Consider the following 288,358-nt stretch of genomic DNA (forward strand, 5'->3'; position numbering starts at 1 on the left):
TTTTTGTATTTGTATGCCCAGTGCCTCTAGGGTGCAATGATGGGCACATTTTTTTTCTCCATTCCCTGGGATTTCATTGGCGTAGAGCTTCCAAGGAAGAGACTCTGTCTACCAATGCCAGTCAGCACCTGCTCTACACCTTAATCCTTAGAGCATTGTCTGGGGGCACTGAGAGGTGCTGAGGGTAACATGATTTGTATATGGCAGAGATGGGACTTGAGCCCAGATCGGCTGACTCTGATGCTAGCTCTCTATCCCCTATACCGTACTGCCTCCTCCTGGCACCTAGCGGGTGTTTATTACAAACTCATTAATTGACTGATTATTCCAGTCCCGATTGTAGTGTACGGGCACGAATGTTTCAAGGAAGGGAAACAGAAAGAAGGCACACGCTACTTTAGCACAGACACCGTGCCATCACAATGCCCTCAGCTTCCATCTAGTCTAACTCGTGCCTGAACAAGAATGCTTGGCACATCCGCAGTCAGCCAGCCTTTGGGTGAAGATCTCTGATGAAGGTGAAAGACAAGACGATTCTTTGGAAGAACTGAAGCAGTTTATCCCGGTTGATGGGAAGCGTGGGGAGGTGTTGCAGACATGATTGAAGTCTTCTAGGATTTGAAAAGCTGCCTTGTGGAAGAAAGATCTCATTTGTTCTGATCAGCCTCAAAGGGCAGGATTTAGGAACATTGACAGGGCTGCTGAAATACAACCTTTGGCTTCATATATGAAAAAAATATTTACATCTAAGTGTTCAGCAGAATTTCAGCTTCTTGGGAGCAGAAACCTGTTTCACTTGTGGTTTTGTTTTTGTTTGTTTTGTATTTCCAGCCCCTAGCCCAGTGCCTTAATAACTGTTTGCTGAATTGAATTTTATCGAGCAATTTAAGGTTTCTAAAAAGTGGAATGGGTTACCTCAAGAGGGAGTGAATTCCTTCTAAAAAGGAGACTGTAATTGGAAACCGAATGACACTGTGGGAGATATTGTAGGAAGGATTGCTATCTGGGCATGGATTGATTGGACTGGATGACCTAGGAGAGTCCCTTCCAACTGTGAGATGCTATGATTTGGAAACATCTCCTTTTATTCTTTCGACAATGAAGAAAATAAAATGACAGCCACAGAAGCCATCTTTGTGAAAGGACAAATCAATATTTTATTTTCATCCCATTCAACCCAAAGGAAGACAGGAAATCTTGCCTCTTCAACACAATATTCTTAGAGTAATTGGGAGTTGGCAGTTTTTGTCACTTCTACCATTTCAGAAAATCCCACTTAAAAATCCCACAGTCAACTCCTTTACCTTCCAAAATCCAACCACTGATTCTTAGGCTTCATGCAGATATTGACCTTGTCAATTTACTTCCTGTGTGTAGAGTTGTTGGTAGGAATGGAAGCTCCTTGAGGGGAGGTCTTTCTTCTTTTTTTGTCTTTGTATTTCCTGTGTCTAGCCTTTGTACACAGCAAGCACTTAATGTTTGTAGAATTAAATTGACTTCAATGCATGTTTTGTGTCAATGTGGCCTATTTAGATCATTATCCAAGAACACCAAAGTGGGCATCAGTCCTTGGGAGGGACGATGTTTACTTCACTAACCTTGTCTTCCATCAGTAAAGCTCATCTTTCTCAGTTCCCTCTTTCCCTTTAGAGATTCTTAATGAAAAAGTTTGGGAAGAGAAATGAATCTGTTAAAGAATTCATGTGATACCTTGATTGATGTGTGGGAGGTCGAGTTAAATTGTAAAAATAGTAAGGGAGAAAAGCAACATAGTGGCAACACTAGAGTATCAAACGAGCAGTAAAAGACATCCACAGCTCCAGCTTTTTCATTCACCTTCCTCTACAGTGAGGGTTCTGAACCTGGGGTTGGTGAGACTTAAAATGATTTTCTATAACTATTTCCATATTCGTGGCTTCTGTGTTTTATGTATATATGTGTGAGTATTGATAACTTCCAATATAACTGGCTTCCTACATAATCCTCTGTATTTTGTCTTATGCATTTAAAAGCATTATTCTGAGAAGGGGTCCCTAGGATTCCCCAAGACTCCCCAAAGCATCCATCATGCATGGAAAGGTTAAGAACTCCTAATCTAAAGGAAGGGTGCCAGGGTAAGGTCCTTGTAAACCTGAGCCTAATCAGCTCATAAACCCTTTGATGGATCAATGATTCTCAGTTTTCATGGGTAGGATCTTAAGACTTCAAAGTGGAAGGGAGGTAAGAGATCATTTTGTCTTAACATGCCACTTCCCAGATGAGGAAAGTGATACCCAGAAGCTGTGATGGCATGCCAACTTCATATGGATCATAAGTGGAAGAAACAGGATTTGAATACAGGTCCCCTGACTCCAAATCTAGTGTTCTTTCCCAGTGCCATATGGCCTTCTGCAAAGAGGAACTGAGTGATTAGAAAATATTCTGGATAATTCTGGATCCCAATATGGCACAGATGGCATGCTGATATCTATTTCAAAGCATGGCACGTGTTGGCCTTGACATGCGCTGACACCTCTAGTAGGGATAAAGATAGAGACTAGCTGGCAGCCACCTCTTGCAGTCTGCACTGGATCCAGCCTCATTTTCTCGAGAAAAGGTCTTTGTGATTTTTTTCCTAATGGAAAAAGAGGAAGAAACATGCTCAACATTTTTTTTCTCAGACTTTTTTATTTGTCTGAGGTGGGTGGAGTCCAGCTTCAAGGGGTGGGAAAGAGAAGAGGCAAGAGCCTATTGACTGTACCAGAAGGCATAAAGCACAGACTCACACGTCAAAACAGCTGGTGATGAGCTGGTATTAGGTGATGTGAGAGGATGGCCCTACAAAGGGGATGAGGTCTAGAGCTTGCCCAGTAAACCTCCAGGCTCCAGGTAAATGGCAGCCGTTATAAGGATGGGAGCTGCTAAAATGAATTTAAGCTAGAGAATGTGGCTTTAACTCCAGCACCCCCCAAATTTTCCTTGATATGCTGCTTCTGTGGTGTTGCATATGGTTGTAGATATGGAGAGTCTGCAGTGGAAGGTAGTTGAGCAGTCTATCTATGTGTTTTTTCCCCAACAGGGTTTGAACAGTGGAGTGACCATAGAGTGTGAGCCCCTTAACGGCAGGGTCTGTTTTAACTTTTGTCTTTGTTGACTGCAGGCTTTAGCCTTATCCCCTGTAAAATGAGGGTTTGGACACGATTCCTTGGGGGTCCTTTCCATTTCTAAATCTGTGATCCTAAGATAGGAGCACCTAAGATTGGTGCAGGACTGCCCTATGGGTGAGAGTCACAGGATCGTAGAATTACAACTGGAATAATCTTCAGAAGGATCTTGTCCAAAGCTCTTGTTTTTTTAATTAGATTTTTTATTTTTAGTTTGCAACACTTAGTTTTACATGTTTCAAATTTTCTTCCCTTCCCTCCCCACCCCCATCCCCGCCAAGACGGCATGCAGTCCGATATAGATGCTACATAAACCTTTGCATTAAACTTATTTACACAATAGTCAAGTTGCAGAGAAGATTCATGGCCAATTTATAAATGAGGAGTCAGTGTAGCAGAGGGGTTAAGGGACTTGGCCAAAGCACACAGGTGGTTAGCCTCAGGGGCTGGATTTGAACACAGTGCCTCTACCAATGGCACCAGTGCTTTGGGGGCTGTTCTGCTTGACATTTCTCTTCCTGTTCGTCATCCACCCCACCCCCCTTCTCTTTTGAGGGGAGGCAGCAGGGTGTGGTGGGAAGCACACTTAGCTTAGAACCAAGAAACTGGTGTGTAGGGAGGATTTCACCATTCCTAGTTGCCAGTCACTTATCCCCCTTCATGAAGTCTTCTCATCTCTGAAATGGATCAAGATTATTTCGGTGGCTGCCACCAAGATAAGTCGTGAGGATCAAATCAGAATATTTCGGGTGCTTGTAACTGTAAGGCAGGAACCCTCCTTCTGTTAAAGTCCCTCCCGTGTTACATTCTCGCTGTGGTGGCCTCTGAAAGAGACACGCTTCCGATGTTTTACCAGCCGGTGAAACAAGTCATCGGTTCACTTTCACTCTGCAAGCACTGAAATAGCGGCCCCTGCTCTCCCTTCCCCCTCTCACCTCGGATTGACTTGGATCCATCGCCTGAGCCTACAGGGCTGCGCGTGCACAGTTACATAAAGTTCACGGGGATGTTTCGCATCGATAGTTCTACAAAATTCCCAATGGGATCTGCATCCACATCATTCCCTTGGCTGCCGTGTGCTTGAAAAGATGGCAATAGGGAATTTTCACTGGTCCTTGCTTCCTTTGTCTCCTCGGATGTAGTATCATGGCGCTAGACTTAGAAGGGGGGGGTACGTCTTAGAGGTTATTTATCCAAGCGCCTCATTCTACTGCTAATCCTTCTTCCTAAAATCTTCCAAGCGAAACACAAAAGGTTGAAAGGAATACTTTGCATTCATCTGCGGAGGGAGCTGGCTGATGTGCTTCAGCCCAGAGCGTGAAGATGTTTTCTCCTCTACTCTTAGAAGATCATTTACAGTCTCATCTCCAAACTGCTTCATTATGTCTTTCAAAATACAGTTCTTGGATAACAACTAATCAGGACTTTCAAAGGGTTTGATGGGCTAGGAAAAAACAAAACAGCTGTTTGCTATTTAAAGTCCTCAAGATGAGTGAGATTTCTTTTCCCAGACAAGAGAATTTCCTACTGACTAAATAAATAAGTATTGTCTTTGAGGATGTCTCCTTCTGTGTTGCAGGGGTGGGCAGATCTGGAGGCGAGAGTAAAACATGAAATTGCTCCTCTCCATGCTCTGTTAAGCCATTCATTTTGCACAGTAGGAAAGCACAGGCAAGGAAAACATCAGTAAATTTCAGTAAATTTTACTCTTCTTAGCTTAAAATGAAAGAAAACAGGGGAACGGAGCTGGCAGTTGGCAGCTGGTTATTTTTAAATACTAGGATGCTGAATGAACTTGATAGCGTTTTTGCATCCAAAATTCACATAATGAATATTTGAGAAGAATCGAAGTTTTGTAGTTCAACCAGCACATTAACATGTCAAGAGCTAAGCTACAGAAATATAGGGAGGAGAAAGCAGAGAGCTAGGTAGCTAGGTAGTCGTTATCTGAAGCTTCTCTTCTGAAGAAAATTGGTAAAAAAAAATTCTGTCTTCTTTCTTTGTTTGAAGAGAGAGGAAAGGGGGAGCTAAGGCCAACTAAATCTTTTCAACTAAATTAAGGAAAAGAAAAGGATCATAGGTCCAGAGGTAAAAGGGACTTCAGAAGCTGTGTAATCTACCCCCTCATTTTATAGGTAGAAAAACTAGCCAGCTGAAGAGCCTTGCCATAGTCACACAGGCAGTAAGTGTTAGTGGTGGGTGCTGACCCACTGCCATAGTTAAATTGACATTGGGGAGCATGCTGGTGGAGGCTCATGAGGACACCCAGCCCCTCCAGAAAATGTCTGAGTCTGGATTTGAATTCACATCTTGCTGGCTTCAAATCTAGTGCTGTCTCCACTGTACCACTATCTGCACATAGGTTCTCCACCTTCCAAATTGAGCCTTTTCTGATTCCCCCAATAATTAATGCTCTCATTCCCCTTCAAATGGGTGGACGTCATCTTACTTGTTTCCATGTTACATTCTCCTGGTAGAGTAGAAGTCCCTTGAGGGGAGGGATTGTTTCTTTTTTGTCTTTATATCCTTAGCACCTAGCACAAGGCCTAGTGTGTGTGTATACACACACACACATGCACACACATACACACATACATATATACATATATATACACACACATATAGATATACAAATGTATACAAACACATATATACATGTATGTGTATATATATATATATATGTATACACACACACACACATGTGGTTGGCAATTAATAAATGCTTGTTGGATTGGATTTAATCGAATCTCACTGAAATAACTAACTCTAGAAGCCAGCTGGTGCTTTCTGCTAACCCTTCCCGGACAGAATTGAATGTGTTTATTTCTTTAGTTATGTTTTTGTGTCAACATTTCACAGATCTCTCTTATTTTGAGGCTTGAAAGGAAGAAACAAAGCAATATAACTGGTACATACTGGAGATTTGATATGTGAAAGTGATTCATAAAATCAGAAAATTTGGAAATGGAAGATACTGAGAATGTAAAGTCCCTGAGAATAGGAACCGATTTTTGCCTTTGTGACCCCAGCATTGAGCACCATGCCTTCATAGCAATTGTTTGTTGATTGACTCCTACCTCTTCATTTTGCAGATAAGGAAACTGAGGTCCAGAGAGGGGAAATGGCTTGAACTCTTTCTTGGTCAATAACCTTGGGTTGAGCCAATTTCTGTCTGAGATCTATGAAGTAGAATGTAATTAATTATAATAATAACAAGAATAGCATTTATAGAGCATGTTTAAAATTTGAAGAGAAAAAGCAAATCTACTCTGTGGTCAGCTGGGTGATGAGCAGCCCCTGTGCGCTTCGCAAGCATGGTCCTAGGACAGCTCACAACCTCAGCATCGTTGGCAAGCTCCAGACCTTTCCTCCTTGGTAGCTGTAAGTGCTCACATGCATTAAGATTCCTTCTCCACTAAGGTCCTTTTCTGATGCTTCCTTGTGGAATATAGATAACCTTGGAGTCTTAGAAGTGGGGTCAGTAAACCGTAAGCCGTGGCAGAGCTGAACAGGCAGGAAGGCCTTGCCCATGGGTCTGGCGACAGGTTGTACAGGGTCTGTCAGAGGAACAGCTTAGGAGAGCAGCCCCAGTAACTCTTAATAGATAAATAGATATAGATTCAGGGATATAGATATAGTCAGAAGTAGATAGATGGATATAAGTGTGTGTGTATATGTACATTTCATTCAGCAAGAATCCACCTTCTCTTCCCCTTCCCCCCTCACCAAATTGAGAAGAAAGAAAAGGAAAATCCCCTTACAAACATACAAACGTGTGTGTGTGTGTGTGTGTGTGTGTGTGTGTGTGTGTGTGTGTTCACATGGGTCATTCCACCCTCTGAGTCTCTCACCTCTGTCAGGGGTGGGGTGGGGGGCCATGCTTCATCACGTGTGATCTCTTGAGGACTATTCTCACCCACAGAGGAGTTGCTATTTGCTTTAGTGGAGAGAGTTCCCGCTATTGTATACATTCCTTGAAGCACTGAATACATTCCTTATGTATCATGATAGTCTTTGAGAAGTGAAAGATATGTGTTACGCAGAGGAAAATGGAGAGGCTGATGACATGCATGAGCAGGCTGTAACATATAACCATTGAATTAGGATGTGAGCACAGATATCATCTGGGATCCCTCTGACCGAGAGATACCACTCTTAGGGCTGGAACCTAAAGAGATCAAAAAAGAGGAAAAGGACTCATGTGTACCATACATGTACTATACATGCACACGTATACAAGCTCTTTTTTGTGGTGACAAAAAAGAGAAAATGAGTTATGGCAGGTGGACGTAATGGAATAGTATTCTGGTATAGAAATGATGAAAGGGGCAGTTTCAGAGAAATCTGACAAGACTTGTATGACCTGATGCAGAGGGAAGGGGACAGAACCAGGAGAGCCAGTAACATTGTAAAAGCAGCTCTGAAAGACTGGAGAGCCTGATCAGCTTAGGAGTGAGATCAGCCATGACTCAGACGACGAATGATGAAGACTTCTAACTATGCAGAATGTGACTTATTTTTAGACATGGCCAGTATGAGAATTTGTTTTGCTTGATCATGCATATTTTTGCAAGAATTTTCTTTTTCATTTTTTTTCCAAGCAGAGAGGACTGGGAGGCAGGAAAAATAAGTGCTTGTTAATTGAAAAAAAATTAAAAAGAAATATTGAGAAAGAAGGTGGGTTCATCATGTAGTGGGAATGAGGGATAACTTAAGGGCTGCCTGTGTGTCCTCCTGGCACATCTGCTGAATAAGAAGAAAGTGAAGGAGGCCTCCAACATATTGAGTAGACCTTATCTCGTGGATTTATGGGAGGAAAACTTACAAGGTAGTGTGGCTCAGTGAATAGAGTGGTAGAAATGGAGTCAGGAAGACTTGGGTTTGAATCCTGCCTCAGACTCTAACTGGCTGTGACCCTGAACAAGCCACTTCACCTTTTTTTGCTTCCTCAATTTACCTATATACCAAATGAAACTGTTGGACTCAAAGACCTCTAAGGTAGAAGCCTCTAAATCTATGGTCCTATCAAAGGGTCCTGAATCACACAGGGTGAGCAGATGTGGATGGGAGTCAACCTAAATAACCAGAAGAAACAATTAAGTCTCAAATTAATGAGAACATGATCCATCTGAGCAGCAGAGTCCTGCAGTTCCCCCTCCCCCTGGGGGCACTCCCTTGACCGATGCAGATTGCATCCCCTCCACTCGGCTGAAAGCCAATTGTGAAAAATCGCCATCCTCACTTAGAACAGGGTCAGGATGTTAAGTGGCAAGGTTGTATATCACCAGCCTATTTGTGCTGCTCCAGCCTTTTACCAGAAGGCTCTTGGGAGATTTGGGAGTTAACTCGTCCAGCCTGGATAAAAAGCTTGTCTGATAATTGGACCAAAAGAGACCCTCAAGTGCAAGGTCATCTAATCCAAGCCCTTGTTTAGGTCATATACAAATCTGACATTAAACAATTAAGAAGATGATGTAATTAAATGACTTTCAGCATTTTATCACTTCTATCTTTTGGTCACTCAGGAATCAAATCTGTTTTTATTAGGGAGGGGCCTCACCGTGGGGCTATTTCTTCAGCACCAGCTTGGGTTTCCATCTTGCCTCCCACCTGCCTTCACTCCAGACAAGCTGTCTTTATCCCCGCTCTTTTCTGCTGGTTGTGCTCAGGATTTCTGAGTGCACAATGTGGCTTCACTTTCGTTTGGATATTCCATATGCTGTAGCCTGTCTCTAATGGCCTATCACATAATTCTGATATTGCCCCGGAGCAAATTAATTATAAAATCATCCTTTTGAAATATCTTTCCCTTTAGAGGTTGTGTCTGAAGAATTCCCTTGTCTTTTGTTGGAGGTTTTTGCCTTTCATGAAGGTCTTTGATTTTCCCTGTGAGTTTTTGCTTCCTGGTCTGCCTCTGTCATATTTCCTGTTATCTTTCTTAGGGCCTCTTCCCCTTTGGTGGAGAGTTGAAGAAGGGATCCCCATTTATTGGAAGATTGGGGGCCTTAACCCTTGCCTTTCCAGAATATTTACCTTGGGGATGGGTTTGCCTTTCATGAGCCCGTTGTCTGTGTGTATCAATAATCTCTGATCTGAGTCAAGCTGAAGGCGGCCCAGGACAAGACTTCTGGCTTAGCTGTTTGCTCTGCGGAGCAGCGGGTGTGAGCCAGAGAAAAGAACAGCAAACCATTCCAGTATCTTTGCCAAGAAAACTCCAAATGAGGTCACAAAGAGTCAGACACAACTGAAAGTGAAATGACTGAACAGCAACACGTGCCAGGTATTGTGCCAGACACTGGGTTACAACAACAAACATGAAATGCTCCATTGGGATGGGATGGTGGAGGGAAACAATACACAGATAAACAAGATCTCTTCCTTCTCCAGTCCATCCTGTGGATCCTGGGCCTGATCTGACCATGTCATTCCCCCTGCTCAAGAAACAGCTATGGCTCCCTATGGCATGACCTCTACCTGCATTGTCAGACCCTTGAGGTCAAAGTCTGTTTCATTTCTGCCTTTGTGTCCTTTACTTCCAGCACTCTGCTCAGCACATAGTAGGTGCTTTTGAGATAAATGCCTAGTGAATGAATTAATCAAAAGTAAGTACAATGAAATTTCAGTAGGAGGTACTAACAACTGGAGCGTGTGTGTGTGTGTGTGCGCACGTGTGTGTTGTGTGGGGGGGTCAATATAGGCCTTGAGAGGTAGCATTTGAGCTGAATCCTGAAGGAAGCTAGAGATTTGAAGAGGCAAAAGTCAGGAGAAGGCATGGCAAGCATGATATCCAGTCTGAGCAAAGGCAGGGGGGTGGGAGATTAAATCCCATGTTCTGAGAACAGTAAGAACATAAAATGCCTGAAGGGGACTAGGATGTACCAGGAATGGGCTAAAGGTCAAGCAGAGCTGTTGTATTGGCCCCCTAAGGTAACAGGGAGTTCCTGATGAATTGGAGCAGGTGAGTAATCACACCTGTATTTTAGTTAAAGAGAACTAGGAGTATTCTTTCTCCTGAGTTTATATCAGACATGATGCTTCACATTAGAAAGTCATAGCTTGCTTAACCATGACATGGCTTGGATTCAGTGTCAATCAGCATGCCTTTATTAAGCACCTACTATATGCCAGCCACTCTGTTGTGACAGTTCGTGTTCCCAAGGACTCTGTATTCTGCGTGGGATCAGCCTGTCTGAATGACTTTCCCAGGCTCCCCTTCATATACAGAGAATGTCCCATCTTGGGTGAAGGCCGCCATGGCCCAACGTGGCTGAGCTCCAGCTCAGACCTCACTTTGACTTTGGGATTCAAGGGCAGTGAGAAAAAAGGGATTTCAGAAGCATTTCACCAGCATCAAGAATCTCAAGTCATCAGCCGCTGCTGATTCTACGTAAAAGAATTCCACATGAAAGAAACGCAGAGATTGGTTGCCTGCCAAATTTCTACTCAAGCAACTGCATTGAAGTCAGAAAGAAGGGCCTTTCTATACATGAAAAGAACTCTTTCAACCCAAAGGAAGGAGAGGCTTCAGAGGGAGGAAGGAAAACGCCGAGGGAGGCCTCAGCTACAGCAGCCAATTGAGTGCGCGGGTGTAGACAGAGCCGTGTCTATACATGTTTGTAGATGTAGCTATAGACATAGCCGGGTATTTATGTGTGTGTACATAGAGACACACGTATGCACATAATCACGCATGTAGATGAATGCACTGAGGTATACACGGTCTGCCTAACAGTCATGACTAACAATAGCTAACATTCATTGGCTTGTCTGATCCTCACGTAAGCCTTGGGGGGCAGATGCTGTTATCATGCCCGTATTACAGATAGAGAGATGAAGGCTGAGAGCGGTAAAGTGGCTTACAAGGGTCCCACAGCTCGTAGGACTGAGGCAGCATTCGAACTCAGGGCCTCGTGTCTCCAAGTCCAGCTTTGTGTCTCTTATACCTGTCCTGATACAGATAGAAAGCTCTTATGTCATTTTTTTGAAAACAAGAAGAGACAGACTTTCAGATCTCTGCTTTTTGTAGTAGGTGACGTTTTTCTGTGAGTTTGTTTCTCCCCCCGGAGGCAGGCATCACCAGACCCCTTGGGCAGTCCAATGAAGCTTTCTCAGAATAATATTTCTAAACATGTAAAATAAGATGCCCAGGATTGCAAAGAAGAGCAGGTATCTTTCTGAAAAGTTCTCCGAGCCCAAGCTCCACTGCCTGCATTTCAGCCCAAGAATTTCTTGAAGGAGAGGGGTGACAGGGGAGGCCCAGGAACGAAAGAAGTTTTGAAATGCTGGAAGGGACCCTGGAGGCCCACTCATTCTGAACATGAGGAAACTGAGTCACAGAAAAGTTAGATGACTTCCCCAAGGCCATACAACTACAGCTACTAGGTATTGGAGGTGACATTTTAGCCCAGATCTCCCTGAATTTAAGCCCATGGTGCTATCCATGGTGCCACCTGCTGCCTTAAAGAGGGGAAAGGGGGTGGTTGATGGTAATACCTCACCTTTCTGTGTTGAGTCGTAACTGGTGCAGATAATTTTTGAGGGGGTGGAGTGGGGTGGGGGGCGCGGTTGTCTCTCATGATACAAGCTCACAGTTCCAGAAATAGAGACTTCTCCAAAGCAGGGCCAGGCACTGACCATTCAGCAAGCAGTTAGGTTGATCTCACTTGTCAATATATAGTTATTTCTAATAATGAGAAGAGAGACCTCCCCACAGATCACCCTGCTTATTGAAGGGATGCAGGTCCATTTCACAGGCCTGGTGTGCCCAGATGCGTGGGATGGCAGGGATTGGCTTTTGTAATGAGATCTTAAGTAACGTACCCTGAGAATTTCCTTAATCAGCGTATCTGCTTCCAGGTCCTGAGTCTCTTAAATTAATTTTCCAGCTTCAATGCAGGTGGAAATTGGCTTCCTTGAAAATTAAGTGTAATTTTTTCACTCGAGACATCCCCACGTAGGAAATGGATTAAGCAGATATAGAATGGGAATAATGGAGAGCATAAAGGTACTTGCCCAGGATTTCAGGGGTATGGAGAGCTCCTCCCTCCACCAAAGCAGGGAAGCCCCTTCCCTGTGACTGAGAACACTGAGCTTGTCTCTCCCACAGTCACACAGCCTGGATGTGTCGCAGACAGGATTCAAAATGCCACCTCCCTGGCTTCAGAGGCCAGCTCTTCACCCATAGGACACTGCCTCTGCTGCTGGGGACTACGTCTGTAAATAGAATTCCTTCTCAGTCTTTGGAATGACATTGTGAAAGATGAAGGTCAGGCCTCACATCCTGACCATTGTTTAAAGCAATAGAACCCATGCCAAATAAGGCTCCAAACATGAGGCTTGAACCCAGCTGAGAAACATCTTCCCCTTTAGCCTCCCCCTGGAGTCGATGAGGTTGTTACCCAGGCCATACACAACAAACAGAATCTCTGAGTTGGCCAGGACCTCAGGGACCACCATGTCCTCTAAGCCTCTGCTGAGCAGGAATGGCTTCACAACACAACACTAAACAACACGACACAACACATTTATCCACTGGCACCCTCTGCTCAAATTTCTTTAGGGAGAGAGGAACTGACCTCCCTAATCCAACAATCGTGGGTTGCTCCAACAATAAGAAACCATTAGAATGTTTTTTTCTTACCCCAGGAATGGAGGAGGGGTCCAACATTTCTTTAAAAAGAAACAGACCCATCAATATTAGCAAAAACGAAACCACACACACTTGCTTTTCCAAAGGCTGATGCTGCCCAATGAAGTTCCATGTGGACGGCTATCGACCGGCTTCTCACCAAAATGCCAACCTGACCAGACATTTCCAGGGATTTGCTGCTTTGATGGTCCTGACTATGCTGCTGTCAGCAAAGCCCAAATGACAGGAGACAAGGAGCAGCTGCAGCCTGCAGCCTAGAGATCTGGAAAGCCCCAGAGAACCTGCAGGATGCTGACTTTTCTGATGAGAAAAGGAGAGGCTGATGCTGACTCTTGCTGCAGTTTATCTGGAGCCCCTGCCACCCTCTCCTGGACAGGAGAAGCCCTGATTCATTTATCCAACAAGCATTTGTTAAGCACCAAATGTATGCCAGGCATTGTGCTGGGGCTGGGGATACAAAAAAGCCTTCCTGCCCTCAGGTAGTTTAGATTCTATTGGGGGACAACAGCGGGTGCCAAGAAACTCCAGGACACTGCAGATCTGTGCTAGTATTGAGGTCCTTTCCAGTTCTAGACTCAGTCTGATCCTGAGTCTCCCACTCCAAGTGCACAGCTCTTTATCCCACAATGACTCACTGAACCTCCCACACCATTACTGAGATCCAGGCATAGCTCATTATCATATGGCTGGGACTGTGAGGATGTCTCTGGATGAAGCATGTTCCCCAACATGCTCATGACCTATGGTCTGCACCACTAGCCTGGAAGGCAGGTGTATGTTCACACAGCCCTCCCCTTGCAGAGTCCTAAAGCCATTGTACTCATGGACTGATTAAGGGCAAAGCAGGAAGATAGCAACTCATGGAACAGGGACTGAAGAAGCCCTGCCTCACACTTTTCCCCAGCTTTTGATGAAGCTTCTCCAGGAGATGACTGTTCCAGGGTGAAACCAGCCTGTGTCTCCAGCCCCAGGACAGGAGGACCTATAGGTGAGAAAGCCCCAATTAGGACCCTGGGGCTTTCAGGTGGGCAAAGCAGAGTGGATCTTGTGGCTGCAGGAGGGTCTTAGCCAGGGGACCAGCAACTGGTGTCTCCATCTGGATTTTGATAAACAGTCCACAACAATGTGCTTTCTCTGTAATCTCATGGACTTTATCTTATGCATTTAAAAGTGCTGTCCCCACGAAGGGGCCCGAGGGCTTCACTAAACACCCGAGGGGTCCATGACCTAGGAAAGGCTAAGAATCCCTCTTAATGTCTTCAAAAATTTATACACAGGGTGTTTATGCTCTAGGAATAAAATGAATAGAAATTTCTAGTGTAACTTTCCTCAAAGAACTTGTTCCCCACCCCACCTGACCCTCAGCCACTGCTCTTGCTTGCTTTTATCTTAAATGAGCACATTGGAATAAATGTTGTGGAAGTATGAACAATAGAATGAACACCCATGACTCCAGAGGACTGATACCAAAGCATGCCATCGACCTCCTGACAGACAGGTGAGGGATGTGGGGTGGCCGAACACACACACACACACAAATTTATGTATGTACACACATACATACACATATACACACAACTTCATACACCACTAATCCTCAACATTCACATGCTTAATTTTTGGAATTCAAGCATTCACATGATTTTATTAGTAACCTTGTTTTCACTGTCATGTTAGCAACAACACACATTTGCATCTATGCATAGTAGAGAAAAAAAATGAGAGGTTTGATCGCAAGTTTGTGGGGTAAGTAGCTGGCATCCTACGAGGTGCTTCACTAGTCTTGTTCACCTGAACCTACCATTGGAGAGGACAGAGTTCTATGTGAATTAGTTGCACATTTTCATTTTTGCCTTCACAACTCAAGTTTTGTGTTGCAATTATGCCCCTAAAGCAGAGTGCAAGACCTTTGGGCTCTAAGGTGATGTCAAGACCTTGCCAGTCTCAGCATCTTCCTCCAGCAGCATATAAAGTCCAAGCAACTTCTCCCTGAGTTTTCAATGCTCTCATACCACCACAGCTGCCACACTGAAAGAAGATTCAGGTTAAAACATGTTTTAGTTTTAGGAATTTTATTTGCTCTACAGTATTTACGGTACTTTAGATTTCATGTGTTTTGAAAAGTAAATATTTGTATAACCTATAACAGATTACCTACTGTCTCAGGGAGGGAGAAAAAGAGGAAGGGGAGGGAGGAATAGGTAGAATTTGGAATTCAAAACTTAAAAATAACAAATGTTAAAATTGTTTTTACATGTAATTGCTGGAAAATAAATTATTTCAAGAAAATAACTAAAAAAATGAAAAGTGAATATCTGAAATAAAAGTGTTTTTTTAAAAATGAGTTGTTTAGCACAAAAGATCACAGATTCTAGGGGATTACTAGTGAGAAGAAAGATTTTGCATGTTACCAATTTTATTTCGTGTACTGCATTTTATGGGTTATTTCACAGTTGCTGTGTTAGTATATTGTCAGAATTAATGTTTTGTTACAAAGAATTATATGCAAAAATGTGTATTTTAAGCAATCTCTAGTGAAAGATTACCATTTTTTGTGGTCATAGGAACATAACTTCTTATTTGCCATAGGTTCAGTGTATCAACATCCATGTTATTTATTTTTTGCCACTTTCTAGGAATGTTACCCCTACAAAAGTTGAGGATTGACTGTACACACATGTGTATATGTACAAACCCCAATAGAAATACATATAGATGCATATATTCCAATATGTATGAATATATATATATATACACGCATGCATTAACATATATGTGTGAGTGTGTATACATGTGTATATACACACACATATATGTATCCATTTGTTTTGCCTTACTATGCATATTATGATAAGGAACTTCTTTTTCTTTTTTATAGGATGGAAGAGAAAATAGATTTCTATTAATTTTTAAAAAAACAGGGCAGGCACACTACCAATGTAGACCATTGCATGAATTTTTAGACAAGGTTACCATATTAGTTTTACTGACCTGTTTTACTTTTTTACAAAAGGCTTCTCATGAAATGGGAGTAATTTATATATGTACATAATTTAAAAACAAAACATATCAATAAAACTTCTTTTTAAAAGTCTACCATGTCTAAGGTGAAAAAGTCACTCAACCAAGAAGCATTTATTGGGCACCTACTATGTGCCAGTTATTGTACTAAGTACTGAGGATACAAAGATAAGAATGCCCTCATTCTTACCTTCGATGAGCTTCTGTTCACTCTATCAGGGAAAGCAGCATGTGCACATATGTGTATACAATATATATATATATATATATATATATATATATATATATATATATATACACACAAAATAAAAACAGGATAATGGAGGGCATTCCTTCCTCAGGGGTGGTCTGAAAACACTTCACACACATGAATTCTTAATCTAAGGTTCATGAAATTGTGTTTTCTTTTTAAAAAATACTTTGGTAACTACTTCAATATAATTGGTTTCCTGTATAATTTTACATATTTCATTTTCCGCATTTGAAAACATTCTTCTGAGAAGGGGCACAGGAATCATCATGTTGGCTAAGTGGTCTGTATGACAGAAAAGGTGAAGACCCCTGAATGTAGAAGGTGGTGGTGGTTAAGCAGAACCTTGAAGGTAATGAACAATAGAATCATCAGTTTGGAGCTGGAAGGGACCTGAGATGCCACTGAGTCTAACATCCTTTTTTTCTAGATGAGGAAGCTAAGGTCTAGTGCTGCTAAGTGACTTCCCAAGGTCATATAGGTAGTATCAGAGTACCAGAGATGAGGACGGAGTAAAGTCCAGGCATGGGACACAGCCCATGTAAAGGTACAGAGATAGGACACAGAGCATGAAGTGAGAAGACTAGCAAGATGGCCAGCCTGGCTGGATTGTGTAGCATGTGAAGAGGGTGCAACCCATTACAAGGCTGGGAAGTCAGATTGGGGCCAGATGGTCCAAGCTTTCAACATCGGATGAATTTGCATTTGATCCTAGAGGAAAGAGGGAGCCACTGGAGTTTATCGACTCCTAGACCGGGCTCAGAATTAGGAACCTGAAATCCCACCTCTGACCCATCTAGGCTATGTGTCTGGACAAATCGCTTAACCTCTCAGTGTCCCAGAGTGCTTTCGAAGAAGATCCGCCTCAGTGCACAGTCTCTACGCTGGCAGTTTCCATCACTGATGAAACCTTGTTTGCCCCCCTCCCCCCCTCCAAGTGTTCAGAGCTCTGTCGTATTCCCTAGGATCAGAATCGGTGGAGGGAGGACCACTCACCGATGAAATGAAGGTTCTTGAACTACTGATTTAAGGATGATTAGCGTGGAACAATAACAAATGAATCCTTAAGAGGTCCTCCCCTGGCACACTTTGACACCTGCCTATCTTGCGCAGATGATTCTGTCTGTCACTGCATTTCCCCCAGGCTCTCCTCAGCCCCTCTGCATTCCCTGACTCTTGCACCCAGTGAGTTTTCTTTTTCAGGGGGGTCGCCTCCTTCCATCTTGAAGCGTCCTTCCTCCGCTAGATTTCGCTTCTCCTTTCGCGTCTCACGGCTGCCCCAGCAGGATCTGCAGCACACACTGAGGCGGGCGCTGTCCACACCTGCACAACGGGCGCCTGTTATACCTGGAAAGGGCTGCTTAGGGCTATTTCTCCTTGCCCCGGGGCGTGGAGTTATGGAGAGCCAGCGCAGAGCTTTCAGGCTGTCTTGTCCTGCTCAACCGGTCTGCCCTTCTTTCCAAGCCAAGCGTCCTTTCAGTCTCACTGTTTGTGCCCCGAGTCTTCATGCTTGGGATCTATCTTGTCTGGAGTTGTCACTTCCCCTCTTCTTGCCTTGCCCTTCCTCTTGTTCCTAGGATGCAGCTGTCAGAAGCCAGACTACGCAGAATTGAAATAACTTGTCACAAGTGTGTTCAGTCATGAACAAAGAGCATACAGAGATGTTCTCTGAGCCAATTTGATTTTTGTGTGGGGCTCAGACATGTGGACCCACTCCTCCTGTAAATGACATGATGGAAATATGGTGACCCTGGGGCATCTAGCTCTAAACCCCTAAAGAAAATGCCTTTTACAAAGCAGAAAGCTCTGAGGATGGAACTCAAAGTGGATTGGACAGCGTAAATAATGGCAGCTGTGAATGTGGGCACCCATGCCGTTTGTGGGCTTTGCTTTTTGGGTGTTTAAGAACAATTGAAGGTGGATAGTTGTATTATGTGGGTCCAGATCTCACCTGTTTTTGCCCAAGTGCTTTGTAAATGTCGCCAAATTAGAGACAGACAGAATTTCAGAATTGCAAAGAATTACAGAGGTGACCTAACCCTACAATTATACAAACAAGCGTCCTTTTGACAATAGTCTTAGGCCAGTGGTCATCCTGCCTTTGTGTGAAGACTGATGATGGGGGTGGGGCTCATTTTCTCTTTGGAGCAGCTCTCATCATGGGAAAGTTTTTCCTTATCTCATGCCTAAATCTGCTTCTCTGCACCCTCTTCCCCAGCCTCATTCCTCCTGGTTCTGTGCTCTGGGGTTTTTCAGAAAGGCCCTGTTCTTTTTTCCCTTGACAACTCTTCAAGTGACCTGCAAATATTTCCTCTCTGTCTTTTCTTCTCCAGACTAATCTTTCCTAATCCATCCAATTAATTGATTTTCCTAGGACAAGATCTGTGTTCCCCTCCCTCTCCTGGCCATCCACTTATGCAACTGCTTGAGTTTGTCAATGTCCTTTCTAAAATGTCATGTCTAAAAGTGATTCCATTGTATAATAGTTGGTGTGACCAGGGCAGAGCATGGCAGGATTGGCACTGTTAAAAATCTTAAACAATGAGGTTAGTCTGGCATGACCTGCTCTGGAAGCCACCATGCTGTCTCTTAAGAATAACTGCTACCCTTCCTAGATGTTCATCAACTGTCTCTTTATTTATCATTTCTAGAGTTTTTCATAGACTCCCAGTCAAACTCAATAACTGTAGTTTGAAGACCCTATTCTCTTCCATTATTATTATCATCATTATTATTTTGGCAATTAGGACATACATCTGGATAATTTATTTCCCTGTTCATAAATCTTCAGTAGCTCCCTATCACATCTGAGATAAATTATATGCCTCAGCCTAGTGTTCACAAACTCCCACATACCTTTCCAGCTTTATCTCACATCACTCCCTGCTTCATAGATGAGATTACTGAAACCATCATCAGTGACATATGAAAGAGGAATCACAGAAAATGAGAGATGTGTCACAAGATTGGAAAATGGCAAATATCCTAATTGCCAAAATAATAATGATGATAATAATATTGGAAGAGAATAGGGATCCCTAAACCTGACCCTCATATGCTAAACTGAGTTTTCTTAAGTACAGATCTAGAGTGTCACTCCTTTACTCAGAAACCTCCAAGAGCTCCCAATTGCTTCTAAGACCTTTAGAGACCTTCCCAACGTGCCCCCAGTCCTTTCAGCCCCATTATATAGGATTCCTCTTGTCACACAAACTGTCCTTTTACTCCTCACAAATACACTCCATCTCATGTCTCTCTACCTTTGAACAGACCATCCACAATGTGCTCTCTCTTCATCCTCTAATTTTCTTGTTCAAGACCCCACCCTGGTAGAAGCTGTTGTGTTCTACTCAGGCTTGGGTGGGGTGGCTGGCGGTGGTGGTAAAACTTTCTTTGACTAGATAACCAAAGCTGTGAGTGATCTGGTATAGAGATAGCTTCTCCATCCCAGGGTAACAAGATTTCACTCTCAGCCCTTCATTTTAATATAGCTCTCCTTCCATTGTGTTGTCCAATCAAAATTAATTGCCACCCCTCAAGAACACCTACCCTTTGAAGGGAATATGAACTGTGAGCCCGGCTGCCATAATGGTCTTTGGTCCACAAGAGATGGCCAAATGGCCATGCTTTTATTAATAACCTTCTGACCTTATTAATACAATGATTAAATTATCCAGAAACTATGTCTCTGGAACATTTTTAATCATCACATTCCCTAGTTTAACACCTTAACACCTCCTAACCTACCCATTTCTGTGATTTCTTTAACTGGAATGCAGACAAATTGATTACTCAATGACTGACCACACACACATATTACTCACTCTCTCTCTCTCTCTCTCTCTCTCTCTCTCTCTCTCTCTCTCTCTCTCTCTCCCTCCCTCCCTCCCTCCCTCCCTCTCTTTCCCTCTTTTTCTCTTCCTCTCATATATGCACCTATTGTTTCTCTCAATAGAATATAAGTTCCCTTGGTAGCAAGGACTATGGAAATCCATACAATGTGAAGAGATGTAGGAAAAGGTATTTTCTGCCCGTGGTCAGGCCCCACTGATCTATGAAACCACATGAAGGAGGTGACTAGGATGGGCAGGCATGATAGGTTACCCTCTGCATTTTTGAAGGAGAAAGTACCTAGATGGTTGTGATCATAGCCCAATGAAGTGTATTTATAGAAACTCATCTCTGAGATGGGTCAGCTTTGGTACTCACACCTCATCTATACCCTCAGTGTCTCCCACTCTGATTGGAGGGAGGAATAGAGAGCTCCTCCTACTCTGCCATCATCATACCCCTGACTCTGGGAGTACCTCTTCCTCACCCCCTCTTCTTAGCTCCCTTTTGTGTGGTGTTCCCCCATTAGATTGCAGGCTTCTCAAGGGCAGGGACTGCCTTTCTTTTTTTATTTGTATCTCAGGTGCTTAGCACAGTGCCTGGCACATAGTAGGTGCTTAATAAATATTTATTGAACAAGTGACCTTAGAGGTCGTTTAGTGTAACACCTCATTTTAAAGTTGAGAAAAGTGAGGTTCAGAGAGTCTCAGAGGATGATAGATTTAGAATTGGAAGGGACCTTCAAGGCCACCTAGTCCAACTTCCTTATTTTACAGACAAGGATACTGAGGCATAAGGAAGTGGTTTGACTTGCTTAAGGTCTCATGGAATAAGTATAAGAGGTAGAATTTGAATCCAGGTTCTCCAAATAAATTTGTAGCTTTTCTACCCCTAAACTGTACTGTTGGCATGGCATTCTAACATCATGAGGATGAGGTAGGCAGGGGGAAAACTTTGGAAAATGGGGATGGAGCTGAAGGAACAAAGCTCACAAGATGGCAGACCAGTGCTGGTTGGAGGAGGAAGTCCTGGGATGCAGGAGGGAGTCACATTTCCCTAGCTAGAGGTTTTCTCTGCTCCCTTACTCCCCTCTTTCTCCCTTTGCTTGTAAGACAAATGGGGTCATTTCTTAGTAAGGCTAAACTGAAGAACAGTCTAATGACTCCCAGATTTACTATTCATATGCTTTTCTGGGTATCTTATGTTGTAATGAAAGAGACTTGCTGCTATATTTTGTGATAAATTTTATGTCAAATGCTGAAAGTATGATACAGCTTTAGACCAGGAAATTTTGTGTTTTACTGTATGGCTTAGCATAACAGCGACAGCAGGGGTTTAATGTCTTTGGATTTAAATTGCAAACACCTTTCCATTGAGCAGGAATGTCAAGAATTATTTAACCATCTGAATGTGAAGTATGTAATTACCTGGAGCTAAGATCTCTCAACTAACTCACTATTTTGTGGGGATTGATATCAGCTTTGGAGCAGCCTTTACTCAGGAATGAATCTCCATTTAGCTCCCTTGCATTTCGTAAAAGTTTCTACAATATTCAGTCTTTCTATGTTAATCGTCTAAAATGTTTAATATTTAATAGTGGCAGTCATAGAGAAAAACAGGATTCCTTTGGCCTAAATCATTTTATCTGTCTGGTATGATTAGTATGGAATTGAATATAAAGTGCAGACCAATGACCGCTGTCTCACAATGATTGCCTTCCATACACGGCCCCCTCACCTCTGGAAGCTGCAGACACAGGGGGACATTTCAGCTCCTAAAGAGATGATGCATCATTTAAGACTCTTTGCCAGCACTCTCTGCCTTGGAGCTCATCTTCAAAGTTTAATTGGATGCTTAACGCTCTCCAATGAGTCGGTATTTGGCAAATCTTTAGCTCCATCACAAAGACCCCACACATTTTGGTGCAATCCTAGAATTATTGATTTGGAAGAGAATTCTACTTTTAGAATAACCAGGATTGTAGATCATAAGAGAGGTATATTGGCAAACCTTCATGGAGAATAATGAGAGAATCATAGAATGTTGGAGCTCATAAGCCAAAGACTTATCAAGATATACATGTGGAAATTCAGGCTCAGAAGTGAAAGGACTAGGAGGTGGTGGCAGGGCCTGGGCCAGAAGCTGCTTATTGTATCAGACACACATTAAGTGCCTACTATGTGCAAGGTAACACCCCAATGATCCCTCCCCTCTTGGAGGCTACAGCTTTCCTTTGGCTGGAAGCAGATTCGAATGTAATTGGGAAATAAATAAAATAAAATACAATAGGACATGGGCAATTGTAGGACAGGTAACACTAGCACTAGCACATAGAAGGGCTGCTAGCACAGGTTCACTCTTGATCTGATCAGACAGGAGGACAGCTTCAGAGGGGTTAATAGTCTTACTTTATTCTACTGTAGTCTTCTCATAAGAGGGTTTGCTGATAATGGGAGCACCAACTCCTACAGCATTTCCTAATCACCCTTCTTGCAGGAGATGACAAGAAATGGGACAATTACTCCTATGTCTTGATGGGATCAGTGGAGACAGGCACAGTTTATGCACTCCCTTAAATCCCTTTAAGCCTCAATGGGGACCAGTTGAGGCAAACACACATTCCCCCAAGTCTTGAAGGGGGCCCATCAAGGCACACACAGCATTCCAGCTTGTGCATTCAACCCCAAGAGTTCCCCACTCACTGACCAGTGCCCACCTGCTTTCTAGGGCAACAGACAAAGAAGGCATATTGCCAACAATAGCCTCACAAGTTTACATTATCTCACAGTTATATCTCACTGCACAGTTGTAGTGGATATTTACAATTTAAGCAGAAGATGTTTATGTTGTTTATCATTATGTAATGCTGCACAAGTGTGATGGAGATGTTTATGAGTCGTGAGCTTGGGAAATAGAGATTGTTATGGCCATGGATCTGAGAAAGAATAACAAAAATCTACTTTACACACTAAACTCCACCTTACTTACAGCAATGTTAATATGTTGTTTTCTAAGTCAGTAGATGACCTGGTTCAGTGGCCTCCATTTCTATTTGCCTTCGATACCACTGATGGATTAATACTGAGAAGCCTAGGCTCTGGGCTCCCTCTCCCAACTCACACTGGTCCCTGGAGCTTGGCTGTGGCTCCTCCCTTCAGAGTCCTAGGGAGCTACCTTGGGTAGGATTTCCAGAGCTTTAACTTTCAAGTCCCTACCAGTGTACTTCCTGCCATGATTATTGGTTGCTATCAATTAATGAACTAGGCAACTAGATTTTAGAAGCTGGCATTTACTGTCAGAGTATAGTATCTCCCTAAAAGTCCATCAGCACAAATGGTGTCACAGGGGAACATGGGCTTGAGCTTAGAGAACTTCAGAAGCCCCTTTTGCCTGGAGACCTCAAAGTGCTTCCCCTTTTGGTCTGGTCTACCTTTTCTGCTGGCTTTTTTCTTACAGACTCCTTTCCTCATTGTGTTCAGTCTCCTCTAGGCTCCTGATGCAGATACTACAATAGTTATTGCTGTTCTGAGGACACTGATGAGAAAATCTACCTCTCCTTCACCTCAGAAGGTCAGAGGTCACCCTCCAGCCAAGACTGTGGTTAGGAGCCTGAGGCTGAGGAGAAGTCAGGGCTCTCCTCCTTCTCCAGAAGATTCTCTCTCTGGGGCTTGGCTGTAAGGTTTCTACCCTAAGGTACAAGGTGCTAGAAACCCTGGGTTCTGAACTGGTTTGATATTTTAAACAAAACCCACCAGGTTATGGCCAAGTCTCTTAGCCAGGGGTGGGGAGTCTATGGCCTCAAGGCCACATGTGGCCTTCTAGGTCCTCAAGTGTAGCCCTTTGACTGAATCTGAACCTCACAGAACAAATTCCCTTTGAGGCCACAGGTTCCCCACTCCTACCTTAGCTAATTCAAACTGACTTCCTGTTACACCAAGCTGAAATGCCTTTTGATGAATTGGAGTTGACTCTTAGGTGATATTCACATCTGGTTCATATTTCTGGTTGATTTATTCAATCATCCTTTTAAGGTTGATCAGGAAGTAACATCTTTTTGCTTATTTTAAGCAGTGGACCACCTCAGCGATCGACCTCCATCCTTACACAGGTACATATAAATTTAATTTCGAAAGAGCATTTAAGAGGTCAGGAGGACAGTGGGTCAGGAAATGTTTCAAGAAGTGAATGTTACCTGAGCTGAGCCTTGAGGAATTTAGACTCTGTGGTGTGATTGCTTTCCAGCCAGGAAGGGGCCATTTATGTAAAGACATGGAGGCGGAAAATCAAATATGGAACATGAGGACTAGCTAGGAAGTAAACTCGAGGAGTTGGAAAGACCATGAACAGATGTCTCCACCCAAATATTTTGAGTTTTTTCCCTTGGCATTCTCAGAAAGCCATCTTGAACATATTTATGTCAAAAGGATGATTTTCAATGGGCAAGGTGCAGGATGTAACCCTAACCATCATCCTCATTGAATTGGTTTACAAATCTCACATTCCTCTTCCCAAATCGAGTGGAATCTTGCCACCTGTATATCAAGGTTTGATGGCAGAGAAAGAGCGTGCATCTGGTCCAGTAGAAGGGAGACAGAACCTTTTGTTGATGATGATTTGATCTGAAATGTTTTTGGAAATATTGGAAACAGAAAGAACTGCCAACTCAGACAAGCTGAGTGTGTTCGTTTGGCAGGGTTCCCATTGGGCTGCCCACTGATTGGCAATGTGTGTTCATTTATGACTGATTTCCTGATCTCCACTTGGAACAAAGGATTTAATGCTATGCCATAGACTAGGGGGCTGCTCGAAAGCTTTATGTCTTCGTAATCCCAGTGCTTATGGCTGTCATATAGTAGGAGCTTCATGAATGGTTATAGATTCCTATTTTTCTTGTTCTTGTTTTAATTTCAACACCCAGATTACTCTAAGTTTCTCCTTCACAGAATGACACAAATGAATTAAAACCACAGTGATTTTGTTTGAGGGCTTCTGTCAAGCATGGAATGTGTGTGTGTGTGTGTGTGTGTGTGTGTGAGAGAGAGAGAGAGAGAGAGAGAGAGAATTTATTAGACACATGTAGTAGGCATGGCACTAAGCACTGGGGATATAAATGAAAACAACTGAGACAACCCCTGCCCTCAAGGAGCTTACCATCTAATGGGGGAAGATAGCCCATAAAAGGGAGTGGGAATGTAGCCTCCTAGGGGCACAGCCAGGAAAGTGTAGAAAGTGCCAGCGACCTGGAGGGCCATTTCCAGGCAGGATAAGGCAAAAGTCTCACCTAACTGAGCACTAGGGACAAAGGGGCTGAGTCCAGATTTGTGTTGATTTGGAGATGGTTGGAGAGGGGTGCAGAGGGGAGCTTTGTTCTTATTGGATTATCTTGGTCCACAGTCTGTATCCAGGGACTGGTAGTCAGTTTGAGAACTAAACCACAGTGTTGCCCATTGAGCACATAGTATCATCCTTAAGAGAACAGCAGGGATTTCGTTATTAATAGGTAGGGACATAAAAGAAAATGGCCTCTGGTAAAAAAAAATGTCACAAATTCAAATTAGCATAAAAGTTTGATTAGGAAAGGCTTAAAAGGCAAGCTTCTCATGATGTTATGCAGTTCTTCAAGGAGGAATGATGAGTCTTTGCCTTATAAACAATCATCACGACAGACAACAGTTCCATAGAGAGTTAAAGCTAGCCAAGAACTTAGCCCCATTGTTCTTATCTCAGGGGTATTCTGGGACCAGCTTTCAGTGTGAGTGTGAGCACTTACACCTTCAAAAATCAGCAATCACCACAAATCACGGCTTGAGTTGTTGTTTGGTTGATTTTCTAGACCTTAGAAAGTGTAAATAACATAGATGGAACTTAAAAATGATTCTTCCCCAAAGCCCGGCTGTTAAACATTTATCAAGGCTTCTCTTTGTTGCTCTAAAAACCCTTCTTGAGCTCCTCAAGAGTGCAGTAGGAGGCTTGGAGAATGAAGTTCTCCTCAGATTGGAGGCTGGTCACTCGGTGATGATAATAACCACTACCCATAATAATAACTGGCATGTATATAACCCTTTAAGGTTTGCAAAGTGTTTTTACAACCCCGGTCTACGAGACAAGTCCTATCTAGCACCTGCATTTTGCAGGTGAGGAAGATGAGGTTAAAAGGCTTATCCTTGATCCCCTGGCTGGTAAGTGGCAGAGGCAGCATTGGGGTCTGGCTGATGCTCAGTTACACCACATTGACTCCCTCAAAGTCAGAGACTGTGAGCTGCATGGGTAGTAGGGAAGAATCTTTTTAAAAGCTTACTATCAGCAGAGCAGAGCCAGGAGAACATTATACACAGCCACATATGTATGGATCCTGTGAGGACCAACCCTGATAGACTTGGCTCTTCTCAGCAATGCAAGGTGCAAAGACAACTCCAAAGGTCTCATGATGGAGAATGCTATCTACATCCAGAGAAAGAACTATGAAGTATGAATGCAGATTGAGGCACACTGTTTGCTTTCCTTTTTTACCTTTGTTTTTTTTTCTCTTTTGTTTGTTTTTGGTATTTTTGGTTTTGTTTTTTCTTTCTCCTGATTTATTCCATTGGTCATAATTCTTCTTTACAACATGACTATGGTGTAAATAAGTTCAATGTGACATTATATGTAGGAGATATATTGGATTCCATGCCATCTTGGGTGGGGTGAAGAAAATCTGGAACTCAAAATTATGTGGAACTGAGTGTTGTAAGCTAAAAATAAAAAAAACCTTAATTCTAAAAAAAATAAAAAAATTAAAAGCTCACTAAGGCAGTTAGAGATGCTAACCACCCCCCTCCACCTCTCCCAGCTCTTACTTGCAAAATTAACAAAAATATATAAAATTTTATTGGCCTTTTGTGCTTACATCACTAATATTTTCTGCTGTATCTCTCCCTATCCCCCACCAGAAAGTCATCCCTTAGAATAAATAATTTTTTAAAAAGAGGAAGAAGGAATAAAAAGTCCACCAAATTAACCTCCATAAATTAAAAAACATCTGACACATGAAATATTCCAGATTTAATGCCCCTCCTCTACTTCTGCAAAGGAATGGGTGGAGAGGAGTTGGGGGTTGTCTGCTCACGTCTCTGCTTTGGGGCTAAGCTTGGTTGTTACAATTTCATGTTGCTCAGAAGTTTGAGTAGTCTTCCTATTTGTATTCTCTACATTTATATTGTTGCAATCTCAGTATATACTGTTTTCTGGTTCTGCTTACTTCTCATGCTTCTCCAATTCATAATTTCTCACAGCAAATAATATCCTCCAACATCCATTTACCACAACTTGTTTAGCCATTGTCCAGTTGATGGGTATGTACTTTGTTTCTCATTCTTTGGCTTCACAAAAAGGGCTGCTAGGAGTATTCTGGCGTGTATGGGGCTTTTCTCTTTGTCATTGACCTCTTTGGGGAATATGCCTAGCGGTAGAATATCTGAGTCAAAGCATCGATGTTTTTGTTGATTCTTTGCATAATTCCGAATTGCTCTCCAGAACAGCTGTATCAGTTCACAGCTCCACCAACAATGCACTGGTGTGCCCTCTTTGCACAAACCCTCCAACATTAGCTATTCCCATCTTTTGTCATCTTGCTTATAAAGTTTCTAAACAAGAAGAACAATAGGCCAGGATACATTTTCCTTGTCTTTAGTGAGGTTTATCTGTTTATAAGTTGTTAATTGTTGTTTTTTTTTTTTTTTTTACTAAGGACAGTCAAACAAGAACACCATCAAAGGTACTTAATTATTCTTTCCTGTGGTACATGCCTAATAGCATGGCATCTAATTTTAAACATTTTAAAAACTTAATGGCGTGAAGGGAAAACCAAATGTATCATGTATTGCCTGAATTTATAGTTACAACATCCTTACTGCTCCTTTAGAGTTTGAAAGTTGTATTTCCAGGACTCAGGAATGGGAGAGAGGGAAAGTTTCCTTTTACTCATCCACACCATCAACTATTTATCAAGCTCCTACCATATGGAAGACATTATCCTGAGTGCTGGGGAGATATAAGGATAATTGAGATATTGTCCCAGCCTTGATGGAATGGAGGTTATGATGATCTGGCAGTAGCCAACATTATACTAGGTTATAATGGCTATATAATGATAATATATAAAACGTAACACACACAATATCTAGGTCCTGCAGCATCTATTTAGGAGCATCTCCCAGCTCTGCCCAGCCATGCATGCCCCAGAGGACAGGGGAGCACTCTAAAGGTATGTCCAGGGCAAAGCTCTTGTGACCTGGTGACACGCACTCCTCACCTTTCAAACCTTTCCAGGTGTTGTCTGTGCTTATTACCTCAAGCAGCTTGCAGCACCGGCTGGCATACTAGACTTCCCCAGGGACACAAGCTGCAAAGGGAACACAGCCCCAGAAAACAAACGGGGAAGCCACCCGGGAAGAGCAGACCTAGGGCAAAGACGCCTGCGCCTCTGTAGAACTGTGGCAAACCTGGCCAGCAGACGAAAAAAGCTGCAAAGGGAAGACAACCCCAGAAAACAAATGGGGAAGCCACCCGGGAAGAGCAGACCTAGGGCAAAGATGCCTGTGCCTCTGTAGAACTGTGGCAAACCTGGCCAGCAGACGAAAAAGTAGAGACCTCACCTGGCCGACAAAGGTCTATAGAGTCAAAGCTCTGGTTTTTCTCTTAGCGATGTATGGCTGTGACAGTTGGACTATAAGGAACTGAGCACCACAGAATTGGCGCTTCCAAATTGTGCAGCTGGAGAAGACTTTGGACAGCAAGGAGATCAAATCAGCCAATATTTAAAAGAAATGAACTCCTGCTATTCATTGGTAGGTCAAATACTGAAGCTGAAGCTTAAATGCCTTGGCCACACAATGAGAAGATAGGACTCATTAGAAAAGACCCTGGTGTTGGGAAAGATTGAAAGTAAAAGGAAAAGAGGACAACAGAGGATGAAATGGTGTCATGGAAACAATGAACATGAACTTGGACGGACTTGGTGAAATGTGGAGGATGGAAGGCTCTGGCACGCTATGGTCCATGCGGTCAGACATGACTGAACAACAAAACAATTCTCTGCTCCGACTAAGTCTTGCTTGGCTTATAATTGCTCCCTCCTTCCAAAGAAATGGTTCTGCAACAATTGAATTAGCTGGCCCAGGTTTTCTAAATCCCCCTACTTATAGCTCCTGCCTGAAGGGATTCCCAAGTAGATTAATGCAGGGCAGCTCCTCGAAGCTCCTGCTGGTCAACTCTTTTTGCGTTCTTAGTCAGTGGGCAAGGAGGAAAAGCACATTTCTAGCCAGGCCCAGAATGTAGGTTATTATTTTTGTCTTGTTCTCATCTTTTATATCTTACATCCCAGGGAATGTTACCTAGAGATGCTGCTAGGTGTCCCAGTGCATAGAGAGTGCCAGACTTGTAGCCAGGAAGATCTGAGTTCAAATCTAGCCTCAGACATTGATTGGCTCTGTGACCCTGGGCAAGTCACTTAAATGCTTTGTGCCTCAATTTCCTCACCTGTAAAATAGGGATAATGTGGAACTTACTTACCAGGGCTGGTGTGAAGCTGACATGGGATAATACAAGAGCTTCGGAAGCCTTTCAGCTCTCTATTGAGGCAGCTTATTAAGGCAGATAAAATACTGCATGTTCTGTCGGCTTTCCTGAAAGCGTCTGCGGGACAGTTCTGGTAGCGGAGGGAGCAGTGCCCAGCCCCGTGATTCTGCTTTCTCTTTCCAGGTCTCTATATTTGGAAAGCTTTTCACTCCATGTAACTTAGAGATCAGAACTAGTTGGTGAGGTGACATCTATTAAAATGTTCTGAAATTTTGGGAGCCAGCGTTTTGTCTGGGTAATTGTGAGCAATGCCATTTACTGGGTGATGATGGCTGACGTCCCATACGATGTATGTACTGAATTCTCCAGGGTATTTCAAAGCTGTACATGTAGGGGGCTTACGTGTCATCTCTTAATTCATGGAACATCATTTCTGATGTATATTTCTGGCCACGAGGCCATGTTTTCCTAGGTATTCTGTAGGCACTAAATTATTGCAGATGGTTGTGATGTGGTATAGATCCCTAAGTCTGAGCTCCTTTTGGACAGAGCCATGTGCACTTTCTGCTGCATCCCCTTCTGGATGAATCTGGATACCTCAGTTGCTGCCTGGTGAGCACTTCCTTATTAATATATATGGAGGGCTCACTTCATGTGGATGTTGGCCCCAATGCACCCGTGGAGAGGCTTTTGAGTCCTCTCCTGGCTCCCAGTCACATCATTGGCTTCATCTGGAGGCAAACACATTCTGTCCCATTACATCTGACAAGTTCAGTGACAGGAGCCTATTACCAGTTTTTATTGTGATTCAATGGACTTTAGCTCCTTCTCTCCAGAAGCATTACTCTAATTTTTATGCCTATTTATTGCTTTTTTAATTCATTAAACCTGTTTATTAATTATTCTATGGTCCAAAGACAATTCTTTCTCAGTTTTGATGAGAAGTATTAATCTTACATAGGAGGCAGCTAGGGGGCACCATAGTACACAGAGCACTGGTCCTGGAGTCAGGAAGATCTGAGTTCAAATCCAACATCAGACACTTACTAGCTGTGTGATTCTTGGCAAGTCACTTAACCCTGTTTGCCTCAGATTCCTCACCTGTAAATTGAGCCGCAGAAGGAAATGGCAAACCACTCTAGCATCTTTGCCAAGAAGACCCTGTGGACAATATAGTCCATAGGGTCATAAAGAGTCAGACCCAAATGAACAACAACACACTAATTTTTTTTTATCGCTCCGTTAGGTGATAAGCCCTTTGTTTCATTAGGATGATACAAGTTTTTTTTGTAAGGATGCTTTCCAAATGAGTTACAGACCACTTTCCAGTTCCTGGAATCTGTATTGAGGCTGGTAGTGTGTAGATGTTAATCACTTTACATGTGTTCTTCCTATCAAGCTTTGTTTCCAGGATGCCAGGAAGTCTTTACACTTCCTACCTTTGCCCTGAATAGCTTTATGCTGATTGTGAGTCACTGGAAAGAAAGCAGGGCATTTTGAAGTGTTGTCTGTAATCACTGGTTTTGTGTCAGGGAAGCCCCTGCTTCCGAAGGAGCCCAATTCATGAGGAAGGTTTTCCTGACATTGTTTAAATTGGTCACTTCATAGCATCTGCCCATTTTCCCTAGTTTTGCCCTGTAAGGCAAAATCACGCCAATGGGATCCATATTCCAAAGGACAGGCCTTCAGCAGCTCCTGGGGCCCTGGAGCCTTTTCTTCCCTGGCCAAGTGGCCAGTGCCTTTGGCTGATCTTTAGATCCCTTGAGCTCAAGTCTCTTTAATTGTCCCACTTCCCCGCTTTGGTAGACTCTCCAGTTTATCTCTCTCTTTTAGAAATTGCTGCCAAGAAATGAATATAATACTCAAGTGTAGTCTGACCAGAGAGAACAGAAGGAATTTCATCTTCTTTTTCCTGGAAATTTGCTTTTCATGATGCAGCTGAAGATTGCATTAGATTTTTTGGCTGAGATTTCAGAGTAACTTAAAAGACCTTTACCTCAATCAACCAGTCATATTTTCTAAACACCTGTTGTGTTCCAGGGACTGTGCTGAGAGCTGTCCTTAAAGAGCTTATGTTCTAATCTCACCCCACCAACTGACAGAAATAGGATAAGCCAGGCAACCAATGAAAACCAGCTGAGGTTACTTACATGTTTAAACCAAATATTTCACAATGGATCTTTAAAGATTCCTGGAAGGAATCATTAGGATCTAATAAATCAACCAAGGAATGAAGCATTCATTTTTCCACCGAACAGATTTTGTTGGTGAGAATTCTGGAGGTAATGGGTGACTTTATGACTTCCCCCAGCTGCCCACGAAATCACAGAGCAGCAAAGTTTCTGGGGTCCAGGCTGTAGATGCTGCTACTAGAAGGATCTGGCCAAGAACTCTGTAATGGGAGCTGAGCAGCCAAGTGGAATCCTTGGCAACGGATGGTCCCCAAACAGGCTCATTAGGAGCAAACTGATGTTCTGTCAGAGCGATGGCATTGGAGGATTCCATGCTGGCCCTAACAGTCAAGATGAAGAATCTTAGAGGTGAGCGATAGGATTTATAACTGGACCTTCAGCTTCATGAGGAAAGGAATCAGGGCATTTGTCCATGGCTGAATGAGGCTGGAAAGCTGCCACCTGAGAAGGCATCAGAAGGACAGCCACGGACTGCAGCCCCCAGCACAGTGGCCTGGAGTGGGCACAAAGCGAAGGAAGCTCCCTTGTTGCTTCAGGGCAGAAGTCTGTGGTTTTACTGGTGATTTATCTTGATGGGAACTGCAGCTTTTCAAGGGGAATGGTTAGCCTAATGATGAATTGTGTCTCTGGAAAATTCATTTGCTGGATTAGAAAAAAATCAAGAAAGATGGGAAATTTTAAATATGCCACTTTAGATTTTCACCCATGTCTGTCTGCATTCAAAGCACAGACTTTTAGACCCAGAAGAGATTTGGAGATCATCCCATGCAACACTCCTGTTTAACGGATGGGGAACCCAAGGCCCAGAAAGTGAAGTGATTCGCCCAAGATCACCACTCTGCTTAGAAACAGAGACAGATTATGGGCTCACAGGATGAGAGGTGGAGACTGGAAGGAATCTGAAGGCCATCCAGACCAGGGCTCTGCTCTACAGATGAGGACAAAAAGCCCAAGATCTCAGAACTCCCAACAGTGCTGGGGATTCATTCACATCCTTTCCTTTGAAGTTTGGTGTGCTTCTCAGGGCACACAGGGCCCCAGGCCTGCTGTCTCCCACTGCACTATTCTTCTTATCTTGGGCTGCCAATACAGCAGCTTGGCATGCCTCTTACCTTCCCTCCCTCCCTCCTTCCTTCCTTCCCCCCTCCTTTCCTCCCTTCTTCCCTCCCTCCTTCCTTCTTTCCTTCCTTCCTTCCTTCCTTGCTTCCTTCTTTCACTCCTTCCTTCTTTTTCTTCCTTCCCTCCCTCCCTTCCTTCCTTCCTTCCCTCCTTCCTTCCTCCCTCCCTTCCTTCCTTCCTTCCTTCCTTCCTTCCTTCCTTCCTTCCTTCCTTCCTTCCTTTCTTCCTTCCTTCCTTCCTTCCTTCTTTCCTTCCTTCTTTCCTTCCTTCCATCCTTCTTTCCTTCCTTCCTTCATCCCTCCCTTCCTCTTTCCTTCCTTTATTCCCTTCCTTCCTTCCTTCCTTCCTTCCTTCCTTCCTTCTTCCTTTCCCATCTTGCCATGTGTGACCTCAGGTAAAGCATTTAACCTCTTTGGGGACTCTATTTCCTGAGCCATGATATAAAGGGATTGGACTAGATGGTTCCTCTTTATTCTTACAGCTTTGCATCTAAGATCCAGTCAATGCTGAGATAATTTCTGTCACTCAGCCTCTAACTTGACTATTTCATGTTATAGTGAATCCCTGTCCCTCTGCCCAGTAGTCACAAAGCACAACACAAGTCAACCCCAAGCCAAGCCTGGTCAGAATAAGGGTGATACGATTGACTCTCCAGGACAAATGCATGTCATGAAATTCTCAAAGAAATAGTAGAACCATCCTCATTCAAATGTGCTTCATTTTAAAAAATTCCACAAACACCCACAGCTCATTGTACTTGGAGGAGTAAGGGAGGATGCCAGGAAGCCAAAGAAACCCTGACCAGGCGTGGCAGCTGTCCTAGAGCTAACACACCTTTCCCTCATGAGGCTTGATGCAGCTGAAAGGGCCTTATCCTCATGCTGACTTTCTAACTTAGATTTCTTAACTTTTTCTTTTTATTTTTAATCCGTCCAAGGGAAGTAAAATCAAGAGATTTTTAGGAGAAAGGGAAAGGAGCTACCTGGCAAACAGAAGGTCTTAAAGGGGCTGTTTCTTGGCCAATACCACAAAGACTGAAGAGGAAGGTGGTGAAGGACAGCAGAAATCCCACTGCCTGGGGGTGGGAAGGATCTGTATTCAGATCTCGCCTCTGACACTCCCTGTGTAGCTCTGGACTAGTCACCAAATCTCCCCAAGTCTCAGTTTCCTCATCTGTAGAGTGAGGAGGGAGGATTGACTGACCCCTTCTGGGAGGGGGCCATGGTGGGGGGAGAGGTAGATGACCTCTTCTTGCTCTAGTGAGTCAATAATGTTTTTACATGCCTACTATGTGCCAGGCACTGTGCTAAGTCATGTTCTAGATCTTAAATCCCTTCTAAGCCAGCAAGCCAAAGCAAAATCCCTACATGGAGAAATTGAGAAATGTTCATCTTTCCCTGAGGAAATTCATCCAACTTCCTGAGACTCGTCGATCCTGCAGTCACCTTTTCAGGGTGTTCCTCACCACTCTTGACTAGTAAGACTACCATAGGATGTGCTCTACCATGTTATCTAAAGCTTTGTATCTGAACAGCACAAGACTTGAAATCAGCCCTGCCCGGCACCATCATTCACACCTCTGACCCAAACCACCCAAGAATAAAAGGGCCAATTATGCAGAGAGGGCATCTTGTAGCCTGAAAAAAGGGATAGCATGGTCTAATGGTTATCTCCTCTCGTTCAGAGTTTGTCTGGCCCAGAGAGAAATAAAAATTCCAGGGCATACACCCCCACCCCCTGCCCCAAGTTCTTGGTAATTGAACTGGTGCCTTGTTATCAGTTCTAGGACAGAAGAGGGTGGTTTAGTTTTTAACAACTGTCACCTCTCCAGTGGAGCCATCCTTTGACACCTGGTGAGGGCCTCTTGTTTGTCTCTTTCCAGCTTATTCATCGATCCCACTGCACACAATCTGATGTTATAAGTATGCCTGATGGGAGGGGCTAGCAGGATGGCATTGCCACTCAGATCGCCTCCCTTTCTTTGTCTTCCTGGTCACTCTGATTATACACAGTGGTTTGACAACTTAGCAATTTATAATTAAAGAACTGGACTTTTCTCTTGCTAAATCTCTTTATCTGAAAGCATCTCATTTTTTATTAGATGCTACGCCTATATAACCTCTTCACTGGCAGGATGAGAACCTTATCCTGAATACAGTTTGTGTGGCGGGGGGCAGGGTGTGGGTATGTGGGTGTAACAGCTGCTGCTCTCCCTATACCCAAGTGTGTGTGTGTGTGTGAGTGTGAAACAGCTGCTGTTCTCCCTACACCCAAGTGTGTGTGTGTATGAGTGTGAAACAGCTGCTGTTCTCCCTACACCCAAGTGTGTGTGTGTGTGTGTGTGTGTGTGTATGAGTGTGAAACAGCTGCTGTTCTCCCTACACCCAAGTGGGTGTGTGTGTGTATCAGTGTGAAACAGCTGCTGTTCTCCCTACACCCAAGTGTGTGTGAGTGTGTATGAGTGTGAAACAGCTGCTGTTCTCCCTACACCCAAGTGTGTGTGTGTGTGTGTGTGTGTGTGTGTGTGTGTGTGTGTATGAGTGTGAAACAGCTGCTGTTCTCCCTACACCCAAGTCAGCTCGGCCTCTTGGTATGTGCTGAGCCAAGGTGACAAAGAGACCTTTCCCTCATCATTTTTTTCTCTTTTTCATCTTTGCGTTCAATACAATTGAGATAGAAGCAGTCCTTGTGACTTGCCTACTCATCACTATCCCTCTATTGCTTTTTATGTTTGATGTTAGACTAATTGTTGCATGCTACTTGATTTTTGTAGTGGAGGGAGGAAAAGGAAGGAAGTAAACAGAAAGAGAAAGGGAAGAGAGAGAAAGAGAAGAGAGAAAGAGGATGGATAAATGGAGGTAGAGAGAGGAGATATAGAGGGGCGGGGGGGACAGAGAGAGGGGGGAGGGAGAGAGAGAGAGAGACAGAGAGATAGAGAGAGAGGGAGAGAGAGGGAGGGATAGAGAGAGGGAGAGAGAGACAGACAGAGAGAGAGAGAGAGGGAGAGAGAGAGGGAGAGAGAGACACACAGACAGAGAGATGGGGCGGGAGGGGGGGAAGGAAGCTGGGGTGGGGAGACGGGAGGGAGAGACAGAGAAATTCAAGTGCTTACTATGTACCAGTCACTGTGCTAAGGATACTACTAGGGATATACCCTTAACTCTTCTCTGGGCTCTTTGCCTGACTCTACACTTCTTTATCCACTGAGACCCAGCAGACTTTTCACCCTTGAAGATTCCTTCACATGAGCAACTCTTCCTACCTCTTTAGTCTTCTTTTTTTGGATGGGGGAAGGCAGGGCAAGTGGGGTTAAGTGACTTACCCAAGGTCACACAGCCTCTTTAGTCTTCTTACATCTCACTTCCACATACTCTCTGATCCAGCAATATCGTTCCTCAGACATGGTTGGTTCATCGTTGTCCGTGTTCTGGAAAAGGACCAAAATGACATAACGCTGTTGGGGTCAAGGTACGGTGTGACTGACTGTGGCCGATCACATCAATATGAGCTCAGAAGGCTCTACCACAGGTTGGGCACGAGTAGTCCATATGAACATTCGGAGTGGAGATGTCTCTAAATTTGCACATCTCATGTTTCTTTCAAGCCACTGCAATTCTGCTTTGCTCATAGAGCACTGCGCCTTCTCTGATGTGGGCATGCCACGCTGGGCAGGCCTGTGCCAGTATCTCCCATGTTCTGCAATCATACACAGTCTGGTTGGAGTCTCTGTGGCTGGGGGCATGGGCCTCGGCCCTTCCCGGAACCTCTGGGAGTCTTGATTCCCCTGAGCCTACTTTGCAGGGCGTAAAAAGCGAGCTTCTGTTTTCAAGGCGCGATCATCCAGGACCTCATTCCTGAGGGGCTTTTGTTTTCAGGTGTTTCCAATGACATTTTCAAAGGAATTTATTACTCCTTTTAAGTGGCCCCTCACTCAGTAGGACTAAAGGAGCTGTAATTTGGGCACCTAGGGTGGTACAAGGGGCTAGGCAAAGAGAGCTAAGGAAACATTTACACAGGATGTGACCAGAAGAGGGAAGGAGTGCACCAACACCAATAGTATCATCACCACCTTCATCACCATCATCTTCACCAGCATTTATGTAATGCTTTAAAGTCGGTCAGTGCTTGGGGCAGCTAGGTGGTGCGGTGAGTAGAGCACCGGCCCTGGAGTCAGGAGAACTTGAGTTCAAATCTGGCCTCAGACACTTGACACATTTACTAGCTGTGTGACCTTGGGCAAATCACTTAACCCCAATAGCCCTGCCTTCCCCCTTCCAAAAAAAGTTGGTCAGTGCTTTGTACGTGCCTCATTTTATCCTCATAATAACTCTGGGAGGTAGGTGCTATTTTTATATTCATTTTACACATGAGGAAATTGAGGTAAAGAGTACTTAAGTGACTTGCCTAGAGTTACGCAACTTGAGAGTGTCTGAGGCAGGATTCAAACACAGGCCTTGCTAGCTCCAAGTCTACCCAATGTGCCCTCTTTCTGCCCATCACTTTGATTTTAGTTTGTATTGATATATTTTCCCACCACTTTCATTTTCAAATATATCCCCCTCCCTATTCAACATGGAAAGCTGTGCCTTATACAGTTGTTTAAAAAGGAAGGACAAAAAGCAGCTGAACAGAATTTGCCGAAGTATGGATCAAGTGACCAGAATGAAAGTGTGTCCCAACTTCCTATTTTAATTCATTATTCTTGCTACCTCTGTGATAAGCTCATTTGTGTGTATCGTAAAAGGAAGAGCACCAGGATGGTCCTCAACCTCAGGCAAAGTGCTTGTTGCTTCATCTTTGTTAAGCCTCTGAGTACCAGAAAGAAAAGGTTATTCGAGGGAACTAAGGGAAGAGAAGTACTTCAAAGTACAATTACAAGGAAGTCTGAAGTTACTTCATAACACCCCAGATGTGGAGTTTAAAAGAGGTTCAGCATCTATTTCATCTGCCCGCCTCCTTCTGTAGCTATGGAGACCGATGCCCAAGGAGGCCGACTGACTTTCCCAAGGTCATTCAGGGAAGGAAGCATCATGGGGGATTTGAATTCAGGTTCTCTTCTTGTAGAGTTGGCACACTTTCCCTGTACCACCATGTTTTTCTGGTTTTGCTCTATTTTAGCTCACTATTCATTCATTTATTACACAGACATGTATTAAGCACCTGCTGTGTACACAAAAGCACTGCAACAGGAGATAAAAATGATTGGAAGAAAAAGGGAAAGTCCTGTCTGTTCTCAAGGAGCTGAGGGTCTGGGAAGGGACAATGTTTGGAATAAACAGAGAGAATGCCTCCTGTAGGGGAAAGAGGCATGCTGTTGGAAGTGGAAAGATCAAAGTTTGACTCTGAGCCTCCAATTATGACCTGCATGACTTTGGGCAAACTTCTTAACCCTTTTTGAGCCTCTGTTTTGTCATCTGTAAAATGGAGCTTATAATACATGTCCTTCCTACCTCTCAAGGTGGTTGTAGAGAAAATACTTTGTCAGCTATCTTTCGTCCTTCTCAAGATCTCTGTAAATGTGAAATTTTATTATAAATAATCATGAATGACAATATAAACTGGGACTCTAGGGAAGTTCCTCTGAGCATGATGCTGCTGACCACTTGTGTGACCTTGGGGGAGTCAGTTCACTTATCTAGGCCTCAGTTTCCTCATCTATAAAATGAGATGGTCCAATTAGATGACCTCTCAGGTTGCCAGGAGTTCTAAATCCCAGCTCCTATGAGCCCGTGAATGTATGTTGAGTGGCTGCAATAGACTTATGAGAGGCAGCGTGATAGAGCGGGTAGGATTCTGAGCTGGAATCAGAGACATCCTGCTTCTCATCCTTGCTAGCCATGTGAGCAGGGGCCAATCAGTTGCTCTCTCTGAGCCTTGGTTACCTCATCTACAGAACAGGGATAACCATGGCCCCTTCCTCATAAGATGATTGAGACCATCAAATGAGATGAATGCGCTTGGAGCATTTTTCAAACTTGAAAACGCCGTGCAAATGGGAGCGGCCAAATAGAGAGGATCCCTAAAATCTTAGCTAAAGCCTGCACGAAGATTTTTGGGACACCCTGCGTGTGTATACGAATTACTCAATTGGAATTTTCCGATGCGAGTTCAACAAACGTTTGTGATAAACGCCTACTATGAGCTGGGTGCTGGAGATCGTTAAGTGTCTGAACCTTTGACTTCATTGTGTCCAGCATGACTCCTCCTTCCAATGCAGGTCTATACCTTCTCTGTAACTTATAACCTTAGAGACTTGTCAAGAGCAACAAGATGTTCAGTAACTGGCCCAGGGTCATGTGGCCACTATGGACATCAACTATAGACCTCAAACCCAGGCCTTTCTGACTCTAAAAGCCAGCTCTCTCTTCACTTCATCATGTAGCAGCAGATAAAAACACAAAGACCGAATATTCACTATCTTCCTGGCACTTACGTCCTATGAGCTGTTGGGAACTCTCCCAAGCCCCAACAGCTGTCCAGGTCCCATTATTGTGGGAATATACATTCATAGTATTATTTTATCGAAGCAATGTGGATGGACCCCTGGACCTGGAGTCAAGGAAACCTGAGTTCAAATTTAGATTCAGATGCTCAGAAGCTTTGTGACCCTGTGCCTCAGTTTCCATATTATGAGGATTATAATTGCTTCCACTTTACGTGTTATGAGGCTTGTCTCTTTAAATGTCAATTCGTACAAGGTGTCCCAAAAGTTTTAGTGCAGTTTTCAGCCATTAGAGCTTAGACCTAGACTAAAGCTTTGGGGATTCCCTATGTCGTTATCAGTTCTTGCAGCTTCAGGTGCTGTTCTATTGGGGCTGGGTTCTCTCTGGAGATGTTCTGCCCTCTTTGTGCTACCCCTTGGAACCCTGAGTCTCACTCAGTCAATCAATAAGCATTTATTGAGTGCCTACTTTGTGTCAGGCACTGGGCTAAGTGCTAGGTGTACAAAAAAGAGGCAAAAGGCAGTGGCTGTCCTCCAGGAGTTCACAATCAAATGGACTCAGTCTACAAGAAGATGCCCCTACTGAAGATGCTATTTGAGCAGAGTCTGGAAGGGAGCCAGGGACTGTGGGATGTGGAGGTGAGGGGGCCGAGCATCCTAGGCCTGAGGTAGAGCCAGGACAAAGGCTTTGAGGTGGGAGGCAGGCAGTGATCCTTCTGCTGCTTCATGGGCCTTCCTTCTTTCACTCTCTTCCCTCTCTTTGTTCCTAGGAGCTGTACAGATGTCGTGTGTTGTTTTATTTTCATCGGGGTCATCCTGGTCTACATTGTCTTAGGACTTCTGGGTAAGTCGAGACAGGTGGGAAGGAGAAATGTCTAGATGGAAATGGTCATTTTGTTGCACCCCTTCCCTGTGAGTGCCTCCAAATCAGTGACCATCATCTTTCCCGGAAGAGATGGGCATCATCAGTCCACCCCAGCTAGCTGCCATAACGAACAAGAGACATCCAAAGTCCTAGTCTATAACAGGCCCAAATTCAAGGAGACTATGAATGAGAAGGTTCTGCTAGTGCTGTTATGCTCTCTAGTCAGATCCATCCCTGCTAATTAAAAACAAAACAAAAAAAGAATGCTAGGCCAGTTGGTGTGATGTGGTTAAAATGGAAGCTTCCCCCTTTAAAAATAAAATATCCACAGAAGCATGAAGATAACAAGGAGTTCTAAGAGCTAGAATGTTGTGGCTGGTAGGGAGGATGTCTCCCTGGCCACCTAGGCAGGCAGTGCTTCGTTTCCTTGCTTGCTTTGTGGCCCAGAATTGCCTGGGGATGCAGCCACAGTTCAGAGGACACATGGAGAAGGGGCCCTTATGCTCTCACAGGGTAAAGCCTGGGTATGTTTTCTGAGCAGCCAGCCTGATCACAGCATGGTGGGTGTGCTCCTGACCCTGCAGCTCCCAGGCCATCAGAGATCTTTAAAGAGTACTGGGACTTGCCATAATTTTCTCTCCTTTGAAAATATGGTAATGACTTATCATACTCAGTCAATTTTATGAAGTCAACAGGAATAAAAAGGGATAGCAGAAAATCTCTCCTCAACTCTCTGGGACATGATGGGAAAGAATTTTGTCCTGGAAGCCATAGCTCTGGCTTTAAGGTGCACAGCACTTGGTGCTGTGACTGGCCAATGTCTGCCACTAACCTGCTAGTGACCTTGCACAAATGTACATCAGGAGTATCCGAGGACACTCGCCTTGCAGCTCTTCTTCCAAGACGCTCCATCTCCCGACTCTGGTCTTTTTGTGGCCTATCCCCAAGGCCCGGACCAGCCTCTGTCCTCCCCTCTGCCTCGGGGCCACCCCGGCTTCCATCAAGACTCAGCTGAAATCCCACTTTTTACAAGAGGTTTTTCCTAGTCCTCCTCAATGCTAGTGACTTCCCTTCAATTTACCATATAGATAGATATAGGTGAATCTGTATCTCTATTTAGCCATACACATGTGTGTGTATAGATACCTACATATAAATCTATATTCACATCTATGCTATGTGTATGTGTATATGTATATATACACACAGATATATCTACGTATACGTGTGTGCATGTATAGATGTGTATGTAGAGACCTATCTGGGGTAGCTAGGTGGAACAGTGGATAAACTGCTGGACCTGGAATCAGGAAGACCTGAATTCAAATTGGGCCTCCAACACTTACTAGCAATGTGCCCCTGGGCAAATCGCTTGACCCTGTTTGCCTCAGTTTCTCATCTGTAAAATGAGCTGGAGAAGGAAATAGCAAAGCACTCCAGTGCATGGGCCAAGAAAAGCCCAAATGGGGTCGCAGAGAGTCAGACATGACTGAACAACAACAAGGCCTCTGTTTTCTTCCCCAACTCCTACCCATGCAGGTCTACACCTTCTTTGTAATTTATAACCTCAGAGCAGGAGTGGGGAACCTGCAGCCTCAAGGCCATGTTGGACTTCTAGGTCCTCAAATACGGTCCTTTGACTGAATCCAAATTCCATAGAACAAAGTCCCCTTTCCAAGTCCCCTTTATTCTGTGAAGTCTGGGTTCAGTCAAAGGGCCGCTCTGTTTTTGAACCTCTCAGTGCTCTTTGAATGGCCCCACGTTTCTCCCTGAGACAAAGCCCTATCTTTAATGCCCGTATTCTTCCAGTGAGTTATGGAAGTCAACAGTTTCTAATAGAGACAGAATGTCAGCCAAAGCATTAGGGGACAAGGACATGGTAGGAGCCAGCAGGATCTGACACGTTCCACACGTGGAGTCATAAAGAGAAGGAGCCTATGGAAAAACATCCAAAAGATGTACAAGCAAGAAGACACTGGATCAGTGATACAGTGAATGGGGGAGACAAGGCAAACAACTCTGCCCAAGGAAACTATAGGCAGAATAAAATGGAGAGAATCTGTAGAGAGAAAGCAGAAGGCCCCAGGATCACAGGGGCAAAGGCTTCCTGTAGAAGGGACTTGAAGGAAGCCAGAGAAGCAGGAGGGGGATGAGGAGGGACAGCCAGTGTTCCAGGCCTAAGGGATAGCAGTAGAGAGGAGGGAGAATGCCCAGAGCTGAGGAGGGCATGGCTAAAGTGGCCGAGGTTGCTGGATCAAGGAGTGCAGGGGCTCCCCACCAGGGATGGATCTACCCTATCATCATGAGTGGCTCACTGGCCGTGAGGATCCCTGACCCACTTCTACCAGCTGGGAGCAGCCTGGAGGCCATGGAGAACTGGGTCACTGCCTCATCATCTGAATAAATGAAAATGGACCATTGCCTTGATATACCAACAATACCATTGACCTGTGCCTGGCAAGCTGAGCCGTGTTTGTGTCCCAAGTAACAGTGAGGAGTCTACAAGAGCTCCTGACATTCTGCCTTGGGGCTAAGGGTCAAGGTTGGTGGGGCTGCCTGGGACCAGGAAATGCAGGCTTCTTCTCACAAAGCCAAAGAACCCACAGTCTTGTGTCCTCCACAATGCCCTAAACACTGACTTGCCCAACTCTAATGTGAGATACCTGTTTACCAAGCCCCACCATGCAGAGGAAAGAGAACAGCATGCAAAGTTGCATCAAGGTCCTGACATGCAGATCATTGGTGACCTGGGTCTCTGCTTACTTATCTGTCAAATGGGGGGGTTGAGATAGATGACCTTCAGGCCCTTTTCAAACCATATCTAAGATGCCATGAAGGCCTAGTTGGGACAGAAAGAAAACTGATCTCAGATCAGCTGCTGTTAGTTCTCACCTTCCACTGAGGCCAATCCTGGACCAGAACAAATCTGATCCTCCCTCTCCTTCCACTTACGATCCAGAGAAAGGCTGCCTGGGCACCTGACAGCAAGGTGAGCTCCTCTCTTGGCACCACTCTTGCCTTGTGCTTGGGACAGTGGAAAGTCCTGGCCTGATGGCAACCAGGTGGAGGGAGGGAGGCAAGGAGAGAGGCAAGAGAGGGACCTCCAGGGTCACTTTCATGGCCCCAGTGAAGTTAGGTTTCCAAGGAGGGTCCAAAGACAGGGGGAAACCTCATCGGGTCAGGGAAGCAGCTCTCAATGAACAATGGAGCCTCCTCTCACTGTGGCCTGGATGAGACCCAATAAGCATTTAATGAGTACCTACTATATGCCAGGCTCCATGGTGGTCAGCGGGCACACAAAAACAAATCAGTCACTTTTAGGAACTTACATTCTTCTAGGAAACGACACATATATGGATGAGTAAATAATGAAAAATGTACAAAGTCATTTGGGGTGGGGGTAGAGAATCCCTCACAATGGGGTAAATTGGGCCTAGGTCTTCTGGAGATTTACTGATTTTGCCAAAATTTTCCTAAAATAAGTTGTTAAGTGAATATTCATAGATGCCCTAAAGATGGTGTGATTGTCAGCCATCCCAGAAGGGACTGGGCAGCTCATGTGGCCCTTTCTTTGGCTCCGTAGATGCATCCTGAGGGCCAAAGGTTTGATCCCCAAATGGTGGTGAGCTCCCAAGATGAATGGAAGGTCCCCCATCTGCACTCACTCACAGTACAGCAACTTCCTTCCCTGACAATGAGTGAACGCTCTCTCTAATCCCACATGGGTCTCCAAAGCCAATAAGCAGATGGTTATGGTTTACATGTCACTCAGTCCTGCTGGAATCACTGACTCCTGGTTGGCACCAGGACTTCCCCCAGTGCATCTCACTTATTTCTCCAGCACAGAGGTTCCCAAGCGATTCCTCTCAGGAGACCATTTCATCTCCTTCTTTAGCTTTCTAATTATGGGTATTCAGGAAGGACCAGCCACTCAGGTGTGAGGGGTTGGGGAGCTCTTCTCAGGGCTGCTCAGGACCCCTTTGGGGTCCACCTGGCTCCTAGAAGCTGGAGTATGTGCAGTGGCCACAGCCCAGAAAACTGGCTTGGCAGATGGGCTAAACCAGGCTGAGAGTAGCCAACAGACACAAACCCATCAGTGAGTTAAAGGGGTGTTTACTCCAAGCATGTGAAGACTTCCTCCACCCTGCTCCCCACCTCTCCATTGTGGAATGGGCAGAAGAGAACAATTTGTTCCAATGGCCACAAAGGCAGCTGAAGCAGGCACTTAGCGTTTAGTCAGGCATTGAAGACATCAAAGTCATCTGCTGCATCCCGGCCGTCACCAGTCATCCTGACTTTTGTCCTGTCCCTGGACTGTGATGACTCTGGAGGAGAGAGTGAGGCTGAGGACTTTTTACAGTTCTGCCTCATTTAAAACCAGTTCACAGGCAAGTCAAGGCATCGCCTTGCAATGTCATTGGTCTTCTTTGAAAAGGAAGGACAAACAACACAACACATGGTGAGTGGGGATTCAAACTCATGTCCTGTGACTCCAAATTCATCTTTCTTTCCACTGACCCACACCAAGCCCAACAAGGAAGGAAAGAATGGAAAATCATTTACTAAGTGCTTCCTATGTGCCAAGCTCAGTGCTAGCAGCAGGGATGCAAAAGCAAAGGCAGCCCCTGCCTTCTAATGGAGGAGACCAAGCTCAAGAGGCACGGTGGCCAGGGAGGGGCAGAAAGTCCAGGAGGAGTCCTCAGCTTCCAACCAAGGGATGCTGGTGCACCCGATGCTTTGTGTCATCGCCTGCTGCATTGATGTTATTCAGACAAAGGAGTCGGGGAGGTGGTTTTCTGGTGTGGTCCCTGAATGGGTGGGGGAGTCCACCCGTGAGGAGGGAACCTGGAGGCGGGGCTGCTCCCCAGCAGAGTCATCCATGCTGACTTCCGAATTCAGTATCATGTGTCCTATTATCTGCCTCATTGCATTTGTAAATTGCTTGTGTTAAAAAGCCATAAGCACAATTTGGCAGGCCTGTTTCACACATATTAAAACCGTTAAAACATACCTTTAAGGGATAGAAAAGAGCAATCCCAAAGCCAACGTTCCCAACCAGCATGTGTTTGGGGAATGCCTTTCATGGGCAGCCAGATTCGCAGTTAATTTGTAAGTGTTTGTATGAGCAGTGAGTCTTCTCCTTGATGGAGACTTTCTGAATGTTTGCTGCTCATCGACTCGACCCTGGAGGACTAGGAGAACAGATGTGGCAAATGCTTAAAAATGGGTAGAGAGAGGGCTGGCTTACATCGGTGGAATGACAGGTTCTCCAAAACGTGTCTCCTCCGGATTTCTGCGAGGACAGAACTTTGTGAACTTGAAAAGGTCTCTCAAATGTATAATTCTCCTTTGCCCCGAACATTGTTATTATGGTAAGGGATCTGCCAGTGTCCTCTGAAGAGATGCACCCCCGTAGTGGCAGACCCGGGAACCGTCTCTCACTCCTGTTGTTTTCAGTCTACAGATTCAGTAGTGCTGTGAGGTGGTTGCTCCAGCCCAGAGGGGTCAGCCATGCCAAAGGCCACGTCAACCGTTGTTATTTAGTTGTTTCAGAATTGTCTGACTCTTCGTGACCTTCTCGGCAGAGACACTGGAGCAGTTTGCCATTTTCTTCTCCAGCTCATTTGACAGATGAGAAGCTGAGGCAAAGAGGGTTAAGGGAGATGACCAGGGTCATACAGCTAGTGTCTGAGGCTGGATTTGAACTCAGGTCTCCTGACTCTAGAGGCCTGGTGTTCTATCCACTCTGCCACCTAGCTGCTCAAAGCCTGCATGACTTCCTCTCAAGTGCAGCTCAGACCCTAAAACTGATTAAACTATAATTGGGACTTTATTAACAAAATAAACAAAAATGCAGTAGCACATAGATAATGCCATTATGTGGTTTTCTAAGTCAATCTGTGAGGCAGGAATTCATATGTACAGTTTAGTGACCCATTTGTATTTGCTCAAGTTTATCACTTGCAGCAGCTAAAATCACCACCATCTGCATTGTCTGGTTATGAGTCTAGGGATGGACTGTGTCTGGTCTGAGGACCAGTCTGTCCAAATTCAGACAGGGTCATCACCAGGTTAGGCCCAGGACATTGGATTTGGAGGCCATGGTATGTCTCAGACATCATCCACTCAGTTTGAGAGGGGTCATAAGTGATGGAATGACCAGTCCTTGAACAACTGAAGCCTTCTGACTTTGGAGTCAGAAAATCTGGGTTTGAATCCTGGCTGTACTCCCACCTGCCACCGGGCGATAAAGTCCCTGGAACTCAGTTTCCTTCCCACGATGCTCTTAAATGTCCATGTGTCGTCCCTCCCTATCCTGTGAGCTCCTGGAGAGCAGGGCTTGTCTTTCCCATTTGGATTCCCTGCATACAGCAAGCACTTATTCAATGCTTTTTCATTCATTCATTCATTCCATAAAGCAAGAGGGCTAGAAGAAATCTCTGAGATCCCCAGATCTCAATCTCTGATTGCACTATCTTGTCTGTAAGTAATCTTATCACATGCCACCCAAATCACTTACAAATCACTTCTCTGCCCACTTTCTCTTCAGACATACATGCAGCCTTGCTTAGAGAATGGGGAAAGCTAGAGGTGTGGATGCTGGCAATGACTAGCAGGCACTGTGCTAGGAATGGAAGGTAAAAGTATGAAACAATCCCCACTTGTAATGAACTAACATTCCAGTGGGAAAGACAAGACTATTTAAAAATATAGACTATATAAATACAAATTGAAAGGATACAAACAGATACAAAGTAGTTAAATACAAGTAGCAGTTTGGGAGGAAGGTTACTAGCAGTTGAGGGACAGAAGGTGGTGTCTGAGTGGCATCTTAAGTCACCAGGGAGCATTTATTAAGCACCTTTCATGTTCCAGGCACTGTGCTAAGCCCTGGGGGTACAAAAAGAGGCAAAAAATAGTCTCTGATCTCAAGGAGCTCAGAATCTAATGGGAGAGTGGACAATATGCAGATCGGTGTGTTCATACAGGGTATGTGCCTGATAAACTGGGGGTGGTCTCAGAGGAAGGCACCAAGATTCAGGAGGACTGGGAAAGGCTCCTTGAAGGAAGCAGGACATTATTGAGACGTGCAGGAAGTCCCGTGAGAGGAAGCTCTCCTTAGCCTCTTTGGACCAGCTCCAGCCCATCCCTGGCTTTAGGGCAAGAGATCGCCTTGTCCTTTCCAGTGGGATGCTGATGGTTTGGTCACTGATTTCAGGGCTAGAGTTGGAAAGGTCCAGACTCATGGGAGGGCTCATGGTGTGCATGGCATGAGGACCAGGCATCAGAAGCTAGGGCCAAGGGGTGAGACTGTTTCAACAATCTGGCTAGCAGCTGCTGTGGGGGTGAAAGACCAACACAAGCCCAACAACAAGAATGCTGCCAAAGCCCAGGTTCTTTTGATCTGCTTTACTAAGGAAAGCAACATTAAGGGGTTAACAAGCTTACTTTAATTCAGCATACATATACCATTCACTTAGTTCAGGGAAAAAGCCAGCACCCTGAGCTTCAGAGCAAATACAAACAAATTACAAACATCGACAGACAGACCAAAGACAATTCATAGTTACCAACATCTAAGTTCAGCCCGGGAGCTCATAACAAGGGCTGGCCCAGAGTTACTCGAGCCACCACGGCTGTGGGTCAGAGCTCTGAAAAAGAGAAAACCAAACCCTCATTTTATTTCTTTTTCAGGGTCAAGGGTGAGTCATACATGCGACTTACCCGCGTGACCAAGAATTGTCACAAAGAAGCGACTTAAACCCACATGGTCTAAAAGCCTCTGATGTCCCAAACATGCCGCTCAAACCCATGTAAACTAGGCCCTCCCCTGAGGCAAGGAGGTCACCAAGGACTCCCAGTCTAATCAAGGAAACAAAGGCCAAACTCTTCAAGGGTATTTGGTTGAACTGAGTGCTAAGAGCCCATTTTGATAATGGCTTCTCTGTGCCCAGCACTGTGCTGGGGAGGGGACAGAAGTGGACAATTCTGTGTTAATTTTTCATATTTTGTATTTACTTATCTGAATAGCGTGTTTGTTCTCCATCTGTACTCTGCTACTAAAACACAAGGTCCTTGAGGGTGGGGACCAGTGTTGTATGCCTGCCATACAGCAGGCACTTTGTTAATGCTCATGAAGCAATGAATGGCACTGATGGCACAAATCTCAGAAATCAGCCATAGACAGTGGTGACACAGACCCAGGTCTTTTCCCCAATCAAGACTGTAGAGCTCTCTGGGGAAGGAGAGTCTGGATGTGGCCAGGCCCTGGGTTCTTTGGCAGACAGAGAGCACAGGTAATCCAAAGCACTTCTGATCATGTGGCTGCGGCCATCCTTTCCTGTCAGGGACCACTTGTAGAATGAGCTTCTCTTCTGGGCAGACTGAAGGGGAAGAGGAGGCACTGCAAGCCAGCTTCATTTAGGAGAATATGCCATGTCTGGCTCATACCTTAGTGTTGTGGAAAGCACAGGAGAAGGGAGTAGACTCTTCAGTCCCAGAAAAGAAGTGAAATCGTCCTTCATTCTTTCAGGAAAGATTTGTCTTCTGGAGAATAAAAAGATGAAGCAGGACAGAGCATAATTCACTTGAGGATTTCATAAGATTGAGAACTGGAAAGTGGTCATCCAGTCCAACCTTCTGATTTTACAGATGGGGAAACTGAGACCCAAGAAGAGAAGGAGCTTATGCAGGACCTAAGGACTAGTGACAGGTTTGAACCCTGGGTCTCCAACTGTTAAGTCCAGTGTTTCTTCCATTATATCACTGGGCCTCTTGTTTGAAAGGCAAGGAGCGTGAGTCACAGGGAGGGTACTTGTTGCCCACAGTCACACAGGTAGGAAATAGCAAAGGAGGGATTTGAATCCGGTTCCTCTGCCTCAGAATCTCTGCTCTTTCTCTGCCAAACTGCCTTCTTTACAGCAGAAGAATGATCATAAAGAAGGTTCATTAGAGAAACAGCGTGTCACTGTGAGTGGAATGTCCATCGTGGAGCCTTGTTCCGACAGTTACTAGTGTGCACGCTGGGCAGTCACAACATCTCTGGGTCTCATTTTCTGTATCGATAAAATGGGAATGATGATACCATAGACTTGTTGTGAGGATCAGGTGGGGTAATACATGTAAAACATGAAAATATTTCCTATGAGATAGGTACGTAAAGGATTTATTAAGTGCCTACTGTGTGCCAGGCCCTGTGGGAAGCAGCTGGGATCCTGCTCAGTAAACAAAGGCAGGACATTTAGTCTGTGCCCTCAAGGAGCTTACATTCTAGTAGGAGCAGAAAACAAAGGGGAGCTGGAAAGAGAGGGAAAATAGGTATGTAGATGGCTAAGAAATAGTAGGGAGGTCTGGTTCTGGGCACGATGAGCCAAAAGCTCACCGCTCAGATCATGACATCCAGTCCAAGGTTCCAGAAGTGGGGGAGATGGGAGTTATGGCCTGAGTGCAGGCAATATGGAGTGTAGATGGCTTGGAAGTAGACATGGATTAGGCCTGTGAATCAGAGGAATGGGATAGGGGGAATTGGGAACTCAAAAATTATAAAAAAAAAACGGTGACAGAATTGTTTTTACGTGCTTTGTAGATGCTTAAAAGATATTATGAGGTTTAATAATAAGATTTTGACACTTTCAAGGGTCTGGGATCTCACTGATGAGGGTACCCTCAAAGGGTGTGGATTACAACCTAGAAACACCTTCAAAGTCTTCTGCAAAGGGTCCATCCAACGTGCTGGGAATTTCATCTAGATCCCCTGGGAGTGCATGGAAATCAGCAGAGCATGTGGCTTGTTCATGGGTTATTCCTTGTTTTTTTTCTAGACAAGTGACCTATGTCCTTTCCCAGTCCCAGTCATGCATGATTTTCCTGATATCTGTGACAATTCTTCTCTTTGTATTTTCAACATCCTCATCATTAGACCTGCTAACCTCGTTTTCACATTACTTTGCTACTCTTTTATGGGATGCTTTCACTGGGGGCTTCTGCTTAAGGCTTTTCTATTGTGGCCCTTGCTGTCTTTTGGAGGGCTATCCCTAGCTTTTCTCTTTGTGGACCTGTTTACCTACTAACAGATTTAAACTAAAGCACTAGTATAACCAGCAGTCAACATCGGCATAGACATCAAGCTTCTAGGACTTCTACCCTCTTCCATTCTTCTCTTCTCTCCTTTGTTCTCAGTCCAGATCTCACCACAGAGCCTAGCTACCCAGGTTTGCTTCATGCTGGCCCTTGAGGGATCTGAAAGAAACAGAAGACATGTTTATTTATTTTCTCCATGACAAGAAAATGCATGATAGCAAGAAGCTGATTCATCTGCACATTCTAAAACCTTAAGATAAGGATTTAGACAAGTTCACTATGGAGTGAAGAGGAGAGAGGGCAGCCCTGCAAAGAGAGTCACCAGAGTTTTGTTAATTCATCATGCAGTGAACTGAGAGAAATAAACTCTTAATAAACATGCTCAATCAGATATTCCTTTTTGTTAAAGAATGATGTGACATTTCAGCAGTTACTTACAAACACAAACTGCTCTAATAAATGGATAGCAAATAAATAAGGTTTTTTTTTAAAAACTAAGGTTGAGGGTAAACAAAGATATTCATCTTCAGTTAACTCTGCAGCTGAATTTTTCAGCCTGCCCTTTGGCAGGCTGGTGAAGCCCATGGTCCCCTTCTCAGAGTGGCTTAGTTGACTGTTTGGGGTCAGAGGACCTAGGTGAGCCTAATTCTCCCTATGCCACATGCTGCCTCTATCACCTAGGGCAAATCCTTTTGTCTCTCTGGGCATTTGTCTCTTGGTTTATTTTTTTGGCTTTTTTTTTGAGGGGGAAGGCAAGGCAACTGGGGTTAAGTGACTTTCTCAAGGTCACACAGCTAGCAAGTATGTCAAGTGTCTGAGCCCAGATTTGAACTCAGGTCCTCCTGACTCCAGGGCCAGTGCTCTACTCACTGAGCCACCTAGCTGCCCTAGGCATTCATCTCTTAATCATAAAATGAGGGGTTTTGGTGAGCACATTAAGGTTTCTTCCAGGTCTAAACCTATGTTCTATCAGCTGAACAATGTTCTATTATTCTGAACATTCAAAGTAATTAGAATGTGACAAGTGCAGTCTTTAGGAGAGACAAGAGAAACCCAACAAGTCAACGAGAAGTAAGTTTGGGTGTTTAACACATGGGGTGAGTCAGTGGGAGTCTGTGTTGGACGTCCTTGAGAACTATGGTGGCTAGTGATAAAGTATCGGGTCTAGTTTGGAACTCCACACAGGAAGATGGATGGGTAGAAACTGGAGGGAGTCCAATGAAGACGAATAATATTTTTTAAAGGCCTGGAAAATTGCAGTCAGGAGTTTCAAACAAAGAAAAATGATGAGGTAAAATGATTTTGATTTCATCTGGAGAAAAGAGAGATTGCCTAAATGGTGCCTCCAAGAGTGAAGACCGGCAAGTGAAGCAGGCTGCTGATCTGCTGAGCTTAAATGAGAACAAAGGGGTTTCAACAGCAGGAAGAAAGATTCCATTTCAATAAGAGAAAGTCATCATTGGGTGTATACTGTTTAGAAGAAGCTCACAGAGGAGGTCTTGGGGTCCTCATTTTGGGCGAACTTCAGAATTCATCTGGACAACCATCTGAGCTAGATGTTTGGGTGGAGGATATTTGGAGTTCGGAGATCTGAGTTCAAGACCTACCTGCATGATCTTAGATCATGTGATCTCTCTGTGGCTCCCAATCTGTAAAGTAAAGCTGGATGAAACGATCTGAAAAGTGCTTTCTAACTCTGGTCTCTCATATCCCTTGTAGGGATCTTGTTTCCTCGCCTCCATGAAAATTATTTCTCTTTGAATTTAAGATTCTTGAGGGCAGAGACTTTTTCATTTTATCTTTGTAGTCTTCTCAACCCAGCCCACCCTGAAAAGAACAAGATCTGGCATACAGGAGGCATTCAATAAATGGTTGTTGGATTGTATTTTATAAAGACGGCTTTGAGTACTTGTTGGATGCAGGTTCTCATGGTGCTGGTGAGTAGGGAAACCCATAAGGAACCACATGGAGGAATGACTTTTATTTACTTGGGGTGAAAATTGCGATTGTTCAGGATTGTGTGTGCATGTGTTCCTTCTCCTGCATTTGTTACATTTCTTTGGAACTGGGAAGGACTCTATTACTCCAGAATCACTGTGAGAAAGTAGGTGGAGCCATGTTAATGTGAATGACCATGGCATAGATGTGCCCAAATCATGACCTTGAAAGAGCGGTGCCTCCAGACATATCGGAGAGGCTTAATAAATGTTTGTTGATTTGACTAGAAAAGTTGGCAGAAGGACCCAGGAGTGCAACGAAGCTTTGTAGGAAGAAGAACATAGGGTGAGAGTTCTGAACGGGCTAAGTGGTCCCAGAGTGAGTTTGTTTTCAAGGCAAGATAATGGGGAGCCAAACATCCAGGTGAGATCAAGATGCTTTCCTCATCAATACCTTGATCATAGTAATACTCATACCTCCTGCCTTATTTTATTTTTTTAACAGTTTTTTTATTATATTTTACCAGAACACAAATACATAATAGAGAAAAGAAACAAAAACATATCAGAAACTTAAATATTGAAACTTAAATAATAAAGAAAGAAAAAAAGCATGTCATGTGCATAGCAGAACACAGGAGAGGATTCAAAATATGTAACAATAAATTTTCATTTCAAGAAAGCCTGTATGATAAATAATACACCTTGTGTTGAGAATTGTCCCTTCTTTTCTTTGCTTCCTTGTGTTTTCTTTTGTTCTCTGCCATGCACTTTTAACTTAGTTCTTTTCCCCCCTCCCCCCACTCCCCAGAAGGCTACGATATAATATTCATGTTTTGTTTAATTATTTCTTGATCTCTTCTAATTTCACTGGCTTCACTTTGCCCAATTCTTATTTTCAAGGCATGGTTTTCCTCCTTGAGATTCAGGATCTCCTTTTCTAATTGGTTGATTTTCCTTTCATAACCTTCTTGTCTTTCTTGGATTATTCTCATTTATTTATTCATTCATTCATTCATTCATTTATTTATTTATTTTAGTTTTCCCTCCATCTCTGTCATTTGATTTTTAAAGTCTTTTTTAAGGTCTTCTATAAATTCTTTTTAGGCAGGTGACAATTTGACATGACCCTTTGGGGGTTTCTTTACTTCAGTATCCTCCTTTGAAGATGAACCCCGGTCATCTCTATTCCCTTAATAGGTTTCTATGGTTGGATTCTTTCTCCTCTGCCTTTGCATTTTTTGTGGTAATAGCTTGATTTTTGTAATCACCTCTAGCCCTGGGGTATGGGAAATGGTGCCTCTCGCCCCAGATCTTCAGTTCTCCCCTCTAACCTGGAACCAAAGCCAAACCTCCAACCTCCTCTAAGTGCCCACAGCCAGGGGCTTTCTGCCGCACTGCTTCTGCACTAACCAGGCCTGTGCGGGTTGCTTCTTGCCCCCAAAGCTCTTTGCAGCACAGCTGGGTCTGGCGTTCCTCATCAGCAGAGGTTCCCTCAATCTTCCTGGGCTCAAACGCCTGACTCCCCTCACTATCCCGGGGTGAAAAGTTCCAGTGGCTGGGGCTGAGGCAGCCTCTCAGACCAACTAACCCCGAGGCTTGCCCCTAGTTGTTTAAGCGGCTTGCAGCTTGTTGTTAAAACAGAACCTAGCCTGGATGTGTTTACTCCACTCAGGGACCAAACTTTGTCCTGAGATTTTTCTTTGGATCTTCTCAAATTGTCCCAGGAAGATTCCTGTTGTGCCCTTATTCTTCTTTGTCTCTACCCACACTTTGTTCTCTCCAAGGTGCTATTTTAACCCTTTTGTGGGGGAAAATCTTGAGAGCTTGGAATTTTCTGACCTACTCTGCCATCTTCCCACAATCCTCCCCTTCTGCCTTATAAAGGACTTTTCTTTCTGTCAAAGAAGTCAAGATCATGGAAAGTACTTATAGCCGCTGCATGCCATAAAAATGGAAGTGAGCCATTATACTATCAGACTGTTACTTCATCGGTAGCAGGTGACTGGCTCTCCACTCGTCACACTGATTCTCTAGGCGGGGGGTTACAGGTGAAAACCCATTGGGTCCAGAGTCAGAAGACCTGGCTTGCAAACTTGGCTCTTCTGTTTGAACTTGGGCCGGTCGTTCGCTCTTGGGACCTCAGTTTCCTCACTTACAAAATCAGGGGTTGAACTGGATGCTCCCTAAGATCCCTGACAGCCTGGTGCCTATGATTCTTTAGTCTTCCAGCACGTTTACTCAAGTAGCTGAGAGTCGAGAAAGCAATTGAGAAAATGCTAATTAGGCATATTCTACTTAAAAGAGCATTCTTCATAGTTTTTTTTCTTTTTCCAGAAAGATGGTTGTTAAACATTATCAGCACCCTCAGAATCATCACTCCCTTCTTGGTCCCCACCCCACCCAAGGCCATTCTTCTATTGAGCTTCCCTATTTCTCTTGAAGTTCCCAGCATCCTCCAATCATCTAAATTCTCAGCCTCTGGGTCCTCCTGGATCTCTCGCTCTCACCTCTGCCCAGAGCCAATTATTTGGCAAATTTGGTCATTTCTACCTCCACCACATCTCTCTCATAGCCTTCTCCCCTACTCCTTTCTCTCAGCTCCCACAGCTACCCCCCTCATTCGGGCCCTCACTGACTCTCCCCTGGACTACTAATTGGTCTTTCTGCTTCATCTGTACCCCCTCCTACCCATCACCTGCCAAAGCGAGTTTCCTAAAACTCAAGTGTAACCATATTATCCCTCTACTCAATAAACTCTGGTGGGGAGAAGAAAAACCACACTCTTCTATTTACCATTCAAAGGCCTTCCAACTGGTTCCAATCTACTTTTCTGCCATATTGCCAATTACACCTCTGTGCTTTCTACTGTGCAGACAAACTTCCCGTCTTGTTCTCCATATACAGCCCTCCTTTTCTGTCTTTGTGCCTCAGTCTCCCATGCTAGGAGAGCGCGCCCTCCTCACCTTCAATGTCCTTCAAGGGTCAACTCAAGGCACATGAAAACTATGAATGCTATCCATTTCATCTGTAAAATGAAACACCTACTTCCTAGGGTCGTTGTGAGGGTCAAATGAGATGTTCAAAAACTACCTTACAAACCTTAAAGCATCATAGAAATACTATTTATTATTATTATAGTCACAATTATTACAATCCTATTATTGTAGTGTTTTAGCATCCGTACAATCCACGTGCAGAGTTCTCAAACAGCGTTATTACTCCAGACTACCTTTCCAGCCTCGGCACATCCTCCCACCTTCTTGTACTTTCTTTTCCAGCCCAGCTGGATAATATTCATCGTAGCGTGATGTAGCAGCAATGTGGCTTGCAGCTGTTGTGGGCTGTAAGACCCAACAAGACCAGCAACAAGAGCTGCCAGCACAGGCAGCCAAGGAAAGTAACATTAAGGGGTTAACAATTTTACTTTAATACAACATATACATACATAACTCACTTAGTTCAGGAGGAAAAGCCAGTACCCTAAACTTCAGAGCAAATATAAACAAGTTACAAAAATGCACAATATAAACAGACCAGATCACAATTCATAGTTTCCTGGAAAGCATAAACATCTGGGTTTGTGGGCCAGGGAGCTCTTAACAATGGCTTGCCCAGAGTCACACACCATTCCTCCAGTGGCTCAGAGCCCCAAGGGAGAACACCAGCCTCTGGGTTTATATATCTTGTCCAGGGTCATGTGGCCTAAAGGCTTCTGACTTTACAAATATGTGACTCAAACCCATGTAAACTAGGCTTTCCCTTGAGGCAAGGAGGTCATCAAAGACTCCTAATTTAATCAAGGAAACAAAGGCTGGACTCTTCAAGAGCGCTTGATTGAATAAGTGCTCCAAAAGAGAAAACAGTAAAAAAGTGCCACCTTAATTATCAATACACATGAGTACCATTTATGCTCATCTGTCTCCATAACATGGCTCCTATCTCTCCTTCCGATTCCTTCCCCTATTTCGCTATCAAAATCTGACCCATAGTTCAAAGTCCAACCCAAAGCCGCCTCCTCCATTGAGCATTCCCTAATTCCTCCCAATGGGAGCCATTGAAGGCTCCTACCTCAGAACCCTTAGAGTGCTTTCTTGACCAACTCTCTTATTATAATTATTCTTATTATGTTGTTGTTGACGATGATGATAATTCATTTGCAGTTGTGTCTGACTCTTGTGACCTCATGGGGTTTTCTTGGCAAAGATACTGTGGTGGTTTGCCATTTCCTTCTCCGGCTCATTTTATATATGAGGAAACTGAGACAAACAGGGTGAAGTGACTTGCCCAGGGTCACACAGCTAGTAAGTGTCTGAGGCTGGATTTGAACTCAGGTCTTCCTGACTCCAGGTCTTGTATTCTATCCACAATACCACCTAACTGCCCCAGGGATTTGAAGATTCAGAGAGAAAGAGCTCAAGAGAAACAGAGGAGGGGTGTGTGTGTGTGTGTGTGTGTGTGTGTGCGCGCGAGCATACGGTGAAGGGGAGGAGCCTGTACAAAGACAGGGAGATAGGAGAGGGTAGATCTAATATAAGGAACAGTTAGTAATCTGATTTGGCTGGAATAAATCAAATGTATGAAAGGTGGTGAGCAATATGAAATGATCTGAAAAGTAGTGGGGAACCAGGCTTTATTTTATTTTATTTATTTTATCCTAGAGGTGCTAGCATGGAATGAGATGGTTGGACCTCACTCACATTGAAGAACATGATTTGGCAGCTAGGTAAATAGACTGGAGAGGAGGAGCAGCCATTTTAGAAATAAGGAGACTGATCATCAAAATGTGTGTGTGTATGCGTGTGCACATGTGCGTGTGCACGTGTGTGTGTGTGTGTGTGTGTGTGAAATTTCTCTCTCTCGATTTGTCTGTCTTGTCATGTTCCTCTAGGAGACCTGTGGTCCTTAGGTTGTCTCTACCTGCCCTTTCTTTGCTTGTGCAGGGAGCACGGTTTCTTTGAATGTTCTTGATTTTTGCTTCTCTTATTCCAGCTCCACCTTCCTTTCTGCACGTCTGCATCTCCAATCTCTCGTTCTCTCTCTTGTGTCTCTGGAGGATTGTCATCACAGATTCCGGCTTTTCTATTCTGCCCATGATTTTTTCTGTGCTGGACCTAAATTCTGCTCCCATAATTCTCATTTCTCTTTTAAACTGCTCTGGAACAGTGTGTTGTGGTTCCACGCTCTCCTCAGACTCCACGGGGTCCTCTGCTCACTGAGTGTCGGATTGTTTTCCTTTGTTTTAACATGTTTATTCCTAGATGCCTGAGCTCAGTCTGGAAGCCATGCTTCTTTCTGCTGTTAATGTTTCCCCATTGATTTATCTGCTTCTGTGAAAGTTTTCTTTGAAATCGTGTCTACGCCACGCACATTTAGGGTTAGGGTTAGTTTTGAGTTTTCTTCTTTGGGAGGTCTTTGGTTCATCTTTCTTCCCATTATGACCCCTTATCTCTCACTTTCTGACCCTATCCTCGGGGTCTGGATCTCAAAGCACCCCAGTCTCCTCCCAGGCTGGGCAATTCACAGTTCACTAGTGTAGGTCTCTACCCCAAGTGATTTTGGAGGGAACAGAAGTGACCCCAGTTCCTCTCCCCTCCTTCCCCCCGCACTGTTCTCATGGTGGGGGAGGAGAAGAAAGAATTTTTTAAAAATAGTATGCTTCCATCTGCATTGGACCCCCATGAGGTCTTTCTCTGGAGGTGCCATTCTTCCATTCCCTCAGGCTTGGTGCAGGACCCTACAGTCTGCTCTCCTGCCCCCTTCCTTCTGTTCCTTAGTCCTCTGTTCCAGCAGTTCTGAGCACTCACTCTGATGCCACCACTTTTGTTTAGAGTTTGGGTCTCTGAGGTTCTGTAAGAAATGGCTGGAGTTGGGGTTTGGGGTTAAGCCTATTTCAAGCCCAGACTATGTCTTTCCCTCTTTCCTCTGTTCTGAAGAAATCCTTTTCAGCATAGAATGCTCCAGTGGCTGGAGAGAGGGAGGAGGTCCTGGGCCTGTGGGGTGGGGATCTGTTGGAAGCTGGAAGCTGCCATCCTTGGGTCAGTGAGCACAGACTCATCACCGTGCTGTGGTGGATGGTGGGGGGTGGCTGCTGTGGGACCTCAGGACAGGCCTCAGTTCATGATTGATTTTTTTTACCTGTCATTTGGATTCCGTTTGTCCCAGACCATGGAGACAGATGAAGTTGCTTTATTTTAGAGATATAATTTGTGCTTTGGAGAGGTGTAAGGGGGTTTGGGGAGCAGAGAAAAGGTCTCATCTGTAATATAATAATATATGCTATAAGGATAATCCTTGCATTTATATAGGATCTTGTGCTGGCAATCCCCTTTACATATGTCACCTCTCGATCCTCATTAGAACCCTGTGAAGTAGGAGGTATCATTATCTCCATTTTACAGATGAAGAAACTGAGGTTGGCTGAGTTTAGAGGATTTGCTGAGGCTCACAGAGCTAGGCAGGATTCAAACTCAGGTTTTCCTAACTCCAAATCCAATCTCCCCACTGTTCCATCTAACTGCCTTCATAATTCCTAGTAAATAGGCAACATTCAGAAACTGTGTTGAAATAGTTAACAGGAAAACATGAGCCTTTCTTTAAAAACTCCTTTTTCTAATCAGGCTCTCTGAGACTCATCAGTTGGAGAAGTATACACGATTTAAATCATGCACTTCTGGAGGTCAGGCCTGGCCAGGGTCTCTCTGCCCAGAGGATCAGCCTGGCCTTTTGCCGCTTTTCAAAGCCTCCATGGCCCTCAAGCCAGGCTTTGCAGGCATTGCATCTGACCTTTCATTAAGCTAATTTCTGCTTATTCTTCAGATGGAGTTCTCCTCCCTCAAGCAGCAGCTTGTCTCTGTCTCAGCTGCTTTCAGCAGCCTTTCTAAAGCTAAGAGGATGGTAAGAGAGGAAAGCCCTCTGCTTCCTCCTTCCTCTCTGCTCCTTTAATGGGGGGAACGAGGGAAGAAATACAGAGACAGGTGGAGCCTCGGAAGAGCTCCATTCCCTGGACTAGCACACCCAGCTTGGAAAACAGTGAAGTGAGTGCTGGGCACGGGGGTGATGGTGTTTGGTAGGCATCGTACTGGAAGCCTGACTCTGGATGGGGGCTCTGCTGGGGAAGCATCCATGACAAATGAAGCAGTCAGTTGGAAAGCCCACATAAAAGGGAGTGTTTCAAAGATTCATCCGAGGCCCAGTTGGTACGACCAATGAATTCCCCTGAAGTGGCCGCAGCATTCGAATTCTCACTGAACATTTCCAGGGATCTGGAAGCAGTTACCACATTTTGCGTACTTATTACTTTGAACAGTGCCCTTTCCTATACATGAGACCATTTCAGGGGGTCCATCTGGACCAAGCTGTACTTTGTTAAGGAGTATGGGGGTGAGGTTAAGCAGGGCAGAGACTGGGGGAGGGTATCTCGACTTCTTCATGAAGGGACGTTGGTGAGGCGGAGCGGTCCAAATGGAAGAGGAGAGATCTTCCAGTGTGTAGATGACATAGCTTCAGGTAAATTGCCATCATACCAGTAACGATAGCTCCCATTTGCATAGTGCACTAAGGTTTCCAGAGCACTTTGTGTAGATCATCTCATTTGTCCCTCACTTCGAGGTAGGTGCTCTTATTATCCCAGATTTATGGCAAACAGAGGTTAAGTGCCTTGCCCAGGGTCACACAGCTAGTAAGAGTGTGGGTCAGGTTGTGCTGGGACCTTCCTGAGTCTAGGCCCAGAACTCTGCTCTCTGTGCCAAACAAGCAAAGAAAGAAATAACAGCTAGCACTTATAGAATGTTTAAAGTTTGCAAAGTCTTTTCTAAGTGTTGTATCATTTTATCCTTACAACAACTTGGGGAGGTAGGTTCTATGGTGATGTCCATTTTACAGACGGATAAGTTTGGTGAGCCAGCCTCCATCCTGGGATTGTTATTTAGAAAGACTTGACTTTGATCTTCAGACAAACACAATAGAAAACCCTGACCAGCCATGTGCCACACTCCCTATGGTCTGAAGGACCCTACTTTACACCATCTTAGATTCATTCTACCCCAAAAGCAGGAGCTGGGGCAGGGGAGGGCTGTGATGCTCTGGACCTTACAGGTTTCATTTCCTCCCCAAGTAAGGAGGCCACAGTCTACGGAGCAGGGACTTGGTAAATTGTTGGTCTGCCTCCCTGGGAGTAGAATGTTTCTTGGAATGTTTATAAGGCACATAAGCTCAGGAAGGGCCTCTTGTGGGGAGAAGGCAGCATTTGAAATGAGCATTCTGGGTGTCCCCAAAGTCTCAGTTCCATTTTAAGCTAAGACATTGGGGACACCTTATATGCCCCATACAAGGAGATGACTTGGCCAAATGGCAAGTCAGGCTGGAGAAGACTCTGGATATGAAGCCAGAGGGTTTGAGTTCCAGCAAGTATGCATGGTAGAGGGAAGGAGGGCTGTGTCTGTGGTCAGGGCACCCAGGCCCTGGCCCTGCCCCTGGCCGCCTCCATCACCTTGGCCAACTCAATAGCTCTTGGTCTTAGTTTGATCATATGTAGATGTGTAGGTGTTCTCTGAGTCCTGTGCTCCTGTGACATCAGGACATTCGCGTACAGTAACCTCACAGAGCCTCAGGTGAACCATCCATGAAAAGGGGACAACGTCCCGGGTCTGCTGTGAGGACAGCGCTTCATGATCTTCCCGACTTTGGAGAAGCCACTTCCATCTCTGCCTCAATTTCCTCATCTGTAAAGGACCCCCTTTTGACTTTGAAATCTCCCCAGTCATCAGACTTGATTCTCTATTAAAGTGTGAGGTATTTTCATTGGTTCATCTAATCTATACCATGGCCATGTCAGGATCTCAGCTCTGGGAACCAGGAGCTCCATGTTGTTTGGGATGGGGACTGCACCATCAGGAAAGGTCTTGGGTGCAGTGAGTTATGAAAGGGGATGAGCAAGGGCGAGGAGTCAGGTCTAGCCTCTGCGGCTTCTGAGAAGGCGCTAGACCAGGAGGCTCCTCAAGCTGCCTGAATCTTTAAAGGACAAGCCTGGATTAATGGACAGGAATGGGAGCTGGGAGAAAATGCTTTTCACTGTCAGGATTCTCAGCTAAATTTAAGGGAGAATTGATTTTTTCTTTTTCTTTTTATCAAAGTCAGACGTAATAAAGTGGCCATAAAGATGATTGAATTATACACTAAACTCAAATCCAATCTCTGCTGGAGAGGAGGAAGCTGACATCTATAAAGAACAAAAAGCCAGAGCCTCTATCAGGCTGGGGAAATCATCGGCACTTCCGTGGGAGGTGCTGTGGTGTGATGGATGGCACCACAGCTTGGGTTCAAGGCCTATCTCCGAAATGCCTGCCCCTGGGCAAGTCCCTTATATCTTTGGTGCCTCAGCAGCCAAGTTACAGAGAAGGTGCTGACCTGCATTGGGGGAATGAGTTTTCATACTGGGAGTTCACTACACTGATGAAACCACCTCACCTTGCCCATGCCCCACCCCACCCCCAAAGTATCAGTGCATTTCCTCCCAGAAATCAGGACTAACTGAGGAAGTTCAAATGATGAACGGCAGTATGTGCGTTTTACTCAAGTTTGTTCACTCACTGGTCCTGCCACCAAGACCAGTGGATCATTTCCTTTTCTATGCTACCATGTCTGAGCACTGGAGCCCTGGCCCCGAGTCCTCTGGGAGACTGATTCAAGGTCACCGGGCCAACAGGTGGCTTAGTCTTTGTGGAGTGACAGATTGGAAGATGATGTCTGTGGTACACTTTGAGATCTCCCAATGATGCCATGAACTCCTGGGTCATCAATTCTAAAGGGACCTTCGAGGCCTTCAAGGCCAATCTCTTCATTCCCCAGAAAAGCAAATAGGCTTGAAGCATGGAAATGACATTCTGAAGGTCCTCCCACCACCATCAGCATGTGAGGCTGATCTGAGCTCAGGCCTTCCCATCCCTAGCCCTCCCTGCAAGCTGCTCCCAAGGCCTGACTCTCTCTGGCGCAGGTGAAAATCAGCCCTGTCTGGGCCCAAGCTCTCAGTTGCCACGTGGGAATGATACTGATATTAAGACGAGAATAATGATGCCTCTGCCAAAGTGACTATTTTACCTTTCCAGAAAAAAAAGATGAAATAGAATCCTGGGGAGATAATGCCGAAAGGCACCTTTTAGGGCCGATTTATCCCAGCAGCTTCCCCTCAAAGACCATCATAAGAATTATCTTCCAAGGCAGCATGATGTCATGGACTGAGACCATTCCCGAGCTGGCTTCCGGGGATGGGGGTGAGTCTGGGGACCAGTTCTCTCACAGAGCCCCTACATTGAAGGGTGGACGGGCCCCCGTCTGCAGGGACTGCCCACATTGGTGAAATCCCAGAACCCCAAGGCCAATGAGAACGGCAAAAGGAATGTTGGCTCTGAAATGGGTCCCATCCTGCCTTGGTCCCTTACAGCCTGTGTGACCTTGGGCGAGTTAGTGGTCTCCTCCATAAAGGCAGGAGTGGGTCTCGATGACCTCTGAGGTGGGTAGTCCCTCCTAGCTCTAGAACCTTAACTTCACCCGAATGGGAGGTAGCCCCCTTCACTGGGGCCCGTCTCCACAATCAGCCCATCACACCCCATTCCTAACAATGACTCAAGACAGGCCACCCCCCTTACTTGACCACAAACAGTGACATCATCTTATTCCCTGCACATTTGTCACTTGGTCGCGTGCCATCAGGCCGTGGCTCTCAGCCAAGCAAGCTCTTGTCCCCCGGTCCTCTCCTCATTTGCATAAATGTCATCTTCTAAGTGCATTACCTCATGCTTTGGCCGCAGACCAGCTGAATCCGGAGGGATGGAGAGGAACGTCTTTTCTGATGGATTCGGCTGTATCTCATCTTGTTTTTCATTAAGAAATGACCATGTAAGGGAAATCAATAATCTTGGCTCTCTGGGGCAACGGGTTCATTGCAGGGGGAGCATTTTAATTGCCTCAGACTGCCCGTCGCTGATGTCATTCTCTTTGCTCCCGCAGCCTGGGCCTATGGGGATGCCAAGAAAGTGGCCTATGCTACAGACAGCAATGGGGAGTTTTGTGGCCAGAAGAACACCCGCAATGAGTGAGTACAGTCCCGTGTCTGCCCAGCGTGGGCGGAGACATCCCCAGGCACTGCCAAGCCCACCCCCACTCCCAGGACCCTAGATCTGAAGCTGGACAAGACCTGAGTCCCTAGGCCTGCCCCTCCATGAGTCCCAGAAGCCCGAAGGCCACCCTAGCACAAAGGGTCAGAGGTGGGAGGGGACCCCACCAGCACTGTCTGCCTCCTTTTCTCTCTTCCTCTGTCCCTTGTCTTCTCTCGTCCCCTCATTTCTCGGGCCACCTTCTTACCAGGCACAAGGTTTTGAGTGGCATGAATTAAGGACACAGGATTATAGGAAGGATGTCAGATGCCACCTGGTCCAACACCCTCCCCATTTTACAGAAGAGTAAACTGAGGCCCATGGGGGTTAAGTGATGCCAAAGGTCCTACAGATAATGTAAGAGGTAGAATTTGAACCCAGTTCCTCTGATTACTTAACATCCTCTGGACAGCTTTCCATGAGGTTGTCATTTTCTCATGGCCTTTTTCGGATGGTGCAAAGACAAAGCTTCATAAAAATGAAATTATAAATGCTGGACTGTCCCAACCACCTCATCAGAATTCAAATTTAAGATAGTAATGGAAGGGTCTGCCCCACTGCAGCTCGGCATTGTGGATCAAGAGCATCAGCTTCTAAAACCTGGTTCAAGTAACTTATTGGGATCCAGACTGACTGTGACCCTGGACAAGTTCTTAATCTCTCAGGGCCCTGAGCAACTCTCTCCAACTCCAGGTTACAAAGAAAGTGCCAGTCTTCCTGGGGAGAATAAGTCTCCTCTCTCATCATTGTTCAGTTCTTAAACCAGTGAGATCACAAGTCCAATCCCTCCTCCTGGATATATTTCATAGGACAGGAAAAAACCTGGAGACATGGTGATGCGTGGTGGCCTTGGAGTTCACCGATCAGCTTGGCCTTGAGTACTTACAGTGACAAAAATGGAAACAAATTTGAAGATGATTCTCCACCAGTTCCTTCTCTCTGCTGAAGGATACCTGCAATTTCAGTTATCGAGAATAAATCTATCTTTTCCTTTCCTTTAGCTTAAAAATAGAGGGGAAGCAAACCATCATGGTGGAAAGTGCCTGCCCACGCCCACTGGCTTCTGTCCCTTCCTTACTGTGTATGTCTGCAGCTGGCACATGCATCTCTGGAGCCCTCATGACCAATTCTCCTTCTGTGGACATTAGTACGGAATTGTGGGGGACCTTCAAAGCCCTAACTTTGAAAGGAAGAAAGGAACTCCTTTTGTTAACAGAATTCTCTGCCTCCAGAGGTGGTCCTGGTTGAAAATATAAATAGGTTCAAGGAAGATTTAGATACATTCCTGGACTCAGTTCTTAACAGATCACCCAGGGGAGCCTCGGACGCTTTGGAGGCACATTCCTACCCATTGGAGCTGGAGGTCATGGAGGACAGCCATGCTACTGTAGAAGGCCCCTGGGAGGGACTTTCAGAAATTCAATACTGGCCTGAGATTTTACCCAGTACAATAATCCGTAGCTCTTAACCTCAGTGACTCAGGAAGGTGTAGGCCTGGCTGGTGAGTGGGACAAAGAAAACTCTAGGTGCTATGCAATCTCTTTGTTCCTGTCCCTAGTTCCTCAAAGTTATTTTAAAATCATTTTACAGGTTTCATAGAAAATAAAATCTCTATGACACAAAGGGATCCAAACCCAGCCACTGACCCACTTCTTTTCAATGGACTTGGATACGACAAATTGTGCCATAGCAAAGAACTGGGACAGTTCCATGATGCTTCTGTAGCGTATTATAACGTGTACACCTTCGTGTACTGGGAAGTCCACTCCTTGAGGGCAGGTGCACATTCTGGTGTGCCCAGACCCGGAATATTTCCTGGAATTCAACTCAATGAAGGAAGTAGATTCAGTCAGAAGTGAATTCAGCTCTGCATTCACGCGCAGTGGTGGGATCCCCGTGGATTGTGGTAAGAACACGTTTGGCTTGAGCCCAGACCTCACCTCCATTGGGACGGTCTGAGATGATCAGAGCTCAGGCGTGTGATTGAAAAGTGACCCTGACGTTCTGCGGTTCTGGGTGCGTGCAGAATCCCTCTGAAGTCCCTGAGCAACAAGAATAAGAAATGATAAGACCTGGCGTTTCTCTAAGTGCTCAATGATCTACAAATCATGCTCACTACACGCCGGATGCCAGGTGCTCTGATTGCCCAGACTCTAGACGTAAGAGGAGCCTGTGGGTTAGAGAGGTTTAATGCCTTGAGCAGAGTAGGGGCAGGATCTGAACCCAGACCCTCCTAACTCCATGTCGGGTGCTCGATCAGCCACGCTGCCGTCTTCGGCTTCATTTAAAAGGGGACAGTGTCCAAAAAAGACTCTATCCATCGACAATTATTTACTGAGCAACCACTGCGTGCTGGGTGCCAGGTTAGGTCCTGGCAATGCAAGTACAGCCCATGAAACAGTCTCTGCCAGCAAGGAGTTTGCAGTCTGTTGGAGGAAGACTACAAGTGTGTGTGTGTGTACATACACATGTGTATGTGCATAGCTATGCAGGATAGAGAAATACCAGGAGGATAAATTCAGAAGATGCTGTGGTATTTATGTACAATTGGGGAAGGAAAACACTAGAAAACAGAGGGATCAGGAGAGACCTCATGTAGAGGGCGGTGCTGCAGCTGTGTCTTGAAGACAGAGGCCAGGAAGGAGTATATTCAAGGTGTGTTGGATGGCCAATGCAAAGGTCCAGAGGTGGGAGATTGAGTACAAGGTGTGAGGAACAGAGAGAAGACCAATGTGTAGGAGGCAAGAGATATGTAATGAGGCTAGAAAGAGAGAGAGAGAGAGAGAGAGAGAGAGAGAGAGAGAGAGAGAGAGAGAGAGAGAGAGAGAGAGAGAGACAGAGAGACAGAGAGAAAGAAAGAGAGAGAGAGAGAGAGAGAGAGAGAGAGAGAGAGAGAGAGAGAGAGGGAGAGAGCGAGAGGGGGGAGAAGAGAGAAGAAAGAGCCTCCTTGGGGTGGCTGGAGGAGGGTAGGGGAGGTATTGGAGTATCCCCCAGGCCAACCATTTCAGCTGCTTCTCCTGGGGTGATAAGCATAGATCTCCATCCTTCCCCTGTCCATTGGTGAGTGAAACCTGGATGTATACTATGTGTTGGCCAGACAACATTTGGAATAGTGTGTTTGGTCCTGGGAGGGACATTGAGACAGGATGTCAATAAACCAGAGTGTGTGTCCAGGAGAATGACTATAATAATGAGGCAATCAGATACACTGCCGTGTGTATGTTGGTTGAAAATACTAATGATATTTTGCTTGGGATTCTTGTGCTCAGCCCCAGTGGGTAAGATGAGGCTCATGAGGAGTGGTTTCAAGAGGTTTGATTTTGACTCCACGCAGGAGAACACACTTCCTAATGAGTAGAGGGCTTCCAAAGTGGAGCGATCCTGCCCAGGCACTAGCGGCCTCCTCCTTCCCTGGTGGTCTTCAGTACAGGCCGGACGGCCATCTCCTGCCACAGGGATTCCTGTTCAGGGGGAGCTTAGACCAGATGGTCTCCACAAATCTGTGATTCGGAGATGGGACTGGAGCAGATTTTGGAAACTAAGAATTGCTTCCAGTTTCCCAAACAATGAAATCAGCCAACAAGCATTGGTTACGTCCTTCCCATGTGCTAAGAGCAGGAGACACTCAGGAGGATGGGAGTAAGGCATTGGATGTGGAATGTCCTTGGGACACACTCTACCAGCACAGGTTGGCTGGTGGCTTCTCTCTAGTATAAAGGTTTGCAAGGTGTTACAACAATCCAGCTAGCAGCTGTTGTGGGGGTGAAAAACCAGCACAAGCCCAACAACAAGGATGCTGCCAGCATAGGTTCTTTTGATCTGCTTTACTAAGGAGAGCAATGTCAAGGGGTTAACAATCTTATTTCAATCCAACGTACAAACATCATTCACTTAGTTCAGGGGAAAAAGCCAGCACCCTGAACTTCAGAGCAAATACAAATACAAAGATACATTAGAAACAGAACAAATCACAATTCATAGTTACCAAGAAAACCAAGTCCGGACATCCGGGCAAGCTGGAGGGCTCTTAGCTACAGCTGCCTGGAGTCTCCACATCATCGCACCACCAAGAGTGAGAGCCCTGAGTAAAGGGCTCTATCTTCCCTTTTTTATACAGTTTCAGACGTCATCAAACATCATCTGAGCGACCAGAACTTAGGCTCCTATGATTGACTCTGGAGTTAGCACCTCCCCTTAGGACCCTGGGAGCTTCACACCCACATAGGCTTAGCACCTAATAGGGGTTTGGGGCAAATTTAGGAGCAAAGATCTAATCAGGCCTCCCTTAGTTAGCCCCACCTGGGGCCCCACCTTAATTACCAATTCACACCCACATAGGTTTAGCACCTAATAGGGGTTTGGGCCTAGGGCTTAGCACCTACTAAGACCCAAAGACACTTAATTAATCATTTTAAAACAGTAAGAAAGCCCCAACTTAATTGACATTACAGAGGGCTGCCTAGAACACGGGAGAGGAAGTGAGGTACCCAGGGTCTCATAGCCAGGATGCGGCAGACACGGTCTTTAGCTGTGGTTTTCCTGGGTCTGAGACTGGCTCTCTAGCCATGGTACCAGGCAGAAAAAGAAACTGTCCCTGCCCTCAAGGAGGTGACATTCAAATGGGGAAGATGATGTGAAAATAACTAGAGATGTACAAAATCTACAGAATGGATGGATGAAACCCGAGAAGAGTCACTACTGGTGTGTCCACACGAGGCATGCAAAGATTGCCATGCCAGTTTAGTCAATTTTTGCCTTTCAGACTTTTGCAGTTTTAAAACCACCAGATCCTCTTGGGACTCACTCACCTTTTTAAATGTCCCTTTTGAGTGAAAGAAAACCAAATGTTTCAAGGGAGCCTTCACTTGGAGTCTTTATCTTTCTTGGGCTGATCATCTAAGTTACAGTGTCTGAACTGCAGAAAAGCCTGGGGAAGCCCGGAGGGTGGGGGGAGCCCTGGACTTGGCATTGGACCCCATCTCCACTCTGTGCCCTGCCTGCTGTTATGGCCTCAGGGAGGTCGATGAAAGCCTGGACTTCATGTCCCATGGTCCTGTGAGGGCAGGGCCAGGTTCACTTTTGGGCTGGTATGCCCTGCTCCCGAGCAGTAGCCTGGCCTGGTGGGGAGAGAGCTGGTCTAGGACCCAGAGGGTCCCACCTCTGGAACATGTTGGTGGTGTGACTTCTAAGCTCCCAGGAGATGCCCTAAAAATCTCTAAAACGAAGCTGCCAAGCAGGGTTTGATGTGCCTCGGGAGGGCAGTTTCTATCTGGGAGCTCCCACATCAGTGAGATCCCAGGTCTGGTCCAGAAGAGAAGGCCAGGCTCTGTGCCAGTGATGGGCAGGGGTCCACATACAAAGGTGAGGAGGCACCAAGCACAGACAAAAGAAAGGCCCAAGGTATGGGGGCGGGGGTCCTGACACCCAGGGGAGTTGGGAAAGGCTCCCTGAGCTTCACGAGCGTCCGGCTGGGCACAGCAGCAGATGCCACCAGGGCTGCCCTTGGCACAGCCGTTTGCCGGGATGGTCAACTGTGGGTGGCTGAGTTCTCAACCAGCAAACACTAGATTGATGTCAGCGCCATCTTCTGGCCACTATAGGAACTTCAGCTCCTAAAGTCTCCTTAGAGAACTTTGGGCACTGGGCATGGTGCCTTGTTCTGCATCCTTAGCAGAAGTGGGCACAGAAGAAATATCCTGTCTGTCCAAAGTGTTGGGCATAGGGAGAGGGGGAAGTTCACGTGTGTGCGCGTGCACACACACACATGCACTCATACATGCACACACACTAGCACACACATTCACACATGCACACACACACTCATGCACACACACTCACACTCGCATGCACACACAGTCACACACATTCACACATGCACACACACTGACACTTGCACGCACCCACACAGTCGCACACATTCACACATGCACACACACTGACACTTGCACACACCCACAGTCATACCCATTCACATATGCACACACACACATGCACTCATACATGCACACACACACTAGCACACAGTCACACACATTCACACATGCACACACACTCACACTCATGCACACATAGTCACCCACATTCACACATGCATGCACACTCACACTCGCATGCACCCACAGTCATACACATTCACACATGCACACACACTCACACTCGCATGCACACACACAGTCACACACATTTACACATGCACACACTGACACTGTCATGCACCCACACAGTCACACACATTCACACATGCACACACACTCACACTCATGCACACATAGTCACACACATTCACACATGCACACACACTGAGACTTGCATGCACCCACACAGTCATACACATTCACACATGCACACACACTCACACTGGCACACACACACTCATGCACACACACAATATAGTTTTTCATTTGCTTGTTGAACACAGGTGGGGGTATTGCTCGGCATCTTTACCACAAATGAAGCCATTTCTTCCATCTCCAGTGTACTGGGGCTAACTTTAGAGGGTGATGTCATTCTCACACACCACTTTGACTGAGAGTACACAGGCGAGCCCAGGAACTCAGCTGTCAGTTTAATTTTGATTTTCTTATCCCTGTTTGTCAGAGATCTCAAGGTTGAATGAACAAGCCACAATGTTCATGTGCTTCCTCCCTGTCTCCATTCTCCAATTAAGTCAGTGATCCTCGTGATCCTCCCCTGACCCTCCCAGGACAATGCTTAGCTTTGAGTTGAGACATCTCCCAGTGCCTGAGCAACTGGTTCCCATAAGCTGTGGGGACCTTAAGGAACCTTACAGCAGAATCCACAAAACTCAGTTACTCACCATCCTCTCTTCTGGTCTCCTCCTCAGAGCCTGGAAAGCTGTGGGCAGACCATTTCAAAGGCTTTGGAACAGACTGCTCTGAAAGGGAACTCCTTATCATTGTTAATTACCCACTCAACACCAAGGAGGCTGTGGCCTCCAGGGCCTGTTCCTGCACCACGGGGCATCCTTGGCAGTCCACAATTGCCTAAATTATTGTAAAAGCTCCATAATGCCTTCTCTGTCCCTCAGTTTCCTCCTTTGTAAAATGAGTTTGGACCCTCAGGGTTCCTTCCAACTCCCTCTAGGCTCTGATAATAAAGACACATGCTCCCGGGGTCAGCGGCTTTTAGCCCAGAAGAGACCCACAGTAAAGCCTTGTTTTACTGAAGGTGAATAGAAACAGGAGAGGTCTCATGGGCTAGGATGCCTGGGACCAAAATGGCAGGTGTTTCCATGTTCCCTAATCTTAATTCTTTTTCCGTTGTTGTCTTTCTCTGTAGGAAGAAGACTTTTTTGTTTTATTTTAACCCTCTGAAGTGTACCAGCTCCATAGTGCTAACAAAGCTACAGTGCCCAACCAGGCAGGTAAGGCATGGGTGAAGCTGCCTCCCCTCTGCCTCAGAGCCTTCAAAGACGAGCTGGAGGGCCAAGCCCTTTGTGAGCCAACCCACCTCCCTTGGGCTCAGCACTCTGGAAATGACTTGGTCCTGCTCCATGTCTACTTTGTGGGGACTCATCTGAGAACATACTGGATCCTTCTACTTTGTTGTTTCCCTCCTCCCTCCCCAGTAGAACATAAGCTGCTTGAGAGCAGGACTGTTGCTCTTGTTGGTAGATATGGGATTGAATTGCATCCTGTTGTGGGGAGAGGAGTTTGGCCATTCACAGGGAGTTCTGGGGTGATTGCTGTGAACCTCTGACACAAGTTAGATCTGTGTCTCTGCCAGTCCCTGTAGAATGTAAGGATGAAAAAGAAACAGTTGTCATAGGATTAGCTTTTTGGATAGAGGACTAGCCTTGGAGTCAGGATGTGGCGAAGGGATTCAAACCCTGCTTCTGACACACACTAGCTGTGTGGCCATGCAGAAGGCACTGTACTTCTCCCAGGGAAAGGGGCAGCTCTCTAAGACTAAAAATCACAGATGGCTTGTTCACCTGAATCAGTGAAGGCGATTTATGCACTGGGCGTTCCCTAAGCCAACCCAATATCCCACATGCTCCCTCCCACTCCCTCCTAAAAATACCCCAGCAGCAGCAACAACAGAATTTTCAGGTAGAAGGGTCCATGAAAATCATTGGCCACAGGTTCTTGATCTCGCTTGTATAATGGAGCGCTTCGACTGACGACACCTACGGCCCCCTTCTTAGAATCAATTTTTTTAAAAAAAATCATAATTGAAGGAAATAATACATTTCAGTGAGAGATTAGTGAAAATAAAGATATCCTTTCTTTTTTTCATATCAGAGTTCACTGAACCTTGTCCATTGACCTGTTAGGGATCTGTGGACTCCAAGTTAAGATGCCCTGATGCAGACTTATTATACAAATGTAGAAACTGAGGCTAAGTTGCCCAAAGATGTGTAGCAAGCTACAAGTAGGGCTAAGGTCATTGCTAGCTAATCAGTCAACCAATGATGATTGTTGTGTTAGGTTGTGAGAGACCAGAGGCCAGGAAAGATAGAATGTAGTAAGTCACCCATAGGGAAGGCCTTGGGACAAAAGATGACATAAAAAGATGTACATGACAAAGTGTTCTATAGGGTGTGAAGGCTGAAGGCCATTACCAACTGAGTGTCTGGTGTGTGTGTGTGTGTGGGAGCGCAGAGGAGTAGAATGGCTTATTAGAAGCTGGCTGGATTCCTGTATGTGCTTCAACATTCAAACTATTGGGATATGTTGTTTTGGTTGAAGAAAATCTGGCCTCCCAAAGATGTGTATTTGGAAGGAGTCTTTGAATGACAAATATAGTCTCAGTATTATTATGAGAAATGATTTGACATCAGGGATGCTCAGGAAGCCATAAACCACCCTTGGAGAACCACTGGTGTGAAGAAGCAGTCAAATGACTTGAAGTTAGTAAGATCTGAGTTCAGATGCCACCTTAATACACTTCCTGGCTGTGTGACCCTGGGAAAGTCATTCATTCTTTGTGCCTCAGTTCCCTCGTCTGTAAAATAATGGAGTTGGACTTGATAGCCCCTTAGGTCCTTATGACCTGAGTTCAGATTCTGGCTCTAATACTAACTAACTGTGTGGTCTGAGCCAGACCATTGTGGGTATGGAACGTGGCACTGACTGTCAGGCTGAGGTGAGAGGTTGGTTAGATTTGTTAAGCTGCAAGAAAATAGGGGAGAAGAGAGGTATCTTTGGAAATGAAGCTTATATAAAAAGAAAGGCTATGGATGAGAATTAGACATTTAAAAAAGCATCATTGTAGCCACTGGACAGATAAAGAAATGAGGCTGCCAGGTATGAGGTCCGACAGATAGAACCTAGACTGCGGTGCCACCCTGACTAGGACCCACACATTAAGCTAGCAACAGGAAAACCAAAGCACTCTTCTTGGAGATAACACTGATTTGCTTCTCTAAGAGATTCCATCTTGAATTTCCTAAGCCAGGCAGGCGTCTTGGTTCTGCCGCTGCTGGAGGTGTCAAGCTTTCGTGCACAGATGCTAACAATCTGGGTGGCTCACTCCTCTTCAGGCTCACTGACTCCCTCATCTGTCAGATGAATGGGTCACACTGGAGAGCCAGGAAGGCCCCTCTTCCGGCTCTGCTGGCTGAGCCCTATGCTGAGGGTAATGAGGACTCTTCGAGGCTGCTCACCACCTACTTTACATGCATTATCTCATTTGAATTCGGATGGGGGCACAAGGCGAGGGAGCCAAGGACCTGATTCAATGAGCTTCTTTTCCTGCAGAGAGAAGGCCACTAATTAGCTGCAATTCTTTTCCAAGTGGCCTCCCCATTCTTCGCTTCCATTAATGCACAGCCGCAGTCAGGGAGGGAAGCGGATCTATTTGTGCAGAGCTCACAGCGTTCGCTGCCTTCGCTGCTCACATGGTCCAGACACCCAGAGGACGGGCACGATCCACTCAAAGACCCAAGCGCCAAGTGACCTTCGTTTTGGGCTAATTGCGCAGTGATTGCTGGCTAATCAACATCCTATTGGAAATGAACAAATTGGTCTGAGGGAGGGAGGCAGAGTGGAGGGGGAGCTGTATTGTTTTTTAACAGCTTATTAGAGCTGACATCGGATGTGATAACATTCTTGTGTGGAACATAAGGCACTCGGCATGTTGATCATTTGTAGGTATATGTATATGTGTGTGGAGCAGGTGGGGGAAGGGAGCAAGCGTTGATTGAGCATCACTACGTTCCAGGTGCTGTACAAATATTGCATCATTTAATGTGCACATGCGGTTGTATGTGCATACGTGTATCCACATTTACATAAATATAATTTATACCGGCGTGGCATAGTGGGCAATGCTAGACTCAGAATCAGGAAGACTCGGTGTGTAAACATGCCTCTAACACCTGCTAGCTGTGTTGCCTGAACAAATGACCCGATCCAGAACGTGAGCTGGAAGAGGAACCTCAGTGCACATCCTGGTAGAACCACACATGAACCACTGCAACATGTACAAATGAATGAAGCAGGGCTTAAGCTTTTACTATGTGCTCAACTCCAGGGATACTCCAGGGATATAGAAAAGCTGTCAGTCCATGTTCCAGGAGCTCCTGGTCTAGCTGGGGATACAACACCTAGGGGAGGTCTCAGCTGCCAGTCACAAAGAAAGGTCCTCTGGTCCTTAGGAGGCAGTGGCAAAACACGTGTGTCCGGCACTGTGCCAAGCACAGTCAATTCCATTGAAACACCCAGGTCTCTTTCAGAACAGCTGCTTTCTATCTAAACATGATCCTCCATAATATACTTGTGATTTGGGGGGTTTTGTACTCAAATGGAAGATTCTGCATTTCTTCCTATTGACTTTCATCTTAGATTCAGCCCAATGCTCTGGCCTGTCAAGACTTTTTTGGATGTTGTCTCTGTAATCCACTGTGTTACTATCCCTCCAAATTTTGTGTCATTTGCACATTTCGGGGGGAGACAATCTGTGCCCTTACCCAGATCAGCCATATCTGCGTTCTCTGCACCGCCATCCCAAATCTCCTCCAGACTTTCTGCACAATGCCCCAGAAAGGGCTCTCGCCCTGGGCTCCACAGGATGGAAGGAGCCTTGCAGCCCCCTCCTGTGATCTGCCGCTTCCTGCCAGAGCAGCCATTTCAGGAAGATGCTCTGGCCAGCCAGGTCTTCATCCCTTTGTGGTCACACTGCTATCTTCCCTCCCAGGTTTTCTCTACGATCCTCCTAGACTGGGTACCTTGATTCTCCCTATCTGCTTTCTAGCTTTCTTTCAGGTCTTCTCTCGTTTCATTAGAATGTAAGTGCCGTGAGGGCAGGGATTGCCTTCTGCATAGATTTGTGGGACTCTGGAAGAGCCTGAGTCACTGATGACTTGGCACGGCTTGGCCCCACTCATATCCAGTTCCTGTCCAAGACGAGACATCAACCTCGTAATATCATTGGTCCTGTGAGAACAAAGGGTGAACAACAACAGCATGTTTCCAGTGTCTATCCTAGTGCCTGGTATATAGTAAGTGCTTAATAAATGCGATTGCGACAACACAGGGCCAAGCACAGATCCCTGGGCACTCCACTGTGGACCTTTGTCTATATTAACATTAAATCATTAACAGCTGCTCTTTGATTCCAGCCATCCAAGCAGTTCTGATTTACTCTGATTATATTATTGTCCAAACCTTTTCTCTACATTTCTTCCACAAGACTTTTAGCATGAGATCCTTTAGGGATATTTTATCAAAATCTTTGCAAAAAACCAAGGTAAACAATATCCATTGGCCCATCCCTCACAGACTCCACCTCTTTGTTCTCCATTGATTATCAGCCAGAGTGAATTAGGTTTTAGAAAAGGTATTTACTAAGTGTATGTAGCAAGAACAACCCCCCAGACTTGGGGTGCATTGTCCCCTTGCACAAACATAGACAATTTTACAAGATGTCATGCACAGCTGAGAAATATACAATCAATTGCCAAATCCTTTGGATTTTCTTATTGAAATATCTCTCCCATAAAGTCTTCTTTCACTATTCCCCTTGCTGCTAACTAGTATACAATGCACTCCACCTGCACAAACCATTGCCACAGCCTCCTAACAAATCTTGCTTCCAGCCTCTTCCCATCCCACTCCCTCATTCCCAATACTGCTAGAGCCATCTACTTTGTGTACATAAGTAATAGGTGGCACTGGGGCAAAGCCAAAGGTGGGGGAGGAGGCATGGTGACAACAAAGAACAGGATTAGTTGTAGTCAGTCTTAGAGAGAGATGGAGGGATAAATTAGGATCAAAGTAACTTCAGATTCTCAATTGTGGAAATGGAACATGTGAGTGATGGGAACAACAGGGGTGTGACCACCACTGTGCATAGCTGAAGGGGAGTAGAGGAGTAGGTTGTGGAAGTTCTGCCAGCCGAGGGAGTGGGAGGTCGGGGAACACCAACAGGTATCCTGAAGTCCTCCAGAATAAAGACTGGAGTTGGGCTAAAGAGGAAGACTCTGAATCAGGTAGTGAACTCTTTAAGGGAGAAGATGAGCTGGGGACCAGCCAATGACAGCCATAGGTTCTGGACTGGGTGACAAATGGCTAGAGTTGACTTTCGAAGAGCAAAGGTTGCTAAGTGATTGAAGCAGAGGGAGATAGATCTGGGCATGTCAACACAAGCTGTGCCTCCATTCTGCCCACCTAGTATGGTGCCAAGTCCCTTGCCTGCCATCCTAGGCCTTCTGCGATGGCTTTACCGTTACCTCCCATTTCTAGTTTGTACTCTACCACTCTCTTCCTTTTATTCAATCCCGTCCATTTACAGATGAAAACACAGGCCCAGAAAGATAAAATGACTTGTCCCTGGTCACATGGAGACTAAGTCTCAGAGCTGGCTTTGAGATGAGGACTTCTGACTCCAGTCCCAATGTTGCTGCCACTGGACCACGCTGACTTCTAATGGAGCATGGAGAGGAATGGTTGGATTTAGGACATTCTCATACGTTCATGGTTAGCTCTGGGAGGGCCCTTAGAGATCCTGCCCCCTCTGCTGGGGCCAGGAAATGAGACTGCACACAGCCAAACGTCCGAAGAATTGGGGTCCCAGACAGTGTCCCAGGGGATCCTGGTGTGAATATCCATGCTGCCAAAAATGGTGATGCAGCAGTTGTAGTTAAAATATGAAATGTTGACATTTTAATGTATCAGCAATGCTTCTTATGTATATAGATACCCCCACCCCAGGAGCAAAAATAGGCCTGATTTCCTCTGCTTTGCTGCGGAATTTCCTTCTTTTTTTCTTTATCTGAAGGGTATTTTGTTCCCTGGGGGCCTCTAGAGACAAGCATTTATAGGATCTCGTCGTAGATTTCAAGCTCCAAAGTATTTCCTGGCCAAATTGGTTTGGCAAATGCTAGTTTAAGTCAATCCATTTTTGCTTATCCTGGTAAATAAAATCAAAGGAACAGCATTCCTGTTCCCTGATCCTCATTACATGCCTATTCCCTGAGTATTTTTTGCCCTACGTATCTCTTTGCAGAGTTCTGAATTGGCTCTTAGTGACTCTGGAGCCTGGCCTCCTGCCTCACCTGGGCATCAGCACAGCAATCTGATTTGGCAATGATGGTCCCTTCAAGCAAGTGGGATCTCCACTCCCATCTAACTGATGTTGGGAAAGGATTCTTAACAAAGATTGATTGCTGCAAACGGCCCTAATTTTGTTAGTTTCTTAGGGTGATAAAAACTTAATTATGGTTTGCACATGGTTGTTGAGAAAGAGCTGGTCTCATAATTATGGGAAACATGGGTGAGCAATGTTCCAAGCATTTTTAAATTTGCCATTTTATTCCTTTCAGGGACATGAGGCAAGCCTTTAACTCTGAACACTCGTAGCCAACACCATCAAGAGATGAACATTCCATCTTAGCCCCATCCTCAGATCCTGAGCCAGTCTGATCAACAGTCTGTCTTGGCATCACACCCACCCATGGGACATATCCCCAGAATGTTGGCCAGAGGGATTGGGGTTAAGATCTTAGGCATGGGACTGGAAAGAACATTAGAGGCCATCTAAGCCAAGGCAGCCTTGCTCCTGACACTCATGAGCCATGTGACCTTGGGCAAATCCCTAACCGTTGGTCAGCCCCCATTTCCTTATCTGTGCAATAGAGGTAGTGATGGCTCTAGCACCAACCTTGCAGGGCTGTTCCAAGGAGAAATCGTTCGTCTAGCACTTCTTACATATGCGTCAATGATTGTTTGTGTTGTTGCTGGCCTTGTTTCTTCAGATAAGGAAACAGAGACCCAAAGACATGAAGGGATTTGTCAAGGTCAGAATTGACCAAGTTGAGATTCGAACCCCCAGCTCCTCACTACAAAGCCATCGCTTTTCCCACTTGTAGTCCTAGAATCTTCGATCTAGAGCCTGAAGGGGTTTCAGAGGCTCTGTAGTCCAACCCCGTCCAATACCGATGAGGAAGCTGAAGCAACTGGCCCAAGTAGAAAGTGTCCAAGGCAGAATTTGAACCTAGGCCCTCTAACCCCAACTCTAGCCCTCCTCCTTCCATTTCTTCCCATATGGTTATAGACGTAGTGCTGGAAGGCCCTCAGAGATGCTCTCATCCATTCTCGTCATCTTATAAATGAGGAAACTGGGGCTTAAGGGCATGAATTAGTTTGGCCAAGTTCACCTGGGCATCGTGGCTGGCATTTGAACCCAGATCTGTTCATTCGAGAATCCTCCTTCCACCTTTTCCAGAAGCATATAACCCACTGGGAGTTGGAAAACCTAGGCTTAAGTCCCAAGTATCTTTGTCACTTTCTGTGTGTGTGTGACTGCACAGAAGATTCCTCACCTGTGCAAGGAAAGACTTGGACACAATGATCCCTGAGGTCTCTTCCAGCTCTAAAGCTCTGGGCCTTGTGCTCGTCAAGATTCCTTTCAGCTTTGGATCCCCACAAGATTGGTTCAAGGGCTGCTGGTAGAAAAAGGGCTTTTGCGAGTAGCTGTGAAAGGAACAGCCCGCTGTTTTCCTTGGGACACTCTTGGATTTGCAGTCTTGATTAGAGAACTTGTTTCTCCCCCTTGAGCTTATATCTCCGTGCCTTTCTTTCCTTTCTATAGCTCTGTGTCTCCATGTGCCCGGACAGGCTTTTAACCTTCATAGACGTGCAAAATAAGCATCAAACTGATCAAAACCTCTGGGAATACTATCGACAGTACTGCAAGCCTGGCTTTAATGACCCCTTAAAGGTAAGGAGGGACCTAATCCAAAAACACTAAGGCGGTTTAACTTGTTATTGAGCATGGCTTCTTTGCTTTTGTCAAGAGCTAAGTCTTCATATTTGTCGTTGTTCAGTCATTTCATTCACATCCAACCCTTTGGTGACCCCATTTGGATTTTCTTGGCAAGGGTACTGAGTGGTTTGCCATTTCTTTTTCCAGTTTACTTTATAGATGAGGAAACTGAGGCAAACAGGGTTAAGCGAATTTCCCAGGGTCACACAACCAGTAAATATCTAAGGCCAGATTTGAACTTGGGAAGATGAGTCTTCCTGACTCCAGCCCAGGCACTCTGTGCACTATGGTGCCACCTAGACGCCCTAAGTCTTCATAATTCAACCCCAGACATTGCAGAGATTATTGAGAATGCAATGGATCAAAGACATGGCCAGCTCCCTGTAGTTATTGCAGGTTTGGGTACAGCGGATGGTAGCTCCATCTGGAGCAGTGGCTACTTTTGATTTTTCTAGCTCTGTAAACAGCTAGGTTAACGTTTGCCTTAGTTAGCAGGACTTTTGTGGTAGTGAAAACTGGGAATAAAATGGGTGCTTATTGATTGGGGAATGACTGAACAAATTGTGGCTTTTGAATGTGATAGAATATTAGTGTAGTTCAAGAAACAATGACTCATATAAGAGAAACACAGAAAGATGTCCTGATGAAGAATGAAGGAGAACCAAGAGGACTGTGTACAAAGTGACTACAGTAATCTATATGCAAAGAACATGGAAATGAAGCTAGGTACTTTTATTAGTCTTGTCCCTGGAAAAGAAATATGAAAATGAATTTCCTCCTTTTCTTGGAGAAATGGGGGGGGTTATACTTTAAAGTAAGTAAATAAATGGATGAATAAAAAATAAAACAAGCATTCCCAGAACATGAAACTGTAAATCTGTTATGTACAACTTACATTAACTTATAACATAACCAAGTTATCATGTGGCTTTCTTTATTTCCCTCCCTCCTCTCCAACCCTAAAGATGGTTACCGTTAGACACAAATATGTGTGTGTATGTATATGTGTTTGAACAATCTGGCTAGCAGCTTCTGTGGGGGTATAAGATTCACCCACAGCCAGCACCCAGAAAGCTGCCAACTGCACAGGTTCTTCTGATCTGCTTAATTAAGGAAAGCAAGGTGAAGGGGTTGACAAGCTTACTTTTAATTCAGCATTCAAATATCATTCAGTTAGCTCAGGGAAAAAAGCCAGCACCCTGAACTTCAAAACAAAATGCAAACAAATTACAAACATCAACAGACTTTGTCTGATTCAATCCCAACACATAGTTACCAGAGTTCAACAAAATCTCAACATCCAGGTTTACAACCTGGAGGGCTCCTTAGCTACAGCTGCCTGGAGTCTCCTCATCAACACCATCTCCAGAGCCCCGCACAAATGGCTCTGTCCTCCCTTCTTAGAGGGCTTCAGACGTCATCAAACATCATCTGAATCACCAGAGCTCAGGCTCTGGTGATTGGTTCTTGAGTTGACCTCTCCCCTTAGGACCCTGGGAGGTTCACATCCACATGGATTATGTTAACACGTAATGGGATTTGGGCCTGGGGCTTAGCACCTAGTAAAGCTCACTGAGATAAATTGAGTCACTCAAAGAAAACAAAGGCCATTCTGGTTACAATATGTATCTATATGTGTATATATGTGTGCAAGTATATATATGTGTGTATATGTGTGTGTGTAAAACTATATTACACACACTTCTATTTCTCAGCTTTTTTCTGTAGATGCAGATAGTGTCTTTCTTCATAGATCCATTGTAGTTAACAGTTAAAATGATTTTAGTCATTCAAAGTTCTTCTTAAAACAGTATTGCTGTTTCTGTATACAACGTTCTCTTGGTTCTGCTTGTTTCACTCTTCATTATGTCGTGCAAGTCTATGTTTTTCTATGATTGTTGAGCTCATCATTTCTTATAATATACCACAACTCATTCAGCTGTTCCTCAACTGAGAGGCATCCCTACAACTTGTTATGGATTATTAAAGGAAGTAACTTAGATAATGAGTCCATTGTGATGTTTGTTTTTTAAATAGGAACAGATTTTAAAATTTTATTTGGAAAAACATTTTGTTTCTGCATTAAGGATAAAATAGCTTGCACCCTGTCCACTAAATACTGCCCATTGCTTCTCCTGATTTCAGCCTGCATTAGAAGTTTTTCAGAATGAAGATTGCCCACCAGTGATTTTTCCCAGCCAATCTTGTGAGTTTTTTGTATTTTATCTTAAATTCAGACTTTATGATTTAGACACAGTCTCTACGCAGTCAAAACATGTTTAAAAATTTTAAAAAATCATGCCATTTATTTGGTGTCATTTGGTACATATGTATCTGAACAAATGATTGCTTCAAAATCCACTTTAAAAAATGGATTCAACACATTCAACTTACAGATAAGGTAAGTAGGTGCAGAGGGGTTTAGTCACTTGTCCAGGTCACAGTACCAGAATAAGAATCCAAACCCAAATCAAGTGCATCATTGGAAAAGCCATCCACATTGAGTGAGGCCCTTATGGATGAGTCCCATGAGCTGGGTGGGCATGGAGAAACTGGAATCAGAATCTCTAGCAGGAACACCCATATGATTCAGCTCACAGATCCATTGCAACACCATCTCTGGGGGGCAGATTGGTCGGGAAGGACATAACAAAGGCCTATGAATTTTTCTTTATTACCATCGATCAATTTTTGTAAAGGCCAATTTCATCCCCACTTGATCACCTGCTAATTTGTAAGGATGAGTTCATTTGTGGCATTTCTCAGCATGGACCTATCAGAATCAATGCATTGGGATCTGATCTTTCTCACCTTCTAATAAAGAGGGAGGGGGAAGCAGTGGTTCTGTTCCATTTGTTAGGAGTTCAAAGGTCACAGAATCACAGCTTCTAAGTTGGAAGCTACGTCTGAGGTCATCTCCTTCTTCCAGTACCAGGCCAAGGGGATTGTTCAATTAGAACTGGCATTGACGAAATCAGATTCTGATAAAACTCTCCTCAGTGTCACTTACACCTCTTCTTGTGGCTTTAGAATTTCTAGTCTAAACCCATAAAAGGGAAAGACAAATAATTGACATCAAAAAGACCACCCCAGTTGCTTTAGTTGCCCAAATGTGAACTTGGCTCCAATTTCATTATGAAGCTTTAATTTTCAAGGGTTGGTTGAATGAGCATTTTTTCCCTAAGATAAAAATATATTTCCCCTCCTAAAATCCAACCTGATATGGTTATTAGAGTATATTCATAATGGGCAATACATACTATTTCCATTTTTCTTCCTGCGTCATGCCTTGTGTTCAACATGAGCCACTGAACTGTATGGTTGCAAAATACCCAGCAGGTTGCAGATCTGCTTTCTCCTTCAGCTTTAGGACCATCAGGCCATGTTCCTATCATCAAGTAATAGGCAGTTAGCTGTCTGCGTTGGGTAATTTATGGACCATCTGGCAAGAACTGAAAGATAAATATCATAAGGCTTCAGTATGGGGGGGTGCATGATAAGGGATCTTTGTGTGGGGGGTGGGCAGAATAGTGACTACGATGATTTTAATTTACTTTTAACAGTTCTCAAGAGATGTTTCCCTGACTTGAGTGCTATCCATGGCACTGTGGCCCTAAACAAGACAGTGTTCTTTAATGGAATCGGAACTTCAATGAATATCACTGACTTCCAGAAAGCTGTTAAGTATGTTTGTTTGTCTCCTCAGTTTCTGTTTGGATGGGACTTTTAGATCAGAGCCCCAGACTACGGCTGGGGCTTCTTGGAAGATAAGGGTGGGGGAGGTAAAAGAATTTGTTATTCTTTCCCTGTAACTTCATTGTCAACCAGAATTGAGTAATGGGTACAGGCTTACCAAATCTCTACGTAAAGACAGAGAAAGAAAGTTCATTTAAGAGTAAGGAAAATCACCCAAATGTTTGTGAAATTGGGAACTGACTCATATGGAAGAAGTAGCAAGGAGAACCTATTGCTTCCATCATCACTCATTGTTTTAGGGTTTGGTTCATGGTCAAATCCTATGGTCTCATTGGGGTTGAGAATGCTGATGTGGAAACATCTTCCACTGATGGACATAGGCAACTCATCTGTGCTTTCTAGTCTTAGAGACTTGCCTGGGGGCAATGAGTAGGTTGTTGGTTTCTCTCTGGGTAAATGGTTGGTATGTGTCAGAGGCAAGATTTGAACCTGGGTGACCCTGACTCCAAAGCTGGTCCTCTATTCAGTCCAGTAGGCTACTTCTCTCCAAAATGAATCTCATGAATAGACTTAAAACCTTCATTCCCAGATTATTTTTAATGACTACAGCAACTAATTAAAATGTGGGGAGAGAGGGAGAGACAGAGAGACACACAAAGACAGAGATAGACAATGAGAGCAAGAGAGATAGAGACAGAGAGTGAGAGCTAGGCTGCCCATTAAAGTGATGTTTCTGTGTGGTTTTGTACCCCTCTAGTGCCCTAGGCTGTGCATGGCACTGTGCCACCTGTTATCATTGAGTGTGCCATCTTGTATGCATACTCATGGCCCAGGGTTTCTGAATTCAAATGTGGAATTGAAAGGTTTTTCAAATACTTTTGGAGACATTTCTGTTTGTCTCCTTGAAAACTGGCAGGGATTCACTTAGAAGAGACGCATCATGCAAAGTGGAAAGTGCTGGGATTTGGAGCCAAAGGCCCTGGTTTCCAACATCAGCTCAGCCATTTGCTGTCTGAGTGACCTTGGATGTCTCCCTTAGTCTTTTAGTGCCTTACTTTGCTGATCTGTAAAATGAGGAGTTTGGGTTCAAGGTCTTCTAAGGTTGCCCCCCCCCCCAGGTCTAAACCTTGATCCTGGGAAGAGAGAAAACCTTATTATAGTTTTGTGAAAACAAGTTAGAAAAAAATGAACTCACAGGTTTTTGGAAGTTCTAATGTGAACACCAGACACACAGTATTCACAGTTTCCTGGTTCTCTGTACTTAAAATGTTAATAAAAAGTACCATTAGAGAAGGAAATCAGGCATATACTTCAGGGTTGACTTAAATGGGGAAATCAGGGTAGTTCTAGGGCCCAAAAGTAACCCTAGCCCCAAAGTCCATTGGTATAGGATACTCTCCTTAGGGGTGGGACGTTGGTATCCATCCGTAAGTAAAGTGTCCCATACCAGTGAGCTTGAGGACTGGGGCTAGACACATAGAAGCCACTTTTAACCTTGCCTGAATCTAGCTGACCATCTCCCTGCGGTTATTTTGGCATCCAAGCATTATCATAGGAGTCACCCCCAAATGGGTGGGAATTAAGACCAGTATTGACTTTTGACCATGTGGATTCAGTGAGTTCCAAGCAGACCTCCCCTGATTTCCTTTTCTGTGGTGCTGATTATGTCTCCCAGAACATGGTGTGCACTATTAAAATTGCGTTTGCCCAACTTTCTTGGGAGGGACGCTTTATTCCACGATGCATCCGAGTCTGCAGGTTTACCAAGAAGGAGACGCTGCATAGATTTCTGTGCTAGCACCAAATATCACCAAGAGAAGGTCTTTCGAAAGAAGCATTGAAAAAGCAGCTTGTGAAATATTTTAATTGTATTAGTGGCATTTCTTTCTAGAGCAAGCCATAAAGCTGATTTTTAAAAATCTTCTCTCTTCTCCTTTTGATTCAGTGGTACGAGAACAATTGGCTTGAAAGTTTTTGAAGATTTTGTAAATTCTTGGCATTGGATTCTCACGTAAGTGATTCCATGTCTGTCTCTCCCTCATCTACTCCAGTCTCTGTTTGATGCAGTGACTTGGCATTTCTGTCTGTCTTTCTAAAGTCACTCATGGCCTACTGCTCTCATTTTCAGTGGACACTTTGCCAATTACATGAACAGGACTCAAAGTTCAAGTCCTGGGCACACATGGGTAAGACACTTAGAAATGTGGACAGGCCTGGTACATGGTTACAGCAATTTCTTATAACAATATTTTATGGGTCTACAGTTTTATTAGTGGTATGATTTATTTAGGTCACAATTTCTCCATGATTTAGTAAATGGTCTTAAAGAATTGCTCTGGCCAAAAAATGTGAGCATCTTATGACCAAATAAATTTAATTAAATAAACATTCATTTAGATGCCTGCTCTCTACAAGGTACTGTGCTAGGTGCCGGGGGTACAAAGACCAAATGGACACAGTACCTGCCCTCAAAGTGCTTCCATTCTACAACAGAGAGATTGATGCTAACCCTGACCTGTGTTATCTTTGGCAAACTATTTAACTTCCTTGGGCCTAATAAAGATCTTAGAGTAGGTGGCCTCTGAGGTCATGCTCTTCCAACTCTAACCCTATGAACATTTCTGCAATATGCAAATACAATGTAAGTTGAGAAATAGAGAGAACTAACAACTAGATGCATCAGGAAGGGCTTTCTCTGGGAGGTCCCATGGAAACCACAAAGCTATTTGTTATTCTACCCTCCATCATCCTCGTGTGGCCTGGTGCTCCGTCCCTAGACTCAGGGCCTTGGGCTGTTGGCCTGCATATGGTCTGTGATATAAGTGAAACAAGGCTTTCTCATTGAACTGTTTTGTCCTTCATCTAACACTAAGGTTAGGGAAACTCAACCAGAGCTTAGCTTGGTGCCTGGCATATAGTAGGCTCTTAACAAATGTCAATTGATTGATTGAACTGGAGATATTCTCAAAGCCAACTAGTATTGCTTTGTGTATAATTCATTAATATTTGCCCACTTAGTAAGCCTTACTCAATAGCAGGCTTAGCTGTATATCAGGGACCACAAAATATCTTGCTCCTTTCTGCAGAAGAACCCATGCTGCTGCCTTGACTTCCTCTCCTTCCTAACAGAGCTCTTTTTTAAGGCAGCCCTGATGTAAATGGAATAATACAGCCCAGCTGCCCCAGAAAATGATGGACAATAAAATTACAAAAGGGGAGAGGGCAGAAATGCCCCTGTGAACCCCAAGTCTCTGTGGTAATTCCTAGCACAAATAGGAGAAATACTGCCCAGATGCTGTGGGGGAGAGAAAGCAAACTAGACTCATTCACCACTGTCCTTGTATCAGGTTCAAGGAAGCCTTGTTTGAACATGCTAAGAGCCAAGTGTGGGAAGGCAGGTATTGTAAAACTCAGATGCACAAAAAGACATTTCAGAGAAGGAGAAGAAAGAGAAATTTTTTCTGGCCCAAGGTGTGTTTTTTTAATTGAAGCCATATTCATAAGACCAAGGCTCCAGGATCATCTCTCAGCATGCTAGAGAGCTGGTTCCATGGAGAGAAGGTGATGAGTGCCATCTGCTGGCGAGTGGCAAAACTGTGGAAGCCAGCAATAAAGGAGAGCTTCATGAAGTTGAGGGGACTTTGATGGTGCCAGGAACTTGTGCAGGGGTAGGGCTTAGAGAAGCTTCTACAAACTTCTGGGAATTGAAGGGAGCTACAGAAAAATGAGGACAACACAGGGCTTGAATCAATGACTCTTAAAAGAGAGCTGTGAGGGCTTAGCTCCTCCCCACAACCCCTACCTAAGGGTTGTTGACATTGTAAGTCATGGTAGATGTACAGAATACAGGGGGACTAAAGTCCATTGAGTATGTATATGGGAGGTCATAACTCTCATTAGACTTGGAAGTAAAGCCTTTCTGCGGTCTTTGATTTGCAAAGAAAACCGTTATATGATTTGAGCTTTGTGAACCTCAGTAATGTCCACCTTTGGGGAAAGACCAGATGCTGATATACCTGGATTCTACCTGGGTGGACATAACAATGTAGAAGGGTGAGAGGTTAGAAAAGATGTTCAAACTTTTCGTGTGAAGAAGGCATCTCTAATATCAGAGTCACGACTGGGAATTGTTAGGACGTAGCCAGAAACAGATTAGCTGCCTAATTGATTGCTTCATTGGGTTGGAGGCAACTTCTAGGGTTACTTTCTAGGAAGCTCCATTTTAAGAATTTCTGGTGTGCTCTGGTCAAATTTGGCCCTTTTCATTTAGAGGGAAAAGAGAGATTGCAATTAAACAATTGAAAAGAAGTTATTAAACACCTGGTAGATGCTAGGCGGTCATGATACAAAAGCAAAAACAAAACAAAACCCATTCTGTGGGGATGGGGGTAAGGAACAATGCACACACATTGAAATAAACCCCAAAGGAGGCTGAGTCAGTTTGGAGGAGCTAGAGGAAGCAATGCCAAGCTCCCTATTATCCTTTCCTCACAATGATCTAGAGAATGCATCAAAAGAAATTGTTTGGAAAAGCTGAGCAAAAGCCACAGTGAGCCATTTTTTCCAGCCCAAAGTGGCTAAGGGAGAAACAGAAGTCTATGTACACTGAAGTCAGGGTCTGGCCAGGAATGTATCCAAGGCATAAAGCATTCCAACACCCAAAGGCTGAGAGAGAATTGAGACAGAGCACTAGGGCAGAAAGCACCTAGGCAGAAGAAGCTCCCAAGGATCCCAGTGCTAGTGCTGGGCGCAGGAATGGGTACCTTCTGGCAGCTCTATTGCTCACTGTCCATTGTGGTCACAGATATAGGGATAAAAGGAGTGTCTGCAAGCACAGATTCTAGCTGTTAACTGAATCAGCAACAAGTTTCGAAAACATAGCTGTGTGGCTCAGACCCCAGGAACAGAGCAGTGACTCAATTCTAGCCTTTAGCTCAGTGCATACACCTGTAGTGGAACAACCAGGGAAGAGTCCTAGCCCAAAGGGGAGCCAAAAATTGAATCGTTCTGAGCCTGCTTAGCCTCCCAGTGGTCTACTAAACAGCAGAAGTCTGTGGAAACTCCCAAAGATGGAAAAGCTGATGGACTCAAACCTGTGTCATGAACTTGCAGAGATCAGAAAGGAGGGCAGTGAACAGATTTCTCTTGAGTCATATCAGTTAGGGAATACTGAAAACTTTTGGACTGCAAGGCTGAGCTATAAAGTCAGCAGAAGGACACAAAATAACAGAAACTCAACCAGCCACCCCTCACTAGAATTGATCAGAGCCCAGCATGAACATAAAGTCCAAAATCAAGAACTGGATTGGAAAAATGAACAAACAAAAAAGAATCCCACCATAAAGAGCTACTATGGTGACAGAAAACCTCAAGCAGAAAGAAGAGAATGACTTGAAAATATCTACAAAGGCTCAAAGAAAAAAAATGCAGCTTGGACACAGGCACAACAAGAATTTGTAGAAGACTTAATGCAAGAGTTTTAAAAAGAGCTAGAAATTATTTTAAAAACCAATGATGAGCAGAGAAACAAATGGTAAAAGAGGAAAGGGTTGGGGAAAAATGATATGAAAATAGAGTTATAACAGCTTAGAAAAAGAGGTACACCACTTTACTGAAAAAAATAATTCCTCAAAAATTAGAATTGGCACAATCGAAACTAGTGACTCCATGGGACATCAAAAAATAATGAAATCGAAAGTCTGAGAAAAATAGAAAAAAATGAGAAACATCTCAGGAAAAAATTAAACCTGGAAAACAGATCAAGGGGAGACAATATAAGAATCATTGAACTAGATAAAAGCTATGAACAAAAGAGAGCCTAGACATCATATTTAAAAAAATCATAAGGGAGCAAAATAGAAATTGAAATAATCCGCTGGTCACCTATGGAAAGAAATCCCAAAATGAAAACTCCTTGGAACCAAATATAGCCAAAATCAAAAGTTCATAGGTGAAGGGGAAAATATTGTTAACAGCTGGAAAGAGAGAATTCAAGTACTGAGGGGCCACAGTCAGGACCATAGAAGATTTAGTAGCCATCATAGAAAGAAGCAGAGAGCTTGGAATACAATATGCCAGAAGGCAAAAGATCTAGGCTTAAAACCAAGATTAACCTACCTGGCAAAGCAGTGTACAGGGGAAAACTAGACTTTTAATGAAATAAAAGACTTTTAAGCATTCCTGAAGAGAAGACCAGAGCTGAGTAGAAAATTTAACCATACAAAAACTGGAGTCAGAAGGATCATAAAAAGGTAAACGTAAGGGAGAAACCACAAGAGACTAAAAAAGGTAAAACTGTTTACATACGTATTCGGGTAGCTGATGCATGTAAGCCCTCAGAACTTTATCATTACCAGGAGTCTTAGAGGAAGTCTAATTAAACAGAAATAAAAATAAAAAATATGTTTTGAAGATCTTGACAGAAAAATGAAAAGAGTGAGAAATAGAAATGCACTGGGAGAGGGGGGAAGGGAGAGGGAGAATGAAGAAAAATTATTTCATAGAAATGCAATGCTCAGGAAGGAGTTTATAAAGTGTTGAGGAATGGGCAACAGTTGAATCTCATTCTCATCTGAACTGGTCAAAAGAGGAAAGAATGCACATACAGTTGGTTAAAGGGGGTGGACAGATGGGAGGGAAGGGAGTAAGCATTTACGTAGTGCCTCCTACATGCCAAGTACTGTGCTAAACACTTTATAAATATTACCTCATTTAATTCTTACCACAACCCTGTGAGGTAAGTGCTGTTATCATCCTCATTTTCCAAGTGAGGAAATTGAGGCAAACAAATGTTAAGTGATTTGTCCAGGGTCACACAACTAGTAAGTATCTAAGGCTAGATTTGAACTCAGATCTTCCTGACTCCAGACCCACACACTATCTACTGCAAAACCTAGCTGCCTCTATAGAAGATACAAAAATAGGAGAGAAGAGGGTTCAGGGGAAAAGAGATGAGGAATAAAAAGGGTAGATCAAGGAAGGCAGTAATCAGTAGTAAAACAGACTCTTAAAAATGAGGAAGAGAAAAAGAGTAGGAAAACTATGGGATGGAGATAAGATGGAGAAAAATACACAGCAATAAAAGCTATAAATGTAAATGGGATGAAATCACTCATAAAACATAAGAAGATAGCAGAATAGACAAGAAATCAGAATCCAACATATTGTTTACAAGATATACATTTGAACCAAAAAGATATGCACAGAGTTAAAATAAGGGACTAGAGCAAAAGCTATTGTTTCTGCTGAAGCAAAAAAGGATCGGGGTAGCAATCATAATCTCAGAGAAGCAAAAGCAGAAGTAGTCGTAACTAAAAGAGATAAATCAAGAAATTATATTTCACTAAAAGATATGCTAGACTTAATATCAGTACTACATATACCAAATTTGGATAGCATTGAAATTCTTATAGGAAAATTAAATGTTACACTGGAAAATAGATGATGAAACTATAATGGCTTGGGGTGGGGAGAGAGGATCTCAGTTTATCCTTCTTAAATATGGACAAATTTAATCCAAAAATAAACTTAAAAGGACTTGAATAGAATTATAGAAAAGCTAAATATGTTAGACCTTTGAAGAGTATTGAAAGGGAAGAGAAAAGAATACACCTATTTCTTAGCTGTGTAAGACACCTTCTCAAAACTTGACCATGTATTAGGGCATGAAAACCTCACAAAAATATAAAAAAGCAAAAATATTAAATGCCTCTTTTACTGATAATAATGAAATAAAAATCAAATCTGTTTAAGGCCTTTGAGCATAGCTTAAAAACTAGTTGGAAACTGAATAACTTAATCCTAAAGAATGAGTGAGTTGAAAAACAAATTATATAAAAAGTCAATAATTTCATTTAAAATTTTAACAACAATGAGACACCATACCAAATTTTGTGGGATACAGCCAAAACAGTACTTAGAGGAAAATTTATATCTTTAAACTCTTATAACAATACAAGAGAAAAAGACCAGATCCATAAATCGGACATGCAATTACAAAAAAACCCTAAAATTTAAGCAAATTAAAAACCTTCAATTAAACATTAAAATAGAAATCCTAAAAATCAAAGGAAATATTAAGAAAATTGAAAGAAAAAAAAACACTAAGCCAATAAATAAAACTAAGTTTTTAAAGAAAGTAGATAAAAAAACCTAAATGAACTAATTTGATTTGGAAAAAAAGATGAAAACCCAATCAACAGTGTCAAAAATGAAAAAGGTGAATTCACAATGAATGAAGAAATAAAATCAATTATTAGGAATGAGTCCACTCTATGATATACCAATAAAAATGGCCATCTAAATGAAATGGATGAATATTTATAAAAAATATAAATTATCCAAATAAATGGACCAAGAAACAGAATGCTTAAACAATCCTATCTTAGAAAAAAGAGATTGGCCAAACCATGAATGAATTCCCAAATAGAAAAAAAACCCAGGACCAGATGAATTTACAAGCAAATTTTACCAAACATATCAAGAAAAATTAATCCCAACACTACATAAACTGTTCAGGAAAAGAAACAGATAAAAATCAAGCATTCCTGATGAAAAGATGAATAGAAAATTTGATCTTCAAATACAAGACTTGAGAAGCATAAAAAGGTAAACATGAAAAAATTCATGAAAGAATCAATAAGTGTAAAACGTTTACATTCCAATATGGGATGATGATTTTTAACTCCTAAGAACTTTATCATCATGGGAGAAGTTAGAAGGATTATACTTAGACAAAGGGCATGAGTGTGAGATGACTATGGTGAGATAATTTCAAAAAAATAAAATTAAGGGGTCAGAAAGAGGGATACACTGGGAGAAAGGGGAAGGAAGAGTACGAATATATCACATAATTGGTTGATTGCTGTTCTTCATACTCTTAAGAGGACCAAAATGATATCACTATGTTGGAGTGAAGGCACAGTGTGACTGATTGGCTGATCAGACCAATACAAGCTTGGAATGCTTTACAACAAGTTGGGCACAAATAGTTCATGTGAACATTTGCAGTGGAGGTTTCTCTAAATTTGCTCATCTCACATTTCTTTTGAGCTACTTCAGTTCTGTTTTGCTCAGAGCACAGTGCTCTTTGATGTGGGTATGCCATGCTGAGCAGTCTTGTGTGAGTGTCTCCCATGCTTCACAATAAATTCCACAGTTCTTCAGAAACACTTTGAGAGTGTCCTGGTATCACTTTTTCTGACCTCTATGTGAATATCTGCCTTTTCTGAATTTACTGTATTATTACTATTAGCATAAAAATTAATTTCTTCTGCCTTCCTACTGAGCCAAGCATCCTGCATCTCTCTAAGCTTCATTTACCATTTACTTTCATTGGAGTTAAATGCTGCCTTCTTAGAGATGGATGAATTATCCTGCTGGCAAAACCTATGGAGTTCTCATTTTTCCTTTAGCAGCTTTTGAATTTCCCCATATTTTTTTCAAACTAATCTTGATATTTGTGAGTGTTCTGGCCCAGATGAATAAATGCAGTGCTGTACATCCTATCTCTGAAAGCTGCCTACTCCTTTTCTTCTCCACTGTTGCCAAATTTTGGCTCAGCTTTCCCTCCAAATTAGCTATAAACTGTTTACACTTGGAGAAGCACTCTAATCTGTTGACATTAAGTTTTCTGATAGTCATCTTGCTTTTGGTCCACCACTTCTGTTGATTGTGAATGTTTAGCTTGAGGAGGATAAGTCTATGATGAGTCCAGCACTCTGCATCACACATCCCCTTCGTTACTTTCGCATCCTGTCTGTCTCTTATCCTTACAGTGATGCAATCTATTCAATGCCAATGTTTGATGCAAGGGTATGTTCATGAAGTTTTATTGTATTTAGGTAAGCAGAAGACAGATATTGGTGATAAGATGGTCATACAATGCAAAAGTCTTTAATAGTAAGTTACTTTTGCTGTTGCTTTCTCCAATTCTATTCCTCCCAAGCACTTCCTGCCACGTCTAGTAATCTGTGCCTACTTTAGCATCGAAGTCATTCACAATTTCAAGCTTGTCTTTGTTTGGCCTATTGATGATATGGGTCTCCAGATCTTTATAAAATTTTTTCTTTGACCTCATCAGGATTCATTACAGTTGGAGCATACTCTCTCTCTCTCTCTCTCTCTCTCTCTCTCTCTCTCTGTCTATCTATCTGTCTATATGGTGGCATGGTACTTTCCTACCACAGGCAATTTCATTGTCATGAGTCTGTCATCCAGACATTTGGGGAGTCATACAAGTTTGTTGACTAGTTTGGTTTTAATTGTGAAACATATGCTAACTTTGCAGTGTTCCCCATCACTGCAGCCACTCCGAAAAATGTATATCCGGTTCTGACTTCAGTAAGCTGGCCTTCATTTATACCAGCCTTGTTTCACTCAGGGCTGCTATTTATATGTAATACCTGCTGAGTTCTCTCACAATAAGGGGTGTTCATCTCTCAGGTCTACTGGATTTCTAATTGTCCATACATGTGCACACATTCCATGTGCCAATGGTGAATGGAATCATCTTCACAAAAGCTTTTGCACATTTTTTCTCTTTTTACCACAGGTTAGGATCCCCACCTGCAGTCTAGGGTTAGGTTAGGTGAAACAGACAATTTTTAGGGCATTTTTTCTAGCCTCTTCCTCATGCCAAGAGGTGAGCAGTGCAATCCTTAAAAAAGACTGCTCAGACACCAGGGGACTATCCAAATCTTCCTCATGCCAAGAGGTGAGCAGTGCAATCCTTAAAAAGGACTGCTCAGACACCAGGGGACTATCCAAATCCCCCTGCTTCTTCAGTTTAGTGAGAAGATGACCCAATGGCCTGAGCTTCCTGTGCTCAGGGTTGTGGTTATAGCTCCCAGTGTATCCACCCCAATTGCATCATCATTTGCCCATTTCCACAGGACTTTGCAGTAGGTAAAAATGTTAAAATGGTATGGGTGATGTCTTTTGACTCACAAATAATTTGAATTTAAGTGAAGCACTATTGTACAAAGTCATCTCCCTCGCTGTCTCTTCCAGAGTCATTAGAATCCAGTAGCAAGAAAAAAGTCAAGACAACTGGTGATGGCCTGGGATGTAGTGGATGACCTTCAATGTTGAACCAAGCTCTAAACATTTCACAGTACCTGCTTGAACAAATTGTTCATATCCATCCATTCTACCAGGGGAAGTCTTCATGTTTGGGGTAGATATCCCCTTAACTTACTGACAGGTCTGAGGTTCATCAATTACCCTCAACCTGGTTTAGCCTGTCTGCCAAAACAGTTTACTGGAGTATGGCTGCTACATATGCTACAGATTCTTGGAGCCACAGGTGAGAGTTGGGTGGCAAGTGAACATCAAAGGTATAATGCAGCCCTGAGAAGTTCTCAGCAGCCCTCACAAAAGAGCTACTAGTCTTCCCTGAACACCCACACACCCCAATATCTCATATCATAGAGGTGTGAAAAGAAGAGGGAGGAGAATATGGGGGGTTTGTGGTGGGTGATGCTTGAAACTTAATCTCATCAGAATTGGCTCAAAGAGAGAATAACATACATACTCAGTTGGGTATAAAAATCTAGCTTACCGTACAGGGAAGTAGGAGAAGAGGGACTGATGGAAGGGAGGAAAGATTAAGGGAGGTAGTGATTAGAAGCAAAACATATTTTTGAGGAGGAACAGGGCAAAAAGAGAGAAAGAGAATTAACAGAAAAATAAGATGGAGGGAAATGCAGAGTTAACAATCACAACTGTGAATGTAAATGGGATGATCTCACCCATGAGATGGCAGAGTGGATTAAAAACCAGAATCCAACAACATATTGTTTGCAAGAAACACACTTGAAACAGAGAGATACAGGAATTCATTATGCTTCATCTGAGGTTAAAAAACAAGGAGGGGTAGCAATTACGTTCTCAGATAAAGCAAAAACAAAGAAAAACAGACCTAATTAAAAGTGATAAACTATATTTTGCTAAAAGGTACTTTAGACTATGAAGTAATATCAATGCTAAACATATATGTGCTCAATGGCATAGCATCCAAATTCTTACAGGGAAAGTTAAATGAGTCATAAGAGGAAATAGACGGTAAAACTGTGCTAATGGGTGACCTCAACCTTCTCCTTTTGGAACTAGATAAATCTACCCATATAAACAAAAAAGAAGTGAAGGAAATGGAATAGAATTCTAGAAAAGTTAGATATGATGGACCTGTGGAGAAAATGCAATGGGAATAGAATACAGTAGATCTTTTTCTCAGCTATACATAGTACCTTCACAAGAATTGACCAAGTATTAGGGCATAATAACCTCAAAACCAAATGCAGAAAAGCAGAAATATTAAATGCATCCTTTTTAGACCCTCATGCAACAAAATTATATTCAATAAAGGGTCCATGCAAACATTGATTAAAAATTAATTGGAAACTAAAGAATGCAATCCTAAAGAGTGGGTCCAAAAACAAATAAAAAATAAATAATTGCATTAAAGAAAATAACAACAAAGAGACAACATACCAAAATTTATGGGATGCATCCAAAATAGTATGTAAGGGAAATTTTTTATCTCTAAATCTTACATCACTAAAATAAAAAAGAACAAATTAAAAATCTTCAATTAAACATTAAATTGGGAATCCTAAAAATTAAAGGAGAGATTAATAAAATTGAGAGTAAGAAAATCATTGAGCTAATAAATAAAACCAGGGGTTGGTTTTATGGGGGAAAAAGCAATAAAATAGATAAATCATTGGTTAACTTGATTTTTTAAAAAAAGAAGAAAACTGTGAGAAATTAATCTCTTATATTTAATAACTAATTATTATATTAAGACAAAAGTTTTTTGTGCTTTTCTACTTCCTCATCCAGAAATCAACCAGGGAGATCTCTATTAGAGATTTACTGAGGCCAAGATCTAATCAGACAGCAAAAGAAATTCTAAGTATGGGCTAATGGGTGTATTCCTGGTCATTGTGTTTGCTCAGACAGGTCTGGGGAAAGGTTGATTCTCCTTATTATCAAGACAGGTGATATGGAAATTGATGTCTCTTTGACCAAGATTTGAGTGACCTAAATCACATACCCCAAGATAGCCCACTTCCCATTTGATTAACCAATCAGGTGATTAGGCATTCCTCAGGAACACCTCCTCTTTGAAGGACACATAAACTGTGGACCTACCACAATTAGGAGGTCTTTGGTTTAAGAGAGATGCCCAATGACCATCCTTTTATTAATGACCTGTGGGCCTTATTAATAAAATGATTAAATTACTGAGAGACTATGTGTCTCAAACTCTTTAATCATCACAAAACCAAATTACCAGTATCAAAAATGAGAGAAAGTGAATTCACCATCATTGGAAATAAAAAAAAATTATTAGGAGCTGTTTTGCCCAATTATATACCAATAAATATGATAATCTAAGTGAGATAGATGAGTATTTACAAAAATATAAGTTGCCCAAATTAACAGAAGAGGAAAAGGAATACTTAAATAACCCTATCTTAGAAAAAGAAATTGATCAAACCATAAATGAATCCCCTAAGAAAAAGTTCTCAGGACCAGATGAATTCACAAATGAATTCTACCAAACATTTAAAGAACAATTAATTCAAGTACTATATAAACTATTGGAAAAATGGGCAAAGAAGAAGTCCTATCAAACTTCTTTTATGACATAACTATGATGCTGATACCAAAAACAGGAAGGGCAAAAACAGAAGAAGAAAACCAATAGACTAATTTCCCTAATGAATATTGATGCAAAACATTTAAAACAAAATACTATCAAGGAGATACATCAATGCATCACAAAAATCATACACTATGACCAGGTGAGATGTATACCAGGAATTCAGGGCTGGTTCAATATTGGGAAAATTATCAGCCTAGTTAGCTGTATCAATAACAAAACCAACGAACATTGTATGATTATCTCAATATATGTGGAAAAACTTTTTGATAAAATACAACAATCATTTCTATTAAAGTCCCTAAAAGCATAGGAATTAATGGAGCTTTCCTTAAAATGATAACCAGCATCTCTCTAAAATCATCAGCAAACATTATGTGTTATGAGGATAAGCTAGAATCCTTCCAAGTAAAATCAGGAGAGAAGTTACGATGCCCATTATTACCACTATCCTTCAATATTATTCTAAAAATGCTAACTATTACAATGAGAGAAGAAACATTGAAGGAATTATAATAGGCAATGAGGAAAGAAAATCCCCTCTTTGCAGATGATGTGATGGTATGCTTAGAGAATTGACTAAAATTGAAATAATTAAGAACTTTAGCAAAATTGCAGGTCATAAAATAAATACACATAAATCATCAGCATCTCTATATATTATCAACAAAATCCAACAAGAAGAGTTAGAGAAATCTCATTTCAAATAACTTCAGACTGTATAAAATTCTTGCAAATCTACCTGCCAAGAGAAACCTAGGAACTATATGCACATAATTACAAAACATTTTTCTCACAAAGTCAGATCTAAAATTAATTGCTCTTGGGTAGGCTAAGACAATATAATAAACATGGCAATTCTACCTAAATTAGTTTACTTATTCAGTGCCATACCAATAAAATTTACTAAAGAATTATTTTATAAAGCCATAAATAAAATAAAATTCATCTGGAAGAACAAGAGATCAAGAATATTAAGGGGATCAATGAAAACAAAAGAAGGAAGGTCACTTAGCAGTACCAGATATCAAACTGTATTACAAAGCAGTAATCATCAAAACAATCTGGTACTGGCTAAGAGAGAGTGATGGATCAGTGGAATAGATTAGGTACACAATGATCAGTAGTAAATGACTATACTAATCTAGCATTTGACAAATCCAAAGCTCCAAGATTTGGAGACGAGAAATAGCTATCTGACAAAAATTGCTGGCAATACTAGAAAACAGTTTGGCAGAAACTATGTATAGACCCCATCTCACACTGTCTACCAAGATAAGGTCAAAATGAGTACCTCATTTAGACATAGAAGGTAATATCATAGGCAGATTAAGGGATGTAAAGTGGATAATTTTGATTACAACAAATTAAAAAGGGCTTACATAAACAAAATTAATGCAGCCAAGATTAGAAGGAAAGCAGGAAACTGAGAAAAATTAACAGCAAGTTTCTCTGATAAAGGTTTCATTTCTCAAATATATGGAAAACAAAGTCAAATTTACAAAAATAAAAGTCATTCTTCAATTGATAAATAGTCAAAGGATAAGAACAGACATTTTGAGAAGAAATAAAAACTACGTATGGTCATATAAAAATCAGTATTGATTAGAGAAATGCAAATTCAAACAACTCCAAGGTACCACATCGTACCTATGAGATTGGCTAATATGACAGAAAAGGAAAATGACAAATATTGGTGGAATGAGGGGACAATATGGACCCTAATGTTAGTGGAGATTTTAACTGATCCAGCCATTCTGGAGAGCAATTTGAAATTATGCTCAAAGGGCTATAAAAACCATGCATAACTTTTGACCCAGTAATACCACTATTAGGTCTGTACCCCAAAGATATCAGAGAAAAAATAAAAGGGCCTATTAGGCACAAAATAGTTGTAGCAGCTCTTTTTGTGGTGACAAAGAATTTGAAATTGAGGGGATACCCATCAATTGAGAAATGGCAGAATAAGTTGGGGTATATGATTGTGATGGGACACTATTGTGCTATTAGAAATGATGAGCAGAATGCGTTCAGAAAAACTTGTGAAGACTTACATGAATTGTTGTGAAGTGAAATGAGCAGAACCATTAATTGTACAATGATTAACTGTGAATGACTTAGCTATTATCTGAAAAATACAATGATCCAAGATAAAGAACTTACAATGAAAAATACTATCCATCTCCAGAGAAAGAAGTGGCAGAGTTTGAATGCATATTCAAGCTTATGTAAAGAAGCACCTTTATTATTATTATTGGTTTGTGTTTTCTTTTGCAACATGGCTAATATGGAAATGTTTTCCTTGACTGCATATGTATAATCTATATCAAATTATTTCCCTTTTCAAGGAGGGGAGAGATGTGAGAGGGAAGGGAAGAATTTGTGATGCAATTTTTTTAAATGAATGTTAAAAATTTTTGTTTACATAGAATTAAGAAAATAAAATAAAAATTAAGTGATTAAAAATAGGTAAAGGGATCTATTACATTCTTCCTCTGACACAAATATTGTGTTGATGTCTAAACCTGGGAGAGTCTAAATAGAGAAAGAAAACTAGACCAATTTCCCTAATAAATATTAATGCAAAATTTTCAATAAAACCATATCAAAGAGATAACAGTAATATATCAGAAATATCACCCACTGTGAGCAGACTGGATTTATACCAGGAAATCAGGGCTGCTTTAATATTAAAAACAACTATAAACACAATTGATGATATTAACAAAAGCAGCAGGCTCATACAAGTACTTCAATAGATGCAGAAAAAGCTTTGGGCAAAATACAATCCCCATTCCTATGAAAACAACAGAAATAAGAATAATCAGGGTTTTCCTTTAAATGGTAGGTAGTATCTATCTAAAAACAAGACACACTGCGTATCTGCAATGGCGACACTCTAGAAGCCTCTTCAATAACATCTAGGGAGAAGCAAGGGTGTCCATTATGATTATTACTGTTTAATACTATACTAGAAATTCTAGCTATAGCACTAAGATGAAAAACAAAAGAATACGTACAGTCAAAGAGGAGACAAAATATCACGTTTTGCACATGGTATGACAGTTTACTTATTAAATCCTAGAGTTAACTAAAAAACTAGTCCCCATAATTGACCACTTCAGGAAAGCTGCAGGATATAAAATAAATTCACACAAATCAACAATGTTTCTGCATAACTGCAACAAACCCCACCAGAAAGAGATAGAAAGAGGAATTCTATTTAAAATAACTATAGAAAGTATAAAATACTTCGGTGTCTGCCTGCCAAGACACGCACAGGAACTTTATGAATACAAGTACAAATACTCTTTAATAAATCTAAATAACTGATCTAAATAAGAGATCTAGAAATATGAATCACATGGGTAGCATGAGACATGACACATCATGCTAAAGTAATAAAACTAACTAAATTAATTTATTCAGTGCTATACAATCAAACTACCAACATACTATCATAGAGCTAGAAAGCAATAACAGCAACAAAACTTGTGTGGAGAAACAAAGAGTCAAGAACATCAATACAACCAATCTTCAAAATGGAAAGGAAGCTAGTCTGGTGATCCCTGTATCCCAGAGCCATCATCATGTTTAAAGATGGTGCTGGGTACCTGTATCCCAGAGCCATCATCATGTTTAAAAATGGTGCTGCGTACCTGTATCCCAGAGCCATCATCATGTTTAAAAATGGTACTGGGTACCTGTATCCCAGAGCCATCATCATGCTTAAAAATGGTGCTGGGTACCTGTATCCCAGAGCCATCATCATGTTTAAAAATGGTGCTGGGTAGGGTGAGTGCAATAGGTTAGGTACACATGTACAGAAGCGTAGAAGCACAGATGCCTACTTTTTGCTAAATCCAAAGATTCCAGCTATTGGGTCAAGAACGAACTGCTTGACAAAAACTGTTGAGAAAACTGGAAAAAAGTCTGGCAGAAGTGCAGTCAAAAACAAATCTAATCTATACAAAGATAACTCAATAGGCATATGATTTTGACATAAAGGCTGACATCATAAGCAAATCAGAGAAATATGTAAAACGATCTGGTATATGGATAGGGGAAGAGTTTATGATCAAAAAAAATATAGAGAGGCTCACAGAAGGTAAAATGAACAATTTGGATTACATAAAATTAAAAAGTTTTTTTTTTGCAGAAACAAAATCAATGCAGGTAAAATTAGAATAGAAACAGGAAACGGGAAAAATCTTTGCAGTGAATTTCTTTGATAAATGTTTAATTTCTAAGATATATAAGGAACTGAGTCAAATTTATAAAAACAACAATAAATTAATTCCCTAATTCATAAATGGTCAAAAGAAATGAATACATATTTTTGGGGAGATAAAATCCAACGTATCACTAGTCATGTGAAAAATGCTCTAAATTGCTAATATTTAGAGAAATACAAATTAAAACAACTCTGAGGTGCCACCTCATATCCATCAGATTGGCTAAGTTGACCAAAAAAAATCTAGGAAAATAGGTAATTTAATGCCCTGATTATGGAATTGTGAACTTGTCCAACCATTGCCACATAATTTGGAACTCTTTCCAAAAGCTATTAACCTGTGCACACATTTTGACCCAGCAATGCTACTACTAGGTCTATACTCAAAGAGAACAAAGAGAAAAAGGACCAACATGTACAAAAAATATTTATAACAGATCTTTTTGTAGTGGAAAAGAATTGGAAACTAAGGGGATGCTCATCAATTGAAGTGTGGCTGAACAGCTTATGGTATATGAATGTGATTAAATACTATAGTGCTGTAAGAAATGATAAAGGGAATGGTTTTGTAAAAATCTGGAAGACCTATATGAACTGATGCAAAATGAAGTGAGCAGAATCAGGAAAGGAGTTTGTAGAATAATAATAATGACAGTATGGCAAGGACAACTTTTAAAGACTTAGAAACTGATCAACTCAATGACAAGTCATAGTTCCAGAGAACTGATGATGAAGCATACTACCCACCTCCTGAGAGAGAGAGAGAGACAGACAGAGAGAGAGGAGAGACACAGAAAGACACACACACACACACACACACAGAGAGAGAGAGAGAGAGAGAGAGAGAGAGAGAGAGAGAGAGAGAGAGAGAGAGAGAGAGAGAGAGAGAGAGAGAGAGAGAGAGAGAGAGAGAGAGAGAGAGAGAGAAGGACCATGAGGAGGAGGAAGGAGGAACTCACAGTGTGCTAATTGAGGCATCTCCTGTTCTGTCCTCTTTTCTTTCTTTTTATGGACATGGCTAAAGCAGGAATTTGTTTTTTAGACTATCTATCTATCTATCTATCTATCTATCTATCTATCTATATTTGTAATGGGCTTGTTTTTCTTGTCTTCTCAATTGGTGGGGTAAGGAGAGGAAGAGAATTTGGAGTTGAAAATAAAATAAAATTAGACTTCAGAAAAGACTTAAATGCAAAATATATGGAAAGTATATGGGGGGGTGTTAAAGATGGGTGGGCGTAGCAAGTGGGAGAACCAGGAAAAGTATTTTCTAGATGGTGGAACATGAAGATGAGCGGGGAATTTGTTCCAACAACTGAGGCCATTGTGGCCTGAATGGCCAGATGGTAGAAGGTATAGCTATTAATCACAATGGAAATTTCCTGGAGTTGATTATATATTTTTCAGTGATCATTTGTGATGACTGCATATTGTGAGGAGCTTGTTTACTCTAGGGTAATGAGGACTGGTCCATGGGTCACTGGTGACCAGGCTGCAATGCTGGGGTAAGCTCACCAGTTCCTAGTTAAACTGCAGGTGCCCCATGGCATATCTCAGTATCAGGATGAAGAAGCTGAGTCCTGGGGTGGCTGTGAATCAGAAATACCTATTTTGTCTTTACAGAACTTTTATTTGTAGAAGAATACATTGTTAGCAGGTAAGTTTCCTGAGACTGAGCAATGGATGTTTTCATAGGCTTCTTCTCAGACATCCTTAATCCTCATCTTCATATTTTTCTCCCTTTCAGCGGGCTATTCCTTGCAATGATCAGTAGCTTTCTGTTCCTGTGGTTCCTGAGATATACTGCTGGTGTAATCTTATGGTTCATTCTGTTTGGTATGGTCATCATTATAGCATTTGGTAGGTATCTATCCACTCTTACAACAAGTCTCAGAACCACAGGTTTTGAGGATCTGGGGCTGTGGATAGATTTCAGGGGTTGTCTGTATAGATTTGGGGGGGTCTTTGGATAGGAAAAATAATCCCATCTTTATGTTTACTAACCTTTGGCTTCCTTTGCCAACCTCTGCACTTTATTTTATGCATTTATCAGCATTACAATGAGAAGGGCTCCAGAGGCTCCACCTAATGGCCAAAGGGCTCCAGGACATGAAAAAAGTTCAGAACTCCTGCTCTAAACATTGTCTTTTCCCTTTATTTGCTGGCATCATTCAGCACAGGGCAATGCTGCTGGTGGCATGACTATTATTCACAAGGAAAGAATAGTAAAAAGGGGGATAGCAGGAAAAAAACTCAGCTGATTTTGTTTATAACTACTTCAATCATGATTATGAGGGGTTTCTAATTTTAAAAATACTAAAGCTCCCAAATATTTCCTTATCTACAAAGTAGGAAGTTTGGGGACTCCCCATAGCCAACCTGAATCAGTGTCACAGTCAAGAACTCAATCAACAAGCATTTTTAAAGAGCATTTCTCATGATCTAGGCCCTGTCACAGTAGGTGCTTTATTGACTGACTGACTACTGAGTCCTGGAGTTACAAAGACAAAAGAGAAATTATACCTGTCCTCAAGGAAGTTATATCCTTATCAGGAAGAGAACATGTGCATGAACAGTGTTGACTTTCTCTCTAATTTGCAATAAGAAAAAATAAAAATCCTTTTTTTGATGTTTCTATTATAGAGATGCAAGTAGGAGGTGATCCTCCTGCCTCCCTCTCTCCCCACCCCTGTGATGAAGTTTCAAAAGTACACTGTTCATGGTTGGACGATTGTGGAGCAGTGATAGGGAATAGGAATGTCCTGAAAAAATATCCATTGGGTAGAAATATCTAGTGGAAATATCGTAGAGCACTTGGCCTATTAATTTCAAATAAAGTATATAACATGGAAATAAACATTAGGCCCATGCAGGAATATATCTGGTAGGAAACTTTCATGAGAATAGCACTCCCCCTTTTGGTATTCCAGAAAATTCTTGGCTTATTGGCTCTAATTATTTTTTAAAGGAATATGGATCTGTTACCGCGAGTATGATCGTCTTCAGTCAAAACCAGGGGCCCAAGTCACTTTCTATGATGTTGGCTTTCAGTCTGATTTCCGTGCGTACTTGCAAGTGCCGCAAACCTGGTTAGCGTTTAGTAAGTAATTTTTCAAATCTTTGTTAAAGATGTAATACATCATGCACCAAGCTGTGCTGGAAGCTTCCTGAGGTCATAGGACCAGAGAACACCCTCGGCAAGGACACTTGACACAATATCAGCAACCAGTGTGTCCCTGACTTTGCTGAGGCATCTCAGGATCCCATCAGTCAGAAGTCACGTGACCCTGGAATGTCAACCTTGTTGGGATTTAGCTTCATCATTTATAAAGCGGGGACACTGAACTCAATTGTCTCTCCAGTTCCTTCCAGTTATCACATCACATGATCCCTGTGCTTCCATTCTCTCCCTTCTCCTTATCTAGTCTCACCCATCCCCCTTCCTTAACCTGGGTTTTCATCCACATGGGGCCCACCAACCACAAAAAGTACTTACCCTGTTCATTCAGATCAGCACTTTCTTTGCAACCTGTAGCCTTAGGACAGGAGATCTTAACCTTGGGGTCCATGAAAATAGACCATATGTGCATGATATATGTGTGCATATATACACTCACATGCATATATATATATATATATACATACATACATATATATATATATATATATATATATACAGGCACACACATGTAACACATATAAAATAGAGAGGGAGACAGCATTTCAAAATAATTTACTTCCTTTTGGATCCTGTATATTTTATTTTATGCATTTAAAAACTTATTCTGAAAAGGCATCCATAGGCTTAACTAAACTGTCAAAGGGTTCTATGAAACAAAAAAGGCAAAGAATCTCCATCTTAAGAGTTCTCTAGGACATTGAAAGACTGTGAATTGTCCAAGGTCACACAGCTGGTATGGGTTAGAATCAAGACTTAAACCCAGGTTTTCCCTTCCTTTTTGATGCCAGCTTTCTATCTAGAACTCTATGATGTGTTTCTGCTTTTGAGTGTTAACAGGATTAAACATAGTTACGATAATACTCCCTCTGCTCAAATGAAATAAAGTTGGCATAATAAGTGAAAACATTGAAGTGCAATTGATCTATAATGGAAAATGATGCTATATTTTCAATGGCCACAGACTTTGTAAATGACATTGAAAGGGTTTGGGTATGAAAATCTCATCATAATTCACCTGATATTCATATGAGGAGTTTTTAATGCATTGGGCATCGAAATTTCTTACCTTGATAAAATAAAATAATTAATTTATTCTTATCCTTAATAGAGCCCTTTTGTGACCAAATGTTATTTCAAATTTTTCATTGTAGAATTAAGGAGTACTATGTAACCAAAATTAATCTTGCATATTCTAGTGTTTATTAAAATTATAGAACTGGATAGAAAACACTTTTTACAAAGTTAAATGAGAGATAGCAGAGTAAAGGCAGGGACTGCCTGAGCTCTCCCAAATTCTCCTCCAAAGAATTTTCAAACAATGCCTCCAAATGGATTCTGGAGCAGCAGAACCAACAAAAGAACTGGTTGAAACAATTTTCCAGCCCAAGACAATTTATAAGGTTGGCAGGAAAGGCCCGGAATGGAAGGAGGGGAGCTCAATCCAGTGCAGGCAGTGCCCCAGCAAGCCACTAGCAGCACTTCAAAGAGACTGAATTGGTAGCAGCAGTTTCTCGAGCTTTCAGCTCTAGACAGCAAGGGGATCAGGCACCGGGTCAGAAGGAGATCAGAGGGGAACCTTCGCTGGCACTAGGTGTGAGGCACTGTTGGATTGCCCATACTCAGTTCCAGGTCATAGGCCCAGGGTGAAGAGGAGTACTAGCAGGAGTGAGGAACCTGGTCACAGTTCCAGAGTGGAAAAGAATACTTGTGGTTACCCACCAACCAGAGGACAAGCCAGGAGAGCAGTGACCAAACCTCTGCTTAGATCATGCAAACTTGGAAGAACTGAAAACTTATAGACCCTCCCAGAACTAGTTCTGAAAAGAGCAGCATGAAAAACCTGAAGTTTAGGACAGTGTCCCCTTTACCCCAGGAGCAGAGCCCAACTTTAACATAAAGCTAAAAGTCAAGAAATAAGTTAGAAAATGAGCAACCAACAACAAAAGAGAACCTGACCATAGAAAGTTATTATGGTGACAGGGAAGATGACAACACAAACTCAGAAGCTAAAAAAATCAAAACAACTACATCCGAGTCTCAAAGAAAAGTATGAATTTGTCTCAGCCCCTCTGTCCCCTCCCCACCCAAAAAAGAATTCCTGGAAGAGTTCAAAAAGAATTTTAAAATTCAAATGAGAGAGGTAGAGGAAAAATTGAGAAAAAATGAGAGTGATGCAAGGAAATTATGAAAAAGATAGTCAACAGCTTGGCAAAAAGGCAAAAAATACAGAAGAAAATAACACCTTAAAAACAGAACAAACCAAATAGTAAAAGAGGCACAAAAATCCACTGAAGAAAAGAACTCCTTAAAAAGTAGAATTGGCCAAATGGAAAAGAAGATACACATGTTCGCTGAAGAAAATAATTCCTTAAAAATTAGAATTGGGCAGGGGGAAGCTCATGAGTCCATGAGGCATAAAGAAAAAAATGAAACAAAATCAAAAGAAGAAAAAAAGAAGACAGTGTGAAATACCTCATTGGAAAACAACTGAACTGAGGGCAGGTAGGTGGCACAGGAGATAGAGCACTGACCCTGAAGTCAAGGGGACTTGAGTTCAAGTCCAGCCTCAGATGCTTAGTATTGTGTGACCCTGGGCAAGTCCCTTAACTGATTGCCTCCATGGAAAGAAAAAGAAAATCAACTGAACTGCAAAATAGCTTGAGGAGAGATAGTTTAAGAATTACTGGATTGCAAGATCAAAAAAAGTTCTCAAACATAATATTTCAAGAAATTATCAAGGAAAACAGCCCCAATACTCTGGAATCCAGAGAGCAAAATAGAAATTGAAAGAATTCCTCCATCAGCACCTGAAAGAGATCCCAAAATGGAAACTCCCAGGAATATTTTGGTCAAATTCCAGAGCTCCTAGGTAAGAAAAACATATTGCAAGCAGCCAGAAAGAAACAATTCAAATGCCATGGAGCCACAGTTAGGATAACAAAAGATTAAGCAATTTCCACATTAAAGGACCAAAGGGCTTGGAATATGGTATTCAGGATAGCAAAGGAACTAGGATTAAAAGCAAGAATCACTTACCCAGAAAAACAATAATACCTCAGGGGGGGAAATTGGTATTTAATGAAATAGAGGATTTACAAGCATTCCTGATGAAAATACCAGTGCTGAATCGACAATTCTATTTCAAATACAAGACTCAAGAGATGCATAAAAGGTAACCAGGAAAGAGAACTCATAAGGAATTCAATCAGGTTAAACTGTTTCTATTCCAACATGGGAAGAGGATACTTGCAATTCCCAAGAATTTTATCATTATTAGAGCAGTTAGAAGGAATACATACATGTGTGTATGTGTACATGTATGTATGTATGTATACATGTGTGTGTGTATATAAATATATATGTATGTATACAAACATGACTTGAGTGTGAGTGGACTATGATGGTATGATGGGATAATATCTAAAAAAGAAAATTAAGGGGTGAGAAAGATGGATGCACTGGGAGAAGTGAGAAGGGAGAGGTAGAATGGGTTGAATTATCTTAAATAAAAAAGCCATGAAATAGCTCTTACAGTGGAGGGCAAGATGAGGCATGACAGACAACACTTGAATCTTATTCTCATCAGAATTGACTCAGAGAGGGAATAACATAAACCTTTAGCTGGGTATATATTATATCTTACCCTACAGGAAATTAGGAGGAGAAGGGGGATAAGGGAAGGTATAGACAAAAAGGATGGCAGATTGGGAGACGCTGTGATCAGGAGCAAAGTTCTTTTGAAGAGGGTCAGGGTGAAAGGAGAGAGAGAGGGGGGGGGCAGAGAGACGGAGAGACAGATAGAGAGAGATAGAGACAGAGAGACATGGAGGAGGGGAGAGGGAAGGATAAACATGAGAAATAGGATGGGGGAAATACATAGTGATCATAACTGTGAAAATATTTTTATTGCAAGTTTCTCTGATAAAGGCCTCATTTCTCAAATATGTGGAGAACTTAGTCAAATTTATAAAGATACAAGTCATTGCCCAAATGATAAATGGTCAAAAGATATGAACAGGCAGTTTTCAGAAGAAATCAGAGCTATAGTCATATTAAAATGTTCTAAATCACTATTGGTTAGAGAAACACAAATTAAAAAAAATCTGAGGTACTACCTCACACTTATAAGATTGGCTCATATGACAGAAAAGGAAAACAGCAAGTGTTAGAGGGGATGTGGGACAATTGGGACATTAAAACACTGTTGGTGGATTTGTGAACTGATCCAACCATTGGATCCAACATTCTGGAAAACAATTTGGAACTATGCCCAAAGTGCTATAAAACCCTTTGACCCATCAATACCATTACCAGGTCTGTATCCCAAAGAGATTAAAAAAAAATGAAAAGGTCCTATATGTGCAAAAATATTTACAGCAGCTCTTTTTAGTTGTGGCAAAGAATTGGAAATTGAGGGGATGCCCATCAATTGAGGAATGGCTGAACAAGATATACAATTATGATAGAATATTATTGTACTATAAGAAGTGATGAATAAGATGCTTTCAGAGAAACCCAGGAAAACTTATGTGAACTGATGCAAAACGAAATGAGCAGAACCACGGGAACATTGTACATGCTAACAGCAATATTATACGATTATTTACCTATTCTCAGCAATACAATGATACAAAACAATTCAAAGACTTATAATTAAAAAGGCTGTTCACCTCCAGAAAAGAACCTGATGGAGTCTGAATGCAAATCAAAGCATACCATTTTTTACTTTATTTTCTCATGTTTTTTTTCTTTTTGGTCAGCACTTTCTTTTACAACATGACTGATAAGGAAATATTTTCTGCATGACCACACATGAATAACATATCAAATTACTTCAAGGAGGGGAAAGGAGAAGGAAAGAGAGAGAGAATTTGGAGTTTAAAATTTTAAAAATGAATACTAAAATTTATTTTTACGTGTAACTGGAAAAAAGACATACGTTTTTAATTTGATTTTTTTGCAGGGGGGAAGACAGGACAGTTGGGGTTAAGTGACTTGCCCAAGGTCACACAGCTAGTAAGTGTGTCAAGTATCTGAGGTCGGATTTGAACTCAGGTCCTCCTGACTTCAGAGCTGGTGCTCTACTCACTGCGCCACCTAGCTGCCCCTCCAAAAACACATTCTTTAAAAGTTTAGATGATCCATAGTGATAATGTAAGACTGTAATATATAGAATTATTCTTTTGGAAATATTTTGCACCCAACATTTCTTTTTTTAATTATGCAATTTATGTATATGCTCAACTAAATTTTCTTTAGAATAGATTTGACAGTTTCATTGAACTCTATGTGATATTGCAAAAACCTACTCTTCCTTGCATCAGTCTAGTTTTTCAAAGGCAGTTAAAACCAAATATTTTTCATTGGGATGAGATGGATATGCCCTCAGCAGGGCTAAGGACTCTCAGGGAAATGCTCACTTTGCAAGCATTCTTGTTTCATCAAGTCTTGCACAAATAATTTCCATCAAGGAGAACCTCATTTACCCGACATCAAAATATTACTATAGGACTGCATTCAGCTGCAGAAAGATCTGGCAAATACATTTTACACTAGGGGATAGGATGTGGGCCTGTAGTTCCATTGATGTAGGAAATTCCAGGTGAGGAAGTACACTCCACCAATGCAAATTGGTGCCTTCTCTACAATGAGGAGTTTTAGATTTGCCTGAAAAGCTGAGAGATCCAGGGATTTTCCCAGGTCACATGGTCAGTATGTGTCAGGGGGAGGACTTGAACCCAGGCCTTCCTTACTTTGGAGCCAGCTCTCCATCCATTACAACATGTTGTCTCTCCTTTTATCTGATGATAAAAAAAGCTCATAACACTTTTATATTATAACAAGAAAAGTAGTAGTCCCAGGACAAAGAAAACTGCAGGAAGTGTCAGGAGATCTGCGTTCTCATCCTAGATTTATAAATACCCAGCTCTGTGATCTTGCACCAGTTGTATATTATCTGTGGGCCTCAGTTTCCCTGGTTGCAAATGGAGAATGCTGAATTAGATGATCTCCAAGTCTCCTTCTAGCTCCAAACCTCTGGCTCATATTAAAGCTTAAGGAGGAAGGGCAGCTTTTACTGTTCAATAGATGCCTTATCTCACAGGGAATAGAAATTTTCATGTTCAGTGGCTGTTTCTCATTCATGTCAAACCAGAAAGTAAAGGAATTCTGACATATCTAATTTCCTTGAGCTAAATGACCAACTTGTCCCAACATCCACAGGTAGTGATTTCAGCCTAGCACTTGCTGGTTTTTAATATGGCCATATTAAACTCTCTCCTTTGGTACTAATTTCCATATTTTAAGGGAATAAATTTGCATAAAATTAAAAAATGCGTACTTAACCAGAAGGAGACCATTGCACTAGAGGGAGAGGATTCATTACCAAACATTTATTTCATATGCAGCATGACATTCCCACACCTTTGAGAGATTAACCAAAACGTGAGATAATATTGGGGGGGAAAGAGAGGAAATGGACAGGAATGGTGGTCCAGAGTGGTTTGTAGAAGGCATTCTTCTTCCTTTCCTCCCCCCTTATTGGTGGAGTGGAGTGCGTGCTGGGCCTGGCACCCAGAAATACCCAGGCTGTCACATCTGTGCTTTGGTATTTCCATAGTGATGTGACATTGAAGGAGCTTCTGAGGTCTAGTGGCTTTTCTCCAGTGGGGATTCTAATACTCTTCTTCATGGGGTTGTTGTGAGGATCACACACTATAGAAATGACACCTGGTGGCTTGCATATCTTCAGTCTCTTGAGTGATATTAGGTCCATGGCACATTTTGAATCTTCAAGTGATAAAGAAATGCCAGCTGGTCGAGTCCCCACCCACTTCTTAGGTGCTTTCTGTGCGTCAAGCTTTGTGCTAACGACTGGGAATAAAATGCGAAAACCTCTGCTCTCCAGAAGCTCACAGCCTAGTCGTTCCCTGCTCCCAATCAATAAATCAACATCCAACGGGTACTTAAACAAGATAGCACGCAAGGTGGTTTGCAAACCTTAAAATACCACAAAAACAGGAATGATTAGGAAATGTTCTGTCAGTAAATATGGTTTCTAAGTAGCCTAGAGCACTGGACTTGGCGTCGGGAAGACCTGAATTTGAATCCTGCCTCACATGCTTACTCGCCGTGTGATCCTGGACAGGGCACCTAGGTTCCTTCAGCCTCAGCCTCCTTATCTGTGAATTGGGAATGGTCGTAATAATACACACACCATAGTGTTATTCTAAGATCAAGTGAGGTATATAAGACATTTCATAAACACCAAGAGGGCTACGTAAACGTTGGCTGCTGCTATTGTGCGTCTATCCCAGGCCAGGCACTGTACTAAATGGTAGGAATATGAAGCTACAGTTCAGAAGTCTTTGCCTTCAAAGAGTTTACATTCTGTGGGGAGGGGGCAATGATATAAACACATTGATGTCTATGTGAGGTCCTTATAGCACAGGGAATGGCATAGTGGGTTAGAAGCTAACTTTAGCTCAGAAAGAACCAGGGCCAAGTTTTGCCTTTGGCAAACTATCTGTGTGACCCTGGGCAACTCACCTAACCTCTCTGAGTCCCAAGTAACTTTCCTAGGCTATAAGTTTCAGATGAGTTGCTGATGTGCATTGGTAGAGGGAGTTTCCACACTAAAGAAAACACAGGCCTGGACCCCTCAGAAATGTTCCTGCAAATAATGTAATTATTTTCCTCTGTCTGAAGTGAAGAATGCTCCTAAAGGTCTCTGCAGAGCCAATTGGCTGGCTGCTGGATAGATTTTCTTGGCATCTTTGACAGTAGCATCTTGAGATGTGATTTGGTTTTTGCATAGAGGTGAGGCATTTCATTGAGCGGAGACTCCATGGCAGGTAGGATTATGAAGCTGACCCCCTAGGGGAGCACCGAAAGTCTGTCTGGGGGTCATGACTTCAAATGTGTGCTCTTTTCTAGTGATCTTGCTGTGCATTGTGGAAACGTTTGTTCTCCTCACGATTTTGTTCCTGAGAAAGAGAATCAGCATTGCTGTCACCCTGCTGAAGGAAGGGAGCAGGTAAGTGGCTGGTCGTGGGATGCCAAATGAGAGCCATTGTCCTTAATACAGACCACGGTTTGGTTGGACGATCAGCCATGGTCCAAGGAGACCATCTGGGTGTCAGGGCCTGGATGAGAATTTAGAGTACCATACCTGGTCAGAGGTTGGTAGAATAATGTGATAACCAGCAGTGTGTGGTTGTAGGTAGAGCCATCCTCAGTTAGGAAGACTCAAATCCATGTCCTGCTTTAGAGATTATGGGCTGGGTGCCCCTGGACACGTCATTTAATCTCTTGCTGTCTCAGGAGACTCTCCAAGTAGCGTAACAGGTGCCTATCTGCATTGGCAGACCAGGATGACCAGGATATTATTAAATCACAGATATGCTTCAGGAAAAAAAATAATAAATTGAGCCAAGCTGAGCTGCAAGAGAAGAGACCACAGAAGTTGTTGTCTAACTCCAACTCAGAATATACTTATTACTTGTGTGACACCAGTCAAGTCACTCCATCTATCTGGACCTCAGTTTCCTCATCTGTAAAGAAGCTAGATAAGAGAATGTTAAGATCCCCCCACAATTCTTAAATCTTTTTAACTACTTTGAAGATAAACCTACAAAGCCTATGAGAAGCCCATCCAGTTGTTTTCCGAAATATCTCTGATAATAAGGAACTCGCTTTTTCACAATTCCATTTTCAGACAGCTCTGTCATTAAATTCTTGTTCTGACCCCCTCCCCCCCATACCAACCCTTTCATACCTCCCTTATTCCTGGTACTTCCCTTAGGGACCAAAGAGAATAACATCTATTATTCTACATGATAGCCTCTCAAATACTTGTAGTTAGCAATCAGCCCCCCACTAATTTCTTCTCCAGGCTAACCATCCCCCAAACATTCCTGACCAGCATACTTAGGAGTTCCTTTACTGTCCTGATTTACCTTTCTGGACACACTCCGGCTTGTCAGTGTTCTTGTTAAAAAAATGTAATGCTCTAGACATCGTCTGAACTTATAATGGGAAAATGTCCTACCTTTTCCTGGAAATTCTATATTGATTAATGGAATGCAATATCACAGTAACCTTTTTGAATATGATATCCCACCACTGACTCATATTGCATTTACAATCCATTACTGCTATCTGGCTATAACTCCTTTATTTTTTATTTTCCAATTAAAGAAAATGAGTTAATGCTATATGTGGGTATTATATAGACATGTATCTATATATATATTATTTATAGCATGTATATATATAAAATACAAATTAATATTGTGCATATGAACCCGCTGGAATTGTTTTGGATTCCAACCGTCATCCAATGTAGCAGCGTCATCCCTCTCAGATTCATACCATGCACATATGTGATAAGAAGTCTATAAATGTACGTATCCAAAGCAATTGATTTTTTAAGATGTTCACAGGAGTAGCACTAATGTCAGCAGCCAAAGGGCAAAACAGGTCACTGGCCATGGCGCTGGTACAGCTCGGTCTTCCGCTGTTATGACAACTAGAATCTTCAGGCAACAAATTAGCCATTGAGGCAGCTGATCACGGACAAGTTTTATTTCCTTTTTTTTGTTTCTTTTTTCTTTTTCTTTTTGAGAAATGCAAGGCCTGATCCCATTGTGATAAAAACATGGGAGCTCTGATGTGCTCTGTTTCAGACCTGGGCCAATTCACTTAAACAACCTGGTGCCTCTTTGCCCCACCCACTCAGGGCTCATCATAATAATGTTAAAATGAGTGTCAACACTCAGGCAGCATAGCCCACTACAGCTCAGATCCCCTGAGCTCAAGAGATCTGCTAGCCTCAGCCTTACTAGTAGGTTCTACATTAAAAGACTATAGGTCTTGGAATATTGTATTTCAAGGAGCAAAAGAGCTGGGGTTGCAGCCAAGAGTAGCTTACCTAGCAAAGTTGAGTATAATTCTGAATGAAAAAAATGGAAATTTAACAAACCAAAAGACTTTAAGATATTTGTGACAAAAGACCAGAACTCAATGGAAAATTCAATATAGAAAATTTGCTACAGAATATTCACTAAAAGATCCAGAAGGAAATATAAGGAAAAAAATCAGACTAATTATAAGAGACTTAGTGAAGTCAAACTGTTTATTTCTTATATATGAAAATGTAAAAAATCAGTATTCTTAAAACTGTCATCATTACTTGAGTAATTTGAAAGAAAGCTTGAGACTGAGTGGTGCATGATGGTAGCTGGGATAAGAGGCTTGTGTTCCCATGCCTTGCTGATTATGATAACAGGTGGGTTGTCACGTACATGCAGTAAAGTAGTCAGAAGGGCCAGAGTCAATGGATTGGGAGAAACAGCTTTTACTAACTGCTTGCACTTAGAGCCACTGATGATCACTCAGCTCCAACCATGCTGTCCATGTGTCTATTCTCAGCCTGAGACATGACTATATGCCCACCTCTTCTTAGCTTCTTGATGTCCATCTCCACTCACCAGAAATGTGTGCTAGGAATGACTTTTTACCTTGGCTTATATGAATGTCTTTACTTCTTGTCTAGTCCCCCAAATGTAAAGTTTTAAAGGATTTCCTTGTTGTCAGCAGCAATGTGTTCACGGTGTTGATGCCATGGTCTACTCTTTACTCCAGGGCAGATATCGCTGGCAGGGCTTCTAGCCATTTGCCAGCTTTGTTAGTCTGTTCAGAATTGTCCAAACCTAGGGTGACAGCAATTAGAACCAAGATCAATTGAATTGTCAATGAAGTTCCAAGGGGAAATCCCAACTCAAACATGAGCTGTGATCCAAAGGTCAGAAACAGGGGCATTAAGAATGACACGGTCAGGCCTATGCCCACAAGGCCAGTTGGTACAGACAGAGTTCAGGATGGAATACATTCTCATGTCTTGGTGCCTGTTTCTCATTTGGCAATTTCTAGTTACATGCTGAGTTTTAGTATCAAGTCTGTTTCAGGGTGTTCTTTATTGACCAGCCAGTTAGACAATGAGCATTTGTTAAGTACTTACTATGTACTCAATCCCATAACGCTAAGTGCTTGAGATACAAAGAAAAGCAAAAATAATCCCTGCCTTCAAGGAGCTCATAATCTAATGCAACAGATGAAACAATATACAAATTACTGTGTGTAGATGGAAGATTCTAGGATTAAGAGACCAAAAAAGGTTTCTTGCAGAAGGTGGGATTTTTTATGAGATTTTCAGGAATCCAGGAAAGCCATGAGGGCGAGATAAGGGAGGGCATTCAGGAGTGGGGAACAGCCCAAAAAAGAGGCTCAGTATTGAAGACAGAGTTCTGTGTGAGGAACAGCAAGATAACCAGTCCAACTGGATCCCTGGGTATGTGGAAGGGAGTCAGGCATATGAAGATTGGGAAGATGAGAGGGGTCTAGGCTAGAAAGAGATTGAAATTCTAAACAGAGGCTTTTATATATGATCCTTTATGTCTGCCTCTGGTTTTGAGCCCTGAAAGAAATTGGAACTAAATCCAGGATAAGTTGAACCATTTGTAGGTTGATAGTCTGGGATGAAGGTTGGCAAACAATCTAGTCAGGTATGACTCCTGCCTGAGATCCAACATTCTGAAGCCCTGCCTTTATCTCAACCAGTCAGTAAATATTTATTAAATGCCTAGTCTGTGCTAGGCACTTTGAGATACTAGGCATTAGAGATACAAAAAGGCAAAAGACAATTCCTGCCCTCAAGGAGCTCACAATCTAATAAGGGAGTCAACAAGAAAGGCATATGTACAAACAAACTGTATATGGGATAAAGAAAAGACAATTAACCCTGGGAAACACTGGAATTGAGGGGCTAGAGAAGGCCTCCTGTAGAACATGGGATTTTAGCTGGGACTTAAAGGAAGCCAGAGAGGTCAGTAGTCAGAGCAGAAGAAGGAAAGCATTTTTGGCATGGGCGATGGCCAGAGAATGCCCAGAGCTAAGAGATGGAATGTCTTGTTTGTGGAACATCCAGGAGGCCAGTGTCACTGAGTCGAATTGTTTGTGGTAGGCTGAAAGGTTGGAAGATTGGAAAGGTAGGAGGGGGCTGTTATGATAGTCTTTGAATACCAAATAGGACATTTTGTATTTGATTATTGGAGATAATAGGAAGTCATTAGAGTTTAATGAATGGGGTGTTGGCCACAGGGTCAGAGCTGAGCTTTAGGAAAATCAGTTTGGTAGGCGAACTGAGGATGGAATGGAGTGGGGAGAGACTTGTGACAGGCAGAGCCATGAACAGAGTAATACAGTAGTCCTGTGATGAAGGCCTATACCATGGTGGTAGCAGTATCAGAGAAGGGAAGGGGGCATCTTTGAGAGATCTTATAGAGGTGAAATGGACAAGTCTTGGTGACATATTGTACATGGGGGTGTGGGAGAGAGCTAGTGATGAATCCAGGATGACTCTTAGCTTGCGAGCCTGGGGGATTGGGAGGATGGGAGGATTGCCCTCTATAAGAAAGACTGAGGAGTGGTCAGAGGGATAGGAGGATAACCAGGAGAGAGTGGTATCCTTCAAACTAGAGAGAAGAAAGTTTCGAGGAGAGGATAATCACCAGTGTCAAAGGCTGCAGAGAGGTGAAGGAAGACTAGCATTGTGGAGAGGCCCTTGGATTTGGCAACTAAGACATCACTTACGACTTTGGAGAGAGCAGTTTCAGTGGAATGATAAGGTCAGAAGCTGGATTGTAAGAGGTTAAGATGGGAATGGGAGGACAGAAAGTGGAAGGAAGCATCTGATGTAGATGGCCTTTTGGAGGAGGTTAGCTACTAAGAGCAGAAGAGATATAGGATGATAGTTATCAGGCATGAGAGGATCAAGCGAGGGGATTTTCAGGATAAAGGAGACATGGACTTGTTTGTAGGCAGGAGAAGATGGGCCAATAGAGAGGGAGAGAGGAAAAGTAAGGGAAAGAATGAGGATGCCAGAGAGGAGGAGATGGAATGACTTGAGCCATCAGTTAGAAGCCACCTTATCATGTGAGACAGGGCTGAAGGAAGAGAGAGTGGCAGAAGGTATATGAGTGATAAGAGATGAGAAAGAAGGAGGAAGAGGGAGCTAATGGTGAATGGCCTCAATTTTGTTCGTAAAATATGAGGCAAAGTTCTTAGCTGAGAGAGCAGGGGGAGGGGAGCCATGGGAGGTTTCAGAAGGGATAAGAAGTTTTGGAAGAGCCACTGTGGAGAGTGAGATGGTCAATTGATAAGGGAGATATAGTAGGATTGCTTACAGCAGTGAGGCCCATTTGAGGTTGTATAATGAATTTGTAGTGAATCCAATCTGTGTTAGATTGAAAGCAGTGAATGGGGCAAGTGATCCAAGGCTGAGACTCGGCTGGGTGCATGTGGCAAAATGACAAGGTGGGGTATGGATTCAAGAGAGGAGGACAATGGAGAGTTGAATCCATTCACCAGAGGGTCAAGATGGAGAAAAGGGAAGAGAGTAGGTGGTGTGGGGAGTTGGCCTGGGAGCAATTTGAGGGATTGAGGCATTGGAGGTCACAGTGTGGACATAAAGTAGGGTTTTATAAGGGAAGGCAGAGAGAATGGTGAAAAGTCAACAGCTTATGGTCAGATAAGGGGGTTTGGAGATTATGGAATGTGGAAATGGTCCATTTGTGCGGAATAGGAAGATCCAAGGCTATGACCATCTTTGGGTTTACTTCCTATTTATATAGTATTCCTCTCCTTGACTGTTCTAATAACTGAACCTAAAACAAACAAGAAAACAACAACAACAAATTAGGTTGATGTGACGAGATTTGTTATTCCATTTATGCCCTTTCTAAGTGAACTCATCATTCTTCTGTTGTTCAGCTGTGTCTGACTTTTTGTGAACGCTCGGACCATTGCTCTCCCGGCCCTGCTGTCATCCACTAGGCCCCCAAAGTCCAAGGGTGGACATCAGGCCATAGAGGTTTATCACTTCTATGGTGAATGATTCTTGGACCTACACATCCAGCCCCAGTGTCTCTTCCGAGTTCCATTCCCACATCATGAACTTTCGTGGATGTCTTATGGGCATCTTAAATTTGACAATATAATGTTATTTTTGTACATCTTTCAAACTTGTTATTATGTCTGTCAAGGGCACCACAATTCTTTTACCTACCGAGGCTTCCTCAACTGTAAAATGGGGATAATGATAGGGCCTACCAGGGTTGTTGGGAGGATCAAATGAGGTACTATGGACAGTGCCTGACACATAGTAGGTGCTATTTCAATTCTAGCTGTTACTATGACTATTCTCAACTCCTTGCTCTCATTTCAACCACAGATCCAACCCGATGCTCTGTATCATCAGGAATATTTTCACATCTCATAATGTGTCATCTTGTCTTCACTCACACGCTCAACTTCTCCTCTTGCCTAGACTATTGGAATTGCCACCTAATTGCTTCAAGCCTGTTCTTGTTCCCATTGATTCTCCAAACAGCTGCTCAAGGGATTTTCCCTAAAGCCCATGTCTGACCAAGCCATTCCCCTCCTTAACAAATTTCAACAGCTTCCTATTATCTCTGGGATCCAATTGAAATTCCTCTGGTAAAGGCAACTTCCCCATGTGGCCCCAAGCTGGCTTTCCAGCTTCCTTACTCCTCTTCATGTACTCTAGGACCAGAATAAGTGAACAGCTAAATGTTTCTCACTCATGGCTGTTTCACAGGCTTGGGATGCCCTTCCTGCTCATGTCTGCCTTTTAGAGTCACTATGCCCCTGCTAATGCTTCCACCTCAAATTAACTTGTGTCCACAAATATGTGCTCACATGTGCAAACGTATTTTGCTAAAGTGTAAGCTCCTCAAGTGCAGGAGGCTCTTTCTTTCTTTTGTCCTTTTCTCTGTAGCACCTAGCATATGGGTTGAGACATAGTAGGTCCTTCATGAATGCTTGGTGATGGATCAATTACAGTCACCGGTGACATTTTGTTTCAATAATCCGGCTAGCAGCTGTTGTGGGGGTGAAAGACCAACACAAGCCCAGCAACAAGAATGCTACCAGCATGCTGCAAAAGCACAGGTTCTTTGGATCTGCTTTAGTAAGGAAAGCAACGTTAAGGGGTTGACAAGCTTACTTTAATTCAGCATACAAATATCACTCACTTAGTTCAGGGGAAAAAACCAGCACCCTGAACTTCGGGGCAAAATACAAACAAAGTACAAACTTCGACAGACAGACCTCGTCTGATTCAAGTCCCAATACATAGTTACCAGAGTTTAACAAAGTATCAGCATCCGGGTTTACGAGCTGGAGGGCTTCTTAGCTACAGCTGCTTGGGAGTCTCCACACACCACCAAGAGTGAGAGCCCCGCACAAATGGTTCTGTCTTCTCTTCTTATAGGATTTCAGACGTCATCAAACGTCATCTGAATGACCAGAACTTAGGCTCCTATGATAGGCTCTGGAATTAGCACCTCCCCTTAGTTAGCCGCACCTTGGGCCCCACCTTAGTTACCAATCCACACCCACATAGGTTTTACACCTAATAGGGGTTTGGGCCTGGGGCTTAGCACCTAGTAAGACTCAATGAAATACACTGAATTAACAAAAGCCAAACTCTTCAAGGGCACTTGGTTGAACTAAGTGCTAAGAGCCCATTTTGCTTACCAACACACATTTGTAGGTTCTACTACTTTCTCCTACTCCTTATAAAGATTCTGTTATCTTTGGCCCATTTCCAGTCTTCCAACACCTACACCATTTTCCACAAGCTCTGTGAAACACAAGCGTCTGGGAACTTAGCTGCAAATTGATTCCACATGCTAGAGTATAACTCAATTGAGCCAAGATAATTGGACTCACGTGATTCCACTAGCTGCTTTCTGCCATTCCCCACCCCCCACTCCCATTCCCTTGTCTCTCTTTTCCTCATAACCATGTTTGTTCTACTCTTCCCAGACATGTGATTCTCCTCCTCGACCAAGAAGATGGAGACAAAACAGCAGCTGAGTTATCCTGCTTTCTGTCATCTGCTTAGCATCACACTGCCATCCATTTCAATATCCTTTCTTACTCTCCCTTCAACTAACTTTGAAAGCACTTTTACTTCCCTTCACTTTCCACCCCAAAAGCCTCAAGCTATTCTGAATTTTAACCATTCTGACAATTCTATTCCGGGTCTATGACATTCTTTGGGGCCCCTCCTCAGTTATTTGCCCATAGTTGCCCCTTTCATAGATGCCCTCCTTGAATCACTGAGAACCCTGTACAGCCTCTCTTTGTTCATCAGGACCACTCCTGAACAACCTTCAGCAACCATTCAGGAGATCTTTCAAGCCTTCTCAAGCCATATGTCTTTCTTTGGCAATGAACTAATGATTGTTTTTATCATTTCTCAGTTAAAACTTGCTTTCTGATGAGATTGGGTCCATGCCTGAACATTACATTCATCTGACAAGACCTCATGTGCTTCAGTGCTAGGTGCTGGGGAAGCAAAGCCCAAAACTCCTAGAGCCAAGCAGCTCCTATTCTCTGTGTCCTCCTTGGCTATCAGAATGTCCATTCGAACCCGGGCTCTTTCTCCCATTGTTCCTTAATCAGAATTCAATCCAGGCCAAGGATTTACCTTACTGGAGCAATGGATCATAGACTAAGAGCTGGAAGAAGAGGTTCCCTCACTGCAGTGTAAGTCCTTTCCACCGTTCCATGTAATCTGCTCACCTCCTTTGTCTTTCTAAGAATCTCTCAGACCTCCAACGTCGATTGGAATGAGCCCATTACCAGACAAGCTGAAGTTCATCTTCCTTACATCTTGCTTCCATGACAATTTTGTGAAGGATTTCAGAATTCTATCTGGCTTTGTTAGTAATGTAATATTAAAAACGTATCAGTTCTCAGTCTCCCTCTCTCCTTCTCCTTCCCTCTCCTCCACTCCCTCTCCCATTCTCTCTCTCTCTCTCTCTGTCTCTCTGTCTCTCTGTCTCTCTCACTCTCTCGCTCTCTCTGTCTCTCTCTCTCTCTCTCTCTGTCTCTCTCTGTCTCTCTCTCTTGTCTCCCTCCTTCCCTCCTTCTCTCTCTTTTCCCCTACCTCCCTTCCTCCCACTTTCGTTCTCAAGTTTGTAGATTTCTACATAGGTGTATGCTTGTCTTAACATACTCTCTCTCCTCTCAGATATCATTTTTCTTTTGAATATGACAGGTCCTTCCATTGCTGTATTTCAGTCATGAATTCTAACAAGCCAGTGGTTCTTATCATGTCATATTATGTCACTGCTTTGAAAAACTCAAGTTGACTGTTTATTGGAGATAACTTGGTATGGTGAACACTAGCTTTGGAGTAGGTTCAGACCCACCAGATTAAGTTCACACTCACCTCTGGCCTTTCTAGCCATGGAACTTTAGGGAAGTCACTTCATTTTCAAAGCTTCAGCTTCTCGATCTGTCAAATAAGGGAGGTTGATTAGGTAGCCTCTGAGGTCCCTTCCAGCTCTAGATCAAGGATCTTATTACTTTTATTGCCAGTACTCTACATATTCTCCTTCCATGCCTAAATAGCACTCCATGATCTCATCATGTCATTGCCTTCAATGGTGCAGATCACAGTCTATCCACACCCTGGGCATGTCTCTTAACTTCTGTAGCCTCTATAAAATGGGGCTAATAAAACACCTAATTCACCAAATTGTGAACCTCAAGCAGGGTAATATGTATAAAACATTTGGTAAACCTTAATTCTACAATCTATATATATATATATATACCTATGTTATTAATATTTTACTGTCATCATCATGCTATGTGGTTCTTGTCATGTCTGCCCTGAAGTCCTTCAAGGGGGATGATCTCCCTGATGTACTGGAGAACTTCTTCTATTTCTCTTAATATCATGGCGAGACCAGCACAGCACTTGATCTGACCACCCATTATCCATCACTCTTACAATATGGTCAATCCACCTTCCTTTCAGATTATAAATTTCCTGGATGAAATTTGGTACATTTTGTATTGTGTGCTGACCCTTTGTAGTTATATGCTGGCATCTACAATGGAGTTCACCATCCATCTCTGGTTTATTGCTCTTTGGGTCAGCCACAGTTTTGATGTTTTGAAGATCGCTGTGGTCTACATAGCATTACTGGGAGAATACTCCATACATGAGTACATATATGTACCCTGGTTCAGGCATTTGTTTCTACCTACTGGAGTTATCACATAGCCTCCATGGAGATCCCATAGTGCAGCAGGAAGAATGTGGGATCTACACTTAGGAGCCTTAGGCTCACATTCTAGCTTTTAGCACTTGTCCTATGACTTTGGGTGTATCACTTAACCTCTCTGGGTCTCAGATTCTCATCTGTAAAATGGAGGGGATGACAATTAGACTAGATGAATTTGAAGGTCTCATCCTACATCTTCTAACCTTCAATTTCACCCTTTTCCAAGTCAACCTTATATTATTGTCAAGTTAATAGTATTCCTTATGCACAGATATATGTGTTACTCCTTGGCTTAAAACCTTTCAATGGTTCCATATTGTCTATTGGATAAAGTTTAAATTTTTAGCCTGGCATTCAAGGCTTTCCACAATCTGGTATCTCTCTACCTTTCCAGTATCAATTAATACTATTTTCCTTTGTGTACTCTACACTCCAGCCAACTAATTATCATTCCCATAATTCCCTACATTTCCTCATCACTCTGCTTTTGTTCACACGCTTCTTTCTACCTGTATGCCCTTTAGCTCAGAGTGTCATTTGAAGCCCTGCTCAAATGTCACCTTCTCTGGGAAGCCCTCCCCTAATCTCAGTAGGTCATGCTTATTATTCCTCCCATCTCACCTCCTAGCACTTCTTCTATGTACCACTATGAGGTTATAATGCTGGCCTCAGATTTGAGTCCTGCCTCTGACACATGCTGGCTGTGTGATCCTGGGCAAGTCACAGAATTTCTTAGAGCCCCCAGCAATTCTTCAAGACTATGAATGGCAGAGAAGGAGGGAGATAGACATTGGAGGAGGGAGTTTCATCACCTGGGAGTTCTCTATAAACAGGCCTAGTCTGTAACCCTAAGCCTAACCCTGTTCCCTTATATACTAATCAATTCAATTCCACCAGTATTCTTGTCATATATTATTTTGTGTTAACAGTTGCTTACAGATGACCCAACTTCCGTCCCTCCTAGACTAGAATCATCATTGGGGGCAAAGACCATGTCTTTTCTAAATTCATTTAGAACTAGTCGAGTGTTCTTCACAGATTAATGAATGTTTATTGAATTGAAGCCAATTCACCTATGTGGCAGGTGAAAAATAAAAGAAGTGAGGAAAACAAAGGTTCGATCTTCTGAGCATATTAAGCAATGTCTTCCAATTGCCCGACAAACCATGACCAGACCTCCTCTGCTTAGGCCTGGACCCTGAATACAGGGGGAGACAGACTTTTATACATTAAAAACAATCATACAATACCAATTAATTAAAAGGAAACCATACAACATTAGATAATCTGATTTCTAATTGGAGGAAATATTAGGGATTTGCAAGTTAGGAGGGGGAGAGTGAACAGGTGTAATTCTCTGAAATCGGAAAAGGAGGAGCCCCCTCCCCAAGTGTTTATGAACAATCAAAAGAACATGAAAACAACAGCTGATAGATCAGCACAGGCTCGTGTTCAGATAAGATATATGGGTTGCTTTGAGATGTAAACCTGTGAGAAAACACCTTGCATCAGACTTGGGTTCAACTGGGTTCCTGGTCAACACAACCTAGTTTCTTTGGTTAAGGGTCTCTAAGCCGCAGGTAGAGGGAGTCCAGCTTCCCAGACATGCAGGGCTATATTCAAACAATGCAGTAAGGTTTTTCTCCCAATTCCTGCAATTGCATAAAGTTTTCTCATAAGAGAGAAATTGGACTAGACCCATAATTGAATAGAAAGGGAGCCAAGCCAGGTCCAGACCTGAGTCACAAGATGGCATCCATGGGGTTCACTCGCTTCCCACAATTAGCTGCTGTCCTAATCCCCTCCATTCCCTCAGACAATAGATATTTGTTCCTGTCCAGTTATTTCCTTCTGTGATCTAATACTCACCTTCAGCATTATTCTTCCTATCACTCTCCATAATATGGCCATTTACAGTTTTCTCAGAGAACTTTTCCCTCTCGCAGTATTTTCATTTTAAAGTCCCCTCAGATGAGACCCAAGCTAGTAAGAAGCCATCTGAAACTACTGCCTCCAAAGCCACATTCTATTCACTGACATATCTGTATCCCATGTTTTTTTGTTGTTTTAAATTTAAAACTTTCAGTCACAAGAACTCTCCATGTTCCATAGTTTTCTGTTTCCTTTCCAGGATTTTCTAATTTTTGTAAATCTGTTCCAGATTTTTCCTGGTAGTATCATTTGTCACCACAGCAATCCCCAGAAGTGGGATGTGCTTCATGGATTTGCTGAAGCTCTACAGGCCCCAGGAATACCACACATCTCATGATCACCTGTCTCTGGGGTAGTGATAGCTGCCTCCATCCCTGGGTACTCCCCCCACCCCCGCCTGCCACAACACCTCTCCCACTCCTGGAGCTGATAATCACTTGTGTCCTCAAGGACACTGGGGCCTGGGAATCTTCTTTCCCACTCTGTGGAAACTCAGACGATCTGCCCCATTTGAGAAGAATTCCCCAGTCTCCATGTCATTGGCGGTTCCTCTGCAGTCACCATCTTCTTACCCACCTCTTTTACTTCAGCTCACTCTCCTTTCACTCAGCTGGAAACCGTTCCATCCTCGAGTCATCCTTGGATCATTCTTTTCCTTCCTATCCCAAAGGTCTTCACCTTCGCCCGCAAGCTAACATAACAAGCAATACCTGTTTTTGGTATGTCCCCGTCTAGCTGAGGATTTTCCCTAGCAGAAAAAAACAGATAAGAAAAAATCCTGGCTGGTCACTATCATAATTCCTTCCCTTTTCATGCCTCTTGAATGAGAAAGGATTACATTTTAAATCATTTAAATTACTTCTGAAAACTCCCACTGAAGATGGGAGCCTGCATCAGTGAAGCCAAAAGGATTTATTAAGCACCAGCATTGTGCCAGGCTCTCTGCCAGAGGCTCAGGAAGCAAAGAAAAATGAGGCTAGTCCTTGCTCTCATACATTCTCTTGGGGGACAGTTAGTAATGAGCTTGATTTGCTAAGTGACATATGTTGCCAGCCTGCCAGCTCTGCCTGCCAGTTGTGAGACACTATCCAGGGTGTCCCCAGAATCTTAATATAGTGTTAGACATAAGGAGTTTAAAACTGCACAAAGACTTTTGGGACATACTGTATAGCTACGTCTCCATCTATATTTATCTATGTCTATCAATATGCATAGAATTCTGGACTTTGAGTCTTGAGGCTGAATCCTGCTTCATACACTTCCTAACTGTGATATCATGAGCAAGTCTCTCAGTCAGTTTCTTCATCGATAAAACTGGGCTAATTATAGCACCTATGTCCCCGGGTTGTTGTGAGGATTAAATGAGGTAACATATATAAAGTGCTTTGCAAAACTTAAAGCTAGTTATTATGTAATCATTTTTCTCAGATGTAGATATAGACATGTATATATATATATATATATATATATATATATATATATATATGTATATATGGCTTTGTCCAATTTTAACTTCATTCTCTAAAATGAACTCAGGTGCATTGGGCAAAAAAAAAAAAAAAAAACAAAAGAAAAAAAAACAAACCTGTAACTGTTCTCCCTCTCTGTCTGTCTGTCTGTCTGTCTCTCTCTCTCTCTCTCTCTCTCTCTCTCTCTCTCTCTTTCTCTCTGTGTGTCTCTCTCTCTGTCTCTGTCTCTTTGTCTCTGTCTCTGTCTGTCTCTGCCTCTCTGTCTCTGTCTCTCTGTCTCTGTCTCTCTCTCTCTCTCTCTCTCTCTCTCTCTCTCTCTCTCTCCCCCTCCCCCTCCTCCCCAAATATTACCACTGAATTCACTATTTGATCTTTAATGATAAATAAAGCTACATGGTCCCAAAACAGTTAATCACAACAATCAACAAAACAATTTATTGAAAAAAATCCAGCTCCGCCGTCGTATGGTAGTATGTAATCAGCCTACATCTTATAATTTGTCCATCCCTAGTTCATCACCTCCATGGTTACGTAGACGTTGTCTCATGGAATTGTGAAAGTTCTTGTTACTCTTTAAGCATCTCTGTTTTTATTGCCATTCCTTTGCAGCTAAAAGCACTGATTGATAAAGGGAACTGCAAGTGATTCTGGTGGCACCCACCTATACATTTTTGCCTATGACTCATAATTCAGAAATATTTTTACACAGATATTTTTATTTTAAAAATGCTACAAGTAAACAATTTAGGTTTTTCATAATATTTATCCTGGGAGTTAATAACATCTGCAACTTCTAAACTACCCCCAAATGTCATACTTTAAACTTCTACATGATGCATAAGGAGAAACATAGGAGGTAATTACTATAAATCCAAGGGACTGTGCCCTGTATGGATAGAAGCAAAGGGATGGAACCAAAGTCATTAATGTCTAGGAATGAATTTTCAAGCACACTTTAAGGAGTCAATAATCATACTCTTTAAAGTCAGTTTTAAAAGTGGTTAACAAAATAGTTTGTGAGGTGGGTCTGTCTCACATTTCTATACTAATTAATGGTTCAGAAGTAATCAGTGTGAGTGGCTGATTGCCATGGGCTTATTTGGTAAGAAAGGGCACAGTCTGTAGTGACTGACCACACCTGTCATGCCTTTAGCCTTTCTGCATTTTGTGCCTTATTTTTTGTTAAATCCTAAATTCTGATTGGTAGTCTTTTGTTGGGAGAGGAGGATTGGAGTCTCTTCTGAATTAATTTGTTTCTCATTTCTTTTCTGGGAATGGTCCCCAGAACAGTACCCAACACTGGTGGCCAAATCCTGAGTAAGGCTTGGTGAGAAAACCACCCAGTAAGTGGCGGCGTGTTAATGAAAGGGCTTGGAAGGGCCAGAGTGTTCCCTTACTGTCAACGTGAGGAGATGAACCTGTGGAGACGGTAGAGAGCAAAACCGGTGAAAAGCACTGGAAATTCAGAACGAGTACAGCATTTAGCCAAGCAACTTGCATATAGTAAATGCTTAATAAAAGTTTGTTGATAGAGTGATTGAATGCAGGAACTTTCAGAGGTAACAGGCTGGAATGTTAGATTACATTGTTAAAGCACACTACCCAGACGTTGGGATGAAAAAGAACCTTCTTACCCTTTCCTAGTTATACCACCTTGTAAGAATAAGTACCACTCTGGGTAATAAACACATTGGAAGAAAGACATTGGATTGGAAAGGACACTCACTCTGGAGGCATGGAACCTGGCATCGAATCCTATCTTTAATTCTTAATACATGTGTGACTTTGGACAAGTCATGACTTTGGACTTCAGTTTTCTTATCTATAAAATTAAGAGCGTCTGGTTCTCTAGTTCTCTGGTCCTAGGAAGAGCTAGACTATACACAGAAGAGAGTGACCAGAATGGTGAATTGCAGTACAGCATAAAGAACAGTGAGTTTGGAGTCAGATATCCTGGGTTCAGATTCTGTCTCTTCTTCCTACTCATGTGACATTGGGTGAGTAACTTCACCTTTCTTGGCCTCAGTTTCCTACCCTATAAAATGAAGGGGCTGGACTAGGTGATACCCAAGATACTTTGCCACTCTGGTTCTCTGACCTGATGTCTGGATATCATGTCATTAATGAATTCCGAAAGGCTCGGACATATTAAATATTAACCTCGGGGGAGGGGAAAGATGTGAGGAGACAAGACAGCTTCCTTCAAACACTGGAAGGACCTACACGTAAAGGAGGGGACTTGACTTGTCATTTATTAGGAGCAGAACCAGACTCAATGACTGAAGCTTCCAGACAGGAATGAATCTCTAAAGGAGGATGAATTCTTTAATACTTGGAGCGATTGAGTTGTTGAATGCCCACCCACTGGGGGCTGTTGTGTAAGTTATACAGACAGACAATTGGAGTAGCTTACCTTCAGTGGTCTCTTCCAGTTTACAGATATGAGGGCAAAATCCTGTGACTAGAAGACATTGAATCTTCATGAGTGAAGACAAAAGAAGCAGCCAAAGAGGGTAGTAGATTTAGACCCTTGGACCACAGTAGGGATGGAGAAGAAGGAAAGGTGTTTCTGGTCCAACTGTCCATGGTTAGATTAAGTGGAAAAAGCAAGAGTATCTAAGAAACAGTCAACAAAAGAGTTAAGGAGTATGATGGCTACTTCTGGAATTGGGCAGATAGAGATATTCAGCTCAAGGTTTGACATGTGTTCTAACAGTGGCATCTGAGAACTTGTGGCTCTGAAACCCTTGGAATTTCTGACCTTTCTCTGTTTTATTTCAGGGCCATTGGACATATCCCGCAGTCCTTACTGTACCCTGTAATCACATTCTTTCTTATTTCAATCTGCATTTCCTACTGGATCGTGATTGCATTGTATCCTTCCATCAGTGACATCTCGGAACTTCACCTTCAGAGCCAACTATAGCTCGAGGACTGTCCTTAAGTGACCATGGCTATGTATCTAGTGTCTGCCATGCTACAGCAGCCTAGGAAAATCTCCAGACAATGAACGGAATCTGTTTTCCATAAATATTGGCAAGAAGCTTTGTGGAGGAGAGGAGAGAGGACTTAATGTTGACCATAGAGTCAGGAAGATGTGGGTTCAGATCCTGCCTCTGACACCCAATGGCTGTGTGACTCTGAGCAAATGACTTCCCCTCAGTACCCTGGGCAGCTCCCTAAGCCTGGCACTTGCACAAGAGCCAATTCTCACTGGTACAGGGAGTTTCCTTCACCAATTCAACCACAAGTCTGAACCAAAAACAAATTCTAAAAAATAAATATCATATCAACTAATGAGAGATTTGTTATAATGACTGTAGGAAAATCATGGAACCTAGGTGTCAAATGTCTCTTGTTGCAAAGCTCTAAGAATAAATATCTCTTCTTTACTGCATTGCCCCTAGAAAGAGTCTCCAAGAAGTTTATATGGCATTGCTAGCCTGGAAATAGCCAGCTTTGCTGTTCGCTTTTTGAGGAGAGCTACTCAGTATACCTCAGAACCTTTTCTCCTCAGATTTTCTCATTTTTCTTTAATCCTTTGCTTTTTATCTTGTGATATACCTGTTTGTATAATGCTGTCCCCCTCCCTATTCAAAAAGAATTAAACTCCTCAGTCAGGGAATGTAGCATTTTTGTTGTTGTTGCAATCCCTGCACCCTCCTCATCGCTTTCCACTGGGAGGAATTTATTGCAGATTAGTGGAAGGGAGCTCAGATATATAACTAGGATAGAGTGATAAGAGCTTTGCTTCAGAGCAATGAAATTTAGTAGATTTAGATTTAGATAGATGCATAAATTTAGAGTTAGAAGGGATCTTAGAGTCCAATAAATCCAACCCACTCATTTTACAAATGAGAAAACTGAGTCATAGATATGTAACATGACCTGTTCAGGGTCACACAACAAATAAGCATCTCAGGAAGAGTTCAGATTCGGATCTTCCTGACTTCAAATTCAGAACTTTATCTACTACTCCACCTACTCCTTCAGTAGATAGAACGAATGAAGCATAGCAGCTTAGTTCATGTCTCCCTCTTCCATAGGATGATGTTATGGGGTACCTCGCCTAACAAGGACATGTGCTGTTGTCACCTGATCTCTGTCTCTGTCTCTCTGTCTTTCTGTCTCCCTGTCTCTGTCTCTGTCTGTCTCTGTCTCTCTGTCTCTGTCTCTCTCTCTCTCTCTCCCCCCGCCTCTCTGTCTCTCCCCCTCTCTCTTGTTTTACTCCCTCAACTGAATTTGTTTTAAAAGCTTAATGTAAAGGTTAACTTACAGAATTTATGCTGAGCACAGGAATAACTATTTGTACTTCTAATGAAGGTAATTTTTAACTCTGTGGTTGAATATGTTCATTTGTGCTAAGGATCCTTTACTTCTCTTTCCCACAGCCCTTTTAGTCAGTTACACATCAGGACCTTCCAGAATTCTCCTTTGGTGGTTTGTGTGGGGGAAAGAGGTTGGGGGAGGGTATATGTGGAAGGTGTTATGTGTTTTAAATTAAAATTGTTACCTCTTCTCCTTAACAGTTTCCTCTTAGTTTATTGGCTACATCAGGAAAAGCTGTATATAAAGTCCTGAATTTTGGGACTAACTGCAAATATGCAAATGAAACATGTGACCCTAAGGTAATCACTCACTCACTCAACAAACACATATTAAAGTCCTACATGGTACCAGGCTCTACCCCCATGGTAGAGAAGCCAGGTGACTCAGGGAACACGTCTCATTTTCCTATCTTCCCACAAAATTCTGCTGGACAAAGTTCTACAGCTCTCCCATGGCCACACAATGCCCCAGGAAATCCAGCCACTGCGGACTCCTGATCAGAGCAGCTAGGCAGCAAGCTATTAAAGGGATGAAGGTAGACATAAAGGTGGCCTGGGATAGTGTGTAGCTGAGAGCAAAGCCATAACTAAGGTGAGGCATCTGGGACTTTTCCAAGGGTCCCACTTGAAAGGGTGTTGATAGTATTTATGATCTTTTAATGGTGAAGAAGTAATGAGGATTAGCACCTAGTTAGAAATAATAATTAGTTAAAATAGGAAGCTACCAGATAGTAGGTTGAGGGGAGCTCCTATCCCCCATCGGTAACATGTGCTGGTCTCACAGAAGAGGCCTCACACCAATGTCCCAGGGTCTCTTTCTGCCCATCTTCACAATCCAATCCACCCCGTCCCCATCCTCTCTCCCACACAGAGGGCATAATCTATGCTGTGTGCCCTGGATATGGTTTGTGGTACATGTCCCAGACAATAAAAATGCTTTATTCTATTTCTATTTGAGGGGGCTTTTGCATATCATGCCAATAGTTCCCAGGGACCCGTGTGTATGACAAAATTTATATGTGCAAAATCAATCAATGTAACAGGGGAAGGAGGGACAGAGACTGAGAAATACCCTTGGTAAATGAATTCAACAATAGGTAATATGGCCCAGCCCAAGACAGAATATTTTGGAGCTTACTAAAAATAGACACAAATGACAGGGTGCCAGAGAAAGGCCCTAGAAGAAGGAGGGAGGAGGCTAGGGTGGCAATGACCTCCTATTACGGGCTGGATGGTGGCTGATCATGTAACTCTCTTTCTTTATATGCAGACTTTCCATTCTACCAACATAATCAAGGAATGTCCGGGTGCTGACTGCATCTTTGCTTTCTATGGTGGGAAATCTATTCTTTACGAGTACGTCTTAATTTTCCAACTCCTCAATGCATTTGTCTTCCTCTGGCTGGTGAATTTCTCCATTGCCCTGGGTCAGTGCACCCTTGCAGGTGCCTTTGCCTCTTATTACTGGGCCTTCCAGAAACCTAAGGACATTCCCTCACGTCCACTCTGTGCTTCCTTCGGACGTGCCCTCCGGTAAGACTGGCAATGCTAATGACAGCTGGCTTCAGGGGGAGCTCAGATGGCTAGTGCTGAGTGTGTAGCTGAGAACACGGGCTCACAGGGTCATTCGATCGAGAGCTAGAAAGAGACACAGAGGACATTTTGGGTCTAACCTTGCCATTTTACTGATGAGGAAACTGAGGCACAGAGGACTGAATCACTTCCCCAGAGTCACATGGCAAGTAAGTTAGTGTCTGAGGAGGGATGCAAACCTAAGTACTCCTGAACACAGTTCTGGTGCCACTTGCCAATGATATGGACTTGACATGCCCTGATGATGCATCAGCTTTGCTTTGGCCACAGATATTGTCCCTAACCCTGGCCAGTTACCCTTCTAAGTACCATTAGTCACAAGGGAGGGACCAAGGAAGAGATCAAGATTGCTCAGGATAATTCTTACCATCAGAATAGTTCCAAGTTCTTGGCTTACTTGTGGTGGATTCTTGCATCTTCATTCATGAAGTGATATATCACAGGATCATCGATTTCTGGCTGGAAGGGGCTCTAGGGTCCACTTAGCCCACTTCATTTTACAAATGAGGAAACTGAGGATCAGGGACACAAGGTGATTTGCCCAAGGTCACACGTCACAGAAGCATCAGATACAGGATTTGAAACATGGTCCTTTAAATCCTCAAAGAGGTGCCCTTTGCACTGTATCTGAGCTGTGTGATGCCTTCCCATACCCTTTCCCCCAGTATATGTGTATATATTTACCTCAAATATATATAAATTATGGAACTCTCATTTGGTATTTATTGAATGACTGTGTGTGTGTGTGTGTGTGTGTGTGTGTGTGTACTTTGCCTATTATGCAAAAAGTATGGAGTCCTCCTCTACAGAGGAGGCAGCCATGTGGCTCAGTGGATAGAGTACTAGACCCAGAGTCAGGAAGACCTGAGCTCAAGTCCAGCCTCAGACACTTCCTCGCTGTGTGACTTTGGACAAGTCACTTAATCTCTGTTTATCTTGGTTGGCTGTTATGCTTTATGCTTGAAGAGGACCAAAATGACATCACTAGGTCATGGTACAATGTGTCCAAATGTGGCTGATCAGACCAACATGAGCTTGGAAAGCTCTACCACAGGTTGGGCACAAACAGTCCATATGAACACCCTGGGAAAGTTGCTTAATCTCTATTTGCCTTAAGCCACCTGAGAGGGAAATGGCAAACTACTTCAGTACCTTTGCCACGAAAACCTCATGGACAGTATGGTCTGTGGGGTCAGTCAGACATGACCACATGACTGAATAACAACAGCCTCCTCTACATGAGCACATCATGCGTCTATAAGCTAATCCATGAAACTCAGTATGAAACTCCAGATATGGGGACTACCTCTGCAGAGGCAGATTGCAGCCCACCTCTGGTTTGTTAGTTAAGTCCTAGAGAGCAGCCTGAAACACAGAAAGGTTTACATTTAAAAATCTGTGCCGTATCCAAGGTCTCCAGCTAGCAAGGATCAAAACTTAACTCTTTCAGACTTCAAGCTCAGCTCTCTGTGTCCTATGCCAAGCTGCCTCTATGGATAGATTGACCTGAGGAAAATTGTTCCAGAAGCCTTTTTCTATAAACTCTGATGCAAAAGAGGTGAATTAGATGGTTTGTTATGAGAGTAGAAGAAATGCCTTCTAAATACTTCCTTGTCTTACCAGTACAAATATCTCATTTCCTTATTTGGTTTTATCTCTTTATCTCTTACTAGATATCACACAGGTTCCCTAGCATTTGGATCGTTAATTATTTCCATTGTCCAGATTCTCAGAGTTATTCTGGAGTACTTGAGCTACAGACTTAAAGGTAAGATTCCAGAAGGCGTTGCCGAATAATGCTGCCCTTCATTGGCAATGTTCAGCTTCTTCCTCATCACCATCACCATCGCTATCATCATCTTCATCTTCATCATTATTGGTTCTTATTCTTATTATTACTATTACTGTTACTCAATTTTCATTTAAAAATATTGAGCAGAGAGTATTTCAACAGTCTGAAACAAAGGAAACAGACCTGTCCTCAAGCAGCTTACATTCTCTTAAAGGAGAACCAGCATGGGTCAATCAATCAACTAAGCATGTCTTAATTGCTTACTAGATGGCAGCACACAAGTCAGAAAATCAAACAAACCGTGTTCTGAAGGAGCTTATATTCCAACTGGGAAGACAAATACATTTATCCACAGAGGCCAAATTGATCTAAAGTGAATAAGTAGGAAGTTATTCGAGCGTTTGGAAGAGGGGTTTGGAAAGATTGCTTATCTAAGGGGTTGCTTGAGCCATCTCTTTTTATTTTTAAATTTGTATAGATATTTTCTATTTCTTACATCACAAATGGATCTCCTGGGTCCTCCCCCTCTTCCTTTCCAAGAGCCAGTCCATATGTCAATAGTGTTTTTAGAGAGGTCAGCACAGTTGATCAATTCATTGAAAAAGTCCCCACCACGTGCAACACGTAAGTCAGTTAACTTGCCACGCCCGTGAAGGGCTGAGCAGAGGCTCTCCTCCAGCTCTCTTCATTCAAGTCCTGCGTAATCTTGGTGATTTTGTTACATGCATTTTGGATTTTTTTGGGGTGTCTCTCTTTCCCCTTCCGTGGTTGTTGCTACTGTGTATATTGTTTTCTGGATTCTGCGGGCTTCACTCTGCATTGGTTCATAGACACCTTTCCGTACTTTTCTATATTTGTCGCACATATCATTCCTTATAGGACAATAATACATCATTACCCAATTTGCTTACCCATTGTCCAATTGATGGGCATCTACTTTGTTTCCAATTTGTAGCTAACACAAAAAGTACCCCTATAAATATTGTGGGTTATAGACTATTTGTTTGTTTTTTTTTTTATCAATCGCTTCCTTGGAGGTATAAGCTCAGTAATGGAATATCTGATTCAAAGATGGACATTTGAAATACTTAATTTGCATAATTCCAAATTCCTTTCCAAAGTGATTGTACCATTTCACAGCCCTACCAACAACACATAAGTGTGCCTATCTTCCCATAAGCTCTCCAACACTGACTGTTGCCATGTTTTTTTTTTTTTTATCATTTTTACCAACTTGCAAACCTCAGGGTCATACCTCAGGATTGGTTTGATTTGCATTTCTCTTTGCATTATTAATGATTTGGAACATTTTTCATGTGATTGCAAATGCTTTTCAGTTCTTCATTTGAAAACCATTTATTCATATCCTTTGACCATTTATCTATTGAGGAATGGCTAAGAGCTTTATATTTATTACTTGTTTATATATCTTGGATATCAAACCCTTATCAGAGAAATTTCATACAAAGATTTTTCCCCAGTTTGACACTTTCCTCTCCCTTTTTATCCTAAACGTGTTCATATTGTCTATTCAGACACTTTTCAGTTTTAAGCATTCAAAGTAATCTCTGTTATCTTTTGTCATTGCCTCTATTTCTTATTTGGTTAAGAATATATCTCCTACCCATAGCTGTGAGAGGAACATTATCTGTTTCTTTTCTCAATTTTTCATAGTATGATTGTTAATATTAAGGTCACATATACATTTAAAGTGTATTGTGGGTGTGGTGTAATGTGTTAGTCTATGCCTAATTTCTCCTACAGTTTTCCCAGCAGTTTATCTAAACTGGCATTTTTCCTCAGGTAACTTCTGTTTTCTATTTTTATCAAACGTTGGGTTCCTGAGATTCTTTCTGAATCTCCTTTCTCTGGTATGTTCCATTCATCTATATCTCTATTCTTTAGCCCTCCAAATGGTTTTGATGATTACTGCTTTAGAATAGTTTGAGGTCTGGAAGAGCTATCCACCCTTCACCCCAACTTCTTTTCGTGATTTCTATTTTATTCATTCCATATTCTAGATCTTGTATTTTTTCAAATGAAGTTTATAATAATTTTATCAAGATTTGTAAAGCCTCTCCTTGGTGATTTGATTGGTATAGCATTAAAAGTAGAAATTAATTTTGGTGGTAGTATCATTTTCATCTTAATTGGTATGGCAATGCCATGAGCATTGAAAATGACTCCAGCACTTTGTAATTGAATCTGTACAAATGAATGTGTGCCTTGGGAGGTTGGTTCCCAGATATTTTAGGCATGTTGTAGCTATTTAGAAAGAGACTTCCCTTATTATTATTGCTTCTTGTTATTACTATAGAGAAATCTTGTCAATTTTTGAGGATTTATTTGTAGCCTGCAACTTTGCTGAAGCTGTGAGTTCATTTATGACCTGTTCAGTTTCCCTTCCTTAGATAGGTTTATTTAAGTATTCTCTTTTCTGTTCCATTATTGGACAATTTGTATTTGTGTAATATGCATTTCATTTAGATTGTCTGCTTTGTTGGTATATAATTTCCTAACACTTGCTTTTATGTCATTTTGGTTGGTTGTGAATTCATGCCTAATTTTTCAAACTGGTAATTTGGTTTTCTTTTTTTTTAATAAATAAAATTAATCAATGGCTTATCTATTTATTGTTTTTTTAAGTTCCTAGTTTTATTAGTTTGTTGTTTTTACTTTTAATTTTTTTTAAAAATTAATCTCTTTTGATATTCAAGATTTCTATTTTGGTGTTTGGTTGGGGTTTTCAGTTTTGTTTTTGTTTTTCAAGGATTATTTTAGGTGCATGCTAAATTAATTAATCTTTTCTTTTCCTTTTTTATTGAAGTAAACGTTTAGAGATATAAATTTTCCCCTAAGTGCTCCTTTAGCTGCATTCCACAAATTTTGGTACATCTCATTGTTGTCATTGTCTTTAATGAAATTATTGATCTATGACCCACTCATTATTTAGAATTAATTTATTTGGTTTCCAATTAAGTTTTAATCTATGCTTTAAAGAGCCCTTTTTTGAAAGTAAGTTTATTTTTATGGTCATAAAAAGATGAATTTAATATTTCTGCATTTCTTCATTTGTTGTGAGATTTTATGCCCTATTGCATGTTCAGTGTTTATGAAGGTACCATGCATATCTGAGAAATAGACATATTCCTTTCTATTCCATTCACTATTCTCCAGAAGTTTATCATATCTAACTTTTCTAAAATTCTATTTGTCTCTTTAACTTCTTATTTATTTTGTGATTAGATTTATCTAGATCTGAGAAGGGCAAATGGAGCATTCCTCCAACTATTACAATCTTACTTCTTCCTCTTGTAAATCATTTTGCTTTTCCTTCAAGAATTTGGATGCTGTGCCATTTAGTAAATATAAATTCTGTATTAATATTAAGTCATTGTCTATGCTACCTTTTAGCATAATGTAGTTTCCCTATTTATCAGAACTTGTTCCTTGCTCCTTAAACAGGTAGGGCCCATGCTTGTAACCACTCCTTTCCACTCCAGAATTATAACCCAGGACTGGGTAATGGACAACAGAACTGCCAGATGGCACACTTTCCTGTACTCCTGACCAGTACCAACACCACTATCTGTAGATCTTGCTGTCAATCTTCCTAAGCTGCTCTGGATTGGATGATGAGTCACTGTTAATTATTGTTGGTTTCAATCTGGTATACTTTCTACGTTATTGTGGAGGTGCTAAGGCAAAACAAAATGCTACCTTTCACTCTGGCATTTTGATTCTACCCTGCTTCAGCTGAGTCCTAACAGAAAGTTAGGAATTCAATGAGGTGGAAGTCAAGAGGCAGTGCATCCAAAGCATCAGGGATGGCCAATGCACAGGCATGGAGGTAGAGTGCCCTGTAGAGAACCCCCTCCCCCAAAAAAAACCAGTTAGCATAACTGCAGCATAGAGTATTGAAAAGACAGCAATGTCCAACTAGGCTATAAACATAGATCAGGGTCGAGTAGTGAAGGGCTTTAAAAGTCAAATAGGGGAGTTTGTATTTAATCCTTCAGACAAAAGGGAGCCAGTGGAGTTTATTGAGTAATAAATGATGGTGATGGTGATGATGGCGATAACAATAACAATTATAATAATAACTAACATTTCTATAGCACCTGTAAGAACATAAGAACACAAGATTTGTAGGGGGAGGCAGACTATCCTGTTGACTATGCCAGTTGTAAGGAAATAAGATCTGTTCTGCCCTGCTTATGCCAATTGTAGGGTGGTAGATCTTCTGAGAGAATACTGAATTATGAAAGTAAAAGAAGTCCATGCCACCTTGGTTATTAATAGATTTTGTTAGGGTTAACTAGGTTAATTGGGGGAGCTTATCCACAATAGTCCACTTGTCCTGGGTGGCAGCAGGACAAAATAGAGCATCCCCACACCTGCCCTCAGCCCAGGCCAGGTATTATATAGAAATAGAATAAAAAAAAAGACATAGTGCTAGGGATGAACCAAGGTCATATGTGGATTTTCCCATGGGGTAGTTAGAGCTTCTTTTGCTATTTATATTCATTCAAGGTAGTTTACATTAACTGCGAGACTCCAGGTCACATTCCTAGGCTCTGGTTTCCTCTGTATACTCCACCCATGATGATGAGCTCATACGTTTTTCATGATAGTATATTTCACAAGTTTTCCTGAGTGGTGCATGAGTGGTTTTTTTATGATGGAGGGAGCAGAGGAGTTCAACAATGAGTTATATTGGAGACACAGCTCACAACAGCAATACAAGCACAAGTAGGGAAACAACATGACCAATAAGAGAATGACCACAATGGTTACAATTTTCTTCCATCCCACCTCTGTGGAGGTGAAGCAAGAATTAATGGAACTTGGTAATTAGTGGGAGAACTGGACTTCTAAACTTAATTTATTATGCACTAGCTGAATTTTTAAAATAAGTTCAGAGACAAAGAAACATGGCATGAGCAATTTATCAACACATTGGGGATAATTCAGAATAAAATCAGTTGCAAAATGGAATCAGAATCATTTTATTTTCTCAATTTCCCCCTTTTTGTCAATGGAAAACCTGTTACATTTTTTTCCTAACAAGTTAATGTAAGAACAACAAGAATGATTAATCGTAGTACAAGTTATATCGAGAATATCTAAAACCATAGACTAATTTAGAGGGGAAATTCACGACACCAAGATAAATGTGAAAACTCCGTATACAAATAATGTGAAGCAAAAAGACCAAAATATGACCATCAACATTAGCTAACATTAAGTCTCCTTGCCTTTTAGTAACCCACTTCCAATGTCTATTTAATCAACAAATTTCATCCTGAATTGCAGGTGTCCCATGTAGTTGGCTCATCTCTACAAACATCTTCTCTTGGCGTTTTGGGATAATTCTGAAGTAGTCTCCTCTTTAGTAGATATGATTCTCTGGTTTGAAGCTACTTGGAAAGATCTTTAGATGTTCCTGAATCTTTTACAAAACAGATCTTAATGCAAGTTAGTACAGTCTCTCAAAGTTTACTTCTACAATCACTAGTTCATGTGGTGACAAGCAGCTCAAACCTTGTCATTCTGATCCTATTAACAATAGTGCTACAAGGGGGAATATCAAATTAGGAACTCATAGTTCACTTCAAAGTTCAGAGAATTTAGGTTTTCACATATACAATTAGAATAATTTACATTTCACATATATAATTGTCTGATCTTATTGCTTTCTCCAAATTTTTCACTCCAGTTAATTCAAATTTCTTTAGGAGAACCAGATGCTATTAAGGATTTAATCCTATATATGAAAATATAGTTACCCAATCTCTCGATAAGTAGAGACTTTCTACCCCTACATTTGATAGTTACACAAATGAATTTACTAACCAAGAGAATGACTTTATTACAAATGTAATAAAAGACCTAGGATGGCATGTGCAAATACAGTAAGTAGTTAATTCCCAATTGAATGTAGACATAATTGAATTGTGTTCATATCCTTTACCTACCACTTGCCCTGGTTATAGAAATTTACTATAAAAGGAAAAAAACAGAAACAGGATTATAACAGCATCAAAGCTAATCCTCCCGACCCAAGCCTATGGGCACAGATTGACTCAACATATGTATACCAAGGTAAAGCATCCTTAGTTCTTTTTTGATTTCAGGTTAGAGTCACAGTTAACAATCAGTCATGCAGTAATATTTTCACCTCACAGCCAGACTCAGATTAACCATGTGGGAAACATTCCTGTTCCAAAGGACATAATATAATAGGGAAACTAAGCCAAGAGGATCCTCCTTTTAGCCATGCCAACATTGTCCTCTCAGCTTCTCTCCTATATGCTGATCTCAACCTTTCAAAATTCAGAATCATATTCTCTATGAGTATCCTGTGGCATTTTCCCTTGACTGGCAGATTAATGACTTAATGATCCATCAAAACACCTATACCTGAATTCAAAACTTAGAACAATATCAGTTATACTCCCCAAAGATTTTTAGTTCAGATAGAAAGTTTCACTAATCACAGCTTAGGGCTAGATACAGTTATTGTCACTCTCATGACCTTGCAATAAGCAATGAAAGTTTACCACGACTCTCTCTCTCTCTCTCTCTCTCTCTCTCTCTCTCTCTCTCTCTCTCACTCACACACACACACACACACACAAAAGAGATTTCACTTAACATCCTTTTCTTGTTTTTCTTTTCTCATCCTCGTTGAGTTTAGACACATATTGGTATGAAGATCAATGATTAGAAATCATTTCTATATTATAAACAAACTGGTAGATTTTTACTGGCCCAATTCATTACTTAAGAATTGCATAACCCATAACAAGCTCTTTTCTCAGGCGTGGTAAGAAATATGACCTTGTCTAAACAGGTGGTTACAAGAAATCTGGCAAGTTTATAACTAAAGGGATTCTAAAAGGTCTTTTCTTTGTACCATTTCCCACACAGTAATTATCATTTTCCCTCTTTTTCTTATAATTTTTCCAGTCCTTACTGAGTCTCATCACTCAGCTATGGATATGACTGGCAAGATTTTTCCTGGTATTGCAGCTCATCTCTCTAGGAGTTCTCAGGAGGGTTTGGGCTTGCTCCTCCTGCTCCCTTAAATAAATTTATCTTTTTGGTAGGGAGGAAGCAAGATAGTTCTTAAAACTCAAACAAAATCTATTTCAAAAATGGGTAAGAGTTTCATGTCATTTATAGCAAAGTTTCTAATTTCAAGACACACGCCAATTTTAAAAGTTATTTTTTAAAAAAATTAACCAGTACTTAACTTTAGTTTATAAGATTTCGTGAGTATCTAAGCAAATGTTCCAATCAAACTCAATTACCTTTGGTTATTTCCTGATTGAACCTTTTTTCTTTTCCATGAAGCAGGAAAGAATTAATATTCCGAAGTATAAAACCACTGCTTATTTTTCTTCACTTTGAAGCTTCAGCGACACCCTGCCACACACACACACGCACACACACACACACATTTTATTATAATCAGCCAATCTTCTCTAGTTGTAAAACAATAAATCTGTCCTTTTCTCTATACTCCTCAAACCTGGCTACAATTCAGGAATGTAAAGGGAAAGGAAGAAGCTTTATGAAAACTTAGAGAGGTTCACATGCTTTTCCCAAGTAATACATTAGCTAACAAGACATAGAGAGAATGATTTGCCAGCAAAGTTTTTCCTTCTAAGCTCTGTGCACACAGTTACAGACTCTGACAGACACAGACACAAAAAACCCCACATAAATAGATCAAGAGCTCTGAGATGGTCTGTCTCCGTCTCTCTCTCTCTCTCTCTCTCTCTCTCTCTCTCTCTCTCTCTCTCTCTCTCTCTCTCTCTCTCTCTCTCTCTCTGTCTTTCTCTCTCTCTCTCTGTCTCCCTCCCTCTCTCTCTGTCTCCCTCCCTCCCTCTCTGTCTCCCTCCCTTCCTCTCTGTCTCCCTCCCTCCCTCTCTCTCTCTCTCTCTCTCTCTCTCTCTGTCTCTCTCTCTCTCTATCTATCTATCTCTCTCTCACACACACAAACACACTCAGCCTAAGAAATTATTTTTTTTCCTATGTGACATAAATGGGGGAGGGGGGCACTCCTTAAAGAAAGACAACCTTCCTGGGAATAATCCAATGGCTTTCCTTAAAGAATGAAAATTCTCCAAGGCTTTGAACATAAGGTAAAAGCCTTCCTTGCAGGGCTGTCTTTGGGAAACCAACAAGTTTTTCAAAGCTTTGAATGAGGCTCTAATTCTTTAAGGCTTTGCCTGAAGGGACCTTTTATAGTAACTCTTCACACTTAACAAAACTAGGCAAAAAGATCTAAAGCCACAGCTTTCTTGATTCTTGCATATTCTGATCTGACACTCCTCTTACTTTCTTCTACTTGCTTTTACCAATCATATCGCAAATAAGCTTAACTTCACTGAAGTTTTCCTCCTCTGTCTTTTACCTGTCCATCCTCTGACAAGATGACAAGACTGTAGTCAGAAAGGGAGGAAGGAGGGAGGAAAGGAGAGTAGTAGGAAGGGAGGGAAGGAGGGAGAAAAAGAGTGACAGAGAGAGACAGAGACACAGAGAGAGAGAAATAGAGAGACAGACAGACAGACACAGAGAGAGACAGAGACAAAGAGAGACAGAGAGAGAGAGACACAGAGAGAGACAAAGAGAGAGAGACAGAGACAGACAGAGACAGTGAAACAGAGAGACACCCCATATTCTTATACTCTATACAAAATGGTGAATTTCTGCATCCAATCTCAGGCCAAGCATTATATAGAAACAGAACAAAAAGTCATAATGCCAGGGATGGACCACGGTCATGTGCAAGCTTTCCCATAGGATGGTTAGAGCTTCCTTTGCTGTTTACACTTGTTCAAGAGAGTTTACACTGTGAGACTCAAGGTCACATTCCTAGGCTCTGGCTCACACTGCACAGCACCTACCATCTACACATTTGATCCTCTCAATAGCCCTGGGAGATAGTTGCTATTATCATCCTCATTTTACAGTTGAGAAAACTGAGGCAAACTCACATTAAATGACAAATGACATGCCCAATGCTGCACAGCTGGAAATTGAGGTCACATTTGAACTCAGGCCTTCCTAATTTCAAGCTCAGAGCTATATTCACCATACCGCATAGCTTCCTGAAAGAGTGACACCTATACTTAAGGAAAATTATTTTGGCAACAATGTCTAACATGGACTAAGGTGGGGAGAGACTTGAGGCAAGAAGACCAATTAGGAGGTTGTAGAAATAACACATACACATGAGTTTATTATGACCCAAGAAGGGAGAGTACAATACTCACCTTATAGTCTGTGGTGCCTTGCCCCTGAAGAGCCAAAGCTGGTTAGGTGCTAACAGGACTTAAAAGATGAATATTTGTAAAGTTTTCAAAAGGCATCAAACATTAAGGATTCAGAAATATGGCAAGACTGTCAGCTACTTGACAGCAGGGTCCACCTTTAGTCTTTCATTATATTCCCAGAACCTAGCTCAGTGCCTGGCACATAAGAGGTACTTAATAAACATTTATTGACTGACAGAAGACTTAAATCAGCTGATGCAGAAAAAAGGAAAAAAAAAGATATGTACAACTACAAGAGTGTCAAAACCAAAGAGGAGAGGGGCTGGGCAGCAGTTCAATCCCTCTGAACCAATAGAACCTCCCAGGAAGCTAACAGTGGCTGAGTTCAGCAGCAATCTATGAAAACCCAACCACATCCAAGCCAACAGACCCAAACCTGGGTCAGGAGCTTACAGAGTACTAAGAGACAGCCAAGCTCAGATTCACTGCAAGGACCTATAGGACATGAAACATTCCCCTCCTCCTAGGAGAGATGTGGGGTGCTAGGGGAGCATCACGTGACATACACTGTCATGTGGTATTGTGGAGTTCTGTTTAGCTATTCTTCTTCCTTAGAAGAGGAGGCTCAGTGTTGGAGGGATACCAGGAAGGGGCTAATGAAGATAAAACAAAAAGCATTATTAAAACTTTAAAGTGAAAAAGAAAAGAAAGACAACACTGCACAATGGGCACCAACATAGAATGGACAGAGTGATGGCCTTGGAGTCAGGAACTTCTGGGCTGGATCCTGCCTCGGGCTCTACTTGTTTGACCTTAGAAAAGTAACAAACTCTCTAAGCCTCCGTTTTTCTTCTGAAAAGCTGGAATCAATGGACTCTAAAGTCCTTGAAGCACTTAAGGGATACTTTTGGATTGATTCCCAACCCTGAATCTCTGATAATATGATCTATTAACAATCCAAAGAACTCTCTGGTCCCTAGAACCCTTCCAATCCTTGACTGATTGATTCCAACTATAATTCAACAATTATGTGCTATATGAACAGTACAAATAGCGCTTGGGTGACTGCTTTTAACATCTTGCTTTTAGGGAAAGAAAAGCAATTGTATGACCTCAATAAAATGGCAGGTGTGGGGGAAGATCTGTAGTAAGAGTTTTGCATAACAGTAGTCATTTTTAATAACAATTAAATTTTAGAAAATACTGGATAGCAAACTCTCTATTTTCTTGATTCATATATACTTAAGTACTGAAGATATCAAAGAATCATTGATTTTGTCAATGTGACTAATATCCTTTCCAACACTACAGCTCCCAATTCACTATTACACTATTATTCACACACATATACGTATACCACACAATATAGATAAACATACACATCATATATAAATACATGACTATGAGCCTTAATAAACATTTATAAAGTGCTTACTATGCGCCAGGCACTGTGCTAAGCTCTAGGGATACAAAAAGAGGCAAAATACAGTCTTTTCTCAAGGAGTTCACAATCTACTAAGGAAAATTTGAACACATATTAAAATATTTTCTTCACAAACAGGAAGAGAAATGGCATTTTTCATTGCAGAAGTGGAGTATAAGATAATCAGAGTACATAGCTCAGGTTTGTAGTAAATGTGGTTTCTTTGGTGCCTTGAGGTGTTCTGAGCTACCTGCGTCACATGACTTACTTAGAAGTTGTGAGGAAGGTGTTCCATTAGCCCTCAGCCACTCCAGAGACAGAAGTAGTTTTTAATATTATCCCAGCTCCACTGATGCCTGTGCTCAGTACACAGGGAAATTGACATCTACCTTCCGGGACTGGTTTCAACAAATTCTCCATAAAGGATGCACATCGATCTGCTTCGGACTAAGCTCTTTTTCTTTTCCTTGAGAATAGCAAAGATATGGGCTGGACTGTCTATCTACTTGATTCAATGAATGACTTCCTTTCCCCTTTCTCATTGTACTTGGCCTTGGTCTTGATATTTCTTTTTTTCTCACTTAACAGTATTTTATTTTTTCCAGTTACATGTAAAGATAGTTTTCAACGTTGACTTTTATAAAATTTTGAGTTCCAAATTTTTCCCCCTCCCTCTGTTCCCTCCCCCTTCCCCAAGAAAGCAAGCAATTTGATATAGGCTACACATGTACAATCATGGTAAACATTTCCACATTAGTCATGTTGTGAAAGAAGAATCAGAACAAAAGGAAAGCCACAAGAATTTTTTTTTTAAAAAAGTGAAAATGGTTTGCGTCAATCTGCATTCAGACTCCAGAATTCTTTCTCTGGATGTGGATAGTGGACAGCATTTCCGTCTCAAGTCTTTTGGATCATTGTATCACTAAGAAGAGCTAAGTCACAGGTGATCATTGCACAATGTTGCTGTTACTCTGTACTGTGTTCCCCTGGTTCTGCTCATTTTACTCAGCATCAGTTCATGTAAGTTTTTCCATGCTTTTCTGAAATCTGCCTGTTTATTATTTTTTTATAAAATAACAGTATTTCGTTACATTCATATACCATAACTAGTTCAGCCATTCCACAATTGATGGGCACCCCCTCAATTTCCAATTCTTTGTCACCAAAAAAAGAACTGCTCTAAATATTTTTGTACAGATAGCTCCTTTTCCCTTTTTTATGACCTCTTTGTGATACAGACCTAGTAGTGGTGTTGCTGGATCAAAGGGTATGCACAGTTTTATAGCCCTTTGGGCATAGTTCCAAATTGACCTCCAGAATGACTGATCAGTTCACAACTACACCAACAATGCATTAGTGTTCCAATTTTCCTACATCTTCTCCAGCATTTATCATTTTCCTTTTCTGTCATATTAGCCATTCTGATAGGTATGAGGTGATGATACCTCAGAGTTGCTTTAATTTGCATTTCTCTGATCAATAGTGACTTAAAGAATTTTTATATGACATAAAAATATGCATTAATATTTTCATCTGAAAACTGCCTATTTATATCCTTTGACCATTTATCAATTGGGGAATGACTTATATTCTTATAAATTTGATTCAGTTCTCTATATATTTTAGAAATCAGGCCTTTATCAGAAATACTAGCTGTAAAAATTGTTTCCTAGCTTTCTGCTTTCCTTCTAATCTTGGTTGCATTGGTTTTGTTTGTGAAAAAAATTAATTTAATATAATCAAAATTATCTATTTTGCATTTCATAATGTTCTTTATTGCATGTTTGGTCACAGATTCTTCTATTCTCCATAGATCTGACAGGTAAATTATTCCTTGCTCTCCTAATTTGCTTATGGTATCACCCTTTGTGTGTAAATCATGTACCTATTTCAACCTTATCTGTATATAGGGTGTGAGATGTTGATCTATGCTTAGTTTCTGCTGTACTATTTTCCAGTTTTCCCAGCAGTTTTTGTCAAATTGTGAGTTCTTATCCCAGACACTGGAGTCTTTGGGATTATCAAACAGTAGTTTATTATAATCATTTACAACTGTGTCTTATGTACTTAATCTATTCCACTGATCCACCACTCTATTTCTTAGATGGTACCAAATACTTTTGATGATTGCCACTTTATAATTTAGTTTTAGATCTGGTATGGCTAGGTCATCTACCTTTGCATTTTTCATCAATTCCTTTGATATTCTTGACCTTTTGTTCTTCCAGATGGACTTCGTTATCATTTTTCTAGCTCTATAAAATATTTTTGGTAGTTTGATTGGCATGGCACTGAATAAGTAAATTAATCTAGGTAGAATTGTCATTTTTATTATATTAGCTTGGTCTACTCTTGAACAATTGATTTTTTTCCAGTTGTTTAGATCTGACTTTATTTGCATAAAAAGTATTTTATAATTCTGTTCATATAGTTCCCGGGTTTGTCTTGGTAGCTAGACCACCAGATACTTTATATTGTCTACAGTCATTTTAAATGGGATTTCTCTTTCTATCCCTTGCTGCTGGACTTTGTTGGTAATGTATAGAAATGCTGATGGTTTATGTGGGTTTATTTTATGTCCTGCAACTCTGCTAAAGTTGTCAATTTTTTCAAGTAGGCTTTTAGTTGAGTCTCTAGGATGCTCTAAATATAGGTAATGTTAATAAGGTATGAAGATCTTCCCCACCCATTAATAGGCTTCCTGTGGAGCCCATTAAGGGAAGCTTGCTTAAGGGAGGCTTGCTTGTAGGAAGGCTTTCACCCCTCTTGGTAATAATTTGGTTAGGCACTGAGTCACAAGGGTTGTGATGCCTTCTGGCTCTGCGAAGTGTATATATACTCTGAGTTTGCATTTTGCTTTGGGGGCTTGCTTATGAGAAGGACCTTGTGATTTCCTGGTCGAGACTCTGAGTAGCCATATGTTCGAACCCCATGACTGCTCAGATGTAAAGGCTTTCTCAATCTAATGGTATATGTAAAGTGTACAGCAATATTGCTGTGATTCAGGCTGTCAGAGCCCTGTCTGTTGGTCTTTATGCTAATTTCTCTGCTTGTATTCTCTCTGTGTTTTCTCTGCTTGTATTTTCTCTGAAGTTCAGGATGCTGACCCTTCCTTTGAACTAGTGAATGAAATTAAAAGTAGGATTGTTAACCCTTTTTTGAGCAGTCTTTCCTAGAAAAGTACATCTAAGGACCTGAGCTAGCAGGCCATCTTGGGTATGCTAGGGTGCTTGCTGCTACAGCACACCATCATCTCATCTGCAAGGAATGGTAGTTTTGCCCATTGCCTATTCTAATTCTTTTAATTTCTTTTTCTTCTCTTATTGCTAAAGCTAACATTTTTAGTACAATATTGAATAAGAGTGGTGACAATAGGCATCCTTGTTTCACCCCATTCTTATTGGGAATGCTTCTAGCTTATCCCCATTACATATAATGCTTGCTGATGGTTTTTGGATACTGCTTACCATTTTAAGGAAAATTCCATTTATTCTTATGCCCTCTAGTGTTTTTAATAGGAACAGGTGCTGTATTTTGTCCAAAGCTTTTTCAGCATCTATTGAGATAATCATATGATTTCTGTTAATTTTGTTGATATGGTCAATTACGCTGATAGTTTTTCTAATTTTGAACCAGCTCTACATTCCCAGTATAAATCTCACCTGGTTATAGTGTCTTACACTCATGATAATTTGCTGTAATCTCTTTGCTAATATTTTATTTTAAATTTTTTGCATCAATATTGATTAAGGAAATTGGTCCATAATTTTTTTTCTTAGTTTTGGCTCTTCCTGGTTTAGGTATCAGCACCATATTTGTGTCATGAAAGGAATTTGTCATGACTCTTACTTTGCTTATTTTTCAAAATAGTTATATGGTATTGGAATTAATTGTTATCTAAACATTTGGCAGAATTCACTTGTAAATCCTTATGACCCTGGAGATTTTTTTCTTAGAGAGTTCATTGATGGCTTGTTCAATTACTTCTTTTCTAAAATAGGGTTATTTAAGAATTTTACTTCCACTTCTGTTAACCTGGGTAACTTATATTTTTGTAAATATTCATCCATTTCACTTAGATTGTCAGATTTATTGGCATACAGTTGAGCAAAATAGCTTCTAATTATTGCCTTAATTTCCTCTTCATTGATGATAAATTCGCCCATTTCATTTTTGGTACTGGTAATTTGATTTTCTTCTTTCTTTTTTCAAATCAAATTACCCAAAGGTTTACCTATTTTTTTTCATAAAACCAGATCTTAGTCATATTTATTAGTTCAATAGTTTTATTACTTTTAATTTTATTAATCTCTCCTTTGGTTTTCTGAATTTCTAATTTGGTATTGAATTTGGGATTTTAAATTTGTTCTTTTCTTAGAATTTTTAGTTACATGCCCATCTCCTCTTTCTCTATTTTATTTATGTAAACATTTAGAGATATAAAATTTCCCCTAAAAACTGCTTTGGCTGCATCCCATAAGTTTTGATATGGTGTCTTATTATCACCATTCTCTTTGATTAAATTGATTATTTCTATGATTTGTTGTTTGACCCACTCATTCCTTAGGATTAGATTATTTAATTTCTAACTAGTTTTTAGTCTATCTTTCCATGGCCCTTTATTACACATACATTTTATTACATCATAATCTGAAAAGGATGCATTTAATATTTCTGCCTTTCCACATTTGTTTGAGGTTTTCATGCCCTAATACATGGTCAATTTTTCTGTAGGTACCACTGAGAAAAAGGCATATTCTTTTCTATCCCCACTCAGTTTTCTCCAGAGGTCTATCATATCTAACTTTTCTGAAATTCTATTTACCTCCCTAAGTTTTCTCTTGTTTATTTTATGGTTAGATTTATCTAGTTCTGAGAGTGGGAGGTTGAGGCCCCCACTAGTATAGTTTTGCTGTTTGTTTCTTCCTGTAACTCATTTAACTTCTCCTCTAAGAATTTGGATACTATACCACTTGGTGCATACATGTTTATTATTGATATTACTTCATTGTCTATGGTACCTTTTAGCAAGATGTAATTTCCTTCCTTATCTCTTTTAATTACATCTATTTTTGCTTTTGCTTTGTCTGAGATCAGGGCTGCTACCCCTGATTTTTTTTCTTTTTACTTCAGCTAAAGCATAATGTATTCTGCTCCAGCCTTTCACCTTTACTCTGTGTGTACCTCTCTTCTTCAAATGTGTTTCTTGTAAACAACATACTGTAGGATTACGGTTTTTAATCCACTGCGCTATCTGCTTCCATTTTATGGGATAGTTCATCCCATTCACATTCACAGTTACTATTACTAACTGTATTTCCCTCCATCCTATTTTCCCCTGTTTACACTTTTCTTTTTCCTTTCACCCTGTCCCTCCCCAAACAGTGTTTTGCTTCTGACCACTGCCTCCCTCAATCTGTCCTCCCTTCTATCAGCCCTCCCTTTTCTTTTCTTTCCCCTTTCCCCCACTACTTCCCCATAGGACAATTTTTATAACCAACTGAGTGTGTATGTTATTGCCTCTTTGAGCCAAATCCAATGAGAATAAAGTTAAATAGTGTGCAACCCCTCCCTTCTTTCCCTCTACTGTAATAGCTATTTTTCACCTCTTCATGTGATGTTATTTACTCTATTCTGCCTCCCCCTTTCCTCTCCTCCCCGTACAATCTTTTTTTACCCCTTAAATTTTTTTATATCATCACATCAAAGTCACCTTATACATACACCTTCTGTCTATTTATACCCCTTCTAATTGCCCTAATAGAGATACACTTCTCAAGAGTTACAGGTATCCTCTTCCTGTGCTCTTATTTTCTTTCTTGTCTATGGCCTTGAAATTTCTTCTGCTGTGTGTGTGTGTGTGTGTGTGTGTGTCTGTCTGTGGTGTATCATAGCCTACTTCCATAGGCTATGCCTCTTCCCATCACCTATTAGGTGATTTGTAATGTGGAGGTGAAAAAGAGAATTGCAAGTATGGGAGATGCTCTGTGCAGGCATGAAGCCCAGAGACAGAGGGGCCAGCAGCTGGGGGAAGAACACAGAATGCACTAGGGCAAGTGATAGAAGGTTATTATGCAGATTTAGGGTGGAGCCAGAGCCTTCAGTGTCACTGTGGGCATCAATGAGAAGCACATTTAACTTTCAGGAGTTTTGTGTAAGACATACAAACTCCTCTGAAAAGATGTGCATTTGGAGCCTTTTCCCTTCCCTCAAGGCTCCTATGAGATTCTCGTCTTGCTTAGGCTCGTTTTCATGTCAGCAAATGGGTCTTCTTGTTTTTATGTCTCACGTCATGCTACTTGTCAGAGGATTGTCAAATGAGGTTGTCTCCAGATTCACATGGGACATGATTTGTTGGAGGGAAGCCTTTAAGCCTGTATTTTGTTCTGTTCAATCACATTCTTTTCCAAAATCCATTAACATAAGAACACAGCAGAACATTTTAGTCTCTCTACTTTTTAGATCATTGTAAGCCACAGTGATGGAATAAAAAATGACAAAAATCTGATTTTCTATGTTCAAGGACACCCTCATCGTGCGCTTCAGTCCTTTTATAAAAGTCTTATGCTAATGAAAAAGCAGGCCTCATGCTAGCATGTGCCGCCATCTTCTCACTTGCCACTTTAGTGAGAAGAGCTGCAGTATTTTTTACCCTCTCTTTTGCATTCTTTCACTCTGTTGTATGTTGAAGGATGCCTCGGGAAAGTCTTTAAAATTGTGTCAACTCTCATGCAGATTTCTTCTCCGTGTGTGTATGCATCAGCCTAGTTCACCTTCCCAACTTCCTTGTCTTAAGGGCCATCACTGTCTCCTTCCATAGCGCATCAGTTACTGACTGTCTAGAGTCCACATGTAGGGGTCCCACTGTCATAGAAAGGACAGCGAGGCTGTCTGTGAGCGCTGACTCTTCTGTTCCATCTCGCATTAGTTTAATAATAGCACCTACTACGTACATAGAGCCTACTATGTGCCAGAAACTATGCTAAGTGCTTTACGACTACTATCTCATCTCATCCTTGCAACAATCCTGGGAGGTAGGTGCTATTGTCATCCCTATTACAGTTGGGAAAACCGAAGCAAACCGAAGCTAAGCGGCTGAGGCTGGTGACTTTGCACAGCTCTGGCTCACTCAAATTCAACTCCCTTGCCAGTCAAGATATCACCCTCCTGGTGTCATTGGTCCTCTTCAAGAACAAAGGACAAACAACAGCAACAATGGCTAGTCCATGTCTGAGGCAAGATTTGAACTCAGGTCTTCCTGACTCCAAGTGAAATGTTACGTCAACATTGTCTCCAGAGGCACACATTGGCTCGTTGCTTTGCTGTCTTTCTGGTTTTCATCAACAGACACTTGCAAGATGACAGACCTCATTTAGATTCTACATCACATTTTCTAAATTAAAACAGCCTTGATATATCATTTCATATCTATGAGATTGTCTAAAATGGCTGAAGGAGAAAATGACATGTTGGAGAAGATATGGAAAAATTGGAACAGTAACTCATTGTTGGTAAAATTGTGAACTGATCCAACCATTTTGGATAACCATCTAGAATCATGCCCAAAGACTTATTAAACTACCCATTCCCTTTGACCCAGCAACACCACTACTAGTTCTATTTCCACAGATGATTAGGGAAGAAGGAAAAGAATCTTTATGTGCCATAATGTTTATAGCAGTTCTCTTTGTGGTGGCAAAGAAGTGGGAATTGTGGGAATCCTCTCTGGGAAATGGCTGAACAACTTATGGTGCATGATTATAATGTAATGCTACTGTGTTCTTAGAAATGATGAGCTCTATAATGTTGTTGTTGTATGTCGGTCCTTCGTTTTCAAAGAGGACCGTGACATCAGGGAAATGATGACGTGACTCACAGTTGACTTGGATTTGAGTGACGGAGGGCTGTGCAAGGTCACCAGCCTCACTTTCTCCTCCAGAGACATCTGGACCCAGTGATAGCAGGATGACTGGAGATGGCCCAGGATGCAGTGGGAGACCCTGGCCCATTTAGGCTGAGACCTTTTCATGTACTCACTTAGAGTGAGGTAACACCCATTCAGTGAATAGGCCTCTTTAAGAAGTAAGTCAAGGGATGGCCTCCTTAATTACAAAAAAAATCAAGCTGGGAGGAAAGGGAGGGAGGAAAGGGAAGGAGGAAGGAAGCTGCCCGCTTAACTTGGGGTTTTACTGGCTAGATTTCGATGATCTTAGAAAAACATGGGAAGACTTGCATGAAATAATGAAGAGTGTAATGAGCACAACCAAGAGAAGAAGCAATCAGAACGACTTGGAGTGAATAAGTTCTTTTGCCTATTATAAATACCCAAATTAACTCTAAAGGACATATGAAGAAAGTTGCTCTCTGCATCCAGAGGACTGATAGACAGAAGTGTGTATAGAATAATCTTACACTTGTGTGTGTATACCTGTTTATGTCTGATGATAGCCATCTCTTGGGAAGGGTGGGGGCATAGTAGAAGAAAAGAATAGCAAGTTATGCTTGGTAGATTTGCAGCTTTATGTACAATCATCTTTTCATTGTATTGTGTTATGGAAATGCTTCTCTTATTCCATAAATATGTACTAGTACAAAAAAGGCAAAAAAGAAGGTCTCTGCAGACATCCTCTCCTAAATAAAATGTTGATGCTTTTTGAGACAGGACTACAAATCTCAGGCCATCATCATTCTCTGCCACCATGTTTTGCACATTAGCTAATAAAATGGAAGCACCCTGGGCTGCCACATTTCTCTTCTTAGTAGGGTGATCTAGCATTTGCTGGATGAGGTGGCTCCTGCAGGCTCTCTGTTCTCATTGCGGAGTCAGTTTTATGGTAAACTTAATATCAGAATGAACATCTTTATTTGGGTCCATTTCCTATTTTGGGAAGTCATTGACTCCAGATTGGATTGGAATGGCTCTAATCACTTTGAATATCTTCTCCTATTTAAGAACTTCTTCCAACAGGGTATTCACTGTGACCTTTGTTCAGAACAGTCCATCAACTACTTATGGATATGACTTGGGATTTCTGGCTGTGTCTGGAACCAATTACTTTATATCTGTTGAAATATCCTCCATTTTCCTTCCTATGAGATTTTTCAGTGCTGACCATATCCAGCCCCTCCCACCTCTCAAAATATTTTTATGCTGTGCAGAAATGAAACTGATCAGTAATCTATTAACTAAGATCATTCATTTCTTGATCCTGAACCATATTTTCCATGATAGTTTTTACTGTCTTCTCCTATACCCACTTTCTCATTGAAATTGAATATCAATGCCTATGTTGTCTCATCTTTCCAAGTTCATTGTGGAACTTCTTAAGTGCGTCATCATTATCTCTCCAAGTTGTTTCTGCATTATTCCAACCATCTTCATTCTCTCCTTCAGACCAAATGGCTTTCCATCCATGCCATTCATCTCCCACTTCCATGCCTTTGTATAGGCTGTTCCCAATTCCAGGAATGCTCTTCTTCCTCACCTTGGCTTCTTGGAAACCTTAGCTCCCTTCAAGGCTCAGCCCAGGTGCCACCTCTTTTCCAAAATTCCCTCTCTCAATCATTGTCAGACAGTAAATAGTCAGTAAGGATTTATCAAAGGCTTACTGTGTCCTATGGTGCTGGGTACAAATGCAAAAGCAAACACAGTGCCTGCCTCCACTGAGCTCACATTCTCATTCTAAGTTTCACTGTGTATTATTTTGTATATAGTTCATGTTTATTGATCTGAACATGCCATGTCCGCACGAATAGAATGTAAACTCCTTGAGAGCAGGATATGTCTCAGTTGTGCATTCATATCATCCACCTAGCACAGGTTCCACTTCTCTCTTTCTGCTGCCCTCCAGAGGCATCCCATAGACTAAATAATATTTTTTTTAATTTTTTTTATCTTTAGTTTGCAACACTCAGGTCCACAAGTTTTTGAGTTCTCTCCCTCTCTCTCCTCCCCCCTCCCCTCAAGACAGCACGTAATCAAATATAGGTTCTACATATGCCTTAGCGTTGAACTTATTTACATAATAGTCAAGTTGTAAAGAAGAGTTGTAACCAATGGAATGAATCATGAGAAAGGAGAAATGAAACCAAAAAAGAAGGAAAAAAGAGCAAATAATTTGCTTCAATCTGCATTCAGACTCCGTAATTTTTTCTGTGGATATGCATAGCTTTTTCCATCATGAGTCTTTTGGATCTGTCTTTGAACCTTGCATTGATGAGAGGAGCCAAGTCTATCAAAGCTGGTTCTTACAAATACCATGTGTCTGTAATCCTGGTTCTGCTCCCCTCACTGAGCATCAATTCATATAAGTCTTTCCAGGTTATAATGAAGTCCGTGTGCTCCTCATTTCTTATAACACAATAGTATTCCATTACATTCATATACTATACTTTGTTTAGCCATTCCGCCATTGATGGGTGTTCCCTTGATTTCCAAGTCTTTGCCACCACAAAAAGAGCTGCTATAAATATTTTTGTACATACAGGTCCATTTCCCACTTGTGTGATCTCTTTGGGATACAACCCTAGAAGTGGTATTGCTGAGTCAAAGGGTATGCACATTTTATAGCCCTTTGGGCATAGTTCCAAATTGCTGTCCAGAATGGCTGGAATAGTTCACAACTCCACCAACAATGTAACAATGTTCTAATTTTCCCACATCCTCTCCATCATTTGTCATTTTCCTGTTTTTTTCATGTTAGCCAATCTGACAGGAGAGAAGTGGTACCTAATAGTTGTTTTGATTTGCATTTCTCTAATTAATAGTGATTTAGAGCACCAAATAATATTTTTTTTTTTAAATGCAATTTATTTATTTAACAAATTTGGTTTTCAGCATTGATTTTCACAACAGTTTGAATTACAAATTTTCTCCCCATTTCTGCCCTCCCCCCCCACTCCAAGATGGCGTATATTCTGGTTGCCCTGTTCCCCAGTCAGCCCTCCCCTCTATCACCCCCCTCCCCTCTCATCCCCTTTTCCCTTCCTTTCTTGTAGGGCAAGATAAATTTCTACGCCCCATTGCCTGTGTATCTTATTTTTTAGTTGCATACAAAAAGTTTTTTTGTTTTTCAACATCTGATTTTAAAACTTTGAGTTCCAAATTCCCTTCCCTCTTCCCTTCCCACCCACCCTCCCTAAGAAGTTGAGCAATTCAACCTAGGCCACAGATGTATTATTATGTATAACCCTTCCACAATATTCATGTTGTGAAAGGCTAACTACATTTTGCTCCTTCTCAACCCATCCCGCTTTATTGAATTTTCTTCCTTGACCCTGTCCCCTTTCCAAAGTGTTTGTTTTGATTACCTCCACCCCCATCTGCCCTCCACTCCATCATCCCCCTGCCTTTTTTTTTTTTTTATCTTCCTCCCTCTTCTTTCCTGTGGGGTAAGATACCCAACTGAGTACGTATGGTATTCCCCCTCAGGCCAAATCTGATGAGAGCAAGGTTCACTCATTCCCCCCTCACCTGCCCACTCCCCTCCTCTCCTAGAACTGCTTCCTCTTGCCACCTTTATGGGAGATAATCCACCCCATTCTATCTCTCCCTATCTCCCTTTCTCAGTAAGTTACTCTCTCATCCCTTAATTTCATTTTATTTCTTTTAGCTATCTTCCCTTCATCCTCAACTCACCCTGTGTCTGCTCTTTTTCTTTTACATATATATATATATATATACACATACATACACATACATACATATACACATAGATACATGCATACATACACATTCACTTATATATATACATAAACATATATATATATGCATATTCCCTTCAACTACCCTAATACTGAGGTCTCATGAATCATACTCATCATCTTTCCATGTAGGAATGTAAACAAAACAGTTCAACTTTAGTAAGTCCCTTGCAATTTCCGTTTCTTGATTACCTTTTCATGCTTCTCTTGATTCTTGTGTTTGAAAGTCAAATTTTCTATTCAGTTCTGGTCTTTTCACTGAGAAAGCTTGAAAGTCCTCCATTTTATTGAAAGTCCATATTTTGCCTTGGAACATGATACTCAGTTTTGCTGGGTAGGTGATTCTAGGTTTTAATCCTAGCTCCATTGACCTCCGGAATATCGCATTCCAAGCCCTTCGATCTCTTAATGTAGAAGCTGCCAGGTCTTGGGTTATTCTGATTGGGTTTCCACAACACTCAAATTGTTTCTTTCTGGCTGCTTGCAGTATTTTCTCCTTGATCTGGGAGCTCTGGAATTTGGCAACAATATTCCTAGGAGATTTCTTTTTGAGATCTATTTGCGGAGGCGATCGATGGATTCTTTCAATTTCTATTTTGCCCTGTGGCTCTAGAATATCAGGGCAGTTCTCCTTGATAATTTCCTGAAAGATGGTATCTAGGCTCTTTTTTTGATCATGGCTTTCAGGTAGTCCAATAATTTTTAAATTATCTCTCCTGGATCTATTTTCCAGGTCAGTGGTTTTTCCAAGGAGATATTTCACATTGTCTTCCATTTTTTCATTCCTCTGGTTCTGTTTTATAATATCCTGATTTCTCATAAAGTCACTAGCTTCCACTTGCTCCAATCTAATTTTTAAAGTAGTATTTTCTTCAGTGGTCTTTTGGACCTCCTTTTCCATTTGGCTAATTCTGCCTTTCAAGGAATTCTTCTCCTCATTGGCTTTTTGGAGCTCTTTTGCCATTTGAGTTAGTCTATTTTTTAAGGTGTTGTTTTCTTCAGTGTATTTTTCAGTATTTTTTTGGGTCTCCTTTAGCAAGTCATTGACTTGTTTTTCATGGTTTTCTCGCATCCTTCTTATTTCTCTTCCCAATTTTTCCTCTACTTCTCTAACTTGCTTTTCCAATTCCTTTTTGAGTTCTTCTATGGTCTGGGGCCGGTTCATGTTTTTCTTGGAGGCTTTGGTTGTAGGCTCTATGACTTTGCTGTCTTCTTTAGGCTGTATGTTTTGGTCTTCTTTGTCACCAAAGAAAGAATCCAAAGTCTGAGACTGAATCTGGGCGCGTTTTCGCGTCCTGGCCATATTCCCAACCAACTAACTTGACCCTTGAGTTTTTCAGTGGGGTATGACTGCTTGTAGATTACAGAGTTCTATGTTCTACGTTTGGGGGGGAGGTGCCAGCTCTGTCAGAGCTGCACTCCTCCTTCCCCAAGGACCCCCAGTCCAGACTGGGCTCAGATCTTCGGCAGGCTGTGCACCCCTGCTGTGATCCGCCACTTATTTCCCCCCACCAGGTGGGCCTGGAGCCGGAAGTAACAGCAGCTGTAGCTGCCCCACCTCCGCTGCCCCCGGGGCTGGAAGCCGAACCGCGAACTCCTTCCACTCCGGCAGCTTTTCCCACTAACCTTCTCCGCAGTCTTTGGTGTTTGTGGGTTGAGAAGTCTCGTAATTGCCGCAGCTCACTGATTCAGGGCGCTAGGGCCCCCTCCGCCCGGCTTCCGGTCTGGATCGTCCACGCCGCTCAGGCTGGGCTCTGCTCCACTCCGTTCCCAGCTCCCAGCTCCCAGCTCCGTGTGGAATAGAGCTCACCCAGAGACCATCCGGGCTGTCCTGGGCTGGAGCCCTGCCTCCCTCCGCTGTTCTGTGGGTTCTGCCGTTCTAGAACTGGTTCAGAGCCATTTTTATAGGTTTTTGGAGGGACTCGGGTACGGAGCTCACTCTAGTCCGTGCTTACCAGCCGCCATCTTGGCTCCGCCCCACCAAATAATATTTTTAAAGATAAAAATTACTTATTTTCTTTGTGAGCCCTGCAAAACAAGTCCATCAAATAATCCAAAAATCGTTTCTTGTTGCTTTTGATTACATGATGAAACCAATTCTTCCCACTCCATTATTCTGGGGTGAACCTGGGAGCTGTCCTTCCATTTGGCAATAAATTATTTTTTTAAAAAATATCAATTTTGTGATTTCCCATTTAGCAAAAATGTCTCTATGAATGTGACTCCTTCCTCCTATAGTCTCCACTTATTGGTCATTAGACTATGGTCATACCTTGAGTCTCCAGTTCTCCAATGTTAAATCAATATCTCAATAGTGAGGTTCTTGACCCTCTCTTCTTCTTTTCTACCAACCTGTGCCTCTCGTTGCATAAGTGGAAGGGAGCCAGAACAGACAGAGGCCCATTTTATATTTCGTGGCCGTTTTGTGAGTTGCCATTGTTGGAAAACAGAGGATGTTGGTGGGACCAATGACTGAACATGTGCTTCCACTGGTATAGAAAACTCCCTCTGCCAGTGGAAGTCAGCATCTTCTTAGTGACATAGAGGCTTAGAGAGTTGTTTAAGGCATGAAGAGCCTAGGAGACTTTCTCTTTATCACACAGCCAGGAAATGGCAGAAATGGGACTTGAACTCAGTCCTCCTAGATGAAAGGCCAGCTCTCTTTTCAATTGAAAACAATGGAAATTCACCTTGGACTCTCCTTGACACAGATGTATATACACTCACTCAGAGTATGTCTTCTATTCATGGCTTCCATTGAGACTGATTTTGCTGTACATCCCTAGACATTTAAATTCCCAGGATTTAGCTACAAGCTGCTCATGGATTTTGGTTTTGCCTTCCCACAGGGTCTCAAAATTCACTTGTTAAGTTCATTCTCTTCTGCCTCCGATGCTGTTTTTGGTGTTTGGAAAAAATGCTCAAGTTTATAAACAGAAACGCCTACATAATGGTAAGTAGCTGGATTTGTGCTATGTGGGGTTCTGTCATTACCAAACTAGAGTCATGCAGACAATGACATTTGGATAACAAGGACCTCCATTGGTGCTGTTGCTTTTAGTCCCATGGGGATCCTATGGTTTAAGAATATCACACAAGATTCAAGTATTGTTTATTTAATTTCATTTAATGGTGCTTTTAATGATCATCCTCCAGAGAGCAAAGCTATACATTATGGCATTTTCATTTGTGCCAAAACTGAGATTTTATGTTTTCTTGCCCTGGTTATGGTATATTAAAATATGTATGTATATATAAACACACATATATGTATATGTGCCAAGGGTATGCTGGAGCCAGCTCAAACCAACTTCTATAAGCTCATTGTAAAATTTTCGGCATGAGTATTAATACCTAAGAAATTGGCAAAAAACAAATCAGAAGAATACATGCCATCTTGGGGTGGGGAAAGGGCAGAGATGGGGAGAAAATTTTTAATTCAATATATTATGGAAATGAATGTTGAAAACTGAAAATAAAGTGACTTAACTAAGGACAAACATTTAAATAAGTGGCAGACTTAGGTCTGCTATTTGCGATGTGTGATATTGGGCAGGCCGTTTGGCCACTCTGAGCCTCAGTTTCTGCTGTAACATGGGGACATTGAGTCAGATGACCTCTAAATCAATGGCTCTTCAAACCTTTCTGAGCCCCGGTCTAGATCAAAGGCTTTGCACCTGGGCTCCATAACCTTGGTTGTTCTTTGTTTTTTTTTTTTTTTTAATATTTTGAAATCCTTTGCTATCCCATGTATTTAGTTTTCTGCTTTTAAAATACATGATTTTGAGAAGGCTTCAATAGGTCCCACCCGAGTGCCAAAGGAGGCCTAACACAAAGAGAATTCAAAAGCCCTCCTCTGGATTTCTATCTATGAATTGCATAGAGCACGGAGTCTACATGACCACCAGCAGTATTGTTGGCAATGACGAACAAATGCCAACTTCAGGAACACCCCATTCATTCCCAGGACTCCCCCTGCCAAAGAAAACTAAAAACTGAAAAAACCCACCGATTTCCACCGAGAAGGAAACAGGGAGGTGGGCGTTACATCTTCTCATGCCCTCCATTTCACCTCTGCTCTTAGGAGGGCATTACTGTGACTCCAGAATATCACCTCATTTATGTTTGGTTGGTGTTTCTGCAGATCGCAATATATGGAGAAAGCTTCTGCGCTGCAGCCCGAAATGCTTTCATGCTTGTGACGAGAAACGTGCTGAGGTCAGTGGTCAGATTTGATGCTAGAGATCTCCTTGCAGTCAGCCAAGCGCTGGCATTTTTAAAGCACCCACCATGTTCTAGGCACTGGCACACATCATGCATTTGTTGGACTAGCTTTTCTGTTGACCAGTAACATTTCCCCTAGGAGATTGCCTTCCATCTGCTCTGTGTGTATGTGTATGTACCTAATTGCTTCCATGTTGTCTTCCACACTAGAATGTAAGCTCCTTGTGGGCAGGGACCATCTTTGCCTTCCTTTGAACCTCCACCACTTGGCACGATGGCTGGCCCATATAGAGGAAGCACCTAAAATGATGTTGGTGGACCGATGGTTGGTCATTTCCTGGTGGAAACATTTAGTCAGTCAGTCAGTCAGCAAAGACTGTTGGAGCTCAGCTTATGTATAAGGTGCTATTGGGCACTAGAGAAGGTTGGGAGTTGAAGAAGACAGGCTTTGCTCTTAGAATTTCTGATTCAGTTAAGGAAATAAGACTCTCGTCACCATCCTCCGGTGCATCATTATTCACATTTCTATAAGGTTTTAAGATCTGCAAAGCTTTTTAGAGATTTCATCTCATTTGGTCCTCACAATAGCCCTGGGAGGTGGGTGGCTATCACTATTATTTCCATTTCACAGGTGGAGAAACTAAAGATGAGAGAGATTACATGACTTGCTCAGGGTCACACAGCTAGTCAGTGTCTAAGGCAGGATTTTAACTCAGGGTTTCCTGACTCTTAAGTCTGCCTTTCTCTTGACCATGCCAGCTAGGAAGGTGCCTACAGAACTTGGTCATCTGGATGTTCCCTAAACACATTAAACACAACATGTTCAAAATCAGCCTCATGTCTTTTCCGCTCTTCCTGTCCGTGGTACCACCAGTCATGCCATTTTCCATGTTGCAAACCTTGGAAGTGATCTCTGACCTTTCCTAATCCTCCCTAACTTGTATAATTAGTTCCCAAGTCCTAGTGCAACATCTCTTGCATTCACCCCCTCCTCTCCATTCCCATTGCCACTACATACTTTTCATTCATCATTTCTTGAAGTAGAACTCTGGGAAACCCAGCTGTGATAAAACCCACTGGATTCAAATGGAACTACTTGACTAGCCATTAAACCCAAATCACTCTGGCTCTTACTGATTAGCCAATAGCAGGTCCCAGCTCAAGCCTCACTTGCTTATTGTTTGGGCTTTGATGGCTCAAAGCAAGCATAAATATCAATTGTTTCTGTTCTGGCTATTGCCAGTAAGGCTGCCCTAGCAGACCCAAGGATATGAAACAAACTGTCGTCAAAACCCACTCATACACTCTGGTCCCCTCTCCCTCTTTCCAGGGCTATTAAGGCTCTGGTTCCAGGATGCACAAATTTGCTTAGGCCTCCACAGTCAGTTTGGCCACAACCCTTTGGAGAAGAAACCCTAGCTGCAAAATTCGGAACTGGTTGTACTAGAAAAAGTAGGTTCCAAAATGCCAATGCCAGGCCAGAGAATTGAGGTACAGAGGGAGCAGGACAGGACACCATGCATGTGGGGGCTATGTGGCACTCCACAAAGCCTGAAGGCGAAGACCTAGGTTATGACTCTTAGAGATCCAGCCCCCAAGAAAACCACAATCAGAGGGGAGGGAGTTAGGATGTGAGTGATAAAGTATATTATGGGGGGAGGGGAGAGTTGAAAGTATCAAAGATTTAAGGAGTAAAAATCTCAAAACCTGGAACATGGACAGATAAATCAACAGGGAAATACTCTGGCTCAAAGAAAAAATCATAGAAATGATTAAGAATGATAATGATGAAAACATATGCCAAAATTTCTAGGATGTAGCTAAAGTAGTCCTATGCAGGGAAATCTTATCCTTACAAAGACCTAGTAATAAAATAGAAAAAGAGACAATTATTGAACTGAATATGTATTAAAGATTTAGAAAACAACAAATGAACAAACAAAATTAGCACAAAAGAAAAGATAGTAAAATTGGAAAGGAAAAATTAATTGGAAATGAGATAACCATATAAATGATGAATAAAACTAACAGCTAGTTCTTATAATAAAATTTATAAAGCCTTAACTAATCTGAGTAAAAAGAAGAGCAGAAAGTTAAGTCAATAAAACAGCAAATGAGCATGGCAAAGCAGATGAAATAAAGGGAGTGCTCAGAACATATTCTGCATAGTTACACGCTAACAAAATGGAGAACACAAAAGAAGTAGAGAATACTTCAAAATATGAAATATCCAACCTATCAGAAGAGCAGATTTAGATTTTAAATAATTGGAGCTTCGAAAGACAAACGGATTTAATTATAAAAGAACTACCTATGCAAGAAACAAATCTTCTGGTCCTGATGGATTCACAAGAAAATTCTAACAAATTTGTAAAAAAATAGTTAGTACCCATACTTCACAAATTATTCTCAAATATTGAGAATGAAAGACCCTTACCAGAATCCTTTTATGAGACAAATATATCCCTAATATTTAAATTTGGGAAATATATATTTTAAAAGCAAAGAAAAGTCTAGGCCATTATCATTAATAAACATTGACTCTTTTTTTTTTTAAACAAAATGCTATCAAACAGACTTCAGCGATTTCTCCAAGAAGTCATTCATTGTGATCAAGTGGGCTTTATCCCATGGATGCAAGGAGAGTTAGATACGAAAACTATCAATATAATCATATAAAACACCAAAACTTCCCAAACTGTATCATCTCAATAGATATAGAAAAAGCTTTTGACAAGGTACAACACCCTTTATGCTAAAAACCCTACAAAATATAGACATGGAAGGACTTTTAAGAATATAATAAGAAGCATATATCTAAAACCAAAAGCAAGCATCATAGGTAATAAGGTTACAATAGAACCTTTTCCAGCAAATATAGGAGTGAAGCAAGGATGACCACCCTGGTTACTAATATTTAATGTAATTTTAGCAATACTAGCAACAGCAATAAAAAAGAAAGAAATTCAAGGAATAAAGACATGTAAAGAGAAGATAAAGTTGTGTCTATTTGCTGATGACATGAAGGTTTACTTGGAAAACCCCAGGTGTTCAGCAAAGATATTAATTGAGACAACTAACAGTTTCAGCAAAGTTGCAGGCTAAAAAACAAATCCTCAGAAACCATCAGCATTTACATACAATAATAACAAAAACAAGAAGCAATAATAGAAAGAAATCCCATTCCAAATAACTAGGAAATGCATAAAATTTCTGAAGATGAAACTCCCAAAGCATACAAAAGACTTGTATAAATTCAGTTATAAAACGCTCATTAAAGAAATAAAGAACAATGTAAATAGGTGAAGGCATGTTCTGTGCTCATGGCTAGGCTGGGCTGATATAATAACAATGACAAACTATCAAAATTAATTTACATTTTCACTGTTATGCTCATCAAATTACCAAGGGGATACTTTATGGAACTCAATAGCATAATAACAAAATTCAATTGGAAAAGCAAAAGATCTACAAAATTAAGGAAAATGAAGAAAAGAAGTAACAAAGGAGGACAAAGGAATAGCACTTCTAGACCTTAAACCATATTAAGAAGCAGCAGTGGTCAAAACCATTTGATATTGGTTACATAATACATCAATGGAACAGACTACACAAAGGATATTAAAAAAACAAGAGAACTCAGTACGGCGATGTTTGATAAAGTGGAAAACATAAATTGCCTGGGGAAAAACTCCCTATTTGATAAAAACTGATGGGAAAACTGGAAAATAGTCTGGCAGAACTTAAGCTTAAACTAGTGCCTTATACTCCATTCCACAATACATTCCCTTTTTTTGCTTAATAGTATTTCATTTTTTCCCAGTTACCTGTAAAAATAATTTTCAACATCTTTTTTATAAAATGTTGAGTTTCAAATTTTTCTCCCTCCCTTACTTCCCTCCCCCTCCCCAAGACAGCAAGCAATCTGATATGTTATACATGTATAATCATACAAATATATATAAACATATTTCCACATTAGTCATGTTGTGAAAGAAGAATCAGAATATAAGGGAAAAACTACAAGAAATAAAAAACAAAAAGTGAAAATAGTCTGCTCCAATCTGCATTCAGATTCCATAGTTCTTTCTCTGAATGAGGATAGCATGACCCAGTGCAAGTCTCTTGGAATTGTCTTGGATCATTGAATTGCTGAGAAGAGCTAAGTCTATCATAGATAATCATGACACAGTGATGCTGTGTACAATGTTCTCTTGGTTCAGTTCACTTCACTCAGCATCAGTTCATGGGAGTCTTTCCAAGTTTTTCCTGAAATCCACCTTCTCTTTACTTCTTATAGAATAATAGTATTACATTACATTCATATACCACAATTTTGTCAGCCATTCCCCAATTGATGGACATCCCCCCTCCCTCCAATTTCCAATTCTTTGCCACCACATAAAGAGTTGCAATAAATATTTTTGTACATGCTGGTTCTTTTCCCTCTTTTATGATATCTTTGGGATACAGACCTAGTAGCGGTATTGCTTGATCAAAGGGTGTGCAGTTTTATACCTTTTTGGGCATAGTTCCAAATTGATCTCCAGAATGGTTGGATCAGTTTACAACTCCACCAACAATGCATTAGTGTTCCATTTTCCCACATCTTCTCCAACATTTCTCGTTTTCTTTTTCTCTCATATTAGCCAATCTGATAGGTGTGAGGTGATATACCTAAGAGTTGTTTTAATTTGTATTTCTCTAATCAATAGTGATTTTGAGCAGTTTTTCATATGACTAAATAACTTTAATTTCTTCATCTGCAAACTGCTTATTCATATCCTTCACAATACATTGTAAATGGATGCATGATCTTAATATTAAAGATTACACTGCAAAAAAAGTAGAAGAGAAAGATCACGTACCTCTCATGGCTATTGGTAAGAGATGTGCTAACAAGAGATGAAAGTAATTAAAAAATAAAATTGATAACTTTAAGTACTTGAAACTTAAAAGATTCTGCACCAACAACATGCATGGGATAAGAAGGGAAGCATCAAATGGGGGGAAAACTCTTTCTATCAGATTTATCCGACCAAGGTTTTGTAGCAAGATATATAAACTATGTATAGACACATACATCATAATATCCATTCTCCAACAGATTAATGGTCAAAGAATATGAATTGTGAATGAATCTCAAAAAATTGTAAAATATTCACAATATTCATGAAAAATGCTCCAGGTCACTAGTAAGAGAAATGCAAATCAATATGACCCTGAGGTTTAACCATGGCAACTATCATTGTTGGAGGGGTTGTGGGAAGATAGTAGATGGAAATATTGTTGATGGGGCTTTGAAGTGGCTCAGTTAATTTGGAATTATTCAAATAAAGTGACCAAAATATCCATACCCTTTGAACCAGAGACTCCATTACTGGGCTTATGTCCCAAGAAAATTATTGAAGAGAAAAAAGTCCCCATCTGTTCCCCAATATTTAGAGCAGCACTTTTTGTGATAGCCAAGAATTAGGTACAAAGTAGTTGCTCATCAATAGGGGAATGTGTAAACAAACTGTGGTACATGAATGTAACGACGTATTACTGTGCTATAAAACATGATGCGTGTGCTGAATACAGAGAAGCCTGGAAAGAGCTACATAAACTGATGTCTACAGAATAAAGTCAGGAGAACCAAGAAAACAATATGTGCAGCAACTACAACAATATATTTAGAGATAACATTGGACCAAAAAATCCAGAGTTAATGTCGATCAGGTAAGATTCAAATAAAAGCACCAATGTCAAGATAACTATGCCAAACAAAAGATTTCAATATTTGCCTTTTCTTTCAGTCTAATGTCTGTTCTTTTCTGGGAACTTGATTACTACCCTATACTTCTGTCCAGTTGCCTCACTTTCCCCATTTGTTACTACCTTGGCTGCCTTTACGTTCTAGCTGCACCACTACATCATCTTCATCAAATAGTAAATGACAGAAGTTGATGATTAAGGAAGAAAAAAATAAAATTACAGGAGGCTAGGAAGGTCTAGATGGTCCAAAGGGAATGACTACTATAGCCACCAAATATTCTTAAGTCTCATTGTATCCTTAGTAGCAGAATTGTTGCTGGGAAAACAGCATGACATCAAGAACGTTCCTGATGTGTCCTGAAAAGCTGTCTTCTGTTTAATGCATTAACATTATTCAGCTCCATCTCTGGGCCCCAGATTCATCCTGGACATCCATCTTTTGTCAGACCAAATGTTTGGCAAGATGCGTTTAGCTGGATGCCTGCATGATTCCTCCCCCCTGCCCTCTGTGAATCCCAAAGACCCTGCAGAAATGCACATCGAACGAGGCATGGTGGTTTTGAGGGTTATTTTCTCACTTCTCTGTCATGCAGAGTTGCCGTGTTGGACACAGTGACAGATTTCTTGTTATGGATGGGGAAGCTGCTTATTTCTTTGGGTATAGGTAAGTAATCTACAGATAGAGGGAATGGGAGTGCTTCGTGAAGCAGCCTTGCTATGAAAGGGACACCCCCGTGCAAATGAATAATCATCTTCTTGTTTTAATAGGAGTCCTGGGCTTTATGTTCTTCACGAAAAAACTCCCGCTCACAGCACCAACACTGAATTATTACTGGGTGCCTCTGTTGGTAAGGAAGAGCTGCATGCCCTGGAGCTTTATAGAATGGGAGGCAGGGTGGGGCATGAGGAAGGGCTTGGTATCAAAGGACCTGGCTTCAGAGCCCACATTGTCACTGGAGCCTTACTCTCTGTGTTGCCTTGACTAAGTATATCACTTCCCCTTCTGGCCTTCAGTTTGCTCCCGTCAAATGAAAGGGTTGGGATAGGTGGGTGACCTTTGAGATTCCAGCCATCTATGGCTAATCTGTATTGATCTATGATTGTATGATGATGAATCAAGAGGGTGGAACTACATCACCTCCCAGTGTCCTTCCAACTTTGAATCTATGACCCTAGGATTCCTAGAGCTTTCCATGAAGATTAAATTAACCAGTTTATAGTCATCGTGTGCAAAGAATCGTTACTGTAATGCTGTCTGAGGCATGGGACCTACAATAGGCTAATAATAATAATAATAATAATAACAGAACTGTACCCTATTTTCATTGTTACTTTAGCCTTAGTGTGTATTGTCCATATGTGTTTATGGGGGATGGGGATGGTGGTGGTGTCAGTAATCAGGAGATCACAAGATTAGGGGTATAAAATCTAAAGGGACCGTTGAGGTGCTATCGTCTAACCCTGCCACTGATCAGTAAACATTTATTGAACATCTACTGTATACCAGACAATGCAAAATACTGGTAATAGAAAGACAAAATCTTGCAAGAGATTCCATGTCCACGTCGAGCTTACCTTCTAATAGGAGAGAGAAGGTTAGACTCAGTATCTCTGAGGTCTTTTCTAGCTCCAAATATTTGGGGAAAGTGTATATGTGTGTGTGTGTGTGTGTGTGTGTACTTACATATATTTACATGTTTGTGTGTAGATATGTATACAGAGAGAGAAAGAGACAGAAAGAGGCAAAGAGAGATACACAGAGAGATATGGATGTATAGATATAGGTACATGTGTATATGTGTGTGTGTGTGTGTGTGTGTGTGTGTGTGTATAAGACATATAGAAATAAAAAAAAAACAAAGGTAACCTTGTAACCTTGGAGGCACTAGTGTGGTTGGGGTTAGGGCTACATATAAGAAGGCCAGGAAAGGTTCAGTCACTTGTCCAAGTTAGTTCCATGGTTGGTAAGAGGCAGAGAGGAAAGTCAAACTTTGGCCCTATGCCTAAAGGAGACAGTGTGGCTCAGTGGAAAGAGTAGCTCTGGAGTCAGGGAAATCTGGGTTCAAATCTTCCCTCTGATGCTTACTGCATGTGACCTTGATCACATCATGTAACCTTTGGGGCCTCAGTTTCTTTCTTTGTAAAATGATGAGGTTGGCCTAGATGACTTATGAGGTCCCTTCCAGCTCTAGATCAAGGATTCAAAGCCCAGGGTTCTTTTCATTCTACCGCACATCAAATTCTCTGTCCCCAGTCATCCTAATGAGATAACTTCAGAGATGGGTGCTGTCCCCTGGGACTTTGGAAGGCACCTCTCCCAAAAGGATCTTAACATGCCAATGGTTTCACCCAGAACAGCAATCCATTCTGCTCTGCTCTCCCCTCTCCTCTTAATAAAAGAATGAATGGCACCTCCCAGACGAGTCTATCTTCTAAGAGTCCAAGACAACCTAGTCCTTTTGGAGACAGTATCAGATATTTAAAGAAGAGTTGACTATGCCAGGCAATTAACTTTGTCAGACAACCTCCATCACTGAAATATTTCCAGCAGGCACATTCATATTCAATGGAGTTTCTAAAAGTCCCAGACAAATAATCACCACTTGTAAGATCATGATTGGGGCACTGGCCCTGGGCAATCCTGCTCCCACGCTATAATAGGAAATAGTGCTTTCGGTTTTCATCCTGACAACTTCGTTATTATCCTTAAAATGTTTTGAAGATAAAATCATATTAAGGTTCTTTTCTTGGTCTGAAACTTAGAACAAAAGCCTCACTCTTTGCCTGAGAGACCTTTAACAAGAGGCTCTCAGCCTTTTTTTGTTCACAGCACAGTATTCTTTGCCGTGAGAAAGGCACATTGAATTTTTAAATTTGATATATACATACATATATATAATTTTTTCAGCTAACAAAATTCTATTTTTCTGCTTTATCTTCCATTACAAAAGAAAAATTCCTAAATTCCTTATAACAAATATGCATATAGTCAAGCAAAACAAACTTCTACATTGACCATGTTAAAAAAAAAAAAGTTTTAATCTCCACCCTGAATCTATTACCATTCTGTCAGAAGGTAGGTAACGTGTTTAATCTTCAGTCCTCTGGACTAGCAGTTGATCGTTGCTTTGGTCACAGTTCTTGGCATCCTTCAAAGTTATTTATCTGAAAAGATTGTTGTTATTGTGTAAATTGTTCTCCTGGGGTGTTCCCTTTACTCTGTATCAGTTCATGCAAATCTTCCTGTTTTTCTCTGAAACTGTTCCCTTCACCCTTTCGTAGAGCACACTAGGATTCCATCAGCTTTCTATAGCACAACTTGTTCAGCCACTCCCCCATGGATGGGCATCCCTTTATCTTCACTTCTTGGAGACACACTAAAGCTAAGTTCCGACACCCCAAGCAAGTTCAGAGACTCACACATGTGCTGTCTCTTCAAAAACAGTCATTTCATTGCTTCTTGGCCAAGCTCAAGGCCTGAAGTGTTTGAAGGTTAGTGTGTCTATAGAGTAGGCATTTAGGGTTGATTTTAAGAATACTAAACTTATGTATAACAATGCATGCTATGTATATAAAAATCTACTAAAGTAATAGCAAATTTTCTTCTGTCTGGAATAATCTAATGACCCACATCTCCCAGCATACCAAGTAGAGCTTGTAGCCCATACTTTTATGGTTGCAGCTCTAGGCTGGCTTGGTACAAACTTTGTTTTCCACTCATTCACTCTTGTGATGAGATAAAGAATTCATTGGTTCATTCATCGAAATGCCTGGTTTCTCTGAATTTTTTTCACTTCATTGACCAAATCTGTTGAATAGGGCCATAGGTTTAGACTTGTAAGGGAAATTGGAGGTTATCTATCCTAGCCCCTTCATTTAACAGATGAGAGGGTGGGGGCAGAAAGATGCTATGTGACTGTCCAAGATCACACGGGAGGCAAGTAGTTGTGGCAGAATTTGAACCCAGGCGCTGTGGGGCCAAAGCCAGCGATTTTTCCATTAGGCGATTCTGCATTGGTGTTGTATAGACAACAGTGCACATGCTGAGCTCATTAGAGTAGGTCTTAATTCACTGGAATTGACTCCGACATGCGCTGCCACACTTGACTTTGAAGGAACATGGCTTCCAGGCAGCTAGGTGGCAGCACAGGGGATAGAGCGCTGGACCTGGAGTCAGGAAGAGCTGAGTTCAGATCATGCCTTAGACTTTATTAGCTGTATGATCCTGAGCATGTCATTCAACCTCAGACTCAGTTTCCTTATCTGTCTAATGGACAATAATAGCACCTACTTCAGTTGTTTGTCATGAGGATGAAATATGTGAACATGGAAAGGATTTTTCCACACCTTAAAGCACCACACACACACATGCACACACACACATGTACACACATATGCACACACAGGTACACACGTGCACGCACACACGCACGCACACACATCCACACACATCCCCACACACATGCACACACGTACACACATGCACACACACAGATGCACAGACATACACACACGCACATACGCACACATCCACACACATGCACACACACATGTACACACATGCACGCACACACGCACATACACACAGACGCACAGACACACACACATACACACACGCACACACATGCACACAATGCACACACAGATGCATAGACACGCGCACACACGCACACACACACACATGCACACGCACGCATACACTCACACCACACTTCCCAATTAGCCTTCCTGTTCCCTACACTTCCAAAGCTGGTGTCCATACACTGTCACCAGGTTCTTGTTGCCTGGAATCCAAGCCTGTGCGAGATCTTGTTCAAATGTCAGAAGCTCGGTGCTCAAACAGCCAGAGTGCCCTTACAACTTTTTAGATTGGCTTGACAATCCTAATGTAACATTTTAAAGTACTGGTGATCTCATTATTTCTAACACATATAAATGCACACACACTCTCATCAGAAAGGGCCCCTTTTCCCCATCTGTAATTGCAAAACCTACCAGATGCTGAGCAGGAGATACCCCTTCTTTGGCATGTTCCAATCCTACACAGTTAGTCTAATGCAAAACTAATAAAAGGGTCGATCATTGCTTCTGTCTTCTTTTCCAACAATCAATGGTGTGACTATTCTACCCTCTAGGGGGCAGTGTGGAACAGTGAACCAACCACTGGGTTTAAACTCAGCATCTTAGTTCAAATGCCAGCTCTGCTCATTACTGCCTAAATGACCTTGGACAAGTCAGTTACTTACCATGGGCCAGTTTTGTTCTCTATAAAATGAAGCAGCTCAGACCAGATGGCCTCTATGGCCCTGCAGCTCTGATTCTAGATGTTCTGATCCTACTCCTGACTTACTGCATGACCTAAGAGTGGACCTGAATATTTTGGAGAAGAAAGATGCTGAAGAGGAGAGGGTTGAGACCAGTGACTTGTGAGTGAGCTCCACAGAACCCACGTTCAAATATGTGGGAATGAATAGTATCTTCAAACTGAAAGCCCAATGGAAACAATGTGAATAGACATGAAAATGAATGGCTTCCTTTGGGAAATGGAGTGTTTCTGAGAAACTTGGGACCAAACAAGCCAGGAAACTCCTTATTGAATCTTTTGTCCTCTGTGTTGCAAGTTAGGGAGCAATCAAATCTTTGAGATTCAAATCTCATGACAGTATCCTATGCAGAACTCACTTATTCACTCAATGTTTTCTATGTGCCAGTCATTGAGTGAGGGGCTGGGCATACAGAGACAAAAATGAAACAGGCCCTGTCCTCAAAGGGCTTCCATTCTATTAGGGTCGAGCCAAACAATGTATATTTAAGTATATAAAATATGTATCATATACATACACACACAAGGTTATATGGAGGACAATAACAAGTGAGGGGAATCAGAAAAGACCTCCTGCAGAGGTCAAAGCTGAACCTTCAATGAGTAAATGGAAAGCATTGATCACCTGCTTCCAAGGGTTCATTCTGGACACACAGTATATTGAACCTTTCATATTTGCTTCTTAGGACAATCTCGATGACGCAGTTTCCCCTCTGTTCTATCTGCTTCCAGATGATAGTTTTGGGGTCTTATTTCATCGCCCATGGCTTCTTCAGTGTCTTTGGAATGTGTGTCGATACCCTTTTCCTCTGCTTCTGTAAGTATTTAGCACCTGACTGTTTGGAGTTCAGGTTGGGATGTAGCTGGGGAGCCATCGAGTGATGGTGAGAATATGGCTAGCCAAGTCCTTGGCAGGCAGCTTACAGATTTGCCATGACATGACTGCAAGATAAAATGAAGTTTTGGTTAGAATAAGAAATTGCTTAACAGAGTTTCCTTTGCAACAGTAACAACAGCACACAGGAGTATTGTAAAGTGCTGCCATGATTCTTGGGTTCCCAGGGGTTGGATTATCTCAGCCATTCCATTGTACTTTAAAAAATATCTTCCAATTTATGCTAATGGATGGCTTTGGCCACCAGAACCATTCAACAATGGATAGAAGGACTTGGCCTCCCTGCTTTCACGACAGACTTTCTTTTGGGGAGTCTATGCTAATGTCGGGCTCTCACTGGTTCCAAGGTCACATAGGGCCAGATTTTCTCTTGTATCACTCTATCCAAAAATAAGATTCATAGGGAATTGAATTTGGCTCTGCCACCATGCTGCAATGATCAATTCCTGAAGGGCTCTGGAAGTGCCCTAAGCTTTCCCAGATTAGTCACTGACTAAAAAATGGAGGAGGGGAATCTCAGATAATTACGTTTCTTTTTCATAGGGATAGATGATAGGGATTAAATTTGCAATTTCATTGGCTTAGGGAATTCCCAGTTGAGGAAACTCCCTCTGACAATGCAGATCATCACCCTCTTATTGCAACTCAAAGTCTTAGAGTATTACATAAGTCCCTAAAAGATTAAGTGAGTTATGTAGGATCACATAGCCAGTGGATGGGGTTTAAAACTTGAGCCCAGGTGCTCCTAACTCTCTATCCACTATGCCATTCTCTCCTTTTTCACAGCACATCAGAATCACAAACTGAATAAATGGATTAAATTTTAGCCTGAGAATTTAAGAGCCTCCAGGAACTCCTGCTTAGTCATCTTTGTCAAATAAAATTATTCAGCAGAATTAGGAAAGGTTATTCAATTTGGCAAAAGAAAACATAATTCTTTGGGACATAATTTTATGATTTGATTAATTCAGCTGACTCCACAGATAATTAACCTGGTCTTTCTTAAGTTTCAAGGCAAATCTGTGGTTTGATAGGGTGGATATGATCAGCAGCATGTCAGTTGTTGTGTTTCAGCTGTATCTAACTCTTCATGACCCCTGGACCACACATAGCATGCCAGACCCTTCCATTCTCCACTATCTCTCCAAGTCTATTCAAGTTCACATTCATTTTTTTCATGATATTATCTATCAGTTTCATTCTCTGCCATCCCTTTTTCCTTTTGCCTTCAATCTTGCCCAACATCAAGATCTTTTCCAATGAGTCCTATCTTTTCAATATGTGGCCAAAGTATTTAAACTTTAGCTTCCATATTTGACCTTCCAGTGAATAGCCTGAATTAATTTCTTTAAGTATTGACTGATTTAATCTCCTTGCTGCCCAAGGGACTCTCAAAAGTCTTCTCCAGCACCACAATTTGAAACCATCAATTCTACACTGCTCAGATTTCCTTATAGTCCAACTCTCACAGCCATATATTGCTGCTGAAAAAACCACAGCTTTGACTATACAGACATTTGTCAGCAAGGTGTTGTCTCTGCTTTTTAGTGTGCTGTCCAGATTTGTCATAGCTTTTAATTCCATGGCTACAGCCACCATCTGCAATGATCTCTGAGCCCAAGAATATAAAATCTACCACTGATTCTATTTCTTCACCCTCTATTTGCCAGGAAGTGATGGGAATAGTTGCCAAGATCTTAGTTTTTTTATGTTAAACTTTAAGCCAGTTTTTGCCCTCTCCTCTTCCACCATCAAGAGGCTTCTGATTTACTCTTCACTTTTTGCCATCAGAGTAGTAGCATCTGCATATCTAAAATTGTTGATATTTCTTCTGGCATTTCACATGATGCACTCTGCATTTAAGTTAAACAAAGGAACAGCATATAACCTTGTTGTACTCCTTTTCTGATTTTAAACCAATCAGTTGTTCCATGTTCAGTTCAAACTGTTGCTTCTTGGCCCACATACACGTTCCTCAGGAGACAAGTAAGATGATCTGACACTCCTATCTTTTTGAGGACTTGCCACATTTTGTTGTGATCTACTCAAAGTCTTTAGTGTAGTCAATGAAATAGAAGCAGATGTTTTTTTCTGGAACTCCCTTGCTTTCTCCATAATCCAGCAAATACTGACAATTTGGTCTCTAATTCCTCTGCCTCTTCAAAAAACCACCCTGCTTTTCTGGGAATTGTCAATTCACATATTGCTGAAACTTGGCTTGCAGAATTTTAAGTATGCCCTTGCTGGTATGTGAAATGAGTACAATTGTTCCATAATTTGAACATTCTTTGGCCCTCTTTAGGATTGGGCCATAAACTGATCTTTTTCAATCCAGTGACCACTGTTGAGTTTTCCAAATTTGCTGGCATATTGAGTGTAGCATTTTAACAGCATCATCTTTTTGGATTTTAAATAGCTCAGTTGGAGTTCTATCACCTCCACTAACCTTCTTGTGAGCAATGCTTCCTGAGGTCCACTTGACTTCATTCTCCAGGATGTCTGGCTCTAGATCAGTAACCACACCATCGTGGTTATTGGTGGTGTTAAGATCTTTCTCGTATAGTTCTTCTTTGTATTCTTGACACCTCACCTTAATCCCTGCTTCTGTTAAATCCCTACCACTTTTGTCTTTTATCATGTCCACCTTTCACATGAAATGGTCCCCTGATATCTCTAAGTTTCTTGAAGAAATCTCTTGTCTTTCTCATTCTATTGTTTTCTTCTATTTCTTTGAATTGCTCATTTAAGAAAACCTGCCTATCTCTGCTTGCTATTCTCTGAAATTCCGCATCCAGTTGTGTATACCTTTCCCTTTCTTCTTTCCCATTCACTTTCCTTCACGTATCAGAGAGTGACTCAAAGACTCATCTTTTCTTCTTTAGAAGTGACTGCTTCTGAGCCATCTCTGAGTTCAGCCCATGCTAGATGGAGAGAGGAATAGAGCTGACATGGAATGAATTAATATGTAAAGGAATACCTTGACCTTTCTTTTCCGTTATGTGCATCTGTCCATCAACCTAGGGGTCCAGAAGCCAGGAAGTTAGAAGCCTTGAGCTCAGTTGCTGATTCTTCCTTTGAATAGCTATGTATTTGGACTTGGACTTGCTTATTCTGTTCATTTTGCCTCAGTTTACAGTTAGCATACTAGCATTTGCTTATTAGGGGAGTATAATTATAGCCAAGGAAAGCCAGTCATTCAAAAAGCATTCATTTTGTGGTAGGCACTGGATTAATATAGTGGGAGTACAAAGAAAGAAAAAAGCATAGCATCATATGTTATGATGGGCAAAGTTGCAAGTAAGATTTATGGTCAGGGGCAGAAAGAACGACGGTGACCAGTTACCTAAACTGTGGACAAATCCACCTCCTCTCCCCCAAGTCTGAGTCAGAAATAGAGGGGCAGATGCCTTCAGATGCCTTTGGCTCACTCCAAGCCCAGGTTGTAAGTGTGGCTTCTCTCCAAAGCAGAGCAGCAAATGTTTAAAGACTTACTCCTTTGGAACCCTCTTTGGCAGACTGTATGTTTGGCAAGGAATATTCAGTTTGGGCAATGAGAATTGCCTTTCACTCCCTCACCCTGACTTCCTCTTCATCCTGCCATCTTTATTAATGAAATGCCAACTCCACAAAAACCAGATTGAATTCCCACTTTAATCTCCTCTTTGTACTAAACATGAATGGTTCTCTTTTAGAGACTCTTGTCTTGAAGAATAAAGAACAAGGTAGATTAGATTGGGTTTCTCTTCCCTATACCAGCTATTCCTACAGGCAACATTGTACTTGGCAATCACAACTTGTAGACTGTCTTCCAGGCCAGGTCCTGACTGTATGAGTCTGCCTTATTTTTATCTCCTTTGCTGCCAAAAATTATGGGTATTTTCAAAAATGCCTTCTATTTGAAGACATTTCTTCACACCCTTCAAGCTATTGGGCCAATACCTTATACGACATCTCCTCCTCCCCACCTCACCCCCACTCCTTCCCCCACACACACTCCTAGGGAAGTCAGCATCTCCTAGAATTCAGGTGCCAATAGGAGGAGAAGCGTGGGCCAAAGTGAATGCCCAAGCAGGCAGAACCCAGTTTGGCTAATGGTATGCTAAGGAAAGAAAGTGAGAGCAACTGAATGACGGGTGAGAAAGAATAAATTCAGCTTGTGTCCTTTGCATTAGAGGAAGGTCATTGACAGACTCAAAAATGTAGTTTGAATAGCTATTATAATCATTATCATACTTAAATATTCAAATAGCATTGGAATAGCTATTCTAATTGCTATAATAGCCATTCATGATTTTTGAAAGGCAGCTTGGCATAGTGGATAGAGGGCTAGCTAGTGGAGTTAGGGAGACCTGTGTTTCAATCCTGCCTCAGATGCATGCTGACCCTGGACAAGTCACTAATCTCTTGGTGTCCCCTTAACACCTAGTATGAGAAACTGCAGGGCAGTTAGGCACTTGAATTCAGGGAGAGAATTTCTTCACTAGGAGTTCCTTATGCCAGGGAAGTCACAGGTGTGGTAAAAAATTCACCAGCATAATAGCTAATAATGATAGCCAACATTAATATGGTGCTTACTATGTGCCAGACACTGTGCTAAGTGCCTTACAAATATGGTCTCATTGGATCCCCCAACAACTCTGGGAGGTAGGTGCTATTATTACCACCACTTTACAGCTGGGGAAAATGAGGCAGACAGAAGTTAAGTGACTTGTCCAGGGTCACAGTGTCTGAAGCCATATTTGAACTCTGATCTTCCTGACTTCAGGCCTACAATTCTATCCACTGCACTACCCAACTAGGTGAGATCTTGCAGCTCTAGCCCCACCCCACACCCAGAAGCCCAAGCACCATAGTGGGGAAGGGGAGAACCAAGGGGCACAGATGATGCCTCAGCGACCTACTTTTGATTAACCCATCCTTCTTTTAACTTTATAACATTGGTCTCTCTTCATTTTCCCCTGTTGTATTCTTTTATTCTAAAAACATCCTTATGGTTGCTTGCTGCTGTTTGCTGCATATCCAGGTGAAGATCTGGAGAGAAATGATGGAAGCATAGAAAAACCATACTACATGTCCCCGAAGCTGCTTCAGATTCTGGGCAAGAAGCAAGCCAAGGGAGAGGAATAAAAGCTTCCACACAGGGTTACCCACTCCCAAGGAGACTTTGAATGAGTACACCAAACCAGATTTAGAAACCATGCTTTGGAATGATGGGCAAAGAGCACCTAGCTCTTTATGCCGAGGAGACAGGAATCTGGTAATAGCAGCCACTGTGCGAAGAAGGGGCTTCCTTTGAGGCTGCTGCCCCTCCTGAGGATCAAGGGGTAAAAGCCAAGCATTTTTTAAAAATAAATATCTCTAGCTTAAAATTTTAATGACCTTTCTAACTCAGTTGGCTGTTTCCCCTTAGTGCACCTTTAATAATCTCTCTCTCTCCCTGTCTTTCTCTCTCTCCCCCTCTCCCCATCTCTCTCTTTCTCTCTCTGTCTCTGTTTCTGTCTCTGTCTCTCTCTCTCTCTCTCTCTCTCTCTCTCTCTCTCTCTCTCTCTCTCTCTGTCTCTATCTCTGCCTCTCTCTATCTCTCTGTCTCTGTCTTGCTCTCCTTTTTAATAAGTGTATATTTGTCAAGAATATTCAGGCAATTTCTAAAAGCACTACAAATGTAGAACCAATTAGCCATAAAAAAGATCAACTCATCGTTAACCAGCATATGGTACAAAATGTGCAAATGTGGCCCCATGGCCGTGTTCTGACCATCCACCCTGGCCTATCGTCCTCTTCAAATTGTGTTGGAATTGTGTGGTGATGATTCCCTAGGAAGTCCATTTCAGTGAGATATTCAAGTAAAACCCTGTCGATGTGAAATGTGATAGAAGTCTCCCCTCGAGGATTACTGAAAACGCTTTCGGCAAAGCCTGCTCTGAGCCCATTTCTTAGGCGGCAAAGCTGTGTTTGTGGCAACTTCGGGCATGAGGAAAATGGATTCTACTGTCATTCTCTTTGGGACAAAGCTGATATTGCTATGTGGGTCTCCTGGTCCTCTCTGTGTGTCCAGCACAGACTTCCTCTTTCTGCCTGGGAGGAATGATCACAAAACTGGTTTGGAAGACTCGAGGCGTCTTCTCACTCACACTTCGGAGTTCTTCATTGGGGCACCATCTGTGCCTTAGTTCCACCGTATTTTAAGGTTGAAGCCAACTTTTCCCCCTTCTTTCCCAAACTTACCTTAAAGGAAGATGATTCTTCCATCTCCCACTGGATGGCTGCCTCTGGCCCTGGGTTAACGCCTTTCTCCCTCTTTGTTACCTGCCGAGGAAAGCTTCCTGAAATGGGCTTCCTTCCAGGGCTTGGGAGAACAGTTAACTCCATAGTCCTCCCTGCTGACCTGAGGGATAGTGGCTGGAATCTCACAATCACACCTGGCTGTTTCCCTGTTCATTTTCTGAAAGTAAGAGGCTGTGATGTGGCCACCAATGTTGGCACAGAGTGTAGCAAGGTGCCTCCAATCTTGGCTGTTACACTAAATGCATATGGACATTATGCATGTTGGCCAAACAAAAGAAATGTGGATCTGAATTTGGGCCCAATCCTATTTTCACAAAGAACTAAAAAAAGTATTTCTCTACTGATTTACAAACTAGTTTAAATAGTAATAAAGCAAAATTGATCCTGAAAAGTGGATGATCCAAGCTAGAGTCTTGGCTGACTGAGGTTTCAGGGCCCACCCCAACTTCCCAAATCTGAGTGCTTCCCTTGTTGGGGTTCTAGGTCACTTCCCTTTCCACGGAGACCATCTTGGATGCCTGGCATCCCTAACCACTGAATGATTGCAGGGAAAAACCATGATTTAGGAACATTAAGCGTCTATCATACAGCCGAGAAGGGCAGAACCATCACTAGACAGGTGTGCATTTGAGAAGACTACCTCACATTCCCTTGAGGGACAGCAGCAGGGGGAACTGAGGCAGAACCAGGCTGCTACTGAAGAGAGTGCCCAGAGGAAATCAGGGCATGAGGCACCCCAAGCCAGGGAGGAGCTCCCCTGGGGCTCAGCCTCCAGGAAGTATGGAGTGGGGCAGGGTAGGGAAGCACCACCAACAGTTAGCTTCCAATTTTAACTAATTTTTCTTGCTAACAGGTGCTAAATTCGATTGTTTCAATATTGCCAAAGAGTTGCAAGTGCTATCAGAAATCTCTGAATTGAACACCCTAAGGCATAGCTCTGATTGCCTTGCCTAGTTCCAACTCTGCTCCCGGTCACCACAAAAATCTCTCTTCAAGGTGCTACACGCAGCTGAAGACAATGCTTCTTTTTCTGAAATGCCCCTTAACTTATTGCCTTGAGAAAGAAAGAGGTTCCATCTGCATCAAAAGTATCGTGGTGATTGCCTAGAGTGAGGGAGTGAGGGAGGGTCTTGTTTCTTCCCCTTCATCTTGGAGCTTAAAAGACTTGGGGGGCAAGTTGAGGAAAGAGCATTGGTTCTGGTGAAAGTGGAACCTATGGGACGCTGGGCAAACCAGCTGCACTCTTCTCATCACTCCCTGGAAAATGGGGCTGCTCCTGGGTCCCTTCCTGTTCTGGGTCTATGATGGCCCCAAGCTCGCTTTGTTTCTCCTCTGTACCACAGGCCATCTGGGTCACCTATGGATGGTGATTCTGCTTCTCTGGGCCCAGATAAATGAGAGGTTTCAGCTAGTCACTAGAAAAGGGCCCTTCTGGCTCCACAAGGCTCTGGTTTTCCCCGAGTTCCTATTCTCCAGGCCACGGGCCAGGCTGATTTAATCAGAAGTCTAGTGGAATGATTATAGGCTCTGCTCAGCTATACTCATCTGTGAGAGATCCTGCCTCTGGATGAGCAGTCAGAAGGATCATGGGGGTAACAGAGAGTCAAGGTCAAGAGGTGAGAAATGAATGCTGCATTTGCCCATCCCTCCCAGTCTCCATCAGAGGAAGTGGGAGGAAAGCAATGGCAAATAACAGGAGACGTGCAGAGTAGTTGCTCCTTTGCAATCTGGGACATTGTCAGTGCTGGGGGGTAGGGGGTGGTTCCAGGAGCTTTTGATTAAGGCACATCTGCTGATTAAATTGATACTCAAGAAGTCTTCAACCAAGAGAGAAATCCTAGAGGGAGGTACACATTGCACTTGGCTAAGTTTCCTAAGGGTATAAACAGAGCTAGTAAGAATGTTTTATTTTTTTTTAATCATAGAAATAGCAAGATATGATGTGGTTAAATATTTCTTAGCCACTAACCTATGCACTCTGGAGAAGGATTTCTCAGTGTGAAAGTTTAAACTTAATTGGGGCTGCTCCTATTCAAAAAGAAATTGTCCTTTGCTAATCATTTCTTTGTACAAATGAAACATGCAGAATATAAATGAGCCTCTTTGAGAAGAAAATTTAGAAGCCATTTTCTTAATGAAGCAATTAAGGTAATAACTGTGGAAAAATACCGATGTTACTTACAGCCTAGGTCTGGCAAGGAATTCGAAGACTTACGATTTTACAAATCATTTTTTAAAATACTATGCTATTGCAACTGATGACAGAAAAACAGAATTTTTAGCAGTTCTGGTTGTTTTCGAAGTAAACCTGAAAGATCGGAATACTGCACTTCACACACACACACACACACACACACACACACATATGTATATATATATATATATATATATATATATATATATATATATATATATATATATATACACACATATATCTCATTTGAAAGTGACTTCAGAGGTTCCTGAAGAGCCCTTTGCTGTTTTGTCAGTAGGTCTAAAAGAGGATCAATTTGATTTCCCCATGCAATTGAGGCAAAAGAAATGTTGGCAGAATCTGCCCTTGGTATGTCCAGTGGGATTCCATTTTGTCCATATCCTAACAAAGGGCTGAGTATTTTCTCATACCTATGTTTACATTATGTTGATGCCAAAATTTGCTCTTTTCAATAAAAGCAAAAGCAGCTGGAGTTTTGAGGCTGCTGTGGAAGAAGGGGACAGCAGGTGGCAACCGTACCCCACTGACGCTTTGCAATTGACTTGGTGCCATTCTCCCCCTAGTGGAAGACTTAGAAAGAAACAATGGTTCTACCAAGAAAGTCTGATGAAGCTTCTGAACAAGTGCAATGTACACACTAAGAAGCAGTAGGAATGAGGGGCTGTAGTCACCCCTTGGTGCTCGGAGATGTTGTTCTCGTTTGCTTTGTGCACGGGAAACCCCCCTTAGGAGCACTGCATCTGCCACATTTGTTGATCACTCGTGGGCTTTTATTTGCATGTTTTATACCAAAGCTTATATTGTAATACATAAAGCCATTAGAAGTCGCAAGGGGATTGTTAACAAAATGGGAACATTTTATACTAAAATATTTTGTTTGCTTGCGATTGTCTTTGAATTCTGGTGGCGTAGATGTTTGGAAGCGAGTTGTGGAGATGCTAAGCATTCTGTTAAATGGTTTTGAAAAAATCTTATTTGTAAATGGTTGACCCAGATGTAGAAAATGCAAACCACAACACTCATCCTACCTTTTTGGAAGGAAATACTATGAGACTCAGAATGAAATAAATTTTTGAAACCCCTCGGCACTCCCCCCCCCCCCACTGAATCAGAACAAAAAAGACGCTTCCCTCTCCCCCCTCCCCCCCTCCCGCCCCCATCCACAGATTGTTCTCTCTAGAGGAGTGTAGAATGTTTCCTAATAGATGAGTCGCCAGTCATCCAGCCTCTCTGACAAAGTGCCTTACCAGCTGCCGAAGATTAGCCAGCTTTTATGGGCAAGTTTACAAACCTTGTGAAAAATGCAAAAATTGCAATGAGTAGCGATTCTTTTTTAAAAATCTTCATTTTTTTCTTTTTGATCATTGGTTGAAGATCAATGACCATTTCACTAGATTTGAAATTGTCACCTGGTACAGAATGCTGCGGGGCATAGACAATTTTCCTTACATGGAATGGACAAACATGAATGTGCGCTCTTTAAAGAAAACTGATCCAAAACAATCCTTTTGTTTTGTTTTGTTTTTGTTTTGTTTTAAATAAAGAGATCGGTTTATGAATACCAGGATTTTTGTTCTGGGATTTGTTTTGTTTTGTTTTGTTTTGGTGATAGTAGTACTAAGTCTCTGAAAACATAATAGGTATAATACTGTGTTTCTCAACATACTACTGAAATCAGAAAGGAAATCTTATAGGATCTTAAAGGGAAACTTTACCCCCTGGAAATGTCATGCTTCCTTTGAAAGAATCATTTCTTGTCATAAGACTGTTTTCTATACGGCCTTCACTTTTGATATAAATAATCAGTTTACTTGTACCATGTTGTTAATATGCATTGCGTTCATACACCCAGGAATGTCGTTGCTGATTCAGATTAAAATAATTTTACTGGTACTACTAACAATAGGAAAGTGAATTCCATCTGTTAGATTCCATCTGTTAGTCCTTGTCACCAGAAGAGTCCGTAAAACATTTGTCCTAAATAAATACTTGTCAATCACATCATGTTAATTTATGAAGGTTTTGGGAATCGATAATAAGTTACTGTCAGTTTCATCTATAATCACATTTCTATTTAAATGTGATTTTAGATAATCTCATGCCAAAAATAAATTAACATGAGCACATGACAGTCTAAACTCTATAATCTGTGTGCTTCTGCTGTGCAGAAATATTAGGAACATAATAATGTCTAAAATTCTTTGATAAATAAAATGTTTCATATCTAATGAAATTGGTTGTTACTCATTGTTTTAAAATATGATTTGTTTTTCTTCTAATAAAGATTTAAATAAGAAAATTGCTTGTGTCCATCATTTCATATTTTCAAGTTAAAAAAGATATATGTTCTTTCAAAACTGAAATATTATGGCTCTGTCCGTAGGATATGGAACATCCAGTTGCTGGAGAACACATGGATTTTTGAAAGATGACTTTTCATGATTTTCCCGAGCTATAATATCCCAGAGGAAAAATGCGCCCGGCAATAGTTACACAGCCAAATTAAAGTGGAGGAGAAGGAGGGTTTTTGACTGAAAATATGTAGATCAACTAGTCTGTCTTAACGTCATAGTGAAGAGCTCACTCCCCCATTCTGGTTTTCTTTCCTCCCAAAGCTGTTTCATTCTGTAAAGAGCAAAAGGTTTTTGTTTGGGGGGAGGGTTGTTTTTATCATGAGCTAGAACGAGCACACAATCTCAGTCATCATTGTCGTCACTTGTGGCCAATGACCAAAGCAATCCATCCAGTGCCCACTAGGCTTCCCAAACCTGAGAGTCACAGAGGACGTTTTACCCATGGGACACCGACTATTTGCCCACCACTTCAAAGAAAAAGTTCACTGATTTGTAAGACAGAGAAAATTCAGCTATCATCAAAATGGTGATGACTGAGTAAGAAGAATCTTCTGTAGTGAGGCGAGGTTTCCTATCCCTGGTCTACGTGGAGCCCAAAACTCCTCACTTTCACGGATTTATTTCAAGAATCTGTTAGAATGTATGTCAGAGAGTTCAAGATATTATCCACCAAATGAATCTCCAACAAATATTTCCATGGACTATTTCAACAGTTTTAAACACAGTTTGAATGGTCCCAAATTTATTGCCAAGGTTACTTACAATGGTCAGTTAAGGTTTGTTCAGTCAAGTACACCACTTAATGTTTAAAGAGTGAGTAAGCGACTGATTAAAAATGGTGGTCCTGCCAGAAAGTTCTATGCAATCTCCATTTGGAAATGAGAGAGATAATGAAAAGAGGGGAGAAAAAGGACAGAAAGAGGAGCATGAGAGATAGTGGAGGTGGAGAGAGATAAAGGAGAAGAAGGGAGAGAGAAAGAGAGAGAAGGAATGGAGGAAGAGAAAGGGAAAGGGAGGAAGAGAGAAAGGGAGAGGGAGGAATGGAGGGAGTACTCTGGGAGAGAGAGAGTGAGAGAGAGAGAGAGATAAAATGAGGATGTTGGGGAAGGAGGGAATGACAGGAAAGAGAGGAGAAGAGAAGAGAAGAGAAGAGAAGAGAAGAGAAGAGAAGAGAAGAGAAGAGAAGAGAAGAGAAGAGAAGAGAAGAGAAGAGAAGAGAGAGGACCAGGAGATGGAAAGAGAGAATGGGGTGTGGAGAGAAAGAGTAGAGAAAAGAGAAAGGAGAAAGAGAATAGGGAAATAAATCTAAAGAAAGAAAAGGCATAGAAGGGATGAAGATAGAAGGGAGAGGGAGAGGAGAAGGGGAAAGAGAGAACAGATGAGATAGAGAAAAGAATGGCATGAGATGGAGACAGAGAGAAGAGGAAAGAGTGAGAGAGAGAACAAATGTACCTGCACTTTCAGGAGAGTCTGCCTGAATGTCCAGACAGTTACACTAGGAACTGCTGAACTTTGTGGGGCAAACAACCTTCCCAGAAAGTCCTTTAGACATAGGAGTGTTGGAAGGCAGCCTGGCCACCATTCCTCCACTTTTCCTGTGCACAGAAGTGACCAGCTCCTCTCTGAAAGGCTGCTCTTTCCCTTTTACAAGTGGTTGCTCAGCAAATGGCTTTTCCTCTCTAACTAGGCACACTCATTGGCTGCAGCCCTCTCTGGGTCTGGACTTGAGGACATGCTTGATAAATCAGCCCTTGCTGCTGTGAGATACATGGAGGGAAGATGACTGCAGACTCCAGTCTATGGAATGGCTGGCCCAGCATTCATTTCTAGCTTCTCCCTCACACAATCCTCCCCTCATTCACATACATTTGCACTGCCAGTCCAGGGATTCTGGCTCTTAGAATAATGTTAGACAAACAGGAATCACACAAGTGCAGAGTGGAAAGGGACCTCAGTGGCATCTAGTCCCACCTCTCCCTGATAATGAAGGAGAATATCCTGGACAATGCTGCAAACAAGGGGGCATCCACCCTCTCCTTGTGAGGAGGAACCTGCCAGTTCTCGAGCTAACCTCTTGCACTTTGGAGCAGTTCTAATAGCTGGGGACATTTTCCCAAGATCAAGCCTAAATTGGACTCTTCACTCCCTCTCCCCTCCCCCATTGCTCCTGGTTCTGGGGTCAAACAGAGCTCTCCCAGTCTCTCTTTCACATGACGCCCTTTCAGGTCCTTGAAGGCAGCTCCCAGTCCCCTTACCTTTCTCTTCTGCTGCTAAACATCGTTCCTTCGACTGATCCTTGTGTGATGTGGACTAAAGGAAAAAAATTCCCTCCAATCAGAACCAGAACATCTTTACCCATCTTTATCTCCAAAGTCACTTTCTAGAGACCATACTTTCAATCTTGGGTTTCTAATGGTAGCCTCGTATTTCCTGATTAGCATCTTCTCTGGCTGAGGGTCTTCTTGGGTCACATATAATCTGTATGGGTTAGAGACAGGACCTGAACTCGGATCTTCCTAACTTTGAGACCAGCCCTCTCTCACCTCTTCTCTGTCAGCCCTTCTCTATACCTGCTAGTTGTCTTGGCAATAAGGGTATTCAGCAGCATGGAAATGAACCTGGGTCCTAAACATGCCAGGAGCACAAACTCTGACTCAGGCTACCAAGCCGCCAAGGCTACGTGTCAGGACTGGGAACCAGACATCCTTAGAGGACCAGCCTTGCCAAGCACAGAGCAGTACTTTACCTGAAGATAGACTGCCAAGTGAAACCTTGGTTTTGGCCCTGGCACATCTGTGTATCTAATCATAGGACCATCTATCCAGAGCCAGAAAGGATATTAAAGATGATTTAGTCCAACCTCTTCATTTAGAGGTGAGGAAATGCAGCCCAGAGAAGTTAAATAACTGGCCCAAGGTCACACAGGTCTTGGGTTTAATATAGCACTTGGCATAATGCTAAGACACATAGATACACAGTGGGTGCTTAGTATCTCCTTGGTGGTGTTGTTGAAAGTGTCAGAGCTAAGATTTGAATCCAGCTCCCAGGACTCTAGGGTCAGTGATCTTTCCACTATACTTTTTACTTGGGTGGAGGGCAAGGTGATGCAGGCAAAGATAACAGCCCAATGGCAGGTGTAGGGGCAGCAGCAGAGGCAGTGGCCAGTCTGGAGAGTCCTGCCTCCATGTAGGCTGAGGGGGGAGAAAGCAGGCTCTGATTGAGGCTGCCATCTTGGAGAAAGAGTGGAGGGTCACCAGAGGGTAGGAGTGTGTTCCCCCATGCCAGCTCCCTAGGACAAAGCCCTGAGCCTCCCACCTTTGTTACTACACCACCAGGGGCTAAGAAACAAGCTTTGTCTTATTCCTTGGGACCTTTTCAAAGATGGAGCAATTGCCTGTTAGCAAGGATGCTGTTCAGGACCTCCCAAAGATGCTTTTTCGTCAGTGAGTGAGGTAAATCGGAGGCTCTCCTTGTCCAATTTTCAGGTCATGTGTGGCAATGTCTCATACAGTCATTTGTGTGTGGGTATATGTATGCCTGTGTCCACTATTGTATAAAATGACTCCATGCATGAGAAAGCAAGCAAAAGAGAAAGTGAATAGTGAATAATAGCTCACATTTAAATAGTGCTTTACATAGATTATCTCATTTGACCCTCACAACTCTATGAGGTAAGTAGAAAGTGACTTTGGAGGAAAAGATGGGTATTTATGTTCTTGTTGTGATTGGAGGGAATTTTTTTCCTTTAGTCCACATCACACAAGGATCAGTCGAAGGAACGATGTTTAGCAGCAGAAGAGAAAGGTAAGGGGACTGGGAGCTGCCTTCAAGGACCTGAAAGGGCGTCATGTGAAAGAGAGACTAGGAGAGCTCTGTTTGACCCAGAACCAGGAGCAATGGGGGAGGGGAGAGGGAGTGAAGAGTCCAACTTAGGCTTGATGTTGGGAAAATGTCCCCAGCTATTAGAGCTGCTCCAAAGTGCAAGAGGTTAGCTCGAGAACTGGCAGGTTCCTCCTCACAAGGAGAGGGTGGATGCCCCCTTGTTTGCAGCATTGTCCAGGATATTCTCCTTCATTATCAGGGAGAGGTGGGACTAGATGCCACTGAGGTCCCTTTCCACTCTGCACTTGTGTGATTCCTGTTTGTCTAACATTATTCTAAGAGCCAGAATCCCTGGACTGGTAGTGCAAATGTATGTGAATGAGGGGAGGATTGTGTGAGGGAGAAGCTAGAAATGAATGCTGGGCCAGCCATTCCATAGACTGGAGTCTGCAGTCATCTTCCCTCCATGTATCTCACAGAAGCAAGGGCTGATTTATCAAGCATGTCCTCAAGTCCAGACCCAGAGAGGGCAGCAGCCAATGAGTGTGCCTGGTTAGAGAGGAAAAGCCATTTGCTGAGCAACCACTTGTAAAAGGGAAGGAGCAGCCTTTCAGAGAGGAGCTGGTCACTTCTGTGCACAGGAAAAGTGGAGGAATGGTGGCCAGGCTGCCTTCCAACACTCCTATGTCTAAAGGACTTTCTGGGAAGGTTGTTTGCCCCACAAAGTTCAGCAGTTCCTAGTGTAACTGTGTGGACATTCAGGCAGACTCTCCTGAAAGTGCAGGTACATTTGTTCTCTCTCTCACTCTTTCCTCTTCTCTCTGTCTCCATCTCATGCCATTCTTTTCTCTATCTCATCTGTTCTCTCTTTCCCCTTCTCCTCTCCCTCTCCCTTTCCCTTCTATCTTCATCTTTTCTATCATTTTTCTCTCTTTAGATTTCTCTCTTCCTACTCTCTGTGGACCATTTTATGCATGAGGAAATTAAGGTAAAAGAGACTGGCTTGCCCATAGCCACATAGACAGTATGAGCCAGAGCTTTCAATGGACAAGAGGAACAGGGAAAACTGGAAGATCATGGGATCCCAGTTTTAGAGCTAAAAGTGTCCTTAGGGGTCATTTAGTCCAACTGAGGCACTGGGAGATTAATTGACTTACCTATGTTCTCAAGTGATGAGTATCAGAAGTCGGTTTTGGCAGGTAGGATTCCACCTGAGGCTGTTTGATTCCAAATACCGAGCTCTTTCCATGGCATCCCAAACATCTGTCTGATTCCTGAAAGAAAGAGAACATGGAATATCTTCAGTGTACGATTCACACATCTATAAAAGAGAAACTCAACAGTGAATAAGATGCCAGTAATTAAGCAAATAAAAATGTTTTCCGTCTCCTGTTAAATGGCACTAATGCTGACAGTGTAACAAAACTAATCAAATATAAGCATTTAGCCCAAAATGAAGGGAATGATGTGCCAACAGGATTCATGATTGAGTCTTGGATTAAGCACATCTGTCTCTAGTCTATGCTCTTCTGCACGTGCTCCAAAGGACCTTTGCACTCATGATGGGGGAGAGGGGATGTGCTCTCTCTCTCTCTCTCTCCCTCCCCCCCTGCCTCCCCCCCTGCCTCCCTCCCTCTCTCTCTCTCTCTCTCTCTCTCCCTCCCTCTCTCTCTCTCCCTCCCTCCCTCCCTCCCTCTCTCTCTCTCTCTCTCTCCCCCCCCCTTTCTCAGCTCCCTGACATTCTCATTTTTGTTTTGATTCTCATGTATTCTCATTCTCTCCCCGCTTCCCCTCTCATACACACAAGTTTATTAAATGTCAATTTTTATTGAAATCTTTTAGTTTTACATCATGTATGTTTCTCAATGTATCCTTTCCCTTACTCCTCCTAGGGAGTCATACCTTATAATAATGAATAAAAAAGGAAAAATAAACCGTTAAAACTAAACACATCTTAAGTGTGAATTCCATGTCTAGGCCAGCTTCCTCTGCACCCTCATTTGTATCCTCATCACTTCTAGTTGCGCTCTGGCTTCTGACCCCACCTCTCAACTGAAATCATTTCTCCAAAATCAAGAAGGAATTAAGGTGCTTTCTTGTGTCTCTTCTGTGGGATCCAGTTTGGTCTGTATGACTTTGTTATCAGATTTCTTCAAGAAACCTAACAACACTCCTCCTAGCCCCTTCCAAGATTTTCAGATGAGACCTAAAAACTCAAATGGATATGTATTCCCCAGAGAACAGACTTCCCACAGGCCTGCCACCTCTCCAATTTAAATTTGATATTCTGTAATCCGAGGCCAAGGAGGGAAGCTTGAGTGTGCTATAGAATCAATAGGGGAGAGGCTCAAGTATGTGCCCTGCCCCACCCCCACCCCTGCCAGTCACCAAATATGCCCCAAATGAACGTTGACTGTAGAGAATGTTTTCTGAATGTGGGTGGGCTTTGCTCCTTCTCATATCCTCATTAGAGTTCCCATATGACATTTCCTATTCTTGTCATCGTTTTCTCCCTGGAGTCAGCAGTGACTGACATTAGACCTCCTCTTGACCTGCCAGGAGTGATTTCACAGACATTTTTCACCTCCCTACTCCTCAGCTGAGGTCCTGTTGAATTTTTTTTCCCTTCATTTAACTTCCAGACCTAAGCCAGTTTGGGGGACGGGTGATTTGGGGACATCTCACTACAGACTAATACCCAATCATGGGTGCCCTTAATTTAATATGACATAATTGACCAGCAGCCTACTTACAAATGGATACCCATTGCAGGGGTTGGGGACTATTAGTTTTGCCCTCAGATGGTAAGGACTCCATGGATTTTTGGAAGTCAGTGGAAATGGAGGCTTTGTTTTTTTCTACTCTGCATTATTGGGCAGGGAGCCTGCCTTTGTTTTTTAGGGCCAAAGTTGACTTTATCCTGCCTAGAGTTGAAGCCTCTGGGATTGGCCTGAAGCAGGAGGGTGGTCAGTCACATACAGCCCAGGCTTGGCAGCAGCCTGGGGGAGGTATGGGAAGCTCAGCTAGTGTCCAAATCTCAAGAACGACCAACAAAGAAATTCTCAACAAATAAGTAGAATCATACAATACGAAAGAGTGTCGACAAGTAATTATGGCTTCTCCCATTTTTGATCATTGACTTGTAGCAACTTCGTGCCAGTGAGAAGAAAAAAAGGAAAATTATTCCTGAAGGGGAGAGAAATTATTTAGGATGGAAATTATGGGAATTTAGACCTGGTGACAAGTCATGGTGAAAACAAAGGAAGATTTTAAATTATGTTTATCTATTGCAGGAATTCAGGTCAATTCAACGAGGTAATTTTTATTAAGCACCTACTATGTGCTAGTCACTGAAATAGCAAAACAGACCTGTCCTCAAGTAGCCTTCCTTTCTGTGGGAAACACCATACATGCAGATGTCAGCACAGAGTAACATTGGCCTCTTGTAGGGGGCTGAGCCCTGAAGGGGTCACCAAGGAGGAAGTGTTTGAAGCTTGTCAGTGTCATTGATGTTCTTAAAATGGAAGAGCAAAGGAAACCAGCCACTTCTCTCCACTCCCACAGCCAATGCGCTAATCAATGTCCTTCTGATTTCTTGGCCAGACTATCGCTCCCTGGTTTCCAATGTTGCCACTTGACTATGATAATTACCTCCAAATTTACCAGTGATCTCCTAATGACTAAACCCCGTGGTCTTTGCTTAGTCATCTTCTTTATTAACCCTATGTAGCTTTTGATGCTTTTGGCCAGCCCCACCTCTTGGGTATTCTCTTCTGTCTGGATTCTCTCCTAGTTCTCCTACCTGTCCCCCTGCTCCTAAGTAGCCTCCTCTGCTGGATTATTATCCAAACCACTATTGTCCCCCAAGAATCTCTCCTGGAACCTCTTCCTTTATCTCTCTGTACTCTCTCTCCTGGTGATCCATCACCTCCCATGGTTAAAAGTACATCTCAATTCAGGTGGTTCAGCCCTGGACTCCTTCTTAAGCTCTTGTTCCTTGTCACCAGCTGCCTATTTGATAGCTCCAAATGGGCATCACATAGGCTTCTTAAAGTTTTCAATGGAACTCAGTCTATCCCCCAATACCACCCTTCACTCCCCTAAATGATGCTATTTCTAGAGTGTACCACTAGCATTCCAGTCACCCAGGTTCATAGCTTCCAAATTATCCTCAGCTCTTCCCTCTCCCTTACCCCCTCCCCCATACCCAGTTAGGAAGGAAGGAAATAAAAATGAGTCAACGCTAAGTATTTCACAAATGTTATCTCTTGATCCTAAACACAATCCTGGGAGGTAGGTGCTATTACTATCTCCACTTTACAAATGGGGAAACTGAGGCAAATAGCAGGTAACTGACTTGCTGAGGGTTCTATAGCTAGTAAGTGTCCGAGGCTGGCCTTCAGCAATGCTGGGAATTGCTGGCAAATGAGGATGGGTCATTCAGGAACAGGAAAAGGGGATTTTCTTCTGTATGCGTGTGTGCACAAAAGAAGCCACTGTAACTCGCTCTGTGGCAATCAATTCAGGTCAAGCACTCTTCATCATCATGTCTCATTTTCTGCTTTAGAGTCCCATGAAGAGCCAGGCTAAAGTGACCGTTGGGTAATAGCTCAAGTTTGCTCAAAACCCAGGCCAGAGCGATGTAGAATGCCTTGACATCAGCACATGGGAAAAATGTAGCATGAGAAGCAAAATCCTGGCTTTGCTTCCCCAAACTGAAGGATGAGAATTAAATAACAAGCCCTGTAATTAGCAAAGAATGGTGAGCCACATGAAATATAGTATCAGTTCACCATGGTGGCAGGGACAAATCTGCTCTGGTCAGATTTCAACTTTACTTCCTACAACACAGGTAAATTAATATCTCCCCAAGTGTATACGTGTCTATATGTTTGTATACATATATGTGTGTATTTCTCAGTCAGTCAACAAACATTTATAATGTGCCTATTCTGTGATAGCCACTGTGCTAAGGGCTGAGGATACAAATACAAATACAAATACAAAGTCTTTGCCCGCAAGATTACAATCTAATGGGAGAAGACAACACACAGGGGGAAAGTCAAAAGGAGGGGGTGTGATAGTACTTAGCCGTTGTGTGTGTATTTGCCATTATCACCCAGCAGACCCCTAAGAAAAAGGCATATTGACTAAAGCTATGTGAAGATGGCAGAAGGCAGGGCGGAGCCAAGATGGCGGCTGGAAAGCAAGGAATAGCATGAGCTCCCAGCCGAGTCCCTCCAAAAACCGATAAGAAATGGCTCTGAACCAATTCTAGAACTGCAGACCCCACAAAACAGCAGAGGGACGCAGGGCCCCAGCCCAGGACAGCCTGGATGGTCTCTGGGTGAGGTCTATCCCACATGGAGCTGGGAGCAGAGCAGAGCAGAGAGGAGCGGAGCAGAGCCCAGCGTGGGTGGTGCGGACCAACCAGACCAGCAGCCGGGCGGAGCGGGCCCTAGCGCCGTGAATCAGTGAGCTGTGGCAGTTACCAGACTTCTCAACCCACAAACACTAGACAGCGGAGAAGGTTAGTGGGAAAAGCTGTGGGAGTGGAAGGAGTTCCCAGTTCAGCCACCGCCCCGGGGCAGTGGAGGTGGGGCAGCTACAGAAGTACAGCTGCAGCTGCTTCCAGCCCCAGGCCCACCTGGTGGGAGGAATTAAGTGGCGGATTAGAGCAGGAGTGAAGAGCCTGCTGAAGATCTATGTCCAGTCTGGGTTGGGGGTTCTTGGGGAAGGAGGAGTGCTGGTGTGGCAGAGCTGGCGCATCCCCCCAGGCATGGAACATAGTTCTCTAAACTCTACAAGCAGTCATACCCCACTGAAAAACTCAAGGGTCAAGTTAGTTGGTTGGGCATATGGCCAGGCAGCAAAAACGCACCCAGATTCAGTCTCAGACTCTGGAATCTTGCTTTGGTAACAAAGAAGACCAAAACGTACAGACAGAAGAAGTTAACAAAGTCAAAGAGCCTACAACAAAAGCCTCCAAGAAAAACATGAACTGGTCCCAGGCCATGGAAGAGCTCAAAAAGGAGTTGGAAAAGCAAGTTGGAGAAGTAGAGGAAAAATTGGGAAGAGAAATGAGAAGGATGCAAGAAAACCGTGAAAAACAAGTCAATGACTTGCTAAAGGAGACCCAAAAAAATACTGAAAAATATACTGAAGGAAACAACACCTTAAAAAATAGACTAACACAAATGGCAAAAGAGCTCCAAAAAGCCAATGAGGAGAAGAATGCCTTGAAAGGCAGAATTAGCCAAATGGAAAAGGAGGTCCAAAAGACCACTGAAGAAAACACTACCTTAAAAATTAGATTGGAACAAGTGGAAGCTAGTGACTTGATAAGAAATCAAGATATTATAAAACAGAACCAAAGCAATGAAAAAATGGAAGACAATGTGAAATATCTCATTGGAAAAACCACTGAACTGGAAAATAGATCCAGGAGAGATAATTTTAAAATTATTGGACTACCTGAAAGCCATCATCAAAAACAGAGCCTAGATGTCATCTTTCAAGAAATTATCAAGGAGAACTGCCCTGATATTCTAGAGCCACAGGGCAAAATAGAAATTGAAAGAATCCACAGATCACCTCCTCAAATAGATCCCAAAAAGAAATCTCCTAGGAATATTGTCGCCAAATTCCAGAGCTCCCAGATCAAGGAGAAAATGCTGCAAGCAGCCAGAAAGAAACAATTTGAGTATTGTGGAAATACAATCAGAATAACTCAAGATCTAGCAGCTTCTACATTAAGAGATCAAAGGGCTTGGAATATGATATTCTGGAGGTCAATGGAGTTAGGATTAAAACCAAGAATCACCTACCCAGCAAAACTGAGTATCATGCTCCAAGGCAAAATATGGATTTTCAATAAAATAGAGGACTTTCAAGCTTTCTCAGTGAAAAGACCAGAGCTGAATAGAAAATCTGACTTTCAAACACAAGAATCAAGAGAAGCATGAAAAGATAAGCAAGAAAGAGAAATCATAAGGGACTTACTAAAGTTGAACTGTTTCGTTTACATTCCTACATAGAAAGATGATGTGTATGATTCATGAGACCTCAGTATTAGGGTAGCTGAAGGGAATATGCATATATATATACATATATATATATATATATGTTTATGTATATATATATAAATGAATGTGTATGTATGTATATATGTATGTGTATAGATATATATATCATATATATATGTGTGTGTATGTGCATATATATGTATATATATATATATATATATATATATATATATATATATAGAGAGAGAGAGAGAGAGAGAGAGAGAGAGAGAGGGCACAGGGTGAGTCGAAGATGAAGGGAAGATATCTAAAAGAGATAAAATCAAATTAAGGGATGAGAGAGAAATATATTGAGGGAGGGAGATAGGGAGAGATAGGATGGGGTGGATTATCTCACATAAAGGTGGCAAGAGGAAGCAGTTGTGTGGGAGGAGGGGAGAGGGCAGGTGAGGGGGGAATGAGTGAATCTTGCTCTCATCAGATTTGACCTGAGGAGGGAATACCATACACACTCAATTGGGTATCTTACCCCACAGGAAAGAAGAAGGAAGAAGATTAAAAATAAGGGGAGGATGATGGAGGGGAGAGCAGATGGTGGTGGAGGTAATCAAAAACAAACATTTTCGAAAGGGGACAGGGTCAAGGGAGAAAATTCAATAAGGGGGATGGATTGGGAAGGAGCAAAATATAGTTAGTCTTTCACAACACGAGTATTGTGGAAGGGTTATACATAATGATATGCATGTGGCTTATGCTGAATTGCTTGACTTCTTAGGGAGGGTGGGTGGGGAGGGAAGAGGGGAGAGAATTTGAAACTCAAAGTTTTAAAAACAGATGTTCAAAAACAAAAAAAAGTTTTTGCATGCAACTAGAAAATAAGATACACAGGCAATGGGGTGTAGAAATTTATCTTGCCCTACAAGAAAGGAAGGGGAAATGGGGATGGGAGGGGAGTGGGGTGACAGAAGGGAGGGCTGACTGGGGAACAGGGCAACCAGAATATATGCCATCTTGGAGTGGGGGGGAGGGTAGAAATGGGCAGAAAATTTGTAATTCAAACTCTTGTGAAAATCAATGCTGAAAACTAAATATATTAAACAAATAAATAAATAAGTACAAATGAAAAAAAATAAAATTAAAAAAAGATTGCAGAAGGGTGCCATAGACTCAAATTCACCCTTGAATTCAGGTTAGATCAATCTGCCACCCTCTGCCTATGAAGACAAAGCTTGGAAGCCTTGGCACCTCCAATCATATCCCTATGATTCATCTGTGAGGAAGTTGTAGGAATCACCAGATTTAGAGATGCAGCTAAAATTCATTCAATTCCAAAAGTCTTTAGTGAATGCACAGTATGCCCAACACAGTGTTAAGGGCTTTATAGAATACAGAGAAAATAAAAGAAATGATTCCTGCTGACAAAGAAGTTGAGTTTCTCAGATACTTTCAGAAGCTTGGAGCTGAAAGAGATCTGTGAGACCAAAACATAACCAGTCATTCTTTTACTTAACCAAATGCCACAAATAGTCCCAGGTTAAGTTGCATAATGTGACAACTTCAGTTGAGTTATAGAGAGTAGTAGAGTGGAGCTTATCATAATGTCAGCTGGTAGCTTCCACAGGAAACCTAATTATTAACTTAATTAATTAATCCTTCTTACTAAATCTGGACTGTTTGTTGTTTCTGTGCTTCTCAGAGACTGTACCTGCCAGCAAGGTCTAAATTCAGTCTCCTGAGGCAAGGCCTCAGTCGCCACACCCTAGTTGTGGCTCCACCCACAAACCACATGGCCCGTGCCTGTGCAAGAATCCTTTCCACAATGTTCCTGGGAAGTGGTCATTTCTTTAAGATCACCAGGAAAACGCCCACTGCTGGAGATGTGACTCATTCCATTTCTGGACAGCTCTAAAGGTTAGAAGTTTTTCTTTATGTCAAGCTGAAATTTGCTTTTCTGTGACATGTCCCTATTACTCCTAGTTCTGGCCTTAGGAGCCAAGCAACACAAACCCAATCCTGCTTCCCTGGGATATCTCTTCAAATACTTGGAAAGTGATCATGCTCCAGACTCACCATACAGGATGTTCATATAATCCTTCCATGCTATGTTCTCTTAAAATTCTAGATGTGGAGGAAAGATTAATCACTTGAAACAACTAATGAGATAAAACAAGATGATGTCTTTTGATTAAGCACCAAGGTCAATAGATATAATTCCCTAAACAAAAAAAACCCAACAAACCCAAAACACTGCAGAATAATGAAATGATGGATCAACCATATATTTAAATCCTCAGGGCAGGCAGTGAAGAACACTGATCTATTCTCTCTATCTTATGAATCTTGATCAAGAACTCTTGAACCTTTACACAGACACCAACTCTATTGAAATCTTTTTATCAAGGAATGTACTATTCTGCACAGTCAACATCCTCTGACCATAAGGACAAAGAATAGGATGCTCTACTTTGTAGAACAAAATGGGGAAATTTAGAGAAATTATTTATCTCCTGAGCTGACCTTCATATATTCTAATGGATCTGTAATTTCACTGAGGTTAATATTCATTTTAGTGATTCAGATAGCAACCCATCCATGACTGCTTACCTCATGTTACTGTTGTCCATGCCTTCCCATATGTTCACTGTAGGAAGTCCACTCAGTGTGGTTCCTTGCTTCCTCCTGGCTGTTCAAACATCATGCCACCACATATTTCCCTAATGTCATCGATTCTCTCTGATGAGCTAAGTTCTTCAGGGGGTATCCATTAGTATCCTCCACCCACTTTATATTTTCAACCTGTATTAAATAGTTTCTTTCATCTTGTAAAACAAGAGTTAGTTCAGGTTGAAAACAATGTCAAGGGAAATTAGTGAGCTTTGGGGAAATACCCTTGAGCCTTTTGAGCTTCATGCTAACAATCAAACAACCAGTATTTCTTAAGCTCTTATTGTGTGCCAGTCTTCTGCCTGGCCATGGGGATACAATCAAAAATGAAGAAATCCCTGCCTTCAAGGAACTTATAGAGTCTAACAGAGGAAGCAAGTCATACACAAAGGGGAATGGACTAGACACTTTGTGGTCCCCATCCATTGGCGTAACTCCCGTAGCCTGGAGCTATTGACTCCAAGTTTCTCCCACCCAATTCAAGTTCCAACCCAAATGAAGCATCGCATCTTTCCCAGATCCACAGTATTGCCACTATGAGAATTCTGACCACTGCAACTCACAGTTCCTCTAAGACTTTGCTTAGTCCCCCACAATGGCTATGGTTTAACAAGCAATGCACCCCCCCACCTTTTGCTAACCTGGTGGTGGGCCAGTCAGAATTTAGCCACCTGGGCCTCAGATGACCAACCTGCAATCCCTTCTAGGCCCCATACCCCAGACTTTTTCACCTTGGTAAGATCTAGAGAGCTGTCTGCTGCTGGAATAGCCTTCAGGAACCTATGCCACTTCTCTAACCCCAGGTGAAAGCAGGAAAGGCCACCAGGTCACATGTAAAGTCCTCTACTCTGTCCCTTTTCTCAGATTCTTTTAGCATCAGCCATGACTCAAGCAAGATGGTGGAGCATTCATGGAGTTGGACTTGGAGACAGGAAGCCCTAGGTTGAAATCCTGCCCCAGATGTATGCCTTCTGTATAACCCTGGGCAAGTTATTTAGGGGCTCTCTGCCTTCCTTTCCTTATCTATAAAATGAGTTGGTTAGGCTTAGAGACTTTCATGTCCTACCTAGTTCTAAATCTCTGATCCCATGTTGGCACTAAAAATTCAAACATCCAATAATGGAGACATTTGAATAGGCATCTTAAACACTCTATAAAGTTTGGCAGGCTCAATATTTACGTTATATCCATAAACAGTCTCTTCTCTCAAGCTGAAATTTTCTATTTATGCAACAATAATAGAGTTTGTAATTTTTTGTGCTTTTCTTCCTCTTGAATGGAGCAATGTGTAAGACTGGTTGTGAATACAAGCTTAAAAAATTAGACTAGGTGAAATGGTGACCACAGTTTTCTCGCTGACTCTTGGATGGGGGAGGTCATCCTCTGTGCCTGGAATGAACTCCCTTCTCACTTCCTGCCTCCAGAATCCCGCACTCCCTTCAGAACATAGCTCCAGCACCACTTTCTACATGAAGGCTTTCCTGGTGCCTCTGGTGGCTAGTGCCCTCTCTATGTTTGAAGAATATTTATGCTACATGTACTATTTACATATGTATGTGTTGTCTCTCTAGCTAGGATGATATTCTTCAAGATCAGAGTCTGGCTTATTGGTTCTCCTTGTGTCTCCAGCACCTAGAGCAGTGAGCCTGGCACGTCCAGGTGACATGTAAATGCTCCATGCTGGATTGATCATTCGGTACTTTGCCCGTCGGAGGCATTGAGTGATGCACTGAGCGAAGCTTTGCATGTCCTCCTCTATGACTTCAGAACATGATTGCTTCAATGTGACCCAGCTTTGGCCTTAGTCCAGGCCTCTCTCAGTCTACTCCCTGATCCATTTTAAAGTCATTAATTCCAATTATCTCTAGGTCTTTGCTAACCACTATCTTGTTGCTAAGCCTTGTTTTTTGATCTTGTTTCAGCAGAAGAAGAAAAAGAACGCTCCTATTGTTTGCTGAGGATGGGGCTTTCCTGGCTGAATCTCATATTTCCTAGTTTTTCAGCTTTGCTGTTGGGATTTCTCTTCAATGGAATTGAATTTCTTAAGGGAGGGATCAGAGAGCCCAGCTGTAGTTGGCTCTCAGGGTCTTGACCAAGACCCACATTGGGTACCACCTGTGCAGCCTCTGTCGTGTTTCTTTGGGAAACGTGCTTCAGATGCATTTCCCTCAAAGGGAGCTGCTGGTACAGCTCTTCTGAAAGAAATCTTCCCAGCTGGCGAGAACTTGGTTTAAGGGTGGGGTGCAAAGGAAGAGAAGGATGGCTTTCCACAGATCTTCGTTAATGTCATTTGAGGGAGGGAAGGGGTTGCCTTGATTTTCCACAAATCTGACCAAGGCAATTTCCTGTCTTGGCTCCCCTTTCCATCTTGTCAAATCCCAAGCTTTCTCCTCTGCGTTCTTGGCCTGTGTATGCAGGCAATCGATTTTAATTTTTCTGCATTAAACATACCAAGTTTTTTGCCATTTGGAAAGGAATCTGGAGCAGTGTCTGGAGAAGAGCTGGGCTCTAATTTTCTCCAAATGATAAAGTTGAAAGTCTCTCTTTTTCTTTCCCTTTTCTATTCTCTCATTTCTTTTTCTTCATTACTTTCTTTTTTTTCCTTGAAAGAAAAATGAGTTTATATTGGATTTTTCTCAGTTGAGTGGAAATAATTTTATAGTGCCTTCCTCAAGCACAAATCAGACAAACGATAAATTATCGCAGTTGCTCTTCATGCCCACCACTGAGGTGCTACTTCTGGCACCACATTGTGGCATGCGATGAGGATGGGTCCTTGAAGGCAGGGCCAGTGGAAGTACAAACTTCAGTAGGTCCCACCAAGCTGGAGAGCCTTTGGGTAGAGGCTGTTGGGTCTCAGTAGATATGTGTACATCATCCGAGGACTTGCCCAGTTAAAGACGTTAGTCACCAGAAAGTTAGCCACCAAGTGACAGAGGTTATCATCTGTACTGGAAGGGAATTGCCACAAAATCTTGAAGGATGGAACCATCTGTCCCTCCCTTTTGCCAGTACCATGTTGCGGTTCCAATATGGAAGCTCATATGAAGCTCATTATGTTCAATTTCACTTTGGATAAGGAAGCAGATTGGTTTCCCCAGGAAGAAAGTAGGGGGAAATGGGGTGATATTCACCCAGGCATTGACACCAACAGAATACTCTGCCCTAAATACGTAGAACCACAGGCCAAGGATGAGGAAGGACCTCAGAGGCATTCACTTCAGCCCATCCTTGGTAAAGAATTCTCTGTATAATATACCCATCCTTGTCTGAAAACCTCAAATGATGGGAGCCCACTACCTCTAAAAAACATAAGGATTACAGAGAGAGGAATGGAAAAGATATCTAGTCCAAAACCTAATGTTTACAGATGAGCAGAGCAGCCCATGGAGGTTCAGTTATTCACCACAGTTATCACAGAGTCTCTAAAGGAGGATCTGAACCCGAGCTTCTGCTTCTGGAAGTGGTGCTCTTTTTTTTATAAATTTATTTAATATATTTAGTTTTCAGCATTGATTTTCACAGAAGTTTGAATTACAAATTTTTTCCCCATTTCTACCCTCCCCCCACTCCAAGATAGCATATATTCTGGTTGCCCTGTTCCCCAGTCAGCCCTCCCGCCTCACCCCACTCCCCTCCCATCCCCCTTTCCCTTCTTCTCTTGTAGGGCAAGATAAATTTCTATGCCTCATTGCCTGTGTATCTTATTTCTTAGTTGCATGCAAAAACTTTTTTTGTTGTTGTTTTTTGAATGTCTGTTTTCAAAACTTTGAGTTCCAAATTCTCTCCCCTCTTCCCTCCCCACCCACCCTCCCTAAGAAGTCAAGCAATTCAACATAGGCCACATGCGTATCATTATGTAAAACCCTTCCACAATACTCATGTTGTGAAAGATTAACTATGTTTTGCTCCTTCCTAACCTGTCCCCCTTTATTGAATTTTCTCCCTTGACCCTATCCCTTTTCAAAAATGTTTGTTTTTGATTACCTCCTCCCCCCATCTGCCCTCCCTTCTATCATCTCCCCCTTTTTTATCTTCTTCCTCCTTCTTTCCTGTGGGGTAAGATACCCAATTGAGTGTGTATGGTATTCCCTCCTCAGGTCAAATCTGATGAGAGCAAGATTTACTCATTCCCCCTCACCTGTCCCCTTTTCCCTTCCTACAGAACCACTTTTTCTTAACACTTTTATGCGAGATAATTTACCCCATTCTATCTCTCCCTTTCTCCCTCTCTCAATATATTCCTCTCTTATCCCTTAAATTGATTTTATTTTTTTAGATATCATCCCTTCATATTCAACTCACCCTGTGCCCTTTGTGTGTGTGTGTGTGTGTGTATATACATACATAGACACAAACATGTATATATATATATATATGTATACACATATACACACACACACACACACACACACACATATATATATATATACACATGCATATTCCTTTCAGCTACTATGATATTGAGGTCTCATGAATCATACACATCATCTTTCTATGTAGGAATGTAAACAAAACAGTTCAACTTTAGTAAGTCCCTTATGATTTCTCTTTCTTGCTTATCTTTTCATGCTTCTCTTGATTCTTGTGTTTGAAAGTCAGATTTTCTATTCAGCTCTGGTCTTTTCACTGAGAAAGCTTGAAAGTCCTCTATTTTATTGAAAATCCATATTTTGCCTTGGAGCATGATACTCAGTTTTGCTGGGTAGGTGATTCTTGGTTTTAATCCTAACTCCATTGACCTCCAGAATATCATATTCCAAGCCCTTTGTTCTCTTAATGTAGAAGCTGCTAGATCTTGAGTTATTCTGATTGTATTTCCACAATACTCAAATTGTTTCTTTCTGGCTGCTTGCAGCATTTTCTCCTTGATCTGGGAGCTCTGGAATTTGGCGACAATATTCCTAGGAGATTTCTTTTTGGGATCTATTTGAGGAGGTGATCTGTGGATTCTTTCAATTTCTATTTTGCCCTGTGGCTCTAGAATATCAGGGCAGTTCTCCTTGATAATTTCTTGAAAGATGACATCTAGGCTCTGTTTTTGATGATGGCTTTCAGGTAGTCCAATAATTTTAAAATTATCTCTCCTGGATCTATTTTCCAGGTCAGTGGTTTTTCCAATGAGATATTTCACATTGTCTTCCATTTTTTCATTGCTTTGGTTCTGTTTTATAATATCTTGATTTCTTATCAAGTCACTAGCTTCCACTTGTTCCAATCTAATTTTTAAGGTAGTGTTTTCTTCAGTGGTCTTTTGGACCTCCTTTTCCATTTGGCTAATTCTGCCTTTCAAGGCATTCTTCTCCTCATTGGCTTTTTGGAGCTCTTTTGCCATTTGAGTTAGTCTATTTTTTAAAGTGTTGTTTTCTTCAATATTTTTTTCAGTATTTTTTTGGGTCTCCTTTAGCAAGTCATTGACTTGTTTTTCATGGTTTTCTTGCATCATTCTCATTTCTTGTCCCAATTTTTCCTCTACTTCTCTAACTTGCTTTTCAACTCCTTTTTGAGCTCTTCCATGGCCTGAGACCAGTTCATGTTTTTCTTGGAGGCTTTTGGTGTAGGCTCTTGGACTTTGTTGACTTCTTCAGGCTGTATGTTTTGGTCTTCTTTGTCACCAAAGAAAGATTCCAAAATCTGAGACTGCATCTGGGTGTGTTTTCGCTGCCTGCCCATGTTCCCAGCCAACTCACTTGACCCTTGAGTTTGTCATTGGGGTATGACTGCTTGTAGAGCAAAGAGTACTTGTTTCCCAGCTTGAGGGGATGTGCCGTTGATTTCAGAGCTATCTCTATACAGCCAGCTTTGCCACCCCTGCACTCCTCCTTCCTCAAGAACCACCAACCTGGACCTGACACAAATCTTCAGCAGGCTCTGCACTCCTGCTTTGATCCACCACTTAATTCCTCCCACCATGTGGGCCTGGGGCCGGACGTAACTGTAGCTGTAGTTCTGTAGCTGCACCTCCCCCGCTGCCCCTGGGGCAGTGGCTGAACCACGAACTCTGTCCCCCAGCAGCTTTTCCCACTAACCTTCTCTGTTGTCTTTGGGGTTTGTGAGTTGAGAAGTCTGGTAACTGCCACAGTTCACTGATTCAGGGTGCTAGGGCCTGTCCTGCCCAGCTCCTGGTCTGGTTGGTCCTGCTGCCTCCCATGCTGAGCTCTGCTCCCCTCCTCTCCCTGCGCCATAGACCTCATCCAGTGACCATCCAGGCTGTCCGGGGCTGGATCCTTGCTTTCATCTGCTATTTTGTTGGTTCTGCAGTTCTAGAATTTGTTCAGAGCCATTTTTCATAGGTTTTTGGAGGGACCTGGAGGGGAGCTCACGCAAGTCCCTGCTTTCCAGCCGTCATCTTGGCTCCACCCCCGGAAGTCCTTCTTCATTACTTTCATACCTCACTCCCACTTCTAGAGCAAATTATTGAATAAATATGTTAATGCCTCAAGGCACATAAGCTAGATCACTACAGCACAGACCTTGGTCAGGTATCTTTCAAAGGAGGTCACTTTCATGTTGATGCTAATTTTGAATACCGAGAAGACTATGGCCCCACTCACCTAGGATCATCTCCAGTTACTGGATATATTTAAGGTTTAAACTGCACCCACTTCTATTTAGAACCAGCTACTGAAACTCCAGCAAACATGCTGATGTGGCATCATTCCCCTTTCCTCACCCTGAAGAGGCCTTCCCAGTTAATTTTTAGACATCTGCCTTTTGTTCCTGGTCCAGGCTCCCTAACCCCATTATCCCATCGGCAACATGGTAGCTGCTATGGTGGACCGTTAGAATGAAAATCCTCCATAAACCCATGCTTACAATCACTTTTGGGTCTTAATCAAAGAGTACATCCCATTACCCGTCTTGGCCATCCCTTAGATGCTGCCATTGGTATGGTGGGGGCAAAGGAGACTATGTATAACTCTCTCCCTGAGGGCAGCTGTCCACCTATGCTGTGCTGGGGGGTAAGCATCAATAAACCATTCTACCCCATCACAGTCTTCCTGCATCCCATTCACCCACACTCTGTCTTAAATTTGCATTTTAAACATTAGAATCCTGTGTTTACCTTTGAAAGGAAGTAGCAGTACTCAAATATGCAGAAATAAATGGGTGAGATGAACATGTGGGCAAGTTCTAATACAATACTATGCCTTCTTATACTCCATGGCTAGAGCACTGGGCTAAGCAGCTAAGGGGCACCACAATGCACTAGACCTTGATCCAGCAAGACCTTAATTTAAATCCAGCTTCACGAACTCACTATGTGACACTGGATGAGTCATTTAACCTTTGCCTCAGTTTCCACATCTGTAAAATAGGAATAAGATCATCTACCTTCCAGAGCTATTGAAAAGGTTAAGTGAGATCACATTCTTAAGCATTTTTTATAATCCTCAAGGCACCATATAAACGTTAGCCGTTATTGTGACAGGCCATTCCACAGGTGAAAGTTGGATGTAGGCGTCTCTTGAAAACTCAGGGGGTTAGGACACCACTTATTGCAAGCCTTTACCTTTCTTTAGGTCATGAGCTCTGTCCCTCCCCACCCCACCTTAGGCAACCTGATAGAATCTATGGACCTCTTCTTTCTCAGATTCAGGTTTTTAAATGCATAAAGTAAAACACACAGGATTCCAAAAGGAAATCATTCATACTGAAATAAAGATTTTTTTTTCTTGTTCAAGTTCGCAGAACACCTGGATAAGAAGCTCTGACTCAAACAGATACTTACTTAGTATGAGATATGAAAATGATTACCCTGGGAGAAAGAGCACATGATTCCTTGAAATTATGCAGAAGACTGAATAATAGAAAGTAAGAACGCTCTTTTTTTGAGAAATAGAGCAAATTAGGAATGGTCAATTTGAGTAATGCTGCCTAATGTCTAAAATTCTTGCAAGAGTCCTCAATGTGGTGTCAGAGGGGACATGAGATTCTTGAAGTCTGTCCTTGGAACACAAGCTCTGGTGGGTTCTGCTATATTGGAAAATCTTTGAGTATGATCCCTGGGCCAGGGTGAGCCCGGAGGTTGGGGACCATCCAAGCTAAGTTGAGAGGGGTTCAGCACTACTGTGAAACAAAGACACATGTTTTAGATGGCCCTCCATCCTATATGTGTGTTCAGTGGTTTTTAGTTGTGTTCAACTCTTTGTGACCCCATTTGGAACAGATCTCGCTGCTTTCTTAATAGTGAATTTTCATCCTTAATGAGTTAACAGATCTGGATACCAGTGATCTAATCCCTTTTCCACAAGGAAGCTGAAATGGCATTTAATAAGATCCAATTAGGAAGAACAGTTAGACCCAACCAAGTATATTCTGAGAAAACCATGCTGGAGGGAAGAAAATGTCAGGATAATGAAGCTCAAAGTATTTCATAATGGGACAGAATATCAAAGGAATGGGGGGAAATTGGGGACATGACTGCCCCAAATGGCAACTGAGAGACTATCAATATGGATTGACCAATCTTTATAAAGTCTGTATGAAAATGGTCTACATAAATATCCGTGGTAATCTAAAAAAAACACAGGTGGATTTTCACAAATGATTTCCTCCACAGATACTGAACTGGCTTCTTTCTCCATTTCCTTCTCCAGTTCATTCTGTAGATGAGGTGACTGATGCAAACAGGGTTTAGTGGCTTGCCCAGGGACACACAGCTAGTAAGTGTCTGAGCTCAGACTTGAACTCACAAAGATGAGTCTTCCTGACTCCAAGCTTCTGCAAGAACTATGACTGAAGATGATGAAGGAGGACTGAAATGACATGAAAAAGCCAACAAGATTTTGGGCACCAGGGTTCATGAAGGCTAGAGAGAACCCGGGGAGGGCAAGCAGAATGGTGAGAGACCTTGAATCTAGGTCATATGAGGATCGTTTGGAGGAACAAGGCATGTTTTGTCTGGAGAATAAAAGACTTGAGGGGCCTGAGAGTTGTCTTTGAGTATTTGAAAGATTCTTGTGGAACAGATATTGGATCTATTTTGCTTGACCCCTGAGGACAGAAGCAAGAGCAATGTGTACAACTGCAAAGAAGCAAGTTTAGTCTCAAGAAGAGAGGAGAAGCCCTAACATTCAGAGCTGTCTAACAGTGCTTTGAGACATACTGGGTTTTCCCTCCTCGGAGGTCTTCAAGCAGAGGCTGAGACCATATGTCAGGAATGTTATAGTGGGGATAACTTTCAAGGGTGGATTGATCTAGATGGTCACTTTGGCCTCTTCCAAATCTCCAAAGTCAATATAAGCTTTAATTTCTTGGTGATTTCAAATTAAGCATGTTAGCAAATGTTGCTTGGGTTTGAGAAGTAAAAAGAGGCCAAAATTATGTAGATAACCCAGAATCCAGATGCCTAAATACCATGAGTACTGTCTTCCAGAAGAGAAGTAGAAAGTGCTAGATGTATAGAGAACTAATAGCAGAAAGGAAGGAGGGAAGAAAAGAGAAGGGAAAGAGGGAAAGAAAGAAGGAAAAGAGGGAAAGAAGGGAAGAAAGGAAAGGAGGGAAAGGAGAGAGGGAATGCAGGGAAGGAAAGGGACAGGGGAAAGGAAGAAAGGAAGAAAACTATTTCTTAGACAGAAATTGACTTACTGGTAACCAATGTGAGACTTAAAAGGAGAATCAACTGTCTGTCAGACCATCCACTAGTTACAGCAAAGGTCAAAATAAATATCAAATTTGGAGAAAAATAAAAATTAGAAAAAAAGAAAAATAAGAAGACGCCAAGAAACACTACAACAGCTTCAGTCTGACCTACTAAAATGAGCTGCTAAAAGCTGTTAAAAGGGAATTGGAAAAAGATAAGATAAAAACCTCTGCAATCATTGTTTTCTGAAAAACTTTAGCCTATATCAAGTGGAGTCCAAACGAGTTTGCAAGAACCCCAATCCCACCACTGGTGGCTGAACATGATGAAGAAAGAAGGATCTGCAGTCAGAAGATATGTCTTCAAATTCTGGCTTTGCTACTCGGTCCCTGTGTGATCTTGGGCAGTCATCAAACCTGTGTAGGTTCGGTTTCCTTGTCTGTGAAAGGAGGTTGTTGGGCTAGATGACCTCTGAGGTGTCATCATCATTTGCCACCTGGCTACTCCCTATGGACTTTATCACTGTCTCCACAAAATCACCTTCCTTTAAGATCACCTCAACTTTGAAACACACGTTTCCGCACCAGGGACCCCTCCCTCCCTCTGATTATAGATGGTGAACATGAGATAGATCTTCCCAGATCCTCTAAGGATGGAGCCCAGAGCAGGCATCTCCTTATTTCCCAAATAGCTGCAGGACTTCATCCTGCCCCTGGCAGGTACCTTCTCCCCTCCCACATAACTGACATTTATATGCTTCCTTTCACTATTAGTCTGTAAACTTCTTGAGGGCAGCAACTATCTTTTGCCTTTTCTGTATATCCCCAGGGCTTAGCCTAGTACTTGGAACATAGTAGGTGCTTAATATTTATTGAGTGACTGACTGATCCCATGACCACCTTCTCCAGCTGAGACAAGGTAGAAAGGACCACCACCAGTTTAGATCACTAATGTATTTTTAAAACATTGCAGAAGAGCATGACGAAAGATTAGGAGCAGTATCCCCTCCTAAACTGGTAAAAGCAAAAATAAATTTAGCACAGCTTGGTGTGTGGGCGTGAGATCCAGCAGAGCCACCTTGTCCCCAGAGTATTCCAAGATGAAACAGGCAGGAGGCCAATGAATAAGGGGGAAATGGAACAGATCTGGCTGCTTTCTTAATAGTGCATTTTCATTCTCAATGAGCTGACAGATCTGGATACCAGTGACCCAATCCCTCTTCTGTGCAGGAGCTGAAATAGCATTTAAGAAGACAAAATTAGGAAGAACAATTAGACCCAAGCAAGTATATTCTGAGCAAACCATGCTGGAGGGAAGAAAATCTTGGGATAATCAAGCTGTCTTACCAAGTATTTCATAATGGGAGAGAATATCAAAGGAATGGGGGGAAACGGTAGATATTACTACCCCAAGTAGCAATTGAGGGACTATCAGTACTGACTGACTCATCTTTATAAAGTCTCTATGAAAATGGTTGGCATAAGTACCAGTGGTAATCTAAAATAACCCAGGTAGATTTCCACAAATGATTTCTTCCAATAGGTCTCACTCTTGACTTACATAATTAACTGCCTAAAATTTACAGAGTATACAAGATTCTATTGTGTTTGTCATTTGTTGATTACAGAAAATCATCTCACTTGGCACTCAAGGCTCTCGTCCAGCCAGCTAACTCTTAGTCCTACGTTAAACTCAACCCTGACAAACACAATACATAGGATAACTCCATTCAATAACACTTTGAAGTGCGAGAGCTAAACGCCTGTCCACGGTGTTTGCTACTGTCATGCAAGTGTCCTATTCAAGGTGCAAATGGAAGAAGGCTCACCTCTAGATGAAGAACTTCTCCAGATACTCTTGTTTGTGGGGATATTAGGGCAGCTAAGAAGCCTGGAGACCCGAGTTCAAATTCCACCTTGTGACCCTGAGGCAATCGGTTAACCTCACTCACCTCAGTCAGTTCGTCTATAAAATGGGGGTAGGAATAGAAGCTGCCTCCCAGGGTGACCGTTTGGCAATGTCTCACCTCTGCCCCAGCCTGGCTCTGTGGCCCTGCACTTCACCCCCATGACTCTCAGCAGCTCAGAGAAGGTGCTGCCCTGTGATGGGAGAGGGAGCATCCTCATCTGGAGTCCCCCGTGATAATGAAATCTCAGCTCCGGTCCCGATGAGCATTGGTGGGAGCGCTGCAATGGTATCATTCTCACCAGCATCGGAGCTAGCCTCGATATAGTGTTTGAAGGTGAATATTATCCCATTTGATCCCCCCAACACCCCAGACAGAGTGACACTATGACAGAGTCTGTTATGATCTCCACCTTCCAGGGAAGAAAAGGTTAAATGACTTGTCAAGGCTCATGTATATAATAAATAACTGTGGTGGGATTTGAACTCAGATCTTCCTAACTCTAGGTCCAACACTCTAACCACTGCCCAACCAGTGAGAAGAGGTGGGCCTGTCATGAAGTTAGAACAAAAGACAGCAGATAGATAGCCAGAGTGCTGGACTGGGAACCTGGTTGCGTTAAAGATCCCAGAGGAAGCCTCCAGCACATGGGGCATATCTGCTGTGAAGCACCCATGGGACCCCCAGGATGGCCTGCAGCCTCCTCCAGTGGAGGGAACACCAACATTAGCGAGATCCCAGAAGCACTGAGAAGTTAAAAATCTACCTTTTTTAAAAACAAAAACTTCACATTGGAAAGAAAAGAGTCTTCTTGTTTTGTTATTAAATCATCCGCGCAGATGTGTTGGGAGCCAGGACACGGGTGGGACTGAGGAGGCAGGAGCTAAGCCATCTCCTTCCCAGGGTTCATTCTGCTCCCAGGGAGCCTGATCGGGTCCCAGCTGTGGGCCTTTGGGATCAGAAGAGTATAACAAGAACTTTTAGAACTTTGCCAGGAGCTCCCAAGACCCAGGGAACCTCGGAGCCAAAGGCACTTAGCCTCCTTTCTGGGAACTTTTCTAAAACTTTCTTTTAATCACTTAGGAAACTACTTGTTGCCAACAAGTACTTGAACACATCTTTATTTGAATCCCCAGCCCTAGATAAGGAACCAAGGCAGAGAAAGCATCTTCTTGTGGATAGAGAGAGGACATCAGAACCAGGAAAAGCTGGTTTCAGGTTATCACACCAGTGACACATCCTGGTGGTGTGACATCTACTGGGCCATTTTCATGACCTCTCAGGACTCCAGGCAACTGGATGACTAAGTGCCAAGCACGTGCCCATCTGCATTGGCAGAGGGGCTCTCTCTCTCTGAGAGCTCCCTCTTCAGATGGAATCACAGATCAAGAATTGTTAATAAGATGATATAAAACACTTTTAATTAAGGCCTGAATCTACACAATCAAAAAGAGAGAGAGGGAAACTGAGGTGGTCAATTTGAAACATCTGGGATAATTCAAGCAGGAAAAGAAGCTCTTTAGCCCTGTGTGTGCTTGCTTTTCCAGTCACAGTATTCCACAAAGCTTTCACTTCTATGTAAATGAAAGAGTCTGCCTCCTTCTGCCAACCATAATTACTCTGCTTAGAGTAGATGAGCTTCTCAATGTTCATCAAGGGACTTTTTTTTCTCTGGTACTGTCAGAGACCATTTTTTTTTTATTTATTTAATATATTTAGTTTTCAGCATTGATTTTCACAAGAGTTTGAATTACAAATTTTCTCCCCATTTCTACCCTCCCCCCACTCCAAGATAGCATATATTCTGGTTGCCCTGTTCCCCAGTCAGCTCTCTCATCTGTCACCCCACTCCCCTCCCATCCCCTTTTCTCTTCCTTTCTTGTAGGGCAAGATAAATTTCTACGCCCCATTGCCTGTGTATCTTATTTTCTAGTTGCATGCAAAAACTTTTTTTTTGTTTTTGAACATCTGTTTTTAAAACTTTGAGTTCCAAATTCTCTCCCCTCTTCCTTTCCCACCCACCCTCCCTAAGAAGTCAAGCAATTCAGCATAGGCCACATGCACATCATTATGTAAAACCCTTCCACAATACTCATGTTGTGAAAGACTCACTATATTTTGCTCCTTCTTAACCTATCCCCCTTTATTGAATTTTCTCCCTTGACCCTGTCCCCTTTCAAAAGTGTTTGTTTTTGATTACCTCCACCACCATCTGCCCTCCCTTCTATCATCCCCCCTTTTTTTTATCTTCTTCCTACTTTTTTCCTGGGGGGCAACACACCCAGTTGAGTATGTATGGTATATCGTCCTCAGGTCAAATCTGATGAGAGCAAGATTCACTCATTCCCCCTCACTTGACTTCTCTTCTCTTCCTGCTTTTTCTTGCCACTTTTATGTGAGATAATTTACCCCATTCTATCTCTCCCTATCTCCCTCTCTCAATATATTCCTCTCTCATCCCTTAATTTGATTTTATTTCTTTTAGATATCTTCCCTTCATCTTCAACTCACCCTGTGCCTGCTCTCTCTCTCTCTCTCTCTCTCTCTCTCTCTCTCTCTCTCTCTCTCCCTCTCTCTCTCTCTCTCTCTCTCCATATATATATATGTATATATATATACATATATATATATGTATATATATATATACATATATATATGTATATATATACACACATACATCTATACATACGTACACACTCACATATACATATATATACATAAACATATATATATGTATGTGTGTATATATGTATATATATACACATACATCTATACATACGTACACACTCACATATACATATATATACATAAACATATATATATATATATATATATATATACATATGCATATTCCCTTCAGCTACCCTAATAATTCTCATGAATCATACCCATCATCTTTCCATGTAGGAATGTAAACAAAACAGTTCAACTTTAGTAAGTCCCTTGCAATTTCTTTTTCTTGTTCTTTTTCTTGATTACCTTTTCATGCTTCTCTTGATTCTTGTGTTTGAAAGTCAAATTTTCTTTTCAGCTCTGGTCTTTTCACTGAGAAAGCTTGAAAGTCCTTTATTTTATTGAAAATCCATATTTTGCCTTGGAGCATGATACTCAGTTTTGCTGGGTAGGTGATTCTTGGTTTTAATCCTAGCTCCATTGACCTCTGGAATATCGTATTCCAAGCCCTTCGATCTCTTAATGTAGAAGCTGCTAGATCTTGAGTTATTCTGATTGTGTTTCCACAATACTCAAATTGTTTCTTTCTGGCTGCTTGCAGTATTTTCTCCTTGATCTGGGAGCTCTGGAATTTGGCGACAATATTCCTAGGAGATTTCTTTTTGGGATCTATTTGAGGAGGCGATCTGTGGATTCTTTCAATTTCTATTTTGCCCTGTGGCTCTAGAATATCAGGGAAGTTCTCCTTGATAATTTCTTGAAAGATGACATCTAGGCTCTGTTTTTGATGATGGCTTTCAGGTAGTCCAATAATTTTAAAATTATCTCTCCTGGATCTATTTTCCCAGTCAGTGGTTTTTTTCCAATGAGATATTTCACATTGTCTTCCACTTTTTCATTCCTTTGGTTCTGTTTTATAATATCTTGATTTCTCATCAAGTCACTAGCTTCCACTTTCTCCAATCTCATTTTTAAAGTAGTATTTTCTTCAGTGGTCTTTTGGACCTCCTTTTCCATTTGGCTAATTCTGCCTTTCAAGGCATTCTTCTCCTCATGAGCTTTTTGGAGCTCTTTTGCCATTTGCGTTAGTCTATTTTTTAAGGTGTTGTTTCCTTCAGTATATTTTTCAGTATTTTCTTGGGTCTCCTTTAGCAAGTCATTGACTTGTTTTTCATGGTTTTCTTGCATCATTCTCATTTCTTGTCCCAATTTTTCCTCTACTTCTCTAACTTGCTTTTCCAACTCCTTTTTGAGCTCTTCCATGGCCTGAGACCAGTTCATGTTTTTCTTAGAGGCTTTTGTTGTAGGCGCTTTGACTCTGTTGACTTCTTCTGCCTGTATGTTTTGGTCTTCTTTGTCACCAAAGAAAGATTCCAGAGTCTGAGACTGAATCTGGGTGCATTTTCACTGCCTGGCCATGTTCCCAGCAAACTCACTTGACCCTTGAGTTTTTCAGCGGGGTATGACTGCTTGTAGAGTTAAGAGAACTATGTTCCACACTTGGGGGGATGTGCCAGATCTTCCACACCAGCACTCCTCCTTGCCCAAGAACCCCCAACCTGGACTGGACTTAGATCTTCAGTAGGCTCTGCAATCCTGCTCTGATCTGCCACTTAATTCCTCCCACCAGGTGGGCCTGGGGCCAGAAGCAACTGCAGCTGTAGTTCTGTAGCTGACCCACCTCCGCTGCCCCTGGGGTGGTAGCCGAACCCCGAACTCCTTCCACTCCCGCAGCTTTTCCCACTAACCTTCTCTGTTGTCTTTGGTGTTTGTGGGTTGGGAAGTCTGGTAACTGCTGCAGCTCACTGATTCAGGGCGCTAGGGCATGCTCCACCTGGCTCCTGGTCTGGTTGATCCGTGCCGCCCATGCTGGGCTCTGCTCCGCTCCGCTCCCAGCTCTGTGCAGGATAGACCTCACCCAGAGACCATCCAGACTGTCCTGGGCTGGAGCCCTGCTTCCCTCTGCTATTTTGTGGGTTCTGCCATTCTAGAATTGGTTCAGAGCCATTGTTATAGGTTTTTGGAGGGATTTGGCAGGGAGCTCATGCTAGTCCCTGCTTTCCAGCCACCATCTTGGCTCCACCCCCTCAGAGACCATTTCAATGGAATAAATTCATAGGTTTCCCCAGCATCCTACTGATGAATGCTGAGCCCATTTGCCAGTCCCATAGAGAAGGTTCATTAAGATCTAACTCATCAGAACTCATGTAGCCATGGATACATTTTTTCCTTGAAACTTCTTATTCAAGTCATTAACACCCTAGAGACTGAGATGGAATTTGGTGGGAGAACAACCAAAGAATCTGTGATTTCTTCAGGTAGGGAATCCAGGCATGGAAACACCCCAACATAGAAGACAACCCTTAGATAAGTGACAGGAAGTTTCCTGAGACTCAAAGAAGTTAAGGGATTCTCAGGGCTAATCAGTGTCAGAGGCAGGATTTGAACCCAGCTAGTCCTGACTACAAACCTAGCACTCAATCCAGTGTGTTACTGGGATTTCCAGTGGAAAAAAACAATTTCAAATTCAGGGCTTTCATAGTTTAGCAGCCATTCTCAGTTTGTCAAACATATTTATAATTGAGATCTAGTAGAAAGAAGAAAGGAATGGGGGTTGAAAGTCCTGGGTTTGCCACCACATAACCATGACATCTTTGGAAAATCACCTCAACTCTCTGTGCTGCAGTTTTCTCCATTGTAATAGGAAGACACCTAAGTCCAGCTCCACCTCCATCATAGGACAGGTGGGAAGAACACTCCAATGGATCTGTAATCTCATCACTTCAGGAGTCTCTCCATTAATGTAGATGGCAGCCCATCCTTGCCTGCCCATTGACTCAGTCATGCTCTTCCTCCGGTTTACCCTGAGAAAGCTCAGCCAACTGGCTGGAGGTCTTCTCTTGCTTTCTCCTGACATTGAGAAAACCACTCTGGCTGCGGACCTGCTATTCTCATTCTTTCCATATGACTAGCCCACCTCCTTTTCCTTCCTTGTTGGTTATTTGTTCACACCAGTTCACACCCACTATGTGCCTCCTCATTGCCCTTTGTGTAACATGCATTTTTAGTTCTTTGGAGGCAAGTATTTTCCATGTCTTACTGTCATGCTGCCACACTTACAGCAATGCTGATGGAATGCAAGTTTTGAAAGTGAGCCTTTGTTTTTAGAGGAAGCTCGGAGTTAGTAAAAGAGCTTTGCTATTTTCCAAAAGCAATCCATCCTGCTCCCCTCCTCCCATTCAACTGTGGGTCCCACTAGTTGTCCATCTGTGCTTTCTGTCCTAGATATACATACAAATGGAAAAGCTCTATAGGATGTCCATCCAATGCATGTTGTTACCTTGGCAACAGACATTCATCTACTTAGGCTTTCTTCTGTGAATGGGCAGACTCCTTTGACTGACCTTAGATCCTTCCCAGGAGACTCTACAGTGTGTTGGGACTTTGTGCAATCAGCGCACCGTGAACAAACATTGGCATCTCCAGATGGCACCTTACCATTGTAGGCAATCCCTTTCCAACCTGCACTCTTCTGTGGCTCTCCTTTTAGGGACCATCTAGCTTCCTATTTTATGCCTTTCCACATGATGATTATCAGAGTCTGGACATTTTACAGGGTTATTTCTATTGTTTCTTTCAAGAAATCTTGAATGATTTCAATATCTGGATAGGAGATTGCTTATTGTAAAGGCAATTATAAGGTAGTGTTTTGTTCTGCTGATTCAAAGGCTTTTTTTGTAATCAGGAAACAGAAGGCCCAGTAAAGCATCATGGCCTCTATATCTTCCCATTAATTGTGAAGTGGCAAAGATGTGGTCCAGTGCTGAATATTGCCCATGAAAGCAATACTCTCACCATGAAAGAGACTAAATTCCCCTTCATAGGATATTTCCAACCCAAGGTTTGATGGCTTGTTTGGGCAGGTTATACATGTTCGGCAAGGATTTGGGCTAGCTGGCCTTCAACATCCCTCTCAGCACTATCATTCTGTGGTGCTAAGAGCAAGGACAAGGAATATACAAAGTACAAAGGTAAGCAAATGGAAAATGCACCATTTATGAAACACTATGTGCAAAGCACCATGCTCAGTGCTGGAGATACAGGTAGGAAATTCTAGAGAGCCCCTACTCCCAAGAAGCTCATGATCTAACTGGGAAAGTCATCAGAAAGAATGGAAGTTCAGGACCAGGGCCGATGGAAATGCCCCAAATTCCTAAGGTCACATTAGTGAAGCAAATGGCATTGCCCAAAGGTCCTCCAATGACCATGCAAGAGACTGCAAGGCGCAGAGGCTGGCCAGATGGCAAGGTTTAGTGGTCCAACATCTCATCAGAATGAAAGGGCTTGTTGACTCTCTTCTCCTTCAAACCCTGTGAACATCAAAAAGCCCAGACATAAAAAAGGGAAGGGATCTTGGCATGGCACTCCCTTGTAGTAGCTCAGCAATGTTAACTGAGTTCAGGAATGGCCTAAGGCTAGGGGAGGGGGCAAGAGGGGAAAATGGAGGGGGTTGAGGCAAAGGCTCAGTAATTGTCATTTGTTGTTTAGTCATTCAGTTGTGGATGACTAAGTGACCCTGTGAGCTTTGTTCATGAAGTTTTCTTGGCAGAAATGCTGGAGTGCTCTGCCATTTCCTTCTCCAGCTTATTTTACAGATGAGGAAACTGAGTCAAATGGGGTTAAGTGACTTGCCCATGGTCACAAGCTAGTAAGTGTCTGAGACTATATTTGAACTCAGATCTTTTTGACTCCAGGCCCAGGCCACAGATCACCGATTTTATTTTAGCTGTTGGAGCCTTAAAGGCTATTCTAAACTGTGTCTCCATTCTCCATGCACAATTAATTAGACTATTCTGACAGAGATGATTTAAAAAAAAAGAAATTGGTCTGTTCTATTAAAAAAACAGTTATGACTATTTTATCTAGCTACCTCTTTTTATTTCTAGTACGGCAAAAGGATATTTTTCCCTAAAAACTTTCTGAAAAATAAATTGGATGAAGTGACATAATGGTACAGTGGTTAGGGCATCAGCCTCACCATCAAGAAGAGCCTGCCTGGTTTAAGTTTTTCCCTTGATTAGTTGTTCAAACCTGGTTGTTCAAGGCTGGGCGAGTCACCTAATGTCTCCTGGCCCCAGGCAACACTCCAAGCAGCTAGATTGTAGGGGGTTGTGGACCTGAGAGTATTTCCTTGACCAATGAAATCTCAGGTCTCATCCGACAAATTAAATTAACTTTAAAATTTGGTAGATAGGCAGCCTTCAATGGTGGTACCGACCAAAGCGTCTCCATAAACTTCTGATATTTACCGCTCACTGAGACCAAGGTTATCAGGGTCAACCTTCTGGCACCAAATACATCAACACATTTTAGAGGAGCAATCTCTAGTTTAAAATACCATAATGGTGATCCCTCAGTGGAGCCAAGGGTCTAAAGGCCTTACTGCTTATAGAAACCTGTGATTCTGAATGATTTCCTGATCATGAGTTGAATTCTAATAGACATAAAGGTGACACTTCATGTTTATGTTTCAAAAAAAGTTGGAAAGTCTATAAATTAATAGATGACATGGCGGGGGGTGGGGGTGTAAAGGTGAATGGAGGTGGCAGGAGAGAAGGTGAGGAGGGCAGATTTATACTTGTCAGTGTCCAGGAGTTTTTGCTTCAAGTCTAGACTGGGAGAACTGAGCTGCTGTAACTCAATTCTCCACCAGTTACATACTATCTCCTCCTCCCTCATCTTCTCTGTATGCTAACAATCTGGGCCATGTTGACCAAACCAATCCATAATACTTCCTTAATGATCAATTTAGCTTCAAAGAAACAAAGAATTGCAAAATCTCAGAAGGGCAATGAGCAATGAGAGGTAGTAGATAAAAAGCTGGCCATGGAGCCAAGAAGACCTGAGTTCAAATCCTTCCTAGTTGTGCAAGCCTGGGCAAACCCCTTAACCCCCCGCCATTTTTGTTTCCTCACATGCACAATGGCTGTGGGCTTGAGGATGTGGACTCCATGCTCTCTAAGGTCCCTCCCAGCTTTAATGCTATGCTCTCATGATGGGAAGTCTGGGTTCAAATCCCTTCGCAGACATTTCCTATGCCCTTTGGGGCAAGGCTCTGTGACCATTAGCAAAGCATCTGATGTCTTTGGGCCTAGTTTTCCTCATGCACAAAATCAGAGGACTGGACTGGATGGCTTCTGAGCTCCCTTCCAAATCTCTATCCATGATCCTGAGAATGATGCAATAGGGAGAGGCAGAAGCAGATTCTGAAGGGAATTGAATGCCCAGATCAGTTGGAAGAACATGGGGAATCCCTGAAGGATTTTGAGCAGAACAGTAAATATGATCAGAGTCATTTAGTGTCATTTAGATGCTTGCTGCAAGCCAGCGACCATCCCTTGTAACAAAAATAAAACAGTTCCACAAAACTGGCCTACAGCACTTGCTTAGTGAGATTCCTCAGAAAGTGAAGTGAAGGAAGGCTAGAGAGGGAGGCAGGGTGGCCAGTTAGGAGCTTGGTAGAGTAATGAGTGTATTGACTATGACACTGCAGCTAGGGCATGGCAGAGGTACAATCCACAGCCTCTGACAATTCAATTATTTGGGGGCTTTGACAGAGGGGGAGTCACAGAGCTGAATGTGAGGGAGTTGGGAGAGGAGGGCAGAGATTGTCCTTTGCCTCTTTTTGTAGTTGGAACAATGCTTGGCACAAAATAGGCGCTTAAGAAATGTTTATGTGTTGATTGAAAACCAATTCCAAAGCTTTGAGGCCAAGTAACCAGTGGTAGCATCCACAGAAACAGTGGCTTACCAACAGAGATAACTCCTACCTTGGTGACCGTGAGACCAAAATCTCATTACCTTGATACTAGCCCCCGAAGAAGAGGTATATCTCTCTCTCCTCTCTGCAGAAGTGGAGCACCCTGGATATGGATGTGGATCACTGCATACACTGTCAGTAAGTCAATAAGCATTTATTAAGCACTTACTATTTGCCAGGCCTGTGCTAGACACCATGGGCCAGTTTTGTGGAACATTTGGGTTTTTTTAACTTTCATTTTTATTTTTTGTTACAAGGGATGGTAACTGACTTGCAACAACCATCTATTGGATTTTTCCTCTGTGCTAGGTACTGTAGTGGGACTATAACAGAAATTATATGCCTTCCCTTACCTTCAGGGAGCTTGAATGCTAATGGAGTAGGTGGGGGGAGGGATGCACTGAGAACTGAAGGTGATGTAAAAACCAAAGGTATCCATAAAAATGTTAGAATATATTGTTGGTCTGCCATGTTAACAGTAGAACTAGAAGGGATCTTTTAAAAGACACCCATTTGAGCTATTTGGCCTCTCAAAATAACTGGATAATAAAGTGAAGGGGAAGGAACCCGGTGGATATAAGCTTTAATTTGGCCAGAGTACCCCAAACTTGTAGGCGCCATGCTGAAACTTGGGGCTCAAATGAAATCCATTTGAATGCAAGAACCAAAAAAACTCCCATTTCAACCTAACACTATCCGGCCAATGGATCCTAACGAGATCTGTCTATCTGCCCCTGGGCGGGGGCAGGGAGTCATGTTCCAATCTCACTGTTGTCATGCTATCCATCAAGATGAGTGTATACACCAGCTGCAACCTCTCCTGTGTGCCAAAACCTGAAGTGGGCTTCCCCCCATAGGCTCGTACGGAGAGGCTTGCATGCTGTTGGAATTACATTTCTAATGATGTTTTAGAAGTTAATAGTTTTCTTGGCTGACATAGTAACTTGCATTCAAATTCCCAAATCTGGATGGCAAACTTTCTCAGAGACTGATTTTCATGAAGACAAGAGGCGAGGGAGGGGAAAGGATCCCGTGTTTCTGTTTATTTGAAGGCATCTTGTTTTTGCTTCATTCTGAATAGAGAAGGCTGCTTGTGTTTGGATACTGCCACTTATCTTTCAGATGGTTGGGGCAGGAGCCAGCTGTTTCCTATAAGGATATCTTGGGAAATCACTCTGATCCCATCTGTGACGGCAGATGCTATGTGATACCATTTCTAGGGGGTAGTTCCTGTTGAAATGTTGCAAGAGGGTTTTCTCAAGAAGAGGCCAAGATGTCAAGACCAGTTAGGGCTGACACACGCCAATGTAGATGGGGAAATCAAGCCCCTCTTAGGAAGGCAGGAAGTTTCAGGAGGAGGAGAAAAGCCTGTGTGAGGTTCAGCCAGTTTGTTGGGAGGCACAATAGTGAATCTGACCCTGAAGGAGAAGTGAACACGGATGAGCCGGGCCAATAGACACTCACATTGAAAAATGTGACCTGGGAGAGAAACTGCTGGCATCCCAGGATCAGGGCTTAGTGTCCACATGACAATGCAGAGAACGTCCTGCTCAGACTGAGGCTCAGTACACAGGTCATTTCCCATTTAGCGGTCTTCACTACAGAATTAGCTGAAGACATCCAAGTTAGTTTGATTCCACAACAAAGATTTCATCAGGTAACTATTATACAGTGTGCAAGACACTATACTATGAACCGGGGGTGCAGAAATGAAAAAAAAAAAACACAATCTCTGCCTTCAGTGAGTGTCTGGTCTACCGTGGGGGTGGGGCTAAAGCATGTTCAGAAATACTAGAACATAAATGATTGCCAGTTGTCCAACAAACATTGATGAAGTGCTTTCTGAGTCCCAAACTCTGTGGTAATTTCTGGAAATACAAATACAAGAAAAAAAAAGACAGAGGCTCTCAAGGAGCTTCCCTTCTAATGGGGAAGATAAGACATTAAAGGCATGTGGTGGTGAGATACCCCTTCGATGCTGGTGGGCAACGAAGTCTGGAGAATGAGGCATGACTGGTTGGGGTCTTTCTTCGAAATGGAGCTCCCAGGAAAAACTCACTGATGGGAAGGAGCCCAGGGGGATGTAAGTGCCTAAGAAAGGTTTGAAAGGGGACCAGGAGATGTTGCAGGTTGGGTTGGGGTGGAGGAAGACTCCTAGATGGGGTGATCAACATTTACTCATCTGTGTAAAAGTTTCCTCTGCCCCTGTCCCCACCTCCCAGGAGAATGTAAGCTCCATGAAGGGACTGGTCTTAGTATCATTCTTGTAATTCTATCTCGATAGCAAGCACCTGCCTTCAGAAAGGGGGTTTTTGTTGAACTGATTGAGGTGTTACTTGAGCTAGGTCTTCAAGAAAGAGAAAGATTTCAAAAGATGGAGATATGGAGAGAGCTCATTCCAGGCATCACCATCAGCCCTTTTGGCTGCATGGCAAAGTGCATCGTTTGCACTGGACATGGAGTGAAGGAGCCAGGGGTTCAAGTCTGCCCTCAGTTGTGTGACCCTGAACTAGTCCCTCCCTCTCTCCAGGCTTCAGGCTCCTTATCAGTAAAATGAGGGGACCAGATCAGCTACCTCTGAGGTCCCACCAGCCCCAGGTGTAGGATCTCATGATCATCAACCTGGTAAGTGCTCGTAATTATAAACCACTTGATCCTCCTGGCATCCCTGGGAGGTAGGTATGCTTCTTATTCCCAGCATGGACAAATGAACCAAGAAAGGAGAGGTCAGGATGGCAGCCCAGATGGGCTTGACTGTGGAATGAGCAAAGAGGGCGAGAGAGAAGCAAGGCTGAACATTCCCCTCCAGCCCTATTGTGGCCAAATCATGCCTTCAGTATCATATAAGGTCGCGGGCGCCAAATTCTAAGATGGACGTTGCCACATCCAGAAGACAATGACAAAGAAGTTGGAAGCTGACTTATATGCAGGTGGAAACATTCAGCTGAAGAAGAGAAGTTACAAAGGAAGAAGTGACAACATAAAGACAAACTTTGGTGGCAAACAAAGCCAAAAGAAAGGATGTCTTAGTGAATGAGTGGGCCAAGCAGAGGACAATAGAGCCCCTTCAAAAATCAGTTTCTACAGTATTGTGAAGGCAATGGATTGGAAGGCAACCATGGCCCTAAAGCCTGCTGATATGAAACTCTCTTCTTGGTGGAGGTCAATGCCCAGGTGTCCTGTGTGGGCTTGAAGGCAGGCCAAATAATCATCTCCAGCTTCTCCCCATCCTCCTCCAAGGGAGAGGGGAAGCAAGAGATTGGGGTCAGAAGCTCGACCACTCTGCTGTACTCGAGGTGGGGGTAGTAGGCTAGAAGTCCGTCTATCTGATCCTATAAATACTGTTAGACTAGATCAGGGGAGTCAAACTCAACTAGAAACAGGGCCACTAAACAGTAGATGAGGATGTCTGTGGGCCACAGAGTGACTGAATTTCATACTACAGTATCTTCTCTGTTTTAACTTGGAAGTGTTTTGATCCACAGGCACATATTTGGCACCTCTGGTCCAGAGGAGGTCGTTTTTCAGGTTCAAGCTAAAGTTCTGATGGCTGTTTCTTAATGAGGAAAGGAACATTCCAAATTTTATATCCAAAGCTTGACTTCTTTCCTACCAAATACCAGTTCCACAATGAACACACATTGAAAATAACAAATAGCAAATATTAAAAATTGCTAAATTCGATAGTGAAACAGAAATCAGAGGAAGCAGACATATGAGAATATGTACTGGACAATACAGAGTAATGGAGCCCTCCCATTTAGAGGAAGGTATGAAAGGAAAGCCATGAAAGGAAAGTCCCAGGTCTCACCCAAAGGGGACATTCCTCAAAGGCGGTAGCATCCCAAGCTGGGGACAAAGCCATGATGGAGACCGTTGGCTTCTCTCACATCTGCTTCTTCCCAGAGGCTTTTCCCACCTTCAGTAGCATGAAGTGGGAGTGGCATCATCCATCTTTTTTCTCAAATCTAGAGGCCATTTCTCTGAATTTCTCACATGCATTATTCTTTGGGCACAATAATATTCAGTTATGTTTGTGCTACCTTTGAGCATTGTAAGGGCTGTTAGGGAAAAGAGGGGCTAGATTTGATATGCCCTGTGCCCCAGGGGAGAGCCAAGAGCAATGGACCAAGGCTGATGTCAGACAGAACTCCCTGCCCCTCAGAGCTGTCCAAAAGGGTCCGAGCTGCTTTAGGAGGTATCTTCACTGGCAGCATTCACCACCTAGTGAGTGGTTTGCAGACAGATATTCTTTCAAAGTATGGATTGGACTTCAAGGCTTCTGGGATCCTTCTAAGTCTGAAATTCTATGAGTCTGTGGTAGCTCTTTCTGCTTCTGACTGCTGACATCCTGAACAAATCTCTTCCCTGAGGCCCTCCCTGCATACTCAGTGACTCCCTCCCTGGCAGAAGCAACAGGGGTTTGATCCAGGGTCTTCTCTTTGCTAAAATGCCAAGAGATTATATTTTCAAAAATTAAATACAAAGTGAATTGAATGGACAACAGTAGCAATGATCAAAATCTCCTCGTCAGCATTTGTAATCCACTGGCCCTGGGAACAAAAGGCATTAGGGCCAGATTTACTAATGTGAATAATCAGTCAGTTACAGACAAGAATGATGGTTTTATAAGCCCAGGACAAATAGCCCCACATGGCCCCAGGAACCATTCCAAGCGGCTATGCCAAGCATCAGAGTTTACACATTACAAGGTCAGGAAATGCCATTGTAAAGCTCCATTTGGTTCACAAAGAGGTCCAAGTCAAATGATGACCTTGCTCTGAAGGGAAGCAGTTCTATGCTCCAGGAAATGAAAGATGGGGGCATTGGTACCAGACAGCCAGCCAGTGCACCCAGCCCTTTGTGTTTCTCCTAGAAGATCTCCGGCATTTGCAGTCAGGGATCACTCACCCTGAGTAGATATCTCTCCACTCTGCTGAGCTGTTGACTCAGTATTCAATATGGAAGCTTAATTGGCCATAGTGTCTATATTAGAAAGGACACAGGCCAAGAACAGTCATTTTTGGCAGTAGCAATGACAAGTCCTATCTTATTCCCCATCCTCCCTGGTCATATTAATGCTGTCATGCTTTTGTGCTCTGGCTCCTAACCTATGACCTATCACTTCACGTTCCCATCCTGTGACTTTGGGCTTCTGATTGGTAAGTACATGCTTCCAATAGCCTGGACCCAGACCCATCTCACTGCTCGCTGGCCATCTTCAAGTTGCTATCCTACATAGCCTACCACCACCCCAGCTCTAGAAACTATCAAATCAACACTGGAAAAACCCTCTTCCCTAGACTCCATGCCCCTGTAAGAACATAAGGTCCTTGAGGGAAGGGGTCAGCTTGGTCATTTGTGTTTGGGTCATAGCTGGCATTCATAAAAGCCCTTTAAAATTCGCAAAGTCCCTTACAAACATTATCTCACTTGTATGCCCAGTGTTTACCATGGTGCCTGGCACACAGTAAATGCTATTCTAATCAATGCTTTCTTCATTTCTTCATTCCTTGGCATTACCTCTCTCACCTGCATTCACTCCCTCATCATCTCACCTAGTCATTACTATGGCCTCCTAACTGGTTTTCATGCACCCAGCCTCTCCCATCTCCAATTCATCCTCCACACAGCTGCCAAATTGGCTTTCCTAAAGAAAGGCTACTTGTTATAGTGGATGGAGTGCCAGCTTCAGAGTCAGCAAGATCCGAGTTCAAGTTTTACAATGACCCATAGTGGCAGCCCCTGCCCTCCCCTGAAGTGCTACAAGACTAGCGATTACTGAGCACTAGCCTATTGGTGCTGGCAAAGGAAATGTCATCCCTAGAATCTCTCTGCTGTGATTGACCAGGGCTGACCAGGTGAATCTTCACTCAAGGAGCTTCCAGAATTCCATGTTGCCTCTAGGATAAAAGCCAAAGTTCCCTGTCTGGCTTTAAAGCCCTTCAGAATATAACTTCAATCTTTCCAAACTTCTTTGACTTAACTGCACCTCTCTTCCAGAGTTCTAGTCAAGTTGGCTTCCTTGCTGGCCACGTTCATTGCCCACCTTTGCGCAGTCTGTCTCTAGGAACTGGGGTGCCTTCCTGGACTGACCTCCCCATATCCCCACTGTCCAACCAGCACCATGCTAGAAGCAGCTTAGACTCTGCCCCAGCTCTGATTGGTGAGCTTGGAGCTGGACCTCCCCACCTCCTCCCAGCCATCTCCTTACCAGCCCCTCCTATTCATTCCTAAAATCCTTTTGTGTGCTGTTCCCCTCCATTGGATTATAAGCTACTCAAGGGCAGGACTTGTTTGGATTTTCATCTTTCTACCCCCAGTGCTCAGCTCATACGAAAGGCTTAATAAATACTTGCTACGTCGGACTGAATTATTGGTTGGCAAGAAGAGATTGTTGTTCAGTTGTGTTTGACTCTTTGTGGCCCCATTTAGAGTCTTCTTGGAAGAGATACTGGCATTGTTTGCCATGTCTTTCTCCAGTTCAATTTACAGATGAGGAAACTGAGGCAAACAGCATTAAGTGACTTGCCCAAGGTCAGACAGTAAGTGTCTGAGGTTCAGATCTAAACTCATAAAGATGAGTCTTCCTGACTCCAGGCCCAGCACTCTCTCCACTGTGCCACCTTTTCAAAGCCCATAAAGAAAACTGAGACCAACAGGCCCCAAGCTATCTCCTTGATCACCAGAGCCTCATCTTCTTCTGTCTGAAGCCTGGACCTCTGTTTCCTTCAGAAAAGAAGGCCATGCAAATTAGAAGAGATGGGCTTGATGGACACCTCAGCCCTCAGCTCTTTTAGAAGAAGGCTTAGCCCGCAGTGCTACACCCATGACACTTCAGGGCACCTGCTTCCTCATGAAAAGTCTCAAAACAGGGGCTTGGATTTAGGAAAGAAGACTCAGTTTGTCCCAAAGGCACTGGGGAATGCCATGTGCCTAGGTAGCCACCCCTCCATCCCCCGCAGTTTGGATAAAGTCAGCAAAATAGCTTGTTCCACACTTTAGACAAAACAATTCATCTTGATAGCATTTTATGTTTTTTAGTGGTTGCTCAGGACTTTAAAGAGACCAAGTCAAAGTCCCTAGGGGACTCCTGTTTCTCTCAAACCCAGCTGCTTTGTCTGCCCCTGAGTGTCCCTCCATTAGTTTACCCTCTGACAATTCTCATATGCCCTATGAGGTAGCCAAGTCAGGCTGCATGAGTCATAAGAGACAAAATACTGGACTTGAAATCAGAAAGGCCTGCATTCAAATCTTATCTCAGCACTTAGCATGAGAGTCAAGGGACCTGGATTCAAATCCTGTCTCTGCCACTGACTATCTGTATGACACTGAATAAGTCATTTAACTTTTCTAGCCTCAGTTGACTTATCTGTAAATGAGAAAGATGTATTCTAAGGTTCCTCCCTTTTCTAGATCTATGATCCTTTGACTCTCTGACTTACCATCTGGGTGGTCTTGAAGAGGCAGGTCATTAAATATCCACGAGCCTCAATTCATTCCTCTGTGAAATGGAATGAAAATATCTCAAGTAAGAGGCAGAGCCAAGATGGCAGAGTAGCAGGAAGGAATAGAGTCCGGCTCTCCCATACAACTCCTCCACAAAAACCTACAGAACGCACTACATCAAGTCCTCACCAAGAAATCCAAGACCAAGGAAAGCAAGGTGAAGGGGTTGACAAGCTTACTTTAATCCAGCATACAGACAGCATTCAGTTAGTTCAGGGGAAAAATCCAGCATCCTGAACTTCAGAACAAATACGAACAAATTACAAGCTTACTTCAGGGGAAGAGATCAGCACCCTGAGCTTCAGAGCATTCATTTAGTTCAGGGGAAAAAGCCAGAACCCTGAACTTCAGAGCAAAATACAAACGAATTACAAGCATCAATCCAATCACAGGGAGTCATTTTTCCATTCCAGTTTGGCACAAGGGGTCAGAAAGTTGTGTAGACACTGGGGGACTGAGTCTAGCCAGGAATGGCTATGGGATAGTCCAGGGATTAAAAGAAGACTAAGGTTGCATACCAAGGTGAAAAGAGGACCCAGAACCACACCTTTCATGTGCAAGATAGTGCCAATTGGCAGCCCTATTGCTCCCTACCCAGTTTGAGGTCACAGATCCAGGCTGGAGAGCCTGAGCATAGGGGGATCATTCCAGGATAAAGAGTCATCATACATCCTAGGCTGTGAAATGGGCAGGGTACAAATTTGGAAGCAAACAATCACTGCATGGATTTGACCCCAGGAACACAGCTAGATCTCAATACCAACCTCCAGTCCAGTATGAGACCTGCGACATAATAACCAGGGCAGAAATTCCAGACCAAAGGGGCGCCTACAGAGCTTTTTAGCTGACTGATAATGGCTGAGGACAGCAGTAGTCTGGAACTCCAATCAAAGGCAAGTCTACAAGTATGTTGCTCAGACCCTAATCCAAATCAGGAACTTACAGAGCTCAGACCATGAGGGAAGTGATCCAAAGTTACCTTAAATCAGACCATCTTTGGATCATTGAAGACGTGCAGGTCCCCAGCTCACAGTGTCCCTAAGATCCCTGCAAAACACATTCAATACCCCAAGAAAACAGCAGCAGAAACTGAAAAGAAACAAGATCAACCCAGACTTCTCCAGAATTGCATAGAAACTGAGACTAAACAACATCTGAAGTTAGGAAATAGGGGGAATAATGAGCAAACAAATCAACAACCTCACTACAAAGACCTATTATGGTGACAGATACGCTCAAGTCAGAAACATAGAAGAAGAGAATGGTTCCAAAATAACTACAAGCAAAACCTCAAAGAAAAACACAACCTGGGCATAAATTCAAGTAGAATACTTGGAAGAGATGAAGCAGGATTTGGGGGAAAATGAATTATTATTTATTTTTATAAATGTAATGAAAGCACTAAAGGAAAAAATAGAAAAGAAATGATAGCTAAAGAAGAAACAATCGGAAAGAGAATTAACAGCTTTGGCATAAGAGGTACAAAGTCTTACCTAAGCAACAAACTCCCTTAAATTAGAATGCATCAAATAGAAGATAATCAACCTGCCAGAAAACAAGAAATATTAAAATAACATCAAAAGAATGAAAATATCGAAGAGAATATGAGATATCTCATAGCAAAAATGACTGACCTAGAATGGCTGGAGGAGAGATAATTTAAGAACTGTTAGACTATGGTTAAGAAATAGAGACAATTAGGTTGACAGCATATAGAAGCAAATGAAGCATAGTACCCTAGTGTTTGGAAAATCCAAGATCCTAGCTATTGGGGCAAGAACTCACCAATGACCTAAAAATCGAGCATAATCCTACGGGAGGAAAATGAACCTTTAATGAAATAGAGGTCCTGATGCAAAGTTCAGAGCTGCAGAGAAATTGAAATATAAATACAGGAGTCCAGAGAAACATAAAAAGGTAAACATGAGCGAGCAATCATAAGGGACATATATCCTACTATGAGGAGATGCCACATGTCCCCTCAGAGTTCTCTCATCATCAGGGGTCATAGAGAGAGTCTGTTACACAGAGGATCTGGAAGTGATTCTGGTGCTTTGATGATCTTAAGAGAAGGATGGAAAAGGAGAAAATAATTATGTTGGGGGGAGCAATAGGAAGGATGAGGAAAATGATCTTACATAATTGGGATAGGAAAGTGAAATGTTATACATACAAGGAGGAAGGGATGAGAAGGAGTAGGAAACACTTGGATTTCACTCTCCCTGGAACTGATTGGAGGAGAGAACACACACACACACACCCTGAACACAGAAATAAATTTCAGTCAATAGGGGAACAGGGAAAGGGGGGAAAGGACAGAAGGGAGAGAAGAGACAATATAGAGGATAGATTAAGGGAGGAATTAGCCCTAAGCAAAACACACTCTAAGGAAGGCAGATCTTGAAGATTATAAATGGGCTTTAGGTAAGGGAAAGCAAAGAGGGGCAGGGATCAGAAACAGATTATGGAAGGGAAATAAAGTAGATTTTCATTGATTGAAAAACAAATTTTAATTTAAAAATTTAAAAGATAATCATAATATCTGCAGTACCTACCTCATAGGGCATATATCAGATTCAAGTGAGATAATATACATGAAGCAGTCTGTAGAGGCCAGTTATTATCCTCAGCATCCTGGTCATCCTCCTGTGAATGTTCTCTAACTTGCCAATGGCCCTCCTGGTTGTTGGGAGAGTTGAGGGAGAGAGAAGTGTCCAGAGGGAGGACAGCTGTGAACATGGGTAACTGGAAGAATGGTGCCACAATCGACATCCATGAGGAACATTTTGCTCTAATGGCTATGGCGACAACAGAACCACATGCTGTGGAATGCTGAGAGCGTGGTCAGACATCAAAGGTCATTTGCTGCATCCTGGGACATCTCTGGTTATCTTGACTTTTTGTCCTGCCACTGCATATTGGAAGAGAGAGTGTGGCTGATGAGTTTGCACAGATCTGCCTCATTTAAATCCAATTCATGGTCAAGGCAAGAACACCTCATGATGTCATTGGTCCTCTTCGAAAATGAAGGACAGAATTCTGGAAGCCAAGATAGTGGAGTAAGTAATAAATCACCATCACTGTCCCATATTCACCTCCAAACAACCACAAAGTAGTGCCCCAAAACAAATCCTGGAAGAGCAAAACCAACAAAAAGATGAAGTGGAATACTCTTTTAGCCCAGGAGACTTGGAGGATCAGCAAGAAATGTCTGTCTCACTTGTAGAAAAGGGGAACAGAGTCCAGTACAGGAAGTGTCCCAGCAAGCCCCACCTCAGCAAACCAGTGGGAGATCCTGAGTCCCAGTGAGGTGGAACAAATGCCAGCACCAGGACTCCCCCCTGTATGCCTCAGCATAGCTAGGGGAATGGGCAGACTCTAGCTCCAAGAACCACCACATGTTTCAGCATAGCTTTGGGCAAACAGGCAGCCTCCAGTGGCTAGACTGCCACATGTTTCAATATGTAGCCCTGGGGAAAGACAGAAATACCCCACCAGCCTCAACACAGGTCAGACATCAGCATAAGGATTCTGGTTCAGTATTAGGCAAGGTACCAGAACCCTCCAGCCTCCAGCAGCACCAGGCACTCCCTCAGCTCAGACCCAGATATGAGGTTCCCCCATGGGCTTCAGGGCAACACCAGTGCAGCACCAGGAAAACAGCCAGAGCCTGAAGCCCCTGACATGAGCAGCCTGAGACAGTGCCCCTTCCATCCTGGGAGCAGAGCTCAAATTTAAAAGAAAGGGAAAAGGCCAAAAAAGATGAGTAAAAAAAAACAACAACACAAAAAGATCTGATCATAGAAAGTTATTATGGTGACAGGGAAGATCAAGACATGAACTCAGAAGAGGATGACAATTTCAAGACACCTATGGGCAGAATCCAGAAAAAAATGGGAAGTGGTCTCAAGACCAGAAAAAACTCATGGAAGAGCTCAAAAAGTAGCTTTAAAATAATATAAGAAAGGTAGAAGAACACTTGGGAAAAGAAATGAGAGTGATGCAAGAGAATTACGAAAAAAGAGTCAACAGCTTGGAAAAAGAAAACAACTGCTTAAAACTAGAATTGGCCAAATGGGAAAGGAAGTAGAAAAGCTAAATGAGGAAAACAACTCCTTAAAATGTAGAATTGGGTGAGTGGAAGTTAATGACTCTATGAGACATCAAGAATCAATCAAAAAAATTCGAAAGACTGAAAAAATAGAAGAAAATGTAAGATGCCCCCTTGGAAAAAAAATTGACCTGGAAAATAGATCCAGGGAAGACAATGCCAGAATCACTGGACTACCTGAAAGCTGTAATCAAAAGGAGGAACTACACAGCATCTTTCAAGATGTTATCAAGGAAAACTGCCCTAACATTTTAGAACCAGAGGTCAAAATAGGCATTGAAAGAATCTACCGATCATCTCAGGAAAGAGACCCCAAATAAAAACTCCAAGGAATGTTTTAGGGGAACATAAGGAACTCAATGAAGCTGAATGGTTTACATCCCTACATGGGAAGATAATACTTGTAATTCTTAAAAAGTGTACCACTAATAGTACATCTAGAAGGAATAAACATAATCAGAGGGTACAGATATAAATTAAACTTGAGGGAATGACATGAAAAAATGATTAAGGGATGAATAAGAGTAGTACAGCAGGTGCAGAAGGAAGGGAGAGGTAGAATGGGGTAAATTATCTCACATGAAGAGGCAAGAAAAACCTACTAGAGTGGAGGGAAAGATGAAAGGATGGGTGATGGGCATTTCTTGAACCTTACTCTCATCACTATTGGCTCACAGAGGGAATAATATACACAATCAGTTGAATATAGAAAATTATCTTAACTGACAGGGAACTAGGAGGGGAGGAGACTAAATAAAGAGGAGACTGACAAAAGAGAAGTCAAATCAGGGGAAGTGGTAGACAGAAGCAAAATGCTGTTGAGGAGGGAAAGGGTGAAAGAAGAAAGAGGACAAACAGGAGGAAAAATAGGATGGAGGGAAATAACAGTAATCATAAGTGTAAATATGAATGTGATGAATACTCTCATAAAATGGAAACCAATTGCAGAATGGAACAAAAACCAGAATCTTGCAATATATTGTTTACAAGAAACACACTTAAAGCAGAGAAACACACACAGAGTAAAGGTAAGGAGTTGGATCAGAATCTGTTATGCTTCAGCTGAAACAAAAAAAAGCAGAGATAGTAATCCTGATCTCAGACAAAGGAAAAGCAAAAATAGACCTAATTTAAGGAGATAAGTAAGGAAACTACTTCTTGCTAAAAAGGTACCATAGATAATGAAGCAGAATCAACAGTAAACATATATGCACCAAGTACATAAATTCTTGAAGAATTTAAGTGAGTTATAGATTCATGACCAAACGAGAGATAAAGTGCATTACAAAATATAAAATAAATAATTTTGATTATATTAAATTAAAAAACTTTTGACCAAACAAAACCAATGCAATCAAGATTAGAAGGAAAGCAGAAATCTGGGAAACAATCTTTACAGCAAGTGTCTCTGATAAAAGCCTCATTTCTCAAATATATGGAGGACTGCATCAAATTTCTAAGAATACAAAGCGATTCCCTAACTGATAAATGGTCAACGTATAGGAACAAACAGTTTTCAGATGAAATCAAAGGTATCTATTGGCATATGAAGAAATGCTCTAAATAACTTTTGATTAGAGAAATGCAAATTAAAGCAACTCTGAGGTACCACCTCACAACTATCACATTGGCTAACATGACAAAAAAGGAAAATGATAAATGTTGGAGAGGATGTGGGAAAATTGGGACATTAAGGCATTGTTGATGGAGTTGTAAACTGATCCAATCACTCTGGAGAGCAATTTGGAACTATGCGCAAAGGGCAACCAAACTGTGCATACCCTTTGGTCCAGAAATCCCATTACTAGGTCTTTACTTTATCCCATTACTACTATCCCAAAGAGATTTTAAAAAATGGAAAAAAAATCTACATGTGCAAATATATTTATAGCAGCATTGGCAGCAAAATATTGGAAACTCAGGGGATGCCCAGCAAAATGGAGAATGGCTGAACAAGCTGTGGTATAAGAATGTGATGGAATATTTTTGTTCAATAAGAAATGATGAACAGGCAGATTTCAGAAAAAACCCAGAAAGAGTTGTACAAAAATGATGCAAAGTGAAATGAGCAGAACCAGGAAAACATTGTACACAGTGTCAGCTATGTTGTGTGATGATCAACTATGAATGACTCAGCTCTTCTCAGCAACACAATGATCCAAGACAAGCGCAAAGGACTCGACAAAGGAAAATGCTGTCCGCATCCAGATAAAGAAGTGACGGACTCTGAGTGCAGATCAAAGCAGACTTTTTCACTTCCTTTATTCTTTCTTGTGTTTTTTCTTTTGATCTGTTTCTTCTTTCACAATTGTGACTAATAAATGAAATAAATTATGAGTGAGAAGAAACGAAACCAAAAAAGAAGAGAAAAAAAGAGAGCAAATAGTTTGCCCCAGGCAGACTCCACAGTTCTTTCTCTGGATGTAGCCAGCTCTCTCCAACATGAGTCCTTTGGAGCTGTCTTTGAGGCTTGTGTAGCTGAGGAGAGCCAAGTCTATCAAAGTTAGTCATCACAGAATCAATATGTCCGTGGTTGTGTACAATGTTCTCCTGGTTCTGCTCCTCTCACTCAGCATCATATCATGTAAGTCTTTCCAGGTTATAATGAAGTCCATATCTTCCCGATAGCACAATAATGTTCCATTACATTCATATACCACAACTTGTTCAGCCACTCTCCAACTGATGGGCATCCCCTTGATTTCCAATTCTTTGCTACCACAAAAAGAGCTGCTATAAATATTTTTGTACATACAGGTCCCTTTCCCACTTGCCTGATCTCTTTAGGATACAGCCCTAGGAATGGTATTGCTGGGTCAAAGTGTATGCACATTTTTATAGCCCTTTGGCCATAGTTCCAAATTGCTCTCCAGAATGGCTGGATCAGTTCACAACTCCACCAACACTGTAACAGTGTTCCAGTTTTCCCACATCCTCTCCAGCATTTATCATTTTTCTGTTTTCTCATGTTAGCCAATCTGACAGGAGAGATGTGGTACCTAAGAGTTGTTTTGATTTGCATTTCTCTAATCAATAGCGACTTAGACTTTTCATATGCCTATAGATATCTTTAATTTCTTCCTCTGAAAACTGCCTGTTCATATGCTTTGACCATTTCTCAATTGAGGAATGCCTTTTATTCCTATAAATTTGGCTCAGTTCCCTGCATATTTTAGATATGAAGCCTTTATCAGAGACATTGTTTGTAAAGATTTTCTCCCAGTTTTCTGCTTCTCTCCTAATCTTTCTTTCATTGGCTTTGTTTATACAAAAACTTTTCAGTTTAACAAAATCGAAATTATCCGTTTTACATTTTGTAATGCTCTCTATCTCTTGTTGGGTCATGAATTCTTCCATTTCCCATATATCTGTTAGGTAAACTATTCAATGCTCTTTCAAATTACTTTTAGCATCAGCCTTTATTCCTAAATCATGAACCCATTTTGACTTTATTTTAGTATACAGGGTAAGATATTGGTCTATGTCCAGTTTCTGTCCTACCATTTCCCAATTTTCCCAGCAGTTTTTGTGGAATAGTGAATTCTTAGCCCAGAAGATGGATTCTTTGGGTTTCTCAAAGAAATTGCTATAGTCATTGACTACTGTGTCTTGTGTACCTAACCTATTCCACTGATCCACACCTCTGTTTCTTAGCCAGTACCAAGTGGTTTTGGTGATTGCTGCTTTGTAGTACAGTTTGATATCTGGTATGGCTAGGCCACCTTCCCTAGCATTTCTTTTCATTAATCCTCTTGATATTCTGGACTTTTTGTTCTTCCAGATGAATTTTGTAATTATTTTATCCAGCTCTGTAGAATAATTTTTGGTAGTTCAATTGGTATGGCACTGAATAAGTACATTAATTTAGGTAAAATTGTCTTTTATTATATTAACTTGGCCTAACCACAAGCAACTGATGTTATTCCATTTATTTAGATCTGACATTATTGTGTGAGAAGTGTTTTGTAATTGTGTTCATATAGGTCCTGGCTTTGTCTTGGCAGGTAGATTCCCAAATATTTTATAGTGTCTACAGTAACTTTAAATGGAATTTCTTTTTCTATCTCTTGCTGTTGGGCTTTGTTAGTAATATATTGGAATTCCAAGGATTTATGTGGGTTTATTTTATATCCTGCAACTTTGCTAAGGTTGTTTATTATCTCAAGTAGTTTTTCACTTGAATCTCTAGAATTCTGTAAGTAAATCATCATATCATCTGCAAAAAGTGATAATTTAGTTTCTTCTTTGCCTATTCTAATTTCTTTAATTTCTTTTTCTTCTCTTAATGCTAAACTAACATTTCTAGTACCAAATTGAATAATAGGGGTGATAATGGACATCCTTGTTTCACCCCGGACCTTATTGGGAATGCATCTAGCTTATCTCCACTACATATAATGCTTGTTGATGGTTTTAGGTAGATGCTATTTATAATTTTGAGGAAGACTCCATTTATTCCTATGCTTTCTAGTGTTTTAATAGGAATGAGTGTTGTATTTTGTCAAAAGCTTTTTCTGCATCTATTGAGATGATCATATGGTTTCTGCTAGTTTTGTTATTGATATGATCAATTATGCTTATAGTTTTCCTAATATTGAACCAGTCTTGCATTCCTGCAATAAATCTGACCTGGTCATAGTGTATTATTCTCCTTATAAGTTGCTACAATCTTTTTGCTAATATCTTATTTAAAATTTTTGCATCAATATTCATTAGGGAAGTTGGTCTATAATTTTCTTTCTCTGTTTTGACTCTACCTGGTTTAGGTATTAGTACCATGTTTGTGTCATAAACAGAATTTGGTAGGACTCCTTCACCTATTTTCCCAAATAGTTTATAAAGTATGGGAATTAATTGTTCTTTAAATGTTTGATAAAATTCGCGTGTAAGACTATCTGGCCCTGGAGATTTTTTCCTAGGGAGTTCATTGATGGCTTGCTCAATTTCTTTTTCTGAGATGGGGTTATTTAGGTAGTTTATCTCCTCTTCTGTTAACCTGGGCAATTTGTATTTTTGTAAATATTCATCCATTTCCCTAAGGTTATCAAATTTATGGGCATACAATTGGGAAAATAATTCCTACTTATTGTTTTAATTTCTTCTTCACTGGAGGTGAATTCACCCTTTTCTTTTTGATACTGGTAATTTGGTTTACCTCTTTCTTTTTTTTTAACCAAATTGAGCAAGGATTTATCAATTTTATTTTTTTTTTTATAAAACCAGCTCTTAGTTTCATTTGTTAGTTCAATAGTTTTCTTGATTTCAACTTTACTAATCTTTCCTTTGATTTTCAGTATTTCTAATTTGGTACGTAATTGGGGATTTTCAATTTGTTCTTCTTCTAGCTTTTTCAGTTGCATGCCCATTTCATTGATCTCCTTTTTCTCTATTTTATTCATGTAAGCATTTAGAGATATAAAACTTCCCCTAAGAACTGCTTTTGCTGCATCCCATAAGTTTTCTGTCTCATGCTGTCTCATTATTGTCATTCTCTTAAACAAGGTTATTAATTGTTTCCATGATTTGTTCTTTGGCCCACTCATTGTTTAGGATTAGATTATTTAGTTCCCAATTAATTTTTAGTTTATCTTTCTATGGTCCTTTATTACAAATATTTTTTTATTGTGTCATGATCAGAGAAGGATGCATTGACTCTTTTTGTATTTCTGCACTAGATTATGAGGTTTTTATGCTCTAGTACGTGGTCAGTTTTTGAGTATGTGCCATGTACCTCTGGAAAAAAAAGTGTATTCCTTTTTATCTCCATTCAGTTTTCTTCAGAGGTCTGTTGTATCTGCCTTCTCTAAAATTATGTTCACTTCTGTAACTTCTTTCTAGTTTATTTTGAGGTTACATTTATCAACTTCAGAGAGGGGGAGGTTGAGGTCCCCCACTAGTATGGTTTTGCTGTCTATTTCTTTCTATAACTCCCTTAACTTCTCCTCTAAGAATTTGCATGCCATACCACTTGGTGCATATATGTTAAATAATGATACTGCTTTGTTGTCTATGGTGGCTCTTAGAAGGATATAGTGTCCCTCCTTATCTCTTTTAATTAGATCTATCTTTGCTTTTGCTTTGTCTGAGATTAGGATTGCTCCTCCTGCTTTTTTTTTCTTTAGCTGAAACACAATATATTCTACTCCATTCTTTTACCTTTACCCTGTGCGTATTCCCCTGTTTCAAATGTGTTTCTCATAAACAACATATTGTAGGATTATGTTTTTTAATCCATTCTGCTATCCACCTCTGCTTTATGGGAGAGTTCTTCCCATTCACATTCACAGTTATGATTACAAGCTGTGTCTTTTTCTCCTTCCTGTTTCCCTCCCCCTTTTTATTCTCTTATTTCTCCCTCCCCTTCCAATCCTCAAAAAAGTTTTGCTTTTGACCACCACCTTCCTCAATTTATCCTCCCTCTTGATTTCTGCCCTCCCTTATCTTACCCTTTTCCCCTTGCTACTTCTTCCCTCCCTTCTAACCACTCACCTTTCCTTTCCCCTTTCCCCTCCTATTGCCTGTAGGGCAAATTTGATTTCTATACTTATCAGTGTATGTTATTTTCTTCTTGGACCAAATCCAATGAGAGTAAAGCTCATATACTGCTCTTCTCCCTCACTTCTTTCTCTCTACTATAATAGGTTTTTGTGCCTCTTCATGTGATGTAATTTACCCTTTTCTACTACCTCCTTACCTCTTCTCCCAGAACCCTCCCTTTACATCTCTTAATTATGTTTTTATCATTGTATCAGTTATTTTATACTGACACCCACACTCTATGTGTATCCCTTTCAATTGTCATAATAACTGTACTATTCTCAAGATTGATATGTATATATATAGATATATAAAACAATATAATCCTATATAAGGATGTAAACAATTTCCTGTATTGATTAACAAGGTTTGTGGGGGGTTTTCCCCCTTGTCTCTAGAGGAGACAAAGGTGGCAATAAAGGCACCAGAGGCAGAAAGAGGAACTCTGTCCTGGAGGGGGTTGAGGCTGCTGGGAGGAATGGAGTCATTCACTGGATTACAAGGAGGCAACATACTGGAAGCATGGACACAATCTGAGACCTCGGTGATGCAGAAAAAGGACACAGGAAAAGCAGCAACTTTCCCATTGCTCTAATATTTCTAATTCTTCAATAGATAAGTGCTCAAAGGAGGCAGAAAGTTTTGAGAAGAATAAAAAAAATGGTTAGGAACAACATAAGAAAATGCTCGAAAACCCTAGGAATTAGAGAAACATAAACCACAACTCAGGTTTTACCTTATGCCCAGAAATTTGACAAAGATGACAAAAGATGGGAATAGCCACTATTGGAGGGCTGTGGAAAGATGGTTCGGTGGGAGATGTAAATGGATCCAGCCATTTTTGGAAAGCAGTTTGAAATTACGAGAAGCAAGTGACTAAAATATCCATGCTCTTTGACTGAGAAATATACCCCAGGAGGCCCACAACAAAAGGAAACGCCCCATAGAGCACCCAAATATTTATAGCAGCCCTTTTGTAGTTGTAAAGACCTAGAAACAAAGAAGATGTCCATTGACTGGGGAATGGCTAAACAACATGTGGTTAAGAACTTGGTGAAATATGACAACACTCCAAGAAAAATGAATGTGAGGAATAGGAAGAAGTACGGAAAGACACGGAAAGTCCTCCAAAGTCAAGTAAATATAACTGGGACAACAATCTCCACAATCACCACAATGCAAACTGACGGAAACCCAACTGAACAATGGCAATTAAGTGCTGTGAGACTATAAGGACCATGTCTGACCTCAAAGAGAAAAGTGAGACAATGCATGTCCCTGCTTCTTCGAAGAGGTGGGGAATGATGGATGTGGAATATTGCTTAGAATGTCAGGCTTTTCCGAGCTTCCGCTGCCACCCTTATTTTTATCTTCCCCCACAAGGTATTACCCACTGAGAAGAAGAGGAAAGAATATATTGGGGAGTGTAGGGCATATTTAAAACATATCCAACAAATATATTTTTTAGAAATATAGCAAAGAGAGAACCACTTATACATCATTAAGGACCTGCTTGATAAGGGCATGGCTGGGAACAGGCAGGCTTATTATACAGTGGCCACATCTTTGTCATTTCACCATTGACCGGAAAACATAGAGAAGGTGAGATTGCGATGTCTTACTGCTTGCTGAGCACAGAATCAACACCACCCCCCAACCTCCATTTGATTCTCAAGAGTAAAGCACTCCATTGAGGGCTCACTTTCAGTAAGACATTTCTCATCCATGGACAAAATTGTTCAAGATTCCTTGAATCAACAGTGACCACATCGTTCGTCAACTCTGCGTCCACTCATATCAGGGGTGCTGTGCTGGTTGCTTCAATCCCTTGAAGACTGTAGGGCTTCTTGGAAGGAAGGGAACTGTGACCCTGCAAACAAATGTCACCCTTCACAGAGAAGCAACTAAGTGGATAGGGATTGGTTTGTGCATGCATGTGCATGTATGTATTTATGTATATGTTTATGTAAATATATTCATATATATATATATTTATAAACATATTGCTGTTGTTCAGTCATTTCAGTTATGTCTAACTCTTTGTGACCCCACTTGAGATTTTCTTGGTAAAGATGCAGCAGTGGTTTGCCATTTCCTTCTCCAGCTCATTTGACAGATGAAGAAACTGAGGCAAACAAGGTTAAGTGGCTTACCCAGGGGCACATAGCTAGTCAGGGTCTAAGGTTGGAATATATATGTATGTAGGTGTCTGCATGTATACATATGTATATACATATGTATGTGTGTGTGTTGAATGAATTGGAGCCAGAATTGAACCAAAGGAGAACAAAAGGCTGAAATGCCTTTTGGAAACTGCCAAGCTCTGCCAACTGCTGTGCGACCATGGGGATATCCTACTCTAGGCTGGAGTTCTCTTCTTTGGAAAGTGAGGGGGTTGGACCCAGTGATCCCTGAGGTTTCTGCCAGGTCTGTATCTATGGTCAGGGACATTGTCCCCATCCCTCCAATCAATGAGCCAGCCCTGTTCAAGGTCTTAAGAAAGGGACAAGTGGCAAAATGGACATTCTGACGAGTGGCGCCACCAAGACAAGCTCAGAGTGAAACCATAGCAAAAGTTTTCAGTGCATTTAACCAAAGGCTTAAGGAGTCACAGTTGTGTGTGGGCCCAGTGGGAAGGATGTGAACAGCAGCGGGGAAGCAGCTGAATCCATACAGTATTAAAAAACTGATTTCTATAAACCCAAAATGGCAGGCTGTCTGGAGAGCAAACCCAGCTTGGGTTCCTGTTCTGTAACGGCATTCTGGGAACCAAGACCCATGTGGTTGTTGAAAGGTGACCTTTCTTTTTTTCCCTCTCAAGGCCTTTTTTTAAACAGTGGAGGGTGGAATGAAGCATTTAATAGAAACTAAAGCGTTCTGTGGCCACATTTACACAGAGAAAGCCAAGTGGAAGATTGAGCAATTATCCAGTAACTACAGACTGGGGAGCCAGCCAATTTGGATAACTCAGGGAAGAAAAAAATCCCTTTGGCTGCCTCCGTGGCCTGAATTACAAGATAAGGGCTCAGCTGTGTTGCTCAGCTTTGTTGAGGAGACCGAGGCCAGCCAAGAAAGTCTCTCAAGAGCTGCTGTCTTGAACTCACTGCCCCAAGCAGGTAGAAGGGAGGTGACACCACCTGGGCCATGGCCAAGATGGAAGATTCTAGCATCTAGAAGCCCCACTGTGGGTACAAGAAGATTTCTGTCCATAAAAGGTAAGCACCTGGAGGGCAGAGATTGCTTTAGCCTGTCTACTGATGGCACCTAGTGGAGGAAGACGGACAGAGACTGGACCTGGGATGGTGCTGATCCAGGATGCAGTAATGTCACCTGCACTGAGAAGTCAGGGGACTGGCCCAGGGTCACACAACCCAGGAGAATTCAGGGGCAGGGAGTGAACCCTCTAGCCCTTATGCATCGCCTCGCACCTGGTCCCTCGGAGGTACTTAATGAAGGTTTGTTGGACCGGATTGGGTGGAGTCTAGTGAGGTCGGCTCAGCGGGGACTAGAATCTGCCGGTGCTTGTGAGGCTTCTTTCTGGGCTTCCGCACTCTGGCCTATGACGGTGCCCCTGGGGGCGGCGTGGGGGGGAGCGGTCCAGGCGTCTGCTAGGAACCGGCTAAAGGAGGAAGCTCGCCTACTCCCTCCATCGCCTTTCTTTCTATCTCCCCTGGCCTTCTCTTTCCTCAATCCCAGCTCCTCCTTTCCTAGCTCCCTCTGTAAGTTTTACAGCACTAAGAAGTAAGTCCTTCCAATTATCGGCCCAAACAGAGTGATTTGGGGACGATAGTCGGGACTTGTGAAAAGAAGGCGCCGGGGCGGGAAGCAGCAGGGGCCCCGGGAGCCGCGGGGGCAGCGGGGAGCCACCGGCGGACGCAGCGGGGAGCCGCGGGGGCAGCGGGGAGCCACCGGCGGGGGCAGCGGGGAGTCTCCGCGGGGGGGCAGCAGGGAGCCACCGGCGGGCGCAGCGGGGAGCCGCGGGCGGGTCCCATCCGGAGAAGGGCTGAGCGCGGCCGGGACGGGTCAGCTGGCCGGGGGTGGGGCGGGCCCTTTGTCGCTGTTCTGATGTCCCCGCCTTCTGCCCTTTCGGCTTGGCTGCACGGCTGTGGGGGAAGAAGAGCTGTGCTGTCACTGGTGCCCAGGGAGTGGGCACGGAGTGTCCTGGGTGAGGACACTTGGAACTGTAGAGTCTGGAATTACCTCCCTCTGCAACGCGCGCGCGTGCGCGCACGCACACACACGCACACACACACACACACGAAGAAGGGATGGAGCAGATCTGGGGACTTAGACCTTACCTTGACCCCAGGGACACTGATCCCAGCACCCTGCTGTTGACCGACCCACCCTTCAGCAAGGGAGATACGAAGTCACCAATGTCTAGGACTCTGGCAGTGAACTGAGACTCCAGAGAACGCCTGTAACCGCCTTGGGAACTGATTTTACCTGGGGGTGGGGTGGGGGGGGTGGGGGGTATTTGAATATATTTTTTTGTTTTTGTTTTTACTAAAGGACTTGTTGATCTGAACGCATTGGCTCGGAAGGATCCATGAGGACAGACTCGGAAACCCAAGGAGCGCAGGCAGAGCCAAGGAGTTTTTCCTTACTTCTGACAAAAGGACAAAGTCCGAGGGACGAAACTGAAACCTGGGCCGCCCATCCCTAGGGGAAGCTGTATGAAGCCAAATGCTTAAGGCACCGTCTCTCTGGACTAGCCCGGGGGAGCGCAGCAGCGACGTTCCACCCTCCTGAGCCCTAACAGCTGGTTGTTGTTTGGCCGATCTCATGGCATCGAGCACATCCAGGAGGCAAATCCCTGGCATTTCACTGGTGCAAGAAAATCCTGTAGTGACGCAGGTCATAACGCATCTATGTTACACTCAGTCGAGAATTGGAGAATTGGAAAGGACCCCAGTGGCCATGATATCCAACCACTGCCCAGGAGTTTGTTTTAGGGAGGTGCCTAAGGTTCCTTGGGGTTGGTTCATAACTCGTCCAGGGTGGTGGAGTTTAGTGTCAGCGGCAGGATTTGCATCCAAGGCTTCCTGTCTCCATTTCATCACCCTTTCTGTTCTACCAGGCTGCCTCTCAACACCACCCACACCCTCCTAAAATCATTCATCCATATTTCAGAGTTTGAGGGCTTTTCAAAACGTTCTCCGCAGGTGTGAGGAAAACACATGATCTCACTTTAACTCCTATTTTACAGAAGGGGAAATTGAGGCAGAGATATTAAGCTACTAGCTCCAGGCTGATCAATGAAATGGGAACAGAAACGGGACAAGGCTCGTGGCTCCCTCGTGCAAATGTCAACGACCCTGGGGTAGGGTGGGGTGGCATTGTGCTTTGTCCCGTCGGTTTCTGTATCCTTTCTGTATCCCCTAATCAGTATGAAAGGAAATCTGTTCTAGAGGTCATCAGGCAGAAAAGTGCCATAAAATCGAGACTCATTTTTCCACAAAGAAATGACATTTGTTCCCTACCATTTTGTCACTATCACAACTACTTTTGGAACGCATCAATAATATAATGAAATTATTTAGTAGATACTGCCCATTTCCCCTTGATACGCCTGTCATGCTTCCTGCGGATCTATGCCCCAGGTTGGGATGGAGGCCGAAGGCATATGCGGCTCCTTGGTTGTAGCAGTGAGTAGATAGCTGCGGAGGGTGGATAGAGCGCTGGGCTGGGAGTCACGAAGACTCATGTTCCTAAGTTCAAATCTAGCCTCAGACACTTAGTAGCTGTGTGACCCTGGGCAAGTCACTTCACCCTGTTTGCCTCAGTTTCCTCATCTGTCAAACGAGTTGGAAAAGGAAATGGCAAACCACTCCAGCATCTCTGCCAAGAAAACGGGGTGGAGGGGATGACCAAGAGTCAGACACGACTGAACCACAATAAGTATCCGTTGAATGAATGAATGAATTGGTGAATGATTCAATTAATGAAAGTAATCTAATCCTTGTTTGCACACTGTCGCCATACTCCTTCACATATTTTTAGTGAACAGGTAATGCTCACCTTTCTGACTCTGTCTCCCTCAGTCCCTGCTCCTCCTCTCACCCTCCAAGTGAAGGCAATCGCCAAGGTGCCACCCCTTTCTCTGCATCTAAGATTCGTCTGAAGAGCTCATCCACCTCCCAGCCTCCTTTGTGCTTACCTACATGCAGATGACTGACACACAGACCTTTCCCTAAACCTCTGAACCCCGGCCGAAAATGCTAACTGCTTGCTGGCCTTTCCACCGACACTCAGGTCAATACCATTTGCTACACACCTACTGTGTGCGAGGCACCAACCTAAGGGTGGGAGATGAAAGCAGTGAAAGGTGCCCCTGCCCCCGTGGGGCGTCCGCTCTGCCCATCAGCTTCGCCACAGTGTTTAGCAGGCTTGTCCTGATTAGCATCACCAAAACCTGACAGCGGCAGGTGACCAGGTGGTGCAGCAGCTGTAGCTTGGGAGTTGCAACCCTGCCCTGGACGCTTGCTGAGGCTACCTGTTTTCTCATCTACAAAGCGGGGATCGTCGCAGCACCTGCCTCCCTGGGTTGTTGTGAGAACACCGCGCCTGTGACCTTAAGGCTCCGGAAGGCTTTTACAAATGGGATCTCATTTTCCATCATTCTCCCATTTTTACTAAGGAAACCGAGGCAGTCGGTGGTTAAGTGACTTGGCCAGAGTCCCACTTAGTAAATCTTACTACTACCATTACAATCTCCCTTCCAAACCCTGCTTTTCCATTCCACCTTCTTGTGGCTTTTTGTGACATGGCTATTTTCTGCTTCAAAAAAGAATTTCTTTTAAAGTCTTGAACACCAAGTCACCCAAATAAAATGAACCTTTTGATATACATTTTGAACAGGAAGTGCTTGTGCAGGAAAGGGAGTTTGGGCTTGTTTCTCTTTCTCGGGGATGTAACAGGGGTTTGGCGCATACCTGGAGCTCTGGGAGACCTGCTTGGAGGAAACAGGAGAGCCAGTCTGTGCTCAGATTTTGGGTCGGTCAAACTGCTTATGTCACTGCTTATGCAGCCAGAACCACCTGCATCTGGAGTCTCCAGACTGAAATGGACTTGAAATGCCCAACAAATCAGTGCAGCTAGGTGGCACAGTGAGTAGAGCATGGCCCTGGAGTCAGGAGGACCTGAATTCAAATGTGACCTCACACATTTGACATGTCCTAGCTGTGTGACCTTGGGCAAGTCACTTAACCCCAATTGCCCTGCCAAAAAGCAAAAAAAATATATGCCCAACAAATGGACTGGTGCTTTATCCTGGAGGGCACCAGGAGCCCCTGGGGCATCTTGGAGCAGGGTCGTGGTACAGCCAGACCTGGGTTTTAGGAGATGACTTTGGCATTCATGTGGAGGGAGGATGCGCAGGGAGGGGGCCACTTGGGTGGTCCAGGTGAGAAGCCGTGAGGCCCGAGTCCAACATACCTTCTGGCCATGCTGACTGTGGCCTTTCCTCAGAGTTCCATCCTGCCCCATCTGTCCCTGTCCATCTCCCCCATTCATTTACCACAGGGTCCACCCAGTGGCTCAGAGGTCCAGAAGCCCTCCTTGATTTCTCCTGACATCCCAAGCAGGCCAGAGGGCTGACCACTACTTATCAGCCCTATTCCTTCTTACTCATATGTATGCTGTTAACATCCTTTACTCTATGACCTCTAAGGGCCCTTCCAGCTCTAAATCCGTATCTTAAAGAACTCTATTAATGTCTACTATTAATAAATATGATGCATTATCCTAACGCTCTAAGAGCAAGAAGATGGAGAAAGCACTTGGGTCTAGAAAACTCAGGGCTATTCAGCAAGAGGTCAAACAACACAATGTGGGTCAGTCAGACAAGAAACATTTATTAAGCACCTACTACAAGCCAAGCACCATGCAGAGCACTGGAGATACAAAAAGGCCAAAGAGTTTGCCCTCAAGGAGCGCCTCTGCCGATCCCTCCCCTCCCCCGATGGTTCCTGGGTTTTTCCTAGACTGTTAAATGTGGCTTCTGGAATGGCCTCAGACCAGCCTGCTGGCTTTGGGCACCATCGACGAGGCTTCTTCACGTTGGCCCTCTCGGGCCCCTGGGCTTCACGCCTCTCCACGAAGCTGCTCCACTGACAACCTGTATGTTTCCTCAGGTTCAGAAATGCTGCTGCTATCACCTTTCAAATGCCTGGAACGACTTAGAACAGCCCGAGCGCTGCCGAAAAAGGCCTTATCATCTGATACTGTACATTCTGAGTCCATCTGGTTTGAGTCAGGCCCGGGGAATGTCAGGAATGACGTTTCCAACATGCCCAATTACGCTAAGTGCCTTAAGACCGCCTCGTCTGACAAAACAACTTCAGCCAGTCTGCCTGTGTGATTTCCACAACTCCGTGAATGTTTATTAACCCTCTGTGGTGTGCCCAGACTGTACATACAAGGACAATGTAGGCATCCCTAAGCAGTGCTGGGAATAGGGTGGGTGCCCAAGTTCAAATCCAGCCTCTGACATTTACTAGGGCTGGGCAGGTGACACCTTCATTATGCCTTAGTTCCTTCCTCTATAAGATGGGAGCTACAGTACCTATGCTTTGTCTGGATCGAACGAGATATTGCTTGTAAAATGCTTTTCAAGTCTCAGAACGCTACATACATGTGCACAATTGTTATCACAGATCCGGTCCCTCCCCTCAGAGGGCCTGCATTCCAAGGCAGGGCCCTTGGGCCTAGCACAATGGTTGGCATAAAAAGGCTTAGTCAATGTTTCCCATACACTACTGGAGGGACAGAGCATGCTCAAAGATTTTTTAAAAATCCAAGTAACATGAAATTGTTTCCAAAGAGTGGGCTAATAACTGTAGGTGTGGCACTGGTGGGTGGGGGAGCTGGAGCCTGGGAACTAGGCTTCGAAGGCAGAAGGGCAGAGAAGGGTACTTCATGCAGGGTACTGTAACCTATTTGAAGGCCCAGAGGGGCCCAAGGGAAGACACCATGGATGGGAAGAGCTAGAAGGCTCATCTGACTGGCCTTGGACGTGAGAAAAGGGGGGAACACCATGAAATGAGCCGTGAGGGGCAAGAGGAGGGTTGCAAGGTGGAGGTCTGGAAAGACCAGGCTGAGTTGTGCTTCATTCTGGAGGTGATGACGTCCCAGCCTCCATCTCTTGGCTGCTTCTCCCATGCTTCTCCCAAAGAGTCTGAGCAGCACCCTGGAAACTTTCCTTCATTCTCCCTCCACAAAGTAGCCATTAACAACATGCTCATTCCTTCAGGAGGGAGGCTGAGGACTCCTGTCTCCTGTTCCTAAAACATTGTAACCCTGTATCCCTCCAGACCATCACTTTTTCTACAAACATTCATGCTTGTTCTCTCAGCCTACTCATAAATGGCGGCCCCTTCCTTGGGAGAATAGAGGACATACTACATTTTTACACTCCATCGCTGAGGTGTGGTTTCTAACTTTGGAGGATCCCAGAGTTGGAAGGGCCCTCGGTGCCTGGTAAGTCAGACCCACCCAAGAATCTGCTGCATAACATAATCCCTCATCCTGCCTTTGATCAAAGCCCTTGGGAGCTGAGGAGCCCACCAGGTCACCAGGCAGCTTGTCCCCACTCTAATAATGGGGGATACTGTGGAACACAGCTTTCCTCACAGCTCCAACAGGATAAGGCAAATGTCTCTTCCTTTGTGAGCCTTTAAAATGTTTAAAGACTACTAGCAGGGGCCTCTCCTCCAAAGCCAAGAAACCGTATTTCCTTGGATTCCCCCAATGACATGAACCCGAAACCCTTTGCCATCCTGGTGGACCCGTAGACAGATGCTGTCCAGTATTCCAGTATCCTTCTAAAATGTGAGCACAAACCTGCCGATGAGGTCTGACCCATCTGAGCAAATCACAGTAAAAATGGAGCATTCCTAGGGGAAGCAGAGGCCAACCACCAAGCCCAGGGTTAACAGTATTTGTCACTGCGTAGAAGGCAGGTGAACAAGGAGGGGGGCTCAAAGCTCTCCAAAGTTAAAGAACTCCAATTACACCCAGCTGAAAAAGCTATAAATTTAGGCTACTGCAGCCTCTCAGCCAGACTGTAGGAGCTTCCCTGGACATCTGGTAAAGGTAAGTGACCTCATCCCTTCTCACTCAGGACCAACAGACCCCAGGAGCCCATGATACAGCTGTTGCGGAGTCTCACAGGATGGAAGAAAATGATTGCTGGATAAAGGCATGGGTTTGGGTGGGTCTAATTAGAGTAACAGGTAAAAATCTGTTTTCATTCTCCGTAGTCCAGAGAACTCCCCTTTGTTGCCCCAGATCCGAGACTGTTCCTAAGCTCTCCTGTACATGGGATCATTTTGGGGCTGCATTTATGTCGAGCATAGAATTACAAATGTGCCTCCTTTGGTTCTGTTCCTCAACCAGATGTGGCTCCCCTTTCAAGTTAAACAAAAGGTACAGATTTGAACTCACCTAATATGCTGATTTTCCCCCATCATTATTCTTTCCCTACTTAAAGAGAACCACCCAGAATGATTCCATTTATCTCCTGATTAGCATGAGGGGAGAACCAGTGACCTCATCCCACATAAATGGCTTCTCAAGATCCAATCCTAAATGTTAAGCTCTGGGGGGCAGACAGCAGCATTATGGATGAACCAGGACACACTGGGCTCAGATTGCACCCTGGGCACTTAGAAGCTGCCTGCTGATCCTGGCACATCACATCAGCCTTGGGGAAAATTGAGGCACAGAGCCTGAGGCTCATCTGGAAGACCTGGAGTCAAAGCCAGCCTTCAGCCCTCATTATATGTGTGGCCACACCCAAGTCACTTCTCTGCCCCTCAATCTCCTAATATGTAAAATGAAGCCATTAGAGAGAGGCTCTTTGCAGCTCTGACTCCATGATCTTATCATTAAATCGGAGCCAAGTGAGAGATCTCCATGGTGGAGGGTGTTACAGCCCATGTTGAAGAAACCTCAGCTATTTCTAGCTTGAAATCCCTACAATGCCAGTCCCAAAGGAACGCTCTGGAAAGATTTGCATTTTTCCTCCCAACACCCACTTGGGGAGGAATAAGTTGGAAAGGAATAGCCCAGCACTAAATGGGCATCTGCCACGGCAATCTATGACTGTCAACTCTGTGCATCCTTAATTCTGCATAAAACACGTTCTTCACTCTTCCCTCCCTACCTGAGCAGGCACTCATCTTTACAGGGGGCTATGCATTTTACAAACTGCTTTCCTTCCTGTGGCCTAGTGAGGGAGGTAGGCAGAGGGGTGTTTACACATCACCCACTCTTGTTGGAGAAGGAAATGAGAGCACTGAGAGGGTGAACTTTGCGCCTGGTCACAAAGCAAGGGTCAGAGTAGATTCGAACCCAGGTCCCCTGACTCCCAGGCCAGCGCTTCAGCAGCCACACCACACTCTCGACAGGTATGTTAGCACAGTATACAACTCCCAGAAAGGTTGTTTCCAGGAGAAATCTCCCCTTCCCCAAGCCACGCAAGCTGCTTTATTAAAGATGAAGGAGGCCTGGAGCATGCAGGCTTTCACATCTTGCCTGCTGTCAAACGTTCCGGTAAGTGCTATTTCTGTTCATGTCTTTGCCACGGAATCAGAGTACATTTCAAGAGCTGAAGGCGCTTTGCTGGTCACATCATCCCGCTTGTACCTGAGCCCCTCTAGAAATACTCAACAAATGTGCCCCAGACTTCTTCCTGAGACCTGCTGGGAAGGGAAAGCACATATCTCCCAAGACAGCCCACCCCAATCTGGGATGCCTTCTGGGCTGGCAGTGGGCTTGGAATACACATCACCAAGAGCTGACAAAGTTTCATTTGCAGAGGTGAGTTGTCCGTAGGCCAAGAGCCGACAACATCTTGCTGCTAAAACTAGGGCAGGCAAGATGCCGGACAATGCCATTTCACAGGAATGAAAAACTTTTAATAAACTCAGACTGGCTGGCTTGTCCAACTCCAGTGTTATTTACAGCCAGAAGGTAACAGCCACAGGACGCAGGCACGGCTTTGCCTGGCATGCTACAACAGAAGCTTTATTCATCTCATTCAAGGGGAAAGCCAATCGGCAAAATAAATTTCAGTTGCAAATTCACAGCTACAAACTTCAAAAGTATAAGTTGTATGTAACTCAAAAAAATTCAGGTAATATTCCATAACAATAACTTACAGATACAAACGGATGAGAAACTACAATTTCACAAAGAATTGTAAACATTTTGCACACTTATCAGTCCTCTCTTTTAGGCAAAGTGCTCTTTCGATGACGAATAAATTAACGGACACACAGCTAGAGAAAACTACTTCCAGACAATACAAAGGGGGTGGAGTCATCTTCTTGTAAACATTTTCTTTTTTAGAAAAAGGAAGAATTAACCAAAGTGTCTTGCAGGCCAACTCTACGTACATACCTGGGCAACAAAATGATCTTGAAGATGCTTTGGATGTTAAATAAGAAAATTAACGTTAATATTTTCAATGATATTTAATACACACTAAATGACTTCAGATTATACCCTTCAGAATTTCTATCCCTGAAATAAAGAAGTTAGGTATGACTTATTGGTAGCTGTGTCATCGAGTGCGGTAACAAAGCCTGGAGTCCAAGGGCTGTCGGTGAATGAGCTACAAAAACAGAAAGAAATGGACGGCTCAATTTGGATAGAGTTTAGCTCCTAAGACAAAAAATGGGCCCCTTCCCTCCCACCCTGCCCCCCATGCACTCTCATCATAGCTTAGGGCACCATTCACTTATTCAACCAACCCCGAGCATGGCCATGGCCTTCCTGGGCACAGACAGTAAACAGAGGATTGAGTCAAACTGGACTAAGGCTTTCACCCCAACTCTTCCTTCTGGGCCCAAAGCTGTCCCCACTTTAATGCCATCTCCAGCCGAGCCCTATTCATTGTACTTTATCCTGAAGCAGAAGACACAGGAAAGGGCTGGGAGCAGGGAGGGCAGAGGATGCCTTTTTTCCCTAGGGTTTGGAAGGTAGGAGCCCCAGATCTTACATACTCCTGAAGACAAACAGGAAAGGAGGTTTCCTCCCATTACTGAAGGCATTACAGAAAATTTATTAAATCCAAAAATATAAAGTGAACGCACTTAAGCCTCTGGCATGAAAACCACTTTCAACATCACACATTCACTTTCATAATACGACGTGTGTTTAAAAAGAAGCCAAGATATACTGGACCTGGAGGTGGGGTGTGACCTTTGGATTCCCCTCTCTCATGATTTTCATAACATTAAGTGAAAACTAACCAGAATAAATGTAAACTGTGTGAGCCTCATTTTTCACTAGGCCATTCCAACATCAATTTTTATTCCAATTAGCTAATAAGCCAGGGGGTGGTTAGATCTTACACCAGATCCATGGAGCAGGATTGCTCCTGAGCTCTGGTCCCATCACCAGGAAAGACCTTCAAACTCATCTCTGACTTCTATTCTTGGATATTCCCAAGCTCCTCTTGGTCAACAGGAGCTCTAGAACTGGGGTTTTGCTGTTTCCTTGCCACTAAGGGTCCTGGACAGGCCAGTATGTTTCTAGTCAATGCTCAGAACACCCAAGGTTAGAGTCGATACCTACCATCCATATAACTGTGCAGGGCTGTTAACATTGTCCCATCTTGGGGCACATATGCAGAATAAGCCATTTCTTCTAACATGGGGGGAGACAGCCGTGAAGGCTGAACTGCTGTCACTGGAGCTGTGGAAGAATGATTGGGGCTAACGTGCTTCTTGTGACGCGCTCTGCAATTTTGGAACCAAACCTAGGGGAGAAAAGACAATTCATCAAGGTCACAGGTCAACCCTAGGGCAGACCCAGACTCACCTAGTGTTAGCTCTTTCAGCACACATTCAACCGATCAACAAGCATTTATGCAGCACCTATTTTAGTACCACTTACTATAAGTACTGGGGATACAAAGCTGGGATAAAGCAGTCTCTGTCTTTGAGGAGCTTACACTCTAGGAAGGGGGTTCATTATGTTCAGAAAGGTAAACACAGAACAAGTGCACAGGAGTGGGCAGGGAGGAGTACACTAACCACTGGCTGAAATCAGGAATACTTCCCGTAAGAGGCGGCATAACCTAAGCCATGAAAGGAAGTAGAACTGCCAAGATGAAGGCCAGGAAAGACAATGTTCCAGGCCTGAGGGGCAGCCTTGATGGGCATGGAAGGTCAGTGATGTGTACGGCTCACAGCTGGGAGGTCAGTCCGGCTCAAGGGTAGAATGGGGGAAGAATTCAGAATCAGCCTGGGAAGAGACATGGAACCAGGCAGGAAAGCAAGGCAATGGGGAGCCCAGGAAGCTTCTACACTTTAGGGTTCTCATTGGCAGATTTTAAAGGGGAAAAGGCTGCATGTGGTAAACCCGCTTTCAGAAGCTATTGCAGTAACAAAATTTGGAGCTTAGCGTTGCTGAGGGTGTGAACAGGGTCGGGTGAGTAGAGAGAGGAGGCCAGACATCCGAGATGCAGAATCAACAGAGCTGGACAGCTGAGTGCACAGTGGCTGGAATAATGGCGGCAGCCTCAATAGAAAGGCAGTGGAGGAAAGAAGTCCTGAACAGGTTCTAGGGGTGCGGGACATCTAGCAAGTGCCCTGAGAGGAATATCACACCTGGAGATTTGGGGGGAGAGAAGGAATAGTTAGGAACATGTGCTTCTGCTGGAGATCGAATGGAATGGTAACTCCTCATGTGCACAGGTGAAAGTCCATTGGTGAATCCTGAGGGGCTAATGCCAGCAACCTTGGCCTTGGACTTCTTCTGCACATGCTTCTAGATGAATACATCGTCTACGATAGAGTGTGCCTGCCACAGGGGTTATTTTGGTTCAAATTCATAACCCTACCACCTACCACAGGGCCTGGTATACAGGAAGCTTTTAATAAATGACCATTCATCACTTGAAACAAAAACACTCATTTGTCAACAGAAAATAGAGCCTTGGAAACTTCTAAAATCTAACCACATAGACAAGATGGTCTTAAATCCTATTGCATGTACAGAGCTAGGGCATAAACCTGCCATTTAAAAAAATCGCTGGTTTCCACTCTAGCCAATATGGACAAAGATAAAAAGACCAGTAATGACATTTTGGGAACCCAGTGAATAGAGCGTTAAGCCCAATTCAGCTAACGACCTCTGAAGATGATGCTAAGGAGAAGGACTTTTGGTCTGGGCCAGATGGGTTTTCCTCTGCCGACATCAAAGTCACTGACTATAGGCCCAAGGCCACCAAGTCTAACACCAAGGATACCTAGTTTAATTCTAAGGACATGAAGCCTGCTTAGCCAACTACTAACCCCAATCCTTGTGAGTCTATCACTGCTAAGGCGGCAAACCCAGAGATGATGGTACTAAGGCTACTAAGTCCCAAGCCTTCAAAATAGATGCTCCAGGACTGAAAGAGCTGTTTAATCTCTAAAGTACCATTTCTTCTCTCAGCCAGGGTGCGATTACTCCCTATTTGATACAAATAAAAAAGGTGAGTCATTAAAAAGGAGGGTAAGGGAAATTCCCCCTGTACTATTCTACTCCCCTGTCAGTAAGGCTGAGATGGTCTGTTGGAGAAGATCAGGATGGGTATTCTGTCCTCCAGAAAACACTGCACAATCCACTTTACACATTACACATGGAACCCAAGAGCCTGGCTACTTCTGAAATTCCTATTCTAGGGGAAGACAACAAAAATCAGGCTCGCCATTTTTAAGGACAGAGTAAGACTGGCGGCTCTCTCTTGCTGGGATAAACCTTACAATCAAACAAAAACCCACCTGCCCCTTATTTATGGCAATGCTAGGAGAACTCTGTCAACTCTTGACATCTAAAACCTGCTACCCCGCAGAGCTCCCTTTTCAGGTTTCCTTGTAGGGATGAAATCCATTTCACACACGCATTCAGGAGAGCCTGGATTCCCTGAGAACCCGAGGAGAGGTAGCTTCCCCGAAAACTCAGCATTCAGAAGGGACAAGAAAATACCTTGGAAATTAGCATCACCTGAGTCTCCTGTCCCTGTCCCACGCCACCTCCTCAAAGATCCTATGGATTCCCATGATCTGGTGGGGGGGTGATACAATGCCAGAGTGCGGCCCAATCCCACCTCTGGCCGTGGGGCCAGAGGAGAATCACTGAACATCTGCTGAGCCTCACCTGAAAATTGGTGAAGGCTAATCCAGGAGCTCTCTCTGGACAAGGGCTGTGGCATGGCTCAGGGAGTGGGGGCAAAACAATATGCCACCTTTGAAGGGCTCCAGACATCCATCCACTGTTATCACCATCTAGTACGGTCAGAGTCTGGTCCCTTGTGTGTAGATGGAGGCAGCCTTACGTGGCAGGACTCCAGAAGAGGGCAGTCTGGCAGGCAAGCAGCCACTCACCCACCTTCTCAATTCTTTAGCTCTGACTCTTTGAAAATTACAGGATTCTTATTACTATTGGGGGCAGCGACAGCAACATTCATCTCCAAGTTTAACTTGAAAGTTGGCAAGTCAGGTATCCTTGGGCAGATCTTACCATCTCGGGGCCCTCAGTAACTCTGAGCTGCAGTGGCACAAGGACTTTCCTCAAGAGCAGGCTGTCTGGATGCCTCCTGCCCCTCCTCCCCAAGCCTAGAGAGGACCTGCCACATATCCTGATCTGAGTGGATCCTTATAACCCACTTTGTGACAGATGCTTGTGTGAAGAAATAGACTTCCAACAGTTAGCACATGCTCAGGGTAGAATTTCAACTCGAGTCTCCTAACCACGTCTCACGGGCTTTTTACCATGGACCACTGACTTTCTGATAAAGATTTCAAGGTCAGGAGTGACCCCCCCCCCCCCCGCCACCAGAAACAGAGAGACTGACTCAGCCTGGGCTCAACTACATTACTGGTCCCAGCCAGCTAAGGCACTCTCCAACCCTCACTGACAGTTGGCAAGAACCCTCCCACGGGAGCCAGGAGTCACTCTTTTCTGGCATCATGGGAATGCCAGAGGGCCTTCTAGCCTCTTCAATGCCTCTGCCCATAAACCTTCACAATATGGAGCTAAAATCACCTCTTCGCCCTCGGATGACTTCCTTCTCCTGGTCCTCGTCCTGCTCTCCAGAGCTCCACAAAGGGAATTCTAGGTCTCCAAATGTTGGCCTTCAAGTGTCTGTAGCCACCAATCCCACTTCACCTCAAGTCTTCTCTAGGCTAATACATGCTCCTTCCACATGACTGTTTCTGTTCCCAGCACAATACTAGTTTCACTTCTCTGAACACCCATTCTTCTGGCTTGACAGCCCTCTTCTAAATACATAGTGCTCAGACCTGAACCCATAGTGTAGACATGCAATGATCAAGGTAGGGTGGGATTGAGTTCCCTGGATCTGAAAAACAATCCTCTCAATAAACTAGTCTATGGATCTGGAGCCTCATTAATTTGCAGGCTCCCTCTTGTAGCACAGATCACAACCCAGCCATGGCCGCCTAGCTGGTGGGCCTCTTGCCCATGTCCTCTCATGAATCCTCCATGGGAGGTCTACCCAATGTCCTGGAAGAAGTTTCTCAAGGAATCAAGGAAGACCAAATTAAGATGACAAATTGGAGATGAGTTACTATTCTGCATCAGAAGGAGTTTCCAATAATGAGATCCTGGATCCAGACTTAAAAAAAAAAAAAAAGAGCGAGCTTCTTAAAACAAGAACAACACGTTGTTGCCTCATAGCAAGCTCACCTGAAATCCCTGAACTTGCTGTTCATATGAATGGTTCAGATCCCATCCTCCATGCTCCTGGTCTGAGGTATTCCTAGTCTGAACACTGACTTTTGCTCCTGGAATCTTGTTCCCTCTCCAAGGCACCTCAGCACAGTGGCTACCTCTCCTTTCCCTTGACCTTCCAAATCCAGATGGTGACCCCTACCTTCTCAAAACCCTGTGCTCCTCAGGCTTCCATAACAACATCCTCTTCTGGTTCTCTGCCTACCTCTTCAGTCATCCCTTCCCCAACCTTTGGTTGGTGGACATTCTAGCCAAAGTTCAATGACTCTTCACTCTAGTGATCTTCTCCATTCCCCCCCCACCCCCTCCAGTCACAGTTAGGTAGGGACAGGGATTGGAATGTCATTCCCTCTACCAATACAGGCTGGCCCCTGCTCAATAACCTAGTCTTCTTTGGCTTCAGTAACGAAAAATTAGTTGATTTGCTCAGGGTCACACAGTCATTTTGTGTCCGAGGCAGGGCTTGAACTCACATCTCCCAGGTGTCAAGGCCAGCTCTATCTTTCCTATGCCCCACAACTGCTCTCATGCCAAAAGAACCCCAAGATCCTTTGACCTCTCCCAAATTCTAATGCACAGCTCCAACTATCCAGCCCATACTTCCACTTGGATACGTTGTAAGAGATGGGGGGAGGTTCAAAATGGCATTTGTTATCTCCCAAAGTAGCTCCTCCTCTTCACCTTCATCTCATCAAAGGTACCCAATTCTAGGCTGTTGAGTTTCAAAGCTCTGCCATTTCTGCCTCCTCCCTCTTCCTCCAAACTCTCTTCCGATCTAGCTCATAGCTCTCTCAAACCCTTTTCTGATCTAGTTCATGGCTCTCTCAAACCCTCTTCCTAATGTCCATTTCTGGTTGATTGGTTGACTTTTCCACCTTCAGCAGCTATCTACTAAAAGAGGTCGTGGGGCATGGAGGCCCAACAGGAGTCGGCCCCAGCCTAGCAGGCTGGTCTTAATTCCCACTATTTTTTCTTTCGTTCCAACCAAACTGGACCCTTCTTTGCTTTTCTTCCTGCATTTTCACTGGGCTTTCTCACTTTTGTGACTTTACTCACTCTATTCCTTCGTGAAGGAAGGACCCTTACCACCTACTGACATGCTGCTTGCTTTTGAAGGGCCAACTCAAATGCTGCCTCAACCTCGAGCTCTTTCCAGAACCCCCTTCAACAAGTTACCCCTCCTTCAGCTGAAAGCCAGTCACACAATGCCTGCTGCCTCTTTTACCATCCATAGTTGTGTGAAGACTCTCCTACTAGACTGGGAGTGGGTGGAGAGGAGAGCAGGGATCTCGTCTTGTTATCCTCCAGCACAGGACCTGACACATTAGGGGCCTGTCATGTGTCCACTAACTGGAGGACCATCCTCAAAGTCCTGTCAATGGTTCCTTAGAGATCTCTTGCATTTCTGCCACACTCATTCAGGCCCTTAACACTTCACAGCTGAGTCACTTCAATGAACACCTGGCTGGCCTCTTTGCCACTACTCCAACTCAATCTGCCATCACCATTAGCATAATATACTCCTCAACTGCTTAGGTCGCTTCCCTTTCCAGAAACCCTCAGCCAGCCCCCCACCCTTCCCCCATTATAGAAGTACAAATCCAGCTGGTATTTGAGATCCTCCAAAACTCTGCTCCCTTCTTCCTGGAAGTCATTCTATCCAGTATCCTCTGGCAAGAGCCCTTGAGACTCAAACCCACCTCCAGGTCCTGTTCCCTCCAGCCCGTTGAATGCCTCTCACCCTCCAAGTTCTGATCATTTTCCCTGGTACTTGCCAAGAGCCTGATGAAGAGTCAATAACCAGGCTGAAAAATGAAGTTATAAGACGCAATCTGACTAGATGTAGAAAAAACACGGGAGAACGGATTACTTCTCTCTTGTATCAGTAACCAATTATTGAATTAGGACTAATGTTTTCCGCCTTCCGTTTCCTCATTTTCTGCAGGCTATTCAGCCAGCCGTTGAGGAGCAGGGCTGATAAGAGAAAATCTTGAGCAGACGCACCCTGCTGGGAAAGCCTAGGTCTGATCAAAGGTGAAGAGATTCTAGTCCAGTGAAATCCAGCCCACTATGTTTTAGCCAGGTAAGTCTGAGGGAAAGTAGAGTCTCCCTTATGTCTCGATTACCCTAGACAGGGTGGCATGGGTATAAGTAAGTCTCTCTGAGTGATCAGTCACATCCCCCAGGCCCTCCATAGAATAGGCCAATCTCTCATTATAATATTAATTCCCTCATTACTTGTTAACCAATCAGAGCTGATTTCCACCCTCAAGCACACCCCCTCTTCCAAGAGAACAGAAGTGTTGAGTGGGTTCCATGAGGGCTTTTTGGGGTGCGACTGACTTCTTTTACTAATTATCCACTAGCAATAATTAATAAAATGAGTAAGTCTCCAGAAAACATCTCTCTCAGAAATTTTCACTGTCCACAAATAGGAATGCTAAGATCTACGTGCACTCACTTCTCTGTGTACCTATTTTGTCTTAGCAGTAGAAAGTTCCTTAGTGGCAGAGTCTGTCGCTGTCTCTCTCTATCCCCACCACACCCAGGGCAGTGCAGATCAGAAACATTTGTTGCCTAAAAGACCAAATAAAGCCACAATGGGAGGACTCTTGCCCCCCGACCACCCCAGGCCTACCCAATAGTCACCTGGATGACTCTTCTGCTCAAGCCCGTTCTTTCTGCAAGTTTCTGAAGCGTCTGGGCATCTGGGTTGTTGTCCTGAGCAAACTGGGCTTGCATGACCTGGGGAGGCAGGAAAGGGAAGCCGTGAGCTTGGCAGGTTTGGTGAATCAGGATCTCTGCTCCACCCCCAGAGAACAAGGGAGGACAAGGGAGGACCTTCTTACTGGATGGAGAATGCCAACCACAGAAAGCATGAGTCTGTCTAATTAACAGAGCACTATTTAAAATGGGAAGAGACTTTAACAGTATCAAATCTGGTTTTTTCCCTATCTCAAATTTTAAAGTTTAAAATGGAATAAATTTGTCTCCCTAACAAAATGTGTATGTCTGTTTAAAGGGTTTACTTCTCAACATCGGCATCATGGCAGAAGAAAAACCCCCAGAGTGCTCAGCACACAGTAGGTGCTTCATAAACACACCCTGACTTGACCTTCTTGGAATCAGTTAAGAAGTGGGTTTGAATTCCACTTCTGAAACCTACTAGCTGTGTGACCAGAGGGCAAGCCACTTAGGCCTCGTGAGGGTCAGTGTCTCCCTCTGTAAACGGCCTGGCAATGGCCACCTCCCAGGGAAGCCTCCCAGTGCCGGTGCGTGAGTTAAGCAGCAAGGAGCCCAAGCTGAGAGTGCAGCAGGGGGAGGAAAGATGGCAGCTGGGGCTCCACACCAGGGGAAGGCCTGGCCTTTGTCCTCTGATGAGGCACAATTTGAGGCTCTTGGGAATCTTTGACAAATACCAGGGGGGTATAGCACATCCCTCCCTATCCAACTAATGTTTGGAAAGAGACACGAAGTCTCTGTAAAACTGTTAGTAACATTACACGCACAGCTACGTAACTACGGAGGGCATGGCCTCTCCCCCAAACCGCATTCCAGTCTGACTTGAGTCTGATCAATAAGGCCCCTCTCCCTTGTTGCTGTTCAGTCACGCCTGGCTTTTGGTGACTCCATTTGGCAGAGACACTGGAGTACTTGGCCATTTCCTTCTTCAGCTTATTTTACAGATGAGGAAACTGAGGCAAACAGGGTTAAGAGACTTAGCCAGGGTCACACAGCCAGGAAGTGTCCGAGTCCAGATCCGAACTCAGGAAGATGATTCTTCCCCACTCCAGGCCAGGTGTTCTATGTACCCCCCCATGCATTTTCATACACCTGTGACTGGTTTGGCTCATGGGTCAAACCCATCTAACGTCCATGGAACGTCACCTTGCAAATGGCCAATTCTCTGCTTCCAGTCTCTGGCTGGCCCAAGTGGGTCCTTGGCAGGTTAGCCATTACCCAATGCTAAGTGCCACACCACAGAGTGGCACAACCTATGCAAAGCCAGGATGCCTCACTAACTGCCTGGGGAGAGACGACAAGGTTCAGCTCAAAGGAAAACCAAGCTCTTTAAGAGGCTGCTTGGCCAACCTGACCGGGCCGCATGCATGGGGCCTGTTATCAAGAATGTAAGTCAGGGAGACTTTCCTACCAAGAAGAGGATCCTGATCAAGGCTGGAGGCAGGACCGAGGCCAAACATGCCTGTCCTGGAATTGGAAGAGAAGCTGGAGAAAAACGGGTGCCCAACCCTGCCTCCTTTCTGCCTGCAGCCCAAGAGCTTCAGGAAGGCCCGGGAAGCTGGGCTTTCTCAAATGAGAACTGTCCCAGGAGCTAAGGCCCAGAAAACAGGCCTGTCCAGCCCTGCTGCCCCACTCCCCAACCAGCACCGCCAATGCCAAGGGAAGAGGAGGCAGAAATCCCTCCTTACGCATCTCGAAGCTCTGGACTCCGACTGGATTAGTCAGCCAAGTGGGCATAATCACAACCATTATCCTCAGAACTGACAGTGAGACGGTGCTTTGGGATTTACAGAAGGTCTTACTGCATATTAACTCACCTGAGTTAAGTGCTAATCTGGCTTGGGAATGCCTGGCAATTTCTCCCCTAATTGGGGCCATTTCTCCACCCATTACAGTTGCTGTTCTTGCAAGGATCAAATGAAATCATGTGTTTTATAATGTTCAAGCACCATGAAAAGGCCAGTTCTTATTACACTTCAGCATGTGAAGAGATCTTCAGAATCCAACCCTATGCACATGGCAGTGGCTTCGTGTACATTTGCGTATACATGTGTATGTGTGAGACAGACAAGGAAAGGAGGAGGGAGATGGGAAGAGAGGGGAGAGATGGAGAGAGAGAGAAATAAAGAGAGAGAAAGGAGAGAAACAGAGATGGAGACAGAGAAACAGAGACGGAGAGGGAGGAAGGGAGAGAGGAAGGGGGAGAGGAAGGAAGGGAGGGGGAGAGAGAGAGAATAGCTATCACAGCTGGGACATGGCAGAGGGGCTCTGGAGCACCCAGGTCATCTGACTCAGATCCCCAGGCCCCTTTCTACCACATACACCAGAAAGCTTTGATTAGGAAAGCTATTCTCTCTCTCTCTCTGTGTGTCTCTGTCTTCTCCCCCTCCCCGCTGCCACCTCCCTCTGCCTGTGCTGAAACAGCAGGAATGTTCCAGTAGCTTCTCTTTACTTAGGCCTTTACAGCCGTCATCCCACAGGATGCTCTACGTAGCCTTGGGAGTTAGGCTCAGTATGAGGCACGAGAGCAGGCCTCTGGATCAGAGCTTCTCCAGGATACCTGTCCTCCCCGTCCTCACTTTCCCCATCTGTAAGGGGGAGCTGACTAGGCCTTCTCAGGTCCCTTACACCACCAGTGCTATGACCTTGCTGCCTCCCATTCCAGACAAGGAAACTGAGGCGCAGGCTGCACAAAGACAAGAAACCCTCGCACCCTGCACTTCCGGTAAAACAGCTCCCTGACATTAGAGAAAACAAGCCTGGGTACCTCACTTTCCTCTGCGCCCAGGGTCCCGCAAGAACATTCCTGCATTGGCCAAATGGTTTTTAAAGGCTTTTTCAAGGGTCAAGGGCTACCTTAAAATATCTGGTTTTCTTTCACTTGGGAAGTTTTACTCCGGATATTAAAATATCTGGAAAAAATCTGGGGAGACAAGTTTGGCTGGTTTTTTCAAAAAATTCAACTAATATTCAATTTAATGTCACAAATGATCATCTCCCTTGGTCAACCTCACTCTATGTGGACTTCCTTGAGGAGTCTAAAAATGGACTTTGTACAAGTTAAGCCAGCAGGCTAAGGGCAGTATGCTTTGGGGAACAGGGCACAGGTTTGAATCCTGACTTTGTCACCCATGGGACAAATCAATAGTCTTTAACGCCCATTTTCTGAATCTGTAAAATGAAGGCCATATCTCCATGGCTTCCAAGGGCCTTCCCAGCTTCAAGCCCTGCTTTTCTCTTCTTTTTAGCTCCCACCCTCATGAAAACCAGTCCTCTTTCCTGGGTCACTGCTACTTTCTGAATGAAGTGTCCAAGGTTTTACTCTCCCTGACAGCAACACCCCAGGACTGCCGGCTCATGAGCTTGGGAAGCCATGGGACTACCCCCATGTCCAAAGGTTCAAACTCTCCAGGTCCAGTGGACCTGACCCCTGGAAATGGCAGGGAAGGCAAGGAGTGACCATCCATTGGCCTTGCCCACTAAGGACCATGGGACCTCCCATCTGACCGGCAGCTGAACTATTCCGTGGGTTGTTCCTGCCCTTAGAATGGGAGCTCCTGGAGAGCTGGGGTGGTCTTTCTTTTCTATTTGCATCTCCAGTCCTTAGTCCATAGTAAACACTTCACAATCATAATGGCTAACGTTTACAGAGCGCCTACCATGAGTCAGGCACTGTGTTAAATGCTACACAATCATCTCATTTGTACCACAACCACCCTGGGAGGTAGGTGCTATTGTGAGCCCCATTTCAAAATGAGGAAACTGATCCCAGCAGAGGTGAAGTGATTCATTTGTACTGGGTCCTCTTGAATCCAGACCCTGTTCTGGGCTTGCCCAGCAACCCAACTGGTAAACGTTTCATTCATTCCTTCTCATGCAGACCCCAATCCTGGTACTGTGAATTGTTTTTATACCTAATGGCAGTTGGTCTTTCACTGAAAGTGACTTTTTAAAAGCTTAATTGTACATCTGTATCTATGCTGAGTCACCCTGCCTGAGAGTAACCCTACATGCTGGCACCGGGGACAGTCTTGTGCGAAAACAGCATTAAACATTTGTTCAATAATTTGCCACGATCCTCCCAACCATCCTGAAGCGAGATGCCCAAAGTCTGAAAGGCAGAAATTCATATATTAAGTCGTAGGTAAGAGCCTGAAGGACACATGAGCCACACCAGAGGATGTGGCTGTCCTTGGAAACAAGTTGATGTATAGCTTCTCCTAATATCTGGGGGACTCAAGCCTACGGCAATCACAGTTACACTGACGTACACCAGACTGAAAGAAAATAAGCCTTCCCCCTTCAGGAGGCATCATCAACCCTCAGTCCCTCTAAAAATAAGAAAAAGGTCCATCTGATTGGCACCAACCTCTAGGTTCCTGTTTATGTCCATGTGACTGCAATTATTTCCAACCCTGAAAACATACCATCTTGGCCCTCCTTAAGAGGGCTGACTGTGGTGTGCTCTAGTGAAATATAAAACGTTAACATGTTAAGGTCCCCAAAAGCTGCTTGCGATACATCTTGATGTTCCATGATTTCTCAAAAATATTTTGTTTTCTTTAGAAATGATGTGCAGTGATGTAAATTTCTAGAAACCAATTTCATTGGGCAGACGCAACAGAAACATCCTGCTTCCGTTTTGCAGAACACCACCAAACTGCCTCTGGGGGGAAAATTGGAGCAGCTGCTGGTTCTGTTTCAAGAACATGCCTGCTCTTCTGGGGCCACCATGAACTGCTTGGGGGCCATCAGAGAACTTTTACAGCTCTACCTAGCTGGTTTCCTAAAAGGATATAAAAGCCAGGCTTTGGTAGGGCTGTAAGAACCATGTGTTAATGGGGCCGTGAAGCACAAGAGGGAGGGTTGTCACTGACATTTCCAAATCCCCCCACCAGCAGCCTCTACCTGGAGCTGATCGGCTGTGAAGCTGGTCCGAGCTCTCTTGGCCGGTTTGGGGTGATTGACATCTTGTTCAGTGAGCAGTGCGCCTTCCACGCTAATTCCATTCCCTGAAGTTCAAAAGAAAAATAAAGCAATTGTGTTGATCATTCAGATGAACACAGCCAGGCTGCCAGAATCCATTCTGCCCATTTTTTATTTCTTCAATATACCACTGGTCATGGAACAATCATGTATTAAACACTTCCAAGGAGCCAGGTCCCATGCTAAGTGCCAAGGGTACAAAGAAAGGCCAGAACGTCAGAGCTCACATGGCATGGGACCAACAAAATCCCCTGCCCTGGAGAAAAGATCTGGAGCTGACATTTAAAGCCACAACACAACGCAAACAGGATGGGCCAAAAAGAGCATTTGTGCGCTAGCCCTAAGAAAAAGTATACACATCCCTATGGGCTGAAATAGGGCCATTGCTAAGCAAAGGACTCTAGAAATGCATCAGGTAGAGACGAGATGCCCCTACTCTCCTTTAGTAACAAAGAAGCGCACATTTTAGCTTCCCGTGTAACTGAGAAAGATGCCTGTGTACCCTCTCTCTCTCTCTCTCTCTCACACACACACCCCACACACAGACACACAATTTTCAAGCAAAATATCTATATTAAAAAGGTCATTGTGACAATGCCTTTGGAACATCACAATAATATTTCTATTTCAATTAAAGGAAAGGTCCTTTGGCCAGCCATCCAGTCTCAAAGTGTTAACCTCTCTAGAGTACCCCGATCAGAGCTTCTATCTGTACGTTCTGGTTTTAAATCATTAGAACTAGGCATTTTGAGAAATATTTTGCTTCAAGTTTAAAACTTCCAAAGTATCACATTCCAACACAGCCACAGTAAACATATTAATACATATACATATATATGTATATATATATATACATATATATATACACACACGCACACACACACACACACACACACGTGGCTTTCTCAGACTAGGTCGAAGAATGGGGCAGTTCTGGTAGATGGTTTCTCTTTCTTCACTAGCCCTAAATTCCTCAGGATCTTTGCCCTTTATTTTTTTTTTTAAAGATTCTGTTTGTCATTTAGGACGTGGAATCATTTTCCCTCCCAGAACTATCAGAGATCAATGTCCTTGCCTTCCTTTCCACTCAAGGCCAAATTAGTTCTGTCTTTGTAAAATATTGTATTTATTAATGTGATTTTCCCCCACCATCCACTATTAATTTAGAAACAACTTCCTTGTACATAAAATTTGTAAATTTTTGACAGTATAAGCTATCTTAGGAAGTTTTTAATGAATGAGATTGAATCTGTAAAATGATAAATATGTCTTCCAGAAATAGTAATTATCACCAGCTATCCAGAAATAGCTCACCTATCCATCAGAGAAAAGCGGCATGCTTATTTCTGAAATAATAAAATTTAGTTTGATAGTTTAAAATATATGTGTATACATACATATATGGAGAGAGATCTAAATCTTAAAAATAGGGTACAATTATTATAAATATTAGAAAATTATTTTATACACAGAGCATTACTCGGGCTGTAATATAACAAATAAAATTATTTTAGCCCAACAGTCATGAAGTTAAAACAGTAACTAACTTCAGCACAAACATTTTGTCCACCACGCTATTCCTCCTCTTGCCCCCACCACCCAGGCCACCTCCCCCCCACAACATCCTGAGACAGAGGAAGAATTTACCATTTTCTACTTCTCTCTTTAAATTGTCCATCATACAGTCGTAATGGACTCTACAGAGGACTTTCTCTTCAACCAAAGCAAACTCCTCTCCGGTAGAGAGTTGTCTTTTGCAGGAAAAACAAGCAAAGCAGGCCAAGTGATAGACATTCCCCTTGGCCCTCCGGACCCAGTCAGTAGAGTGGATGTGCCTCCCACAGCGAGAGCAGCGGGTTCCGTATCTTCTACGGTAAAGAAGAAGGTTGGGGGGGGAGCAGAAAAGAGAGACAGAAATTTCATCTTGAGTCAAACCGAGCAATGCCAGAATGCGCCAAGGAGACATATTTGTGTCCCTTCCCCTTAACTTACTCCTGGCCAACATTCAACATCTTAATGGACCTTTCTTCTAATTTTCCTCCCACAAGGACTCAGTATGTTCTGAAAACATAATAATTCCTCACATCTCCAAAAGGGCCACCTCTCAATAGTGGGTTTTAATTCAAACAGAGTCCCTGAGAGCAAAGACTGCTCATGATTGCATAATAGTAGTTTAGGAGTTTTGTGTTTTCTTGGTTTCTTTTTAATTACTTGCTACATTGGGAGGGCTTTAAATCTAAGGAATTGGGTAAAAATAAACAAACACAACATAAGCTCCTGAAGCATGAAAGCCGTCACTGGCGACACGCTCAGGACGCCCAGGATTTGAACCAAAGGGCGGCCCAGGCGAACACGCTGAGTCCCCAGCCTCACGATTGATGAGCCTGCTTTTATAGCTGATCAATTCCAAATACTCCAAAGCATTCCATTACCAGAATTGATTGGAAAAATATGTTTATGTATAATACATATTGTAGACAGAGTAAAATAAATTGGCAGATTGGGACAGAAAATGGAGACTACTCGGTGACCAAATGAGGTAGGATGGACACCCCACTGCTCAGTCCCCCCAAACCAAAACCAGCACTCCACCAGGCCCTTAGTGCCAAAATACATGGCTGTCATCCATAAGGGGGAAAATTGCCATTTGGTGCTTTCAGGGAAGAGACTGGACCTTATTAAGGTCCAAGATGCTCCCCCCTGAACAGACCCTCCCCACCCTGGCCGCACACACAAGTGTCCAACAACCCTTCCTTTCCTTTCAGATTCAGTGCCTGGAGAGCATTTGTCAAACAGAGCAGCAATTCCAGGGGTAGAAAGCAGAAAACCAAAGGCACTAGCAAATTTTCTGTCCAATTTAGCTCCAGTCCAATCAAACCTATTTCTGAAGGGCCAATGATGTCTGTCCAAGGTGCCAAACTGGGCTCTGAAATGTGGCTAAGAGTGGCAGCCCAGGTGCTGACCGCTTCAACGGACTTGGAGGGTTTTGGCTAATGCTGCCCCCAAAGCAATTTAGGACGTAAGTAAAATGGTGAGAACGTCAACTGCCCCAAAGTCCCAGTCCGAAATGCTGCTACAGCTAGCCTCTAAAATCCCGGGGTACTTTCATTCACTAGAAGAGGCCTGCAGTCCTCCAGAGAGAACGAAGGAAGCCAACCTCAGCCTTCGAGCCTATCTGGGATCCTAATAGAGAGAATAAGGCTGCCCCCTTTTTCTAACTAGGCATTTCGATTTTTCCTCATCACCAGACTATGAATTTTTATGAAGTTACCCACACTTTACTCAACTGCAAAGCCCAAACTCCCAATTGTACCTGAATGGTCTCTTTCTCTCACATATGACATGCCTCTGTAAAAGCTAAATGGAGATAGAAAAAAAAATCTATTTTTTTCTTGACAATTTTGGAAAATTGTGCTTACCATCTGTAAAAAATGACTTCCTGTTTTGGTCCACTGCTGCCCTGTATCGTCTGGTTCTTTTAAAAGCATACATAAAGAATTTGGGAATCGTTTCAATGAAATTCCATATAGGAAAGATGATGTTAAGAAAAAAGTCGAAGTAGGCCCCGGAAGGCCAGATTATTGTAGGTCAAATAACATGTCCTGGGTAGAATGTGGTAGTACCAGTACCTGGGGGGTAACTTGCTGCCTTCTGCGTGGTGGGCACTGATCTAGTCTGCCAATGACTACCTTCCTGAGGATCTTAATGGGAAGGCCTTGGGACACTCTGGTTGCATCTTAGTAGAGCTGGACGTGGCTTTGAATGATCTTGTGAGGCTACTGGGCAAAGCCAGCTTTTCTACCACCTGAACTTCCACTCTTAAAAGGGAAGAGCCATGTGAGGATTTTTTTCTTTACAGTGGAAGTAGCTGATGGACATATTCCCAAAAGACTGATCTTTAAAAAAAAAGACTTGGGCACCATGGCTACCCCAACGAAAGCTATTAAGTCATGCTCATTCCCAAGTGAATTTTGCTAGAACAAACCTCAAAAGTGAAAGTTTCTGAGTCGATGCCTTTCTAACCTACCTGAAATAATCGAGTTTGCAGAAAATGTCTTTATCTTTAATGTAACAGCTGGTGTGCCTTCCTAAGGAGGTCCGGCAGACACTACACGAGAGACACCGAACATGCCAACACAGGTCATTCACCTGGAAAGATAACAAGTGGGAAAAGAAAGCAAGCTCTTCTAACAATCCAGAACCCAGCACGGCCCACCATACAGTCAGAGGCTCCAAAGCCTGCTCCAGGCACACAGGAACATCAGAGGAACATACATCTTCTATTTTAAACCTTGTTGTTGTTGAGCGGGGAGTGGGGCATAGGCAGGAAAGACTCGTGATCTGATTAGCCCATAGAACTCCTGGCATGCAAACTCCTTGCACTGATCCACATCATCAACTCCTTCCTGCCTTGGTTTTATAGGGTTCTACCTCAGTACTTAAAGGCTATTGTTCTGTCCACAGGTCACACCTGTGTGTCCCAGGCAAGGCTGAGCCCCCAGCTTTATGACATGGAGCCACTGTGAGACACTTTGGTATTTGGCCTCTAACCTGAAGGGCTTCAACTAACATTTTTATAAATATGCATCTGGTTCCCTATAATCCCACCAAATCTTCCATAAATTATAACTTACATGTTTCTTCTAAAATCATCACAAAAGATTCTGCTGCCTTTTTTTTTTATTCAGACTTTGGATCAGACTTTTAACTTGTAAGAACACAAACCAAGCGCCTGCAGAAGGAGTGGGTGGTTTTCTTCCCCCTGAGAGGTGTGACCTGAACTCGGCGCCCCCCCCCCCCCCCCCCCCCCCCCGCCCCAACTCTGTCCAAACCTCCCAAGTCAAACTGATCTAACCTGAGTTTGCAATCTTGGCCCAACCACACAGCAATGGCACCTATTTCCAAAGGAAAACAGGAGCTTCATTTTTCTGCTGAACATCATTTGCCAGGCTAACTTTTGACCAGGCTGAGGAGCCGGATACTGGGGTTGTGTTTCAGGCATTCCTCTGCTCCGGCAGTCAGTCCTTGTGCTGAGGGAATGGTTTAGTTACTTGGTGGTGAATGTTCTGATCACCAGCAGAGGGGAGGAGATAGCAGACCCTGAAGGCTTACTTTCAGAAAGACCATCTGAATTCTTCAGTTTATAGGAAGAAAGCTTAAGGCCTATTCTTCCTGGCTTCTTTCACTTACTAACCTAAAAAAGCCATAGTCTATCTCTGGCCAGACACAACTCTGACACAGATTATTCAAAATGTCACCTAAGTAATTGTGCCAGAAAAATAAGTGAGGGGTGGCACCACAAATCTACTACTGAAATCAGTAACAAAGATGTGTTTGTATGGCTGACTTGCCTGAAAAGTCCAATCTCCCTCCAGCAAGGTGCTGGTTTCTGAGTAGGTCCCAGGTGATATGAGTCCTAGTGTTGGTGCCAAACAGTTATGTCGCTGATGGTGGACACACCAATGAGACTGGCTTCTCAAACCAACCGAGGTATGTCCTCTATTCAACTATGTTTCTGGCCCTGTAACCCACCTCCAATGGCAACACTCTCCAAGCAGCTGACCTTCAAACAGTAAAGACACTTTTGGGGGGGTTGGCAAGTGTGGTACAAGCAGTATATCTCATTTGAGCCTGCAGAGAAGGAGGTCCCATAGAAACCAAAGGTTTTGACCAAAATGAAATGAATGGCAAGAGACCGAAGTTCCCCCTTTGGCTTCCTGTCATGATTATACACAAACCCAGAGCCCTTCCAAACCAACCAAAGAGCCTCCTTTATGGGATAACAGAGCAAACAAACTGGACAAAGTTCTGATCTCTAAGGAAATAGGCATTTCCTTGGAACCGTTGGGGGTCATTATAAAATGGTAGGTTGGAAACTCTGCATCATCCACAGAACCCCAAATATGAGGGCTGGGGTATCAGCTGAGAAAGAAGGAGCCAAGACAGACCTTTTTCTTTATTGTTCCATCAGGGATTTCTTACCACCAATAAATGAAGCTTCAGCACCCGAGGAAAGGCCCTTTGCCTTGCAGTAAAGCTGGATCCATGTCTAATCTATCACTGCTATCTTCCTTCAAAGAGAGATTCAGGATTTTCCTTTAGAGATTTACAATTGTTTTTTAAGAGAAAGCCTCTGTCCACTTTTAAAAACTCACCCAAACTGAACTAAACCGATGTTTGAGACATTGTATGTCTAACCATATTGGCACACCCCAGCTTGCTAAATCCCCCAGAGGGATGTACTGCAACATGAATTAAACAAGCCATTCGATACAGTCCCTCTGGCTAGCATGTGAAAGCCAGAACTTGTGCCCCAATTTGGATCTGAACCGAAGTCTGACAAAAACCAGGCCCACTAGACAGTACCAAGAAGTCACCATCAGTCATGAGCTCCGTTTTCCTGCCAAACACAACGACCTGATGTTCTCAGTGGCTGACAGTGAACTACCCAGTAGCAGCCAGCACAGCCTGGCATCTTCCAGTCAAATTTTATAAGCAAGCAGTCAAACCTGGGTTTTAGGCCATGTGCATTTTCCAAAAGATCACAAACTCTCAGATTCCTAACCATGCTTTTAGATTCCAAACATGCCCCAAAGTGGTGGCATATAACTGAGGCCTGGAGGATCCAACACCAGCGTTCCTAGACTCGACATTTCTCTTAAGATGCTTTATGTATCAGAAGAGCAAAAGTCAGAGCCTCTGAATGCACCAGCTCTTTCAGCAACTTATTCTCAAATACAGCCTCCACATGCCTCACGGCCAGCAGCTCTACAAAAGTCCAAACCACTAAGAGGGTGATCACCGAAGTGCTTGGCTACAGACAAAAAGGAAGGTCTCATCTAGTCTACTATGGAATAATTAGTCTAGTCTATTTCTCTCAGAAATAATATTACCAATTTGGAAAAATAAAAATTTGGTATCTAAGATTTTTAAAAGATATATTAAGAGATCACCTTTAAAAACCTACTATTGGGATTAGCTTTTCAATTTCTTAATTGCATTTTTGAAAAGCTAAAATAAAGCTAGGAAAAGATAAAAGCAGATTTCACTAAAACCTGGAGAAGCCGCCAGGGAATCGAATTCCCATCCTGTAAATGAAGAAACGGTGATAGTTTAAGGCGGAAACTTGACCGTATTTTCAAAGTTACATCTGCCAGTGGACTCCAGGAAGGAAGCCTCAGAACTAGAAAGCGGCCGTTCTTGGAGAAACCAGTTCACTGCTGGGGAACTCACTAAATGTGCAAAATCAAATTCGGATGAGGACCCCCCCCAACTGTTCCCAGGGACCTTCAAGCCTTTCAGTACTAATACAAAAAGAGGGTGGAGGAGGGAAAGCTAGCAGGATTCATAACACATTAAGGCCCACCGCCAAACCTCTAAACCAAACCCATGCAAATAAGCAAGCAGCACCGGAGCAGAGGCCAGAACCCTGGGAAGGGGAACTGGGAAGCCCAGACAAGCCGGAATAAACTAATGAAGAGCTGAGGAGGATTTTAGTGCTAAGTGTGTGCGTGTGTGTGTGTGGGGGGGGATCCTATCTTTGTGGGTCTCCTAGGTGGCCGAGATGAAACGAGATGAGAGCAATGAGCCAAGTTCTCGGCCCAGCGCCTTCTCCACAGCCGGCAAGGGGCAGAACCCGATCGGGGGAACCCTCACCTTCAGGAAAGGGGCTGATTGCTCCGGACGCAGTAGCACCTTCGGGTGAGGCTAGCTAGATGGAGAACTTGGGGATGAGGAAACAAGGAGGGGAGCAGAGGCGAGGGCCACCCAATCCCGTCTCCCCCCGGAGCCTGCCCCGGCCGTTGGCCCAGGGTGGGTTGCTGGGGCTGGGCGGCATTTGGGGGGCGCTGGCTCCCGCGCGGGGCACACAAGGAACGAAAACCGCGAGCAGCCCCTTCTTCCCTCGGGGAGCTCGTGCACGCAGAAAGCTGGGGCTCCGGCCGGGAGGCCGGATGGGGGAGCCCCCCGCAAGCCTTCCCCGCACTGCCCCGTGTTCCCCACTATGCCGAGCCCACCGCAAAGGGATAGAATTTGGTCCCGGCACCAGACCGCGTGGCTCCCCACGTCTGTTCCTTGGCCCGGGGCCCGCGGGACAGCCACGACGGGCGGCTGGGATTGGCGTCCCGAAGCCCTTACCTTGAGCAGGTACTTGTCCACGATCTCCAGGCCGCAGCTGCTGCACACGCATTTGGCCGGGGGGCAGCCGGGGGCGGAGGCCATGGACCTCGGTGACGAGGACGGCGACAGCGGGGCCGAGGAGGAGCACGAGTCCTCGTCTGCCGCGCCCTCGGGGCTCACCTGGCGGAGGAAGCAGAGCGCCGGGGGCGCGCTCACTCGCGGAGGACCCTTGGGGCTCCGCGGCTCCCCAACCTCGCCGCCCCCGACGGCTCCGAGGCCCACGGGGCTTCTGGAGCAGCAGGCTCTGCCCTGCCCGTGACCCCCGGGCGCTAGTCCGGCCGCATCCGCCCCCGCCCTCCAGCCCGGGCCGCTCTTCCCCTCCCCCTTGCCCCCTGCCCCCCCCGCCCCCATCTCTCTCTCTCTGTCACACACACGTCTCATTAACTCTACCCCAGCTGAGCACTAACTCGGAGGAATGGGACGGGCCAGCGCCTTCCCAGCCCGGGCCGCCCCGGGGACCAAGCGGGGCCGTGCACGGCTCCCCCTTTCCCGCGGTAAACACTGGGGCTCACACTTACCAGGCCCCCGTCCCCGGTGCCTTTCCGTGTCCTCCCCGCCGCCAGGGCTGCAGTCCGCCCGCACTCCTCAGACATGAGCCTGGGGAACTAGGGAGAGAGAGAAGGAAAGAAATGGGAGAAAGGGAAGAGAAGAGGGAGAAAAAGAGAGAGAAGGGGAGGGAGGGAGGGAGCGAGGAAGGGAGGGAGAGAGAGAGAGAGAGAGAGGAGAAGATGAGAGAGGGAGAGGATGAGAGATGGATGGATGGATGATGGCTCTGGGTCTGGAGGCCCGTCCAGGACCCCCTCCCGTCCCCCTGCCGAGCTGCCCCCCCCCCCGAGGGCTGGGAGCCTGAACCGGGCCCGCCCGCCTGCTGTAGCTGGGCTCCGAAGAGCCCCCTGCCCCCCCGCTGGGGGTAACAAGTTAATCACCAGCCACGGACAAAGCGGTTTTTTTTTTTTTTTTTTGCAGGCGTCAATCACGGCGGAGCTGGGATCCCTGGGCTCCAGGAGGGGTGTAGGGGGGTTGGGAGAAGGAGGGGGAGATGGGAGAGAAGAAAAGGATCCAGGAGGGAGCTGGGGGGTGGGGGGCGCTTCGAAACTTGATTTCTTTAATAGCGGCAATTAAAAGAGCAAGACATACATATGTTTTGTAAGGGGGCCCTTTCTGAATTGGCTAACCCCAAAGGTGAAGAGGTTTAATAGGACACTTGAACGCTAATTGCGGCGGGATTGCCGCAGCCTGGGGTTTGTTCCGACGGCAATTTGAATGAAAAAGCTTCAGATGGAGCGGGAGCCCGCAGCCGGCCGCTCCGCACACCGGCCGCAATTAGACCCGTGGCCGCAGCGACGGGGGAGGAGCCAGGGGCCTGCGGGGGCGTCGGAGGGTGTATTTCCCCGAGCTGCTTCTTTTAGGTAGAAATCGCCACTTAATAGCTCAATTAGAAAGAGTCAACATTAGCGCGGCCCAAGGACTGTTGGTAAGCCACGCCAAATGCTAGGCCAGTGATTCAAGGTAGCATCTGACTACAGCGAATTTGGGCCGTTAAAAACCACCAACAAACCCTCCCCTCGAGTTTGCTTTCTTTCTCTTTCGCTCTCCCTCTTTCCGACGTGGGCACAGACTACCCTCGCGTTCTCGCGGATGGGGCTCAAAGGCGCTCCAGGCGGCTGCGCTCACTGCCTCTCGCTTCCCCTCTCCTTTTCGGCTCGAGCTTTCCATTCCCAGCGCCCGCCGCGGAGCAGCCCGGGATGGCTCTTCCCCGCTCTGCCCAGCCCCACCAAGGAAGACCCCTGCCCCCGAGACCTTGACCAAACCCGGGCCGTTGCAGGGGAGGCCCAGCGGCGGCCACCGATTCGGCCGCGACCTGGCCGAAGGGCAGACAGCAGCCAAGCACTCAGGAGTGCGTGCGTGTGTGTGTCTCTCTGTGTGCGTGATTGTGTGCGCGCACCCTTCTCCGGCCTCCTGCCAGTGTTCTGGGCCGAGGCTGGCCGCGGGGCGCTGCTGGTCTGGCGGAGGTCACCCGAGCTTGCTAAGGGGATTGATGGAGGGAATTCGTTAACAGCAGCGACCCTCTCCGGCCCACGTCGGCTGGAGCCGGGCCTTCTTGGGGGCCAGAGGGCACTGGTCCACAGGCTCGGAAGATACAAAAAAGAGCTCGCAGCTGCTTTCCCCAGACCAGCAGATTGTGCGCGCGAAGGAGGTCCCAAAACCCCAAACTCCTTTTGATGGGTACTTTTGTCTCGGCCCCAGAGGTGAGCCCCTTGGGGTTGCGAAGTCCAAGGCAATGCCCTTACACTTCTTTCCGAGAGCTGATTCGTCAGGTGACGAAGCCCCTTTCTCCCCGCCTGCAGAAAAGGACGATGCGGGAGGCCTCTGCGGCTGCTCGTGACCCACTGGTCCACAAAGCTAGATCCTATCTAGTGCTAGCCAGTTCCCCCACATCGTACCACCACGGCAACAATAACCCCAAAACGAGAAGAACCAAACCTCCCACTCACTTGTACCCGAAGCGGCTTTACACTGAAGGCTTCGTTTCCCACACGGCTACTTCCATAACTCAGATTTTGTTTTTCCTGGCGGTGGTGTTGGGAGGGGTGAGATGATGATTAAATAAATAATAATACCCCAAGTCAGAGCTGCAGGGGAAAACGCGCCCGCGCTCCTGGGCGGTTTCAGGGGACTGCGCCCGGCATACACGGATGGGCAGACGGACGCAGGGACAGACCAGGAAGGCGTCTGGTCTGCTGGCTCACCTTCTCAGTGGAAACAGCCAGTTCAGGCACGTCTTTTTCTTCTAGTTTACACACAAACATCTGATCGCTCTTCCAATACATGGCACAGGGAGGCCCGGCTATCACATACCAACTCCAGGAAGGGCCCAGGACTCTTGTTCCGGCTTTTGCTCGTACCCAACGAGACGCACTCGGAATAGCTGAAAAGAGGAGGAACTTAGAAAGAAAGAAGAAGGAAGGAAAGAAAGGAAGGAAAAGCAAGCTAGCTAGATCCAAGAAGGCCTTGGAGACGGCGCACAGTCTGTGAGCTACTCCTTAAGATCCGTTCCCCACTTCACTGACGGCAGTCCCTCCAGGAAAGAGAAGAAAAAAAAAAGCCAAAAAAAATGCAAAGTTTTGTTTTCCAGGGGGTGGAACCTTCCACGAAGGGAGGGAAGGGGGGTGGGGGCTTTTCCTGGATGACTAGCCTCACCTCCTCATGAAAACCCGCCTTCTCTACATGTTAAGATCTTTATCAGAAAATCCAACTCACTCAGTGTTTTGTATTAAACACTCACGGGGAAAAAGCCTGTTAACTTTTGACTGAAAAATCTCTGTCCTCATGGTTTGTCATAGCTCTCTAGCCTTACTCCGCAACCATAACCTAAACACAGATTCAGGTTACATCTCTTTTCTGAAATAACCCAGAAGACAAACAGAAGGGAAAGGGAATAGTATGGGAACTGGGGATTATTTGGCCCCTATCTTCTGAAGCTTCTCTCTCTTTCCTTCCCTCCCTCCTTCTCTGGGCGGATGCCGTCTAGCACAGAAAAGTAACCCCTTTCCAGCCTGGCTGTCCATTTATCTTCGGGCTTCTAAGTCCCTTTGCTAAAATTTTCTCATTAAGATAAAGACGGCGCATCTGAGCAACACAAAAGCTTATGGTTGCCACTAGATCTGAAATCAAGCCCTCAAGAAAAACAAGAAGTATGTTGCTAATTAGGATTACTCTTTCATCTCGACCCAGACCCAATTAGAACTCGACGAGTTGCAGTCCACAGCCCAGCGACAGTCGTCAGGGGGTGAGGGGAGTGCGAGGTGGTCGATAAAAGGTTGTTCTCTGGGGCGAGGGGGGTGGTGTCGGGGGTCGATCCTACGGCTTCCTTGGAGCGTATTTTTGTTTTTTGGTCTTCAATGAAAGATAAATGTATATTATATGTATACGCACATATACAGGGAGCTAAATCACTTTGTTAAAACTACTGTACTTTTCATATTTAAAAAATAAAATTTAAATTTAAAAAATGACCAAAGTGAGGTCAAATTCTCTTTCAGTTCAACTCTCTAGAATGGTGTTTAAAGTATATGCATGCATTTGAATCGATTTTTTTTTTTTTTTGCTTCTCTTTATTCCGATCCTTTGAATGTCTCAAACAAAGTAAGCATAGATTTGTGCAGGAACGGATCGAGAGTGCTATACAGGGCGTGAGGGGAGACTCCACTGGGTCTCAAAAACTCATTTGCTCGGATCAACTCGCGCCAATTGACGTTTTTTTCCCAAGGTATCTTTTCTCATAAACACGTACATATCCTTATAAAACGTCTGTTTGTTCCATAACCCAATTCGCTGTAACTGCCCACAAGTTCCTATCAGAAATTCTGTAAATAATAGTCCTGGCCTGTTCAACCTCGCTTAAACACGTCAGAACAGTGGATGATTAATCTGTGCCATATTATTATTATTGTATTGCATTATATCGAGTATGAATCGTGTCTATTTTATTACTTTGTGGAACTCAGAATTGAACACGGAACAAGGCTAGCCTGTTTTTAGGAAGTGGGACTGGGGGCTTGTGCCTTTCATAAAAAAAAATGAATCTGTATCATAAGGGAGTGGGAGTGGAAATCCACACAATTCATTTTCCATGAAACAATCTGCTTCGAGACGGTTCCTCTGAACGGAAAGACAGAGAAGGTACAGAATGTTGGATCCATCAACCCGGGTCTAAAGTAGGATCAGGAACAGAATGAAAATCAAATTTCCAGGCCTGTTATATAGTTACAGCCAAAGTGTGCTTTTCTTTGTCTTTTCGACTTTTCCTTCCTTTTTTTTCCTTTTTAACCAATGTATCCAAGGGGTTGTTGGTCTGTTCTTCCCGCAGTGGAAGCAAACACCCGGGCTTACTGGGTCCTTCTACCCATTTTAATTTGAGGGGATCAAATCCTGGATCCCATCCATTCCCGTTTCCGAATCGTTATCTTCCTCGGAGAAAGCTCTCCTCTCCTTGGAAGTGTGCATTCGGAGTCCTGCGGTTGTAACAAACAAAGGAGGGTTTCAAAGTAGCTGGTTTTTTTCCCATCCCCCCCCCACACACACACACATTTGGACATATGGATATATTGTAACTGCATAATTGGAAACGCCGAGCTGGCTTGGAGGGTGGGGGGCTTCGGCTGTGTGCAGGCATTTAATAGATGCAGAATAATGGGGGCGTTTTTTCTTCTAAAAATTATTATTGTTCCCAACAACTAGGCAGGGTCCGATTTCCCCGGCTCCTGTGAACCTTCGTGCGCCCTTGCAGGGTGCGCTCACCTCGGCTGAACCCTCCGCTCCTGGCCCCCTTTTTGTGGCGGAGTAAGGTTCGCTCCCGGACCAGCCCGCGGGGCCTCCTTCTCTAGCTCCGGAGAAGTGGTCCTGATGTTTTGCAAAATGCGGCAAGCCTTTCTCTCCTCCTAGAGAGGGGTTTTCATTCTAAACTCCAACGGCGAACAATTCGGGGATAGTTGTGACACACGCGCACTCTCTACCCCACCCCTACGTACAAATATGAAAAACCAATATGTTTCTTTGTATTGTAGATGGGATGGAGGGAGGTAGAATTCTCCTTGTTTTTGCTGAGGATGGCGTATCGTGTAGAGGTGTCTCCCAAATGAAACCATCAAGGACTTCTGCCCTGGCTTGGAGATGACGGAACACTCCCCACCAAAGCTCTGGCCCGAGCAAGGCCCCTGCCTGATTTCTACAAGTAAGGCACTCAGTTTACCCTCTGAGAGAGACGGAGCAGGGGCTGGAGAGGAGGCTGGCTGAGTGCGCCCAAAGCCCGAGGAGGAAGGCCTAGGTTTAGAATTGGAGGGGGCGCAGGACACCCGCTTAGAACCCCTTGTCTTTCCAGGCTATTAAGAGGCTGGCTGGCTAATTGGGCGGCTGCGGGCGGCGGCAGCCACGCGTTTTGTAATCGGTTAATAAGTCTGCCACATTGCTAGTGCTTCTCCAAAGGGTCCAGATCCCCTATTTTCTCCCTCCGCGCGCACTGCGGGCGCCACCTAGAAACCTCCTTCATCAGTGGGATGAAATTAAGGCTGCATTGACCGAGCCCTCCAGAACTTGATATTTAAAAGCAATAGATCCGAATTAGCAAATTATTACTTTAAAGAGGAGAGGTCCCCATCAACTGGCTTATTGAGCCCTGGGCCTCCCTGCTCCTCGGCGTGAGTAACCACATGTTTGGGTCTCAAGAAGGGAAACTCGAACGTCTCAAAGGCACTCCTTGGAGCTGCTACCGGAAAGCCAGGCCCTTCCTGCTTTCTCCTTACTCTGTGTGCTCCCACCCCTGCCCCTCTCTTCCCTGCCTCCCGCCCCCCTTAGGATTAAAGAGAAGAGGGCCAGGGGCCCAGCGGAGGGCCCGGGCACGCACCAGGGGACTCTGCTATCTCTTCTAACTCAGCAGCTCAGGCTAACCCTTCCCCGCTACCACCTCTGAGCTTGGACCCGGGAAAATGCTGGGGGTGGGGGATGGGGAACGTCCAAGGTCTGCAGCCGGGATTCTTCCCCTTCACTAATGAAGGTAGCTACCCCCAGCTTGCCAAGGTTTCGAGTCTAAATTCAGTCGTTTCCCTTAAAGGCGTCTGGTGTCAGAGGGAATCAGAATCACTCACTTCTTTCTAAACTAAGCTCAAAGAACATCTACATAACCCCAGCTGCTTAGTGCCTTCCTCGCCCCCGACCTCCTCCGCCATTGTCTCTTATTCATTGTGTATCTATTTGTAAAAGAGATACAGTTTGCCATAGTGGATGGAGAGTTGTTCTCGGAGTCAGGAAGACTAGATTTAAGATCGCCTCTGGCACATAGTGGGTCCATGGTTCTGGGGAAATCACTTCAACAACTCTCGAAGCCTCTAAATTGCGAGGTGCCCGTGACCTGCGCTGGCAGTAGGGGATCTTCACCTGGAGCTGCCTACACTGAATGACTCCTCGGAATATAGGCAGGCACGCGTGCGTACACACACACACACACCCTCTCGCAATACACTTCAAGGCATTCTTGTACTCTTCCGGGTGGAAGGAAACCTCCTTGGGCTCTCCCCAAAGGGCAAGCACACCCCAGCCACAGAACAGGCTCTAGGGAAGCAAAGGCTGCTTGGCTGCCTTAGGCGCTCACGTCTAAATCCCGCTAAATTCTCTAAAATTATTCTTAATTCTCCCTGAGTTTTCTTGGAGGCCTCCCAGAGGTTCCGCGTTTTGGATTCGGGTTAGGCTATACTGTCACCCCCCACCCCAGCCCCGTCCCTTTCGTTATTTCCTGGAAGCGCCCAACGGACGGCGGTCAATATCCCCTGCTCCGCCGGGCTTGCGGCTCTCTCCAGAGAGCTGCCCACTGCATCCACGTCATCCCTCCGAGATCCCGGAACTACGGGGGTGCTTTTCTCATTATTGTTTGAAACCGACGTATTCCTGGGGACCCTGCGGAGGGATGCTTGGCAGAGGGATTGCCAGGGAGACGCTGGGAAGCCTTGGAAGCTCCAAGCTCTCTGCGCCTAAAGGACCGCTCCTGAGCCCAGTGTCTTTTCGGCTCTTCCCCGGCCCCAAAGGTCACTCTGCCCCCTATCTCCCCACTATCCCCGGCTCTCTGGGCCTCAAGGACTCTGAGAGGCTGATGGAGGCGCTCGGCGCCCCGCGCCCGTCTCCAGATATGCCCACGGACTACAGCCAGAGTAGTTAGCTGCCACCTCTCTGCCCTGACTCCGGAAGGGGCATCCTAAGTTAACTTCAGCCTAAGCCGAGAGCTGAGGAGTTCAGGCGGCGCTCGCTGGCAGCTAAATTTTACGACGCCCTTCATTCAGAGCGCGATGTTTACCCTAGAGCCGCAGACGCGGAAATCTCTGGCCTCGCCCACGCTGCCCTAGACTTGTCTCAAAGTGGAAGACGAAGCATCCCCTATAGCAAGGCGGGTGCCTAAAAAGGGATGTCTTTATTGGTCTCCAACTGGCTAGGCTCAAAGAAAGGGTACGGTGCCGTCCGCCTCCTCGCTACAGGCAGGCCCCCACCCTAAACTGGAGGATGCCAGACGCATACCTCTCCGACAGGTCTCGGGAGGCCGCGGGCTGTGGTGGATAGAGCCCAGGACTAGGAGGTGCCAAGAGTGGAGTTCAGATCCCTCCTTGATCGCTTGTGTCGCCGGGACACCCCTGTAACCTCCTGGGCCGTAGTCTCCACAATTGTACAACTCAGTTGGCCCCAGTTAGGCGCCTACAAAGTACTGGATAGTGTGGACACAGAGTCGGCCTTGACTTCAAGCCAGGTGTCTGGTCAAACTGGCTGTGTGATCATCGGCAAATGACTTCACTTCTCAGAGCCCCAGGCAACTGTCAGAGACTGCAGTGGAGGGACAACCATCTGCGTAGTGTGAGGACTATACTCATCATTTTTAAAATTGTGCTAGGCAGTGAGTGAAGGTGAGAATCATACCTGGAGTGTGTGCCTCCCAGGGTTGCTGTGAGGACCTAAGGAGATCACGTGTATGTACGTACGGTGCTGGGCAAACCGTGAATCGCAGTATGTGTGAACGTCAGATCTTCGTCGCCTCTCCAAGTTGTTAAGTTAGATTTAAGAGAACTCAGAGGCTCAAAGCTGTCAGAGAGATGCTCACTGGTTCCTCAAATGCCCAGAGGCCACTCTTTAGTGTTCTTCACCCCTCTCTCCCAACTTTGAAAGTTTCAAATCCTAAGTGGGAGGAGAAGGTCCCCAGGCCCAGTACGGCTCTTTTCTCTACATCTTCTGAGCTCTGGCTACTGGAGAGTGAGCCCCAGTCGAATGGGGAGCGAGCGCTGGAGTTAGAGGCAGGGAAAGACTCCGCATCTGGCTGGGAGGATGGGATGGTGTCGGGCGGCCGGTCGCGAGATTCCATCCCTTCGAAAGCTTGCCGGGGAAGCGTGAAAGCAGACCAGTGCAAAGACACGTGTAAAGCAGCTTACTTTTCATGCCTAGCAAATAAGGCATCCTTAGGGTGGGCTGGCCCAGTGCGCTCAGGGCGCGAATTTTTTCCGGAGGAGGGTGGTGAGGTAAGGGGTTTGGTGGAAGCCAATGCTTCGGCTCCCTGGTTTCCAGGGCTGGATGTAAGCTAGGCGAGGGCAGAGGCGAGCCCGCGGCCGGTGGTAGATTGCAGGTGCCGAGCGCCTGAGTCACCACCGCGAACTGAGTCTTATCTCATCTAAGAGCTAAAGCCTCCCCATTCCTAGCACATTGCTTTGTCTTCTGTGCTCAGCCAAGGTGTCCCAGAAGTGCAAGAAGCAGGGAATGACTGGGGATCATACAGAGTTTTAGAAAGTGAAATAGTCTTTCAGATGTTTCCCCATCTCAGCCTCGAAGCTACAGAAGTGTTTGCATCCACACATGCCCACAACTTATGTGTACAAATCTTTAAATGCGTGCACATGTATCTCTGATCTCAGCCTGTTGCTTCTTGCAACCACAGAAGATATATACTTAAATATATTTTCATATTCATATATGCACACGTGCATATATACTGGGTGATTCTGTGTTCAGAGGCCAGATCCGTGGTTTTCTCTCTGGAGGGAATATCGGACGTATCGACTCATCACTAACACAGAGATCTTATATTGGTTTGTAATTGATAGAAATTGGGAGTTTCCTGAGCTTGAGAGCACAAGAGATTTGCCTCTGGTCACGTAACGAGGTGGCAGAGGCAGAATTTGAATCCTGGTCTTCCTGACTGCGAAGTTGTCTTTCTAGCTGTGTGTGTGTGTGTGTGTGTGTGTGTGTGTGTGTGTGTGTGTGTGGGCGCGCTCCGGCTAGGGTCTCTTTGTGTTTCTTTGTCCTCATGTCTGCCGGCCTTTTTTGTTTGTCCTTTTATGTTTGTTTCTGTTTCTGCCTCTCCCCTCCCCCCTGCTCTCCTTTTCTTCTCTCCCCTTTTTAGGTTCACAAGGGTCACAGAATTTAAAACTGAGAGTCCTTAGAAAGCGTCTGTTCTGATGCCCCTCATTTCAGAGATCAGAAAAAAAGAGGTTCGGAAAGGGAAGGGGAAAAGAAGGGAATAAGCATTTATTAAGCGCCTACTATGTGCTAGGCACTGTGCTAAGCGCTTTACAAAAGAGAAATGAGATCACTTCTCTCCACTGCCCCCCTCTAATCCCTGCATTCCTCTTGCCTCTCACTTCTCTTCTTCCTTCTCCCCCAAAGCCAGATGAGCTGTGGGTACAGAGAGGGCCTGAAGTCGCTCACTCCTTCTTTATTCCAGAAGGGAAAGCGCAGGAGGTTTAGCTCCCTGGAAGGGATGGCTTCGCTCTGATCTTGGTCAAGGCTCTGTTCTTTCCTAGTTCAGAAACCATTCAGCAAGCAAGCCTTCTGTGCTGGAGACAGGGAACTAGGGCTGGGCAGGTGGAGCTTTGTCGTCCCAGAGGGACCACAGACGAGGTGCCCGGAGGGAGAAGAGGCTGATGCACGTTTGTCCTTACGCCCAAAGCCTCACCAGTAGGCGCTGGCCAGACACCGATTCCCCTCAATTCTGCCCTCCACCCCCGAAGCAGCCACTTTGACTTGGCTCTAAGTTACTCAATGACATACTTGTAACACCCCAACATACTGAAAGCTGTTTGCGCCAAGCCTTTCGAACATCGTGAATAGAGGAAACGTAATTTCCCAGAGAGAGGGAGACCTTCCCTCGCTGCCTTTCCTGGGTTTCCTTAATGGGGCTTGGGGTGGTGGAGCCCTGCTCCGTCCCTTTGGAAGGGCGGATGGTCCAGGGCAGGCCTGAGAGTTTATCCTCCTCAGCCTCGCTCTGCTTCTAGTGACAGCTGGGCAATTTTCTTGTCTGCAGAGGTTCTGCAAATCTTCCAAGGAGCTGCCAGTCTGGGAGGTGCGCAGGGCAGTGAGAGGATTAACCTCTGCCCATACTCCAATGCTTGACTTTCTCAGACTGTGGGATCAGGAAAATTTAGAGCTGGAAGGGTCCAAAGAGATCATCTGGCCCTATCTCCACCCAACCACCATTTGAGGGCAGCTAGGTGGGAAGTGTATAGGGTACCAGGCCTGGAGCCAGGAAGACTCACCTTGAGTTCAGATCTGGCCTCAAATACTTACTAGTTGTGTGACCCTAGGCAAGTCACTTCACCCAGTTTGCCTCAGTTTCCTCATCTGTAAAATGAGCTGGAGAAAGAAATGGCCAACCCCTTTAGTATTTCTGCCAAGAAAAGGCCAACTGGACTCACAAAGAGTCCCACACAACCAAACAGCAACATTTACTATTTTACAGATGAGAAAACTGAGGCTGGAGAGAGGAAGTTGACTTGCCAGAACCATAGAGTTAGGGAGCAGCAGAGTCAGGATCTGAACTGGGTTCCTCAGTTTCGAAGTAGAGGGCCCTTTCTCCTGCCATCCCCAGTAGCACAAGCTAATAATTGAGAGGAACAGGGGGACATTTGGAAGGCAGTGGCAAGGTGGGGTGAAAAGGGACCACGAGTGTGCTTGCTGTCAGATCTACGTGGTGAGAGGGCTCCCCTCCCACTGAGAGAGAAGAGAGACAGAGAGGGAGAGACAGGGGGAGAGAAACCGAGAGAGAGAGAGACAGAGACAGAGACAGAGAGAAGGAAGGAAATCAGGAATGACTTCAAGCCCTCAGCAGTCAACTCGAGCTAGACCTCCCCAAGAGCCAGGGCACTTAGACCTGACCCTAGACATAGTAGCAAGGTTTTCTCTCCCTTCTCCTATTTTCAAGTTCCCAAATGAACTCCAGAGAATTAGTGGGGAGAAGCCCAATCCACCTCTCCTCTTCAGCAGGCTAATGAATTCAATAGAAAACGTCTCTACGCTGTAGTGAATTTTGTATTCCTTCACCTCCAGGCAACCCATAGGGGCAAATCCTAAGTTATGTGTGAAATCCTATTGAAGGAGAGGGGAGAGCAAAGAGTGCAGGAGGAATGGAGAAGTGACCAAAAAAACCTACCAAAAAAACAAAAACCCCTCACTGGCCTCTGACTCTCTCTGAGCCTTGGCCAGCTGTGTGACCTTGGGCAATTCACCTACCTATCTGGGTAGCAGTTTCTTCATCTCCAAAGCGAGGAGGGTTAGGTCGGATGAGGCCCGAGCTTCCTTCCAGCTCTACCATTTTATGATCACAGTGGTCATTCCTGCTAGCCTAAAGGAAATCACTTGGACACATTCTTAAACCCCTTCTCTGCAGCAACGCCTCCCTTGGCCTCAGAGCCCTAAACCCTTGCTTTGCTCTGTTTTTGGACAAAAGCCCTGGGAACCCACCTTCCTGCCCCCTCAGCCTAGCCCTGTCTTTCTAGTCAAATGGCTGTAACTTGATCTTCCTTCCCCTGCCAGTCTCGCTTACCCAGGGTGGAGATTTTTGACAACCATTCTTGAAGGGGCCTCACCCAAAGAGGGTCTCCAGCCGCCAGAGCTGAGAGCCATGGCTTCAATTTTGCAGAGCTCTCTCACCCCACCTGCCTCGCAGACCTGCCAAGTTCTAAAAGCCTGAGCTCCGTGCACAGCGCAGTTTTTCCAATTAAACTGGAAACCTACATTCCGATTTCCAGGAGAAATGAGCTAAATCAAGATCATCACTTTTCCAGCTCTCAGTTGTTTTGCATTTCTGAGACTGCTTTTTAAAGTCTGCAGCCTCCAGGAGGCTGTCTGGAGAATAAATATGTATGCATAGAACCCGTAAAATAGCCCAGCCCTAATTGATAGCCTCAGTAAAGTGCCCTTGGAGGGGATGGAATTTGGATCAGACACTAGGGATGGAGAGAGTATGAAAAGTTCAGTGGATATTTTAATATGCTTTCTATATCCTTGGGATGAGAACAATCCCCCTAGTCCTACTATGTACACCATAAGAAAGGGAAACCAATCTGTTTCTGGGAGAGATGGAAAAATCTGCTTAGCTAAAGGGAAGATACTTCCCTTTTCTTTCAAAGGATGATGATCTCAAGGATGGAAAAGGACAAAACTGGAGAGAAAAGGCCATATCAAGTAGTACAAAGGAATGAGGAGCTGGCAGATGGTATCTGAGTGCTGGTGGATGTCGTCTACCTTCCAAGCGAGTCACTATGGGCTGGGAAGTGTCCAAGGCATGACCATTCAGACCCAGAAAGAAGTCGGTATGGAGAAATGCTGGAGAGTGGGAGAGACAGCGAAGCACCTTCTCCTAACTCCCACCTTACCTAGCAGCTGGGTAATTGTTTTTACTGTTATTGATCCAGGAAAGGGCCTGAGGAAGAGTCCTAGAAACCTCTAGGGTGAAAAGAGGGGCCTCTGAGGGTTGATTCATCCTGAGGTTGATGAAGGAAACTCTGACTTACTTATGCACTCAGCATTTTTGGCAGATCAGTGGATGAAAATCTCAGCGAGGTTTGACCAAGGATTTTAACTACTGTAAAACTCACGGTTGTTGGGTTGTTGTTGGTCAGTTGTGTCTGACTCTTTGTGACCCCTCTTAGGGTTTCCTTGGCTGGCCATATCCTTCTGTGGAAAACTGAGGCCAACAGAGTGATGTGCCTCGCCTAGGGTCACCCAGCTGGTGTCTGAGGCTGGACCTCTTCCTCTACCCACTGTGCCACCTGGCTGCCCCCAAACACATGGGGGCCCTTTCAAATATTGGATTCCAAAGGATCAATGCTTTTGTTTTCATATTTGCATCTTCCACCATCAGCAGTCATTCTCTACCTTTTATTCCTCCAAGGGGTGGGGTGGGGGGGCTCTGAGAAGTGGTCCTAGTTTATAAAGCCTTAGAAATTTGAAGCTGGAAAGTCCATTCTCTTTAATTTATAGATGAGGAAACTGAGTCTCAGAGGGGATGGGAGTTACCTAAGGTCACACATAGAACTTTTCAGAGTGGCCACTAAACCCTGGTCTTCTCACTGAGAATTCAGAACCTTTCCAATACCTTTCCAATAATTTTTTAAAGTTAATTTTATTTTTTATTGTTCCTCATAGATCTTCTGAGACAAAGCTTCTGAAATCTCAAGAACATGTTGGCTTGATTTTATTCCTCAGAAAGATCATGTATTCAGAGATGGCAAAAGGACCTCAGAGGTCATCTTTCTTTTTACCTTACCAAAAAAATCAGCAGAATTTGGAACCATTAACACATAATTTCTTTTCTTAACAGAGAGGCTCTTTTGCCTAGCAGATAGAGGGCTGGACTTCGGAAGGCCTGAGTTCAAATCATAGCTCTGACACTGGCTTGGTGGGTCCATTGGCAAGGCACTTGTTTCTCTGAACCTCTGGGGGCAACCATCTGAAGGGGGAAATCAGAGCTTTCTTTCCACACCCACAAAATCGCAGGTCCTGGACATATGCTATCTTTTCATCATAGAATTTCTGAAGGCATGTCTACAGCCCTTTAGGTAACTTAGATGATGAGGACAAAAATGACTAATTTCTTCTAGGATGGACACAGTATTTCTAGCTGTGTAAGAAGACATGGGGTGGGGAAAAGTACTGCAGGGTCATATTCATAGAATGTCACGATTGACAAAGGCGTGAGAAATCATCCACTTCAAACTTTTCATTGGACAGATGGGGAACACGGCTGCAAGGAAAAGGCCAGAGAGCAAGTGACTTGTGCTGGGTCTGGCCTCAGACACTTACTAGCTGCATGACCCTTGGCAAGTCACTTTACCCAGTTTGCCTCAATTCTCTCGTCTGTAAAATGAGCTGGAAATGGGAAACCAATCTAGTATCTTGGGCAAGAAAACCCCAAATGGCGTCACAGAGAGTGGGACATGACTGAAATGACTGAACAACAATGTGTGTGTGTATGTGTGTAGGCATGTATGTGCACAGACTATGTATGGAAGAACAGAGGAGGGAAAGAGAGAAGTAGAAGGAGAGAGGCAGACAGGAAGGGGAGAGGGACAGAGAAAAGGATGGGTAGAGAGAAGAAAGGGGGATGGGAGAAAAGGAGGGAAAGGGAGTCTAGTGGATGAATAGACCTGAGCTTGTCCAGAGGATGTCTTGTACCAAGATGCTGGTGATGGGTTTTGAAACTATGTCACATATAAAATGTTAGAAGTAACTGAAAATGTTTAGTTCTGCTGAAGGAAAAGCTATCTCAGGGACTGCCTTGGGGAAGATGGAGTTTGATCTGTTTCCTGTATATCCCCTGAAAGATCCAAGACGGATGGAGAAGGGATGGAGAAGCTCACTTTTAAGGAAGAAGTTTCAGACAATTCTTGATTTCCAGGAGAGAAATGATTTGCTTCCCTCCATAGTGAGCTCCTTGGCCCTGGAAGTGTCCGAGTAGAGGTAGATGATTCTGCTTGGATGGATTCCACTGGATGTACCAGAGAAGGGGCAACTCTCAGCTTCTTTGATGAACAAGAAAGATACCATGTACCATCCTCAATGTGTGAGCTCTCCTGGGTATTTTATGGTCATACCTGGAAACCTCAGTTTTCCTTCTGTGTGTTTGAAATTCTTTTTCAGTTGTATTCCCATCATCCCTTGCCTCCCACCCAAAAGTCAAATTACATGTTAGACTTTCTCCATAAAATGGAGAGATTGTCATTCCATTTGGGGGGAGATTCTGACCAGACTCTGGCTTGATTTCTCTTGTTGAAAGGCCAAGAAAAACCAAGGCCTTAGGTCCCTGGGCAACATTGCAGTTCCTCCTCTCCCACCCCTACCCCTCGCTGTGTCAGGAGGCACTAATGACTGTCCTTTGATTTTTTTTTTGAACACTGACAGAGGAGGAAATGGAGAGGAGGTTAAGGATGCTGGACAGAATGAAATTGTGTCCTTATTTATTTGAGGCCTATGTCAATCAATCAATGAGAAGTGTGCCTATTGTGTATATTGGTGTATTTCTGTTTGTAGTGTTTGCTGTGTATGAATGTGGGGTGTGTGTGTATGAGTATGCATGAGTCTGTATGTATGAGTGTACGTGGCATGCTGGGGCAGGATGGAGACAGTCTCTAGGGAAGGTTCTCCAGGCTTGGGCTCAGTGGGTACATATTGGTGCCTTTCCCCACCAATATTCAGGGCTAGACACTCCTAGCCCCCATTGGCAGGCTCACGAGCCTGACCACCTCCACTTCCCGATGTGTTCGCAACAGGGTGGTGCCCACTCTAGGCTTTATAACCACACATCCATTCCCTGAGGGCCCAACTCCAGGCCCCAGCACTTTGGGGGTACCCCCAAGGCCCCAGCACCCTTCTGGGGTATTCCCTGTCCAGTCCAGTCCCTCTTCTGTGTCTCTAGGCCTTCTCTTCCTGGCTCCCCTCTCTCTCTGTATCCACAGACTGCTGATTCCCAGGTGCCAGTTGGACTTTCCCAATCTGCCCCCTTTGCCCAGTTGCTTTGGTTTGGGAGGATCCAATTTCCTCCCCTCAGGAGAAGTGTTGAGCTCAGTGATGGCCAATGGCATGTGGAAGGAGACAGAGGACTGACCTTGGAGAGCTGAAGACCTGCGCTCCAGTTCTTCCACTACAAACTGGCAGTTTCACCACTGGCAAGTCACTCTCAAAGCCCCAGGCAACAATCTAAAACTCAGAGGAGGGAGGGGCCTGCCTCATGAAGAAGCTTCCACGCTGGGAGCTCCCTATTCCCAGCTGAAATCCTGGGGCCAAATCAAAACAAAACAAGACACAGGCCCCCACGCATGTGCACAGGTTGTACATGTGTGTAGTCTTTCTTCTACCCAAGGAACACAGTGCAGGAAGCCTGCAACCTAGAAAAACCCCACCAGAAGAATCGCAAGCAAAAACAATGAGGCACAACTGTCAGGCTTCCTGGATGGCTTGAAAGAATCGAGTTTTGTCTGAGCTGGGCTTTCCTCTGAACTTACGATAAACCAAAGCTCTGCTCCTCTCCCAAGGAGAGTCACAAGGACCCCTGCCCCCCACGGCTGCTGATTCTGAGCGAAGTTGTCCAGCCAGCTCTGGAGGAGACACCCAAGCTGCTTTCCCCGGTGCCTGAGGCTGGTTGAGTTCGCTGCTCCTGACCTTGACCTGGCTGGAGAGCTTGGGCCCCGTCAGGCGGCCAAGGAAGGCCAGCAGCGGCTTCCTCAGACTGGCTCCATGGCGGCCTCTCATTTGCTTTTCTTCAGGTGCCAGGAAGGAGGACTCTGGCTCTCCTCCTGTTTCTAGTAACCGGGGTGCCCGGCAAAGAAAAATATTTGTAACAGCTTACTATGTGTGTACATATCATCTCCCGGATTGCCTTGTTTTCATCTGGACAGCTACCATGATGAGAGTCTTTTCAAATGGACTAAATTATGCATGTGGGGAACCTTGAGCTCCCCAAATCCCCTTAATTAAGCCAAGGAGTTATTTTCCTTTAATATGATTAGACTTTCTTTACCATGAATTTCTTTAAAAAAGAGTGTGTTCTTTATTTTGACCACCCTGGCTGAGGCTTAATACTAACATACAAGATGAAGCCGAAGGCGGATTGTTTGTATGGCGACCTGGATCTGAAAAATTCTCAGTAGCATTTCATATTTGACATAGCAATACATTTGCTGGGTCAAGAAATAATTTATCCCTTTCCCTCTCCCCTGCCCCTTTCTGTCTCTTCTCTCTCTGTCTCTCTTTCCTGTCTCCTCTCTGTCTTTTTCTGTGTATTCTCTTCTTCTTCTTCTTCTTCTTCTTCTTCTTCTTCTTCTTCTTCTTCTTCTTCTTCTTCTTCTTCTTCTTCTTTCTGTCTCTCTCTCTGTCTCTCTCACTCTCCCCCTTCCCTCCTCTCTCTGTCTCTCTTGTTTTCCCTCTACTCTCTCTGTGTCTCTTTTCTTCTTCTTCTTCTTCTTCTTCTTCTTCTTCTTCTTCTTCTTCTTCTTCTTCTTCTTCTTCTCCTTCTCTCTCTGTCTCTCTCTGTCTCTGTGTCTCTGTCTCTTTCTGCCTCTCTGTCTCTGTCTCTCTGTCTCTCTTTCTCTCTCTCTCTGTCTCTCTCTCTCTGTCTCTCTCTCTCTCTCTGTTTCTCTCTCTCTCTCTCTCTCTCTCTCTCTCTCTCTCTCTCTCTCTCAACCTTTCTTGGCAAGGGCATCATTTTTTAATGTACAGCCCATGTTTATTGTTTCTGTTGCGACTTTGGTCATTGTGAGCACATCTGGTTCTGATACAATCCCTGTGTTAGGCACACACTATTCTGTTAGTGAGAATTTTACACCCATCTGGCTGGGGGAGTTTTTGCCAATGCTATTTGATGCCCAGTTGAACTTCAGCCAAACTTCTGCATGTTGATGCTCTTCCCCACCCCCACACCCAACCCAGGGATGGATAATAAACTTTAATGAAATTATATTTTGGTACTTGCTGACAGACATCAGAAACACATTTGCCCAGGTCAATAGCATTTTAGCTTAGGGCTAGCTGGAAGGAAACCATATTCATATAGTAAAGATAGTGAAATAAAAGAAAAAAATATTTAGAAATATGACTATGAAATTTAAAATTCCTAGGCACTTACATAAACAACAGCTCTCCCCAGAAAGATATAAATGTTAGAAATAGGGAAATTAAAGAGTATGGCAGATAATTATATTTATTCATTTTCAGTGATGAATCTGAATTTTGATACTATCACTGAATGTATAACAATGTCTTCATCTGTTCATGTGTTTGTTGGTCTGGACTTATGATTTCATCATCATAGTGAATTCCTGGTGTGAACTCCATCCACCAAAGCAGATAGGTAACCCATCTATAATTTAGTATCTTAAGACTATAAGAGGCAGTTAGGCAGTGCAAGAAATAGAACACTGGACCTGGAATCAGGAAGACCCAAGTTCAAGTTTGGCCTGACACATTTACTAACTGTGTGACCCAGGACAAGTCACTTAACCTCTGTTTCCCTCAATTTCCTCCACTGAAAATGGTATTATAGCACTTACCTCCTTTCATTAGAAGAATCCGAGGTATTTATAAAATGCTTAGCATAGTTACTGGTACATAGTATATGCTTGTTATATGTTTGTTTCCTTTTTAAAGAAAATCACCTGAAATATTATTAAATGACTTATCTAGGATCATGCAACCGTTCCATGACAAGTTCAGGACTTGAATCTCTCTCTCTCTTCTCTCTGTCTCTGTCTCTCTGTTTCTGTTTCTGTCTGGCTCTGTCTCTCTCTCTGTCTCTGTGTCTGTCTGTCTGTCTCTCTTTAATCATAATTGTGAAATCACTATAATAGGGCTCACCAGCAGATATATCCTGTGTGGAATCAAATCCCACAGAACACCACCTGCAGAGACACAGAGCTTGCTGAAACACTGGAGGCTTCTGGGATGGGTTTTAGTCTTGGCCTGAGGGAATCCACTAAATTTGTAGTGGGATTAGAGATCCAAAACTCTAACTTTACAGATGAGGAAACTGAGGTCTAGAGGTCTACATAAAGTAACATGCCCAAGGTCACTTATGCTGGGAGGCAGGGTCAGAGCCACGGTCTCAGCCTGATTCCAGCCTTTCATCCTTTGGTCCTTCCCATGCCCACGCATACACCATTTGTTTAGGAGGCAGGCGTGGCTCATGGGGCACAAATTCAAGACTAATCTGAGCTTTCAGTCAAGGGAATATCTACAGCCCTTGAGTCTGACACTGAAACCTGCTAGGATGGGATTGTCTTCCTGCTTTGGTGCGCTGGAGAAAACAGGTAACATCCAGCTGGTATTGGGATCCTGCGGTGCCAGCGCAAGATCCCAGGTGAGGGATGCTGCTCCCCATGACAAACCGGCCACCCTGCCCCTGATTTACTCTTGAGCTTGAGGCTCCTCTGGCTGGGAGCTTAGGAAGTAAGGGGAGAACTGCTCCCCCAGGTTGAGGAGGAAATGGTCGGACATTTGTTCTTCAAAGTAAATAGCCTTTTGTAAAAGTTAAGTAATGTCAGTTGTTTAAATGGAACTGGAAGCTAATCACTGGTAATTAAAAGTGGAAAGAATGAAGTGAAATGGAGGCTCAAGCTGATTGCATCAGGCAGAGACACCCCAGCCCCCCAGGGGCGCTCCTAGAAGCCTGAATGGGGATGTCGCTGGCCTAGCTGATAACAAGGAAAATAACTACTGTTATAGCATGCCCTTATGTGCTGTCTTTAGGTTTGCGAAGTGCTCC

The 288,358-nt window shown here is 43.2% G+C and overlaps 2 protein-coding genes across 2 annotated transcripts; one reads left to right on the forward strand and one right to left on the reverse strand.

Moving 5' to 3' along the window:
* The first annotated feature begins 31,934 nt into the window (after positions 1-31,934).
* On the forward strand, positions 31,935-176,265 carry SLC44A5 (solute carrier family 44 member 5). Its single transcript, XM_036754157.1, has 25 exons — positions 31,935-31,989; positions 36,144-36,228; positions 39,973-40,046; positions 40,515-40,591; positions 58,904-58,981; positions 62,384-62,576; positions 63,092-63,176; positions 70,537-70,621; positions 78,292-78,420; positions 80,611-80,671; positions 82,029-82,149; positions 84,107-84,172; positions 101,812-101,924; positions 103,033-103,164; positions 111,181-111,280; positions 127,595-127,687; positions 129,354-129,441; positions 130,412-130,674; positions 132,408-132,502; positions 157,789-157,892; positions 159,084-159,157; positions 165,514-165,584; positions 165,689-165,768; positions 170,976-171,060; positions 176,162-176,265. The coding sequence occupies exons 1-25, from the start codon at positions 31,935-31,937 to the stop codon at positions 176,263-176,265; spliced, it is 2,511 nt and encodes an 836-aa protein (XP_036610052.1).
* Positions 176,266-247,187: 70,922 nt separating this feature from the next.
* LHX8 (LIM homeobox 8) lies at positions 247,188-268,907 on the reverse strand. The gene is made up of 8 exons (XM_036757625.1): positions 268,821-268,907; positions 268,261-268,422; positions 264,152-264,273; positions 261,772-261,992; positions 260,047-260,150; positions 255,046-255,141; positions 248,230-248,413; positions 247,188-247,264 (listed from the first exon to the last, which is right to left on the reverse strand). Exons 1-8 carry the CDS (start codon positions 268,893-268,895, stop codon positions 247,188-247,190), a joined length of 1,041 nt encoding a protein of 346 aa, XP_036613520.1. The 5' UTR covers positions 268,896-268,907.
* Between the last annotated feature and the right edge of the window lie 19,451 nt (positions 268,908-288,358).

This window comes from Trichosurus vulpecula, chromosome 4 (genome assembly GCF_011100635.1).
Source record: "Trichosurus vulpecula isolate mTriVul1 chromosome 4, mTriVul1.pri, whole genome shotgun sequence".
NCBI lineage: Eukaryota > Metazoa > Chordata > Mammalia > Diprotodontia > Phalangeridae > Trichosurus > Trichosurus vulpecula.

Excerpts from the sequence above, each read along its gene's own strand:
- SLC44A5 (XM_036754157.1), top strand. The coding sequence starts at position 31,935 with ATGGCATTGGAGGATTCCATGCTGGCCCTAACAGTCAAGATGAAGAAT. Across the intron at positions 36,229-39,972 it reads ATAACGCTGTTGGGGTCAAG|GAGCTGTACAGATGTCGTGT; the intron begins GTACGGTGTGAC and ends CTTTGTTCCTAG. Across the intron at positions 63,177-70,536 it reads CAGAAGAACACCCGCAATGA|GAAGAAGACTTTTTTGTTTT; the intron begins GTGAGTACAGTC and ends CTTTCTCTGTAG.
- LHX8 (XM_036757625.1), bottom strand. The coding sequence starts at position 268,895 with ATGTCTGAGGAGTGCGGGCGGACTGCAGCCCTGGCGGCGGGGAGGACA. Across the intron at positions 260,151-261,771 it reads AAAGAGAGAAGTAGAAAATG|GGAATGGAATTAGCGTGGAA; the intron begins GTAAATTCTTCC and ends TTTGAACTTCAG. Across the intron at positions 247,265-248,229 it reads CCTGCACAGTTATATGGATG|CTCATTCACCGACAGCCCTT; the intron begins GTAGGTATCGAC and ends CTGTTTTTGTAG.